A 243,793-nucleotide genomic window follows, 5' to 3' on the forward strand; every position below is an offset into this window, starting at 1 on the left:
CTCACGTCTTATCACTGACTTACCCGAGGACGGAGAAGAGCCGTCACCACCAGTGTGCTGGGGACATTTGAGCTCTTCCAGTAAGCATCCACACCACCGTACGTTACTGGGAACTGGATTATTCTGGGTTTTGCTCCCAGCAAATGCTGATCCTGATACAGGTTCAGAGACAAATGCCCTACTGCAAAATGCAATGATCAGAATTCTTCCTGCACCCCCCTTTTTTTTTTTTTTTTTAATATATTTATTTATGCGTGCTTTGTAGGCACATCTTGAATGGTCACTCAGGACAAACCAGAAGCATTCAAAGCAATCAAAACAGCCAGTTTTCCCTGTCTCCTCTCCTGACTCGTTGTTCAAGTCAGAGGTTTAGACCTCTCCAAATATTGAGGCCAGCCTCTACAACATGCATCAGAAGAATGAAGGCGTTTTTTGGAACAGACGGACCTCCCGTGCTCTCAGTCCCCTGCACGCCCCAAAAGACCACAGGGGTGACCAGTTGCCGCTTGCCAGCGCGCAGCCGTGGGGCAGCCACATGCCAGGGCGACCCCAGACCCTGAACGTACGTTACTGGGAAATGATAATTCCCCACAGAGCGCTTCTCTCTCAGAGTTCTGCATGCACTTCCCTCTCAAAGTTCTACACATCCATCACCACTGTGTGAGATTATTCTCCAAATGCCTATGTTCTTGGTGGATCATTTATTTAGAAACTGATTCAGAAGCAACTGATGCTCTTTTCCTGCACACCAGGCTTTAGGAAAGCACAGCCACCAACATTCCCATTCAGTTCTGCGCTGCAGGCGGTGACAGATTCTTCTGGTAGAACAACAACTGCATGCAAACAGCTAGTCAAATACCCAATAAAACCAGTGTCTACTGGTTTTAGACACTGTCTAAAAAAGTGTCTTGTGGCCAGAATACCAGGTGTGCATGTGCTGGGTCTTTTCAGAGCACCTGAAGAGACCTGTGTTTGCCTGATAAGGTTTCCAGCATGGGTAATAATGAAACTTTAATTACACAATGTTGACACAAGTCACAAACCTCTAAACACTCGGGCAGCTGCTATGTTTTACCACTCTTGCACTCAAAGGCAAAGGGATTTATTTTTCAAAACAAATTGTGCTTGTGAAAGATATTGTTCAACCACAGGTTGACTTAGGCAACCTAGTGCTCACCAGATCTACTAATTGTACCTTATGTCACCTGGAGGGGTTTAAAGAGTATTTGGAGGAATACAAGGGATCTCATACGTAGCTATGTTGAAAGAACGAGTTAATACAAGTTGCAAAGTCAGTACTCGAGCATTTACATTTGCTTATACAAGTCTAACCTTCCAGAGCAGATTTGAGTGCTGAAGGGAGGAGAGAGACAATTTTGGGGTGGGGGCACACCAGAGAGGCACAGGTGGAAAGCACGAGCACTCCAAAGGTGCACTAAAAGCTTGGTGAGGTTCTGCACCTGCGCAAGCCGCAGCGTCCTGTGGGGAGCCCCCGGCAGCAGGCAGAGCCGGCAGCGTGCTGGGAGCAGCAGGATGTGGCCTTGGCCACCTTACGCTATTTGCTGATCCTGGGTACGTGTCCATAGTGACTTGGGAGGAGGGAAATTCATCCCAGAACCCTTATTCCTACAGCACCCTAATAACACGCTTTTTTTTATTACAGCCAACCAGTCTTCAAAGGCATGTTGTCAGTACAAACCTTTCCACCGAGAAGCAGCCCAATGCAACACGATTACATGCCCCTAACGACACCAGAAATTCTTCGCACTGGTTTAGTAGATGTCTATAGTGTTTCTCAGGGAGTTTATTGAAACTGTGCTGCTCAGATTTAATCCTGCAGCTCCCAGGCAATTGGAAAAAAGTTTGCAAAAAACCGGGCATTTAGAGAAGGAGAGTAGGTTGGGCTCCGGCTGTAACTCAACGCCGTGCTGTTAAACGCATTGGGCTCTTTAGCAACCTGCGGGCTTTAAAGAAACGCAACTGGAGTCAGGCACGTTTGTTACCATTAGATACCCATTTGTCAATTTATATTAGACTGAGGCCTATTAAATGAGTCATGCATATTTAACAGTTTATTATGATGTATTTGCATGTGACTGATTGGAATGAGTCATTAAGGTTGACCTTGAGTGAAATGTGGCGCCTCTCCTGCAGAGCCCTTTAAACAGGGGATGTTTATCCCCACTCGGGATTCATCCCTAAGAGCAAAATGGAACGTAGGAATATTCTTTTAGGTTATAGATTATTACTAGGGAACATTAATTAACACCTTGCCCTGGCCCCAATGAGCCAGAAGACAACTTTGCAATGACGACGGCAGTGGAAAGGGGTCAGCAGCACACGCCACTGCCACACACCAGCCCAGACGGCGCTGGGCAGAGTCTGTACAGCCGGTTACTGGAAACGTAACAGCCTAATGACGTTTCTGCCCTTGGTACAAAGAAAGGATAAAATTAAACGTTTACTTTTGTTTATCTGTGGCTTGTTTGTGTTAGCCCAGCAGTACCTGGTTTCCCTGTGCTCCGGAATAAATATGACCCATTTGTCCTCTGCTTCAGTGCCCCCACCGAAGTCATCACGTTTGGACTCAGATGCTTGTTTGCCAGCTCTTTCAGAAGAACACACCCGAGCATGTCTGTGCTCACCCTGCCTTTAGCTCTCTCTTCGGAAGGGGACACGGCAGTACCCACCCCAGCTGGCCACGGCAATTAGGGGATGTGCGTAGGATGCTAAACACAGCCCAGGCTCCAGCAATCTCTCTTTACCTGCCGTGTTGCTGTTCCTCCTGCAGGCACACGGCACCAGGACCCCAGCTCCCAGCCGAGCCCTGCTGGGGCCCCGTGGTAAAGCCTCCTGCTCGGCAGATCCCCAGGGACAGGGAGCTGGGGACGAGTGGGCACCGAGGGGCCATCACTCCTGCAAGCACAGGGGGCTGTCACCCATGTCTGCACGTGGCATTTCAGTAGCAGCGCTACCCGGCTCCAGCTGCAGGTTTGGCCAGACCCACGAAAGCCCCCAACTCCCCCACAGAGTTTGGGATGAAGCTTTCTTGGCTCGGCTCCTCCTGCTGAGCCAGCGTAAGATAAAATTCCCAAACTTTGACACCATGGTTTGCCTGTGAAACCCCCAGCTCTAACACAGGCACTGCCCCACTGAAGGGAAACGGTGATACAAACACTCCCCAGGCAGAGCTGGCTTATAAACTTAATTCAAAACAAATTTTGTTTGGGTCAAATATAGTTTACCATGAATACCAGATTTCTTGGAATAAAAACATCTGAATTCAGCAAGGAAAAAATCAAGCAGAACCTGGTGGGGAGGGCAGGATGCGTTCCTGGCACAGCATGGTGAGCATTTGCCATACCCCTCAGGGGCTCCAGCGAGGACGGCTGCTCCCCTGCCCTCCAGCCCCAGGCTGGCAAGGCTCTCCCCCAGCACAGCGGCGGTGCCAAACCCGCAGCCCGAGCTGCACCCGTCCCCCACTGCCCGCCTCCAGCAGTGATAAGGTTTTCCTGTAGGAAAACAAAACAAAACAAAACAAAACCAAACCACTATGTCAGGGTGTTGAAAGTTCAAAATGACATAAATCTGGCATTATAGCAGGAGAGGCAGCCTGCCCTGCCGCGGGCAGCTCCTACCACCGCGCTCGCTCGGGTGCAGTGCCCAGCCTTTGGCCACCGGCAGCTCCCCCCAGCAAGGTGGTGTTTCCCGCACAGCACCCGGCCAAACCTTGTGACTCCTTTCCATAGCACAGTATATTTCATAGCTGAACAATCAACCAAAGCCCCAGGAGGATTACACTGCAGGGACCTTTTGCAGCCACTTCTGTAAACCAGAAGTTACATATTTTTCCATCGCAGCAGCGAGCCGTGTGGGCCCAGCGCCCGTACTCACCCACCGCAGCAGCACTGCGCTGTTGGACAAGAGACCTGATGTTTATGAATCGCTGTGCGCAAACAAGCGGCACGATATAAAAGAGCAGATAAACCCCAAATGAACCCACTCCCACCTGGGTAACTTCTGCCTGCAACTCTGCTCTTATGACAGCAGCATCTCAGCAAGCCTGCAGTGTAATGGCTGTATGTAGGGTGTTATTTGCATAAAATACCTCCATAATACACATCTCGTATACAATTGCTCCCCGTAGCACTTTGCCATCTGTTATTTGGAATTGTACTAATTACACGCAGAGCCTGAAAATGAGGGAAGACATGAAATTGCTTCCATTATTCAATTATCTTTTTTTTCCTGAGAGGAATAGATCTTCATTAATAATGTATGTTTCAAGAAGTCTTAACGCACAGATTTCATTTGATCTCCCAAAGCTATAAAGCCCCTTTCTCAACCTCCACCTCCCTGCAAGAGGAGGAGGAAGGGGCCTTTGCTATTCTCAGCTGCTGCATGGAAACTTCACCCTGCAGCCTTCCTCCTCCTCCTCCTCCTCCTGCTCTCAAAGACCAGCCCAGCCGTGTGGCCAGGCAGGGGGCAGGTGGGGGAGACCCAGCCTGGGCTCTGCCACCCCGAGCCCTCTGGATCGGTGTGTTCTGGGGCTCTTTTGCCACACAGCCGCAGGTGAGCAGAGAGCTTTGGTATTTCTCTAAAGTGCAACACGTATTTTATTTAAAATGTTAAATTTTGTTGTATTTATACAAAGAAATATACATAAAATATCTGTCATACTCTTATAAATGCATTTCTTTTATAAAGTACAAATGGCAGCTGAGTGTAATTAAGGCCTGGTGAATAAGCCCCGTACAGAAGTTAAATGCAAGGTCACAATACGCACCAGTGAAAAAGTCTGAATATCACCATGATTATTTTAAAATAGGAGAAATAAACATGGTTCACATACCAGAAATACCATTTCCCCCCACCCCTTCCCTTCATTGTGATCTACTTTAAGATTAGTGAATATTAACCCTACTAATATCGAGGACATAAAAAGGTACTCTGGCTTTTCTCTGAAGACAAGGCAAATAGATCAGCTAATACTTAAGTATCCAGAGCTTTAAATCCAATGCTTTAAAATTTCCCACAAGGCTGATAAATAGTACTGGCTTCTCATTCACCTGCTTTTAAATATTTTGTTCATTCAGGCAACTGCTGTTGCACTGAAGGATAAAAGGGGGCTGAGTAAATGGAGCATTTATTCTTCCACGCTGACAGTAAAGCTTCAAAGAACTGGTAATAGAGCAACAAAGAATAAACCTCCAAAAATGCCTCTGCCTTTGCCACTGCCCGTGTTTGGCTACTCAAGCCAGCGGCGCAGGCGAGGCAGACTGACGCCCAGTCCGGCCACACTGTTTGCAAAAGCAATAGCCTGGCACAGTTGTGCACTCTTCACAGGTAATTAATAACTAATTCCACCTCAGCACTTTCACTATTAGTGGATTCGGATAAACCATACCCAACAGCTGAGGCTGAAAAGTGTAAAATACAACTTTTCATTTTGTTGTTTTTTTGGTTTTTTTTTTTTTTTTTTTTTTTCAGCTTTGCTGGTGGTGGGACCCCCTCCAGCTGCAGGGCCAGGGTGCTGCCGGGAGAGCCGAGCAATGGCTGGGACCCCCGCGTCTCTCCCCTGACCCCCAGGCCCTGCCCCTGCTACCCCAGGGCCAGGAAGGTCTCTCCTTCTCGCACAGCACCAAGGGCCGGGCGGGGGGTCCCTGCAGGGCTCTGCCCAGGGGCACGCTCCAGCACCCCGGGGACACCAAAGCTGCAGCAGAGGCAGGGAAGGAGGGCAGGTCACAATCCTTGTCTAGCCCGAAACGTGCTCTCCCTCAAGAAAAAACAATGTACGGCAAGGCACAAATGTTTCAAGGAAGAAGACATTTCAAAAATGTCTTACAACTGTTATAGTTCAAGTAGTCTTAATGTGATATCAATGTGTTTAGATTTTTGCCCCAGATTAACATTCTCTATGAATATTGCATGGATTCGTTTTGTTTCTAAGCAGTTTTCTAAACCTTGATTGTGTTGAAGCCAGAGAACTAGCGAAGCTCTCTTAGTCACGTGAGCTGGCACCTGTAATTACATTGGCTTCCGGGAGGCTTATCAAGAAGGAGTGCCTGAGTTAAAGGCTCTCTCTGCAGCAGTTTTTGTTGTTGCCAACAGTTGGGGGTCCCGTATTGGTGTCAGATAAGCAACACCGGGAGGCAGGTCGGGGTTCTCCTCGCAGGTTTGAGAGGTGCTGTCCTCTGCTGGGGAGCATTCCGCCTGGGGCTCCAGGTTAACCTCAGCGTGAAGAAACAAAACAGCACAGCTTTATGGGTTAACACTGAACGGGAGCCTTTGAAACTGCTTCTGTGAAGTGGTTTAACCCCAGCCAGCAACTAGGACCACACAGCTGTTCACTCACTCGTGCCCCCACCACCACAGTGGGGCAGGGAGAAGAGGGAGAAAAAAGGAGAAGGAAACTTATGGCTTGAGATAAAGACAGTTTAATAGAACAGTAACACCGGAGTTGATGATGATAATGGTAAAAGAATAGATAAAACAAAGTGACACAATATAATTGCTCTCACCACCCGATGATCAGCTGCCCAGCTTGTCCTGAGCAGCAATCAGGGATCCCCACACCCGGCCAACCCCCATTTATATACCAAGCATGATGTCTGTGCTATGGAATGTTGCTTTGGCCATCTTCTGTCTATGCTTCCTCTCAGCTTCTGTGGGAAGCTGAAAGAGTCCTTGACTTAACATAAGCATTACTCAGCAACAACTGAAACAATGTGTTCTCAACATTATTCTCATACTAAATCCAAAACACAGCAGCTACTAGGACAAAAATTAACTCTATCCCAGCCAGAACCAGGTTAATGAAAATAACGAATATGCTAAGCAACACCAATGGGATTGGGCCTTAAACTGAATTTGCCGACAGGGAACGACATAATCAACAGTTCCAAAAATACTAGAAAACCAAAACTATTTGCCAAGTTGTGTTTTGTTTACTATCAAACACCAAATTTCATTTCCATCTCTATTGGGAGACTGAACAAATCCTTCCCTTGGGGTGGTTTTTACTGTTTTCTGCTCTGGATAAATAAGTTGCTCACTGTGGCTTCAGCCACTCTTGCCAGAGACGCTGATGTTGCAATTTTCACTGTCACGTTTTGTGCCACACCAAGCATTTCCAACTCAAAAAGTCTACTTTAGGAACCTAATTAATAGCTTATATGGTCCAATCAATCATGAATCCATATTTAGGTGCTGGTGGTTAAGAGACATTTACTTCTTGTTCCAAGCAGAATCCTATAAAAACACAGTGGGAGGTTAGTAATACTGGAGCATTTTTGCTTAGAGCATACATTTTTCTACTACCTTACAGGTATAAAACATTTCTAAAGGTAAGAAAGATCATTTCTGGAAGTGTCTTTCACGTTGTTCCTCTCACTGCCAACATCTCCACTGCTTTATCCCCTTGATACCTGCTCCACTAGATTCTCCACTAATTTCAGCATTTACCCTTCAGACATGGTTTCACCTCCTCCTTCACTGCCTCCCCAGGCTCCCTTCTCATCCAATAACTGTCTCGTCAGCCCTTCCAGTGCCTCCCATGAGTATAGTCCCATGAGAGATGGGTCCATGTGAACCTCATGAAACTCAACAAGGCCAAGGGCAAGGTCCTGCACTTGAGTCAGGGCAATCCCATGCACAAACACTGGCTGGGCAGGGAATGGATGGAGAGCAGCTCTGAAGAGAAGGACTTGGGGGTGTTGGTGGATGAGAAGCTCAACAGGAGCCAGCAATGTGTGCTCACAGCCCAGAAACCCATCGGCATCCTGGGCTGCATCCCCAGCAGCGTGGCCAGCAGGGTGAGGGGGCGGATTCTGCCCCTCTGCTCCGCTCTGGGGAGACCCCCCTGCAGTGCTGCCTCCAGCTCTGGGGCCCCCAACATAAAAAGGACATGGACCTGTTGGAGCGGGTCCAGAGGAGGCCACAAAGACGATTAGAGGCTGGAGCACCTCTACTATGAAGATAGACTGAGAGAATTGGAGTTGTTCAGCCTAGAGAAGAGAAGGCTCCAGGGAGACCTTAGAGCCCCTTCCAGTCCCTAAAGGGGCTACAGGAAAGATGGGGAGGGTGGTGAGACCCTGGCCCAGGTTGCCCAGAGAAGCTGTGGCTGCCCCATCCCTGGAGGTGTTCAAGGCCAGGCTGGATGGGGCTTTGAGAAACTTGGTCTAGTGGGAGGTGTCCCTGCCCAGGGCAGGGGGTTGGAACTGGATGGTCTTTATGGTCCCTTCCAATCTAAACCATTCTATGCTTCTATGAGTTGTCTGAAGCAACAGAGGAAATGCCAGGACCCACATCCAAAGCCTTCCCCAGGGTTTGCCAGGAGCTGCACACACACTGTGCTACGCGTGCATCAGGGAAGCACAGGACGGACCAAGAGCCCTGCTCAGGGTGCAAAGACAGGGGTAGTAGTGCCCACCCCACAGACCCCGTTGCTCTCACAGCATCAGGTGCTCCCCATGCCCCTGCTGCAGCTGATGCCTGGGCCACAACAGAGGAAACACCACATCAGTGGCCACGCGGGCAAGGAGGGTGTCCCAGGTTTTCCCCTTCAAGGCGGGCATGCTTCAGTGGCATGCTCCTTCAGTGGCATGCACCCACTGAAGGGAGGGAAAGCCTCCCCTGCCCGGGGAAGGATGGATCCCTGCCCAAGGTCCCACTGTGCTTTTAGGCCACCTGGGCTGCCCTGGCAGCACGTCCCCAGCTCTTCAGTCTGCTAGGACCAACGTCCCTCCTGCTTGTTGTGCTAGTCCTTGTCACCAACTGAGTGATGGGTGGTGAGCTTTCCCCAACACTTCAGACTAACACTGTTTTATCAGCGATGTCCCAGTACCTGCAGGGAAAGAAAACAATCAAAGCCAATACCAGTGACAGCAGTGTAATCGCTGAGGGATGCATGCTTTTATATCCCAGCTTTGTGCATGTCCTCTGTGACACATACAAAATAACTGTCCCCTCTAAAAATTCTCTTAATCAAGTCTTTTTCTGCTGTTTATATAGAAGAAAGAATAAAGCAGCCTGTAGGACACAGAGAAAGAATCGCTTAGAGTGACTAAAGGCCAACTCTGTTCATCCCACTAGCACTTACAGCATGGGAAACACCCTACCCAAGGAATATTTTTGTGGACATGACCCTAATACTATATAGAAAGTCAGACCAAAGGTGTTACTGAGGCAAAACTGCAAAACCCTACTTCCTCAGGAATAATAAACTGCTGTTAATTAATCCCCAATGACAAATGAAACTCCAGTCAAGATATCTGCTGCCAGCAGATGGGACGCCAGTCTCACGGGCAAGAGCTGGGACCTGCCAGCAGCATTATGGAGAGCACTGTGAGAAATAACTTCCCAAGTACACTGGGAGCTTGCATGAACACATTTTCCAACCTCAATAATTCTGTGTCCTGAGAACGTACAAACACATTGCAATGCTGTGCACGGGGGTTATATGTGATGCTTTTTAATCCCATGGTACATTTTATGGTTGGTATGCTATCATCAAGGCACTCGCTATTTCAAGGATGGATTCAGCAGCACAGAAACGTAACGCTCCTGCTGCGACACCAAACCCAGTGTTCTGACCCGTCTCCTGGGGCGAGCAGGAGCCCAGCCCTCCCCACAGCCAGGCTCAGCTCCCCGCTGCTCTCCAGCCCCAGCAAAAGCTTCAGCATCCTTTTGTTGATAACATGTACCTACTCAGCCACTTCTGTTTCTCTCTTCAATAAGCACAGTCACACTTTACTTAGGATTCACATTAACAGTAACAGCAGAAGTAAAACAACATCTCCCTGGGTTTGGTCCTGGTTGTTTGCAATAGCTACCGTGTGTACTAAAGCCAACTCGTTATTCCTTTCTGATAAATGGGATACTCGAGTGACAAAAGTACATCGCATTGGAATCAAAGACAAGTTTAATTTTTGTATTCATCATTCAGAATTTTTAGGGTATATATTTACTGCATAAAACATTTATATAGAAGATAGTCATTCAAGCTGAATTGTGTTTCTTTTTCAAGGCTATAGGGCTACTAAGATAATTTTCTTTTTAAAAATTCATATGTAAGAACCGCTAAACAATTTTAAGGATCATTAGAACACTTATTTGATAAGTGGAGCATAAAACATACAGCAGTGCTATTGTAAGGCTAGGACCTTCATAGTCTTCCTTTATCTGAGGAATATCCAGTGACGTTTTGTTAGGCTATTTCCTTGTAGTATAGCTATTAAAGCGATTACTGAGTAAGACAGATACTTTTTAAAAAAAACAAGCAAAACTGAAAACCCCAAACCTTTGCACTGTTACAGCCATCCCATTTGGTTTTTCAAGCGCTTCCCTTGAGCTGTGCTGGAGAGAGACTACTGCACAAGCCCAGCAGCCACGTGCGATGGGCAGGGTTTCACAAGCTGTTGAGGACTTCATCAAGTTGGGTCCTTGCACCTCCGCTCAACCCCATCGCCCGGTGGTGGCAGCGGGGCCTCACTGGCTTGTCCCACAGGACAAAGGTGGGATAGGGATATCCTAATCCTATGCCAAAGGGGATAGGGAGCAAGGTGCCACCAAGCACCTCTCATGTGCAGATGGTGACCTTGCCCATTTGCACAGGCCTGCGATATGAAGACATTGTGATAGGAAGAAACAAGAAGCAACCAGCACGAGAGATCAAGTCCCACAGGCTCACAAGCCCAGGCAGCGAGTGGGCAGGGTCAGGCACACCAGCCCTTCTGGTCTTGGCCAGGAGAGAAATCCCAGGGCAGCCTGGTGGTTTATGGGGTTCTGAGCTCAGACAACAGCACCGAAAGAACACTTAGGTTAGAATCAGACCGATGTTCCCGCCAGAGATGATGAGAAACGCTGCAATCCAGACGCTGCAGGGCAACACAACGAAGATGGCAATCACACCCAGAAACTCACATAACTCCTATTCTCTTATGCTCCTCAATCGCACCAAGTAAACATGAGCCGGGTACACTAGAGAAACATTTTCGATTCATAGATTGTCATTTAACCACTCAATATATCTCTTCAGCAGCCGGTGCCCTACAGCTAACTCAGCTGGACTCGAGACAAACATCATCGCCCCATGAAAGGCATCCTTGGCATGATCATGCGTGACAGAAACGCCCACTGCCCGGAGACGCTCAGCATACATGACTCCATCATCCCGTAAGACGTCATGCTCGCAGGTGAGGATGTAGGTGAGGGGCAGCCCGCGGAGCTGGGCATCGCTCGCCAGCAGCGGGGCCGCCCGGGTATCCAGAAACCCCGGGTACTTCTGAGCGAGCTCGGAGCTTCCGTAGGTGGGACTGGTATAAACACAATCTTTCTTCAGTTCTTCAGGCAGCAAATTGCTCCAGTTTACAAAGTGAAATAAGTGGCTCGATTCAACTGGGACGTGCCTGTTGGAAGCCATCGCCTCCCTGAGAGATGAATCGGAAGTGAAATATTCACTCCAGAACTTGACCATAAGCAACTTGGGTAAAATGGGCTTGTATTCATTTTCTTGGTAAGATGGCAAATTCATGTCAAGGGTTTGAAGAGCAGGGTAAACCAAAGCCTGGACTTTGAGTTTAGTTTTAACTTCAGAATCCTTTAACAGCTGTAGAATTAAAAAGAAATAATTACAAAAAGTTAGTTAAAAAGTGACTTCTGCCTTTTCAGTGTCCACGGCAAATTCACAACCTTTCCAAGTGAGATTCATTACAATCCAAATAATGTCTTAAGAGAGCAACAACATTGCACTGACGTTATAAACCTGAGAGAGAAGGTCAAAAGGCACTGAACTGTGTGTGATGAGATGACACTAGAACATCTAGTACGCTATTTTTTTTCTTTTTTTTTGCTGCTATTTACATCTATGAGTCAAATTGCTAAAATTCCTTTTTCAAACAACATACCTAAACCAGTCAAAACGTGCTTAAGCATAGAGTGATATATGCCCTAATTATAGGGCAGAGAGACTTTTTTGAGGGTATAAAGCTTTGGAGGACATCATGGCATCAAAGCTACTTCGATGCCGTTAAATGGCTCAAGTAAATTTACTTGCCTGGAAGCTCCGAGCCCTCACTGACAGTCCTGCAGGCTGCGTGACACGGGTGTGCGTGTGCACCCAGACCACGACAGACATTTGGGAGGTGCATTTGCTTTGAGCAGAGGCTTTTGTTAGTCTTTTGTGTTTGTGAACTGACAAAAAATAAAAATTGAACTAGCAAACCAGCTTTTTTTTTTTTTTTTTTTTTACCTGTTGTGCCACAGCTGCAGCTAAGTTGCCACCTGCACTGTCTCCTGCTACACAGATCCGATCTGGGTCTACCCCATACTGGGAGAGGACGCTGCTCTGGAGGAAAAACTTCGTTACTGAATACACATCTTCAAATTGAACCGGAAAACGGTATTTAGGTGCCAACCTGTAACTGTTGGAGGCAAGCAGAAGCGTGTTACTTCCTGCCATTAGCAAAGAGAAAGGCTTGCTAACATCTGCCCTGGTGGGGAATGTTTTATTTTCTGTGTCCAGAGAAATGGGAACTATCTGTCTATGCTGAAGGATCAAATAATTTATTGCCCACCCAGCTTCATAAAGCAATATCCAAAATAACTACCAACCACAATTCAACCACTGCAACCTTGACAGCTTCTGTTTACAAATACTTAAAGCTAGCAGGAAAGCACACAGTAAAAAAATTAGAATTATTTAAACAGATTAATTCCGAACCCTCATCCCATCTAGAAAGAGAATCTCTCTTACTTGACTGATACCACGACAGCATTTAACATATTTGAAGTCCACCTTGTCAGATGATCATAGGATTTCATGCCTGAAATGAAATGAGTCACTTAGAATATACTCCAGTACATTTAAGAACAGACACATATATCGCAGCATGTTCCTCTTTGCAGAAGCTTTCAGGTGATTTCCAAAACCTCCACTGGGTTTTAACTGGTGAAATACCAGTTCCCTGACCATCTTTATGTCAACTTCCATAAAACAAAAGGCAACGCTTAACATGTTGGGATCTTCCGTATGGCACCCTGGTACTGACAGAAGAGCTCACCTGCATCTCCTACACACCATCCTCCACCATGGAAGTAGATCACTGCCCTTCTCAGCCCATCAGATGCCCTTCTGGGCAGGTACAGCCGGACGGCAACATTGCTGAACTCTGTGTCTGTCACAGTGATGTTTTCATCAGATGTGGGTGCGACATACTCGGCAGCTGTGAGCAGCATCAGGGCATCCATATAGTGCATCATCCCCAGCCGATCAGCAACCTCAGCCTGAAGCCCGAGTCAAGGGAAAATGGTATTTGAAACACAGCCTCAGTTACTCTCAGACATTAAAGGTCCATAAAGCCATTTGATACTCTGTACAAGCCTGTAAGGTTGTTATAAAAGTCACTAAGTCAAATGCTGCTGGCTTGGAGGAGTCACAGTCTCACACTGTCCAGCTTGAGCTGCTCAACTCCCTCCTCATCTCCCATCACCTCCGTGTGAAGTTCAGTGGCTGGCAGGCAGCCCAGGGGACACCACTTGTCATTGCTGAGACAATGACCAGAAGCACAGGCACAGAGGGCATCAAGGATGCTACAAAGGGTGTGGAAGAAAGCAGAATCAGCTGAAACCTCCAGATACCCAGGACGAGGGTCTGCTCAGTGAGTCAGATCTCCTCGTCTTTCCAGACAGTTACCACAACACCAAGTAATAGCTGCTCCTGAGATGAACTCCAGAAGCAAAAGCAGCTGGTACTTTTAGGATGCCAAGGACACCGGTGGCACAAAAAAAAAAGATATAGCAATTTGACTTCAAGCTGCACAATAATTTTTAATGATCAGTTCCATCCCAGCAGTCAAAGAGCATCATTTAGAAATGAGTACCGTTACATTATTAAAGTGAAAAGTTTTCTCTACTTTGAGATGTTAAGAAGGCAGAATATATTTTTGCCACTTTACCACAGTCTAGCTCTGTTTAATTTCTTCAGTTTACATGTAACAATTCCATTAGTTACATACCTCTATGTTTCTCTATCTAAAGAAGAAATGCTCCTACTGAATAGCAGAGCAAGAGCAGAGTTGTGTGTTTATTGTCCGTTCCACATGGTCAGCAGATGAGACAAAATTTTGTCATGCTACATGTGCCACTGGTATAGTTCTGGTATATATTCTGAAGCTATTCCCTGCTCCATTGTCCTTGAGGATGATCCAGCTTTGTCTGAGCCACACAAATCCTTTCCTTACATTGGTTTGATATTTCTCAGTAAAAAGTGCAGAATAACCCTGCCACCGACGCTGTGATTTCCACCAGCCCTCTGCCGGTGAGGCAGTCCCCTGCTGAATGAACTGACAGAAGTACAATTCTGGTGTGGCATCACCGCCGTCGCCCAGCGCTGGCTCAGCCCGACTCCAACCAAGGACCATCCTACTGACTCCCTGACCTGGAGATGGGCTCCACGGGATGAGGAGGAGCATCCTCCAGGAGGGGAAATAAGGATGATGGTAACCAGGATCTCTGTCTGCCTGATGAGTGCATTAGTCTGGGGTATTAAAAAATACCTATAGGGGTAACTTTTTTGAAAGATTCTTTTTCCCAGAAATCCTGAATCAACCCCAGCTGTACAGCAGTGCTGGAGCCCCAGCCCTGTGCCGCACTCCAAGGGGAGAGAGCAGGGGAGACCACCGGTGCCCCAGGCAGAGCTATGGAAAGGGCAAGGAAAGCTTTCCCAATGAACTCCACAGAAATTCCCTGACAGAAGAAAAGTGATATGGTTCAGGGAGTTCCGAGCCAAGGAATTGCCAACTCTTAACACTGTTAAAGCAGTTTCCTTTGAAATTTGTGTTTTAAACATTAATTATGAAATTCTGTGGGTTAATCTAACAATTAGATTACAGTTATTCTAAGATAAAGATAGTTCTAAGATACCACATAAACCCGAAAGGTCTGTATAATACCCTCATCAGAAAAGTCTCATTGTCCCTGAGCTCAGATTATGGCACGTTATGGGGGAAGCGCAAAATGAACCTCTTTGGGGTTTTGTGTTCCTTGTGCTTTGGAAAACATTTTCCACAATCACTTTCTCCATCTTCCATAAGGGGAGCATGGCAGCAACGACAAAAAAAATCCAAAATTTATTTCCAAGGAAGGGAGCTGTGCCTTGGCAGGCAGAGAGCCTGGCACTGATTTTTAGCAGCTGACTTCTCTGATCAGGCGATAGCGCAGGGGGAGGCACCCTCCCTGTGAAGCTTTCCATCAGCTGAACGCAGATAGTTTGTGGCAGGGCTGCAAAGGGCTTTAATCCAGATTTTACTGCTCCTGAGGAGCCAAGGCCAAGGACAGAAGCAGCATTGGGAGGATTTCACACAGCTGCAGCCAGGGAAAAGTTCAGCTAGGAAGAAAGATGTTGTATTACATTCTATACTTTCTTCACGCGTTCTATCTTACACTGTGTGCACGTGGTATTTTCTGAAAATACACGCAGGATTTTGTGCTTAACCACCACAGAAACCGGCTAGTTTATTCATAGAATCATGGAATAGTTTGAGTTGGAAGGGACCTTAAAGATCATATCTGGTTCCAACCCCGCTGCCCTGGGCAGGGACACCTCCCACTAGACCAGGCTGCTCAAAGCCCCATCCAGCCTGGCCTTGAACACCTCCAGGGATGGGGCAGCCACAGCTTCTCTGGGCAACCTGAGCTAGGGTCTCACCACCCTCACAGTCAAGCATTAATTCCTAATGTCTCATCTAAATCTCCCCTCCTTCAGTGTAAAACTGTCCCCCCTCATCCTATGGCACCCCTCCCTGATAAGGAGTCCCTCCCCATCTCTCCTGTAGCCCCTTTAGGGACTGGAAGGGGCTCTAAGGTCTCCCTGGAGCCTTCTCTTTTCCAGGCTGAACAACCCAACCTCTCTCAGCCTGTCCTCACAGCAGAGGGGCTCCAGCCTCTCATTGTCTTTGTGGCCTCCTCTGGACCCGCTCCAACAGGTCCATGTCCTTTTTATGTTGGGGGCCCCAGAGCTGGAGGCAGCACTGCAGGGGGGTCTCCCCAGAGCGGAGCAGAGGGGCAGAATCCGCCCCCTCACCCTGCTGGCCACGCTGCTGGGGATGCAGCCCAGGATGCCGATGGGTTTCTGGGCTGTGAGCACACATTGCTGGCTCCTGTTGAGCTTCTCATCCGCCAACACCCCCAAGTCCTTCTCTTCAGAGCTGCTCTCCATCCATTCCCTGCCCAGCCTGTATTTGTGCATGGGATTATTCTTCCAGGCTATTCCCTACCTAAACAGCATGTAGACATTTTAACACAAACATGCGAAGAGAGACACTCCCAGCCTCCTTTCTGCAATGAGATGGGTACGAAGGGACTCTGCAGCACGCCACAGGCCAGGCACACCCGTGAAACCAGGCACAGCTGCAATTCTGCCCCGTGGCTAACTCAGGGCAGGACCTAACCCCAAGCCTCCCACTGGCTCTGGAGCACCTCAGCAATCACTACCCTGCCCAGAAGAGACTTTGAAAACAACCTGGGACTGGCACAGGCTGTATTCAAACCATTAACTCATCCAGGCCAGGAAACCTGAAACTGGAGAAAATCTTCACAATTTGGCTAGGAAGCTGAAGAGCTCCCCAGGACCTATTAAAGCAAAGATGACAAAGGTTGGCATTTCATGGCATGTCCTTTTGGGAGCTTGGAGAGGACCCTCTTGCTCAGGATTGTCTGGCGGTGGCTGTATTACTTCCCTTTTTTCAAACCAACACCAGGGAATCAGAAAGATTAAAAGAGGGTCCCCTCTGCAAATTTAGACCTACTATTAAGTGATTATAAGTTGTTACCCTATAATCGGATGACTGTTTAGAATGTATTTAGGAGACTTTAGAGCCATCTCAAATCTAATTTGCACCAGTGCAGCTGCAGGGAGGCTATCTCCATCAGAGTCCCTTGGGATTACAGTTTTGCATGAGATTGGAGCACAGTTATAAAACACGCTTGCCCTGGGCCACTGCTGCTGGTAACAGACTGCGGCTTAACAAGCAGCCAATGCCACGGCCACGAAAGACGCCAACTCCATGTTAAAGCGAAAGCACACAATCGCCCAACACTGAGAGAAAATGCTTCTACTTGCTGAGCACTGCTGTGCTGAAGGCTACAGGTCTGACCGAGCGAAAGACGAAGCGTTCCTGGGGAAATGAGTTATCTCTGCACATACCCTGCTTGCAGGCTACCTCCAAAAGAAGATCCAACAGGGAAAGCAGCAAGGCAGCACATCAGAAGTGCAGACTACAGTTTCTTTCTCACCATTGTTTCATCTCCCACCTCTCAGCCTGTAAGACTCAAATCGCAAGTTCAAAACAGACAAGGAAGCAGCAAAGGGCCCATGAGTAGACACGCACACAAAATCTTCTGCCTCCTCCTTCTGCTGGCTGTACAGACCTAACAAGAGCTCTGCACTGCAAACACAGGCTGTCTGACGCAGGGATGGTGCTGGAGATTGACAGTGGCTGTTAGATACTGTCCAGAAGTGTGACGTTTAGGAGACATCCCAAGAAAACATGCACCTTGCCTCCACCAGAGAAATCAAAAAAGAAGTGGCTCCCACAGACTTCTGAAAATCACACCCACCACATTTTAACTGAAACAACAGGAAAGGCAAAGTCCCAACCTCGTGTACTTTGGAGCAAACAGCCCTGTGCTGTTTGTGTTTGCGCCTGCAGCGGACAAGCCTTTCAGCGGCATCCCTCAAGCAAAACTAGAAACTTCTCTCTCCTGGCTCCTTAGACCCTCCTTTCAATATATTTTTTATGGTGGAGAAAAAAGAAGTCTCAAAATGTTTGTAGCCACCCAGAAAGATGCCTGAAACACTCAGCTCCCCTCCTCCCCCCAAACCTTCATCTTTGACCTTGTTTTTAGACTTTGATTACACTGCTGCAGCCACCATTGCATATTAAGTACAGGCTAGATTCAAAACAGCTCCCAGTTTAATGTTATTAAGAGGTGGGAACTACGGCACCATTATTTGTGTGTGCAGCCTCATGGATTATTTACATATGTTTGAAATGGCTGTATAACATGACTGAAAGGAAGCAGAAGCCAGGGATGCAGTATATATAAAAATAGCATTGAAAGACATAAGGACTGTGTTGTCAGTAAATATTGCCATATAACTACAGAGAGGGTATAATACCACTGCCTTTCCAGTCTGCAACATATGGTTCTGTGCTACTTAGATAGATACCATTTTTTGGTAGGCAAGATTACAGTGGTATTACAAAAAAGTTATATATATAGCTTAATTTCTACATGCTCTAGCGTTATCACCCCTATAATTAGCTTTGTGTAGTTTTTAGGCTTATTCTGCTGGTAGATTTCTATGAAACCACAAAAACCAATAGTATTTAAGAAGTGCTCTAGTTTTCCCTCCCTGACACCCAATACAATACTTCAGAGGAAGCTCAATACACAGGTTCTGAGAAACAGGAAAAATTCAAGGAGCAGTGCTCCAGCTGCAAAAGATTGTAAAGCAAAATAAACTTGTTTGCACTTATCTATCCATATTCACATTCCATATCCCATTTCCAGTTACTCTGAGTGTCCTCTTTTTCAAGACTGCACAATTAAGTCTTCTCTAAGTTTCTTTATAGTCATAGTTACAGTAGATTTAATGCTTAATTTCAGATGCTTCTGTCCTTCATTTAGTATATTACCATATATGTATATCACCATATATGTATATCATGTAGGTATAACATATATATTCCATATCTCAGCTCTATAGAGGCACTGAGAACACCGTCTGCTCTGCAGCCAGCCCCACACCAAGCCCAGCACCAAACTCACCAGATGCCCCATAGCCCTGAAGCTAGCCGTGATTAGCATCACTTTCCAGGGCTCCTCAACATCCTCGGGGATTGGAGTGTAGATGTAGTAAGCGATGAGGGCAGAGGCGAGGAAGAGGCACAGCAGCTTGGCTCCCATCTCTACAGGCACCGCTCTTCCCAGACTGACCGGATTAAATGCTCTCACTGACTCTTAACAGCTACAAGCCAGCACACGCATAGGGCAAAGTTAATCCCATGTTTTGTTTGGTTCCCGGCCAGGAGGTGATTTCTCATCAGATCACCCAGGCAGAGGTTACTCTGCCGTGCAACTCCCCAGAAAACGTGTTTCTTCATCAAGGCGTTCAACCACTCCGAGCTGACACTTCAACCCCAGATTAACCACCGAGGATCCTCCGTCCCCATCACCCCCCTTCCTGCATTTGGCAACGGCAGCTGGCAGAAGGGCTCAGGGGGAAAGCGGCAGTTGAAACATAAGGAACAGAATGTGGCCGGCAAACTGAGGGCTGCCACAAAGCAACACTCAAATGCAAAAGGATGTATTGAATATTCAGGAGCTATTAGCTGCTGCTTCATCATGCAGCAGTTCAAACGCAGCCCAGCTGACAGAGATACCCGGTGGAATCAGACTACAGCAGCGTGTAACCCACTGTCGTGTCTCAGGCAATACCAAGCACCTCCTACTTTGGCAAAGCACACCCTTCGTCTTGTACTAACACACCAAAGCAGTTGTGCAATAATAGGTTTGGCAGAAAAAAACCTCATAATCTTTTACAGGGCTTCTGGTTACTATTTGAAAGATCAGATTTAATAGCTACTGTTCTCAGGATTAAGAGATTTCTATGCATCTCCCAGAAGCAACCGCTTCTGTACAGGGTGAACTCAAACAGGTAGCAATAATTCCACTAGGGAAACACTACAAGCACAGGCACACACGCAGAGGGAGGGGTAAAAAGAATGACAGCAGCACCAGGAACTCTGCTTTCAAGATTAACTGAGAAGATGAAAAGATCAATTAAAATTTATTTCCTTTGCTGAAGTTTTATCAACTGCAAAGGAGCACCGCCGCTTGCTCTCACACACTGAACAGCCCCTAGGGATGGAGCACCCTTTGGAGGACCAGAGAGCACGAAGCATCACAGAAGACTGAAAGCTGAGCTGTATGTCACCCACCCAAATGCAGAGAAAGAGCAGGCCTTAGTCAATCTTTGAAATGCTTTCTTTATTTAAGTTCTAGGCACCTGCACAATATTCAAGTGTTTGGGCTTTTTTTAAAATCCAGCTGTGCTATCCCTTCTCTGCCCAGGATGGGATATCCAGTTCACCCCTGTCAGTCCTTCTGCAGCACAGGTCAAAGCCTGACATTCTTGACACCACTCCAACAAAAACGAGAGCCACCACACCTCTGCGGTCCCTGCACTTCTCCTGGAGGCCAGTGCAGGTGCTGGGGATCAGGGTGGGTGAACCCAGGCAAGGGTGGTGAGGTTGCCCTGGCCCCGTGCCCAAGCAGCAGCAAGGCTGAGCCTGCGTCCACCGCAGGCACACACACGCTAACACGCGTGCACACGCGGGGTGGGCACGCAGATCAGCAAACCCCTCTTCTCTTTCCTACAGCTCAGATCACCCACTTCTCAGCGGCAAACTTTGGAGGCTAAGAGGCAAAAACACAGATAAAGGAGCTGGATTTCAGGCAACAGGGGAAGAGGAAGCACAGCCGGGTGAAGAGCAAGGAGCCCTGTGCTCCCTCTGTCCCTCCCCGGGAGCGAGATGAGCTCAAGCTCTGCTTGAGCACCGCTTACTGTTTCGGCACTGGCAAACAGCATGGAGGAAGATATAGCAAGACCTGGAACTATCACAAAACCAGTCTTTTATTTTGTTGCATTTTAGGACCGTTTACAACCTCTTCTTCCATGCCAACCACCAGCTGAATTACGGCTGTGCCTTTACAGCACGTGCTGTGCACTGTCCTTACCCCAAGGTCACTGTTGGCTTAGGCAAGAGCTCACAGTGCTTAGCCTTCAGGCACCAACATCTCCTCATCTCCTGGCAGATCCAGCCCTCCTGCCCTCCCGTGAACCGCCACAGCAGCCTACCCTAATTCACAGTGGTACCGGATAAAGAGAATAATACATTGAATTCACCGTTTACTCAAAGCAATCTGGGTCAGAGCCCTTTCAGAGCCCTTTCAGCAGAAGAGACCAGCTGAGACAGCACAAGAACCCCCTCAAATGGGGGGGATGAGGTGCCAAATGAAACACGCGAATATGAAAGTGCAGATTAATCCCATGCAGCAATTACTCAGCGTCTTGCCTCCACACTGCTGCCGCTCTTCACAGCCCTGCACCAGCACCCACCACTGCCAGTTTACTGCTGCATCCCACAATCTCGCACTACTCACTGCTTCCTAAAGCAAACCAACCTCGCTTTGCTGCTCTCCCAGCATATAGCGTACCAACAAAGAGCCACGCAGCATGCCCTCCTTCCTATCTGCAGCATTTTCATATATTCATACATTTCATATATTCCCATTGGTGTTTCAGAAAATAAGGAAAGAAAAAAATTAAAGTAAATGGACTAAAAGCCAGGGCTAACACTGCAATGGACAGAAGAGCAGCCGGTGCGTAGCCCTGCCCAGAGCCAGCACCCCCACTGCCGTGGGCTCCACAGGGATGGTCACAGTGGGAATGGCCTGTCCCTCCGTACTGCATGGTGGTGGAAAGACTGGCATAGAATCATGAACTAGCCCCGACACTGACCTCTGCCTCAATAAATCAGCCCTTCTAAAAATAAGTATTGCAACATCAGAATGAATTTTCAAGATGCAGTTTGGAAGGAAGAAATATGTGGGCTTATAACTTGCATCTGTTCGTAACAGCAGTACCTCTTCACCTCCCTTCCACCCCTATTGCATTTCCACTTACTGCACTCACAACGTTACTGCGAAAGAATCACCCGGGTCAACCAATTTCTGCTCAGATGGACCCCTAGGAAACTGCTTGCTTTAGGAAAACACATCGGGAAATAAACCTCTTCAAAGCAGAAAGCATTTGCAAGGCTGTCCGGGGGGAAAAAAAAAAAAAAATTGTCTAGACTAAATGGGAAAAAATTGAGTGTAACCTGGTTGTGACTCAGCCTTTAATAATAATATAGTCCAAAATATAAGACCTAAAGAAATGATTAATCAAAGACTGTAGTAGAACCCTCTTATTCACATTTAGAGCAGCTGTTGTCAATGGGATGTATTTCTAGAGGAAAAAAAATCAGCGATTTGGGTAAAATTATTAGTACCTGACTTATTGCAAGAAACCTCTTTTTCCTTGTCTGTTAGTGTAGGTTCAGTAGCTGCACTGCGGTCAGGTACAGCCCTAAAGCAGGCACACAGGAGTGCCTTCTGTCACACTCTGGAAAGTGATGGTCTCATTTGGGGTTTTTTGTCAGTGAAATGCAAGAGCGCCAGAAGCTTATTACACTTGTGTATCAATCGTTACATTTCTTTCATGTCTTTTAATTTTCTGCTTCTTCTTGAATAACATCCTTGCAGTTTTAAAACACAGGTTACCTTTTTCTACCAGCTGTAGTGCTGCTCCTGCAGGTCACCCATACACACCAGTGGAGACACTTCCCACCTCGCTCACCCCATCACTGCCTTGAATTTTTCCTTCAGCTGTTTTGTGGGATGGTAATTTGCATATCATTCGCATGAACAACATGCAACTCTCCAAGACTGATAGTCTAAATGTCTCTCGTACCCAGAGCCCAAGTGGGACATGTTTGGCAGATGACAGACGACCCTTGGGTTACACTGGATGGTGGCCTGTGACTGGCCTGGCCCAGGGACACTAACGGGCATTGGTGGCCCCGAGCAGCCTCTTCTGGGACCTCCCTCTGCCCTTGCCCACCCTCTGGGGGCCCACTGGCACCCAGCTCTGAGCACAGTCCTTGCCTGGGCTGTGCCGCAGGGGTCTGCACTGCCCGTGCACCACCACACGTGCTGGGCATGGCACCAGCGTGGTGCTGGCTGGGCTGAGGGGTGCTCCCGGCAGTGACAGCACCCCTGGGGCTGCCAGGGTGGCCTCGCTGTTAAAGATAGACACTAATTTGATCCTGTGATGACCACAGTGTTTTTATACATCAGCGCTGAGAAGGGTCACGTCTTCACTGGGGTACAGAGTAACGACTTACCAAAATAGCAGCCAAGGGCTGGAAGAAGCACATGGGCTCCACGCCTGAACAGGTTCATCATGCTCTGGTTACCCACCTGGGTGGCAGAGGGTCAGGGCACACCACTGCCCCACACCCGCTGGGAACAGACACCTTGGGTAGGGGACAGCTGGCGCCTGATCCACCCGGGCAGGGCTCCAGGGAGTAACTGATGGAGACATGGGATTGAAAGAGGATGCAGGAAAAAATAGCTACAAGCCCCAGGGACCGGTGGTGGCATGGGCAGCCAGCTTGGCAGGGCAGAAACTTGTCCCCAGCTACAGCAGGAGGCAGCCAGATGTCCCAGGCATCTCCGCCAGCCACTGGTGGTGCTCATGGCTGCAGCCATCGTAGGGAGACAACAGGAAAAGCAGAAATCCTCCAGTTAGTTATGCTATATGCCGAAGTGATTTTTTTCATTCCAATGCAATATTTTGGGAAATAAACTGAAAAGCCACCAGGAGGCAGTACAGCACTGCCAAAGTTTTCCTTTCCACCTAACAACTGTATTCAAAGGCATTCAAAAGCCCAGTGAGAAACAGTGGTTCTGTAAGTCCTCCTCACTCAGCTGTGACTGCCACCCAGAGACTCCAAAAAAGAGGGGAAAGGATAAAAAGCAACACTAGAGTTAGTAAACACTGTCCACATTTGCCTTCAGTGAAACAAGTCACAACCTTGTAGTAAGAAGCAAAATTTTCCTCTACTGTCCTTTAAATACCTCTGATCTATGTCCACTAAGCAATCAGTATAATTAGAACAGTGTGGGGCTGAAAATACCCTTTGAAACGCAACAACACCACACCTGCTGTAACTACGTCTTCATCCAACACAGAAAGACACAGTAAATAACAGCCATTAGGACCTAGCTTAACAGTGCAAAACATTAAAGCAAACAAAAGACAATCCACACCAAACCTAGATGTATAGCTGTTAACGTTAATAATTTCGGCCATGGATATTTTGTGGTTTATCAATCCATCCTACCCTCAGTGCTAAACTGCTGCATTTTATTCTGCAACAAACTGAAGTTTGTTTCAATAGCGAGTTGTCCCAAGTCTCTGGTGGCTCCCATGGCTGCATTTCGTACCACCAAGTTCAGAGCTTCATGGTACCATATTGCTTGTCCCACCGCAATCAAATTGCCCTCCAATCCGTCCTCGGTAAATTAAAGAGGCTGGGGTTCGTGTCCTTCACCGTAGGGGATTAAGACTTCTTAACACCAGAGACAAAACAGGATTTCATTACCCAAGGGCGAGGACAAATCCTTTGCATGCCAAGCTTCAGCACATCTGCAAGGGGAGAGAACCAAGGCCCCAACGCTGGGCATTAGCAGGAGATCTAAGTGTCACCACGCAGGCAAAGTCCAGAAGGACCTTCATCCCTCAGCTGGGGAACAGAGGAGACCTACTGCCAGCACAAGGACCATGCAGTGGAAAGCCAGGAGTGCTCCAGCTGCCGGGTGCCTGGAGGAAGCATGGACCAACCCTGCTCCCCAGGGGCAGCGGCTTTCCCTCTTCTGTCCCCCGGTTCTCCTAGGAGCAGACACAGTCGTGCCCATCTGCCCTCACCAGACCCATACCACCTTTTGGGGACACACCATGCCCCCAGCTTTCCCACGGCCAGGGCATGGTGTGACGGAGACAGAGAAACTTCACTGTAAGGTTCAAACTAACAGTTTATTTGAACTTCACTCACAGGTCCAATATGCCACTATTGCAGGCTTTATGGATACAGCAGAGGAACGCACTATCGCAATTTAAAAAACAATTCACAGGACATGCTATTACAACCTACAAGTGATTCCTGGAACGTACTACCATAAACCACAAGCGCACCAGCTATTCAGTACCTAAAAAGAGTGCACTAATCATGATCTTAAAGCGTGCCAAATATCATGCTTATGTTTCTTAATCACTTACCCTCTCTCTCAGGTGAGGCCTCTTAGTCCCTGGGAAGTTACCTTGTACGGTGTCCCGGACAAGGGGGGAAGAATCTCCTACATGCCAGCTGTGTCATTGGAAAAGACTCCCCTTTTTTCTACCCAAACCTTACGGGTTTTATTCCCTGATTGGATGGGGGGGCAAGATTAAGCCTGAGTGGATTATACTATCTGGAAAGTTTATCTCTGGTTTATACTATCCAGAAATTGGCCTGTTTTTATAAAAATGAAGAAGTGGTATTCACAAGATGTTTTATACAAGCGTATTTGGATATTGGTTTTCCATCTGTTGTTTATTACTGAATTGTAAATTGTATAAATGGAAACAAATGTCTTATTTGAGACCATATTCATACTCTGAACAGGAAAAAAAGCTATTCACTGAAACTTAAATAAGCTGAAATTTAACACATGCAGTATTTCTGAATACATGACAAAGCAGCAATTCCAGAAATACACTAGGTTCATAAAAGCATTAAAGTATCCAATAAAATATTTTCCTTTTCAGTCTAAAAAGCATAGTATCATCAGAATAAGATAATGGAAGATTTCAAATTAGTAATTTTTTTTTTGATGTTTTAAAAATCAAATATTGTTTTCAAACATATTACTTTTTACAGTTCAGAAGAAAGGTAGCTAGCAATATTTTTGTCCTTTTAACTGTTCTGAAAATACTGATTTCCGACTTTGTTTTCATTTTTGCCACTGACTTGAAAAATCAATTATTTTTTCCATTTCTAGTTAGAGCATGCACTCATCTTCAACACTGGATGGAGGGATATTAAATAATCAAGTTTACCTGAATTCCTTCTTTGCCTCCTTAATTACATGAATTCTGATTTTTTTTTCCATGAAAAAAAAAATCAGTTTAAGACTTATAGAATAATAGAATGGTTTAGATTGGAAGGGACCTTTTAGGGCCATCTAGTCCAACGGGCAGGGACACCTCCCACTAGACCAGGTTGCTCAAAGCCCCATCCAGCCTGTCCTTGAACACCTCCAGGGATGGGGCAGCCACAGCTTCTCTGGGCAACCTGGGCCAGTGTCTCACCACCCTCACAGTCAAGAATTTCTTCATGATATCTAGTCTAAATCTACTCTCTTTTAGTTTGAAGCTATTACCCCTGTCTATATAATAATGTTAAGAGATTATAAAGGTGAAGTTACTAGTCCATAACTGATAAAGACCCAGGCAAAGGTGAGAAATTACCACACAATATACCTGCTCTTCATCAAATACCAGAGAGAACGAAACAACACCCAATTAAATGTGGTTACACTTGCCATAGGTCTCCAACAGACTTCTATGCCACGTGGTGAAGCATGGAGCTTGAAGACTGCAGTGTGCCTGCTGTGTTGTTGCAACAAGACAGCCTTACCAAGAGCAGCTTTGCACATGCGATGAAAAGACCTCTAAACCTTTGACCACTGTCACCCCACCCCACCACAAAGAGAGAAAAGACCCAAAGAGAGATTCTTTATATATCTCCTTCATTTCCTCATGCACAGGTTGCAAGAGGACTGAGAAGAGCAGGCCATAGCGACTCATGCACACCACTCATGGGAGCTGACAACAGCCAGAAGCCTTCTGCCTCCTCACCTCCCGTACCCTGCACTCCTCCTGCTCCATGCCACCCCCACTCCCTGAGAATCCTGTTGTAAGGAGTTATCCCTCTGCCGGGGATGTGACATGGAGAAGGAGGACTTGTGATGGCTTGTTCCCCTGATGAAATGAGACAAACAGAAGTCTGCAGCAAGTTAAATCCTTTTTTTTTTTTTTTTTTTACTCATTCATATCCATTCCTCTTCTAAGTGAAGAGATTTGCTCAGCAGAGAAATGATGCAGAGCTGTGCCACGGGTGCGCTAGTTCACAAGAGCCATCTCACTCCAAATCAAAACAGTCACCTCTTTGGAGGTAGATCAAGACAGTAAACTCCCATACCTAACTCACACTAAACCAGAAATCTACACAGACTTTAAACCACCTGCACTGATTTCTTAAGTTTCAAAGTTCAGAACAACTTAAGAAACCCAAGCCTCTATCAACAGATCCATTTTGCTCACAATTCAAATTTCCAGCTTCTCCATGTTCACATAGTTCTAGTTTTCACATAGTTTCTTGTTTTTACAACAATAAGCACAATTCCTGAATTCAGGATCCAGCAGGAGGTTGCTGAAAAGTTAAATTTGCCATCCCACAGGGGAACCAAGACCAGTAGAGGAGAGACCTGTGGGACAGTCAGCAAGAATCTCACATAAAATTAAAGCAGTACTGAAAATTTTAGTCCAAAGCAGTTACTTGGGAAAGCGGAATGCCTGACAGACCACAAACAAGGAAAGAAACCATTTGGTAAACGTTTTCAGCAAATGAGTGCTTAGATTTGTTTACTCAAACATACATTTGAATTTATGAACGTACATATATACACAGAAACATATATTTAAGGCTGAATTCTGAAATTAGTAACGCTTTGGGATTGCAGAGTCAATGGGCATGCTGAGGATGATGAATGGAAGAGACATTATTCAAACCAGAGGTCTATACATTTTTAAAATTGAGCTGCAATGACATTTGGGGGGATTAAACTGCTGTTAAAGCAACAGAGCAGCTCCGAAAGGTAATTTCAACAGCAGAGAAGAAAAAAGCTTGATGAAAACCAGAGTTTAGTTACGTTTGCTGTTTATCTTTCAAAATGAACACTTTGAGATGTTTTTGAAGGGCATACACAAGGTTATACAGAGTTCCCTGCTGCTCCAGATGCCAAACAAGACCCTTGACTGGGGGCAGCCCCACCATCCTGTGCTGTGCATGAGGTCAGACAAATGATTGCAGGCTCTTTCCTGATATTACAACCTACAAATTCAGAGAGGGAAGTTTGCGGTAATCCTGACTCACACAGGTCCAAGGGGTCAGAAGAGATGTCAAGTTTAATGAGACCAGTCACTCAAATGGGATTGCAGAATGCCGCAGCCCCAAGTGCATTCAGAGACACAGTCTGTCCTGCCAAGGCATCCCTCCAACTCTGCTAGGAACATCCCAGCGCCTCTCCAAACAAGCTGTGGAAGGCAGCCAGAGCTGTGCGTCTTGAGGACACGTTGCTCTCAATGCCCCCACTCTCTTTCTCCAAAATTAGGAAAAAAGTTAGGAAAACAAGGATGGGGATTTCAATGCACTGGAGAGACTCTTCAATGCTGTTATTAAGCAGCTAAAGCCACAATGAATGGGACTATCAGAATGTAACCGTTTATATTGGATCTAATATTTGTTAAAATAAACATGCAGGGAAGCACTCAGCAGAAACAGTTCATATTTATTTCTCCGGCAGATTTGCTTCACGGTGGCACCTCCTGGAATGTGGCCAGCCTTTACAAGTCAGACTCTTCAGCAGTAAAAAATGATTGGCCTTAAATAAAGTAACCACTAGGACGTGTTCAAAGATCCATGGACATCCATGTGCTTTTGACTCTGCAGATTACATGAGGAAGAAACATGCCTGCCAGCAGCGGTGAGGGCTCCACAGCTCCTGCTCCCGGCCCCACCGGCACGCTGAATTCTGAGCACCGCACCGACAAGGCAGTGTGCCATCCAGGTGCTCTGCGTGTCTCTCCGACAAATAGGATGGACACGGACTGATTCTTGTGCCAGCCTTTCTGTTAGTCTAATGCTATCTAAAGTCAGCACGGCTGTTTATGACCTGCTCCAAAAAAAAAATAAAAAATCTATACTCACGCAGCTGAAACACAAACCTGCTTCATTCTACTGCTCTCAGGTCCCAAGAGCTCTGCTTTGGCAGCGGTGGTGACATGGACAGCAGGTGACAAGCGGGGTTTGGTGGAACCTGAGCCTCGCCACGTGGACGTACCAGCGCTGTTCTTCATTGAAAGAACAACACACAGGACACCACCATCTGAGCGACTCAGTACCCTTGTGACTCCAGGCACTCTTCCCACCACCCACATCAACACAGCCGGCGTGATGATCTGCTGCCGGGACAGCACTCTGCACGAGTCTCTTCAGTGCAAATGCTTGAATTTGAAATCACTCAAAGGAAGTGAGCCACTCCCGGTGAAAAAGAGAAAGAGAGCCAAACATGAGTATTTCCCCAACAGAACAGCCTTGTTGTGATGGAGCTGAGACTGCCAACACAGATTAGATTGATCTAATTACTACCTTCCTTCCCGCAGTAGTAAAAGTAAAGACGCCATAGCCATGGTGCCAAAGGAAAAAACCTTCAACTCTTTGACTTATTTCTCTGCATCACATGAGGTATCTACAGTAGGACAGATACTTGAAAATGCAGCACAAGTTGTCTGCGATAACAATTCAGCATTCCTATAATTTGCAGTGTTTGGTTTGTAAAGTCCAATCTCAGAGCAAACCTCTTCCTTTCAGCAGCCTGTGCATCTGATGCCAGAGCTGTATGGAGCTCTATGGACTCCGACATCCTTCAGTTCAACTTAAAAGTTCCTGATTGCGAAAACTTTCCCATGGGTGAGGCAGCAGCCAGCCCAGTTTCTCTACTTGGCAGCACTTAGAGAAAAGGTTACGTACACTTACACAATTACTGTTAGCAGCTGACAAAGGATATATGCACACTTCCTCTTGCACCGCTGAACTCTTCACTCCTGGGAATTACACTTTGCACAATTAACTTTTGACAGGTATAAAGTCAACTGTACATACAACTTTAAATAAATAGTAATTAACGTATTCCACTAATGTCTACAGCATGCTAGGCAGAGTCCAATAATAGATAAAGATGTCTCCTGTCAGAGACTTGGTCACACACACTGGCTAGTCTGCATTGAGTAATACAGCTTGCTAAGCTACACCAACAGAATAAAACAGGAGGCACACTCAAAGATTCCAGAACATAAGTTAGAATAAAAATTAGTTCAATGACTGTTCCCCATAAATCTGCTTTGAAGTGAGGAGCACTGCAGTTTATGAAACCGAGGACAGACCAAGGCATTCCTGGAGCAGCCCTGACTATCTACAGACCCACGCAGCACCACCTGGAATTCAGTATCAGATCCGTCGCGGAGCTGAGGCATAGAAGGTAACATGCCAATACCCAGACAGAGATCTCCAGCTTGCACTTCGACAGCCCCTTAATATCTTTGTTTGCCACTGCTTTGAACTGATTGACTCCAATCAGAAATTTCAAACTACATAGTTCCAAAAATAAGATACTTTAGAGCATGAACTGCCCAGTAAAGTAAGGAGAATATTAAAGACTGCAGATAACTACACTTGCTTGTCTACTATTCTAAAATTATTTTGTATTACACATGAACTAAGAGAAGGCACATGGTCTGTTGTTCAAATCACAACTTCATTCACAAACAAAGAGAATAAATTAAACGGAACATGAAACAAAACGTATTGAAAGCATCAGCCCTTGAGCCCCAGGTCTAGACATCATTTTTCCCATATTAATGCTCATTTTTTATTCCCCATTTTATTCTCATGGGAATGTTTGTAGACTGCACATTTTCTGATACCACAAATCTGACCCCAGGATTTGTCGGCTCTATCAGCATGTCATCTACCCTGACCGCACCTAACTGTATTTCAAATGAGTTTGAAAAGTCCATGAACTGTTAAATTGAAGATAACAGGGAAGGAATTGTTTTTAAGATATTCTTTTGAAGATGCTGCTTTATTAGATAGTACTTCTCAGTCTAAAATTTGTTACATTACTTGTGCTGAATAAGAATGGTGCCTTAGGGAAAGTGTTGACTTTTGGGAGACTTAATATGCCTAATTGTTTACATTGTGCTAAGAAGCTTACTCAGTCCACTTGCTTTGGATTTTAGTTCCCTACTGCCTGTGTATCTGACCTGCACTGACTGTCAAGCTATTCATAAGCCAGAATACTGCCGTTTTCTGAGCTACTGAACAATGGCACTGCACAACAGACTACCTGCAAAGGAGTTACGTTAGTTCAGTGAGCTTAACATTAGTTTCATGATTTAGTGAACCTATTGTTTAAAAAACAAAACAAAACAAACAAAAAAAACCCACAAACAAAAACACTAAGCAAACAACCCAGAAGTATTCTTAAATGAGAATATACCAAACCTGTAATCACCACAGGGAATACACCCTTAATCAGGGATTCTTTTTGAAGGTTGCGAATGCTTTCCTTGATTACCTCAGAGGTTTCAATATATCCCATGAGTGGTGCAACTATTCTCTGGCTGAAACTTTACAGCATTTAACAACAGACGAACATGCAGCCACAGCAATATTCCCATAAACATCCCAGAATAGAGCAGGCAAAAGCCTGTGCTACAGTTTGGCACTGCAGCACAAATGTTGAAAGAAAGATAAATAGCAGAAACAGTTTTGCTGTCTGATTCATATGATTGTAGACACAATTTGCCCCTCACCATAAGGTATTTTCATGGTTTTTTTTCCCCCCAAAGATATTTCATATTTCTTCCCCAAAGCTATTCCTCCAGCACCTGGCAGGAGAGGTGCCATGCACACACCTTTCAGCAATGATCCGCAAAAAGGTGCTCCCCCTTACAAAAGCAACTGCTGCTTTGCAGAACAAAGACCCCATTCCTGTGCAGACCTCATTTCTAGCAAAGTTTTCCCTTTTGTTTTTGAAGCAGCAAATGTCGATTTTTTTAATTTGTTCCTCTTGTGAATAGGAGAGAGAAAGGAAAACAACCAGGAGTAATTCTCAACAGCTGCTGAAAACACTAACACAAGACTCTGGAGACACTTCTTTATGCAAGAGAAGGTTTAGCCAAAGTGCCACAAATACTTGGCGTTTATATTTGTAAGAGAAAGGTTACAGGAAGCTAAAGATGTTGGGCTACCAATTATTCATCACCTTAAGTCACACCTACACCAGTTGTCTGTCAGCGCAGTATCTATTCAAACTCTATGCCCAGAGGAAAAATGTAGGCTCAACCGAAGTGGATTACACAACTCTCTGAAAGCTTGTAAAATAATCTTATTTATCTTTGAAACACCTTCACGCTCTGAAGAAGTGTGGGTCACATCCGATTTGTGCCAACAGAAGGTCCATCCTATGACAACAGCATTTGGAATCAGTATTGCCATAATTAAATCATGGAAGGGCTCTGAAGATGCCTGGGTAGTTTCCCTGCCTGTAAGTACTGTTCTTAGCAGTAGCTTTATGTTATGAAGACTTAACTGCAGGTTGCCGCTAACTCTCAGTCAGAATTAAATTCAAAAGCATGAGAAATTCATCAGTAACCGCACGTCCCACAGATATCACATGTACAGTACGTTCACAGAACTGGCAAAACTAAAGCTTTCTTCTTCATGTTTCCACAAAGATTATAATTCTGAAATGCTATTTTCCCAATAAATGCATTTTTAAAGCCCATCTCACACTAACATTTTAGGTTTCATTCTCTCCATTTATTACAAACAAAATCATTCATTCAGCTAAAGCGAAACACAAAACATATTTAAAACTAGAACCCAAAATACTTTCATTTGGGTACATATTTCCTTCTCTCCCTCCATCTGCTTTTTCCCATGTCTGCACACCGCCTGCTCTCAGCCAGACACAGACATACTGAACCAACGTTCTCCCAGCATCTGTGGCCAGGCTGGAGCCGAGGAGCACTGGGAATCTCAGGGAAGTCTAGGCCACAGAGGTCTGAATAAACTGAAATCATCACAAAACGCTGGCTGATCACAGTCATTGCAACTGAAATCATCACAAAACAAACCAGCTGGTGTTCGCTCATCACGATGAAACATGCAGTGAATGCTAATTCATGAGGGGAAGCCGAATGGTCCCGAACTCTTTCCTTTTCAAGCATAGCGGCGCTGAAAGCCAATAGTCGTGTAGCAAAAACACTAGCTGTGTATTTTCTCAAAATACCCTGCAAAGCACTTAGGATCATAGGTTACTTCTGACTGTTCACAGAGCCCAGCTGACAAAAATCCCTCCTGGAACAATCTCACCAGTACAAGGTCCAAAATTACGAAGATTCAAGCAAGGTCCATTTGCTCCACCATTCAATCCACCAAAACTCTGTGAAAACGGGGAGAAGACAGTGCAGAAAGCATTTAGTTGATGTTGAAAGTCAAACCATTTAAAACCAAAACAGAAAATACATGATCTCAGGAAACACACTACTAGGGGAAAAAATGCTTTCTGTAAGTATAATCGTGAATATAGTATTGACATTTACCTTATCCCTTCATTTTTATCTTAAGCTAACTTGGGCCTAAGGAAGTGATAAAGTGATAGCTATGGTGAATAAAAATGAATGAAATTAGAAAGGAGGAAAAAGAATAAGTCACATGTTACAAAAAAAAAACCAACATAATTTGAAGATTTGGAGATCTCCCTCCCGTCCTTCCTCCCCCACCCACCCTCAGAGTGGGCTCAGCAGCACGCAACTCCTGACACCCATTTCTCCTGCTCCCGCTCCTCCCAGCTTCCCTCCCTCAGTCTCTGCACTGCTGGAAGCGCTGTGCCCGCACGGTCCCCAGGGCCCGGCAGTGCTGCCAGCCACGGACACTCACACAGCCAGACGAGCCCTGATAAATAACGCAGATCACAGCACCACAGCTCCTCCGCCCAGAGCACAGCGTGTCCTGTGGCAGGACCAGCAACATTCCCTACTGCACTCCTTAAGCAGCTTCTGCTTCCAAGCTCTTTCTTTTTTTTTTTTTAAAAAAAAAAAAAAAAAAAAGTAAATTTTGTGAAATTCACTGGGGTGCCAGCTGGGGCTGGAAGAAAAAAACCAAAGTCCCCCTTTCTTGTTCTTTTTCTTTTACTAAAAGGAAAAAGGAAATACATTCATTTTCATGTCCTGCAATGCATTTTTCACTTCTTTATAAAAGTAGATTTCTTACAAGTCTGAAATGGCCATTACTGAGCCATAATCACACCACTAACCCCTACCTACGTGCCTTTGAACATTAATTTTAGCATCAGAGCTCCGTATATGACACGCCAAAAAGATAGAACAGTTCATAGTGCAGCGTATTTCATGTGTAAAATTCACCTGAAGCGTAAATCCAATGGTATCAAACTGCATCTACAAATGTAACAGTACAGTAATTCCCAGTTTGGGATACCATCTTATTTTCCAACAGCCTAATCATAACCATGGAGTGCTTTAGGGATTTATGAGACAAAATTTTTCCTGAAATGCAGTCTAGACAATCCCAGGGCCACTTGTAAGAATAGGAAATAGTGAGTTTTCATGTAGTGGTTGTTTTGTCATTGTTGTTATTTTAATGTCAACTTCTGACCTACAACAATTTCCCCCGGACTAAACATGGGGCTTTCTTAGAGCCCTTCCTTCATATTTCATTACTTTCAGAGCTGCAAGTATTGAAACTGAATGTAGTGACAAGAATTTTCACCACAAAACCAATATACTAATAGGAATATTAAATCTTCTATAAAGTTTGAAACAATAAAGAAATATTTAGATATTCCTTCTGTAAATCCTTATAAATGGGGTTTTTGTTCTCACTTTATTCCTATTTTACTGCTGACTGAACATAAGGAATTTGAAGAGAGTCACAGTATGCATTAATTTTATGACCCTTTTGTAGCCAACCTGTCTTTTCCAAGGGTTAACCAGGATTATCTCTCTAAGGTACTTTCACAGTCTATCGGCCGGCGAGAAAAAAGGCCAGAGTAACGCATCCGGGAAATGTGTTATTCATTCTCAGTAAGTTAGTGCTTAGAATGAACACACACAGGGTTTAGCTTCAGAATGATTCTGAGAAATGTTGCAATATCAAATGCTTTTAATAGGCATTAAGGACATGGATTTGCAATAACAGTTTGTTAGTGTTTCTTAATTGAAGGTTCATTTATAGAGAAATTTATTAATGTTTTAAAATACCTACAGCACCCAGCTGGTTGCAGTGCTGCTGCAGAATTCCCGCTCGGTCTCCAGCGAAAAACTCCACATTCTCAAGCCGAAGCTGAAGTGACTTCAATGGATTTGCAATCGCAATAATGCAATCGAGTCCATGAGGCTCACTAGCTCTGTGGCTCAGGTTTCTGTTACAGCAGAGCCAGTACTTCTCACTGGATGTTTTGAAGTGAAAACTATCTACAACTATAATTCGCTAAAACCTTTAAAAACTATTTCTGACTCTAATAATAATAGTGCAAGCTAAGCAAATAACTCTCAAACCACTTCTCTAACTGTTAAATGGGTTCCAAGACTGTGTTTTGCCCATGGGAAAAGGAAGGCAGGAACGTGAAGTGACCTGCTGCTTCGCACAGGCCAAGTGAAAGGCAAACCTGAATGTCAGTACCTGCTGAACTCCAGGCAGTTTTCACTCTCACAGCTCAGACTGCTTTGTGGCCCAATCAGTTACAAAAGCGTTTTAGCAAGTTTTCGTGTAAAAACATTAAACAAGCTGCGAGAGACTCCGCAGCCACTGACAATAACTAACACAGACGAGTGAAATACTTGGAATATTAACAAGACTGAAAATACTGCTATGATTTGGCCAAGGACTGGCCAAAAAGAATTGACCAAAAACTACGTAGAAATAGTCTCAGAATGTGAATGGTATCAAAGATTAAAGATCCACCTGGAGACTACATAAAAATAAACCTTATTTTTAAATAGTCCCAGTGATGAGAACAGCTTGTCTCAGCTCGTGACAGGCTAGGGTCCTTCCGCAAGCTTCTTGTAATATTTTTCATCTAAAGGTATAACACGCAATTATCACCAAATTCCACATCCCTTACACTCAGGGATGCAGAGGGAACAGGAGCTGTATGTACGCAGCAAGCACTGCCTCCGTGAGAGGCTGCTGGGGAGGCCACACAGGCAGCACGACACAGAGAGGTGGGCAGTCGCCAGATCCTGGGAAAAAAAGGGTTCCTTGGAAGCCTGCATTAAGTGTGTTAGTTTGGGGCTTCATCCAGCTTTCGTAGGAGTCAATGGAAAGCGTCCCCGGGGTGAGCCACATACCTGCAACAGTTCACACACAGCAAGAAAGCTTTTCACCCTTAGTAAGCAGTACAAACCTGCCAGTTTTTCATTCCAGTGGGATTTTATCTAAATATAGAGTAATTCTGAGTGACACACACAATACATCTAAGTTTCAAGTAAAAATATTTTTGTCTGCAGTTTTGTTAACTCTAATAAAATGCAAACTTACAAGAACAAGCGCATTTCTAAAATTGTAAAATGCATTATAGAAGATTTAGTATCTACAAAACAAAACAGAAAAATCAACTTCTTGATTTTTGAAGCCACAATGAGGCAAATACAAAATTATCACAGTCTGTATTTAAGTGGAAACTCTGAGTTCCTGAGAAACTTCATCCCTTCTGTAATCCTGCCACGAGCAGGATCTTTTACTGTCATCCCGGCTCTAACCCTGCCACAACCAGAAAATTTTACTGTTTTTCCATAGACTGAATTCTTTCTGGCTAGAAACACAATTTCTGTCTTTAGCCCCCGCTAAGGAAGTTTACTCTAGAGGTGATTTCAAAACCAATGTTAAAGCAGGGCGTGCAGTAGAATACTTTGCTGGCAGCCACTTCCAGCAGCAAACTGGCCAGTAATTACAGCAACCTTAGGACAGAACACGGCACCGAATTCCCTCCTGCAGTGTCCCTCATGCATCCAGGAGGGGGAAAGCCACCTGGCTGGGGACCGAGGTGGGCCCCAGGGGCAGGGGCTCTCCCTATTGTACTGTCTACTGGCTGCTGGCAGAGAGGAATGTCACCTCCCACCAGGCAGGGACCCCCCAGCATGGCCGCAGAAAGCTGGCTCCCAAGGGGGAGCGGAGAGAAGAAAACATTCTCAGCTTCTTCAATGGGCCAACAGACCCAGGTCAGTGACTAACCCTTTTCTTATCGCCGCCTCAAACGCTGCTCTCGGTACCTTGTCATGGAGTGTGGCCACAAGCAGCAGATGCTGCCTCACTGACGCCTTGCGCAAGGCTTGCGCATCCAGCCCTGGGGCTTCTCTCCCTGGAGAGCCCCTCTCCAATATTTTTTCTGTGCTAGTTCCCGTAAATTATCTTTTTCTGCATTTAGTGCCTTTGCTACTAAACAAAAAGCAGGGAAGGCCTGAAAGTTGTTAGCCAGTGGATTTGACCCAGTGTGCTCTCCCAGACTTCGCTAGCCTCCACCCAGCCTCCTGAGGGTCCTTCACACATACCTGCCTGCTGCGACGGGCCTGCGAGACCAAACGGCTCAGCAAGATCAGCAATTTCTTCTGTCAAATTTTCAGAAGAAATCAGAAATGAGAATTAGATCCCAGTCAACCATCAAAGCCAAGAAAACTACTAAAACTACTTAATTGGAAGGCAACGAAATTATGTCCCAATTAAAAGACATTTCACATTTCACCTCCATGTTGCACCTCTAACTTCAAATTACTCAAAAATTTTAAAGCTGTTTCAGAATGTACATTTAAACCCAGCGAGGTGCCTTCCCATGCCTCTGTCCACTCCACAGAGAGCTCCCAACCCAGAGGGGTTTTTCTGAAGCCAAAGAGGACTCCAGGGTTGTGTCCCAGCCAGTGTCCCCAGCTCAGCACCTCACTGCTCTGGGTCTGCTCAGGCGGCTGTCCCACTGCAGCTACTTTGTATTAAGAAAAAAGAAAGTTTCCCTGGGCCTTTTGCCTTGCCTGGCCTCCTCTTAGATGGTTGTCATTTGGTGGCTTTAGTTGACACAGTTCTTTTGAAACTAAGCATGTAATTATTTAAAAAGACAGATGCTCTTCCTGTTACATACAACATAAGCTAGCACAGAAAAAGATGCACTGAGTCCTCGGTTGTTTTGTTTTTTGGGTTTTTTTTGTTTGTTTTTTAATCAAAAAACTCCCCAGAACAACCCTACCTCTTCTTTCCATTAAGATCAAGGGCCTAAATTTTTTCAGTAGAAAAATTGCATACTGCTGATCTGAAATAACAGCTATGCCAAACTGTAAGCAGCGACAGAAAAAAACAACGCGTATTTACAACATTTTGCTCTGTTTCACAAAACCACTCTTCCTGTGCGGTTTGATGATGCCCTGCAGAGGCATCCTGCAACCTCGCAGGAGAAGGGAACGCCAGCATCCGACCCACCGCAGGACAGACCAGCAGAAGCAACAGCCAGCGGCTTGTGGGAACGGAGCAGCTCCCGGCACAGGGCCCGTCAACAGCCTGAGCATGAAAATCATAGAATCATAGAATGTATTGGGTTGGAAGGGACATTTAAAGGCCATCTAGTCCAACACCCCCTGCTAGGTCAGGTTGCTCAGAGCCTCAACAAGCCTGGCCTTGAATGTCTCCAAGGATGGGGCCTCCACCACCTTTCTGGACAACGTGTTCCAGCGTCCCACCGCCCTCATTGTAAAGAACTTCTTCCTAACGTCTAGTCTAAACCTACCCTGCTCTAGTTTAAAACCATTACCATGGACATAACGAAATAGGTAGACGGACACAAGAAACAAGTCAGACAATATTTCTGCAAAGACAGATTTATCTAGAAGACTTTTTTGCCGGAAAGCTAAGGAAAACCACAGTCTTCCAGTAGCAGTCAACAGGCACAAACAAGAAAACAGAGTTTGCTATGGATTTAAAAACATCCAAGTTAAAGAAAGTGCACTGGAGAAGTGTAAAGTGTGACTAAAATTAGAGCCCTTAGCAGGGAGAACACCATCACTAGCAAACATCTGCATGGTTAAGATAAATTTAACTAACATATCAAGGGAGTAACAAAGCACCCAACAAACCCACAGGACAGCAACAGGCCCGCAGAACTCCTTGGATCAGCCGGCATGACTTCACCAAAAAAGTGAGGTTAACATCAGGAAATTCTGACCTGCTTGTTGGCTTAGAGAACAACTAAGAGAAGTGTTTCAACTGCACCAGGTTTCCAAGCACAGCCTGTGACTCAGGAGGAGGATCCATTAGTTTTGCTCTCGTTCCTGCTTCCTATCTGGTTTTCCAAAAAGCTCACCCTGTAACCAGAGCCACAATACCCCATGTATACAAGGGGCGTACAAGAGCATCTCAGAATGCACTGTGAAAGACACAAACGTTGTCATGCTTATGTGAGCTTGTACCTAAGGGCTTAAAGTAATACAGAAAGATTTTAATATGGTGCTGTTATAAGGAAATAATTTTTGAAGTTTTAATCCTATTTATAGCTATTGGGAAGCTGATGTGTATTAAAGGACCATTGATACTTCTTTTATTATTTGCGCTTCACATGAAATTACTCCCTGGTTTATCTGTCAATGATAACATTGTTGTCATTCTCTGTTACTGGGATGAATTGCTGTAACCCTTGTTTCTCATCTCTGATGTTTAGGCAGACCCATTTCTGGTAGATTCCTCCCTCTGAAAGCTCCCCGACCTCCTGCCTTCAGCAATTCTGCCTGAGCTGCCTTCGCGTGGCAGCTGGAGCATCTCTCCCAGGGTTGTCCCCTTTGAGGACAGCAGTTGCTGCAGATGTTTGGTCTTCCTTCTTAGCCCTTATGAACTTTTTGTCCTTTATGGTTTCTTTGCAATTCCTTCAAGGGCTCTATACTAAGAACGCTAAGCCAGAGACCTGGCAAAACACCACACACACACAGACCCCCTCAATTATTAGCTTTAAGAGAAAGTGCCAGCCACATTCACAGCCAAAGCAAACATTTTTCTGTGTTACTGCTATGTTTAGCATCTGAAGGACCAATAAATGAAAAAACAATGCTGAAAAACAGGAAGCTAGACAGATACTACAGTAACTATGCTCTAAATTAGCTTCTTTAAATTCTGACGGAGCTCCATGACATTTGCAACTTAAAAGGATTACTTCTACCCCTCTCCTTGATTAAAAAAAAAGTAAATATCCAAACCAAACAAAAACGTACTGAAGCAAGCACAAATACGGACTAGAGACAAGCGCTCATAGACAAACAAAAGGGAAAGACCCTTCCGTGTCACCAAACTTTGTGCTGCTGCACACAGCCTTACACCAATGTGTTTCAAAAAAGTCACACCATCCTCTGAAGAAAGAAAATAAAAAAATCCTACCTGCTGAAATTGAGCCGAAGTGCTCAACTTTGAACTGCAGTTCAGTAGGACACAATTCCCATGAAATCTCAGGTTTCTCACTGTCTTCAAGTATTAGTCCCTTAAAACGATTCAGGGTACTTACCTCAGAAATGGTAGATGTGCTTAAATATCAAAGAAATGTGATTCTCTCTATGAACAACAGTAGACATGCTGTGAAAAAAATGAAATATCAACTGTTGAATAAAGTCTAGTGACAGTGCAGCAAGGGGAGAAGGCAATCATATCTGACTGTACTCACACCTTGCCTCAGGCTTGGCAGGAAAACACAAGGTAGCAATAGGAAATAATAATAATATCCCTTTCAATATAATTTATACTTACTAGTGATGACTTCTGCTTCTTAGCCCCTTACTCATCATTCCACACTTTTTATTATCAATTTATGGGCAAAGCAATTTAAACAGCCATTAAAAGCACTTGAAAAGGCTTTCAAACCCTATGAAGGTTTGTGCTAGCTGAGGGGGCGGCGGGGGGGAAGAAGTGATGCCTGGGGAGATGTGGACACAGCCCAGACCATGGACACTGAGAAGGTCTGGAGAACCAGTGCAAGTCCTTCAGCTTCTTCAGCCTGCTCTTTGGCACAGTCTTCTCCACTCCCTTCTATCTCACCTTGTGTCAATACCACTAGGCAAACTTAGAGAGAAATGGCTTTTTAAGCATATATTAGAAGATTTGTCACATTAAACAAGCATTAAACAATTTTCCAATGAAAACAAGTATTTCTCAGCAGTGCTACAACTCAAAAGTCTGAGTGCTGCATTGCTGCTAGGAAGCTTGAGCAACCAATGTCCCTTGAGCAAAAGAAACACACACAGAGTGAAAAAAGTCATTACCAACTGAGGATCAACTAACTAGGCAAAGCTTTCCTTGAGTCTATGCATATATAGCAAGAAGTGCGACAGGAAATAGAGCTGATAATTACCTAAGAGAGATCACAGCATGTTTCATGGGAGAAAGTATTATTAATATAAGCACAGTAGTAACAGCCAAGTCCACCAGAAATAGGAAGCATGTACAGCAGCTCCTAGGGTTACTACAGCAGTGTACACCTCGGGGAAGGAATGTGCGAGCTGTCAGGTTTCACAGAAGTGTTTAATGTCTCTTCACAGAGGGCTCAGCCAGACATGAGTATTCAAGCCAAGATGGGTAAAAGTCCTGGCTAGGTTAATACGTAGCTATGAGAAACTATTATCCACTACCTGAGAACATTTTGTTGGTATATTGCAATTCTAGATTAATTGCACCCTGCAGTAGAGAGAACAACATTCATATAATAGCTTTGTATTCCTCCCAACAGCTGATTTCCAAAAGCCGGCGTGGGGGGGCAAAAACTTTACTGCAAGCTAAAGCAGTAAAGTCAGCAAGATTCTTTAAGTGTCTTGTAAAGTGATAATACATGATTCTTCAAGCCGGTTGAGGAGCTACCTACATGAGGAAATTGTACAGGCATAACTAACAAACAGGCTGCGCGGCTACAGTTTCAGCTGAAACTGCAGCACTTCCGATTTGTACACTCAGAATAATTAAGGTAAGAATGACTCACACAGAGTACTCCTAACGATTTAACAGGAAAATAAGGACTTTAATAGGAAAGTAAAGAATAACCACCTTTCCTATAGATAAGCATAGATCTCCATCAATACCTGTAATATTATATCATTTTTATATTTCTGTAGCACCTCAGTTTGACAAGTTTGAAACGACTGGTGAGACCACCTTATAAAGCACAAAGTGGTGTTTTCAATTTATGCAAATCACACGCTCCTTCACAGCAATGCCTACAAGAATGAGCTACTGAGAGGTGTGAAAAGAGGGGGGGGGTAGGGGTGGAAATCCTTCCCTCAATTGAGTCCAACAGCCCTAGCATTGCTCCAGATGGTATTTTCCCTTTGCAGCATTAACTGTGGTTGGAACGAAATGTAGTTTGGAGACAGTCAGTAATCAAGTACTCAAAAACACCAAAAAAAAAAAAACCCCAAAGCATTGCTAATATACCAGGATAAAGTAGAGCAGTTGCCTCTCACTTCACAGTGCACATAAAATGGGATCCCATCACTAACAACCTCACACGCTGGTTTTAATGGTTGCATGCATTTTTGTGGCAATTTAGCAGTTGTTTTATAAGATAATGAAATACATTCAAATACAAATGTTAGGAAGGATTTTAGTAATGGAGAGAAAAGAAAGTTTCATTCACATGATTTTGGGTGAAACCATCCTCCAAGTCTTGAGATTCGTACGCAGAAGAAAAAACACAAGCCTGCCTGCCACTGAGTTGTCCATTCCTTAAAACGCTGATCTGGCACAGTCGCTACTGCAGGCACTCAACACACGCGGCAGCACCAGAGCACGGTTTAGCTGTCCCGTGAAATATCATCAGTCATTCCGGTGCAGGCAAGGAAGGTCATAGCTGTATTTTACTACCAATTTATCTTCAGGAAACTAGTACAGGATACAAGACAGAAGTATATTACCACCAGCATCAACACAAACCGAGTTCTAGCACTTTTAGAGGGTAGAAGGCAGTAGAGTGCCAAGTGTTAGCTTCTCAGCAAAATAAGTCACTTGCATAGTTTACTTAATAGCTGATTTTTTCAAAAAGAAAAATATGCCATAATGAGGTTTAAGGCATACACTATGTTTCTCTGCCCCTCTCTCTGGTGGTATTTTTGAACCTAGGAAATGGTCTTCTAGGCAAACTAACAATTTTCAGTAACATTTAAACAACTTGATCCAAAAACATTCCTGCCACAGTCCTTGTTTTTTGTCTATAACTGATGACGCTATATTTCTTTCAGCCACACTTAGAAGTTCTCCCCTGTGCACCTATTTGTAATCCATCCCACAGGGTCACTGCCCAGAGCCCCATTCCACAGTGTCCCATCACACCAAGGCAGGTCGGAGCTCACCCACTGGTCAGCGGGACAACGTCAGTGAGCAGAGGCAGAGAAGTGCAGTCTGCCGTCCCTGCACGGCCGCCTTCTGCGGACACATCCTTAAGTGCGTGGCCTTGCTTAACTTTATCTTATCACTGTCTTAACACATAGGTATCAACTATAAACCATATGTGAAAGTAAGAAATATTGGAAGAGCTTTATTTCCAGACTACAGCTGCAAACTGTATGTTCAATTCCAGGGAAATATAATGTAGATACCACTAATTGCGCTTGGATAGTACTGCAGCATCATGCTGATGGGGTTCTAAGTACACAGAGAAGGAAGCAAATTATCAGAAGTTATCCACATGAGCAAATCCATTAAACCACCAAGGAAGAGAGACATACTCATCCAAACGGTATGAGCTTGGAAAGAAAGGGGAGAAGGCTATTTATTCCCTCCACATTGGTTTCCTGCCATTCAATTGACACCAAGCACGGCTTTCGTCAAACTGATGTGTAGTATTCATGGTTTGTTAAAAGCCTCTTTAGTTCTGAACGCACTTTAAATGTACCTTTTCGTGTATTTGAGATAGCATACATAACACTAGTAATCAACTAGCAATCATTTTGAAAGCACAATGGAGGTAGATTGATCCTGGTGCACACAATAAATATTCACCAATACACTGAAAATGTGAAAGCCTTAGAGTATGGTTCATACACAAACAAAAATCACAATTATCACCAAACTGACAGAGAAATGAAATCTTCACCTGCTTCACAAAGAAAACAACTATGATGATATCATTTCTCTGTGTTGTATCCAACAACATGCCTCAGCTGCCGTCTGATTAGAGCAGTCAAATAGTGAAAGACACCAATTTGCAGTAGCTGCAGTAACTCTGATGGGCACCAGCCACTAGCGGTGTATTCAAACCGACCATTACTACTGAGCTGCTTTCCGTAAATTAAGGTGTTTTGAACTCAACACACATGTATGTAAAGCAGATATTTGTATCTCTAACTGTTTACAGGCAGTAAAAGTTTCAGAATCATATCATGAGCTGATGCGATTTAGGCAATGGGTCTTGCATAGGAAATTTCAGTGCCGACTGCTGCGTACGTGGCAGTTACCACAGGAACTACAGTGAAAAACAGGAAACTACAGAAAAACCAGCACAAAATAGCATTAGGCGCCTAGGAAAGTAGAGAGGAGGTGGCCTAAATGAGAGGAGTCTTAGACTTCTCAGTGCAATGGCTTAACAAGTTTAAAAGTATGTTACGTTCAGCATTCCCAAATTCCCTGCTGACTATTGCTTCTGTGCAGTATTTCAGTTTTAACACAAAACTACAGCTCATAATATTGGTGAATAGAAAAATAATGAAGAAGAACAGTGTGTACATCCAGAAAGACAGTGGAAATTTCCACATTTGCTTGTCAAGCCAGTTCAGAAAGGAAACGAAGCTAAAACATTCCTTCTGTACAGGCATCCCACACTCCTGTCCAGAGCTACTGAATACACATTATTTGAAGAATCAGATTTGTGAAACTTTCAGTGTGAAAACCTTTGTACATGCATGTCTGATTTAGGATGCTATTCTGGTAGTTGCACATGAAGTCAGACATTTGCACGTTCAAACAGTTCCTTACCAACTATTCTCAAACTCATCAATTTAGCGTATCAAACACGTGCTTTCCTACTTGAGCAACACAAAGTATAAGACAGTAAGGTTTTGTAAGAAAGCTGAATTCAATTCTACCTAATGAACTAAGTTTTTGAATAAAGCGTCATATATCCAGCAGTTCTGCTGAGCTGGTTAGATGTGTGTCACCCACCTTTACGCACTACACAGAAAACAAAGAAATCAAACCGTAGGAAGGCTGAGCTTAACTGGAACAAAGCCAATGACATTTGCATGGCACACTTGGATCTACCCCGCACAGTGGGGATTTTTAAGTAGAAAAATGAGTGCCATTCTCAAAGAAAATTGAAGTCTCACTTGAAGCAAGATCCTTCTTAAATGCTAAATTTCTACACTCTATTAAAGCTTATTTTACCCTTTTATAACTTTATTGCTAATAACAGTGATATGATTTTAAATACTAGTGATCCTGAAAGTTGTTTAAAAATCCCATTTATGTTTCAATAAAAATTTCTCACTCAGACTCTCACTGTAAGGCTCGCATGACAACCTGTCTGTCTGTAATTTACAGCTGCATTACTCACACGGTAAACAGGTCCCCAGGGACCCTCGCCTGCCGAGCTCCTTCCCCACAACATCGCTTCCTTTGAAGTTTTCAGCCGCAGACCTGGGGTCTTAGTCCACGTGTACTTGTTTAGCTGAGCAAATAAATCACGCTGCTTCAGCCCTCCCTCTTACAGAACTGTCTCTTGTCTGCAGTGGTTTATTAGAAAAATAGCAAAGACACTTTTTTCATGAAGGTCTTTATCTTTTTTGATCTGTCTGAAATTTCTGAAGCCAACACTTGAAGTAGTCATTGTCTTGCTCACATTTTCCTTTGCTTAATTTCTAGGACCACTAAGTTGACATCAGTTTTGTGGTACACCCTACAAAATCAATGCCTTGATTTTGCAAGCACTGTGAGTGACAGACGCCCTGAGACACAATACTTCCCTAGAATCAAACACAACGGGCTTCTCAGCACCTAATAAGCAAAAGCATCTTGCAGATGGCTTTGGTTTTTTCACCTTGTATCCCTCCTATACTCCAGCTGCTGAAAACAAGTTTTCCTGAGGTTACTGTTCCTCTTAGAGACATAAGAATATATTTTACTGTCTTTGTAATACATGGAATAAAATTCTTGCACACACACTGCTTATCTCAATGTCAAGATAGATAAATAACACTAGTTCAATACTTGCACTGCAAGACCTTCAGAGCAGGTACTGGCTCCAATTTTTTTACACTGCTTATTACAGACATGTGCCACTAACATTAGAGTACTTCTCTCACTTCAAAAACCATTTATCCATATGAAATGACACAGGGTTTCATCTCTGAGCATTTCTCCCACCATAAATTTGAAGTGCCATGAAAAAAAAAAATAATAAATAGATGCAGCTTCACCTGTGACATCCCAAGCACCAAGCTGAGCGATGGCAAGGCTCTGCATAGGGCTGTGAAGGTTACAGAAAGCCCGACTAGGAAGATGGCAGCTATGGGGAGCTTGCACAACAACCCTGCACCCTCTCAGGAGAAAAACACACGAACAGAGCTGGCTGAGATAAGGTATATCATCTTTATAAGGCTCCTCCGTCTGAGCGGGGTTGATGGCATTTGCTAGATATATTTAATTTCATTTATACCCTCAAATATACCCACTTTCAGTCTCTCAAGACAGAAAGTACTCACATAAACATCTGAGCTGAGAAAAAAAAAAAATAATAAAAATGGAGTGCTGGCAGAAAGTGAGCCAAATGTGTTTGTCAGAGGCACTCGGATTTGCAAAATTAAGTCCTCTGCAGCCAATTCTGAATCCTTGGAAACCAGTGGGAGTTTACCTATGTCATCACTGGATCAGAATTTGGTCCCTCATCCTTACTTATTATGACCTAGAAATTAAATCCAGCTCATACACAACCAACCAGGTATTTTCTACGTGTATTCACAAGGGGAAAGTCTTCAGAAAGAGCAGAGGAAGTAGTATGGTACGCTTACTTTGTTTTAGAATATTTGAACAAAAATTATGAGGGGAAAGAGAAAAGCCAACAAAACACTATCCATAAAAGAATGTCTGGTGGAGCTGGGGCTTAGCATAAGGGAAAGTGTAATATGTTTCGACAACAAAGAAAACATAAGCTCCATATTGTTATACTACTTTCCAAAGCATCTGCATTTAGAAGATCTGATCTCTTTGGCCTCTCTGCCAGATGTTTCTTATTCTTTTTATAGCAGAGATGGGTGAGAACAAGCAGAGTGCATCTCCTAGGTCAGCGCAGCCTGCGCAGGAACAACTGTATTCCAGCTTGCCTCCCTTGGAGGCAACCTGAGCTTCACAGAGGTTGGCAAAACACTAGTCAATCATGGATTACTGCAGTTCTCCACAATTTTCAATATGCAACAGTAAAAAAAGTTTTGTTTTGGGTTGAGCTCTCTCCGGGCAATTTGAGACCGCAGCATGAACTCTCACGAGGACTGGGGTCCACAGCAGCTTCATCACCTTGTCCCCAACAGCCTTGCACTTGAGCAGTGGTACAGACAGTCCAAATCATGCTCCTCCTGCCTGGGGACCCCAACACTGCAGCTACCAGTGAAAGAAACTCACAGATGCTTGATACTGCTCTAGGATTGACACAAGAACCAAATTAGAATAAAACCTTATTTTTAATTATGCTTCACGCCATCACAGGATAAATGGGACACAGAAGTCTCCAGTTTTGCTCAACATGCAGGATATTACTCTCACAACTGTCTAATATCATTTTAGTGAAGTCACTTTGGACTTCACGTTGTAAACAAAAACTGAACAAAGCCAAAGGTTATCTGCTAAGTACACAGTAGATAAAACAAGCTAGAAGCCAAGAGCATGTGAATTTACAGCTAAGTACTTCCAGACGGTGACTCTCTGGTCTTGGCTAATCTCAATGTCAGAAAATGCTTTTCCAGGATGGGTTTGATTTTTTTTTTTTTTGGAAGGATTCAGAAATGAACCGAGTTTGGGTTTTTGTTGTTTTTTGTTTTTTTTTTTTTTTTTTAAAAAAGAACAGAAAGAAAAAAGCCAATTTTCCTCTTTTTTGTTCTTTCTTTTCAATGAAAAAAGAATTCTGAAAGTATTTTCAAGAAATGGAAAGACTGCGTTAGTTCAAATACTAGAAAACTGATGATTTTGGCCAGGTACCATTTGGGTTATTCCATCCATCCTCTGCTTTCAATGTTGAGCGGGTAACTTACCTTCCTCAGCTGCTCTAAGGCACATGGCCTCTCTTTGCAGGAGAAAAAAGGTACTTATTACCTAGAGGCTCCTACAAGCACACCACCGGATACCACCCTGCGTGCAAACGCAAGTCAAAGCACAAAGAAAAGAGGAATAGTAAAGTGAAGCTGCTTTAAAAATACACACTTGCTGTTTCCCAGGTCTAACTAGTGCCTCTATTCTCTATTATGAAACAAAGGAAAAAATGTGCAAAATGTTCACAAATTAAGATGAAAATCTTCTGTGACTAAATGCAGTATTTACTTGAAGTAAATCTGGTATTTACGGATTTGTTTTTTCAAGTGCTTTGAACATAAACAAGGCTTTATAAATATCCTGGAAAGTGTTTAAACTTCAGCCAGAGATGAATGCTTCATTTCAGAAATTAACATTGGCTTTGGGCTGACAGAGGAATGACAGCATGACAAAGCAGCATCATCTGGGCCTTTTGATGAAGACCAGCTTACAGCAACAGGTTTCCAGTTTTAACTACAACACAAGCCCATGTTATATCATGTTACGGAGAGCTAAGCTTGCTTTGGAAATAATTTGTTCATGTATATTATCCAAGTACCATCAGCCCTAAGACAGCATTGAGGGGAAAAAAGGCATTTTCTCTTCATACCAAGAAAAATGCTGGAAAGCATGGAAATGAGAGGCAAATGTTGTTGCAGAAATAAGAAAAACATTGCTCGGGTTTCTGAACAGAGCTGTTGAGCATGTGGCTTAAGGACTGCTGAAAGAATTAAGGGCACATTCCTTTCAGCTTGATTCAACAATTTTCCTCATATAAAAATTACAATATTAAGCTTACTGTTGTGGAAAGAGAACATATTTACTAGCTTTTAATAGAGAGTTACTAACTTTTAATAGAGAACTTTTAGCCAGTGTTCACAATCCACTGTAATTTTACTCAAGAAAGACACTGAAATCTTTATTGGTCTCACTATCTACAGTTATTTTTTTCAGGCATTCAAAAACAGCAATTGCCAATGTCCTGATCTAAGTAAAAGCTTATTTGTATAGCAGTGATTTTTTTTTTTACCTACAGATACCTCCTGGCCAGCCAAAATGGCCATTTCTGATACTTTCGCTTGGGAAACAACAAACACCACCATGACAGACGCAAATGCCTGCGCCCGGGCACGAGGCCTGGCCACACCGCCAGCACCCACTTCTCCTGGGCTGGTACCCGACCCCCCCTCAGCTGTGTGCCATGGTCTGGTGATGTCCTACACAGCCATCTCCCCACCATCCCTGACGAAGCCGTGACTCTGTGCCTCTGGCCAAGATCCCAGGATCGCCACATCGGGACGCTGCCCAAGCCAGCAGTACACATCGCTCCACGTTCCAGCATGGAACCAAACCTGAGGGGACAGACCCCAGTTCACACGCCAAAGCCCACAGGGGCAGCAGCGCTGCAGAAGCTGCGTGCCGGCATTGGGAAGCACAGAACCCGGAGAGCGAGAGGAGCCATCAGCACAGCCCTTCCTCCACGGCTGGGAGCATGGAAGCAAAGAGACAGGAGCCAGCTGACAGCCCAGGAGTTCTGCTGCCAGATCCAAAGGAGACCAGGAGTAAACTTGTCACGCAAGAGTCAACCACACTGACTGAAAAGCTTCCGAGTTTCTCTCATACAAAACTGCGCTGACGCAGGTTTTTGAGCCAAGCCAGCTCTCTCAAGAGCCTCTTGTAAGAGCTCACTAGGAGGTAAGTCAAGCCTTCAGTGTAAGCGGAGGGCAGCACAGGTCTGCTCGCCAGCAGGCTGGCAGCGCTTGCTGCCAAGCTTTGGGCGGTGAACACTGGGGCACCATGCCTGCAGGGGTCTGGGCTGCGGCAGACAGCTCCTGACGGAGGATGCTGGCCCTGGGACCTGGCAGCCACCACCGAGTCATCACTAAATGGGCGCTGCTTCATCTTTAGGAGCAGACAGAAAGCCTAAGACATGCAGGGAAGCTCTTATGGAAACGAGAAGCCCACACACCCCCCTTGTGACAACACCAGTAAGTAACCTTTCTGACTCCACCAAAATAAAATCTCTCAGCTGCCGGCATCAGCACTGAACTACCTTGAGTGGGACATATGGCAAAGTATAGTATAGCTTGCTTCAGAAATGCAAGCTATAAATAAGATTTAAGATAAGGTGCTAAATTAATTTTAAAAATTGTAAGATTCCATAATCTAGATGGAGCCTATAACCTTCACCATCTTTTTTTTTCTTTTAAAAAAATGGGTTTAGCCACAGAATGCTGAAAACCAAAAGACACCAGTAATTAAAAAACTACGTTCACCCTTTATGAAAGGCTTACTAAAGAGGGGGGGAATGGGACAACAGTAAAGCAAAATGCTGTTAATTTGGTAGTAAAATAATAAGTGCATTCCTACTCATACTGAATTTATTGTTGACTGCCACTGGAACAGGACGAAGTGCAATTTATATTTCTTCTCCTATGCAAAGCTTAGAGTCTCTGTTGTGCCTATAACTAGAGCAGTGCAAAGCAAAGGGTTACCAGGCATTTACTAACTCCTCCTGTTGCCGGCAGACATTGGGACAGCAGTTGTGCTGTTTTGGCTGGACTCTTTGCAAAGCTCAGATGCGTGGGTGTCTTCCTCATCCCCTCCAACACCACGTGCCTCTGAAGAGCCACACTGAACTGTCACACACTGGGACCCCTCTTGCTGTGTGAATGCTTGCACGTATGACTTATCCCTAGGTTCACGTTAACTAATCTTACAGCCTTTCTCAGGGCCGAGAAACATGCACCATTACACATGGCATAGGAACAAAACCCTTAGAAAGTGAATAGATTTTTAAATTTGGATTCTTAAAAAGGCATTGAAAGGCCTTTACAAACACCCTCAATTTGTAACGCAGATATGTGTTCAGTTGTTAACCTATATCACAAAAGCACAATACCACAAGTTTGCTGGTTGCAGCACTGAAGCCCGGAGAACATGCCATGGTCGTGCCCTCGCCTGTTTGCTGGCGAGGCGAGCGGCAGAGCCCAGGGATCCTCCCAGCCTGCCCCGGCTCGCGCTGCAGCCGAGGAAGCGGTGGTTTGGCCGCCAGCGCTGTTTCCCTGCAGGAGAGGCAGGCAGGCCTTTGAACACGCCAGACCTCGGGACTGAGAAGCTCTGAACACAGACAGGAGGGAGCCAAGGCCAGGAACATCCATTTCAACATTTCTGGGAAAGTTAAAAGAGCATCTGAGCAAGTATGGTATTCTGCTGCTCTTGCACTTTTCATCTGTTAGTTGTTCTGCTTCCATCTCCCACTCCTGAAGGCACAGTTTTGCCTAGTTCTTCCTTCACCCTCCATCACCTTCATGGCTTTTTAAACACATAACTCAATCCCTTCCTCCCTGTGTCAAAAAAAGCATCTGTGCGCCACTGAAAGATGCACACAGGGCAGAGGAACCCCCTTACTCTCTCCTGTAAATTCCCATTGAGACCCTTCCCCACTGCCCATCCGCCCCCAACCAGGTCTGCCTTCACACCTGCCTCCTGCCCACCCTCGCTCCATCGGCCATCCCTGCTCCCAGAACGAAGGATTCCTTAGCAGTGGCTGCTCTTGTGAAATATAACACAGATCCAACATGAAGTGGAAAAACAAAATATTGACTATCTACCCAGGAAGCTTAAGGCTTATAGGCTGCATTGTGAATGAAGACATGCCTTTAAAAGATTGCCATATTGATAATCTGAAATTTATCTGTGTCAGATTAGTAAATATAATTTAGTTACTGACTGAATGACAGACTTATAAAATTTTTTTCAGTAAAAAAAGTAACATCACATACATTTAGACAGTTCTGATTCGTATAAGGTGTTAAATGTAGGTAGCCTCTTTAAATCCATTATTTTTTCCTAGTGCAACAAAAAAAGGAAGTAATGTTTTTGGTTTTGAATTGTATTCAATTAAAGATTTAGTAAGATAGTCAAAGTTTTTGATTCTTAATGCATCACCATTTAATTTCTGAACACAAGCCAAGGAATAAACAGAAAAGAACATTTCTTTTAGTGGCTTCGAGTTGCTTCCAAATGCTTTCTTCATTCCACATCCCTAATAGAAAACTAATAAATAAAACCACATTATGCTGGGCCCAGCACAAGGGATCCCAAATCCAAGAGCCTGACACCTCACCAGAGGATCCCTGCTTGTCTGTGGTGTCCCAGTGGACCCTACGGCACCTCCTGCCCATGGAAATGCCACCCATCCTGAGAAGCCTCACCTGCAGCAGCGTTGCCCAGCAGCTGGGCAAGGAGAGCTGCGTTTTCCTCCTGCATCCACCTCTGCCCCACAGTGCCAGTGCCGGCACCAAGGAGCTGCCACCGCGCTCCCAGCAGCCGCACCACACCAGGGCCTGTCCCGGCACACTGCACCTTCCCTGCTGCTCCCCCCAAAAAAAGGGGAATCTGCATTAAGGGTCATACCAACAGCAACAGGGAGACAAGAAAAGGGAGCAAGGCATAGGGTAAATAAATGTAGGTTAATTGTATTTTGAGCTGTATGAAAGCACCAGATTTCTTGAGTTTTAGCACAGCAGTTGATATGCTATAAGAGATTTTTACGGAAGAAAACTGTGTTTTGGAATACTTTGCAATATTCATCCTTGGAGAGTATATCACATTCAGTAATGGAAAGGTCATTCAAACTGACTTACGGTTCTGACACAAACCAACAGAAACATACAGTTAAGTCTGAAATATACAGCACGTTTCCAAAACAAATGAAACATAATAGCAGTCACTTAGGAAACCAGCAAGGAAATGCTCTGTCCTCCACCAGTGCATTCTTGCCTTACACATACGCCAACACAAAAATCCGTTGTTCCATCTAGCACTGCTGCAGGGTGCCCGATCTCATTCATTAAACTCAGGATCAGCAAGCTATTCCAGAAGAGCTTGTGTAACAATGGAGTTTCCTCCTCCGTTCCCCCTCACCCCGATAAACATCTGAGTCAGCGCTGATGGAGCCACCTCACACAGGAAGAGTTAAAGCTAAAACCCACCGATGGGCAAAGCCCCATTTTACACCTGGTTTAGACAATGAAATGAGAACCACCAAAAAAGCATTCCCCAAGTAAATAAACACTATTACAAATATAAGGCTATAAACTTCTTTGGATATAACCAGACTGGACTCTGGAGTCAGGGAATTGGAATGGAACTCACTCCAGTGATAAAAACAAGTTCTTACGAACTTCTGAGCCCAAGGAACTAAGATCTGTGCACTTGCCAATCCATCCGTAGCTCAGAGCCACCCCGCTGAAACAAAGCTCCAAATGCTCTAGAAATACCTTTAGTCATATAATTAATTTGAAACTCTCACCTTTCCTCTTAATCAGCAAGTCAATAGCTCTGTACCAGAAGCACAAGCTTTTGACCATCACCTTTACTGAGTTTATTGGGAATTATACAGATGATCTCTTCAGTGTTAATGCAAGTTCAGTAGTGCGTGTTCCTGTACATCCCGTCTCACACATTATCAAGCTCACCTCTCCTCATGACATAAGATATTTGAATTGCGGCCCAGTGTTACACTGAACTTATTTATACACTTTAACAGGCTTTAGACATTTCTACCGTTACAGTCAAAAAACGCAGACATCCATTTTTTTAATTGCAGAGCTATGTTTGGTTTTTACAATAGTTTGCACACTTCTCTGTGCAAGTATTAGGTTAAACACAATCTGGACGACTATTTTGTAGGACACAGAAAAAGAAACTGCACAGTATTATTCAATGCAAGAACATAAGTAAACAACACAGACTTCAGAAACCTCATCTTGAGATGTTTGTAAAGTCGTATTTGGAAGAGACCTTGTTTTTCCCTGTGGTGATCCATTTTAAACCCGAACACAAAATAAACATGTTAAATCTAATAAACAACGTAGCTTTAGCATTGTATAAATGTTGAACTACAACACACTCAAAGCAGAGTTCAAAGCAGGCGAGTCATTTCTCATTTCATTTTGTCATAGGACACAGCTATTACAAGAGCCTCGGAAAGACAACCGCTACACAACAGTCACTGCATACCTTTAAAGAAGCTACGGGACAATATTGTTAAGATAAAAGTAGCAGAAGAGACACACGGAGGTCATTACCTAGCTCTAACCTCATAACTCATGATGACAACTAATTTTTTTTTTAAAGTATTTTTAATTAGGCATTTTATACTTGAAAATGATTGAGACGCGCTCTGCTGAACATACGAAGGGAGAAATAGGAGAAAATGGCAAGTTTAAACTCTCCACTTTTCACTTTTTTTAATCCATACCACACTTTCATACTGTTTTCTCCTCCCAAATGACTTTTCAGATGCTATTCAACGTAGAAATTATTCAATCACCTAAAGCTTAAGGTTTTCAAAAGGCACACCAAGCGAGCATTCGCCCCTGCCTTCTTAATCAGCTTACTGATGCAAGTTCCCCACAGAACCGGTTCCTTCAGTTCACGTGCTCAGTCCCACAGCCCGCACATTTACAGCCACAGCAGAAAAGCCTTATAGTATAAGTTAAGCTTATACAGGAAAGTATACTTTTGATTTTATGCAATCCACCATGACATGTTCAGTAAGTAAAATAACGTGTATTAGCTAAAAGCATTCTCAATGCCTATACTGTGAACAAGCATATTCCAGCGCAGCGTTCAGGCTTTCTTACCTGTAGAACAGGCATCTTCTTTTCCCTCCTCTCCATATTTCAACCCAGAAAAACTTCTCATTTTCCAGTATTGACCTTGACTTAGAATATAAGAATTCCTACATTTTTAAGGCTTCTTATGGCCTGCAACCGCTAGTCTTCAACCATAAGCCTCAAAAACTATTTAATTGGACAAAGCACACAGAACCACACCAGGCCTCACCAAACAAAAGATCTGAACCTTCACTCACCTTTAAATAGTCCCTCTAGCTTTGTGTGAATAACATTAGGCACAGTGTGATTCACCCCTCTAACACCTGAAAATAATGAAGTTCTCCACTTCTCCACCTAATTAAAAATGCTGACAAATTCAGAGCAAAACGTATCAGCTGTGCAGAAGAAAGGCTGCAGTTGTGACCTGAAAAGCTAGCATACCTGACTTTAAAGCATTCCACTTCAAGATGTAATTTAATTGAATTGCAACTGGGAAATAAAACATAATTCAGAAACGTATCTATCTTGGAAATCTATATCCATCTATAACTTGGAAATAAACAACCTTGCCTTGTTTCTTTTGTCCAGAGATCTCTCTTTGCTTGTTTGGGTGGTGGGTGGGGGCATTTGCTTGTTTGTTTTGGTGGGGTTTTTCTCTTTGTTTTTTTCAACTATTTAAAAGACGAATTGAAGGCCAGTGTGCACGGCCTTCTTCAGGAGATGACAAATTGTTACTTCACCACAAGCAAAGATTATCCATGGCATACATCAGCTTTTGTTTGTTTCCAATTGGCTGGTAGGTAGATTTTAAGATTCTTGTTAATGAATTGCCAGAACATCTTTCTTTAACCACTGCACTATACCTATAGGTTACATAGGCTTGTAGATTTGTAAGTAACAACATACTGCCCTTTGGACTCACTTATTTTTACCTAAGATGCTGGCTAATTATAATTAGCAATTGTCAAATTGTTAAAGATGGTATCAGCTATTAAACAATTATGCTATTTCAATTCCCACTGATACATTATATCATTAGAGATTAGAGATAATCTATTTAGTCATATGTATATTACACATATATGTGTGTATGTGTATATACATAAATATTCAGGCCATTTTTGCATCAGAGGAACTGCAATCACATCATTTTACTAGTTACTCTTACAATGTGATGAAGTACAGCTTTACCCAGAGCATTATAATAAATAAAAGAAATAAAGAATCATGTTTTTTAAAAAAAAACCCTGATTTTAACTACCTGCTATCTCGAGGAGCTGTTATCTACTGCCCAGCAGGTGCTGCATGCCTCCTGGTGGTGAAGTACTCTCAGTTCACAATGACCACAGTTATAGGTAGGAACTTCTAAACTGTCATACTTGGTAGTCTAAGTTTAGGACTTTTAGTTCCAACCTGAAGTATACAAATTTACCCCCAAGTACGCAGAAGACAATGGAAATACCCCAGCTGATTTTGGCAGAAGTCGACAGTAGGAATCTAATCAGGCAAAGAACTTGAGAGAAAGGCTTATCTTGGAAAAGTCACAGGTTTGACTTCACACCATGCCCAGTATGCTCAGTTCCCACCATGACACGTGAAATTCTCCAAAGTGCACTGGCCTCTGTGAGCCAAGAGACTCAGGAGGTAAGTGCGTGAGGAGAGAACAAAGCTTTAACAACAAAGTCACTCTTCCCAAAAAAAAAAATCTGTAGTGGCTCCAGAAGAATGGAGATTAATCCATTAACCTCACAAGATTTCTCAGTTTGCAAACTATATTTGCAAATTTTAAACCACATAGGTCACATTCGGCAAGAAATGAAGAAAACCAAAACAAAGCTGCTGTTGAGTTGGTTTACACAGGGGAAAACAAGTGAAGCTTTCCAAATTAAAATTAAAACCTCGATCATGCTTTCTGCAAATTATACAAAGCTTTTGCACCTCACACATTAATCAAAGCTATTGATTCATGGCAAAGTTACTGGCAGGGTATGAGAAGATACAATTAGGGTTGGTTCATTCTTGTTTTTTAATATACAAACTGCTCATATCAAAACAAGGGGAGTTAAATCCCTCATTTAAAGAAAGGCACTTGACTGTAATTTTGGGGAGATGCATAAACAGAAAAGTTTCTGCATGCTCTTAGCACAACTTTTTTTATTTTTTAACTGCACATGCAGGAGTCTTCTAATACATTTCTTTGCTTCAGATCAAACAATATCATAGGAGAAATCAGAAGTCACTTAGAGCAATAAAAGCTGGTTGTAAGAACTTCTGACCCATGTGGTTAAGTAGAGTAGTAAAACTGGCATTTGGGATCCAACAGATACCCTCAGATCCTGACAACTTGGCAGAAACCATCCACAAAACAAAGCACTCTAAATGTAAATTCTCCAATTTCAAGGTCAGTTTTTAAAGCTAAGGGGGGAAAACAAAAAATGGAATATTTACAAAGCCTAGAGACTTAGAAAATGCAAGAAAATCCGTGCTGCAATATTTAACTACTTCTGTTTGCGTAGCTAATTTTGTTGACATTTTATACAGCCAGGTTCATTCAACTTTTTGGTTCTTCTCGTGTTTTATTTTTTATTAAGGCAGTTACAGTTCAGCATTGCAGGAAATCAGATAGTTCCACTGGCTGCCATGAGAGCCTTTCTGTGGAACAGATACAGAGGAAAGGACGGGCAGCAGTGAATTCCTCCCTCCCGTAGAGCTGCAGTACAATGACCATCCTCCACTGTCTGTTGGTCTAAACAATGAGCACTGACACCAGCCTGAGGAACAAAAACTGTTGCACAGGAGCAGGTTTGACAGCAGCTTGGCTATGTTTTTTTGTTTAAAGGTAAGGGCACTAAATGACCTACTGCAATGGACCGCCATGCTGGGAACTAAGACAAGAACAGCAAGAACGCTTTTTCCCTCGTAAGGGTCATCCTCCAAGTCAGACACCAGCATGATCTAGAGACTGCCCTCGAATTGACTTAAAGAGTCTTCATGTAGTTATCTATGTACTAAGGCATAGTTTTGCATTATCTACATTCACTGAATGTGACAAACCTTTTTGTATCAGCATAGCTATGTTCCCCTCTTTTATGACCAACGTCCCTAAATTTTCCCAAGGTGCTAGATCTAATCTGTTCATCCTGGGAGCTTGTTTTCACTGTACACTGATAAAATATTCCTTTCCAGAGCAAGTAAACAAGACAATAGAGCTGCTTCTTCACTTTTAAATTAAATTAAAACAATTCTATCATCTTTGTGCCTTTAATAACACAAATAACCAGAAAACTTGCTGCCTTATCCTATGCATGTAAATTTGTGCTGTATAGTGGCCATCAAGAAACAATGACATGCCAGGTTAAGTATTCTCACAATATACCTATAGAAAGCAACATAAGCACCTCCAAAATCTGATTTCAATACTGCTTTTGAAATGAAAACCATTACAAAACATTCTAGACAATGTTTGAGATGAGCACTGAAAACATCCCGTCTGCACCTGCAATACTACTTTAACAGGAACATCTGTGATTCGGTTCATCTGCCTCTTGAGTAGATTTGCAGGTTAACATCTCTGCTTGCCAGGTGGTCTGAAAGGAGACTATAGCTCTCACTGAAAGCACAGGAACTACTGATTGTACGTGTCATTGTAGATCAAACAAGCAATTACCCTGTTTGAGGATATGCTCCAGTAATGAGGATAGCAGATTTTCCCCAGGCACGCAGAGTTTTAAAACAATCTCTTCCTCTAAACTTGAGTGACAGATGATCCCTCTCTTCATGCCCACCTCTAATAACTACCCAGGTGAGAGAGAAAGATGTTACAGCTTTCCACAAGGCAAGAAAAGATAGACCTTTGTCAACAAAATAGGTTATTATCTGCGTGCCTGTATTAAATGCACCGAGAAGGAGCTTTTGATGTGGCTGCCAGTACTGTGGGTGATTTATCGGGCCCCGTGTCATCTGAGCTGGATAGAGTTCAAAAGCGGTGGCCAGTGGGAGTCCCCAGCTGCTCAGACCCAGTGCAGGCATCAGTAACAGCCCATCCCAACCAGGAAAGATGAATTGCCTCCTGACCGCACATCTGAGATACTCGCCGGTCAGCAGGGTACGGAAGAAGAACAAAAGGAAGCCGGAGCACAGAGCGCCATGGCCGCGGGGCCACCCTTTGGGACGGGCCTGGAGGGGAGGGCAGCCACAGCCCTGTGCCCCATGGACAGGCAGTGCCAGTGACCAGCAGATGAGGACGAGGACAAGGATGGGGACAGGGGACGCTCGCCTGAGGCGCAGCCCTGGCATTGTCCCGCTGCAATGGAGGCGTCGGGCTGGGCAGAGCAGGGCAGGCCCCGGTGAGGCCTGTGGGCGTCCTCAGGGCGCTGACAGGGAACGGCCCCTCTGCCCGGGACCCTGTGGAGAAAGCAAACATAAATGCAAAATTTTACATTAATTTTAGCGTCATGTTAATTTTATGTCCATGACTTCTGGAACAGAACTGTGAAGTAAAACACCCGAGTCTGGTAGCATCATCTACACAATTTTAATTTCATTACTATATTAAAACCGTAATTCTCAGACCCTTTCTCAGGACACACACCCAGAAGAACGTTTCTGCAGGAACCGGAGGACAGCACACATCCACCTCCAGAGGCGGGCAGCCACCCTCCCTGCCCATGTCTCTCCCTCCAGGCCCCGCAGCCCGGAGGAGCCGTGGAGCCTCCATGCCGGCAGCTGAGGGACACATTTGGGACACAATTTCCCTTCATTCCCACCTGACAAGCTCCTTTTTACTGCCTGGGACCAGCACTCAGCACAAAGCCGGCACTCCCTGTGACAGGCAGCACCCACAAGTGACAGTGTTTAACAGTTTCCAAAGCGTCTTAAAGAGCTGAGAAGAATCAACATGGATGCCAGGTGATAACTTCCACAGCAAAAAGAGAGCTTTTTACCTCAACTGGTTCTAGCAATCTGCCCAGACAAAATCTGCATCAATTTAATTTGGTTTCTGTGGTAAGATGCTAACTGGCAATACCTGTCACAATGCAGAAGATATTTAAAAGTACCAGTTTTTTAGCGTAGTTGGTAATTGTGAAACAGCTTGTTCTACTCCAGGTGCTGTTGCCTATTGCTATTCATACTCAACAGCATAGGAAAGAGCCTTATTGTCTCCTGATAAGATTTTTACATTGCTGTAGTTTCACTGAAATCAGCTAAAATTCTCTGAAGTAGCAACAGAGAAGTAAGAGTGAACACCAGTAAATCCAAGGTGCCTTCTGAAGTCAGTCATGCTCTTATGAAAGTCCATTAATTTCCACAGGAGTAAAATGGAACTCTGACAGGATTACTGCCATGAGATTTTGGCCAGGGGAAACAGGAGTGTAATCTCTTTTCCTATGACCAGCTGCCTTGTTCTTTCTACATAAGCAGAAAAATTCATTTAAGCTTTATCAGAGTTCCATATTAAACCACCAAGGCTCAGGCTGCATGCCTGAATGTGTTTGCTTATACATATGAGAGAATCTCAGTCCTCTCTACAAATATTCCTCTGACGTACTGCTTGGTTTCTTGGAGAGCTGTATACAGCACTGCATTGCATAAAGCAGATGTGACTTATGGTCCCCATATTAATATTTGCATAAATATACTAGCAGCTCAAAAAGACTGATTTTCGGAATCGACTGATGTTTTGCTGGGAGTTTGTCCAATTCATTACAATGGAACTTAAGTGGCCGACTATGGCCTCGAGCCACAGAAGAATTGTACCTCAGTGTGTTATTTTGAAAATTCCCAACAAGGCACTCAAAGAGTCATGTAAACCTTTTAAAGGCTGTCCATCAACACAATGAGACAGACGTTAACAAAACCTTATCATACTTATGTTAGTTGCCCTGTTAGTAACCTATATTTCACAGTCTGGCAAAGGAGATCACGTGCTTTAAAGCCTATTTGAAGAAATTTACATCACAAGCTTCAATCAGATGGCAGGTACTGTGATCACAGCTGAAAACTGCCATATTTGCTTTAGAAAAACAGTTAAGCCTACCTGAAGATGTGTTATTTTGACTTACTGTGTAAGTTAAGACTCTGTAAGTCAATGTAAACTTTGCCCTAATGCCTAGGAACTTGAATGTATAGCATATTAATTAAAAGAATTTTCTGCATACTCACTCAAGCACAGTTAACATAATTTCTTAAGCACTCAGCCTCAGAAGCTGAGATCTATAGCTCTGAAGAGTACATTGGAAATACCACAGTGAAATGCAAAATACCAGTCTGGTTCTGGCTCTGAGTGTTAAGCACTGTCAGAATGCTCAATTCTTCATAAAAGATCCAGATATTTAAGATTTAATTTGGCGCATATAAGATTAGGTGAGACAAGCTGAGAAACTAGAAATATTTTATGGAAAGTGCTGCATAATTTTGTGCTTACAGCCTTACCCCAGGACTCTGCCTCGGTGCTCAGTTCGTTGTGCATGGAGGAGGCATGGGGATACACAGCATCTGCTCCAGAGAACCAGGTAACAACGAGGACTTCTTTCCAGATGTAGCAGTACTTACTGCCAAATACGTGAACTGCGTTGTTCTTTTATCACAGAGTTGTTCTTTCAGTCTTCAAAAACTCTGGCAGATGCAACTGCACCAAGTCACATCTTCAGGTTTTTCCATGTGTAAATTATGGCAGAAGCCATACCTTTTTCAAGGCAAAACAGTTTTTGACGAAGGTACTGGGCCCTAGGGGCTCAGTGACTCCTCAGTCCAGCACTGGGCATGTGTCATCTGGTCAGTTTGGACAGATTCCCACTCCTTCTGCCTGACTGTTCAAGAAAAATGGGACAGTGGGCAGCCTTGTGCCCTGCGAAGCAAGTCCTTCACACTGAATTAGCTTCCTGGATAGATTTCTGTTAGCTTTCTTTTTCCAACATGAATTGAAAATAACATATTCCTACACAGATAAGAGATGCCGACATGCTGCTTTGTCACAAATTTTAGTATTTTCTTTTGTTTGTTATTACTTCCCTATTTAAGAAAACAGTAAGACAATCTGATCCTGACACAATCAGACACACGATCTGGTACCATACAGGGAATTGGCACAGAAGACATTAAAAGTATTTGGCCAGCAAGAAGCTGTGAAGAAAAAGAACAACATAAAAACATTTTGCAAAGGGCATTTAAGGAGAACCGGCATAATATGGAGAGAAGGGATAGCAGAAGGAGGAATAAAATGAGGCAGAGTAGGAATGCGTGACAGGAACTGAGACACCTGGAGTACTGGTCTGCGAACCAGCCAGATCAGTCTCACAAGGAAACAGTGCACATGTGGGAGGGAATGGCCAGTATCCGCAATGGAAGAACAAATTAAAAAGCAAGCATCAATCAAACAAAGAGGTACATAATTCAGATTAGAATTGCACAAAATAAAAAAGAATCTTTTGCTGACACTGATGCATAAAACACAGCAGTACAGCGTTCTTCAAAATCGTTGTGCCCTTTTACCTAAAAAAAAAGGTTTTGTTTTTTTTTTTTAACTCCTGTGGATTATCCACTATTTCCTTTGAGATTCCAGCTTTGTGATTCAGCCCCGTCGCAGTTTGCCTGAAGGAAGCTGACAATATACTTAACGACACAGAAGCACTATGCAACAGCTCCTGCTGCGCACAACACACATGCAGCTCCCCTGCACTGGTCGCTGCGTTCTGCCTTATGAACAGGGTTGGCCACCAGAGATGCAGACTTGCTGCTTGAAAAGCGAGGCTATTCCCATTTTCCAAGAAGAAAAAGAAAAGAGGAATCATTCCTTCCATACATCATTTGCTCTGTGTCACTTCATTCCCTAAAGTTTGAGTCATTTTGCACTGACTTATTCATGCTGAGGAAGAAGAAAAAGAAAATGCTCGTTAAAAAAGTAAACAAAAAAACTGAAAAGCAAAATAAGAGCACCAAATTACGAACTCTAATACAGGGTGGATTAGTTTGTGCACTTGAAAAGTCTCTGCATATTTGACTTCATAGGCCTGGCTTTCTTCAAAGATACAGAGTTGTAAGTAATGTTGAAATATGTAATAAACTAAGCAGTGTTCGGTTCCAGAGCCTAGGCTTTGATTTGAATGGTATTTTTGCCTGAATGAAGATCTCCGTATTGAAGTTCGGAACTCTGAGTTTTACACAATACACTGAACTCAGGTTGAGGGGAGCTGGCTCGTTTCCTTGTGCTACCCCAGATCTTTATGTAGTTTTGCGCAAGCCACCTACCAATCATGCAGCAACCGTGTCCCCCTCTCCCCCGAGACCCTCTGGTTTCAGGTGCGCCTCCCGCTGCCTTGCTGCGCAGCCAGCCGTCCCAGCTGCCCCGCAAATGCCGGGCTTCCTCAGGTAAACCAGAGACCTCCTCTAGAAGCGCGATACCAGCAAAAGTGAAGCAAACATAATGTGCACGAATGTCACCCGCCTACTGTGAGTTCCCTATGCTTTGAAAAGCACACAAACTCTACAAACGAGCTGTAGAGCCACGCTGCCTCTCCTCCTCGCTTGTACAAAGTAAGGTTATATCATACAAACGTACATTAGGAGTTCAACTGCTAAAAACCAAACTGAAATTGCGTTCCATTTTTGGTATGTATAATTTGCTGTGAACACCGAGTCTGAAAGTACTTTCTTCATTCAGCTTTCCTCTTCTTAGCACTACTGAGCTTACGCTCAACCACACCTTCTTGCCAAAATAAGTTTTGCTTAACAAAAAGCTCCCTTGATTCTCCTCAATAATGAATTCCATCTAAAGCAATGTCGTTTAATCTCAGACATGTGCCAGAATTTGCCAGCAAAACAGACAGATCAGCATGGGTTTGTATAACCATTGTATTTTCCGTAAGGCAGCCCCATTAAATCACAACCACATTATAATGTAAAATATTCCACATGTTCTTCAGCAACCTTCTGGAAGGAGAACGTTGTGTTTTTTTGTAATCTAATACTCTGTTTCTCAGAAGCATAGTAAGAGCTGGGTTTTAATTACAATACACATAGTGTATCCCTAGATGAATACGCTTTTCTTAAAACTTTGACAAGGTACATTGTACATTTAAAATATTTTTTCATTTTAATGCAGATTTTCAAGTACGTGTTTTTGGAAAATGCTCTCAGAAGAAACTTCAGTCCCTTTTCTACCACAAATTACGGAGACTAGTACAAATAATTAAAAAACGTCTTTTACCTCATGTTTACACCCACAAAAAAACAACACTGGAATGTGTCACTCCAGAAGCCTTGACCTCAGTAATCTAATAGAAAAAAAAAATTATTCATGAAAACAATTCACCCTTTGCCCTTCAGGCTGTAATTAAGATTTAGAAAACATGCCTAACGACAGCCCTGCAAGCCTCTCTCTATCGCTCAGGGGTACAGACTTCAGTAGGACCAGGGACCTTGTTCTCAGGGTAACACCTAAAAATGTCAGCATATAATTTAGTGCCAGTGCTCAATCAGGGCTTTGTTATTTTTCTGAGACCAGAAGTGCCAGGTAGTACAAGCAGGTTAGTGTTTCTTGACATAAACTCCCATGCTGAACCGAACTAAGACCACCTACGCGTTGCACAAGGACAACCACTGAGATGATAATGAACAGCATCCAGTAGGTGCCTCAAGTAAAGTTCTAGCTGGCATACACGCAAAATCACATTACTGCCAACCTCCTGAACTTCCCGTCGTTTGTGTTACAATTCACAATTTCAGCATATGTGTGTTTTTTAAGTGAAGATCATCATGATGTTCTTCCCTACTTAAGCATACACAGTCTTACAGACTTAGATCACTTCCTCTGTTGTTTGATTTTTAATTTCTCTGAACAGCTTTTAGAACCTTGCTAATGTGCTGCGTGTTCAACCAATTGATCTCTGAGGAATATAAAACTGAAAAGAACCAGGGACGAGGAGTGCTAAGTGCATTTGGGCCTTAGTGGGAAAAATTCAGGTGCTGGATGAAAATCAGCAAAGCTGGTATGCGTGGTGGTGTTGGCAAATAATGATACTTCGTAAGAAGTAGAGAGGGGTGCAAGGAGCTCTGGGGCTTCTTCCAGTGCCATTCGGGAGATGCATTTAGCATCAAAGAATCCTTTGGGTGTGAAGGGACCTTTAAAGCCCACCTACTCCAACCCTCTTGCCGTGAGCAGGGACATCTTCAACTAGATCAGGCTGCTCAGAGCCCCATCCATCCTGACCTGGAATGTTTCCAGGGTTTTCCTAAAAGTTCCTACATTTTAACTTTGTGCAAGCAGTGGTGTACTAGAAATTTCCTGTGGTTTAGAGGGTTCATGTTTAACTTCTAATCCTGACTGCATAAGGATATAATAATTTGGCATTAATTAAAGCATCTATTAAAATACAATTGTAAAGTTTAGCAGCTTAAGAGCTGCTGGAGAGCTAGGTAATCATCTGTTAAAGTATCTACTAACCTTTTCTAACACGTGCTCTCACTAGAAACGTGACATCGCCCAAGTTTATCACCGTTATAAACAGCATTTAGCAAAGCATAAGGAGCTGAAGTATTGATGGACTTGATCTAAAATGGAATCATAGAATCATGGAATCATAGAATCCCTGGTTGGAAGGGACCTCAAGGATCATCTGGTCCAACCTTTCTTGGCAAAAGCACAGTGCAGACAAAATGGCTCAGCACTCTGTCCAGCTGAATCGTAAAAGTGTTCAATGATGGGGAATCCACCACTTCCCTGCAGAGATTATTCCAATGGCTGATTGTTCTCATTTTAAAAAAATTTCCTCGTGTCCAATCAGAATCTCCCCAGGAATAACTTGTGCCCATTACCCCTCATCTTTTCCATGTGACTCTTTGTAAAAAGGGAGTCTCCACCTTCTTGTAGCCACACTTTAAGTACTGGAACATGGTGATAAGGTTCTCCCATAAGCCTTCTTTTCTCAAGGCTGAACAAACCCAATTCTCTCAGCCTTTCCTCATACGTCAGGCTTCCCCACCCTTGGCTCATCCCTGGAGGTGTTCAAGACCAGGCTGGATGGGGCTTTGAGCAACCTGGTCTAACGGGTGATGTCCTTGCCCATGGCAGGGGCATTGGAACTAGATGGTCTTTAAGGTCCCTTCCAATCTAAACCATGCTATGATTCTATGATCAACTTGGTAGTCCTTCCCTGGACCCTTTCCAGCCTGTCCACATCTTTTTGTACAGCAGGGACCAAAATTGCACACCGAATTCCAAGCGTGGCCTGACCAGTGCTGAGCAGAGTGGGACAGTGACTTCTTTGTCTCTGCTGGTGATGCCCTTGTTGATGCAACCTCGATCCCCAAACCCCAAATTTAGGAGTAGTTTGAAAGTATCACCACCCAGGTTTTTGGAAGGATCACGCACGAATTCCCCCACGACGGCAAATTTTAGCTGTTTTGTTCCTTTAATTGCGAGGGCTGGGGCCGGCCGGGCTCCCCGCGTTCCGCAGCGGACCCCGGCCCGGGGCGGGGGGTTGGGGCGGCGTTGCCGGACCCCGCAGCCCCAGCGCGGCTCTGCTGTCCCAGGGGACGGCGGCGGCCGCCTCTCCCCGAGCCGAGACGGCTGCGGGGGGCACGGGCGGGCTGGCAGCTCCTCGGGCGGCCCCGGCCCCCGCCTTCCCCACCGCGGCGGCGCCTCCCGGGAGGAGGAGCCGCCGGCGGCGGCGGGACCCACCCCGCCCGGCCCGGCCCCGAGGTAGCGGCCCCGCCGGGAACTGCGGCCGCCAGCGCGGCCCGGCGGGACCCGCCGCAGGTAGGGGCGGCGGGGCCGGGCCTCTGCCGCCGCACCGCCCTCGGCCAGGTGCCGGCGTGGCCGCGGGCTCGGCTGCCGGCGCAGGTGGGGAGCGGGAGCCGGTGGCCGGCCCGGGGGAAGCGCTGCGGGGGGGCGCGGGGGCCGCTCCCGCCGCTCGGCGGCTCTGCGCGCCGGCTTTGAAATTAGTTAATTTCGTTTGGAATAATTACTGGCAAGAAAGGAGCTGACGTGTGCCTTCCCGAGGATAAATTGCTAGCAGATTTATACACGCTCTGCATAGCCAGAGTCGTGATGCAACCGCAGCCAAATACTACGGCTTCCACGTTTGCTTCCTTCAAAAATTAAAACTCTACCTGTAAGCAACAACTCAGGGGGCACAGCGCACTGAGACGAAGAAATTGTGAGGCTGTTTCTTTAAATGACAGACATTTCAGATCATTACGCAGATCTAAAAACCGAGGGGGAAAACCAAGAGTTTGGGGTCTGTTTTGCGGGTTGGTTTTTCTTTCAAGTTAAAAAATTCCTCTGATGCTTCTAGCTTAAAACTGAGCAAACTCAGCACAACTGTCACTGTAAACGCTTCTGTGTTTTGTTTTCCTTGTAGGAATCTGCTCGCTTTTGCCGTGAAGGATGGCAGCGTAGTATTTCCCTGCAGGATGAAGGCAATACGCAGAGGCAGACCCTGGTGCCTGGGGACCCTCCTCGCTCTCTGCCTGGCCGCCCTCCCCGGCAGCAGCGCCTGTCCCAGGCTCTGCGCCTGCTACGTCCCCACCGAGGTGCACTGCACGTTCCGGTACTTCACAGCCATCCCACCGCACATCCCTCCAAACGTGGAGCGCATCAATCTGGGGTATGTTTGACATCAAGATTACCTTTCGACACTTTGCAAAGCAATAATTAGGAGTTTACAGATGCAGGGCTTAAAACTAACCAAGGCAATAAATAAATCTTAAGAGCCTACTGTTCTGCAGCATTCAGAAATGGTTGCAGTCACAGCTAGCAATGCCTAAGACCTTCAACACTAAGTGGAAATTTTGGGAATGTATCACAGGGTATGTAAGAACTCCGAAGAGTTTTGAACTTAAATGAATTATTTTATATTACCCAAACATTTTGCATCTCTAACACGACACTTAGGAGGAGTCTGAAATAGAATTCTTTCGGGGGAGAGAGTTTTCCAGCTCAGAGTGGGCTGGAACATTAGTATGTGTATTAAAATCTTCAGAGACAGTGATGTGACTTCAGAATGTCACACAATGCTAATATCTATGCTTTTATCAGTCAAGTTTATGGGAAATTACTCGTCTGAATATTTCAGACTCCAAAATGGTTCTGTTCTGTAAGTGGTTAAAATGAACTATACCCAGGGTCGGCTGGCCCGTTAATGCAGTTTCCAGCAAGCATCCTCTGTTACACAATCGAATGATGAGACCAATCAGCAATATTTGACTGATCCTTGTATCACTTTTGGCACACATAACTGAAAATGTTACATATAATGGTACACATAACTGATAATGTTACACATCCATATGTGTATGCAGAAAATATAAAAGGAAGTTTTCATTGAAGTCTTCCCCTTACCTGCCTTCTGCTTCCAGGCAACGTATCCAGATCCCAGCTCCTGAGTCCTGTTTGCCCTTTCCTTCCATTGATTTTGCCAGTGTTGTCCCGAAGTGCTGTATATGAAGTCTTACAATTAAGTACCAGTACTTTTAGAGGACTACAAGTTATCTGAGGTGTGAGATGTATGTTTGAAATACATTAATTACTACTCCGGCCATCTGTCTGACTGGTGAATCAATCCAACTTACGGGTCACCTCACAGGAGGTGCGACTGCAGCAGGAGCAGAGTCCCCGCGTTAGCTAATCGGGTCATGCAAGTGTGGTAGCAGTCACAAAGTCAAAGGCATCACAGAGTAGGTAACAGCATTTGGGAGGCTTACACCACACCTCCTAATTCTGGGATAGCGGAGCGTCACTGCTGTCAATGCCCATGCTGACTAGACTTAGGTATGACCGATGGCCCAACCTTGTCTAGCAGTGTAGTTCTTACTCAAAGCGGGCTCCGTTTCATTTTTGGTTCCCCATTTAAATCCAGCCTAGACTATCCATACTGTATGTGTGCTCATGGAAATCAGGGGAGGCTGAGGCTAGGTCTGCATTAAGAAGCAGTGTGCACCACTGAACACCTGTGGAGTGGAAATAAAACTCAAGATGTACAACTGAAAGGGGCGGGTGGCATAGTCAGAGACAGGGGAGGGACTGCAAGACACTCTGCAAAACCCTAGGCACAGCCCTCGTCATCCAGGTCCCAGGAGGAAGGTCACACCCCAGTACCCTTGGTTTTACCTAGGTTCTCGGCGGACAGCAAAGGAGTCTTTTGCTTATGGTCCTCTTATGGCACTGCAGTGCTGAGAAAGCCCTCCTTGAAAAGAGGCATCAATGTATCACCAACCTCTACCACTACAGGAGCTCCTTGCTCTTCTACATTGAAGCCCAAACCCAACATTCTTGTCTGCGTATTTTTGCAGTTATTTTCCCTATCCACCGTGAAGACAGTCTTCAGAAAGCTGCCCTGGAAAAGTTGCCAAATTTTGTGTTAACATGAAGGAATGGCTTAAAATTTCATCTTAGCAACCAAGAGTGCTACCTACCTTTATGCATTTCCAAAGAGTTGTTCTTAATGTTTTGGTTTGGTTTTGTTTGTTGTTTGTTTGAAAACTTGTGAAGTTGAGCTGTCTGACTAAACCCAGGTCTGGGATGAAATGTTTGTTACAGTTACAACAGCTTGCTTAAACTGACGGAAACAGATTTTTCTGGCCTGGAGAAACTGGAGTTACTAATGCTACACAGCAACGAGATAAATACAATCCCTGATAAGGTGTTCAGTGATTTATATTCGTTACAGGTAAGAACAAAATGACCTAATCTTAATTAGGAGATGACCTAATCTTAATTTTTGTTATGACTTTTAAACAATCTGCAGTAATACTGATAAATGGAAGGAGACCAGCGGCCTGTAGCATTTTGGTTTCCTGTTTCTTATTGCATCCACGTTAAAGATGAGGGCCTTCAAGATCCAGTATCCTAATGGGAAATGTCTTTCCTTCCCAGGTGTGCATTCAGGTACAGTTTAAAGAGCGTGATGAACACATTGGTAGATATGTGTCAGCAATATCTTAACGGGCATCTGCAGTTGAAACTCTTTTGCACAAGAGAGAAAGATTGCAGAGCTCCAAGTACCGCAACTTGTCTTCAGTTAATTTGTTAGTTCATTTTTTTTTGGAGAGGATTGTTTTCTATCCAGATCTCCCTTTCCCTTCAGTGCAGTATAGTCCTGTCCCTTTCTGTCTTTCATTAAAAAAAAAAAGCCTCCTACTGATACTGCATATAAACATTTTAATGCTTTAAAAAAACATACAGTTCAGTGGTTTTATAATATAATATATATATTTGTGGACTTTTAAAATGTAGTATTTGATGCCTGTTTTGTTCTTTAACTGAAATATTACCTATATTTACATATATTGTAAAAATTAGTAAATGTACGGTGTCATAGAGGGATTCTGGAGCCATCTCAGTATCTCACTGTGCCATATAGATATTCATATATAAAGTACTTACATGATTATTTAGGAACAACCATTCCCAACTTATCCGATGTACAGGTAATGCTCATTCTCCAGTTAATTTTCCATCTAGAGCTGTTATTAACTGCTATAGAGAAGTAATAATGTTGCAGCTGTGGTGAACTACGAACATGAGAGACCTGAACTGCTCAGACAGAAAACAGGGTATTGGCTCGGTTGCTGGTTTTAGAGGATTAGGGGTGGGAGGGAAAGGCAGAAACCAGACAAACTTTGGAGCACATGGATCTTCAGGTTCCATTAACCCTTGTAAAGGCAGTTCTGGGCCTGAAAGCTTGTTTGTTAACTCCTTGCAACTGACTTAATGAAATAAGCTTTATGCAGTCCTGTAAGTATTTCCTCCCTTAGCAAGATGGCAACACAATTATAGATAATTTTAATGGTATTATATTTGGCAAAAAAACTTGCATGTTATTGTGATTTTGTACTTTTTTTTTTCCCCTCACTAATTTTCAAAATACAGAATTTGTGACTGTAACAGTGTAATTGTAACAGGAAAAGTAACAACAAAAAGGCTGTCTTGGGTACCATATTTAGTACTTCAGCAATATGCCGGATTTGTTCGTCTCATAATTACGAATTTGACTTTTAACCTGTCAGCAACAAAACAGCACCTGAGAGTTGAGGTTTGGCAAGTACACACCCCACATGACACAAATCCTGAAACCGGGAACTCAATTAGCAGTTCTGTTGGTTAAGCTTCAGACAAAACAGACTGTTGCATGCATTTTTATAGTCATAACACTGGCTGGAACAAAAATCACTACCACAGTTTATGGCCAAAATCTTCTTACCCTTTTCATAAGTGTGGTTTAATTGGGATTTTTTTGAATGAGAAATAAGCATTGCTTTATTTACTTTTTAACCACTGCATTTTGTAAATGTGACTGCTGAAGTGTCACACCTTGATGGACCGTTGGAACAAGAAAGCATCCTTGTAGTCCTGCAACTAACATAGCATTTAAAAATAATTTAGCCTACTAAGGTTTTTTCCCCAAACACTCGCATTACTAGTCTGGTGAAGTACCTTCACGTCACATCAATCAAAATTTGTTAGGAGTCTTATAACAATATAACATGGGTTAATATTATACACTTGTTACTTTCTCATCAACAGGTCTTAAAAATGAGTTATAACAAGGTCAGAGTACTTCAGCAGGATGTTTTTTATGGTCTAAAGAGCTTGGTACGGTTGCATATGGACCACAATAAAATTGAATTTGTAAATCCCAACGTTTTCTACGGACTCACATCACTGAGGTTGGTCCACTTGGAAGGAAATTTGCTTAAGCAGCTTCACCCAGATACTTTTGTCACCTTGCGCTATAGCCAAATATTTAAAATATCCTTCATGAAGCACATATATTTGTCTGACAATGTGTTGACTTCACTACCACAAGAAATGTTTTCCTACCTGTCCGAGCTAGAGAGCATTTACCTCCATGGAAACCCATGGTCCTGTGATTGCAATCTACAGTGGTTTGCAGAATGGACAAAACAGAGACCAGGTGAGCTGAAGGCTTTGTTTATACTTTTTAATCATGTTATAAGCATCTGATTCTCTCTTATAAAGGTAATTGTCCTTTATTTATTTATTTATTTATTCTCCCAGAAAAGACTGGAAGACAGAATTTTTGTAGGTGCATGTAATCAGGATAAACAGATTAGTACCATTCAGTTTCCCAGATTAAACAAATCTAGTGGTTTCAACCCATTCCCAAGCGCAGCTTTCCTTAATGGAACATTTTCCTTGGCCAGTCCAAAGCTTCTGTGCGCTAGGAGAATTCCACAGGAGATAAGGAAGCTAATTTTTATGTAACTGGCAAGAGTGAAGGCCACATTGTACTAGATTCTTCAAAAACAGATAAGGAACGGGACTCAAGGACTTTCTCTGTCGCTGCCCTGAGCAGAGGTTACACACAATAGTGTAGTGTCACCCCCAAACTGCTAGAGCCTGTGTCTCTCAGAACAGAGCTTCGGCCATGCAAGGCAGAGCCTGCCTTGCCCAGTATAAAACCACTGGGACAGAAGGACACCACTTGGAGCAGCAATAGCAACAGTCCTTGAGCAGTTTCATCAGAGAAAATTCATCAGTTTTCTTAGGTTACTTTAGGTTTTCAAAGGTTACTTTAAGGTGAACTTTGTCAATATTTTGTTCAAGAGATCAACATACTGGTAGCTATGTATCTTTTCTAATACTAGAAGTTGTTATCACAGAAGCTTACTGCCTTTTTCTTTCCTTCAGATGTTATAAAATGCAAAAAAGATAGAAGTTCTGGCGCTCAGCAATGCCCCGTTTGTGCTAGTCCCAAAAATCGTAAAGGGAAAAGCTTAGTGGGTATTCCTTCTGCATCTTTAACCTGCTCTAAGCCAGCCATATGTGACTCCCTGAAATTTAAAAACCTCACAGTGCCAGATGATGGGGATTTGAGTTCCGTCTCTCCCAAGGACTTCATAGCTCCTATAGGATCCATGGTTCTGAACATGACTGACCAAGCAGGAAGTCGAGGTAACTTGGTTTGCAACATCCAAAAACCTAAAGAAATGTCTCCCATCTCGTTTGACAACAATGGCAACAGTACAGTACTCAAAACATCACTGTCGGCATTTCTTGTGTGTAGCATTGATTATGAACATATTCAGCAGCTATGGAGCATATTGGCACTGTACAGTAATTCTCCCTTAAAACTGGAAAGGGACGTCCTAGCAACTAACATGCCTTTTATTAGTTACAAATATAAACAAATCTACTCTGAAAAAGATGAACTTTTTACCAATATAGAGACTGAACTGAGAGCTGAACCATCCTGGTTAATGCAAAGCAAAGTGGCATTACAGCTAGACAGGACAGCAACCACACTTAACACGTTGCACATCCAGTACTTTACGGATGCTCAGATTACTTTGCCCAGTGCTGACAAAAAACAGGTGAAAAACAGCTGGACCATCATCTCCAGGGACAACAAAACACAAACGGAACACACTGTTTTAATTGGGGGGACTGTAGAACTGGAGTGCCAAGCAATTGGAGAACCAGCTCCAGCAATAGAGTGGATATTGGCTGATGGGAGCAAAGTTAGAGCTCCTTACATCAGTGAGGATGGAAGAATCGTAGTAGTTAAAACCGGCACATTCACATTACGGACAGCTGATACTTTTGACACTGGGCTTTATCACTGCATAGGCACAAATTACAATGATGCAGATACTCTCACGTTTAGAATTACTGTGATCGATCCTTACGCGGAACACAACAGTGTAAATGGAGCCAAACTTTCCACATTTGTAGGCAGCACACTCTACCTTCCCTGTACATCCACTGCTGTCCCAGATGCTGCCATTAGCTGGGTGTTACCTGAGCATGTGATTCTTCATCATTCTGTAAGAAACAAACATATTTTTGACAACGGTACCTTGAGAATACAAGGGATAACAGAGCGAGACAGTGGTTACTTTAGATGTGTTGCAGCCAACCAGTACGGTGTTGATCTTTTGGTTTTCCAAGTGCTAGTTAGAAAGGATGAAACCACTCTAAAGAAAAAGCATGTAGCTGTGGGAGAATGGGAAGAGGGCAATGGCTCTGGCAATGAACTGCTGGCCTCTGCTACAAGACAGAAACATCCTATAGCTACTCCAGCTACCTTGACAGCTAATCAGGAATCTGCTGCCTCAGCATCCAGGAATCGGGTCGCAGAGAGTGCACGTAAAAGTAACAGCTACGGGAAAATGACTCACAGGCAGTACAAGGACAAAATAAGCAGGCGGTTTAGAGGATACAGAAGACAATTTGTTTCCACAGCCAGGAGAGTTGATCCAGAGCGTTGGGCAGCCTTTTTGGAAAAAACAAAGAGGAACTCAACATTGATAGAAAAACGAGGAGAAGTTGCAACAAAACCACCTATGCAAGCCCACAAGTTCTCAAAGGTACCTGGGGACGAGGAGGAAACATCTGGTGATCTCGTGTCTCCAGAAGAAGAATTCATGATACCAGTAACAGAGACAGCCGCTGTATCTACTCTGGGGAGAGCAATGGAAAGCGTGATAACTGCGGGGCCTGATGTGACTGCGAGTAACACTGCTGCTAGGAAAACCTCTCTCCTGGTTGCAGAGGCAGTAACTCCCCTGCCCTCTCCTTTTTCACAGTCTGTGTCATCTGACAGGAGGAGGCCACAAACATATCTAAAACCTACAATTACAAACTCATGGGAAAGATCTGACTTAAGTCAAATATCAGCAAATGGTATAAAACAGTCAACTGTATCAAATGGAGCAAGTAGAACATCTACACTCTTCCCTGCTGGACAAAGGTTGGTATATTCTGGGGAAAGTAATAACCACCATTTAAAATCTGTATCTACCACACCCACGACGGATGTTACAGCCACCAGCAAGTCTGTAACTTCCCAGAATGCAGTGGACAAGCTACATGTTTTTACTGGGACTGTTGAGAAGATTTCCACCAAAACAGATCACCAGATATCTGTAGTGACAGTCAGTGAACCAAGTCTTGAATTTGATCACATTTATTTTCATAGTATTCCGAAAAGAGTAACTCCTAAGCCACCAGTGGACTCAGCTATCATTACTCATCAGCAAATTCAGGTTATTCCGGATGTTACAACCTATACACCCCAGGCCCAGCAGCAATATGGAAGACGAAGGAAAATTTCTGGTAGGAGACGAATTGTTAGACCAGGACGTATTCCAACTATGAAAGAGCACAGATACAGTTTTGGGAGGCGAGGATCTGTCAGAGAAAGTACAGCTGTGTCTGCAGATGTTCAACTGAGTATGAAATATGTATCAAATTTACCAGCCTTAAATAATTTAAGCAGCTCCATCAACCCATTTAGCCCAGACGCACCCCTGTCCTCCTCCTGTACCATGGATATGCCATTGGAGCACCCAGCGCATACTCATCAAAACACAGCATTCCTCGGGGAAAAGAAAAACAAAGGTAGTGCAAGGCAAAAAGCTACTACAACAGTCATGCCTTTAATTACAAAAGGCACCCAAGATACTCCTCCATGGAAATTAGAGACCAGCACTCCATTTCAGACAACTACTGATACAGTCCAACCTTTTACTATCAGACGACCAACAGTGGCAACGCATACAGCTCATATTACGACAGAAATTACACATACCCTAAGCACTAAGGCATCTTCTACCCTTGAATCAGTCTCACCCAGTGTTAAGCCTAGAGCCTCAGAAAAAAATTCCCAAAGAGGAAAAATTACGTGGGAACATCTCTTTGGAAGTGGTGCACAAATTGAGGTCCTTCTTCAGAAACTACCAACACAACAGACAGATATGTTTCTATCGACAGAGGTGTCGACCATGCTTCCTAAAACTACGGCAGCATTACCTATGTCCAACACGTCTCCCTTGCACTTTACGCCTATTTCAAGAGGTGGGAATCACAGCAGTGGTTTCTCCTCTTTAAACAAACCCATTCATTATGGCAGGGGTAAATCAGAAGAACATCTTCCCACGGCAAAACCGCAGTCTTACTCTAATCCTGCAACTAGTGCAACCAGAGAAATGGATGTAGCAAGTTTGAAGCCAACAGTTACACCAATTATTACTCCTCAAACTGACACCAAAATCACCAAAAGTAAAATATTCAAAGTGGGAAGAAAGAGGGGTCAGAGGAGGAAGAGGCCCCCTAAAACACTGACTTCACAAAGCGTGACTGCAGGCCACAGCACTGCAGCGATTCCCGCTGTGAACGCAGCCGTATCTGTCGTGACAACGGTTACATCATTAACTATGCCCACAAGTCTTACGCCTGCAAAACCTGTCTCTGAGAGTGCAGGTGCAGTCTTGGCGACAGAAATGCCAGCACTGTGGAGCCTTAGCACACCAGAGGCACCTCAGCACGTGCCTACAGCAGCCACGCAGACATCAGTGACCCCTGTCACGTGGAGGAACAGCCCGTCATCCACGTTGCCACCCGACACTCGTACTGGTCAGAGTCCCACCACCACAAGCCAAACCACACCACTGCTTTCAAAACCTTTCAGCGCAACAACCATGCAACCTGCCACAGTCCGTGCAGCATCTGGGTCAGAACCTGCGCAGCAAATCAAAGCCACTGCAACGGCAGGTGAAAAATCACACCTGAAAATGGAAGAGAGATTTGTCCAAGAAAACCACGCTGCACAGCCCACATTCCCAGCAAGAACCGAGTCAAGTGCCAGAGCTCCTGCCACATCTACAGATATCTCTCCTCCCAGCGCTCAGCATCCCACCCCACCACCACCTCTACCAGCGGTTGTGCCGCCTGCACGTACTGCGAGAACCACCTCGCCTCCATGGGGGGAAATCAAATTCTGGCAGAGGCCCTCTGCTGAAGTCACATTAACTGTCAATATACCGACCACATCATCACAGATCGCAACTCCGTACGCTCCTCTGTGGGGAAGGGACAAGGACAGTTCTGTCAAAGGCTGGTCTGAAAAGAGACAAGATCAAGAAACTACCACAAACAATCCTAGAGCCTTGGACTCTCTAAGCAGAAATCATTTTGCAAAGCCCAGAATAATTGGAGGCAAATTAGCTGCTTTCACCGTGCTAGCTAATTCAGATGCTTTTATTCCTTGTGAAGCTACTGGTAACCCCCGTCCAACAATACGGTGGACCAAGATACCATCAGGTAAGCTTGAGAAACCTCTCTAGAATTTACCTTCCATTATAGTCTTGTAATTTGGCAGATGTTTTGTGTGGCAAACTCAAGTATTGCTTCATTTAGGAGTACCATGAAATAACAGGGAAGAGATGAAGTTGGAAACAGTGAAAAAGACAGGTAGCCCAGCACACTTGCTGGAGTGTCTTACTACTAATTACAGAACAGTTCTTTACGGGGAAAAAAAAAGAAATATATGATCTATATTTAACTATAATTCTGTGCTTATTGTGAGAAGATTCCAATATTTATTGTATGTTACCTTCTATTTCAGAACAGTGAGACAAGTGACCAGAAAAATCTATCTGTGGTAACAAACCACTAAATCAAGTTAAAGCTACGCCAAAATATTTTTGAATATGCAAAGCCTAGTCACAACTATGCCAAAGTATTTTTGGATATGTAAAGCCCCATCTGCTTTATCCAAACTTTGTCTCTACTGGGGACTAAGTTTTGTTTTTACTTTAAAGCTTTGTCACTGTATATGCAAAATACTATTATTTTTCTCTTTTTCTCACTAGTGTCTTGGTTATTTGGGCAAAGTAGACAGGATAGGAAAAGCGTTTTCAGGGGCTGAGTAGAAAGGAACAGAAAAGAGAGGTTCTGATGTGCTGCGCTGTTGCCCCCTTGCTTCTGTAGGAAACGACGCTCTGGAAGGCCGAGGTGATGGAAGATGGGTGGTCTTTGCCAATGGCACGCTCTCCATTGCCCGGGCGGGCCTGGAGGACCGCGGGCAGTACCTGTGCACCGCGGCCAACCCGCATGGTGTGGCACGGCTCCTGGTCACCTTGTCAGTAGTGGCCTACCCACCCCGCATAACCGGTGGCAGGTGGCAACTCCTTACCGCTCACTCCGGAAAGCCCGTGGCAGTGAAGTGCAGAGCTGAGGGCAGGCCTCCTCCCACCGTCTCTTGGATTCTAGCAAACAAAACACACATCTCCGACTCTTATGCAGGAAATAACAAAGTTCATGTGGAACCAGACGGCACTTTAATTATCAAGGAAGTCACTGTTTACGACAGGGGCCTCTACACATGCCTGGCTAAAAACCCAGCAGGCACTGACACACTGGTTGTAAAACTGCAGGTCATTGCGGCACCTCCCGATATTCTGGAAGAGAAGAGACAACGTGTTGAAGGAATGATGGGGGAAGATCTGAAACTCCCTTGCACTGTGAAAGGGAATCCTCAGCCTACTGTCCACTGGGTCCTCTTTGATGGCACGGTGGTGAAACCTCTGCAGTTTGTAAACGCAAGGCTGTTCCTGTTCTCCAACGGTACCCTCCGCCTCAGCAACATGGTCCCTTCTGACAGCGGGAATTATGAGTGCATAGCCACAAGCTCGACTGGCTCGGAAAGGAGGGTGGTGAGCCTCGTGGTGGAACACAGAGATATGCTTCCAAAAATAGCTACCGCCTCTCAAGAAATGACTCAGTTGAATTTTGGGGATAAATTGCTTCTGAACTGCACAGCGACTGGGGAGCCAAAGCCCAGGATCATCTGGAGGTTACCTTCCAAGGCAGTTGTTGACCAGTGGCACAGGTAGGAGTCTTTTTTTTTCCCTCCACTTCTTTGAAACTTCAAACGCTCTCTTCTCTGGTGCTCGTATAAGACATTGATATGTCACTGAAGCAAAACATTGTGAACTAAATTAACTTTTAAACCTTTAACAGTGGTGAAACATCTGTGGTGATGGCTTGTTATTACAGGTCTAATAACAGATCACATCAATTGTCATAAGTGGGTGAGGTCTTACCAAAATGGATACAAGTCATATTTAGATTAAGGAAACTGACATTAATCATGCATTGGCTGAATTTTGTCATTTTATAGGAGGAGAAGTTATTTATAAGAGATTTGCAAAGTAGGACTCAGGAGGAAGACACTTGTGTAGTCTCTGCCAAGTCCACGTTTGAGGCCTCCCCCCCATGCCTCCTCCCACAGTAACACTTGCCCTTTGCTGTGGAGGAGACAGTCCCAGGTCAGGATATTCCCAGCACGCTCATGAGAACTTGCAGCTGGGCCAAGAGAGATCCAGGTCCGTGCCTTGTCGCAGGAAAGGCAGACAGAGAGTAATCACTCGGTGCCAAGTGGACAACACGCAGTGGCACTGCCAGCTGCTCCTGGCCGGGGGCAAGTATTGCGGGTTATCTGCAAGGAGAAGCACGAGGGAGATGAGCAGAGGCTGGCGGGATGAGGGACATGAGGTTCAACAGGCTCATTTGTTCACAGAGGAGTTTTCAGCAATGCAGAGGTGACATTGTGCAGCTTTGTGCATCTGCGTAGAGTCAGTGAGCTCGGGCACATCCACATAACAACAAAAGCAGCAACTACATCAGGTTATAACTCACTGGGTCTGTGGGGGATGTGGACACAGTCTCTTTGGAGAGAGATTCTGTATCGTATCGTACTGTTAATACTGTCAACCACTTTCAGTGCTCGCTATTCACCTCCAGCGTTTTGTTCGATAATTCTTTTTCTCTTTCTCCCCCCACAACAGAATGGGAAGTCGAATCCGTGTCTACCCCAATGGATCCTTGGTTATTGAGGCAGTTACTGAAAAAGATGCGGGTGACTATTTGTGTGTTGCAAGAAACAAAATTGGCGATGATCTCATACTGATGAAAGTCAGCATCACAATGAAACCCGCCAAGATTGACCAGAAACAGTATTTCAAGAAACTGGTGCCATACGGAAAAGATTTCAGAGTGGACTGCAAGGCCTCTGGGTCACCCACACCAGAAATATCTTGGAGTTTGCCAGACGGGACGGTGATCAATAATGCCATGCTGGCAGATGACAGTGGACACAGGTCTCGCAGATATGTCCTCTTTGACAATGGAACTCTGTATCTCAACAAAGTTGGAGTAACAGAAGGAGGAGATTATACCTGCTATGCTCAAAACACACTGGGAAGAGATGAAATGAAGATACGCGTCACGGTCATCATGGCAGCCCCTCAGATAAAGCACAATTACAAGACATACATTAAAGTGAAAGCTGGAGATACGGCATTACTGGACTGTGAAGCTGTTGGAGAACCCAAGCCAAAAATATTCTGGTTGCTGCCTTCCAGTGACATGATCTCCTCGTCAACGGATAGACACTTTCTGCATGTCAATGGTTCTCTATCAGTCCATCAAGTCAAACTGTTAGATGCTGGAGAGTATATGTGCGTCGCTCGTAATCCTGGAGGGGATGACACAAAATTGTATAAACTGGATGTTGTTGCTAAACCACCTATCATAAATGGCTTATACGCGAACAAAACCATCATGAAAGTGACGGCAGTGAGGCATTCGAAGAAACAAATTGACTGTAGGGCAGAAGGCACACCTCCCCCTCAGATTATGTGGATCATGCCGGATAATATTTTCCTAACAGCTCCATATTATGGGAGCAGGATTGTAGTACACAAAAATGGGACACTTGAGATTCGGAACATAAGGCCTTCTGATACAGCAGACTTTATCTGTGTGGCACGTAATGATGGGGGAGAGAGTATGTTGGTGGTGCAGCTGGAGGTATTGGAAATGCTAAGGCGGCCGATGTTCAAAAATCCATTCAATGAAAAAATAATAGCAAAACCTGGAAAAACTACCACATTGAATTGTTCTGTGGATGGAAACCCTCCACCTGACATAAGCTGGATGTTGCCTAACGGCACATGGTTTTCCAGCGGCATCCAGAGTTCCCAGTTTCTCACAGGTAGCGGTGGTACCCTTACCATCTATAATCCCGATAGAGACAAAGCAGGAAAGTACCGCTGTGCTGCCAGGAATAAAGTTGGCTACATTGAAAAGCTGATCATCTTGGAGGTTGGCCAGAAGCCCAATATTCTCACTCACCTGACGGGGCCAGTGAAGGGCATTAGCGGGGAGTCACTATCGCTTCACTGCCTGTCTGATGGGACTCCCAAACCAAAAACGGCATGGACTCTGCCAGGCGGCCACGTGCTGGATCGACCGCAGATCAACAGCAAATACATATTGCTGGAAAATGGGACTTTGGTTATACGAGAAGCCACCATTCATGACAGAGGAAGTTACGTGTGTAAGGCCCACAATAATGTCGGAGATTCCTCTATAACTGTTCCGGTCGTTATCGTAGCCTATCCCCCGAGGATTACGAACAGACCACCGCAGACCATACACACCATGCCTGGTGCAGCAGTTCAGCTCCACTGCATAGCACTGGGAATACCAAAACCAGAAATTACCTGGGAATTACCTGACCACTCAGTACTCTCTACAGTTCACCAAGGCCGAGCGTCTGGGAGCCAACTGCTTCATCCCCACGGGACATTACTCATCCAGAATCCCCAACCCTCGGATTCTGGTGCGTACAAGTGCACAGCGAAGAACCATCTTGGCAGTGATTTCACAGTAACATACGTTCACGTCATTTGAAGCAAGAAATACAGCAGGAATGATTGTTAACAAAGTCTACAGCTGGACTGAGTTCATTCTTGGAAAAAGTTTAATCAAAGGCAGCTGTAGGCATGTAAGTCCCTAAATACATGTACAGTATTCGGTCTGCAATGACCGTGCAAAAAAAGAGAGGAAGGGCTTGGGGAAAATTAGATCTATCATTATTATCTAGCGTTGGTTCTTTCAGTGATTAATCAGACTTAAATAAAAACAAATGAGGCACTTTTGCTCTGCCAGCAAACTTTGAATATCAAATAAAAATACCTTCTGGAAATGTACCTAGAGATCTTCAGTAAAGAATAGACTTTTTCATACTAGTTTAATATTGTCCACCTTGTATGACTATCATGAGCATGGATCACATAAAGCAAGAGTATCTGAGAACCAAAGAGCAGATTTTACTGTGATGCAGATTACCTTCTTTATATGTTTGAATATTTAGTATGTTTTTTTTAATAAATATTCAATAGCGAAACAAGTAGTGAAGTATTTTTAATAATACAGCTGTTTCACACAGAACCTTTTTTGAAGAGCTTTGGGATGATACATACAGAACATGTTTCTTCTCATTTTTAAATGAGAGAGCAAGCTCTGTTTAGTGCTGTTTAGAAGAAGTGTACGGACCACATGTAGGAACACTCCCACTTGGTATCACGGAATCACGGAATCTTCAGAGTTGGAAGGGACCTCTAGAGATCATCTAGTCCAACTCCCCTGCTAGAGCAGGATTGCCTAAAGCACATCCCTCAGGGCTGCATCCAGGCGGGTCTTGAAAATCTCCAGAGAAGGGGACTCCACAACCTCCCTGGGCAGCCTGTTCCAGTGCTCTGTCACCCTCACCATAAAGAAGTTTTTCCGTGTATTTGAACGGAACTTCCTATGTTCCAGCTTGTGCCCATTGCCCCTTGTCCTGTCGCTGGGAACCATTGAAAAGAGCCTGGCTCCGTCCTCCTTAAACCCACCCTTTAGATACTTGTAAACATTAATCAGGTCCCCCCTCAACCTTCTCTTCTCCAGGCTAAAGAGTCCCAGCTCTTTCAGCCTTTCCTCATAAGGGAGGTGCTCCAGTCCCATAATCATCTTGGTTGCCCTACGCTGGACTCGCTCCAGTAGTTCCCTGTCCCTCTTGAACTGGGGAGCCCAAAACTGGACACAGTACTCCAGTTGTGGCCTCACCAGTGCAGACTAGAGGGGGAGAATGACCTCCCTCGACCTATTGGCCACACTCTTCCCTATGCAGCCCAGGATGCCATTGGCCTTCTTGGCGACAAGGGCACACTGCTGGCTCATGGATAATTTGCTGTCTACCAGGACCCCCAGGTCCTTCTCCTCAGAGCTGCTTCCCAGCATGTCCACCCCTAACCTATACTGGTGCCTGACATTCTTCCTCCCCAGGTGCAGGACCCTACACTTGCTTTTGTTGAACCTCATTAGGTTCTTCTCTGCCCAGCTCTCCAGCCTGTCCAGGTCACGCTGGATCATTTTCCTATTGTCGCAAAAGCATTTTTTAAAAATTTCTCACTAGAATACAATTGCATCAATTTGCATATAAATTTAGAATTCTGGTTTCTCCATTCAGTAGATAGGTCTAAGAATCATAGACTCAACCTGCTGTACATGGGGGAAAAATGCCTTCGCAATGGTAGGAAATTGTTACCTCCACATTTCGCACTAATGAATCACAGACTGGACTGGTCAAATAAATCTTTAAAAGATTAAGCCAGTAACTAAAGCTCAGAATTTCTTATTTTCTTCCTAAGATATATCAATGTCAGGACAGGGGGGTGAAAATACATGCAATACAGCCTTTCCCCTTACATTTGCAAGTTCATGACCTGTGCGTCTCACGGAAGGAACAGTGCTGTCCGTACAGTCACAACTGGTCTCGCAGCCAGCAGCACCTGGAAGTGCCTGATCCCACTGGAGCGGAGCAGAGACCGCCGATCAGTGTAACCATCCCCTGTCTCATGAACAACTCCAGCTCTTTACATCGCCTATAATAATAAAAAAATTCCAAGAACGGTAACACATCTCTTTTGGGCCTGTAAGATACCACTTACAGCAATGAAACTCCTCAGTGCTACCGCGACAGCAGCATCCGAACCGCTTGCACCAACGTCTCTCAGCAGCAGTTGGTTATAGCACGCCAGAGACTCATCAGTGAGCAATTATTCAAGTCCCAAGAGCCAAATGCAGATTCTACCTCATTTAACCGCATCACAATCAACCTGGGGAACTTTTACTTTTTTTTTTTATTTAAGACCATAACCTCAGCTTGGATTGCTTTTCTGCTGGTTTGATCATTTCCTGACGCCAACCACAGACAGTTTGCTGGGGGCGTGTTCCCTTCTTCCTTAGCGTTGATGGAGCAGCAGCCACAAAAATGGCTCGATGACATCAATCTCACTGGCTAACATCTGTAATAGCTTTAGCTACTATAAGAACAGTAAATCTTCAAAAAACCAAACCTGAACACAAACAATTACATAAGCAAGGCTTACCTGACTATTGTAAAAGCCACTCAAAACTTACTTTTCTACAGATCTCCCTGTAGTGAGTATTATGTCATTAGCTGCCTGTACTGCCTCCTGCAGTCCTCTGAAGCTTGCGCAGTGCAGTCTTCCCCCTCCCCACAGAACACCTGACTACGACACCGTTGATAAACTCTTTGTATGGTAAATAAAGCAAATTGAGTTAATGCAAAACAGGGGAAAAACATTCCTATTTAGATTTTAAAAGCCCCGCATGTTCCACTTTCAAAATCAATGCATTTAAAAAAAATGATCATCATATAGGCTAACTCCTAAATTACATAAAATAGGATTAATTTTCTTCTGTTTTTTCAACTCTAATACAAGCAAAATTATGATATATTTGAACAGGTTTGAATAACAACGATTTGTTTGTAGTAATTTTGATTTATAATTTACTTGTGGTTTTGCACCGAGCTGTTAATACGTAATGCCTTACACCGCTGGAACTCATCCAGCAATCAAGACTCAAACCCGGCATTTGAAGTACTTACCGTACAACATTGGGAGCAGACACAGGTAACAGGAATAACTCATTTTGGGCCACTTCAGTACCAAGAGCTCTCAGCTACGGCAGCGCTGAAACCACAGAAAGGACTTCAGTGGCTTTTCCCCCCCTCACTTTGTGAAAGCTGGTACGAGGTTTGTTACTGGAGGCATCAAGTGAGACGCAGAGATTCGCCTCCCGTAAGGCTTCATCAGGACTCGAGGATTTCCCTATGCAAGTGGAGCAAAACCCGCTTTGGGTGTTCAATCCTTCTTACTACATCGTGCACTCCTTTAGAACTGATCAATGGTGAACTTTGTATGAAAAAGACCAAATATGAAACACTGCTACTTCTAGTAGGTTTATTAACGTTACATTGTGGCTTTTAATATAAACTTTAAGAAGTTCTAATACAAGCAATAAACCCATTCAGCACCTTCTTACCACAATGAGAGCAAGAGAAAATTGGTACTTTAAACAAGGAACTTTATAAAGTGCATATGAAAATTACAGTCAAATAAACACAATTTAAATTGATGCTTGTTCTACCAACAAAGAAAGGGTGAACATTTTAACGAACAAATTAACTTCTATGCCAAAATCGGAAGTGCCTTTCAGTTCAGCAGTTTGGTCCAGTGCAGTTCTTTAACCAAAAAATAAAAAAAAAATAATAATAAAAAAAAAATAAAATCAACAAACCCAAAAAAGTGTTTCCCACAAATAAATAAATCCAGCATTCTTTGTCCTCTTTAAAATTAACAGGACCTAAAAAGCACCAAATTCATAAAATCTGCAATAACATTCTTCAAATAGACCCACAAGTCCATACATTTAAATCTAGTTAAACGCAAAAAAATCCCCAAACCCAAAACCCCCACCTTGTTACATATTCACATCAACTGCAGCACAAAAAATAATTATTGAAATAATAAGAGAAGAAAACTAAAGTTTGCTTTCTAGCAATAACTAGTGCATTGAATTTTGAATGTTCTGTTCTTCAGTGCAAACCTAACACGACGCCTCCTTTCCATCGCTGATTTAGAAGTGTGAAGGATGCCCGTACTGGTTCACTCCTTGTGGCTGGTTACCTGGTTGATAAAGCAAAGGGAAGTGTTTGTGCCTTGTGAGTGTACTCTACAGAAATACAGAAACACACCTTTATTTCATGCAGCGGTGGCAAACAACAGCCAATAAATTCCCTTATATACCTGTCGAATGCACGCAAGGGGGGCTAATTCCCTCGGGGGCTTTGCCTGCGGTAGGACTACAGAAGGGAGGGGAGAAAACACCCAGCACATTGTGACTGGGCTACCAGCCCAGTGAGGTGGGCTTCTCTGGAGACCAACAGAAATCCATGGGATGCACTACAGCACGAGAATTTTGGTATTACATGACTACTGGGACGGGTAATCAGCAGGTAGATCACTCACATGTATATATGGCAGCATTTAAATAGGCAGAACACCTCCAGAAAGATAACTCCACATTCAAATATGCATATACATATATTTTTACGTACATCCATGCACACACACACTTACTAGAGAGCTGCTTCTGGAGCTGCCTGACCAGCGCCGCTGTCTGTTGTTGCTGCTGTGTCTGCTGTAAGCCTTGCCTTGGGAACTGCAAAAGAAACATGAAAGGTGGGAGAACTCCCGCAGAGCCCCAGTGCCCTCAGGTACCTGCAGAAGGGGGACGGCAGAAGGCAGGCGTGCCTGCGCGGCAGTCCTTGTATTTCGCAGCACAGTAAGGACACATGGAGCACACTCAGAACTCACAGAACATCTGTTCTCTTCGTTCCCTGAAATCTCACGCATTTCCAGTTGTTACAGGTGTCACACGTCTCCGGCCAGACACGAGGGACAGAGTCAGTCTCTGTCTTTTCCACCTCTGGAGAGGCTGGTATTCATCCTGCAAGTCACCCTGAGCAGCTTTACTGTCTGTATTGTTCTAAGACAAGGCAAATTAAAACTGCAAATCAAAATAAACAGCCTTTTTAGCATTTTAAAACACTTATGTGTGGTTGAAGCCTAACAGTCAAAAGAAGCTTCTTGAAAAATATTTTTCCCAGGGCAATAGCACTCCAGTTAAAGAGAAGGGTGGGCACAAAGCACACGTTGCTCACTGCACTGCACGGCTGCAGCGGGGCTGCAGCTGCACACTCAATTCTTGGCTCCAGTGATACGGGAGACGGATCTGTGCCCAGCCAACTGGGCCAATTCCTCCACTGACCAAAATAATCATCGTTCTGATCCTTACCCCTAAGCCCACAGGGCTGAGACAAGGCCCTTTCAGTCCATGGCATTAAGCAAAATGGGATTAGACACAAAAAGCTTCCAAAGAAATCTGCTGTTAATGAATTAAATCACGACTTTGATCACTTTGAAAGTACCCTAGGTGTAAATGCCTTGACTTTCACAAATTTGCACCCTATTTATAGTTGCATCAAAGCAGAGTTTAGTCTTTACCTGGTCTGACAGCATGCATTACTCCCTACCTATCTGACCCAGGAAGTCTATTTTTCAAGTGAGGATAGGTAGCAGAACAAGCACCGTCTCGCCTTCCACGCTCCTGGCTGTCATTCAGAAGAAAATCATTCTCTGTTAACAAGTTCTATTGATCATCCACTTGTATGCCAGAGTACTGAACATACTGCACACCACGCTACTGAATTATGACAGACAGACCTGACACAGATGGTCTGTGTGCGTGCCATTAGGATGGATGCCTCTGGAGCCAAAGGTCTGCGCATACAAGAAGCATTTATTCCCTTGGAAAATGCATCACCCGTATGAAAGAAAACCGTCTGTGCACGAGCTATCTCAGACTCCCGAGGACAGAGAGCCGAGGGCAAAACTCCCGCATACTGACCTGCTACTGGGAGGGAAACTGTGATGCATGAGGTGCTGCTATGCCAGCAAGCACAAACCAAACCAAGCCCTCACCCTTTACCGTCTGCCTTATCCTCAGCGTCTCTAAGCTCTCTAGATCTGCTTCTTAAGTCCTGGAGTTTTCCTTCTCATTAGATTTGATGAAAACACATGGGCCTCTGAGTGATTTTTTGTGCTTCTGCACAAGGATACACAATACGCCCGACCAATTTGAAAACCTGATGATACTCTAATAACATCATATGCGCTACAGAAAACACCCAGGCTTTGTTTCAGTGAAACCTTTTGCTTACTGAAGGGAGTTTCAGTGTTTTACAAGACTTCAGCATCTTTTCCCTTTCTGGGAAACCAAATCCTTTACTTAAAATATATTGCGTAATCTTCTGGCTAACAGTCCTTAGTAAACGCTGAGGTTAGTAAAAGCATTAACCACACCAGGGTTTCGTGGGGACATGAAACCAACACGCAGAAAGCTTTCTGCTGTGCTAAGTGCTGGAAGAGGAGCCCGCAGCCAGGCAGGTGCTCCGTCTCTGTGACAGTCTTTCACATGCCCTTTGTTCAAGGTATGAACATGATTAAGAAAAACTCAAAAATGGATGAAAATGATCTTTCAGTAGCTATCAGATAAAGACCTTTCATTTATCCTTACTCTTGCACTTACAAACCGCCTCCAAGTTTCTCTATCAGATCACGTTGATTAATGCTTTTAACTGGGAAGCTAGCAATTTCAGCAATACTTTATTTTCTCCATTTTTCTACAGCAAACTTTTTTAGTTACCCTCAACTATCTTAAATATGTCTGAAAAAAACTGCCCAAACACAGGAAACAATCATAACGACGCTGTCAATTCAGTGGACGTGTCCATAAAAATTACTTGGTAGTGATAGCGATTTGGTAAAATCGTACATTAAGCTATAAAAGGCTGCAATTCCGCATAAAGGAATGTCTCACAAACAATTCTGTTTGTACAGTTGTCGTCATGCATCTTTGTTTTATGACTAATGATCTAATTTAAGAGGATCTTCAAACAATAAACCCCATTTTTTTCCCCAGCATGTTAGCAGTACAGCCTAAAAATCAAAGGCCTGAAGTCGCTCACGGTCACTTGTGACGCGACTTAAGGCAGGGACTGCAGTTTGGCAGTGGTGGGGCTGCCGGTGTCCGCAGCCGACGGCAGAGGGAGCGGAGGGAGCGCAGATGCTCGCGCAAACACAGCACAGGCACAGCAAGGTGGAGAAATGCCAGCCATCAGCCCCTCACAGTTCCAAGTGAATGCTTTTCTTAGTGTTACAGCAAAACCTAGTTCCATGAGCAGGCTCAATCGTCTACGTTATTCTGCTTTCACTTCAAAATATTACCAAGACAGACAAATCCACCAATTCATATGCAGCAGCAGCAACTACAGATTTCTGATCAAGTTTTTAAAGTTAGCAAGGTCTATTAATTCTTAGTATGATATATTAATTAGGATAACACTTATAAAAACGCACAGCACAGCACGCATACCCAGGAAAAATTCATTCCTGCAGCAGTCAGATGTTAATTTACCTTAGCTTGCTGCTTTGGGACTACTAAATGCCATCATTAGACCCCCAGAAAAAAAGATCCCTGACTCAGTGGGGCTTACAGCACTTGGTTCTGTATCAGATTTTCAAAGGAGTCATTTTTTCATGCTGCACTAGGAGTAACACCGAGGAAGACTTTAAAGCATCTCATTTGTCCCCTCTTTGAATTCACATAAAGAAGTTTAAGGCAGTTAGTCTGGGCAGTCTTATTTTACTCATTATGGAAGAGAGATGTAGAGAATTAGAAAAGCACTGGTACCCATTTTGTAAGAATATCCTCAAGAAATTCTCAAAAGAACTGCTCCGGCTGGTTATTTGTATTGTTTGAGACATTAACCATTAGTTTTATATCAATACTGTAAGACAAGTTGAAACAAAGCATTTGAACTTTTCCTACACACACGCACAAATATTTTTTTCAGTCAAAACAATGTGTCATTGTTGGCCCAACTTCGGTATCAGTTTTGACTAAATTGGTGAATGAACCATGAAAGTGCAGGAGGCAGCGTGGACTCCAGTCCTAGAAGGAGCATCTTTGAACAGCAAACCCAAATGCGCTGCTGCAGAGGTGCCAGGCGTCGAGCAGGGCAGTGCAGTAGCCCTCCTTGCCAAGCCCTGCCTTCAGAGGGCAGCAGGCGAGGTAACCCCCAGGGACACCTCAGCACACACATAACCCACCTCCTGCCACGTTTTGGCAGGATGGACGCATTTACGTGATCTTCTGTGGATGGATACAACCTTTGTCTGCCCACGGTCAGAGCCAGCCAGGAGCTACCTGGACGCAGCAGCTGGCCTTTGAGCCCCAGCTAACACACCCTCTTGTCACAGCTACAGCTTGGGGCCAACTCAGGTCATGGCCAGAACGAGCCTGTCACTCACACGGCACTCGGAGTGGTGGTGGTACGGCCCTGCAGGCGCCATGGAGTCAGCACCGGCAGGCAGACGGTGATGCCCGGGAAGCTTACACAAACCCTCTCCCCAGACTGCCATGCTGCCCATCTCTGTAAGTGACAAAACCCACCCTGTCACTACCCTCACACCTCCCCAAAATACCCGGCAGTCGCCTCTGCTTACCAAAGGCTGCTGCGGTTGCACGGGCTGGAGACCAAGCGCCTGCTGCTGCCCCTGCTGCTGCTGCAACTGAAAGGAGATGGGCGTTGAAAGCACAGCGAGGCGACACACACTCTGCCTCAGGGAACAGCTACCAGACAAGCAGTTATGGCTGCTCACGACTGATGGCCAACAGGAGCCGGGCTCGCTTACAGCACTGGTCACTGAAGGCCCCATTTGGGTGAGAAGCTTCACAGCTCTTCTCCACTTTCATCACCAGCCACACCAAGGCTGACAAGAAGCATCATTAATAGACTAAAAAAATACTCAAAACCCGGCATATTTAGTTTACTATAACATCAAAATATTTAGATAAAATACATTATTGTTTGACAGGAACTGGCACAGATAGCTATTGCATTAAAATGAAAACATGAAAATAATTCCAACCAAAGGGCCACGGGAAGGATTTCAATGTAATTTATTTCCCCTGTGCCAAACCCACATATTTAGCTGATAAACAGATACTTACCTCCAAATTAAAAATATATCATCAAATCAGAATATAGGCAATAGGCCACACAGGAAGCAAGCCCTTCGATTTAATTCTGGTGTACATTATAAGGCCAGACAGGGGAGAGCACAACCATTGCTTTTGTCTCAGCACATTCAACTAGGCCAATCTCAAATTTACCTTCTCCAGAGGCATTCTACAATCTTGAGAAATAAAAGTACTGAATTTTACATGTACGTCCAAAGCTTTCTTTTGGAAATCCCACATGTAAACAATGAATTACTGCACTCGAATAAAAGCAGTTCATGTTTACAGCACCAGGCTCTGCTGCTTTAGACTTGAAGACACAAGCGAGCCAGTGTGTGAACCATCACCTGATACAGTGATGTCTGCACTCCAGTCCTGCACTGAAACACCCCGGGCCTCCAGTGCAGCTGAACCCCTCACCTGGAAGAGTCTCTGCTGTCGCATCTGCTGCTGTCTCTGTCTCACCGGCTCCGGAGGCAGCTGCACCGAGTTCAGGGCCGGATGAGGACCCGTGGTCGATGCAGTGTCCAGTCCCCCTCCAACCAGGGAATTCGGCTGCAAAGGCTGATGGCTCAGTCTGATCAAGGAGAAAAAAACAATGGATTATACTTCATTTATAGACAGAGCATAAATTAGTTTAGGAGCACTCAACTATAAGCTGCGACATTAGAATTCCATAGATTTAAAAGACACTACATTTTACAGGAAGAATATATTTCCAAATATGAATGCTTTGAAAATTATTCCGTAATAGAAGCCATACCGTACTATTGCCCAGTAACTGATGTAGGTAATAACACGTTCCTCTAAGCAAGAAGAACGGATCCAAACATTCAGTTCTTGCTTTATGAGGAAGAGTGATGAGTTTCCACATTTCAAGCAAGAATTCCACATAAGCGCTAAAACATTCTCCCAGCCAAAATATCTCATAGTTACATTACCATGAATTTAAAACTGATTATAAAGACTTTTTACTTTCTAAAATACTAAAAAAAAAACCCCACCAAGCAAGAAATACTTTCTTAGGACGTTATGTGACTAATTAACATTAACAAAGCAGAAAGACATACAGGGGGAAAACATGTTAGCTAGCTTGTAATTTAAATTACCTGTTTAAAACTCAGTAAAGACAAGGCAATTCAGGTTAGCAGCTTTATTCCTAATGCAAGACACTCTGTAGGTTTTCATACAAGGCTGTCAACCAAGTAAAGGCAAAACTTGAGGCTCTACAGAGAGACTTGGACAGATTGGACCGATGGGCCAATGCTAATGGAATGTGCTTCAACAAGGCCAAGTGCCGGGTCCTGCACTTGGGCCACAACAACCCCATGCATCGCTACAGGCTTGGGGAAGTGTGGCTGGAGAGCTGCCTGGCAGAAAAGGACCTGGGGGTTCTAATTGACAAGAGGCTGAACAAGAGCCAGCAGTGTGCCCAGGTGGCCAAGAGGGCCAATGGCATCCTGGCTTGTATTAGAAATAGTGTGACCAGCAGAAGTAGGGAGGGCATTGTCGCCCTGTACTCAGCACTGGTGAGGCCCCACACCTTGAGTATTGCGTTCAGTTCTGGGCACCTCAATACGAGAGAGATATCGAGGTGCTGGAGCGAGCGCAGAGGAGGGCAACGAAGCTGGTGAAGGGCCTGGAGAATAAATCTCATGAGGAGCGATTCAAGGAGCTGGGACTGTTTAGTTTGAGGAAGAGGAGGCTGAGGGGAGACCTCGTCACTCTCTACAACTACTTGAAAGGACATTGTAGAGAGGTTGGTGCTGGTCTCTTCTCACGGATAATTAGTGATAGAACAAGAGGGAATGGGTTCAAGCTGCAGCAGGGTAGGTTTAGGCTGGACATTAGGAAAAAATTCTTCACAGCAAGAACGCTGGAATAGGCTGCCCAGGGAGGTGGTGGACTCACCATCCCTGAATGTGTTTAAGAGTCATTTAGATGTGGTGTTGGGGGATATGGTGTAGGGGAGAACTTTGTCGAGTGGAGCTGATGGTTGGACTCGATGATCCCAAGGGTCTTTTCCAACCTAAATGATTCTATGACTTTTTGAATAGGTGCAAACATACCCAAAATTGAGCGTACTCTTAAAATATCCAGGCTTGCAAGAATTTAAAAGAATTTAAGGAACCAATGATTATTGCAGAATACCTGGTAATGTTCACAATCCCATAAATATTGATTTCATTAAAAATGACAAGAATTGAGAGAGAACTGCATAGCTACATACATGACACTTCCATGTTCTGCTTACAATAAGCAATTGATGAGCAAGTCATTTAAGTAGATCTGAACTTAGCTTTTAAAGTAGATTTTAGTTTTGGAATCAAATTAGAGCTAAAGCAGAGAAAGAAAAATACCTCTACTTGGTAACAGAGCTCATCAGGGGTACTCCAGGACAAACTACACGGGATCAGCAAGACAGGACTGCTCTGCTGACGGGCCAGACCACCTTGTGATGGCCAACACCTGCGTGCTCTCTGCTGTTTCAGTGAATCTGGGCCCCGCACTTGGGGAGCGCGCTGGCAGACACTCCACCACAGCTACAGCTCGGCGCTGCGTACAAAGGCAGACCTTGCAAATTTTGACTGAGTTTTTTTTTCCCCCGCTCCCTCTTTTATTTAAGCCTGTGGATTTTGGGACTTACTCTACTGAATATGTCTATTTGAAGTGGAAATTAAAAGTGGCAAAATTTCTGATTCAGTTAAAAGCGGAGCTGGACTGTTAGCTGGACTATGCTAGACTGTCAGAAAAAAAAATCTGATACAAGACTGTTATTGGAAACTCCAGTTTTTCACTCTGCTTACGCTGTAACATTCTCTTTTGCAGATTTGTTTCCTGCTTCATCTGCCTTCTGTTTCATTACACTTCTTTACCAATGATTGTTTTTCCTGTTTCCCATAGGCACTGCAACTCAGCCGTACTTCCGAAGCGAAGTCAATTTAATCTATACAGGCTTAAGCAAAATTCATTCGTCTATTACTAGTTAAACTACCAGGTTGGTCTCGTGTTTTCTTGACTACAGACTCTTAGGTAAACCTGGAATATTTGTTGTTTAATACCACACACGTTTGCATAATATGGATACTGTATTTGTGCATGTAGTGAAATGGGAACCAATAGCCATCTTAAAATGAATTTTTATGTTCTACAAACACACAGGACAACTGTGCTACAACATGTGCCACGACCAACTTAAAATAAAAATTAAATGAGGGGAAAAAACAGGGGGAAATTGGAGAAAGGCATATTTATTGCTAATTAGACCTGGCATTAACCTCGTTTTGAGTTTTGATTAATACACTTTATTTTAAATAAAGCTTTAGATCTCTAAACAAAGTTGCCATTAAAATCCCGCAATGCTACCAGCTCTGAGAAGTGCAGAGGCTCACCGCTGAGTGCCTGTCAAAGGCTGGACATACGCAGCCGCCTGCTGTTGAATGTATCCGCTGGGCTGTTGCTGCATCTGCCGCAGCCGCTCCGCCAGCGTGGGGCTGGAATGAGCCGCCGGGTACGCTCGGGGGGTGTAGCTGGGGGAAAGCACGATGCTGCCAGGCTGCTGCTGCTGCTGCAAAGGCATCTGAGTGCTGTACATCGTGTATCCGTGAGGCATGCTCTGTGCGGAAAACAGGCAGAAGAGTAACTTCACTGTGCTCATATTTAAATTAGCTGAACTACAGAAGAAAGAGACGGCCTTTACCAAAGAGCCAAAGCCTGGACAACTGGAGGACAGTCAGCGAGACGCAGTGCTGTGCCCATGCACCGACCTGTGAGTCCCCCCCACTGGCTGTACCTCACTTCTCTTTGCGGATTCAGGCAGCTGCAATGTGGTCACACGCAGCAGGACGGGACGGGCACGTGCCACCCGTCCCTGCGCAAGAGCAGGGCTCTGCTTCACAGCTCCACCCCTCTCTTGTCTTTGTCCCCCCCGGCCAATTCCCAGAACGACCATGACAGAATAAAGAGTTACTGGTATCACTACCTCACCAAAAATTGGCCAAATTTCAGGCTTAACACAGAAACATGCTTGCCTTTACCAGCAACAACGTTAGGAAAAACTGGGAAGTGACCACGGGAGCAGCACAGTACCTGTGCTTGCTGTAACCCTGGGTACTGTGGAAGCTGAGACGGGGGTCGAACTTGTGGAGTGAAAATAGCAGCTTGGTCCATCGGCTGACCCTGAAAGACACAGTGCCCATGAGATACGTCCTCCACAGCCCCAACAAGTCCAGCTCTGGACACAAACCCCACTCAAGTTGTGTCCTGAAGAGTCATGGAGAGACTTGACCATTTTCTTCAAGACAGCACCGTTGCGCAGTGCCAAACTGCTGAACTGCACTTACTCACGGGGAGATGGAAGAATTGGGTTTTGTTTGATTTCTGACACTACTGTAACACTGCAGCAGTGAAGAAACAGCCACTTACTCCGAGGTCTTGCAGACACCCTTTAAAACAGGGCTTTGCAAATGATTAGGAAAAAAAATATTCTAGCTGTCTTGAAGACAGTACATTAAATTATACAGGAAGCTTAGAGTCAATGATAATCTCTAGTAAAAAATACACAGTTGATATCTTTCTCAGGCTACCTGACTACGAGCTTTCCCCCAGATAAAGCAGGCAAAAGGATTAGCAAACTTTATGATGACATACAAAATATCAGTTTGATAAATGGGTAACACAAGCATCTCCAGCTCCCAACCAGTACCGCTTAGAAACACGCTCCCTATTTGTGATCAGCGGACAGCCTAGTTTGTTCATGTCAAATCGCCTCAATATTTATGCCCAATTAATGGCAAATCATTTAAAGATTTCAACTGCAATGGCATTACTATGTTTTGAAGCACCAGAAAGAGAGTTAAAAAATAAAATATTAGACTTAATTTCAGGACCAAGATTGTAAAAAAACAGCAAATAAGAATTTGCCAAGGATACAATCAAGTCTGTGTATTTTCTACGTGATTGTGATGCTGCTCTTGATCATTTTGAAAAACATTCCACTCAAAAAAGCTCAGCGGCAGACGCAAGCTGGAAACAGTGATGCTCCTTCCTTGTAGCTGCCCGGTTCACTGCAAAAACAGACAAAACTTCCAAGTCCTCCAACAAAGCCTTTGCCATTTTAATCAGGATAGCCTTACAGAGAAGTATAATTTAAGGCTAAAAGTGACTCTGATAACACACTGCAAACAGCAACATTACAATCAGGGCTAGCCAGTGGAAAAGAAAATCTCAAATGGGATAAAATACTGAAGCACCATTGAAACTCTCCTTTATCTGCTCCCATCCCCTTAGTGGTAACTGCACCAAACGTTAACAGGTCTGTTAAGCACAAGCAGTGGTCCTGCAGTTCAGCTTATTTTGGATTGAGTTTAAAAACATGTGCTTCCTCACCGACAGACCTGGGAAACAAGCAGAGCTACCTATTGTGAATGGAAATCGCTCAGGGAAGCAGTACGGTAGAGAGAAAGTGTTCCAGCTTCAACCGATCCAGCCCTAAGAGACATGGACCGCTGTAACCGGGCCTGGATTAACCGCCCTGTGATCTGGGCAGAAAACAGACAGAAGAGGTCAAGGACAAGATGCGAAACCAGGGGCAAAGCTACCACAGGGTACCACAGAGTTGGCACACGCTCCTTTTTCATGCCTTCCTTTCTTTTAAAAACAAAGAAACAAAGACAACTGACCTAGCTAGGCTCTGTGCCAGCCTCTGGGACCACCGCTAAAGGGGTCACTATGGCGCAGGCAGGACAGCAGCCAGCTCTGACACATATCGGCTACACTAAGGAACCAGAAGCTACCCTAAGGACTTGTTTTAAAAACAAGCCACTACCTCATGGAAAATTCTGAAAAACACATTAGGAGGTGTGAACAGAGTAACATCTATCAGTCCTGACAAAAGCTCAGAGTAAATTAAATTTATCTGGAAAAATATCTGCAAAATCAGACAGGGAGCTCTCAAAACAACCACCTGATAGGTGAGAAACTGAAACACGGAACAGAATGTACATCTTGCAGACGGGATGCACATAAACCAGCTGTCAGCCAAGTACAGGGGGAAGGTACTCAACTACTTAAGATTTTTCTTTTCTTTTTTAAAACAGAGGGAAAAGAAGAAAAACAAACAAACAAAAGAACAATAATTTCTCCGAGCAAATTGCTTCTGAAACTTTTTCATAAGGTGCCAACCACACAACAGACAAAGATGCAACTTGAAGACATCTGAAGGTGAAATCTGGAAAAACCATGACTGATTTCCAGAAAAATTGGTGCCTTAAGCTATTTCCTGCAGTAATACAAGCACCCGGTGGGTTCCTGTGGAGCAGTGCTCTGTGTGTTTTTCTTCTGTTTCTCTTGGTGACAGCTAACCTGGGGTGCCCAAGAATAAAATTTGTCTACTCATGCCCATGCAGTGCAGTGTCCCTGCAAAGCCAGTGGAAGCTGTATCAATGGAAATTGCATTAGGCCCTAATTTCATAAGAAAATCCTAAATAAGCAGCTGCATGATCCCAGCAATACACGGTGGGCAGAAAGTGAGTTTTGCCCACCCACCTTTTCCCTGCCATTTAAAGCGCACACAAGCAGCGGAGCTGGCAGGGTGGGACTCAAGAGCAGCACCCCGTACCGAAGGCACCGCTGCCCAGGCCAGGCAAGCACCACGCACAAACCCACGTATGAAACATAAGCAAAAAGCTGTTTGTTAGGTAGGGGACAGATCAATTTATTCCACGTCAGCACACGGCCACCGAGCAAGCTCCCGTGTTACGAGCAAGCTCTGCATTCCTGAACAGTGGCAGCAGACGTTGGCAAATTCAAGGGGACTTCTCCCTCCGGGCATAATTTAGTAAAGAGTTAACTAAACATGCAAGCCAATTGCTGCAAGCCAGAACTGTGCATGCATGTCAAACAAAAACAAAACCAAAAAAAAAGCAGAAAAAACCTAAACACTCCTATACATTGCCGATGCAATGTTACAGTAATAACCACTGTTCCCTTTCTTCTGTGCACCTTGAACTGAAGGAAAACCTACTGCTTTTTCCTGTTAAGGTATGTGGCCATAGCGTATTTGGAAGGAATTTTCTTTTCTAGGTGGTGCTGGGACTGGCAAAGGTGATTGTAGCAGCATAGCACTGTAGGCTGATTTTGACCAAAATCTGACCAAATCTGACTTTGAAAGTAGGTAATGAAACACTAACACTTATTTGGATAAGAAGCTGATGATAGATTTGAGAAACCTCACTGTGTACTTGCTGCATAACTAGGCGTGCCTAATTAACTGCAAATATGGTCTTCTATACCCTGATATGCCACCAGTAATAACAGGAATGACTGCACGGATATAAAATATGGACAACAGGGTAAGCAGCACAGCCTTTTTGCTTTGTCTTTCCAATTAGCACTTTTAACAACATTGCAGTTTCCCTAAGACAGGACAAAAGTCCTGCAAAGTAACTCTGAAACAGCTTTTCTAATTAATATCTAGAAAGCTTTCCAACACAGATATTGGGAATGAAACTTCTTGCCATCATTGTTTTTCCCTAGAAAACTGAGTTCTGTGAAGCATAATAATGTAAAGGTATGTGTTAGCTGTTACTTGTTTTGGAAGTAACAAAATATGGTTATTCTAATAAGCGCACATCCTGCCGTGGCTCAGGAATAGACCATCAGGCAGTATTATACTGTTGCGCTCAGGTGAGACAAGAAGTATTTTGGTATTCTGGACCCTAGAGCTCACGTGGAGCCAGGGGAGTCGACCCTCGCTGCCCGAGCTGAGCAGCATGACTGAATCCTCCAGCAGCAGGAACAGGCCCACCCAGGAATGGCTGGAAGTGCTGGTGGCCAAGAAGGACGTGTGGTCCACCCCTTACCGCTCATCAGACACGGCAGTCACCGCCACCCCGCCTGCCACAGCCCACGGCAGCAGAGAGGAGCAGCCCCAGCCGCCGGTGGGGAGACAAGGGCAGAACGGGAACACGCCAGCCAGGCTTAGATGGACATGGCATCGGACATACCTTGCAGCAACTCTGATTTTTCACAGTGAGAAACACAACGGAAGAGGAAAAAATTGATCAATAATGCAGTTGTTGGAAATATTTGTAAGAAAAAAAAATACTCTATGTGTGCAAGTGTATTCACAGCCTTCCCACATGCAGCCACTGCGCTACCTAGGTGAGAGGAGTGCCAAAGCGTACCATTCTCATCAAAAGCAAAGTGTGCAGCCTGTGTGTTAAAAGAAATGCATGTTTGTGCAAAATAAAAAATAAAGAGAAGTTCACAGTCTCAGAGTGGTTACCATTATGTTGTCAAAGCCATCCTGAAGGGATACAGCAGTGCTACAGACATCCTAAAGGAAAAGGACAGGCAAGAAAATAGCAAACAATACAAAGAATCGACACAATTAGGCTTGGATTGTTAGTGAAGCGGTACAGCACCTTTACAGAGCACACCTGTATGTACTCGAAGAATGCTGGTGTTTAGGAATGCTAACAAGGTCCTTTTAGATGTTTTTTATGCTAGTGAACCTCAGCACTTTTGTGAAATTTATGAACAGAAACTCTAAACGTGGAAAGGACTCCTTACCATCCATGGCAGCCTACTTATTCTATACATAATACTTAAATTTTTTTAACAAGTCATAGTTCTTAAAGACCTTGCACCACAGCTATTCGTTTTCAAGAGCACAGCAAGTACGGCACAGCACTAAGGAGCAGGGTCCTCCTGGACTGATTTTACAGGACTCCCCACACCAGTGCCAGTGATTTCAAGCTGAGCAGGTAATTTCGCTCTGCAGCTGCAGAAACATAAAAACCAAAGAAGAAACCTTCCTTATTTAAGCTCTACATAACAAATGACACCACACGCTAGCAATGCTTCCAAATCACCTTGCTCCTAAAGTTTCAAATACCACCTTCAGGCTTGTACACCACCACAGCATTTCCTAGTCTAAATCCACGACGGCAGGAAGAACTACCACAAGTTGCCCAGGACACGCTTCTGAGCCGGAGCGCCACACATGCAGGCAGGTGTCCCACGGGGGCAGCCCCGGGTGCCAGAGAGCACACAAAACTCCAGTGCCACTGGGACCTCGGAGGGGTTTCCCTGCTGTCAGTGTTGCCAGCACATGTGGAGACAACAAGCAAAGCAGACAGGGCAGCCTGGTGAATTGTTCATTTGTTTCATTACAGTAAAAGTTTTCAAGTATCAGGCTGAATGAATCTTCTCAAACATCCAGTAGGGCAAAATATCAGAACCAGAGAGAAGACACTGTGTCTATCTGGGGTGCTCCCCGGCACACCGCAAAGGACCTGGCTGTGCACGCCACTGTGGAAGGAACTGTGAAACAAAGGCCAGGTTGGATGGCTCTGGTTTGACTTGGTTTACATCAGTTTAACTTATACTGACTTATTGCAGAAATAAAAACATGGCTGATACAGAACCACTGACTGATGAACATCCAAAACATGTCCTACGTTAGCTAAAACATGCATCTGAACCTATCCTGGTGGATTTTAATGCAACTTTTACATTGTAAAAGTTTAATCCACATTTTATGAAAAAGTTCATCACAGACATCTTATTAATCTTACTTAGGCATGTATTCACGCCTTTGTGGTGAATTTATTCTCCTCACTGACAACCTCTCTATGCAGCACTTCGGGGCAGAAGTTAACTGTTGTTCTAAACACCTCAGATACTGTCCTTGCTTGAAACCAAAAGGTTTCCCTTTGCAACATCTTTTGTCTTCTAAATGTGATAGTGTTAAACAAGAGCATTTCTTAAATGCGAGAATAACGCGTTATTTTAAATCTTCACTTTTAGATCCACCTAGTCACAAGTAGTGAACATCATTTGTTTACTCAGGGCTCTTATTTAAGCCTGTATTCTCCTATAGTAATTGAAAGCCAGTTGGACTAACACTAAAATAGCGTGATATTGCCTAATGTAAGAAATACTACAGGGTTTCTATTAAATAGGAAGCGGTGGCTCACTGTAGAGCCCAGTACCCTGATATTTAGGGTACCTGATCCTTGTAGTGCCTATAGGACACCAATGAGAGATCAAATATCCACTGTATCACTGATATTACAAAACGCACATCCACAGCTTTTTGGGGCTGCTTTTTTTTTTTTTTTTAAGGTAGATGGTAGCTCACATACAGGGAAACCCTAGTTTCACAATTACGAACAGCCACATATAAAACTATTGTAGCCCATCAGCAATTTAAGCACTATAGAGGGTTTTGCATGCATCATAGCAGAGAGACTGACAGAGGGATGAGAAGGATAATGAAGGAGCTACAACAAAAATAAAGACAGTGTGGGAGAAATTATGAGGATACTTGCTGAAAATTTGGACTATTTTGAGCAAAGAGGGTACATCACAGAGTCTGAAGGCTAGATAGCATAAAGGCAATAATAGGCATAAATGCATATACTGCAATGAGGGTAAGAATGGGTATGGAAGGACTTTATCAAAATAAAGGTGAGAAGTTATTGGTTTTATCACCAACTACTATACACATATTACAGATTAACTGGGACCCAAAAAATCAATTTTCTATTCTTACACCATTAAGTCAAAAGCAGCCCGTCTGAAGCCTATTCTGAAAACTAGCTCAGGCTCCAAAAGCTGTTGCAGAACAGCCGTGTGCAGTTTGGCACACAGCAGCTGCACTCTGCAAAAATGTTAGGAGAAGAAATACCAGCTATTTCTAGAGAACATGGGCATCTGGATGAACATTGCCTTCTGGATGCAGGGAAGGCTGTGGATGTTGTCTGTCTGGACTTTGCTAAGACCTTTGACACCGTCCCCCACAGCATTCTCCTGGAGAAGCTGGCGAATCATGGCATAGACAAGTGTACTCTTCACTGGGTTAAAAACTGGCTGGATGGCCGTGCCCAGAGAGTTGTGATTAATGGGGTGAAATCCTCTTGGCAGCCAGTCACCAGTGGTGTCCCCCAGGGCTCAGTTTTGGGGCTGGTTTTGTTTAATATCTTTATCGGTGACCTGGATGAGGGGATTGAGTGCACCCTCAGTAAGTTTGCAGATGACGCCAAACTAGGTGGGAGTGTTGATCTGCTTGAGGGTAGGAAGGCTCTACAGAGGGACCTGGACAGGCTGGATCGATGGGCCAAGGCCAACTGTATGAGGTTTAATAAGGCCAAGTGCCGGGTCCTGCATTTCAGTCACAACAACCCCAAGCAACACTCCAGGCTTGGGGAAGAGTGGCTGGAAAGCTGCCCGGCAGAAAAGGACCTGGAGGTGCTGGTGGACGGCCAGCTTAACATGAGCCAGCAGTGTGCCCAGGTGGCCAAGAAGGCCAACAGCATTCTGGCTTGTATCAGGAACAGCATGGCCAGCAGGAGCAGGGAAGTGATGGTGCCTCTGTACTCAGCACTGGTGAGGCCTCACCTCGAGTACTGCGTTCAGTTCTGGGCCCCGCTGTACAAGAGGGACATTGAAGCGCTGGAGCGTGTCCAGAGGAGAGCTACCAGGCTGGTGAGGGGTCTGGAGACCAGGTCATATGAGGAGAGGCTGAGGGAGCTGAGCATGTTTAGCTTGGAGAAGAGGAGGCTGAGGGGAGACCTCATTGCCCTCTACAACTACCTGAAAGGAGGTTGGAGAGAGGTGGGTGTTGGCCTCTTCTCCTGCGTGAATCATGACAGGACCAGAGGAAATGGCCTGAAGTTGCGGCAGGGGAGGTTTAGATTAGACATTAGGAAGAATTACTTTACTGAAAGAGTGGTCAGGCACTGGAACAGCCTGCCCAGGGCGGTGGTTGAGTCATCATCCCTAGAGGTGTTTAAGAAACATCTAGATTTGACACTTCAGGGCATGCTTGTAGGTTGTTTGGTTGGACTCGATGATCTCAAAGGTCCTTTCCAACCATGAAGATTCTATGATTCTATGATCTGTGTGCAGATGTGCATGGAAATAGCTCCTGAGGGACTTCCTGGATATTTAATTGTGAAAAGCATTGCTGTGCCTCTGCTGCTTACTTGCAGTTTGGTGATACATAGCACCATGAAATTCCGCTATGAAAGCCCCAGTGACACAACAGTGAACAAGAATATCATCAAGAAACAGAAGCAAAACCCGATTTTATGAAACACAGGAAAAATAGAAGGGGCTAAGAGACCACAGGGCAAATTAAGTTTAAAAGCAGATGATCCTGTCTAAGGGGAATTATTGCAATTGTAAACATTAGCTGGCTCTCCACTCCGTAAGCCTACACAGGGCAAGTAGCCCCAGTGGAAGGCAAAACCACCATGGTGCTGTTCAAACTTGAGTATTTGGACAAACCTGTTGGAGAGACCGTGACTGGGCTTGCTGCCTGAGGAGCCGCTGCTGCTGCTGCTGCTGCTCTTGCTGCAGGAGTTTCATCTGGAGCAACTGCTGCTGAGGTGTGATTGCATGGATAGAGGGGGGCTGCATCATGGTGCCAGAGCGCCGCTGCAGCATGTTCGACAGGGCTTGCTTCGTATTAGTTGGAACAAAGGAGCCTGTCGGATCCAGCCTGGAACCACCTAAAAAACACCAAAACCACAAATGCGTTCTCTGCCTTCCATAAGAGCATTGTTGGTACAGATCACTGCTAATTCATCGGCTCCTATTTGGTTAGCTCTACTATAACAATAATGAATTTATCTCTGTAAAGGCAGACAGTGAAATGGATTAAACCAGATTTCTGGCCTGAAAAATTAAATGGGGAAAATAACTTTGAAGACTACTGCTTGTACATGAGAACGAAAAGTAAAAAGGCTAATGGATATTGCATGCTCTATGTCACGTAAAATATATGACTACTACTGATGAACAAAAGTTGCACGTCAGATCAAAAGCATAATATGAACAGCTTATTATGTCAAGCCAATTTTATAATGAGATGGCAGTGATTTAGGCACTCTATGCTATTTGATAAAAATCATGTATCTATATGTCAGACTTATGAAGGTAATCTTATACATTTGCTTTTAAAATCAGCATTTCCTTAAACTTTTTAGCCACTGTCTGGTATATTCTGAAGACTTTTACACACTTAAAATACCGATCTAGTGGTATTTGGAGCGTCAGGAAAACAAAACAAAACAAAACAAAACAAACTTTAACATTTATAACTGGAATCAAACTTCTAAACTTCTCCTGCATAATATCCAAAAAGGACACTACAGTATTTCTCAAAACATCATAAACTGCTGCCCCCTAGAGCAAGCAAATACCTACGTTAAGCTGTGTACACATTAACTGGAAAAAACTAAACAATTCTACAAAAAAAATTAATCACATATCACAAACGATGAAAAAAAAGTGAGACCATGGATTTGTTTGTTCCATCTAGCAGATGTTAAATTAGCCACCATGGTTCTTGGTATGAATCATAGAAGAAATAACCCAAAGGTCATTTGTTCCTTTTAATCATCCCTCTCCTATTTAACTCCTTGTTGAATTTCTATCAGCTTTCTTATACCATCACCACAAATCCCGGAGCAGGTAATTTTTGCTCATCTACCAAAAAAGTTTAATAGCTGAAGAGATACACACCTACAACTGATAACAGAAAGCCCTTCAAAAAAAAGGGCTAACTAAAGGAATAAAATAAATGGCATCAGCAGACACTACCTGCTTCAGAGAAAGTTCGAGAGAAAACATGGTTCTAAGTAGTCAATTTTTATCATATACCAAATAATAAAGCCTCATGTCTGTGAATTCAAAGCTTACACGTACCTGGCGGGAGGGGCTGGTTCTGCACAAAGAAGCCGGGCTGCGGCGGCTGTCCCATGATGTTGTAACCCCACAAGGCAGACTGAGGATGGTGCATCATTTGAGAGGAAATTGGTGAATAAGTGGGAGGCACTCTATATAAGTTATTCTGTGGATATTCCTTAAAATATACAGCAAAAGTGAATGTTACTGACATTCATACCTTACTAACTCATAAATAATGCCAATTTTCCTACTAAATTATTAAAGGACAGAGACAGGTCCCATTGTCATTTGCAATGATGTAAAAAATAGATTAAGTCTCAGGCTGCCCACAGGTAATTAACACTAACGACTTCATAGACACACCATCCATTTTTACCTTATTAGCAAGTTTTTTCTGCAGGTTATAATTAGGTATAGCACAAGGACAGCTTACTGTATCAGTATATAACTAACTGAACTTAATGACTATATGAACTTAACTGAAATATCAAAAAGGCCAGAGAATGATCTTAAACAAAGCCGGTGGATGCTGACAGAACACTATCATGTCTACAATACATACAACTACACTGGCAGCAGTGTGAAGAGGATGTAAACCCGCAGAATGCTGCTATTGTAAATCTACCTTATTATTTGGGTGGTGCCAGGCATGCTTTCCAAACCCTTGCTCCAAGGGATTCTTCAGCTTAGGAACACACAGCTCAAAAACCATTAAAACCAAACGGGAAAGTGTCTCAGAAACCAGAACAAACCACACAGTAAAACAGTTTATCTATGTGAAAGAGCTTCCTTCAAATTGTTTTCCATTTGAATAGGACCTGGGTTTGAACTAACGTTTGCTCTCAACATAATTTGAACAGGAGGAATTTTAGAAATTAATACAAACAGTAACAGCTGTACTTTACATCGAACAGGAGAAAGCATATATGGAAACCGGAATAATATTTAGGTAGCAAGATCCAGTCTAGCATATTTTATATAGTGTGTACGGTCCTAAACACAGTACATTGCTCTACTCTGAGCTCTAATTGATAGAAATCCACCCTCCTTCTGACTACCTCCATTCAATCCCTTTATTAGGAGTTGCTCCTCCAGGTGCAGACCAGTTTCTGAAGGTAGCTAAGACACCACCATGCAGCATCAGATGCTTTGGTGAGATGTTTTGTGTGGGGCACCAACTACTTACATCAGCCCTTGAGCTTGATTTTGACTTTCGCTTCCTGCCTTTTGTCTTCTTCTCGTCATCTGTGGCAAGTTTTCCCTGATCTGAGAGCTCTCCTGACTTTCTTTCCGGTTCCTGAGAGACAGGTGTGATGGGCTCTTCCTCCTCCTCCTCTGGAGGAAGGGGCAAGGGCTCGAGGTAGTAACTCCGTGGCTTGGGTTTGGTGTGTGTGTGGTACAGGAGGAGATGCTGCTGCTCCTCATATTTTATCACTTTCCTGTCAACACGAACGGTACCAAACCATGCCCAGGAGAGAGGAGCAGGATTTTTGTGACCTTCAAATAAATCCCAAGGGGACACCTTTTGTTTTGTTGAAACCTGAAGACCCTGTTTCAGAATAAAAGTTAGTATTTTAAGGAAATTGAACACTAGAGCAGACTGCTTGCTTTTGTATATCATTATTTGACTCAGAAAAATCCAGTAAGGCTTTTTTCCTCTCCATAAAATGTACCAAATGCATACTGGTGGGATTTTAACCTCTATCCAAGGCTGCTACTAGATAAACGCAATTATATTTTTATAGTACCATTTGCATATAGCTATGATAGAAATCTCAAGCCCCACATCTCATATTTTGGAGGAAAAGTCAAATATTTATCAAAAATTGCTAATCTGAGAATACCCTTGCTAAAAGTTTACATATTCAAATAAGGGGAAAAAGCCTAAGCACTATATCACAAAAAATGCCCACCCAGTCTGGAGAATAAAAAGCTCTATGGTAAGCTCTATCCTTCTCTTTTAAATACATTGGGTTTTTTTAAATTATGCATCCCTTCATATTCACAAAAAACCCAAAAAAACCTAATACACTTTCCCGTCCCGCTTTTTCCCCCCCTGTCTTTTGTAAGCAGGATCACCCTCCATCTTCCTCCCACCATGTAATGTATCAAAAGCTTCCCGGGTCAAATGAGCTCTCAAATGTTGGATTCTGCTTGAAAAGCAAATACTTTTGTAAGAGTTTCTGCTGTTCAACTCCAAGTCAAATGTAATTTCCTTTTTGGCAACTTTTGTGGAGTTGGCTGACATCAGTCAAGACCCTATATTGCAAGATTGAGCAAGCTTATGTCAACGCTCATCACATTAGCAGTTACAAACTGACCACGTACTCTGCGGATTTAACAAGGAAGGGCATGCAGCAAACACGGTAACTGAATTTTAAACAAACCAGGAAGTGAAAGGTTACCCCAAGTTTTGGATTTATACGAATGGCATAAAACTGTTTCCATTAAAGACGTATATATATATATATCTCTAAAGTTCTGAGACTATCTGAAAGCACCAGTGAATCATCAGGGAGCGGAGGACGGAATCGCCACCTGTGCTGCTGCAGGGCTGGTGATGCTGGTGCATGGTCCAAGGCACACTAGGCTGCTCGAACCATTCGCCTGGGGTTTAACAGCTCCCTGCGTGCCTCTCTAAACCCGCGCCAGGTTTCACGCTCTGCCTGAGAATTTTCACACGGATCATGCAAACCAAAACTGTACAAGAATATTTGGAACAGAAATAAATTTGATACCAAAAATCGTCATTTGCAATGATTTTTAAAGGTTTTATTCTACAAGCCCAGCATTCCTCACTTTCAGCATCATTGCTCATAGGAAGGTTCCTGTTTACAAGAGGTTGCATTGCCGTGACTGAAGCTTTTGCAATGACTGAGTGCATTAGAAAGCTGTATGACAGGAGATGTACAATGCTTTTACGGTACTGCACATAAACTCATGCACTGTACAAGCTGTATCTGTTTGCTTGAATTTCCTATGCCTCAAAAATCATGGAACAACTGAGATGAAAGCAAACATATACTCTTGCCTGTTTCTTATCAATGGAGTCAAATCCTGCAATTTTGTTCCCCTTGGTGTCGATCAAGGATCCCATTGGCTCACAAGTAATAATATCACACGTCTGCTTTGGCAAAGGGAGCAGCTGGCGAACCTTGTCAATGCTTTCTGACCGCTTGTCTCCCAGCTCTTTCTAGAGAATAAATACATCAATCAATCAAACAGAAAGCTGGGGGAAAAAGGAAGAGAAACATCACGCTGCTTTCACTATTAGAAAATGTCCAGTTTCTGGATGAATCACTTCCTTCTATTTTTACTAAATTTAAACAAGTGGCTTCGCAAGGTTTTTTGTTTTGTTTTTTAAGAATGCAAGTTATCTTTTCCTCTATTGTTAGAACAGAACGTAGAAAATATCTAATACAAATTAAATACAAATTTAGTGTCTCAAACATGAATACAAGTAGTCAAGCGTCTTGCAGGGTCCTTAACTGCAATTTAATACGAAGAAAATATTAGAAGTCTGCCTTCCCACCCCCAAATTCCTGTATTTTTATTTTCTTCTTTTGCTCCTTGTTGTCACTAGTGCTGTTTCAGTCTCCCCTCTTTTCCAAGAGGCCTTCCCAGAACTAGAAATAACAGGATTAAGAGACAAGCACACAAAGTGATTTAAAAGAAATGCTGAAAACGACAAGATACAGCACTTACTTTTAATTTTTTCACCAAATTCATGTAAGCCCTTTTGTTTTCCTCAGGCCCTCCTTGGGAAGCATTTGACAAGTCCGAGGCAAGCGTCCCATTGATGAGGACACCCAGCATATCGAGCACAGTTGTGAACAATTCACTGAGAGTAAAGACAAGTATTACCTTGAGGAACTACGGATTGCTAAGAGATCCAGGGACAGTTATTCACGGCAAAGGCCACAAACGCAGCTTTTTAGACAAGCTGGGGTTTTCAGAGCTCTCTGCATACCTACACACCTCACAGCTTGCATGTGTAAGCCCCGGTGTATACATGCAGGGGGTCTGTCGAGACGTACACACAAATCTTATTATAAACTCCAGCTCAGAGGTGCAGACAGCACAAACTGCTAACAGAGAATCATGAGGAATTACAGGCTCCCACTGAGGAAAGCACTCAGGTACATGCTTGTTAAGGAAGAGTGTAAATAGCGGCTCCAGTGCTTTCCAAAATAAGGTGCTCCCTAACCAAGACTGGCACTAGGCGTTTAAGTTGCACTCAAGCAGTAACAGGATAATAGTAAGAAAAATGTAACAATAACATACATGCAATCTAAACTTAAAAGCACGAAGAACATGAATTAGCTTGTTTAATTAGCATAGACATACTTGTTGGTCTGCATATCAACAGTTCCTGAAGTGATTATCTGGAGGAGCAGAAGTGCCCAGTCTGTGGTCCACTGGGTACTCCTCTGCACGGTATCAAACATGCCACCTACCTGCAAAATAATACAGCAGATACATGTATCTCACAGAGGAACGCTTCCTCTATCATATGGATTACTTATGCATAAAACTGCTATCCAGTCCCGCGAGTTCTTGTGTACTGAATGCCATCTTGAAGTGCTGACTTAAAATAACTTTTCCTTCCCACCCCATGCTACCAGCAAAAAGCTCCTCCTAAGAAAGAACTACAGAAAAGCAAAATACTTTTACGCTGCTCCTTCAGTTTCACATCTTCACTTTCACGTTTGATGCAACAAACTGAAGTCAGGGAAAAAATTTTCAGAACTGAAAAGGTACTGAATTAAAACTTTATAGGAATCACCTTCCTTGCACACCCAAAAATCAACAATAATATCCAGTGCAGAAAGAAAAAATTTGAAGAACAATATAGCATTGACTGAAAATGAAAACTGCTAAATGATATATTTTACCCTATGAACAACTTTTCACTATTTCTACCAGCATCGTATGATACCGTAAAATATGCCTTGGCTTTGAGAAGGAGCCAACTCATCCTCCAAAGGACCAAACTGCAATAACACAAGATACCTGCTCAGGTTGCATGCCTGATTACCAAATGGTCAGACTGAAGTCCAAATCCCAAATGTAAAAGGTACGACAACTCTAGCTAACAAAAGCACAGCTGGCTCAAGTCCCCTTGGCCTGAACCAGTGGCAGTGTAAGGCTGCGGTTACCCCTCTAGTTGCAAAACTGCGTTTAAGCAGCTTCCGCAGAAATGGGAAGAGAACAGTGCTGCAGTATTACTCCTGCCTTGGTCCTCACTCACTTGGCCTTACATGAAGTCTCCACACATCTGTGCACTCTGCTAAACAAGCCGCAGTGGTCCTGACATCTGGTACAGAGGTTTCAAGAGATGTGGAACGTTGGAGACCTTGATGAAAACTTTCTATGTTGATTAATACATGTAACCAAGAAGCAGCAACGGAAATTGCACATGTAAGTTAAACAGACAAATGTTACCCTCCCCAAGAGTTCTGAAAGTCTCAACTATATTGACTGCCTAATTCCATAAAATCCTCGCTTACTACCTGGGGACAAACCATGAGTGGACAACAGCTTTGAATGTCCACAAAAAGATAATACGTTTCTGAAGTTCCAGCGACACTGAAAGGAAGAAAGCAGCACAAAAATAAGGCAGGAATAAGGTATAGGCTGTCCTTCCTGTTCGTTTTGTGTCCAAACATTATGGCCAGGAGGCATCAGCTGAAACAAGAGATGGGAAGAGCAGAGACTAAGACCAATGGAGAAGAGACCCCCTTGTGTCAGGGTAGAGGGGACACTAACAGCCCTTGCTGTCCCTGGCCAGCCCCACCTGGGGCTACCCCCAGCCTTGGCCCTGGCCCAGGAGCCCCAGGTCAGGAGCCTCAGCCTGTCCCCATGGCCCTGCCTGGCCATGCCAGGGCTGCATCTGACCTTGGCTCCCCTGATCCTGAAGCTCAGGATCAGGCCGGGCCTGATCCAGAGCCACCTGCCATGGGCTGACGTCATGGCGTGGGCTCACGTCATGGCGTGGGCTCAGCCTGTCTCCATCCCAGTGGAGGCACCTGATGCCTGCAGCTGGGGGCTGCCAGCTCTCAGGGAGCCCCGGCCCCTGTGGTGCCCTGACACAGTGCTTCTTGCTCCCTACCACTTACTCCAGAGTAGCTGTTACATCTTTTTATAACATCAGGATAACCACATAAGTTTTTCTTACCAAGTTGAGACGAAGTTGTAGGGCTTCATGCATCATTTGCCTAGCTTTAACATCGTCCTGGTACCGCTCTTCCCTCCAGTTACTAAGGATCTGAAACAAAGCATTTCATTACGGTTGTTTTCTACCCATAAAGGAATGTTCTGCCTTTGAAGTTTAAGTATTTGTGACCGTTATCTATAAGGAATCATAAAAGATTATTAACCTTTTTATCCTCATGCCTTTAAGGCTTAGAGCAGATTAAGCAAACTAGTGGGGGGAAAAATTAATTTTTAAAGAGCTGATACTCTGCTATCAATAGTGTGACTAGATCTTCCTGTTGTAGCAAAAAGAAAATAAACAGCTTCGTTACGCATTTGTTAGAAATATTGTTTCAAACACCCTATTTAACTGTTCACCACAGATAAGTAAATAGATCTCTTGCACTGGATGCAGCTTCCCAACAGGATCTGGTGGGGTCTCTGGATGAGAAATGACCAGAACCTTAGGGCACCTGGACCAGTTGCATTTCAGGGGAGAACTGATACAGCCAAAGGAAAGCCCAAGTATCAGAAACACCAGGTGAAAATACATCAAAGGAATGAATTTAACTAGGATGTGGACCTATGTCATAGCCTGGACCTGAGCTGAGAGGCAATATGAGAAAGTAACAGCTCTATGGGTATCAATTTTCACTGTCACAGTAATTCATAGAAATCAAAGACAGAAAAAAGGAAACATGCACCCACTACACTGGGCACTGTAAATATTCATTTTAAAGACAGTCTTAAGGAGCTACTGTAGGCTACAGCATGAACCAGATGGGAGCAGGAAGTCAGGAAGTCTGGAGAATCAGCAGAGGTTGTGAGTAAGCACAAGTGATCCAAAAGAAGAGCTGTAGGCAATGGGCCAGTTTGGGACTAGCAATAATGTTTTTTAAAATATGAAAAACTCTTAATCTGTACAAGCTGGAGAAGAAGGGTTTTCCTAAAGAAGAAAAGTTCCAAACTTATAAAAAAACTTTTTATGATCAAGCTATAGACTGAGAAGACTGTTCCTCTCAGGACAAACATCTTTTATTGCTTTTCCTGGTAAGAACTGAAATCAGACTCAAGTTCATTATATTTCTCTGTAACACTTCTAGAAAAGAAACATGTATTCACTCTCAAAAAGGAACAGACACCTCCCCATTCTTTCTTCCTTGGACTTTTCCTTTTGGCGTGCCATTGCACTGTAATTTTCCTGCTTTTACACCATCATATACACATAAAACTGATGACACATAAAACATCTAACGAAGGGTGCTCATGGTTATGTGCTTGTTTTACCTGATTAACTTGATTCTGCAGTGATGTTAGAAGCCCTTCCCGTTGCTCATCCTGTCCCTTAAGGCAAGTAAGTACCAATGAAAGGAAAGGTTGCTGACTCAAAAGAGACATGCTTTAAGAGAGGCAAACACAGAAGTCAATTAGTAAAGTTATTTTGATACTTCCCATCCTCACTCCCCTCCTTGTTTTGTCTACCTTTTTTTTTCCTGGAAGTGGCATTGCCTGCATCTATGTCTGTTTCTGTTTTAGTAAATTAGAGCCTTGCCAGGCAAATCAAAGATCATGCACATAAGAAGGCAGAGCACCAGCCAGTATAAAGGCACATGTCATTATCATGCATGTCATTACTGAGAACCCACCTAGCTCGGGGCACTGAATGACCAAGAATTGCATGGACACTTGAGGGCCTGACTCAGAAACAGAACATGTTATTTTCAGATTACTTTGATTAACCAGGAATATAATTTTTGTGGAGATTAGGCGGCTAAACTTTCTAATCCATGTTAATGGGCTGAAGTGAATGTCAAGAAGTTTCCCCTACAAGCACTGATTAGAATGACAGCTGCCTAAATTCCACTAAAATTCAAACACGGGCTTAGTGTAAGTAAACTAACATGCAGCTGCAGCTGGCTGTAGGATATGCTGTACCAGTGCAAGGGCTTTCAGATATTTTTATTTTTATTTTTTTAGATTAATGTGTATCCATTATAGACATAAAATTAAGACAAACTGAAAGAAATACATGAAGATGAATTTGGAAGTACAACATGTGAAGTAGAAGAGAAGTTAAAAATGCCAGCAAAGGGATTTGAGTAACAGCTCATGCAATGATTTTTGCAGATTTAGGTATATAAGCTCCTTGAAAATTACATGCATCCATAAACACAATATAGATACATATCCACACATACACATGTGTATTTATTAGAAGTATTCATTTCAACAGCTATTTTCATTTGGCATTTAACTTGACTTCAACAATTCAGGTGACAATTAGTATAAAGGAATGGCAAAATCCAAAGCTCCCATGAAAGGAGCAAAAGAGAAAGTCTGCATTTTCAAAAGTCATGTTAAACAGTGATTTCTCCAATTTTAGTAACAAAACGGTAGGAACGCATTTTCATTTTCTCATTAATGTCCATAAGAAAATTTTACAGTTTCCAAGACAGTCATTACTGCAGTTGCTATCCCTGCTACAGAAAGGAGAGTTTGAAGAAAGAAAAAGGGAACTTATATATGTTATATAAGATTTCATACTTTCCCATAGTATCATCGGTTTTGTCACTCACAGGGTAGTAAAGTTTGTTTTCGATCAAGAAGAGACTGAAAAGCTTCAAAAAGCATGCACAGAAGTAATTTATTGCTACAACTAGAGAAACTTGGTAAATGTTTTTACTTCTATGCATAGGAACCACTGTGGAGGATGGGTTTGACAGTTTCTATAGGCATTTTATTTGGACTTTGAGAGGCTTGGTTTAAATTTCCTACACTAGAGCTCTCCTGTAGGAAAAGAAACGGAAGACAGAGAGAGGTTCCATATTCCCTTCTACTGATGCAAGCAGCAAGACAGCCAGTGCGTAATGGAAAAGTGCTGAAATGCTCAGAAACACCTAACAAAGAGGTCCGGAAAGCAAGATGTCTTGATGTCTTTTTTTATCTAACAGACCAAGCATGTATTACAAATGAATTAGAAGGACAATGAAGAGATGGATTCCTAAAGCTAATACAAAGCATACTTAACTGAAAAACTGAACATGGCAAACAGAACTTCTGTAGGTCGATATATCACATAAGCAGCTTATTAAAGAAACAGCCCAGATGAACTAGGAGGATCCAGCACAACAGAGACTAATGGGCATACTGCAATTATGATGGAAAGAAAAAAAATTAAATCTTCTAACCTTAAAGCGAAAATAAGCTAGGTGGAAGGGGCAGGAAAACAGCAGTAGATTTGAAAGGCTCCATAACTCTTATGACAACCACAAGTCAAAACTAGTACACGCAACACAGGTTTACAAGAGTATTACAAAGTGGCAAAGCCCAATTATTGGTCCCACGCGCAGGGACAGTATACTGCACGAACAACATCGCAGGTGATCAAAAAGACAATGCATACTAGTAACACATAAGAAGAAGAAACTTATGGTGGGACCATATACAACGATCAAATACCATAAGCTTTTATGTGAATTTTTTATTTGAACAACTGTACTTTGGAAGAGCTTCACAAAAAGAAAGATGGTTGGTATTTGAACTTAAGAGGCCTTTTTGTGTATAGTATTCGACGTAATTTCTATCATACCTCTAAGAAAGTACAAAGAAATTATAGGCACTGTGGAAGAGTATTTTACTAATGGAAAAATCAATAACCAATAAGTCATTAAAATTCTAATGCGCTTGGAAAGTTAGAGATGAGCTTAAGCTTAATCCCAACAAGAATTAAGTGATACCTTATGACAATTATGGGATCTTAATGGCAAGAAAAGTGGCCTACTGCCATAGAAAGGAAGAGACAACAAGCCCACTGACTATTCTTTTAAATCTCTAACATTTCCCATCACCAAGCTGCAGAATCACCACTGGAAGATGTGGTAAAAAGCTTTCACATTTCTTCCTCTGAAACCAATGATATTTCTTCAGATTAAACAAAACCCTGTTTGGGGTTGATAACCATTTGCTCCACAAAATGAAGTTTTTGTGAAGCCAAAATCCAGTCCTCAGTATACTCCTCTCAAAAACACCTTTCAGCTCTCTGTACAGGGATCTCCCAAGATCATACCTTTTTTGCTTCTGTCTATCTCTTTCCTTCTTAGAAGATGACCCCAAATGCTGACCTTTCTCCAGCTCCTCTCCTGCAGCTTTCAAGACCCTACCTTGAACTGAGGTAGGCAGTTTTGCAATCAAGGGAGCCACCAGCCACACTCCTTGCCGCTCAGAGGAACTAGAAGTAGAACAAACTTATTTCAGCAAAAATATCCGTGTAATTTTGCAACCAGTATTAGCTGTTACAAGACTGAACTGCTTTAATAAAGCAGTTGACACAATGCATCTGGAGTAACATTGTGGACTGAGCAGTCACAATTTCTCGTTTCCAAAAATTCAAGAATAGCAACTATATTTATTGTTAAACAAAAGTAAACAGAAGTAACCTTCAGGTAACTCATTTCTGTACATTCCTGTTTCAAGAGCAAAGAAGTCTAGGCAATCTACACATAATTAAGAATCATGTTGGCTAAAATAATTAAAAAGGTGCTACAAAAAATACCTTAGGAATGTCTTTTTACCATTCTGTCTTGTATTACTTGTGTCAGCATTTCCAACAGAGTTTGGATTGAAGAGGCCTATACCAGAGTTAGAAGAGTTATTGTTTAGATCAGCGGATTGCTGAAACACCTCTATTGTCGCCTTTGCAATATTATCCAACAAGCTGTTCATTTCAGCCACAGACCCAGAACCCTACAGTAAAACATAAGTAAACTAGCACATTCATGGTATGTTTGCTCATGGACTACGTTAAAATTTAACATACTTTTTTGCATTAAATATTTAGATAAGAAAGTTTGAAAACAAATACTCACAGGCTCCTTCATGCACTGTTTGATCATTAGTTGCAGCTCCAACCAAGACTGCCGGAGAGTCCACTGATCTAAGTTCTAGGTAAGAATTAACATTACAAATACAAGTGTCACCACTTCACAGGTCTGAAGGAAAAGTCCCATAATTGAACACATTACATGCAAAAGACTCATAAGCAGATCATCACGGTCACTACTGTTTTTAACAGTTTAATGACATCACAAACATCAGACCTATTAAAGAATGTACACTAGCTTCCACATTTTTGCAGCTAATATTGTTACTCAATACTTTAAACCGTGTAACTTTTCTGAACAAGAATCTCGCTCTCTGTAAAATCTGAGTTTAGTTAAATATAAATATGGAGAACATAATTCGCTCTTTCATTAGCAATTACATTGATCCATGGCATTGCCACCCAAGTAGACATGTTTATATTTAGCACAAGGCCATCTAGACGTGATTAAAGTAAACACAGCAGATGAAGTGATTATTTTGCAGGACACTGATCACTATTTGATTGCTCTTTTAAACACCTCCATCCCTGGAGGTATTTAAAAGACGGGTAGACATAGTGCTTAGAGATATGGTTTAGTGATGGTTTTTGTCAGTTAGGTTGATGGTTGGACTAGATGAACTGAAAGGTCCCTTCCAACCTAGACGATTCTATGAATCTGTGATTTGTCCTGGTCCAGATATTGCCAACTTGATTCTTCACAGTTCTATTCAAAGAAAATCCATTCTGTAGTTCAAGAATTTAAGCATCCCTAATGCAGCTCAACTTGAAGAAATGGTCAGTTTAGGACTGTCTGTGAACGGACAGACAGAATTTTCCATGGAGTGTCTTTCACCACAGGACTGTCAGAGAGCCCTCCTGAGACAGCACAGGCATCTCCACCTAAGCAGCCCTAAAAGCTTTTCCCTTTTCAGTGGCTTCCTAATGACTGACAATGACAAACAGCAATGGGGAGTGTGCTGCACTGTTGAATCCGAAGTAATGAGACACCAAAAGTCACACTATAAAACATTTACCACAGAGACCAGAGATCCTGAGCACGTAAAATCTTTAAAGAAAAATCTAATGCCTGATTGCACCAGGAGCTGCAAACCAATGTCAGTTGGTGGTGCTGCTGAATGACACGTTAAGAGTCAGTGCATCCCAGGTAGTTTTTCCACCTTTTTCCCACTGCATTACCTGAAGTATACGTTTGATGTGCTGCCTCTGAGGGTTGTCACCCTCGGTGCATTCTTTAATACCATGAGGATAACAGATAAGTTGAAGGAGTTTCTGTGCTTGTTTGTTTGAAAGAACAGGATCTAAAATAAGATCTTTGTCTGTGCACAGCCTCTCAGGTTCTTTTAAACAGTGCTCTCCAACCCATTCCTGTAAGTAATCAGATAACAGACTCACAAGATAGTCTCAAGGCAATATTAACTTTGGTAAGCTAAACAGAAAAGTGACTTTTCCATATGCAAAACTTGAAGTGAACTCTGGCTCATGCAACATGTGAGATTATAAATGTCTTCTTGTCATTCAGTACCACCTGAAAGTATAAGACTATCAACATATATTCCAAAATTCATTTCTTCTATACTTTGAAAGCAACTTTGCAACCAAACAAATGCTACTGCAAAAGCACTTTGAGCAGGCAGTTGATGGAGTGGTCCTACTGTCTTCTCAAAGCGTTTGTGATTCAGGTAGGGACAAAATGCAGGGAGATGCTCATAACTAACTATAGCAACTTCTTCTCCCCAATAACATACTACTCTGTGTATAATTTGTCCAAATCAGGAAACCCAAACAGAACTCAAATACTGAAGTATTTCAACTTTCATTTTGCACCAAAACACGTTACACTTCTCAAATAAAATAATATGGCTTCTCCAGATGTAGACAGAAGAGTAGCTTTACAGATTACCTGCTGGCAAATTGTTCTGAGCACATATCTAGCATACTCGCTTAAACTAGCAGTTTCTATGGAAACAGCTTTTCCACATGACTTCAAAGTGTGAGAGGAACCCCATATTTCATCCTCATTGAGTTCATCTAGTAAGCCTCTCATATGGAAATCTTCGGTCTTCAAGGAGTCGACACTGTTGCTGCCAATTTCAGCGTCGCCTGTACAGGAGAAGCACAGAAGCACAGGGTGAACTTTTACCGAAGCCCCCGGTGCCCCCAGAACCCTTACCCACCGGGTGACAACTCTGGAGGCACAGGCCAGCTGAGGAGTAAAGCAGGAGTGAGACCGTTGCATTTAAAAAGGGCAGCACTAACAGACTCTGAAAATCACCATCTTCAAAGTATTGTCCACTTGCTTCATTTTGCATAGAATTTTTTTAACAGATATTTCACACATAGGAAAAGGTTATACAAATTAAACACAAATAAAGCCTCTCTGTGCTCAACAGGAAAAGGTCTGTGAGCGTACAGAATTGCTTTGGCAGATGAGAAAGAGTTGGGTTACTCGCTCTTCTCAGATGTCCCTTTTCCAAGTCTTCTCCCTTACTTTGATTTATTAACACTCCATAGATCAAGAGACAAGTTTTGTGCGGTGGCCCCTTAGCCCATCTTAGTACGAACTTCTTGACAAGAGACACAGATCTTCCTGGAAATACAAAGGGCCAGAGCACGCTGAGAGAGCCTGGCAAACAGTGGTGAACCACTCCCCTCTGGAAGGCAGTGGCACAATTCTACAACCACCATCTATCTGAAATCAACAGGGGCGACCGGAGAAGCAAGGAAAAATACTTTGGACACAATGCAAGAAACATGAAACCTGTAGCAGTTCATGTTTTACTTGCTTATAGGCCTGAAAGCTTGGATAAGGAAGAAGATGCAACTACAGTGCGTAGGAGTGGGTAAAATAGCCCAAATTGCTGCACACAATATGCTGCAGCAAAAACCCTAGACCTGCAAGGCCAGCCAGGAGCATGCATGATGACAGCCTGCATGACACAGCCTGATGTTTTAAGTCAGCAGAAATTCCTGTGGATCTTAACTGATGCACCACATATGACAGTCATCCCTCAGAAAACCCCAGTTTACTATCAAGACCAACAACTAACATGACACAACATGACAAGGCTAAATGGCTTGCTTCAACCATGTGGAATATCTACTCATTCAGACACACATACATTCACACCATGGCCTCTGGTTACAATATGCTAGGATTTTCTGCTAAAATCTACCAAAATATTTTAAACTACTGCACAAGGAGGCTGACAGCTTTTCAGCAGCTGTGGCCACATCCCCAGACTACTACACGTTTAAACAGAGTGCCTGAAACACCACGGTGAGCTGGGTCCTCCTGAACACAAAGTTCTCCTGTCACTGTTTCTGTGTTCCCCAGGACTGTGTTACCCTGGACGAAAAAAAAAAGAGGGTTGAGCAGAGTTACTACTAAGAAAAACAGCCGACGCCTGTGCCCCCACCTTGGTTTGTGCTGCTTTAGAGTTACTCCTAAACAAACAGCATACAATCCTTTTTTTAACAAGGCTGAACTTGTTTTTAACAGCTTATCAAAACCAGAGCCCTGACTGGTGGTGACAGACCAGCCTGTACCCCGACAGTACCCCCCGCCATGGGTGGCAGCGCTGGTGACCTCCTCGGCACGGCCCACAGCAGCACATGGAATTAACTGCTTACAGAGAGGGGAGACACTGAATGAACAGTGTCATCACTTGTGAGACAGAACAGAAATGATTTTTAAGTGGGCCAACAGCAAAAAAATAGAACATACCCTGAGAAGTGAAAGCAGTTATGACCCCTCTGTTCGCCCAAATCCAGGCAAATCCAAAAACTCCTGGTACCACTGACCCAACAGCTGATAGAGCAGACACATCAAGCCCTATAGAACCCAAAGCCCAGGACAATCTCATTGCATAGAGTGTGGGAAACAAGCCGATGGACGCCTGTGCCTAACACACATGGACAGACAGCAGCAAACAGCCTATCCACACCCTCCCCGCACTCAACCATCTTGTCAGAGCAACCACATCAGGCCCAAATCTGTACCCATGAAGGACAAGAGGGAAGAACCTGGCAGGCAAATAGTACGATGAAGAGACTGATACCAAGTCACATGTGAAGCTAAAGCCGTTCCAGAACACTTTGATAAAACCTGTTAAGACATTTAATACATCTTACAGCAGTTGACTGCAGCACCATCTTTCATTGTGGGTAGAGATTATTTTTTCTAACAGATTTCTACTCACAAAGCTTCCTCAGCATAGAACTGCTACAGCTATCATTTATCTGATGCTTTTCCTCATAAAATCAAGTACATTTTTTTAAATAACCAATGCAGGGTGCCAACAAGAGGCATCTCCAAATATAACATTTTGGGTATAGGAGGAGATGTGCTGCAGTGAAGGCACAAATAAACTGTGCCCGAATCCTTCTTCATATCAGCCTGCACCAGACCCTATCCAAACCACATCCCTGCATAGAGGCAAAATAAGAAGCGTTTACACTTTTTGTAGTGTCTACGCTACCACTAATGAAGAAAAATAGCAAATCTCACCACTCTGTATAGCAATAAAATACAGATAATGGCCACAAAGGGATTTCAAACTCACTCTCAAATCCATCTGTCCATCCCAGAGAGCGATGCCATTAACACCTTTCACAATATAGGCACATCATTAAGGATCATGGGGGTTTCGAGACAGTTCTGAGACATTGTTTGACAGGGAATATAATAATGGCACTCTATCTGGAGGCGTACCTCTGTGGGTATGTCCACATCTGGAAGATCTTGCTTGTTTAGCTGGACATTTACTTAGCTCTAAAAATACACATCACTATAGGTCACAAGAGCTTTAACTGAACTTAAGCCAAACCAAAGCTCTGAGGCAGTTCTTGGTTTGGAAAAATAACACACTTGTCGTTCGTGGAGAGTTGCTAAGGAGTGATACTTTCGCAACTTCCACAATGACAGACACATGTGATTTGCAGTAAAACACAGAAAAAAGGTGGGCAAAATTATTTGAGACCATATTTCCTGTCTGTATTTGAGAGGGACTTGCCTGAGTTTGAAACACACTGGGACTTGCTGGTGGGGTAATGGTCAAAATGTGAAAGAGTCACATCTGCTTAAAGCTTCATCAACTGGGGCTGACTCACCAGAGAAAAACTGTGTCTCTTGACCTGTGGGAGTAATGCTACTCACATGCTACAGAAGCATGGACAGCATCATTTTTCTCCTGTCATCAAGGTTTTCCTTTCTAAGGAGCATTCCCAGGGAAGTGAACTAGCACGATCTGTTTTTTTACCAGAACGCTGGAACAAAAACATTACACATGACTCTGCATAATCTTACCAAGCATCAAAATTGCTTTTAAGACTGCAAACACAGCTCCCACTTCTATACTGTTGTGAGCAGCAGCCAAGAGGTGACGATCGCAAGAAGAACGAATCCCAGGAAATAATTTCCCTATGGAAAGAAGAGTAGATCTTGTAGAAAATTGTCATTATTTACCAACTCAAATTTCCTTTGTACAAACTCCTTTTCATCTAGAATAACTATAGAAGTACAGTAACTGAATGAAGAACTGAATTTTCTGAAATCGAAACTGAAGACCAACAGGTAAGTCATTAAAATCAACTGAGATATACTGTTACGTTGTATTAATATCAAAATAAGCTATGATCATTTAAACAGAAAAAGGAGCCTGTCATTTCACTGTGCCCACGTAAACAGCGAATTTAACCACAATAGGACACTGAAGTGTAGTTTGGTTTTGACTTCACAGATTTAGGAAATTACTTCCCTCACCCAGTCTTCATAACAAATGAGGCAAAATTAATTAATATACATGCCAGTTGCACAGTTAAGCCTGATTCTGCAGCTCAGAAGCAGACTGCAAAAGGAGTCCATGAGTGCTTCTTCTAACCTGAAGGAGAAGATAAACAGACTGAAAGACAGGGAGGGAGGGAGGGAGAAAGGATGGACGAATCCACCTCCTGAGGTGGTTAACTGAGCCGTATGTAAGAAAAGACTGCAACATGGTCACATTTTATTTGATTTGTACTACTTCCTAGAGTTCAGACATGATTTTTCCTACCCATTCAAAGCCACTTTTATTTCTAGGGAAGCCTGGGATCACGTAACATATTTCTGTTACTCAGACGGTATTTTCCATGGCTCTTACTTGTTTTGCTCAAATATGTAACAAAATCTCATTCATTTTTAGCCAAAAAAGAAATTAATATTACTTTCAGATGGAAGCATTTGACACCACTTAAGAGCTGAAATATTTTTCTTTCAATTTCATTTTCCCATAGAAATATCCTTGTCATCAGCTTTGCTGAAATACTTATAAGTCAAAACACAGGTTATCTCCAGGCTTGTTTCCTTTTAATTGTTAGGTGCTTTTTCCTTGCCCTTTTCCTTCCTCTTTTGGTCGGTGGCAAACACATACAGGTCAGACCACAGAATATTCAAATTAAAAGGAAAGAGAACTACATTAATATATTCTGAGAACTAATATCCTCACGTTTCTTCTGTTGGACTAAACGCTTTACTACACCCTATTTTAAATCACCTTTAATTTCAATTTACATGCTAGGCTACCAAACTGCATGATGTATATCCCCATTAGTTTCTGTATCACTGCGAAATAACCCACTTCAGGTGCTGTCACTGTCCCGACAGCACTTAGTATGAAGGAAGGTGGGGACTGCGGTAAGTACTACCAGTGCCAACAGCAGCACTGGCACAAAACCAGTATTGATAGGTCCCAAGCTCACATGACTGTTTCAATGAAATTCCAAAACAAAATGAGAACTATCAGGACAGAACAGTTCTAAATGTACTCCTCTTTGCTGAAGTGTACACAGATGCTGCATTAAAACTTAATTTTATGTTAAAAGATGTAATATTAATATGGTTGAGTTTTATGTCAACGTTATGCCACACCCGCCTGGCTAGGTGTTGATAATGAATAAGTTTCAGCAAACTTCTAAGGTTTCACATGCATATAAAACATTTCCCAAACAAGTAAGTATAACAGGTATCAACTTTTCACTAGTGAAACATCTGGAATTTTAAACAAGCTATCACTTCTGCTTGCACTATGGATATTTTCACACACGAAATCTGAAGCCGTCAAAAACCATCTAGGTTCACTTTCTGAAATGAAAGGACCACACAGCAGGCAACTTACCTGTTCCCTGTGGAAAGAGGCAGACCTGGGGTGTCCTGAAGAGGTGCAGGAGTAGTCGACAGGTCATCCTTGCCCCAGGCTCAGCATCCGGATCTCCACAGGCTACAGAAGATGTGACATGGACATAAGGCATCTGCCCAGGACCTCACAAGTCACAGTGGCAGGCCTGAACACGTTCCACCTCACAGCCCCATTTTAAATGGGAATACAATAATTTCATCAACAGGAATCAGCATTTATGGCCTTGATTCATTAAAAAACAGGAAAGAATAGTATGATTTTTGATAAGCAAGAGACTTAATTAATGGCAGAAAAGAATACATGGTTAAAGTGGATTTTGACAGCCAAAGCAGAAATAAGAAACACAAATCCAAGCAGGAAGTGAAAAGAAATGTGTGAAGTGGCCAACAGAGAGGACCACAGCTACAGTACTCCAGGTGAAGACAAAGAGATCAGAGAGAAAACACCAATGTCAGGCAGATTGTTGCTAGAAGGAAATGCACAAGCTGAGTAGATATGGCAGACATTTGAGTATACAGCGTAGAGCAGAAAAGAGTCGTGAGCAGGTGGTGAGGCCACGTAAGGGGACAGCGCACTATCAGCAACTCTAATACCACTTGTCAAGTGTGGGTTCTCTGATCTAACTTGGCATCGCTTTGTTTGGTAACTGCAGGGACACACGTGCTGCAATGCACAATAGCTGGCATTCCATACAAGAAAGCAGTTCAGAACACGCTACTTATTCAACCAATGAAGACTTCTTAAGAAAAGTCTTAAGTTTTTCCTTTTAAGATTTCCTCCTTGTATTTTCTTACCAGCTGCAAGAAGAGAAGGCAGTGCAACATGCTGAACTACATCTTCCAGAGAGAAGCACTGTCGGGCAATCAATATAGCAATGAAAGTGGCCAAGGAATCGTGAAACGACAGGTCACTCACCTTGAAGGAAAAACATTGCAAGGCTTAACAGCGCACACACCACTGCCATGATTATTAAGGAATTAACTATAAGAATAAACAGTAAAATGTTCTCACTTAAACATTTGTCACGACATTTTAATGCACTTCCCAAACATTTGATCACATATACCAATAGCTCTTAACTTCATTTTAAGAAACAACTATTTCAAATACCACAAATTCTGAAATAGAAAACATTAGTCTTATAAAAACTTGAGAAAACTCTATCATTCTGTAAAAAACTGATAACATCAAATACTCATTGCTTGGCTTCAGGACAAGAATATGTCCCCAAAATACACAGCTTCAATCTGTTCCTAAAGGCATATGTAATCAAAAGATACATAAATATATTGAATCAAATATTGGATAACATCAGTCACCACAATCCTACTGACTTTAACAGGAGTATGGTAACTTACGCCAAGGAAGTAAGGAACAGCAAAGTGTACCACCCCTTCTACAATCTAAGAGCTAACACTGAAACAGGATCTTTAAAATAGAGATAGTTATTTGCACACCCATCAACATTTTAGAAAAAGTATACAGACATGGCTGCTCCTTTCAAAGAGTACCTCTGATATTCCGTATCGTTCCATAATAAAGAGAAAAAAAAAAAGGTACAAAAACTCTAAGCACCGCCCAAATTCTACATTAACTCTGAAGATGTAGGAAAGAATAAAAATTGATCAGGAATCTCATTAAAAGCCTTGAAAACTCAAATGGATACAGAACTAAATTTGCGCTCAGCATTTTGTATTGAGTGGAAACCTTACTATACCTCTAAGCGCACCCTCGGTAAACAGGAGGAACAGGTACTTCAGAACTTACATCCACACTGCAGAGCAGATCATTGAAACCCCAGACATGGTTTGAAGAGCAGCAAAGAGCTTTTACAACCCCCAGCCACTCTGAGCTAAGCACCGTGCAGCATGCCGTCAGCTCCGCGCAAAGGTTGGCTATGTCATTAATCCTAGGAAAGAAGAGAAAAACTAATACAGAGGCAAGATATTTTGTAAATATTTAGGTCAAACCAGATCAGCGCTTGGCAGGAGAACTGGTGTTTCCTTACTTAAGGTGGTGGTCTGTGTCCAAATGTGATCATGCTACTGTATGTATAACCTAGTGTTATTCAGTCGCGGACAACTGGAGTATCTGGGAAAAAAACAGTATGCGACTTGTACCCCATAACTTGCATTCATCCAACCTACAGTAGCATAGGGCTTTTATTTTGTGTAAACCCTACTCGTACGTCTCCAGCTTCCCTACCTGTGCTGAGCTGCCCAGGAGAAGCAATAGAGCACCCAAAACCCCACTGCCTGCAACCCACCGTGACAGATGACCTGCCCCTCTCTACAGGGACACACTCTGTCCTTTCTTCAGTGCTGCCACAAACAGCAGCTCCATCCTCTCTCATGCAAAAATGCCACAGGGAAGTGGTGTGTGTGGTGCACGTGGTGCACATCTCCCCAGTCCCCGGGTCACCAGTGACATCTCACCGCAGGAGCCCTCCCTCCCTGTGCCTGGCCAGCACTATTGTTTAGGAGGGATGAGTATCACAAAATCAATTGACATTAATGAATTTTACTTCATAGATTGCATACTGTGTAATGTGTGATTCGGTCTATGATTCAGAGTTGTGTAACCTTTTAAAAAACAGAGCAGAGTTGACTCATCCCAGTGCAAGTTATTTTTTCTCTGTTCTACAGTGAAACTCGTTTGACCACATTTAGATGTTCCCCTTTGTTGCTCTTACAAAACTGCTTCCTCTCAGCTGCTCTGCTCTGCCAAGGATGCTCCACATTTCATAGAATCACAGAACGGTTTGGCTTGGAAGGGATCTTTAAAGATCAACTGGTTCCAACCCCCTGCCCTGGGCAGGGACATCTCCCACCAGACCAGGTTGCTCAAAGCCCCATCCAGCCTGGCCTTGAACACCTCCAGGGATGGGGCAGCCACAGCTTCTCTGGGCAACCTGGGACAGGGTCTCACCACCCTCACAGTGAAGAATTTCTTCCTCATATCTAATCCAAATCTCTCGTCTTTCAGTTTAAAATTGTTACTCCTTGTCCTATTGCTCCACTCCCTAATCCAGAGTCCCTCCCCAGCTTTTCCGTAGCCCCTTTAGGGACTGGAAGGGGCCATAAGTTCTCCCCGCAGCCTTCTCTTCTCCAGGCTGAACAACCCCAACTCTCTCAGCCTGTCCTCACAGCAGAGGGGCTCCAGACCTCCGATCAGATTCATAGCGTCCCCTGGACCTGCTCTGGGCATTTCAGAGATGGATTCATACTGGGGACAGGGAGAAGGATCCAAGAACTGGACACAGTTTGGGCAGGAGTCAATTAAAAAAGAAAAGAAAAAAAAATCCCCAATTTCCTTGAATTTTGTGATCTGTCAGCAACCATAAAAAAGACTGTCAGCTACTGCTGCACCTAGGCCTAACTATCAAGACTAAGAATTTCTTAGCAAAAAATTGGAACAGAATCAGAACAGAACACCAAGGTCTGGTGGTTTTGATTGTGTAAGAGGCATAAAGGTGCCAGGGGCAGTGGTAAGGCTAGATCCAAAAATCGGTGTCTGTTTCACCCTGCATCACAAACTTTGCAGAATGGAAAACCAGGGTAGAACAGTTTCAACGCTGCAATGCCACATTTGCACAAGGCCGAGCTTATGCCTTTACACACTGGAAGGATGAAGCAACTGAGAAGAACATCTGGATTATGAAAAAAAACGTACTGTCAGTATAAAACCCTCACACTGATGTGAGGCTGGTTTTACTGCAAGGGTTCTTCAGCATACTTCTTTTCAGTACCTTGAGATCATCTAAAAAGATTTAACGTAGACATAAGACCCCAGAAGTGTCATGCTGGACCAGAGCAAAGCTCCACCTGACTGTGACAGAAGCCAGCACCTGCTGGAGTCAAAATAACAACCACAGTAAGACAGCGCTGGACAACCTGTTGAAGTGCAGATCCCATCCTTAACTCTGGTCCTTGGAGATCGAATTGAACTGTGCACCATGAGGTCCAAGCTACTCTTAAAATACAACTGATAGCTGTTGTAATAGCTTCTATCCAGCAAAACTCCTAATATTTTTTAAAAATATTTTTGGAAAATCTACAGATTACCTATGGAGATGAAATCCATAATAAATAAATTACACATTTAATAAATTAAACAGTGATTGCATCAGAAGAAGGAAATGACCTAATGCAGAACCTTCCCTCATTTACAGGCTTCTAATGAGCAAAGATTGTGCTGAGCTTTTCTGTCTGAAACAGCACAACTACTGATACAGAAAGCTTACCGACTGTCTTATAGTAAGTACTTTCTGCTTGTTACTCCCTTCTGTTAAATTACGCAGATTGATTTAATGAAATAACTCAGAGGAAACTTACGCAATAAATTTTCAGCAACCTGAAAGAGTAATGAATGAAAACAACTGCAAAAAAGACACAAAACAAAAAGGTGAAAGGAAACCTCGTATACACCATGTAAAAATCCATCCAAGTTCTGATCCCTCATGGTTTGCCTTACCTTCCTGCATCTTGGTGCCCCATGCACACATTCATTAGCGCATTGCAGACAAAGCTGTAGCGGTTGGCTGCGTTATCGCTCAGGATCTTGCCCAGCATTGAGTAGTTAATGCTGTGAGCAGAAGGATTCTCGATAAAATCTAGCATGAACTCTGGGTCCCACAGTAAATTGGAATTTGAAGGCTGAACATTGCTGTATATCGTTTGCTTCACCTTAGAACAGGCACTACTGAGGACCAAAAAAAAGAGAGAGTTGCCAAAAAAATGTACTTTGCAGGAATGCTGTTGAACATAACCACGTGGGATTAAAAAATCCTAGTTTGGTTACCATTCTGTACGCATTTTCAAATTTATTTTTGATAAGGGGCATCTACCAGAAAACAAGGCTGATATATCAATTTCATTCAAGTTTTCCCGCAAATAAAGTCTCAAGTTTCCAAATGGCTCCTATGACACTTCTATGACTGAAATTGGGAGCAGCTGGATAAGGACCATACGTTCATTCCTTATGAGCAATAACTTCCTAGAGCATCAGATGCCTTTGCGGCAAACTGTAACAGTGCTTCATAATGCTGCTCCCCCTCTTTATGTGTTATGACACAGTGAACTGCAGAAAAATAAAGGTGTTAGTGAAGAATGCGAATTTCAAACACATTTGGCTCGAGCATTGGGTTTTACACCACAGCTGGAAACAACATCCAGATGGACAAACTTCACTAATTATCCCAACTAGGAAGGCTTTCTCATTACTGAAAAAAAATAAAATAAAATAAAAAAATCTATTAACTGATAGTAAGTTAAAATACATGAAATCTTTGGAATTTTTTTGAAGTCCACTGGCCCCAGGATGAAGAGACAGGGGAAGCACTGTGCCACCTGGAAAGCATCTGCGACCTGAGGAAGGAATGCAATGTGTGTAGCAGTGCCTGGGCACGGGGCTCGGAGGGCAGCCCTGGGGACACCCTGTCACTTCATAGCCCCTGCACACCGCAGCTCCTCATCGGGATGCCCCAGTGCTGGAGAAAGAGTCCAGATGCAGTATAATTACTCTACAAGAAGGGCAATGCCTGACATTAACCCTTTGCTCTAACCGCCAGTGTTAACAGCAAAGAAAGGAAACCAACCAGTGGAAAACTAATACCCCATACCTCAAACATCAGGCACTACACTTAAATGGACTCTCATGCACCAGCACCCTGGGCACGCATATGTCCCCAACATTTGGTCGTCACAGCATCTACACCTTCACTTACCCTGTGGGTCACAGAAAAAAAAGTCCAAAGCCCAAATGATACAATACTGATTGTGTAAGCAAAACAGCCTCTGAAACTGTACTTGCACAAGAAGTAATGCTGGGGGAGTGGTCAGAAGATAAGATTTTAAAAACAAAAGTGAAGGAATGATTTTAAAAAAGGAAGTTTAGTGAATACAACTAAATATACCAAGCATACCAAACCAAAACATGCAGCTCACTTAGTAAAACCCAGTCATGAGTAACACCACAGATGGTATCAGAAGCCATTTGCGAAGCTCTGCAATATACGGAAGGTAAGTCTCTAAATTTGAACGTTTATGAACTGTACTTTATTGTCGCTTCAAATAGAGAGAGACAAATAGCTGGACTTACAGCGTGATAAAAAGGAGCTAAAAAAGTTGCCACGCACAGACAACAAGGTTTGGTTTTGTTTCAGCTGTAGCAAGGAAACCAAGAAGAAAACGAGTCTAGTGCTATTACCCTTTACACAGCTGTCTAAAAAATGTATAAATTGTATTTCCAGTTTTCAGAGAATTTCTAACTCCACTTGTGTGAGTGGCTTCAAATCAAGTGCTATATGTCTCATATTTAATATATGATTTAGACCTTAAATATCACTATACTACTAGATGATGTTTTGATTTGCTATTGTATGTTAGTATTAATAAAAATGTTAATTTTTATTGTGTTACTGAACTTCAGGTTTTAAGCAGAAAAATGAGCACACAGCTAAAACACTTCTGTAGTTCTTCTATATTTCATATTTCTTTTTCCTAGTGTTTCTCATATTAAATGCTACTGTTCCCATGTGTTTGTAAACCTATTAAAATATTCAGGTTATTACTGAGAATTCTTTTCCTGCACCCTATGAAATGAAAACCACAAATCTGAAACACGCAAACCAAAACCAGGTATATAAACTAGGGGGGGAAACAGTAACTGAAGCGGTTTGTAAGTCTCACAAGATGCGTATTTGCATATGAAAGATTTCCACTCCCCCTTTAAGAAGTAAGAGCCAAAAATACAGCATATGGGTACCTAAAATATTTTTTTTAATTTAAAAATCAAGGAACCAAACTTTCGAGCATAAAACTTCACAAACTCAAACATGTTTGTGCCTCTCCCCACATCAAAGGAAATATTTAATAGAATCTTACAGCTGCGTCAGCTAGGATTTTGTTATATTTCCCTCCAACATTGTATGTATTACAGCCAGTTTGCTGATGCATTATAAAAACCAAATCAGTCACATCCCAATCTGTAAAAGCAAAGGAGCGTGGGGAGGGGTCCAACGCTGTGCAGCGCAGCTGCCTCAGCAGCCGACCCAACACTGACGGTCCCCGCTTCCCTCGCCCCACACCGTCTCCCTGCTCACTGCAGCAATCCACTAAGCTAACCACAGCACTGGGAGGAGGGCTCAGCTTCTGCTCCTCCACTGCAGGTATCGCACAGTGCGAGGACTTCACTGGCTCAGGACCACACGCTGCGCTGCCACAGGCAAGAGAACTGCATCAGTAAAGGTAAAGCGGCAAAGGCAACGGCGTATTTTCCACGGAAAGCAGACTCAACTGAACCACAGCAGCTTGCATCAGTCTACAGGCTAGGCAGTGGTGAGAAAAATCCCATTGCCACCCACCTGAAAAGGTCTCCAAATTTGCTTCTCAGGTGACTACAGGACACGTACAGATCATAAAGGTAAGCTAAAATACACCTTTCTGGGGAGGAACACTCTGAGGGATTAACGACGTGCTTTACTACCCCACACAACCTGCAAAAATAAAACGATTCTGAGTTCGTTCCAACACATCTTAGAAATGCATCACATATTGTTACGTATCATATGAACCCCACCATTAGCTGGGCAATGCCATGACAGACCTTGTGTCTACAGGCTGATGGGGCTCACGTGAAGTTTGGGGTCACCTGTGCGACTGCCTGGGCCCCAGAGAGGAGAGGACACAGAGGCACTTGGGGAGCCCAAGGCAGAATGGGGTAACTGGGTAGAAAATCCAGATACACAACTTCCCCACTTTTCCTAGGTTCCAAAGTGTGCAGGTCCCCTCAGCCCCCAGCAGCAGGGAGCAGACTGTAGAGGTGAGCCATCCACTCCACTCACCTGAGCTCACTTACAGCCTTCCAATAGTTGGTCCCACTACCTGAACCTAAACATATTTTGTGCTTACGAGAGAACACCAAAAATACTTTTTGGAAAATCGTAGCTGCCACAAACCCTTCGAAGACTTGAGCAGTTTGCTCCGAGTTGAGGATGAGGCAGGCATGGTAACGCCGCAGAACGGCAACGATGCAGACGCACAGCCCCGTTGTGTAGCTTCCTGCCAGGCTGGACGACTTCAGCAGCAGCTCTGCCTCCACAACGCTCAGCTCATTCAACAGCTGAAAATGCATACACAAAAATAATGAACCGAAAATAACTTCCAAGTTAAACACGTAAAACATCTGAAAAAAAAAATACATTAGGGAAAAACTATACAACAAACGAAAATGAAATTCCTTACTCACTACAGAACAAGGGAAAGAGGGAGCAAAAAAAAAAATAAATCTTAAAAGACAAAAGTATAAAAGACATCCCTCAGAACCGCTCTTCAGAAATACACGGCATTTCTGGCACCCAGATGCTTTACTGTAAGATGATGGTTCAGTCTGAAACAGTGAAGCCCATCCTGAAATATTTTGTGCTAAAATAATCCTGAATTTTATTAATTTTGGAAGATTTAAAAATAAAATACATCTACCGATTCTCCGTAATTGTAAAATTAAGACAGAAGTGGAAGTCTCTGAAAAGGTCAGGAAACTGAAACAGATAAAAATGTGTGGCAGCAAATCAGGAGAATTTTCAGTATAGCTCTTTGGGTTTTTCCCCCCTGTTTTTACAGAAAATGTATCACAGCTTTATCCTGACATAAGCCCCCCCCCAAATGAACTCTGTTTACCTGTATTGCAAAGTCTATAAGCCCATTGATATTCAGTGCTGGCTCCATTAGGTCAAAGATGAGCTGTATATGGTGAGCCAAGGGAAGATGATATGATGTTCCTGAGGCAAAACTAGTTATCTGTTCGAGAACATTACTGGAGATCTGTGAAAATACATATTGAAAAGTCATATGGTGACCAAGAGCTTCTTAGACACACTAGTGCTCCAGAAATCCTATTTTATAAGTGGTAACAGCAAATGACAGCATTTTGCAGATAAAAGCACTAACAAATCATACATCAGGATATCTGTTACTCTACCATCCTGCAAGTCAGTTGTAATGACGTTTTATTTTCAAAATTGGCAACACAGAAAACGCTGTTCTGCTACTTTACAGTTGAGGGTCAAACTGTTCTTAACATCTACAACATTGATTTATACCCTGTGGGGTATTTTTTAACACCTTTTTGTTTTAAAGGAGAGGCAAAATAATTTTTATTTTCATCTTACTGCACTGTGGTTTTTTTATTGAGGGTTTTCAGATAATTAATTATCCTGAAAACAAAACATGTAATAAATTAATTCAAAAGACCAGATCCAAAGATGTCTTAAAAATTAACACATGCCTCTTACTTCGTTCATTTTGTTAGCCTCTGGTTATTAAAATATACTTAAAAACAGCAGCATCTGACAAAGTGATGAAATCCAATGCTAATACATTTGCACACTTACAAGTCCTGATGTAAAACAGAAAAAAACCGCCTTGTAATTTAAAATAAACTATTTATGTTCTTCAGTCGGCCACTCATACGGCTTTTTAACTGTAAAGGTTGACCTTAAATTCTAATATCAAGAAAAGAACAAACTGTATTATCCACCAGCTTCTCAGAGAAACATACTCAGTTTGTTGCACAAAAGCACAGGAGAGTTCACCATCCTTCATAAACACAGACGCAGTAACGTATCTTGTACATATGCAAGAGATTGGTTGGTTAAGTGTCTCATTTACTAGTGAGCTCTAAACAATCCTGTTAGTGGAAATTTATGGAAAATTGATGTCAAAATTTTCATTAAAAAATCATGACAACTATAATAATCCTGAAAGCTTCTTGCAAAACAAACAAACAAACAAAAACCCCCAAATAACCGCACCAAACCAAACACCCAAATATCTGCTGAAGCAGGTATTTTAGAATACCAAGGCAGCATTTTTTTCTCTTGCCTTTGAAGAAGCAGTGCACTGAAAATTCTTGGTATACACAAAATACTTCTAAAAACCTAAATTTACTTCCCATTTGGTATCTCTACAGCAGAACATAAAAGGCTATGATTTTATACAAGGGAAATACCTGAGATGTCACCTGATGTTGATCAAAATAGGACAGTTGCTGTAGTTTTGTGAACACGTTCTCTAGGGTTGGAAATGCTTCTTGTTTGGTTTTCCTGGCTTTTTGCCCTTCATCCCCAACTTAACAGATAAAAAAAAATTACTTTGGTCACTTTATGTTTAATGGAGCCCCAGTAGTTTTGCATTATTACTGATTTAAAAGACAATAAAAATCTTAATAAGCTTTACTCATGACTACGTAAAACGCTACTTGCCTCAGTTTTCCATTATACTTGGAACAAATAGCCATAGCATGTAACAATAGCAAAGCTGCTTCAAGGTTATTCCAGTGCAAAAAAGTGACACCCAAGAAAAACTGAAAAACAGTCACACAGTTTTACTAGAAGGGTAAGGAATATGTATCGCTCGCTGGCCAGTATCTCATATTCCAGGCTTTAGCATACCGCAAGTGTTTACAGCCAAGTTGTTATAATGGAAAAATTGGGAAATTTCTAACCCCAGCGGCCCTCTGCCATCCTGGCACAGCCGTAAGGAAGGCCAGCAGATCGCACTTTGTGCTGCAGGACTCTGGCCAGTACTTCACCCAGTCACTGTGAAGGGGATGAAAGCCAAATTACGCGATCAACATGCATAGCTCCAGACAACTTGCTGAGCACCTCACCGCTCCCATCATCTTTGCTACAGGCTACTATAGAGCAGCATTAAAGCATTTACCACCCATCTCAGTAGTGCTCTTCTTATTCAGAATTTTGAGGATGTCTTTGGTAATCTTCTTCAGCTGATGTCTTGCTTCATCACGCTCCTTACCAACGCCGTAAAGGAGAATCATGCGCTGGTTACACTCATGACTCGAAGATTCATCCTGAAAAGACCAGATACGAGTGAAGCCTCTTTTCTTTTTTCTGTCGTTACCTGCAGAAATCTGACCCAAATAGACCAAACTGCAATAAACAATAACTAACTCTTTGACACAAAAACCATCTCCTGTGGTTATCAGTGTGGAGGAAACAGTGCCAAATGAAATCACTAAAGAGACAGGGTAAAAACACAGAGGAAAGAAATGTAATCTGATATTACGAATTCTGTGTGTATCTCTAAGGATGGAGGCAGAAGACGCATAGGAACAGCCCTCCTAACTGTCCCCTGGATTGATATTCAGTAGCAGATTAGTAAATAGAAGACAAGATGTCTAAAAACCATGTCTCTTATTATGTACAAGTCCATCGAAAAGAAGATGCAGTCCAACTCCTGTAATTCTATTACGCACATCCAAAAGAAACTAAAAGATATTATCATTTACTTCAATTGTAACTGGTTATCTTTAGTCTTCTAATAAAATGTATCATATAATGTTGATGCACTGTATGTAACCTAAAAACTTGGAAAACTGCTTTGCCAGTCATGTAAGGTATAAATATTTTGTTCAGTAACATACTTACCTTCCGCAAACTAACCAATCACTACTTCTTTCAACATAGAACTACTCTAAAAGTTTTAAAAAAATAAGGCTGGTACAAAAATAGTACTAAAGAATCCCAAGGCAAAAAGGTAGTAGATGGGAGTGCAACTCTGTGCTCAGAGAAGTTGCACAGTATTACAAAATGCATGCTCTCTTTTAAAAATAGTCGCTCTGTTTGTAGGTCAAAAGCAGGAAGTAAATCTCTAATTATTTTTAAAAATTCTATTTCTCTCTCTCTTCTAGGGGAAACAAAAGCAGAAGCACTGAGAGTGTCACCTGGAATTTGCAGCTGTCTCTGGCTAAGAAACCAGTTCAAAGCCAGAGGAAGGTCCAAGTCTCAGAACTGGGATGTGCAGCTGCTCCTCCAGCCTCTCCTCACTCGTGAGATTTACAGACGAACACTCCTGCCTGCTCATACGGTGAAGAGCTAGAGAAACCGCGACCGACCCTCCGTCAGCAGCACCAGCTTCTCCTCACAGGAAATACCCACACGTTTCATTGCCTCTCAGCAGTGCGCACAGTAAGCTTCTCTTTGATTTTGGGGTGGGGGGAGTGGCGTCTGATTTTGCATGTTGAGAAAATACTTATTTCATTAGGATTAGACTTGGCAGATAAATCTTGTTACTTGCTTCAAAGCATAAGCCAACTTATTTCTATCTTACTGATAGAAATAAAACTCTGCAGCTCTGTAAGGAAGGTGTCAGGGATGCTCGGGCACTGGCTGACAAAGTGGCAAATCCACTGAGTGCCTTATTTTAGAGAGGCAAGGATTACACAGAAATACAGCAGTTTTTACAATTGCATCACTACGCTCCTGAAAGTTACTCCTTTTAGAAATGCACCACTGACTGATTCAACATCTCTGCCTGGCTTGCCCAGGCAACCAGTTTGGGTCAGACCTGATCTGATCAAGGTTTTTGGACTAAGAGCAAAAGTTTTCAGCCCAGCCCCTGTTACCAGTTAGGCAGATGCCGGCTGCTCAGTGTTCGTGGCCAGTTGTGGCCACCAGGAGCTCCTGGTTGCGTGGCGCAGCACTAGGCAGGGGTCTCAGCAGCCGCAGAGCACGGGAGGCGGCAACTCCTGGGCGTGGGCTTGAGTCAGTGAAGTTTTACATTGATTTGCAACACAGCACCGGTAAAGGAAGTGATTTAGGAAAAATGACAGAATAAACTGTCAAACTAGAAAGGTACACATAAATAAAGCTACGAATAACTTCAGACTTCGCTGGCAAACATGTAACCACTGAAGCAACACACACCGTTAGCCACCCAAGTGCTAATATACAGGGCTGGAGAGCAGGTTCTCCTCTCTCACTCTCTTCGCCTCGGAAGCAATAAACAGTGACTTTGTGGGGTGCCACCTCCACCCTTTGAGCACCCGGGCGACGTGGCGGTGGCCTGCGAGCAGCCATGCCCAGCGGCTCAGCAGGGGCAGGGATGGGGAGATGGACATCAGTTTCAAGGACAACCAAAAAATGCCTCAGGAAGAGACAGACGTCCAGCCAAGCAGAAATACAACAAAAAGGGGCATTCGGTTCCTTTTACTTCAGCCTGGCACTGTTAAATCTGCAGTGAAAACAAGTTTAAACGCCATCCCTTTCCACACTGAGGACGCTGAGGAAAGGGACGTTTCTCCCTCCTCCCCGGGAGGAGAAGCGCAGTTTGGGCAGACGTGTGTCAGAGCGAAATGGCCACACAGCCTGGCCGCCGGCAGTGTGCCACTCCAGCCTGCCCGCCCCACGCACCACAGCCCTCGCCAGCTCCTCTCTGCCACCAAGCCATGGCCCAGGCGGCGCAGCCCCATTGATGCCAGCCAGGCCAGGGCCCGCAGCCCAGCTCGGGCCTCACCGGCTGTAATACTGGTGGCAGGACCGCCAGGGCCAGGAGATCCACGGCAGGGACGCCAGCCCCACGCTGCCACCTACATGCTCTCGCCAGGGAACAGGAGGCATGATGCCGGCCATGCCACCCCCGCAGCCCACCGCCATGCCTGCCCCTCACCCAGCCCTGCAGCACGGGGCTCGGGGAAGCTGTGTGGAAGCTTCCCCAGGGGATGCTTCCCGTGTGGGAAGCCTAGGGGAGGTGAAGATGGAAGCCCAGGGGAAGTGTGGAGGGAAGGTAACCTCAGCATTTCAGTCACAGAAGATCAAACCAGGCCACCTTACCAACATGGCTGCACCCAGTGCTCTTCTGCAGAAACCTCAGTAAAACAAAACACAACTTACAGCAGTCAAAATCCCCAAACTCGGAAATTAAAAGTAGACTAAAAAGGTTGAAGTCTTATGACAGTTTTAACTCACAATTTAATTTTTTTTTCTTTTTTGTTTTTACAGGGAACGGGGGGAAAGGCGAAGTGCAAATGAAAGCCACAACCAACTTCAGCTACTCCAGAAACAACAGCAACTGCACCAGCGATAACAAAATCAGTCAAGTAATTTTTCCTTTGCTTTATACAATTCTGTTCCTGGTCGGTCTCACCATGAATGGCCTGGCAATGTGGGTCTTCTTTAAAATATCCAGTAAATCTAATTTCATCATCTTCCTCAAGAACACTGTCATTTCTGACTTACTCATGATTTTGACTTTTCCATTTAAAATCCTTAGCGATGCAAAGTTGGTATCATGGGTACTGAGAGGATTTGTGTGCCAGGTCACCCAGGTTGTATTTTACTTCACCATGTACATTAGCATTTTGTTTCTTGGTCTAATTACTATTGACCGCTATCAGAAAGCCTCTTCGCCATTCAGAACATCAACTCCAAGGAGCCTTTTAGGTGCCAAGATCCTGTCCACAGCAATTTGGATATCAATGTTTGCTCTTTCATTACCCAACATGATTCTATCAAACAAGGAGAAAACGCTTGAGAATGTAAAAAAGTGTGCTCACTTGAAATCCGACTTTGGCTTAGTCTGGCACGAAATTGTAAACTATGTTTGTCAACTTATCTTCTGGGTTAATTTAGCAGTCATAGTTGTATGCTACATACTCATAAGTAAAGAACTGTACAAATCCTATAAAAGGACAAGATGCACAGGAAAAGCATCCAAAAAGACTGTAAATCTGAAGGTTTTCATCATTATCGCAGTGTTCTTTATTTGTTTTGTGCCGTTCCACTTCACTAGAATCCCCTACACGTTGAGCCAAACAAGAGACGTTTTTGAATGCTCTGCTCAGAACACCTTGTTTTATTTAAAAGAGAGCACGCTGTGGCTGACATCGCTAAATGCTTGCCTAGATCCATTCATATACTTTTTCCTTTGCAAATCATTTAGAAAGTCCTTGCTAGACATGCTGTGCAAGCACACAGCATTGTCAAAAGTCAGAACACATATGAAGGAGCAGAACGAAGGAGATGACACAGACGAGACGCCGCTCTAGAGCTAAGAACTACCCATATCCCTTCTTAGCCACGTACGTTTATTGGTGGGAGGAAGCAACAAAAATCCTGCGAAAAACATCTAGAATTTCTCCGACTTCTTTAGAAATTGTCCTACAGATGAAGCACACGCACCCTGGAACTAATATCACTGGCTGCAAAAATGGTGAAACTAGAGAGCTTGAAAAAAAACAAGAGCATCAACTGATCACAACCTCCATGCCTGTCAGAATTGCTAGGAAGAAGTTTGAATTTATAGCTGGTGCTGTAAGGAAAAAATTAAAACAGAGTCATGAAATGCTACGGATGAGATTATGAACTGCAAAGATTTTGCAGAAATAACTTAACTCGGGCCAGAATAAAGTTCATGATAACACAAGATCTGAGAGATGCAATTAAAATCCACAGTAAGCATCATTTTTTAAATACAGGGAGTTGTCACCTTGTACGCAACTGGCAGACAACACAAATACAGGACATATGTAGATAAGCTATTTATCTGTGCAGATTTTTGGTAACAGAATAACATTTTGCTTATCTCATTATATGCTTGCAATTCTTAATCTGTTGACCAGTAATTAATAGTTGTATGTCAGAGGAAATTATTTCCTAACCAGGCTTATCTTGATGTGAATTAATCTTCAAATACTTCACCTTACTATATGAAAAATAAACAAAAATGTACACTTTTATAGACAACATTATATTATATTAGAAAATATACACAGACTCAATTTACAGAGTACTTAGATCTTGGGGAAAGACTCATGGTAAAATCTTTAGTGATTAAGGGCAGCTTTTTTGCATTGTATAAAAAATTTAACCATTTCCCTTTTTTCATTTGGAAAAGGTGAAAAAACCCAGGAAAGTATTTTCAGGCACATAACTTTTTCGGGTATTGTAACAACCACACATGAAAAAAATCCTAGGCTACTGTAATAAATTATGGTTAATTTATCATCACTGGGAAGCAGCTCCAATTCAGAAATATGTTTCACCGTTATGCAAGAGCTCAGTCCTGACAAAAGCCACTACCTATCTACCCTTCTCAGGCATTTCACCACTGATATCCAATTTCCTAAAAAGTTCAAAGACGGTTCACTTTAGCACTCAGCTGTAGAGTTTATGCATCTCTTATAACCTGCCTAGATGAATTAAATATTTTACAAAACATTTCGTGCACTGCTCATGCTGGTATATGCACCAACACCGATTACAATCAGTGGCTGGGTTGTTACACCACAGAAAATAGGTCACCATTATTTCCCTGGAACGAGTGCTGCCAGTCACCCCAGAGCGCGGTCTCCACAACCAGCTGGGGCCTAGGACTCATCAGCTCCAGCTGATGCCCAGAAGGAAGCGCAAGATGCCCCACTTCCACCCAACACCCATTTCCCACATTTTTTTGCACCCACTCATGGAGAGAGAGAGTGGCAATTATCTGGCAGCTGCTTTTCCTGATCAGATGAGCCGTTCAGACAACAGACCTTACAGCTATCACTGCTGTACTGTACTGCTACCACGCAGCAGTCACTGAGAGGATACATGGAGGCACTTCGTACCTGCTTCTTACAGTTGGGAACAGTGTCAAGAGGTCAGTATGTAAGAGCATGTGGAAGACACTGCCTTGGACATCAGTCCTGGGGTATTGCAACAGAGTGTCTCAGCTTTGTATAGTTCTTGATGAATGAAGAGAAGTTGGGTTAGGCAGCTAGGGACATGTCACGCTGATGACAATGGCCAGAGTGACCTTCATCCTTAAGGACCTTTGCCCTCTGCCAGCCATTTAACACCAACATCATGCACACCTATATTAACCAAAGTAGATAACTCATGCCCGAACTTCTTGTAATACAGCTGCAGCCTGAGAAACTCAAAAAGCGATCCATGTCTGCCCACAAAGGGATGGCTTGAACGTGAGCCATTTCCCACATGGCAGCAAGCAAGGAGCCAGAACCCAAAGTAATATCAGTGGACAGGAAAATACAAGACAAATCACATGACTCAGCTAAACTTATACAAAAAGTTCTGTTTACAGAGAAATGCACTAGATTCCAAAATTATACATAATAAACACATAATAAATACAAGGCATACCATGCAAGGGCAGCAGCTTCTGCCAGAACCAGAAAGTGACTGTAACCAGCATGCTGTATCACCTGGCTACAGTGATGCCAAAATAAAGCAGAAATCCCATTCTAGAAATCACAAGTCAAGCTCAGGTTCATGGATCAATATTAACAGGCTATAGAGGGCGGGTACAGTTTCTGAATAAGTCAGTGCACGTGATTTTGTAGCCGAGTAACCCATTGTAAGGGTGGCTCTGAGCAGACTTTCTGGTCACTCATTTGACGATGACTAGTGCTGTCCAGAACAGGGGAATTCACACACAAACAAGAACTCAGAGCTACGTTTGAGGATTATCCTGGAAAACTGTCAGGAAATACTCTGTGTTTGTTCATCCTATGTCTCTAAAGGAGCCTAATCATAACGGCACAGTGTAGGTGCCATCAGGTCTGCCTCACACAAACAGAAAGCCAGAAAACGTGCCTGTCTTGATGGATATGGTCATTTTTTTCTTTATTAGTGTAGCAGAAGGTGGTGTACTTTCTGACAGAGAGCAAAAGGAAGAGAGAAAAGCAACAGCAAACGTGATTAACTAACTCGGGCGACACATGAAAACGAGGAAGGAAACAACACACCACGCCAACAGAAAAAGTCTCGCCTTTCTACACATTTCCCCATTCTTAATACTTTGCTCAAGGCTTCTGCCAGCAGAGGAACAGCGGATGAAGTGGAGATAGCCAAAGACCCCTCTCTGAAACAGCTGCTGCCAGGTTTGCTCAGGTACTTGCATGATCGGAGCGTTCACGTGGTGTGATGGGGCGCTCGGGCATCTGGCTGTGAGATGGAAGAGGCTGATAACCAGCCACGTGCATCTCATTTTGAAAATGTTATTTCAATTTGTGCTGAGAAAGGAAAAATGGCGTGTAAGATTTCTGGTAAGAAATACCAGAAGTCACTTCCCCAGAAGCACCTTGCTTTTGGGCCACAACTGTAAAATTTCTATTCTGTGTTAAAGTACATTTCCATTTAAAGACAAATGGTGCTCTCGGCAATCTGCTGTTATACCTTGCTATTATCTTAGGCCTCCATAATGAATATGTACTATTTTAACTTTTAATTAGTCATTTCTTTGTAAACAACTCAAAGTTAGATTTAGATTTTCTATGAACTAGAAGAGAAATCGGTCGGTCTATTTAATGCACATTCAGGTTTTGTGTTTGCATAAACTTGCCAGCCACTACAAGGAACGTGTAATTTCTAATACAGAATGTTATGCTTTGTGTTTTCTCTCTCCTTTTCACCCAAGTCTATTCCAAACAATGGGAGACCTTGCAAACAAGAGCATAGTCAGTAACTCCAGTGGAGCACCCTCCTCCGCACCATGCCATCGGGACACCACAGTCACCCACCTGGTCTTCCCAGTACTGTATACACTCGTCTTCCTTCTGGGACTCGTACTGAACAGCCTGGCTTTCTGGGCTTTCTTCCATATACCAAGCACATCAACTTTCATTGTCTACCTGAAAAATATCTTAGTTTCTGACTTTATAATGACCCTGATGCTTCCTCTGAAAATCCTGACGGACTCTGGCCTGGGACCATGGCAGCTCAAAGCCTTCGTCTGTCGCTTCTCAGCCGTAGTATTTTATGACACAATGTATATTAGCATAGTGCTACTTGGCCTCATTGCTTTTGACAGATTTCTCAAGATTGTGAGACCTTTTGGGAAGTTCTGGGTACAAAACCTGACCTCGGCAAAAATCCTTGCGGGTCTGGTCTGGCTCTTCTTCTTTGTTCTCTCTCTGCCTAACATGATCTTATCGAACAAGAAAGCAACACCCCAATCCGTGAAGAAGTGTGCCTCGTTGAAGAATTACTTTGGACTCAAATGGCACGAAGCCGTCAATTATATCTGTCAGTTCATTTTCTGGACTGTTCTCATCCTCATGTTCCTATTTTATACAATTATCGCCAAAAAGGTATATGAGTCTTATCTAAAAACACAGAAGAAAGACAACAAAAGTGAAAAAAGGGTCAAGGGGAAAGTATTCATCATTTTTACTGTGTTTTTCTTATGCTTTGCCCCCTTTCATTTTAGCAGGGTTCCCTATACTCTGAGTCAAACAACCAGCCGAATGGACTGCCATCTGCAGAACCAGCTCTTTGTCGCGAAAGAAAGCACTCTGTGGCTGGCTAGCACAAACATCTGCATGGACCCCCTGATATACATGTTCTTGTGCAAACCATTTGTAGAAAAGGTGTTATGCAGGAGAGTAAAGACATTTCGGAAAACAGTTCATACAAACCCAAAAACCGAACTGGACACACGAACGTCAGCTACTCAGTCTTGACTCTGCAGCTTCACACTCTACAGTACCTGCATATTCACAGAGAACTTTAATTTGTTTTTATTACTGCTGTAGAAAATGAAAGGATGGTTGCACTGTAATACTAATACTTAATAAAAACGGCACAACGGATTTCCTTATTTATGCTTGCTGCTTAGCCTTAACAGGCAAAAAGCTGTCAGTCAAACCGCCGGTCCTGACCTAACACCGATCTTCCCCCTGAGCTGTGCCCTCTCACTGACACTGCCATCACTAATCAAAGCTGGAGGAGCCCAGCCGTGCCTTGGCAGGGCCTGCCCAGCCATAGTGCTGCCGCGCTCGCACCGCAGAGATCCCTGTTACCTCAGAGTCACTCATGCGACTTCACAGCCATAACCACATCGGTCTGAACAGAAAAATAGCATCAGTGATGCATAAAACTAACAGCGATCAGTCTGTAGTCTTGCACTGCTGTGCTGGCTCTGCAAAGCAAATGAGAACTGCAGTTTTTCTGATTTGGTGACTAAATCACGTCCACCTCACAGAAGACAGAAAACCATAGCCTATGAATTAAAAGACCTTCATATAACTTAAAACAATCTACAGAATAATTGTATCCCCTTTAAACAAAAAAACCTTACTTGTTAACACTTAAGCAGCTTATTGAGTATGGCTGCTTCTAAGGACAATTTATCTTTATTTGGGATTAAAACCCAGAGCTGTTGACTTTGTATGTCAGTAATTCTTACACTAGGTGTCAGCTTGGCTGGCATGTGTCAGGGCAGGGAAGAGGAGGAACCATACCTCACAGAGGGAAGAAGGACCTGTTCCCTCCCTACCCATCTCTCTCACACATGTAATTACTTTCCTACCGCCTACACTGTTTCACCATCCTTCCTCTCCACTCCCAGCAGGGACTTCAGTGGAGGACGCAGTCAGCAACACCCCAGTGCCCTCAGAGCACGCTCCTCGCCCAGGCCAGCAGAAGACCCAGGACTGCTTCACCTGCAAAGGGCAGCCCAGAGCCACGCACCAGTCACCCCTACCCTACCACTTGCCAGAGGGGAACACCCAGAAGTGTCCCCCTTGGTGGCACATTCACCTTCCCCATTCCCAACAACAGGCAAAGAAAAGGCAGCCAGCACCGCTGCCTCATCCTCCCCATCCAGAAGATCCCTCTCCACCCATCTCACCACACCAGTCAGAGCTCTCCTTTAGCTATCCCACAGGGGAAGTCCAAATGCATTTGTGAGAGAAACCGCTTTTTAATCCAAAAGCCTGGAATTTATTTCACTATTTTAAGATGTGAAAGAAGTACCAAATCTACAAAATATGCTAAAAAAACCCTGTTGAGCTTGCCGTAGCCCTCAGCAATGCTTTCTCACTTCTCAAACCACCTGTTCCTACTGCTACTCATCCCCTGACATACCCGCCACCCTGGAGACCACCTCTGCATCACACGCTGCTCAGGTGATGTGGCACTGCAGAAGGGGCTTCAGGGAAAGCACTGCAACTTGCTCTCTTCCATCACCCCTCCTGCCCAACATCACTCCCATCACCCCTCCTGGCCCCTGCCCAGACACTCATCTCCGTGACGCTGGAGTCTGCAGCACCTCGCTGAGAAAACAGTCACGTCCCTTATTAACAAACTTCACTTCTCAAGCTCTCCTGCTAACTTTATGCCTTCTTACACATGCCAGGTGCTTTGATCACCACTCGATTGCTATTTTTAGAAATTAAATACTTACAGCAGCCTAAAACAATCACGCAGGTCGCTCCATACGGCCTGATTTTTTCAAAGCTGTTTTTAGATTACTGTGCATTAATTACATCTGCCTTTGGGATTCCCCAGCCTCTGCCACACAGGTAGATGTATACGTCTTATTTAGCAACTTCCACTCGCTGTATCTTCTCCAATAAGCATGTTACATACTTTCCATAACTCTAACACCCTTTTACAACTGGAAACTGAACTAATCCCCAGTCAGCTTCCAGCTGGTTCTGAACTTCCCTGTAAATCAACGTTTTTTCAAACAGCATCTTCCTCTCAGGATTAAATGCTGTTCAAGAATTAATTCCTCTCTCTCTCTCTGACCCCCTCCTCCCCCCAGTGTTTTACAGGATTAATTTAGCTACTTTAGTAAAAGCAAATATATTAAAATCTTAGCTGCTAAAATAGTCACTGCTTTAGCAACTGCTTAAAGAAATGCATGAGGAGCCTGAAAAAGTTTCTCTAAGCCGGCTGACATCGCACAGCAGTTAACACACTGACCAGAGCTAAACATCAGAAGATGGTTTCGTAAATCAGCCGTGATCTTCCACCAGGCAGGTGCCCACGGAAACCAGTGTTCCTGAGCTTTGGGTGTATTAGGGAAGAATTCAGCACGGAACTGTGCAGCTCAGTCCTCCCTCTTCCGAATGACTCACACCGCACAGCTAATACAGGGGTCCCCAGGACTCTCACCACAGACTTACATCCAGCTCTGGATTTAAACGTGGAACTCTGGCCCATTTTTGTGGTTATTACAGAGAAAGACAGTAACATAAAATAAGCAATACAGCAGTGATAAACTTCGAAAACACTGAAGAGCAGAAAACTTATTCCACTGTGGAAGTCAGTTCTGGTTTGGTTTTTTTTTTTAATTTTCTCATTTCTACTGCCTGTAATACAACGCTTAACGCTGTGCACAAACACATACTGGCAGTACATGCAGTTAAGAACTAAGAGCCTGCATGTAAGGGTGGGTGTAACCACAAAATGGGCTGAGTTGCTCCTTAAATAAGGGGTGTGCCAAAGGTTTCAGAGGAGTCTTAATCATCTGTTTTTCAGCTGCTGCTTCTTAGGTAGGTAAAAGGGAGCCAGAGTTACCAAACTCTGTGGCAGAGAAATGCAAGGTGACTGCAAGGATAGGACATCTGGTCGGTCCACTTACAGAAAAAAAGTCCCCAAAATACTAACATTCGGGATTTTGCTCTTTTTTTCTGCAAGTTTTTAGATCCCTGCCTCCAGATGGAAGTAAGAATCGTTAACAGTTAAACTGCCTCAAAGTTTAGGTCTCTGCTTTTTAAGGCTGAAAAAAATGACCAAAGCAATATTTTGACCAAAATGGAGACATGTTTTGAGAACAGACTTCCCTCAGAGACAATCCCATAAGACTAGGTGCCATAGGAAGCTGCTCTTTCTGGGCTCTCCAGATTTCTTTACTGCAGTCAAGGAATTTACGTAATTCAGTAAAGTTTACCAGTGTATTCAATACAACAGTCAGCATTTTTCCAGACCTGATTTTTCTCCCAACTTAACTTGAAAAGTTGAAGGTAAAACTAACACTCATGTCTTAGAAGCTGCTGAGAGAAACCTTTGCTTTTCCTAGATTCAGAAGTTGAACAAGACAGAGCAAACACGCATAAGGTTTCCACCTTATGCGTACTTACTCCAGCCCATCACCACCATGAGGCAGCAGCAGAGCTTTTCCTTTCTGCATGCAAATGTTCATTTGCTCAGCTTGTCTACGCTCCAGACTAGAAGCAACAGACAACCTAGAAACTGGAAAACTGGCACCAGGCCTTAAACTTGTTCAGACAAATAAACTTTATTCCAGGCTCCTGTGGTCCAGGATTCACACGAAAACTACTGACACTTATTCTAAACACTTTTAGAGGTTGTTTGGGTCCCAAAAGGGGAGCTATAGGGCACTAGGCAGTTGAGGTTTATAGAAATCAATCTTATTTGGGTACACAAAGGCTTACATTTATTTCTTTGTATACTTGGTTTTACTCGCGTTTCCAAAAAAGTAAATATATTATACCTTTGCCTAATACACACATCATCTAGCCTTCCAGTGGCAGACTGCCTCTCCTCCAAGGGACAGCAGGTTAATTCCTGAATACCTAAAGACAAATTTTATACTTCATACATGTCCCAGCTCTCCGTCACAGCCATACACATCCCTCCATCAAGGCTCCTACAACTCCGAGTACTGAGAAAACTTTCATAACATACAGCAGTACTTTAATTAATTAGAAATGCAAAGCAACAATTTGCATAATGAGTAAGAGTTGGGAAGCCAAGTCGAGCAACCAAGATATTACCCATGCAACAACACACAAACAGCCAGAGCCAGCAGCATGTGAAAACCAAAGGCACTAGAATAACCCAAGTCTATGGGCAGGATCAGCCAGGTGTGCAACTTCAGGTTACCTATCAACACAATGTGAAGAACTTGAGGATAGAAAAAAAAAAATAAAAAAATAAGTGAGCCATTTAAAAGTCAGTTCTCGATTGGCTCCTTTCCTCCCTCTTTCTCTTTTAGTGACAGCCATCAAAGCAGTGGTCAAAGTAAACCACCTAAGGAAAGGGGAAGCGTCAGACTCTTCCAAGACACTTCCACTGACAACAGCAGCACCTCCATCTTGCACAGCTGAAGGTATAACGCTGGGCGAATCATCCCAGCGTTGCAAGCTCTGATCATCCTACCACTTTTCTATGTTTAAAACAAAGAAAAAGCCAGTCTCATATATTATCCAGGTGGCTAATCTGCTTTAAAAATAACCCTGTAGTTCGTATTGCTAAATACGACAGCAAAGGAGTTTTAGAATGAAGCAACACAATAATTGTTGTAATAACGTTGTTCAGGCTCTTATGAAGTCTGAGAATTGCTCTCTAATCACCAGAATACAAAAAGGGACATCCAACCTTTAAATTTACAAACAATAGTAAAGTTACAGGTTAGCTCTCAGCTTTTCTTTACATCAGAGCTTCACATTTCTTTCGCGCTGTTTTTACGACAAGCTCCATAGCATTTCCTTGTCATGTGGCAGCTAGTCCTGACTTGCTCCAGCCTGAGAACAGCCAAACAACATGTCTGAATTAAAAGCCTACTAGGGGATGCTATGACAGTGGTTTCTAATCCATGGAGTTTTACCGATATACCAAAATACAGAGATTTTAAAGAGAAGTTAATGTGCCATTGCACCACATGCAACAAACAAACCAACCCCATTCACATGTAGATTTTATGAATCTATTTATTATTTCACCACTGTTAACACACAAATTCCATTCACAGAGTACCAATTACTAAAGGCTTGGGTTTCTATAAGAAATTAAATTATATTTTTTAAACATTTCCGTTTCACTTCTAATTTTTTCCATTCTTCCCCAGGACATGTCCTGCAGCACTGTTTCTTAGACCCCAGCATTGGAAATGCCTGAAGAAACAGCAGCACAAATGAGAACATAACGCACTACCGTGCCGTGTCTTCACTGAAGCCCGCGGGACTGAGACCGGAGGAGCAGACACATCTGCCAGCAGCACCCCAGGGTCAGAACTGTGCCCAGCACCAAGGGAAGCAGTACAGGACCCGGCTTGGGAGTGCATGGTCTCATGCAAAACACAAGGCAAGCGTGCAGCTTTCAAAATTAGGGTTAAAACTGCTGTTTATGATTTATCTGCAAATCTGCTTCCAGCCCTCAGCTGCAGCACTCAGACTTCCAGGTTCCCAAGTCGCTGGTCCCAGGGGTCTGCTGTTCCTCAAAACAGAGATGGGAGGTTATCGCCCCCCTGGCTGACGGACAGCTGCCAGGCAGCCTGTGCACTGCAACACTGGAAACAAGACCAACACAGCGTGAATGCTTTGTTCGGTGCCCAAGCTGTGGCACCGCTCCTCTCAGGACCTGTGACACTGGTTGTCCAAACATCCCAGAGAAGGACCATCTATTATGAGATACCTTGAAGGTGTAGAGAGGCTGATGTCTCCTGCAGCTTTTGCAATGTTCCCCAGAAACACGAAACGGAGGGCTTCTCTTAAGGAAACCTAAAGGACTACCTACGTGGCCTGCAACAAGCAGGTGTCCCTGTGGCATCTGGATGAGCATTCAGAAAAAGCTCTTGAGAGCCAGGTTTCTGAGAGAGAGGAATTTTGAAGAGTCTAATCCCAGTCAATTTTCAAGAAGCCAGCATGATAACCCACCTTCACACAACTCTCCCTCGTGAAGGGAGATCCAGAGACAGTACACAGCTTGACAGCACAAGGACTGTGAGCCCTGTTCTGTCACTCATCTCCAGGGCCCATGTGCCTGCCAGCAGCAAGTCACCTACAAGCTGGCCTGATCTCCAGGTGGCTCCCTGAGAGGATGCAGTATCAGAAGGGGAAACCCAATGACATCAAATGGGAAATTGGCCTGAGACGTGGTGAAGATAATCCATGTGCAGAAGAGCAGCCACAGACCATGACAGCACTCAGCTACACCTAGTACAGAGTCCTTCGCACAATCAGGCCCCACAAGATACAGACAGAAAAATTACCACTGGTAACACCCACGGCAAAAGACCAAGCAGTTGTCACCTAGTCAGAGCTTAAATTCACACAGCTCTGACACAAGTACTGACAGGTCTATGTTGCAACAAAGCCAAAGAATAGACCCTTTGGACAATGGTTGTTTTACCAGTGATAACTGGAGAGGATACCACAGTGGTGAAAAAGTGGTGCTAAATTAAGATGCAAAGCTGAGTATAAAGAGGTCTGAGTCCAGCAGCAAACATCTGGTATTGGGGAAGAGGTCTGAGAAATCCCCAAAAGGGCAAAGAAACAAAGAAAAGAGATTTAAATGAAATCCCTCAAATTCTCAAAAGGAAGGAGATGAGGCCAACCCCAAAATCAGCACAGAATTTGCACAGCACCTTGTCCTCAGGTAAACCAGACCGTGCTGAAAGTCAGCCAAGGAGCTTAAAGTAGGAGGCCCACTCAGATATTCTCATAGCTCCAGAGCCTCCCAGCTACCACACAGGCACAGGACAGAGGGCAAGACAAACAGCCTTGTATGCTCCCCAGAGGAAGAACGAGGTCTCCACTTAACAGAGAGCAATGACATTTACAGAGACAGGAGAAAAACACTTTAAAAGAGATTTAATGCTGAGAAATCAAGCTGTTTGCGTGGCTGCGCAGTGAGCTGTACCATACCTGAGCTGCGCTAACTGATGATAGCACTTACCACTGTATCCCAGGGTGGCTCTCGCTGCCCTCTGCACCCGATAGCTTCTCAGCTCAAAGGAGCAGCCTACAAGACCATCAGTCAGGCACATACTCCTGTCTTACACAGGCTCCACTAAGAACTGGATCACCACAAGTACTGTTATGGTGGAAAATGACTGAAAGCCACAGAGGACGTGAACCAAAGACTGGAAGGAAAACCAGAAGGCACCATTAGTCTAGAAACAGGACAAGCAGTTGGGAGAGAAAAAAAAACACAAGCAGCTGCTAAGCACTGGAGCACAAGAGACAGCTGAAAGAAGGTGAAACGTTGTCTGGCACACACTGTCCTACATAACCATCTGCAAGGTCTAAAAAAGGCAGGCACTTCATCAAGTCTCCTCTCCCTAACTGTAGAAAAGTCTTCTCCATCCTCAGGCAATGATGTGATGTGTTCAACTCCACCCCATGCTTGCAACGGGGACCATCACTTAATGTCAGAATATCCAGCTCCTGGGATCAGTCTGGCAGCTTGTAGTAATAAAGCTGAAAACATATGACAGAATTATAACATGTGTTCCTGCTGGCTTCATTTGCATTATCTGTTTTGCCTTGCAAAAGCTGGTCTTCAAAGATGAACTGTGGCAGAAGTCCCCTATGATCAGGGACCGTACCTGATTCAAGGGAGAGGTCCTGCGGCAAATGGGAATTTTACAATCTGCCCAATAGCAGAAATGGGGAAATTTGCACAGGCCTCCCTGGACTCACGGCCAGGGGAAGCTGTTCCCCACTGCAGGGAGGGAGGTGGTAGGACCTGCTCCTGCTCTGGTTCCTCACAGGGCTCCACGCAGCTGCCAAGGGCACCTATGCAGAAGGCTATCCAGCCTCAGAAGAGGGGGGCTGGGGATCCAGTCCCTCAGATCCTTGAGGAAAAAAAGAAAAAGGCAGAACAGACAGAGCAGTCTGAGGAAAGTGACTTGGCAGCCACTGTCCTCGTAGCATTAAGATTATTTTTTCTTTTTTCCTGAAGATTTAACCAAGGTGATAATATTTACTTTCTTTTTAAGGCCGCAGAAATGGGAAATTAACCACCTCATCCTCCGCTGACATGAAGCAAAATTTTGTCCTAATATAACTACTGCCACCATTAATTCAATGCTTTAAAGCACTGAATTATCTCACTCTAAAAGTGTGTACACCCAGGACCACTGAAAACAGGACCGCAAGACTCAGCGGGCTCACAGTCAGACACCATGACAGTAAAAAGTATGCAATAAACAAACAGTCGAGTCTATTTAGCTGAAATATTTAGTTACAGACTTAACATTTTGCTTTCATCCTACACACTATTTAGAAGAGAGGATCTGTTAAAAGCACATTAAAGATGTCTAAGTATAGTCAAATTGATAACTGACATGATAATGTCGATTAGCAGATATTTGCATCTATCCAGCACAGGATTTTTCAGTATCACATTAAATTCGCATTCGCCCTGCAGACAAAACCATATTAACCGAAAGGCACAGGCACGGTTGCGCAGGTTGCTGTACAGCACGACTTCAGCCTGTTTGCAACGTCTCCCTGCAGGAAGGCTGCTGCCTTTAACAGGCACTAACCCACCTCTCAGGTGAATCACCGTCTGCGTCCTGGGCGCCCGAGCTGCTCCGGAGCCAGGAAGTGAGCGGGAGCGCGCCGCTCACCTACCCTGGCATGTGAGTCATTCCCAGGAATGAGAAAGCCAGTTGCTCCAGTTGCTCCTGGCCAGGGGAATTTTGACTCTCCGATCAGGTATCGCAAAATAAGCCATCGGAAGCAAAAAAGCTTACTTCCAGATATGGTTTGTTTAACTACCTTGTCGCAAGAAATACCCTCATGCCTACTGTAGTTTCAAGATGCACTTTGGAGGAGTCTAAGGCACTTTCGAGATGCAGCTCAGAGACAAGCGGAAGGCAACAATGGTGACAGGTAAGTGATCTTTGAGCACCTGAAAAGCGTTTGATAAGTTGTTCTGTGAATCCTCTTGTTCTTAATCACCCTCGAGTGAAAACAGGAATTAAGATACAGCTGCTGAAAACCAGACTTGGAACCATAAACTGAACATCAGATCAATTAAAAGCGTGAAAAGTTCTCAAAATAGTACAGCTATACTAACCTTTTATTCATTCATTAAACGTTACTCGCTATTTTTTTCCCCAATGGCAAAAAAATGGTTTTCTACTAATCCTTCCTTCTAAGATATGAATTGAAGTGCAGGAGGGTTCATGGTTTCAATATCTTACTTCCTGACAGAGCTTAACTCATATCAAGTAAGATTCAGTAAGTGTAACATCCGAATTTGGTATAAAAACTTTGTACTGTATTCCTTTTCACCTCTTTCAGTGAAGGAAAGTATACTTGAATTCTCTTAATTATATTATACAGAATAAAGGTTCTCTTCCTTCATACTTCACTCAGATCATGTTAAAACTTGTCAGCTTCACTGGAAAAACCACATAGCTCCGAACAAGCAACTTACAAAATATATGTCTCATTAGTCTCAAAGTTTGGGAAATATATAAGGCACTTTCAAAAACCTATGTTGTTTAAGGAGCATTTTAGATTGAAAAGGTTACTCTTAGTTACAAAGAATTGAAAGTAGCACTGCAATTACAGGTTTTGTTAAAAAATGACTTGCCATTTGTGCATTATAGGGACTGTAGACATCTGCCTTCTCATTACGTACGCTTGGTCTGGAAACTCTGGTAGCGTTTCACCTTTTTTCCATCTTTTTAAAGAAGATTCTGTAATCTTCTTTTAAAAAAGGGAAACCAGGAAATCAGGCAAGCATTCAGCTCATGTCACAGATTCACTCCCAGCAGTACAGGCCCTGGGTGACATGAAAGCCGCCAGCATTTCTCTGGGTACAAGCCCGCTCTGGTGGGCACCTTACTCTTTGGGTAGGCAACCAGCTCTCAGGCACCAGCCAGACCTTCCCCTTCTCCTCCCTCCCCACTCTACAGGGAGCTGGCAGTGCCCAGGGAGAACCCCCGGCGCAAAGGACATGGGTCAGCTCTTGCAGGAGGGAGACGAGAAGAGGGGAGCAGAGAAGAGGAGAGAGGCTGAAGGGCGTGCAGGAACCTCAGAAACAGAAAGCATCTGTTTGCATTAGGGGTGTGTGAGAAAAAAAGAAGCACATTTTCAGAAGCACCAGCCGCCGGTTCCTCCTCCTTCCCCGCGGAGGGTTGCCTTTCCCAGCTCAGCCCTGCTGTCTCACCCTCGGCTCCCCTCCCTAGCTGTCGGGGCCCCCCCGGGGCAGGGCGGGAGCAGGGAGACCAGCTCGCCCAGCACCTGCACCCCGCAGCCCGTCGTGCGCTAGCACGCACCGTGCCGGGTGCTGGAGCACCAGAGCTCCTAGGGCTTGGGGGCATCGGGAGATGCCTGGCCACATGGATCCTGGCAGCACGGCTGAGCCAGGAAGACACCTGGGGGCGACCGGACAGGGAAAGCGCACCAGGAGGAAGGTGGCAAGTCACAGTCTGGAGTTTGTCCGACACCAGAGCAGCCCTTTGGAGGCTAGATGCTCCTTCTCAACAGGGAAGCCTACTCCACTCGCTGCACACAGCCCAAGATGAGATATATCCAGGAACAACCGAAGACGGAAGCTCCTTCTCTTTTCAGGACAAGTCTCTTCCTTGTCTCCACAAAGCAAAGTTCAGAAGGACCTCCTGTTTGACCAAGTGAGCACTACGAAAAGCCAGTCAAGACACCTGCAGTAAGACTGTAGCATTAAACGTGAAGTGCAATACTTATTAAAAGTGTGGAACTAAGTGAAAACAAGCCTGACATAAACCTAGAGGTACAGATCCACCAAACTGCTGTCACCTACCAGGGCTCCATAGGAAACCAGGCTACAAGAGACACTAACCCCAGTGCTGCGAAGAAAGCACTAGAGGAAGTCAGTGATATTAATTCCTACATTTCAGGAGTGTTAACCCTTCACAACATAAAAAGTTACGGCACCTTCTTAAAAAACCCAAACAAACAAACAAAAACAAAACAAAAAAAAATCCTCACACCCTCAATTATCACAAGTAGGTTTCCACACCTGACCAACACTGAACCTCACATGAGATACTACAATAACCGCTACTTCTTGTTTTTCCTTGGGAAAATGTCAGTCACATATCAAAGTGACAACTGCTGATGAGCAGTACAAATCGGGCTTCTATCACCTTCACTTCAGCAGCAGCTTCTGCCACTGTCCAAGGAACAGCCAAGAGCTGGCGAAGCAACTGGGCCAGAGGCAGAGCAGCAGCTCCCTGCAGCCCGCACCCTGAAACCCCACCCCGGATCTGCTGTCCGTCCGTCCGTCTGTCCATCCCTGAGAACGGCAGAGTGGCGACTCTCCAAGCTGCCTGTGAAAAATTGGGGTTGCACCAGGCTGAACTTCTCCCAACCATACCCCAAAATCCCCCTGTCCTTTTCCTTCCTCTTTGAAATAGTTGCTGCAAGTAGCTAACGTGGTTAATTGTGTCGCAGCAATAGATACTGAAGCACACAAAAAAAAAAAAACAGCCGTCAACAGCAGATGATTTTTTTTGTCCTTTTGCAATGTGAATTAGAATTGCATATAAAAAAAAAAAATCAATCGAATTGTTTCAATGCAAAGTAAAACACCTAAAAAGCGAGACTGGAATTACTTAAAAGCTTAAACGGTACTGTTTACATGCACATACCAGTAATATATTTTTCCCCACGCGATATTTTTTCACAGTATCCCCTGTAGCATTTGAGAGACGTGACAGATGAACAATAGCCACAACTACAATAGATGAGGTGTAATGCGATCAATCACATGCCTCCTTTTTTTTTTTCCCCTTTGTGACCCAGACTTCTCGACTGTTTCCAAAGTTTCACTACGAGCTTTTTAACTTATTGTTCTTCATTGCACAATACCAATCATCAAACCTAAAAGCTAATATTTTCAGCAAAACGCTCTAACACATCTAGCCTGACACCCAGGAGAGTCTTCGCCTTGCCGGCATGCTCAGAGGGGAGGCTCTGGGGAGGTCTCTGGGCTCCAGAGGGACCCGGGGAGCGGCTGCGTGGCACCAGGCTCTGCAGCAGCGCCGAGTGGAGCAGCCGGCTGCCGGCTCGCCTGGACAGAAGCCAGCTCCTCTGGAAGGAGCTCAAGACCACCCAAGCACCACATGCTGAAACTTAATACCCAGTTTTTGCTTTTTGTCCCAACTATTGTGCTTATAAAACTTTTTACACTTAAAAGACTAGGACGTCAGGATTAACAAAGCACACTAGATGAGTAAGGAACAGCCTATGGAACTGAAGGGTGATTATTTGACATGCTGCTCGTTGTGCCAAGAATGGAGCCCACAAAACCAGAAGCAGAACAGACAGGCTGGGAGAGAAGCTTGTGAGGACACTGAAAGAGAGAAAAGTTGAAGTTATTCTGGAGAAATACATGTAGATGTGAACCTGCTTCTGGCCTCCCCTTTGGAAGGGAAGACTAGAAATATGACCTAGTGAGAGATTAAAACCATGTCTTCCAAGCAGCAAAAGAACTGCAATCCAGTGGGATGGAACAGGGACAAAGTTTGCAAAGGACACCAAACTGGGTAATACCCTGGAGGGTCGTGCTGCCATCCAGAAGGACCTCAACAGGCTGGAAAAGTGGGCCAACAGGAACCTCATGCAGTTCATCAAGGAGAAGTACAAAGTCCTGCCCTTGGGGAGGGACAGCCCCCTGCACCAGGACATGCTGGGGCACCGGCTGGAAAGCAGCTCTGCAAGGAAAGACCTGGTGGACAAGCTGAACGTGAGCCATCAGCCTGCCCTTGCAGCAAAGGAGCCCAGCAGCCTCCCAGGCTGCATTAGGCAAAGCAGGCCAGCAGGTCAAGGGAGGGATTCCTCCTCCCAGCTCAGCACTGCGAGGCCTCACCTGCAGTGCTGGGTCCAGCTCTCGGCTCCCCAGCACAAGAGAGACATGGACATACTGGAGCCCAGCACAGGGCCCCAAAGACGACTAATGTACTAGAGCAAGTGATGGACCGGGGGGGCTGAGAGATCTGGGACTGTTCAGCCAGGAAAAGAGGCAGCTCAGGAGGATCTTATGAACGTGTACAAATAGCTGCAGGGAGGGTGCAAAGCGGACGGAGACAGGCTCCTGTCAGTGGTGCCCAGGGACAGGACAGGAGGCAGCGGGCACACACTGACACACAGGAGGCTGTATCTGAACACAGAGCGGGGGGTTGTTGGTAGCAGTGTTTTGGGTTTGTGGTTTGTTTTGTTCGCGTTTGTTTTTTTTTTTTTTTCATTACTGTGAGGGTATTCAAGCCCTGGAACAAGTTTCCCAGAGAGGTTGTGGAGTCTCCATCCTTGGAGATGCTCACCCCCTGACCAAACATGGTCCTGGGCAGCCACCTGCAGCCAATGATGCTCTGAGCAGGGAGTTGAAGCTGATGAGCAACTGCAAAAGACAGTGTCAGGAAGGAGCTGACAAGACTGCAGGTGGAGGCTAACCAGGCAGCAGCGAGCAGGCGGTGGTGCTGGGCGAGAGACCAGGAGCACGCTGCTCAGAACTTCGGGACTGCCACCTACACCTAACCCTGCTGAAGTGTTGCATCTTGCATGGCATATTCTTAACGGGGGTTCAAAGAAAGCAACTCTATACGGTTACGATACACCTTCCACTATCAGTAGGTTTTGTGCAACCAGAAACAACCATCAGCAAGATCTTCTAGAAAGAAGCAAAGGAAATATTCCAGAGTTAATCCTTTCCTCCCATCTAACTAGAGGCCGCCATACTGAAAAAACATTAATTAGCCCAACTCTGCCAACAATTATGTTGTGCTTGCTTTTTTTTTTTTTTAAAATGGGGAAAAAAAGGCAAGCAATTGCAACACAGCTCCTCGTCCACCAACAATGACCATTTACCTGCTGCCCAATGGGATACCATTTCTGTTGGCAGTTCTCTCCTAACTCTTCATGTAAAAGCAGTTGCAACCTAAAGCAGATGTACATTAGCACTTCACTTTGAACTACACTGCTTTGGAAATGGCAGTGGAAGTGTTGGCCAATTCTACAGCAAAGACGAGGTGTACAGGCAATTGCTGCAGTCAGCCTGCACAAAGCAAGGCACAATGCACAAGACCAGGGCCCACAATAAATGCGTGACAGTAGTTTCTCCTTTTTGGTCATGAAAAATGCACGTGCTTGTCATTAATGCAACAGAGGACTGGAAAGCAATGCTTCAATATCACTTAGGAACGATAATGCATATTCAAGAGGAAGTAGAATTCGTACATCTTCAGGTTCTGCAAATAAGTTTAAAAAGTAAACAGTCTTACAATAATGATTAGCAACATTTACTAGATTTTGTAACCTCTGCATAGAAAATCTGATTCAAAACAAGTAACCTTAATTAAGTAATATTAATCCATGAACTTTTAATGAGGGACAGTTCAAAAGACAGAAAAAAGAGAGAACTTGATAGTTCAGGCAGCATGCCAAAAAGGTCTCATGTCAGAGCTATCCCACATAAGGGAAAAAAAGGGTTGATACTCATTCACTTGAAACGAGAATAAAATCAATGGTTACATTTGGACACAATATTCCAAAAGTGACTTTGAGAAAATTAGGTATGTTCGAATTTTTATTTTATTTTTTAAGCGAGGAAATAGTGTTATCCTAAGGGCATATTCCCCCTGAATCGAGAATTTTGCATATTAAAAAATATTATTTAATGCTTAATGCTACACCCAGTTACAGGTGCAAACTGAATGTGAGATTTCAGGCAATACCTGCAGTAAAGCATGGGTGGAGACTGATGTAGAAGGTGTAAATGAGCACATTTAGTTGGTTCCTCAGATGCAAGGTAAATCTGGCACAGGCACTGGAAATATGCATGGTACTTTTAGCTGTCATATACAAAGGACCAAGAAAGGCTAAACCCCAAGTTTCAGTAAGGGACTGCATGCGGGAAGCTCTACAGTTTACAGGAATGGTGTACGAATAATTTTTCTCAGAGACACCCCTTGGGCAAAACGACGGTGAGGAAGGAAGTCTCCGTTAGCAGCGTGTCTCAATGCGGATGTGGAGGGACTGCTGCTCCCACGTGCCTACCGACACAGATGGCGGCTCGGTGTCCGGCAGAGGCTTCCACGGGGATATACGGTCCCTAACCACTGGCGTCGTGTGCCTGCTATTGAAGACAAATGGATGGGATAAGGCAGGGACAGGATAGGATCCCAGAGACAAAAGAAGCTGCTCCACCAGCTGAAGGCAGATGGAAGCAGGTTGCAGGGCAGTTTGCCCAGGGCCGGGATGCTCTGCTGTTCAGAGACGTGTGAGAGAAAAGTCAGGATGGAATTGAGAGGGAAGTTCAAGGAGGAACCTGAAAACCAAGGGGTTTTTTTACTAGATACTGAAGCAGACGACAAACTTTCTGAGCACAGGCAGTGGTTCCTGTTTCTGGATACGACTAAGCAGACAAGCACCGTAAGCCACAGCTGAAGACAGTTATACCCTAGTTCTTATTTTTCAGACTCTCTGCAATTAAGCATGGCAGCATCACTGCGTTACAGGGAACTGGCACATACTGTTCTGCACACCCCTCCACCACCACTCTCCCATGAAGGCAGGTACCAGGAGCTGAGGGCACAAAGCCCCCCCCACAGAGGGCTATTTTCACCCTCTCCCCAGCCACCTCACGTTGAAACAGTTCCCAGTTTGAAGCAGCCAACACGTGCCAGCTGGCTGAGTCAGACACGCAGGGTGGTGGACACCACCGTTTAGCTCAGCCAGCCTTTGGCAGGCATGCAGGAGCAGGCACTCGGGGACTCTACCAATGATGCAGAGCATGGCTGAGGCGGGGGCACCCCTGGAGCCCCCAGCACACCCCAGGCAGGGCCAGCGACACCAGGCTGAGGGACCGTGCCTAGCCTGGAGGTATCTCCCAGGATGGAGATCCACAGCCTACATGACCAACCTGCATCTGTGTTCGACAACCTGCACAGTAAAAAAAAGCATTTTGTTGTGCTCAGACATAATTTCCTGAGCCTCAGTTTTTGCCCACTGCCTCCTGCCCGGTCATCTGACGTGGGCTCCCCCCACGAGGAACCCAGGCTGTTGAGCCCCTGAGCCTGCTCTGGGCCAGGCTGAACCACCACAGCTCTCCCAGCCCCTCCACAGACAAAAGACGCGATGCTTGGTACACGACTACATCTGAGCACAAGTGGCTGTGGTCCTGCAGCGCACAGGAGTCTCTGAGTAACACAAACTCTGGCATTCGGCTAGTTCTTGTCACCGCTTGCACTGCTGCCAACAGCACGGCATCTCTTGGCACAACTGGGACAGAAGCACAGTTTCAAGGATGGGGATGTGACAGCTAGCAAAATGCAAAAAATAAGAAAGTGTGTAAACCACAAGAGAGTAAGAGGCGCATACTCACTCACTGTAGGTATGAATTCCAACAGGAATATCAAGTTATTCCACTATGCATTAGCAGTACATTAACATATGCTCTTACCAAAAGGGAAATGGACAATTTTTAACAGAGCCTTCCAAGGAAGGAAAAGGTGGTAGTGTCCTAGTTATTGGGATTGGGCTTTCTTTCAGTGATCAAGGAAAAGCACTAAGGAAGATAAACAGATGCAAGCAGGGAAAACCAGAACATTAAGGCTTGCTCAGTTGATGCCGCATAGGAGTGGACTGAAATAAAGAAGAGAGCAGGAACACAGGCTCCACTTATCTGCTTGCAGAAGCTTTATGCACACATACACTTACAGCCTACATCAATGCTTTTTCCCCAAAAAATCTTCACAAATAACTCAGTGATTTGGTTCTGATGGGCAACAAAAAAGAAGATAGTTGCAGCCAGCCAATAGCAAATTTAATAAACTGGCTCACATTTCTGTTTACATTAACTCTGTCATTCACCAAACTTTATGGTGATGAATGCAGATTGACTGGCAAGAAGCCACGCATCAAAAAGTCATGTGCTCAAATAAGAAAACATCACTTAAAACTCTGCAGCCCTATGACCTAGAATATCTAGTCTAGATCACAAAGAGAATTTTCTAATTTTTAAAAAGTTGTAAATAAGATGAAGAAAGAGCAATTAGATTTGAAGATACAGAATTTCTTTAAACAGTGAGGCAACTTAAAGCCTTAGTCATTAGAAAAACTATACAGTCATTCCCTACCCATATGACACTGAAGTCTGCCATGCAGCCTATTATTTAATTTCTCATCCGAGGTTCTATCAGTCATGCATATAAACCAGTCTATCAACGTTAGCAGTAAAAGATTACCTCATCTGTGAAACAGTATGTACTTACATTTAATGCAGTTGACAGCCTTTAGGGGAATGACAGGAAAAAAAATAAAGAACAAACCACCCAACAACCAACCAAGTGCATAAGCTACAAGAAATAAAAAGTCTTCTGCTTTAAAAAGCTACTTAAATAAAGGAGCAGCTTCTAGTGCATCTTCAAAACCATCCAAGCAGAATATATCTATATGGAAGAATGAGACAGCTGGTTAAAATGAAATTGGTCAGAAGAAAAGGCTCTGGAGAACTGGACAAGGAGTGGAAAACCAACCTTTCGCAGCACAGAAATACCACACTCAAGTAAAAAAGCCACCATCAGAGCACATAGTCAGTGAACAATTATAAAAAAATATCTTAAAATGCTCTTAAAAGAGAAGGCAGTCTTCATCTCCCATTCCAAGAGAACCCATGGAAAAGGGTGAATTCTCCATACGTGATAACTTTCTTCCTGCTCTGCAATACAGCAGTCTTTATCTGAAAAAATTAAGCTTCTGGAGTACAAGGACACAGCAGATTTGACTCAAATGAGCCTTGCTCACCCACCCTAGCACGTAAATAATGAAACTACACTACTCTAAGTGCTCTGTCTACCACAGCACCCCTTAGCCTGACAGACTTAGGTAGGAAACCACGGAAACACCTTTGGACTGGTGATTCTAAGCAGGATCACCCCTGTGTATCCCAAAATTTTGTCACACGACCAGCTCTGTGCAGCATCATGCCTGCACTTCTCTGCAGCTCTGCACAAACCTGTTTGTTTAAGACTTTAAAGCTTCAAACTACAGCAGCATAAGGGAAAGTCTTTAGCACATAATTAGGGCAGCCTCTGGTAGGTGTTGTCTCTAACCTCCACCCCATGCATGCACCAAAGCCTCTCTGCTGAGCTCAGCTGTGCCAGCAAGGCAGGATATAGAACACTGCTCATGCAGTTTAGCTGTCACAGTTTACATCTGTGGAGAGCTTGCTGCTTTGTTTTTCCAACCCATACGTTGTTGTGATATTTTTGGAACGTTTTAACATTAAAACCATCAGGAATAAGATGACACAGATATCCATTCAGAGGCTTGACCCTAATTGGTCTGCAGGAACACCAAGCAAGCTCCCAGTATGGCTTCCAGGTGACCTGGATTTCCCTGGGCAATTAGAGTGTGGTCACATCTTCACTGGCCAGGAAGATGCATGTGGCAGGGATCCCTCACAGTCAGTACTCTGGGCAGGAATCAGCAAGCTCTTATGGGATTTGGTAAAAGCAAGCAGCTCTGACTTGAAAAGCATAAGAGATGGGATGCTGCTGCTCCTGTCACCCGTGCAGCACGTTCCCGTGCTGCGTCTGGAAGGGACAACAGAGCCCAAGATCCGAGCAGGCAGGCTGCTTCAGCCAGCAGGGGTTTAGCATAGACTGGGGTGATCAGCAGGCTGCACCTGAGCGGATGAGTTGCAGGGCAAGCACAGGAGCAGTGCTGATACTATCAAACCCCGTGAGGCACAAGTGAGCCCATCAGAGACTGGGACTGTAACACATTCCCCAGGGTGGTAAGAAGCATGCCTGTCCAGGGAGAGCCTTCTGTCACAGTGGTTTACCCACTTCTGGTCCAGGCGATTGCAGTCCATCCTCTGCAGTAGTTTTCAGCTACAAAATGATGGGCTAAATCCCAAGACTCAGACTAACAGCCCAGTGGATTCAAGTAACAGTACCCAAGAAACAAGACACTGCCCACAAGGAGGAAGAAAACTGGATTTTGATCCACATCCACAGTCAATAGGGGCTTGAGAGTCAAGGATGTTGTGGACGGCCCATCTCTGCTGACAGTAAAGCACAGGATACAGATGGGAACGCAAACACTGCAAGCTAGAGGGAGAGGCCAGAGAAAGCTAGGCAGAGATCCCCTACAGAAAGGGCTTCTCTCACCAGTATCAGAAAACATCCCATCAGTTTTCTGATGTAAAACAAGAGACAGAACCTTTGGAGAGCGTGGGGGCTGTCTGTACATGAAGAGGTATTCACAGATAACCTGGTGTTAGATTTTTAAGGTCTCTTAGTGACAACATCCAGCTAAAAGGATGGATGCAGAGGTAGAAAAAGGAAGGAGCCTTTTTTGACAGGATTAAGAGCAAATCCCTTTGGGACCTAGAGTAACTGACAGTACAAGAGAAGTCCATTTAGCACACATCTGTTCCCCAGCTCCATCGAACCCTGCAGTGTTTCCCAGGGTTACAGCATGAGAACACGGGAGTCAGCAGTCGCATTGCCTCCGATCTCAGGCAACACAATCGATGCTTTACTCGCTCCTCTGGGCTGAGGGTCTGGGACAGCACTTGGCTGAAGAGCCTGAGAGCAGGGAGCTTTCCAGGGACCAGGGCCAGGAATTACGCAGACTTAAAAGGAACTCTGAAAAGCAGGGAAATAAGCATCTTATTTGCATAAGAAGACAGATACGCATCTTTTCATAAAATCACATACTCTTTTGATCTCAGTGCCTCCTGGGCAAAAAAGGATAGCTGTAAATTATAAACAACAACAACAAAAAAAAGCAATAGGTTACTGCTTCTCAGACCAAGAGAAAACAAATATCTAAAACTCCCTGACAATCTCATTATAGACCCCAGTTATTATCAGAGCAAACAACGCCAGACAAGAAGCCAAATTAATAAAAAGCTTAAAATATCAGAATTAAAATTTTTACTGATGCTTTAAAATAGAATGATTTGCTTTACTGCCATCTAGTGACAATTCAACGCAGTTCATAACTGTGATAATCCCATAGAGCAAATTTAGATCTCCAATAGGGCTTCAGTAATTTTATCATCTCTTCATTCCCATATGAGAGCAGTCAAGTCAGGTCTAGTGTAATTGCTGAGACCTGATCTACTTTGCTAGTTTTCCTATCAAAACTTGTAAACAAAGTGAAGTGTAGAAAAATTAATGCATTTGCATACTGCAAGAGTAAAGCAATAATCTGTCATGAAGCGTTATGAATCGGTATTGTCAAAATTTCTCTGAACAATGTCAAAACACTACAATACCCTCAGAGCATAAATTAGATTCTGCAGTTTTTCAATATTCCCTGTGGGCTGGCTTCTGAAGCACTTCATTCAAAACCATGAGAAAGGAACAGGAACTTTCAGTTTCCACCCCAATTTGCTGGATACCTTATGAAGTTATACACACATATCTCATACTTACATATGAAACTTTTTCACTTCAAGAAGTGAGAGATGATAAACTTTAAAAAAAAAAAAAAAAGTCATCCACCACTGAAATGCCCAAGCTCGAAAATAAAGAAACACGATGTCCAAGCAAGAGATGTTGGAATAAGGCCAAGGACCTTTACCCAAGGCGTAAGAAACCAGCGGTGGCAGCAGATCATAATGAAGGCAAGGCCATTAAACCAGCATGTTCTGGCTGTTAGGAGGCAAACTTCACCTACTGCAGTAACTGAGATGGTATGTTTGCAAAAACTTGTACACTAACCTATTTTTAAAGCTGAGAAGGGTAGTCTAGAAGTACCTGCCTGGAGACTATCAAATCCAGTATCAATTTAAGAAAAGAACATTCTTGGACAGGCTGCAAGAGGCTCACTAGTCACAGTCCAGGTTTTTGCAAAGCTTTAGTCAAAATTTTTTTAAAGAAGTGAAAAGAAGGAAGACAAGTTTTAAAAAGTTGAAATCCATCATATTTTTACAGAGGTTAGCAAACTTGAAGTTTGCTGGCACAAAAAAACCTCGCAAGAACATGCAGCTAAGGGCAACAAAAATGCCGGCTACACACTGGCACTGACTCTTGTGAAGCACAGAGGGGACAGAAAGCATGTTAGAGCTGATCCCAGCACAGCCGTTTGCCACCTACCTGGTACAGATGTAAGGAGGACCTGAGGAAGTGAGAGCCCAGAAAATGTTAGATGAGGCATTTCGGTGGTGACATGAACCCAACCACCATGAAACAAGCTCTTCTTAAATTTTATTTGTAAAAGAGCACACAATATTTGTCGATGGGATTCAAGGAAGATTATCTTAACTGCAGCAGATACAGAGAAGGGCTGATATCTTCAAGTCTTACAGGAATATGAGCAGGGTTTGGGCTTGCTTCACCACAGTAAGTGAAGTCTTAGTAGAGCAAAAAACATACACAGAGGGGTAAGTATCAGAGATGGAGACGGGTTCTTTAAATGAAAGGCACTGGTACAAAAATACACGAGACTGAAAGTGGCCACAGAGACATTCAAGCTGAAAATTAGAATAATATTGCTAAATATTACAGCAATAAGGGTCCAGCATAGCTTTGTTAGTGAGTTGGAGAAAGGGAAATAGTTTTAACAGTGAAATTGATAGGCTTACAAAAACTAATGTGGCAGGATGGCCTGCAACGATGCAGCGGATGCCCAGCTGTAAGTCAAGATGTGGCAATGAAGACCTTGATAGCAGAAGAGCTGTGCAGTATCCAGAGAGCAGCCTGTTCATTGGGAATTCTGGAGGATGCTCATTTCACAAAGCTCCTCTCCATATTGGGGAGAAGAAGGTGGCATCTTCTGTTTTGCTTTGGGTTTAATTCCAATTTATTTTCCCCAGAAGGTAATGCTGGCACAGCCCACACCACATCCTGGATCTACAGTTGCCAGTGGGACTCCTGAAAAGCACTTCAGCTGAAAACCTACAGCAATGCAAACGATGGGGTACAATTTGTCCTATGGAAAACTGCCAGGTAAAATAATCTTGGAAATTTAAGAGACTGAGAAGTGTTTATTGTATTACTATCAGTTCCCACCAACATTTTAAAGATGTAAGTCATTTCAGAAAAGGCTGTCTAAATACTGCCCAGTGCTGCCCCCGTGGGTGTCAGTCCTGGTTTACCACATCAGCCAAGTTCAGAGTATAAACAATATGAAATAAAACGTGCTACAGTTTTATGAAAGAATTTATAAGTCTGAATTTTTTTTCACAAACATTTACACATAAAATCTTAAAATCCCCAGAGGCTGTGATTTTAAAATACACTTAAGCTCAGTTTTAGAGTTTTAATAGGTCCAAAGAGTCTCTCCAGAGTCCTATCTCTTGATAAAGAGATCACCTCAGCTCAAAAAAGCTGCATTCTGTCAAGACAGTCGAGAGACGACACCCTGTAACTTCGATCAATAGTTCATTCCCAACATGCTGGTACACAGCTGCATTTGCCCCTACACAAGATCAGGATTGGGCACTGCAGACCTCAGCCCGCAACGTGGGGAGCACCCAGCTCCGCTTGATTCACTGTCTCTCTCTACAGAGAATTTCCAGGCTATTTATTGTCTTCAAATACTGCAAAAATGTTTGCTTGCACACCCCCCCGCAGCTGCGCTGCTGCCCATGGCCATGCAGCGCTGACCCCACCGAGCCGGGCTGCCCACTCGCAGGGCAGCAGCAAGGGCAGGCAGGGAGCTCCTGAGCAGCACGGGAATCTCAGGGATATACACACACTCACACACCACTTTTTTTTTTTTTTTTCCCTGTCAAACTATTTGCAGAATATATTTCAGCGACAACCACAGATGAAGTGCTCAGAGGCTAGCGAGCCACAGGCACACTTATTTTGACACATGCAATACTGTTATAAACTCAGGTTTTCGAGGCTGGTTAATCCCAGAAGCCTCCAGAATTTCCCAGAGATAGGACATTTTCTAGAGGACAGTTCTAAAATGTTCCCATTTGTAAAACACTACAACCATACACTTTAAACTTGTTGTTTTCCCTTATTCCCACAGATGACCGTCTGAGCCAAGACAACAGCACCTCACCCAACTCCACAGCAGGCTTACTGGGGAACTCCACACACAACGAATTCACCACCATCGTCTTGCCTGTGCTTTACCTCATCATTTTCCTGGCAAGCATCTTGCTGAACGGCCTAGCAGTGTGGATTTTTTTCCACATCAGAAATAAAACGAGTTTTATATTTTACCTCAAAAACATCGTGGTTGCAGACCTTCTCATGACACTGACATTCCCATTCAAGATAATCCAGGACTCGCAGCTGGGACCGTGGCACTTCAACTCTTTCCTGTGCCGATACACCACGGTTCTGTTCTACGCAAACATGTACACCACAATTGTGTTCCTCGGACTCATCAGCATCGACCGCTACCTGAAAGTAGTGAAGCCTTTTGGAGACTCCAGGATGTACAGCATCACCTTCACCAAGATCTTATCTGCCTGCGTTTGGGTTGTAATGGCTTTCCTGGCGTTACCCAACCTGATCCTTACCAATGGCTACCCGACAAAGAAAAACATAGACGACTGCATAAAGCTGAAGTCTCCCTTGGGAGTCCAGTGGCACACAGCTGTCATTTACATCAACACCTGCATGTTTGTAGTGGTGCTGATAGTACTGATAGGATGCTATATCGCGATATCCAGGTACATTTATAAATCGAGCAAACAATTTATTAGCTCATCAAGTAGAAAGCGAAAGCATAATCAAAGTATAAGGGTTGTTGTGGCCGTATTTTTCACTTGCTTTCTGCCATATCATTTGTGCAGAATACCCTTTACTTTTAGCCATCTAGATAAAATTCTAGACGACTCTGCACATAAAATCTTATATTACTGTAAGGAAATGACACTGTTCCTGTCTGCATGTAATGTCTGTCTGGATCCAATAATTTACTTTTTCATGTGTAGATCATTCTCACGAAGGCTGTTCAGAAAATCAAATATGAGAACCAGGAGTGAGAGTATTAGATCACTTCAGAGCGTTAGAAGATCAGAAGTGCGCATATACCATGAATACACTGATGTCTGAAGTCACCCGCACAGAGACTTTTGCTAATTTGTGAGAATGCTTGTATATCATGTAAATAAAACATATCTTTGAATATCTGACCATGGAAGTTCATTAAGGAATGTGGAGAGATGTACAGCTTTTCTGTTTCAGCTTACTAACATCCATCGCAAAATTCAAAAGCTTAAATCCACACAGGGATCAGGTTCACTTCAGAGAGGTTTTGGGGGTTGTTTTGGTTGGTTAGTTGGTTTTTTTGAAGGCCAACAGAAGCTAAGGATGCCTCAAGCTCAGAAGGAAACCTGGAGCTCCAGGAGGCTCCAGTTGAGATGGACAAGCTCTGGCCTCGGAGTGGGATGCAACATGACGAGTCAACACCCCCGGGGTCCAGCAGATGGCCACTGAAGGGCCTGCAGCAGGTGAAGGAGAGGGGAGGAGGTGGCACCCACCCCTGCAGAGACCCCTCGGTGCACCTGCAGGCAGGTGCCTGCCGGGACAGGGCAGCCGTGGGGCTCAGTCTGCGGACACGGCGCTTTGCTGCCAGCCGACAGCCTCTTAGCTTTTCCTCTCGGATGTTTGTGGTGCTGGCAGCACCATCTCATCCACAGATCAATCCTACCAAAATGCTTCCCACCCCTTCCATAATACCAAACATAAAAAATTCAAACACAACCCTAGCTGTCTCTTCTCAAAAAAACAAAGAGAAAAAAAAAGGAAAAAAAAGGAAAAACAACCACCAAAAAAAAAAAAAAAAGACTGTTAAAACAGCTTTTAATTCCCACAAATCTCATGCTAAGTGAAGACACAACAAAAAATGTCCCTTGACAGACTCACATGTGACAAGACTGGGCAATCAACACCAAGCTGAAAGTTCCATTTCCCAGCACTTTCTGTGCCTGCTTAATATAACAGGAATAAGACTTAAAGCATTAGGATTTTTTTGTTCATAATTATTTACATTTCACTGCTTTCAACTCTTGTAAATAATGATAGTGTGCGATAAGCAGGTGAAATTATTTTTGGAGAGCGGTTCAGGCAATACCTTCAGGGTATTATTGTGCACTGTGGTACACGCAATGAGAGCAGAGGAAATATGAAAGGAGAGCATCCAAAATCAAGGCGAGAAGAAAGAAATAATAAAAGACCAACATAGCAGCTGCTGCATGAGAAAGTGTTGACTAACAACTACATTATTTAAAAGAAGAAAACAAGTCCTGGAGAGTACCCACCAGAGCTAATATTTACTGGGACACCTCAAGTCATTTCAGTGAGATTCTGGCAGGCTTCGCACCACGCAAGCAGTCGACAGCACTCCAGATTTGTTTATAACAAGGGCAGAAGAAAGCAAAACCACTTGTCACAACCGCTTGTGCAAACATTCCCGAGCTGATTTTGCACTAGCTCATCCTGGAGGAGCTGGGGAGGCAGCCAAGCTGGCCAGAGCACCCACGCCAACAGGGCGGCGAGAGCCACAATAGGGCCCAAGGCTGCTCCAACAGCTCCTCCACTCCAGGAGGTGGTGTGGGGACCTCTCAGGGTAAGGCAGAGGCAGAAAGAGAAGTTCCTCCTCCTTTGATGGCATCCATCTCCCACCGAGTGGCGTAGGCACGTACCCCGGGTACCTCCATGCTTCTCAGGAAGCTCAGAGTGGCCCAGCTGTGGCCCAGCCAAGGAGCTCCCCAAGGATGGGGAGAAGGGTTTGCAGAGGGGCAGGGAACTATCCATCCCCCAGGAGTGTGAATTCAGCCACCTTTAACCATCAGAGACCACCCTGAATTCAGAGGGGTTCAAGAACACGTGGGCACCTCGTGAGCACAGCACGGGCAGCCCTGGACCAACACCTCCTCCCTCGATCTGCAGCCACCCAAACATCCTCAGCGCACCCGCAGAAAGCAGCAGGGAGGATATATTTGGCCACTCAAGGCTACAAGAATGCGTTTGTATTTAATCCTGTAAACAGAACAATGTTTACGTGAATCCTTTTGTCCTGTACTTCACCAGGAATTAAATCAGATTTGTTTATAGAGTAAAAGCTGCTCATACAAAAAACAAACAGCCAACTTTAAAAATGTAGACTGTAAGGAGCTGGTGCGTGTTTTGAGCAATTAATTTTTACACATATCTTATGCAACGTAGTGCAACTGAACAAACAGAAGATGGCAATAGTCTGTCATCAAGTGCCTTATTCATATATGGACTTTCCTTTTACTATAGAAAAACACGGTTTGACAAGAAAATCCTGAAAATGCAGCATTCAAATAACAAGATAAAATACTGCACGAGAACACCTTTAATGAAGTTTCCTTTTTAATCTTTTTTTTTTTTTTAAACGCTGCTAGTTTAGTTTTAGATTCTCTTTTATGCATAATGAAAAAGTTGAAGTCTATGTGTTATAATATTTGGATTACATATTTGTATTAATGCAAGTAAGAAAACTACTTACATTGTTCAGGGGAGATCGTTTCTGGAAAGGAAGACAGGATACTTTGGACACTTATCCCACTTTAAATAAAAATATTTTAAATGGCTAAAATACCACAGAATGAAATATGTTTTCCAATCAGCTCTGTAGAAAACTATGTTCACGTACCACATCAAAGACTAGTTCTGGGATCAAATCTGCCATTTTGTACTCTTAGGGGTCTGTGCACATACAAAACCATATTAAGAAAACCTTTTTGGGGACTGGGTTGTATAGTTCAAATTCTCGCAAGCACCAAATTAAACGCAACAGCGTACCAGGGTGGTTTTGTGAAACGGTAATCTTTAGGACTGGAAGATCAGTTATGTACACACAGACATTAATAACCAAAGACTCTCTTACTAGGTCTTATATGGCTAAAGAAAGCCAAGACTGAGTGCTTCTGGTCTCCCTTTTACGATGCAAGTAACAGTAAATCACGGAAGGGTTTATGGTTTGTTAAACTGTGCTCAGTAATTACCGTGTTAAATTGACACACACAGCCCAAAGCTCCCGGTCTCTTGCAACACCCAGAGGAACGAGCAGGTACACACAGCTCGTCGTTCCCACTAAGGGAGACTGCTACACAAAGTCTTCCAATAACAAGATAATTCATTTATGAGGCTGCAACTTTTTCCCACCCCACTTTGTGCCCTCCCCTCCACGTGCACATCACCCCGCCACAAGGCAAACGCAGGTGGCTCATGCTACTGCACGATCCCCCACATGCTCCGTGGGTTCAGCATGCAAGATAGATGGGTATCATCATATTTTTACTTTCTTATAGCCTTCTCCAGTATTAATCTTTTCAGCTGAATTTTTCTGCGTACTGTAAAGCCTATCTTCATTTACCAGAAAACATCTTTTGCCTTGCAAGAAGGCACGCAGACCCATTACAACAGGTTTTACATCTGCTTAGAGAGAGATGCTAGACTCTGCAGGCAAACTGTGAATGACTGCATCCCTTACCAGATGGAACTACACTCAAGCCCATCACTAGTGGATAGGCTATTTGCAGAATAACTATGCTACAGATGAAGATGGCTCTTCCCATCTTTGTTGCCCACTACTGCTCAGAAACCATCACCACTTTCACCGTTGGAACTGGTGCTCATGAGCCTGCTGGCCTTAAGACTGCTCAACCACAGCCAGGCTATGTGTTTCCACCAGGCTCCCTGATGCCTGGTTTCATCCAGGTTCTTCCATTCTCAGCAGTGCTCCAGCTCCTCCTCACCACAGACAACAGATAGCTGACCGTGCCCCGCAGGCTTCGCTGAGCTAACTCCTATCAGAAGCAGATCACAGAACAAGCACACACCTCCCAAGATTAAATTCAAATATCCTGACTACTAGACAATATTTTAAATATATAGTACAGCTGAGTATTTCTGTATATAATGTATGTACACATACACACACTCTGTAGGATTCATCAAATATATGCAGAGCAAGAAAGCTTGAACCCCTCTCAGAATTGTAACCTTATTCCAGGTGGATGGTGGACTTCCTACCCAACTCCAGCAAAGCCCAAAGAGCTGCTTCAATGGAAGCATCCCTGTTTGTCCACAACCAGGGACACAAAAAGGGCAGGTGACGAGACTGCAGACCAGCCATACAGGATTCAGGATTCTGCCCTCGCACAATGGTGGAGCCTGCACACCAAATGGTGAAGCTCAGTGATGTCTGAAAACACGACCAGATGGCCACCTACATCTCTTCTAGCATGCTGTATGCTCTCCTTACAGGATGCACATGCACACTTTCCTTTCTCACTACCCACTTCTTTTTTAACTAAAGGCTGCATTTACTTAGGATTTCCTCCTAGGAGAAACAGTATTGCTGTTCTCTAGTAAGAATTTTCTACCGAAAAGCATATTACCCAAATATTACCCAAAGCAACTGCATCCAGGGTGATGCTCTTCAAAGAATGGCCTGAAGATACCCTTTCCAGGGGACCAGAGAGATAAAGCAACCAACAGTTTCTGGAAAGCGTGGTCCCACAAGGGATCAGTGGGGCATCCGTATGAAATCCCACACTGGGAAAGGAAGACGCAGCTGCACTTTCCCAGCACAGAGGCTAGCCAGGACGAGTCTCGGAAGCCTGGCGGCTTGGATGCATACGACACTTCATTGCAAAATCACCCCCAAAATACGTTTACTTTATCTCGACAGGATTTATCTGTGGTAATCCTTTATCACTGGTTTATACACACACTAACATATACAACAATTCTTTGAAGATGCTGTTTGTGAAATATTTTCCCAGGGCTAAAAATGAATTATAAAACAATATTCTAGTCCCCAAGTACCAGAGAACTATATTTAATTTGTCTGGATTTGACAGATTTGACATGGAATTTTGTTCCTTAAATGTTCTTCTCGAAAGACAAAGATACAAGAAATTTCACAGGAAAAGTCTCAGGCCCTGATCTATTGCTGTCATTTCAGAGAACCACATCAGGACGGAAGCAGATGTAAATTTTGCTCATGCAGTCTGAGATGCCCATTTTTTATAGGATGCTACACATGAAACACAGTTTTCCAGGTGGAGGCACAGCAGCAGATCAGACCCAAGAATGCAAGGAGCATACAATTTGTGAAGATTTGTGATTTTTTTTTCCCCTTAGGAAGCCTCACACTACATTGTAATCGAGTAACCCAGCCAGAACTCACCATGCCATGGGGTTATTGTGGAAGAAGTGTTATTTGAATGCGTACTTAGAGACAGCTGCAGACCACTACCTGTGCAAGACTTTTGTCACTACATATATTATGCCATTTACTTTCAAGGTTTCTCGAGCAATAACCTTTACCACGGCTTTCCACCAGTGCAGCTTCTTAGGCATCTTAAAAAAGGAAACTGAAACCTCAAAAGTTCTAAAAATGTATCTTTGTCTTGACACACACCAGAATCTCATGAATTAAGCAATCATAATTGAGTAACTAGCGCAACTGTGACCAGGCTTATTCAGGTATGCATCATCCCCATCCCTCAGCTCTCCCCCATGGACCCCGTGCCACCCTGTAAGGCAAAGTGTTCACATCATGAGTGACAGTGGTGCCATCTGAAGGTGGCCGAAGACCTGATGACCATATTTCAGACGGATCCTTGTAAGGCCTCTGAAGGCCATTCAACAATGATGCACAGACGTCTACCCATCATAAAAATAAAACTAGGCAGAAGGCATTTGCTGGCAGCTTTGATAGGGTAAAAACCAAAATCCAGAAGTCCTGCAATACTTTTGTAATTAGCATGCCTTCTGGTGGGATTATTCTACAAAAATATTTATCTTGTTCATCCTGCTTTAATGAATTCACAGAGCTTGGCCACAGATAAAATACAACCTATGTGTTTTCATATTTATTAGGGTTAGAAGCACTGACTACTTCATTAGAAAGTTTTGATGAGGGGGCACAGACCTATACGAAGGTTAGTAGTCAGAGATATTGCATATATATGGCAATGGTTTGGTGGCATAAGATCCTTCATTTAGAAAAAAACAAGTCTGAACACACCACCCCCATTCCTGTTATCAAAGGCTTTAGAGTTGCCAGCCCAACTTGCACTTCTGTCATCAGTCACACGAAGAAACAAATCGCCAACACCAGCCCTTTCAGTCATTAGATATACTCTGATACGCCATCAGTTTTCTCTGTCTATGGATCTGTATTCTCCGGTTCTGACACAGAAGCCCATCAGCAGGACCATAAAAAAGGTTCCTTTTCATAGGCATTGAGCTCAGACAAAAAGTTCAAATTATTTTCTTAATAAAACAACAGCTCCACCACGAGAAGGGGATTTTGGACTTTAGGGGAAGAAAAAGACTTGTATGGCTAAAACACATTATCAGGTTGTTGTTAAGCCACCAAAAGTATATGATATACAGCGAGGGTCTTCCAGCAATCATGCTCACTGCTTGCTTTCTAACCCTTTGGAAATAGCAGCTGTATCTTTAGATCCTTAAATATTAAATTTGGCTGGCATTTTGGAAAAATATCCATGTTTGCATAACAAAGCAACCCTTCAGTTTGCCCTGCTGTCTAGAGTCATTCCAACGGGGTGAAACTGTACACAGAGCTCAGACATCCTACCCACCCTTTAAGCTTTTAATCCTCTGCCCCGGACAACTGCTTGCTTCTCTCTGAAACATGCAAAAAGTTATCTGTGCTGCAACATTTAATCCATCACAGAACAGCAGCTTACACTCAAAAACACTGCATTTCTCCTTCTTTTGGTACTTGACATACTCATGGAGAGCTGCACACTTCGATCTTTTACTGGAGACAGCATTGTGACGGACGTACTTCATTCTAGTTTAACATTTCTAACAAGTTTTAACTAAGAATGACATTTCAAACCAAAAAGTACAACCATGCCATTAGGCAATCCAACAATGACAGAATTTCAAATTAAAGCATGACAAAGTCATTCCTGAAGTTGCTCACCCCGGATCCTGTTACCTTTCAGCATATTACCATTTCATAACAATGGCTACGAAGCTTGAATTGTCCGCTCCATCATGAGACCCGCACAATTTTCAGGGAAACTCCATAGCATCCACACATTTTAGCACTTCATCTGGTGATCAAGATGACTTTGCTTAGAATTGACTTCCTTTTCCAATATACACTGGCTACTCGTGATCTTCAGAACGGAAGACCAGTGACCTTTCACTTCTGGTCCCCCCGCAAGTGGCGTTCTGCTTCTGTTGCTCAAAAACTCCACAGTGGCCAGAGCTCACCAAAGCATCTTGGCACAGGAGCAGCACCGAGGCTGTGCGGGAGGACCAGGAGCCATCCACAGTGACGCAGCTGCTCCAAGCACACAAGGTATGTCCTTCCCTAGGGTCAGCTAAATGGGAACAAGCATCCTCTTAACTTGGGCTTGTATCTGCACTGTGTATTGCTTTAAATTAAAATTCTACACCCAGATGAAGTCTTGGTAACTATTTCCATTATAAGCCATTTTTAAGGTATATGTATTAGCTCCGGCTTGTTCACAGGGGCTTACATGTTTCATTTTGTGTCTTCCCCTTTCCTGTTGAAGAAGGCAACAAGCTTTGCAAAAAATAAGTATGTAAACAAGATGCTGGATGTATCAGGGTGATAAAACATTATGGTTCCATGCACAGCCTGGAGCTCAGGATGCCTATGAACCAGTGAGTGCTTTACAGTGAGAGCACCACCAGAGTGGGCACGACTATCTGCCTTCCTTTTTATTATTTTCTTCCTAACTACGATTAAAAAAAAAAAATCAGAGTTAATTAGTATATTGCTTTGAGTTAGTTCAGCCATTTTATGTTCCTATCAGGATATGATCAAGTTTTAAATAATCAAGAGACTAGACTTTGGACAAAAAAACTGTGTGAGCCTATTAAACATACATGTCTGGTTTACCACTACATCTATATAAAACCACTCACACACAGCCTTTTGATAAACTCCACTGCCAACAGGCTGCTAGAACTGTACCATGGAAACACTCTGTTCAAATTAAGTAACACACTTGCTAATATGCAAAGTGCTTTGTGTAGTTTGTATTGTGTTTCAAGTACAGTGATAGTCATCAGAAGCCCCAAACAATAAACAGAACGGAAAAATAACACAACAGATAAAAGGGAAGCGAGAGGGAGAAAGGAGATGTCACTAACCAGACCGAACACAGGATGGCTATTTAAAGCCACTGGAACAACCTTGAACGTTTAACGTGAAAAGGCACATTTTGAGGGCTGTTTTTAAGCTCTTCCTCCTTTACCTCAATACATTAAACACACATACAAAATTGTGTTCTTCACTCACTATTAAAGGCTAACACCGTTATCTTTATTTCCTTCCGGCAATAAAGTTAGTTACAGCATTAAACTGCAAGCCTGAGCAGCAGGGTCATGCTGCCCATCCGAAGATCCCACTCAATTTATTTTAAAATAGTTTGCGTTCAACTCCCCAGAAATATTTTGCAAAGCACAGAAAACAACCCTTGACTTTGCAAGAAACTAAATGGCAACTTTCGACTTCAACCTAAAGAGATTTCCCCTCTGGAAATAATGAATTTAAGATTCCGTTCAAAGGCAGGTTGTGTTTAACAACTTTTCTGTACTCTCATTCTGGGGACGCAATTACATTACGGAAGTACAGCCAAACAAAAATTGTTCTAAAAACCTTTCATTAAGCGTCAGTGGGTTTTGCTCTGAAAAACCATGGGACTAGAACAGCAACTAGGGATTAACATGAAGCCCGCCTGTGCAGGCGACAGGCGTGAGATGTTCCTTGGAGTATTGGGCTCCAGACTTCACTACGTCACTAAAAAGTCAATCACCCTTCCTAAAACAAACCTGGCCCTCCACCAGTGCAACTGCTGGAGATCAACCACAGCATCAATCTGCTTACATTGATCTTCTGAGTTACTCAGAATGATTTATATGATATTCTACGCTAGTCATAAGTATGATGCTAGTATTGTTTTCTTCAGAGAATGCAAGTCAGTACAAAACTACAGTTTGTTAGACATTCACTCGCCCAACATCAAACCCAGAAGTGCTTATTTCCAGAACTCCATTACACCAGGCTGAAAAAATAAGGACAGGCACCAGTGATTTGCAACGCATGTGTTGTTTGATGTATCTTGACACTCAGCTGAGCAGTAACAGCCAGCTCTGCCATCTGCACATTACACAAGACAGCTTTCTTTTAATGTTACCGGGGTTGATGAGAACAAGATGTTTCACTTTCTGTTTCAAAGCATTATCTGGTTTTGGTAGGGAGGTGGGTGCACGACAGCAGGGGAAGGGATGGGAAAGGAGATCCAAACAACTATGATCCAAAATAAGTAATATATCTACTTTACAACATCAAAGCCCCATTTCTAGGCAGCACTAGAGCGGCTCATGATATGAGACCCCAGGAAAGGAACTTAGAATCCCTTTTAAGCAAGCTGGTATTTTTCAAGTCAGACTCTCAATTCGAATCAAGCCTTTCAAATAGGGAATAACAAACATGCAACCAAAACCGTCCTACAATTTGCCTCATACCGGAGATCAACTCCAGCTCTTTGCTTCAGCTCTGCCTGCCCTGGCATCGGTGTGTACTATGGTCACACTCTGTCCATGGGCTTTCATTAGGAGCCGAAAGTGTCTAAAAACACAAGCTCCATCCCACTGACAAATGAACACCTCATGACTGATGACAACATTCATAACCGGACATGACAGCTGCACAAGACCTACTGCTTTAGTACACGCAGGATTGGCAAAGCTTTTAAGCAGTTCCCAGTTTCAGCCTCACAGTCTCAGAGCCTGATCTTGCTATGACTGCAGGGATTTCATGTGTACCTATGCTCCTACCTGCCACAAAGCCAGAAACTAACGGTCTGCCACACATAAAAACCAGGAGGCTTCTCCATGAAGAAACACCTTTCTCGGAAAAGTAAGGCGCTTGCCCACGGCACTGGTCATTTCAAGTTTGTGCAGACTCAGAGGCTTCCAGGATCAGTTTATCAGCATGTTACGGGAGATGGTGAGGAAGATGACGCTGCACTGCTGAGATGACTGCTAGATGTGACATTTCCAGGAAACCTTTGGTTAGTAAAGAACATTAAAGTGCAAACCTAACAAGCAAATCTCCTGATGGCTCAAGATATTTAATGCACAACAACTCGGAGTGCCAACAGATAATTTCATGGACTTTCCAATTGAGACACTGCAGAGCACAGAGTCTGGGTCTGTGGATTCTATGACTCTAAAAAAGGAAGTTCGCAGGCAAAGCATGGAGGAAGTTTACTGTTCTTATTTATAATAAAAGGACAACAGAACCCCATGACTGAAAGTTTCCGTAGCTGTTTACATTGAAAAGGAACAACGATACACAACTATCTACAGAACTCAAACGTGCCTGTTTCCTAATAGTCACTTGGTTATTACCTTGAAGAATGCTTATTCACCAACGGCATCCCAGAGAAGACTGAGATCTCTCTTTCATACTCAGATGAAGACGTAAGCATGATGCATTTCTCCCTCTAACCACAGCAGTGAGACTGCACCAAAAACCAATCCCGTGACAGGACCACGCAGAGGAAAAGGCCAGTTTGTGCTCTGCAGGACCAGGGAGCTCACCTGCGGCAGGTGTACTGCAAGGTCAGCGTAAGCACTCCAGATCACTTGCCTGTGCTCACATCCACCTTAGTTTGCTAGGAGAGGTCTAATTTATAGATCTAAAAATAACAAATTAGTGAGTCATTCAGGGATGGAGCCCTATAATAGGACTATAAATCAGCTAACCAGCACAAGAAGGAACGTTATGCTTCAGGAAAACATAGAAGAGAAATTGCTCTGCACTGTAGAGAAGATCTAGATCTAGCTCGAGCTTTCTGTAACCAGGAGCAGGGCACGGCTCAGTTTATCTACATCTGGCCCAGCATGAGCACAGGTGCAGTAAGCCTGAGACACTCTAACACTGGTAATGTAGATCTTGCAGAAGAGACTTCTGTTCTCACACACAAGTAACACTAACGAGCCCCAGACGTGCTGGAACAGAAAAGCCATCTCCAGAAAACCAAGCAAATCTTCTGGCAGGAGTTCCATTTCCACACCACATCACTACCTTCAGGTCCAACACGGTGCACAGCCACCTCTGCTGCTGACAGAACACTCATAGGTGGTTTTGGGCCACTTTGGGCAAACTAGAAAATAAAAAATTTGGGGGTAGAAGTAACATGCTAAACAATGGTGCTTCCTCCCCGCTGTGCCTATGAAACAAAAGGCCCCTGCAGCATAACTGCAGCAGCAGGGACCGACGCAGCATAACACCTTCGACCCCTTGGCAACAAGTCTGTTGTGATAACAGGCTTGCAGTCTCCCTTGGAAATCCTGATGTCTTCTTAGATCCGCATTGTAGCCACCTTCTCAGCTTCTTTTCAAGCAGAAACAAGAGGGTAAAAGCCCTGCTTCTGTTACTGCTGTTCACAGGAGACTGGGGAAAGCAGCCTGTGGGCGGGTGTCTTTGGAAAACAGCCAGGCAGAAGGATGTGGAGAAGAAAGTAGTGAAAAGCTACCCATTATCAGAGAGCGTAGTGCTAGTACAAGGGGTAACAGTTTTAAAGTGAAGGAGAGTAGATTTAGATTAGATATCATGAAGAAGTTTTTCACTATGAGGGTGGTGAGCCCCTGGCCCAGGTTGCCCAGAGAAGCTGTGGCTGCCCCATCCCTGGAGGTGTTCAAGGCCAGGCTGGATGGGGCTTCAAGCAACCTGGTCTAGTGGGAGGTGTCCCTGCCCAGGGCAGCGGGTTGGAACTAGATGATCTTTAAGGCCCCTTCCAACCTAAACCATTCTATGATTCTGCATAGGTAATTAAAGCTGAAAGAAACCTGGAGAAGATGGCTACCAGCCTGGGCTGTGCTCTGGACTTCGCTGCCAGTTTGCTTTGAGGTGTTCAGTCCTCAAATAAGAATCTTAGTTTTGTTGCGTGGCATTTTAATCTACTAGAGCCCAGTCCTTCAGCGACAAGTTTGCCATATTAGCCCATAGGAAAGACTTTCTGTCGCACAAAGGTTGGTAGTCCAAATTGTTGGCTGCAGGCTCAAGTCCTGATTTTCTTATGAATCAGTAAAAATGGTTATTCAGCTCTTTGCTAAATACTCAACCGCTTGAAACAATGGGAATAACTTTTGAATATTTAAGCTATCTTCTCACTGCTCAAATTTTCCCTTTTGCTAGGTCTTTGAATGAAGGTGTCTTTCAACAGAAAGTTTGGGGTGCTGCACATAAAGTGAAAACTGCGCTTGGGAGAGATTTAACTGAGGTTGGTGGAAAGTTTTGCTTTGCCAAGAAGTTCCTCTTATCCTTCGTTTTATGTTTCTCTTTCAACCTCGCTTGTCTTGTCAGACTGCACTTTTCTTACTCTTCTGCAAGGATTTCATCTGGACACAAATGGAACATTGCTTATTTTAATTTTAGGCTTAGATGAGGAAGCTATTGGAAAAAGTTTGTTGTGGGTCACACTCTGAAAGTTGACCTTGGTCCCAAAAGGGATATTGAGGCTTCTGCTGCTGTTTCTGGGGAGAGGAAAAACAAAAAAAAAAAAAAGGTTTTTTTTAGAATGAATTACAAACGCTGTCTCAGAGGGTCAGAGGTTTTTTAAGCACTTGTGATCAGCCAAAGCCTTATCTGACCCATTCCTCTCATCCTTGCTTCAAAAAAATGACCATGTGGTGGATAGAAAGGGATGCGAAGTGTGTCTGACTGGGTGCCTTCTGGGGAGCACCTGAAAAGCTGTGTGCATTGTCCTGCCTGATCCTCTGCTGGCTGCAGAAGGTCAATCAGAGAGAGGCAAACAGGGCAGGTTTGCCCTTGGACAAGCCTCCTCACTCCACAGCCCAGCCCAGAGCAGCCAGCTCCAGTGGGTCTTCCTAGGGAATCAGCCTCGTGGCTGGGAGTGGCCAGGAGATGCACCAAGACGGGCAGCCCCCAACACCGGCGGCTCTCAAGGAGATGGTGGCACTCGTGTCCCAGCACAAGCTGCCACGAACTCATGTCTCATGGCATGAAACTGAGCTCCCAGCTCACAGGCATGATTACTCTGTCATTCGGAACGGGAACAAGAACAGAAACAGAATCCATATTTTCCCAAAACGTGCTTCAGTTAAAAATAATACCCCATGACCAACAGGAGAAGGAACTGGCTTCTCCCGGGTGCCCTGCCTTGCCCAAAACCTTCACCAACACACTGAGCCTCGGTAAGAGAGCGTGCCCCAGCAACAGCAGTTTAACAGCCCCCGCCATCCCCAGCAACCCCCCCACCCCCCATCTGGCAGGGCTCAAAGCAACAGGGCTCCTCCCGACTGCTCACCGCCTGTGCCGGCACCAGAGCGGAGCAGGACGATGGTCTCCACCAAGCCTCCCCCAGGAAAGAGGGGTGTAGGCACACGAGGACGCTGGACGTGCACAGGCGTGCGCACACACGTGCGGGGAGCAGCTGGCACTGGGGATGACGCAGGGCAGCTCACACTGGGCAGGTGTGCTGGAAGGGTTACGCTCCTGACACAGGTGCAGAACGGGGAAAAGAGCAAAGGGACAGGGAAGTGCTCCTCTAAGCCTCCCCCAGACACTGGGGGCATGCTCCTGCCCCTCAAGAAGAGGGTTAAAACCTGCAACCTCTGGCACTCACCACTTCTTCATAAGTTACAAATTTAACCCTCTCTTCTCCTGAGGCACATGAAGAGCTATGACTCTTCAGGGCAGACAGATTTCCTTCAGTCTGCTTGAAACCAAAGGCTGACGGTATGAGGTGTGACACACAAAGTCCCTGAGACGTGAATCCTAATGCTACAGCCCACCAGCCCATGGGGCAGATGCAGTGCAAGGGGGCCCACAGAAGTGGTGGCAGCAGAGCAGGCTGTTATCAAAGCAGGCTGTTATCAGCAGGAACCCCGCAGGAGCTGCCGCAGCTCGAGGAGACTGCTCAAAGAGGAAGGAGCCCGGTACCAGGCAGCTGAGAGGGGACCAGAGCGTACCCGTGCCTCTGACACACAAGAAAGTAACTGAAACCAAACTTTTACATCACAGCATCTGCCTGCCCGACCCAAAGTGCTCAGACTCAAGATTCCTAGAAAGGCTGAATGCTCACACAGCCACAGAAACAGAATATAAAGCAAGTCTAAAAACTCTAAATGACAATCCGAACTCATCACACAAAAACAATGAATAATTGACCATTATGGCTTAGATCTGGGAGAATAAGAGAGGGGCAAGAATACTCACAATAATGTAAAAAGAATTTTGTCTCTGAAGATACTTCCTTATTTCACTGAGAAAGATTCAATTGAATTTGGCAATAGAAAGGGACTACAGGTTTCAGTTAACATATACTGACTCTGAGTAAAGGATGCACGCACAGCAGCAATGTGTCAGCAGAAGGTGCATTCATTTGTCCATGCCTTTGGGCTCCTTCTTGTAAGGTGATAAATACTCACAGAAGGAAAGTCCATGAGGAAATTGTGTATTTAACAGAGGGTTTGGGTTACACTCTGTAAAGCATAGCTCAAATCATGTACTGAATGCTTATTAACACTGATATGCGCAACTTACATATTTCACTTCTTTTTAAATAAACATACTAATCTCGGTTTCTCTCCCCAAACCTCAGATCTCTCTCAGAATATACTACTTTCCTAGATTCATAGAAGAGATATTAGCTTTTCCATTACCATTCATTTCCACTAATTTTGTGCTTGATTTCAAAGCCTCCCAGTAAATGTACGGGAATAACAGGAAGGGAGGAAGACAGACTGGTGATTAAGGCTAAGAAAAAAAAAAAAGAAAAAGAAAAAAAGATTCATCAACTTATCCCAAGAATACTTCTCTCAGCCTTTGAGCACGCCCCGGACAATCCCAACATAACCCTGCGCGCTCCAGTTCAGAACACTCCCAGTAACAAAAGCAGAAGCTATCAAAGTAGCAAACTTTACAGAAAAGGTCGCAGCTAGGCCTGGGAACAGTTCAAGAAAAGAAAACACCAGCCCTTAAATTAAGATTGCTTACTGCTTTGCCAACTGCACAAACGTGTCTTTCTTGAAACCAGTTCAGCGCCGACCTCCATGGAAGTACGTGTAAGCACATGAAAATAGCACTGACCATCTGCAGCACTTGAGATCTCGACCACATTTGGCCAAGCAGCAAGGCACGACTCACGCGCTCTTCGACTTTCTGCTTGGAGAGATACAGCACACTCTTAACCACTACCACTACTGAAGGAGATAATGAAGATAATACTGCAACGCATTTGCTGAAAGACCACTGAAGCCGATCCAGCTGTGCAGGAGCAGCAAATGGGTAAAGCAGAGCAGAGGGAAGACTGCACTCCAGCCAGTAAGTAACAGAATCTGCTGCAGCTCACACCGTTTTTATGGTGTTTGACATTATAAAGCAGTTGTGAAGGGCTTATTCTGTAAATCTGTTTCATAGCTGAAGAGGGACCACACATGCAATTTTATACTTCTTTCCAGGTGAAAGACTCTGCCTTTTCATTACATGTTTCTGTTACCTTAACAATGCTCTCAAACACTGTCTTTTAATTTTTAAATAACTACCACTAATGTTTTTTAAATTGACAAATAAGGTGAAAAAGAAATCATCCACACATTATACAAACCACAAACAAATTGCTTAGAACACAAATGAGCAGTCATAACTGTAAATAAATACAGCAGAGCAAGGCAGACAAACTCCTACACCTATTAGTCTGAGACGTGGAACAGCCTCAAGCTATGCCATCGGAGACTGCCGATCTACAGGTAAGGATTGCTCTGTACTGTGTATCTTGGCAAAAGATATTTTTCTTAAACAACTACTCTTATTTTAAATTTATGACTGAGGAAACATAACTATATAAAACATATAGTTTAAAACATCAGAAAACAGAATTAGAAATCAAATATTTAAATGACAAATGTTACCATTAAAATAGAATATTAAAGGGAACAATTTCTTTATTTGAGCCACATTTTACTTCTTTTAAATACCCACGTTTGGGACAGTAAAACTACTAAATATTAAAATGTTTTATTGACATAATTATACTAGAATAATTATAAATTCGATAGGACAGTTGTTTATAAAAGATGATCTGTTTAATCCTCTAGTATCAAATCATAAACTGACCATTCCTAATATCCGGGTCCTAACTTTTCCTCTTACATCCACTACTCCCTAATTCAGATACTAGAGCTGATGGGAGGTAGGAAGGATCTCAGTGGGGGTTTTTTGAGGCTTAATTAAAAAAAACGGAATATTTGGGTTAGATCTGAAAATGATCCAACATGAAAACAGCTCAAAGCATTTGTCAGTCTCCGTGTGAATATCAGGGTTTACACAGATACTTCATAGGCTCTAATCCTCTAATGTTAAAAGGTTGTGGTTTTCAGCCCTTGTCTAAAAATCAGAAATAAAAGTAGAATGAAAAACTTATCAGGAAAATTAGGAGGTTAAAACTCAGATTTCGAAAGTAGCATAGGGACTCCTGGACAGTAAGAAGAAATGAAACAATTCTTGGTGGCTTTTGCAAGACAGAAATAGAATTCTGCCCTTGAGGTGTCCTCACTCTGACACCAAACGAGCTCACGCCACCCTCCAAAGAGCCTGGTATTTTAACAAGAAATAAACAATCTTATCTACAGCCGTTCTTTATACCTGTGAGCTCTCCTCACTGGCTTTGTCCTTCAGAACACCAGAAATTAATCATACGCGCCAAGAAAACATCACATATGATCTAATTGTAATAACTTTGGTCAGGAAAATCTGTTATAAAAGGCTGTCAATGCTAAATGCTCTCTGCCCTAACTGGTGCCATTTCCCGTGGCGTGCGTTCTCCCACGGTAACAGCGGTGTCACTGGAGCTGTGCTGGTGAACCGGGCTGCGGGCGCAGGGGGACACCCCGCTGCCAGGCAGAGGGGACCGGCGGGAAGGCCTGCGGCTGCCAGGGCTCCGCATCTCCCCGCATCCCTGCCTCCTGCCAAGAGAACAAACCTGGGGATAAAAACGTTTCTTTTCCTCATCACTGGATTGCCTGAAAATATCACCTTGCAACATTTTTTTTTTCCTCTTTTTTTTTTTTTTTGTTTTTCCAAAGGTGAGCAGATAGGGAGGAGAGGAAGGAAGGAAGGGAGGGAGCAAGCAGAACAAAAGCTCAGTACTCAGATCTGCATCAGTTTTAGAAACAAATGTTTTATATCCAACTGGAAATGAGAATTCATTCAAAATCGTAAAAACGTCAAGACTTTCTACTGCAATACCACATACTTCGGAAAGGTGTTAATGGGACTCCTCTCAGCCCAATCACAGGCAGGAAATGTTTGTGAAGCACTGAACTTACAAGCCTGCAAATCGTTTTTGCAAATATAAGGAATGAGAAACACAGATACAATCATGAATTCTTAAGCATTTATGACTATCAGTTGTCTTACACAAAGAAGCTCAAATCTTCACCCACACCCCCCAAGAACTACACAACGAACCCAAAGAATACAGGCAGCCGCAGGCAAATATATCCCCAGCAAACACATGTCACAAGAGATGTCAAGGTTTTATTCCATGTTTTCTGTTGTAACAACATTTTAAAGGTTAGATGATATTTCTTCCAAACAGAGCAAGTCAGCTGCTCCCCTCAGTTAAGGGACGAGGAAGAAAAGACACTCCAGGCAAAGCGCAGAGCAAGGCAAAGGGCTGCAGAGGGATGCAGTGGTGGTCAGGGGGCTGCCACCCTGCTAGGTGACATGGGGTCTAGACTACCAGGTCATTCGAGGGGCTGCAGTCCCTGCACAGGCATTAGTATGCTAAGTGGGGACACTGGCAGAAGGGGCAACTGTGGAGGACTTGGGGATGAGATGCAGACAAGAGGAAAAAGAGGCACAAGGCAGACAGTTCACATGGCCCGGCTGCACCACCAGGACTGGCACGCCATCCTACAAAAACCCCCAAGGACAGCATTCTGAGTCCAACTTTTTGTTTGACTCCTCCCACATTTGGGAAGTCAGGACACATTCGGGAAGTCAGGAGTTTGTAAATAAAACAGCATAGCATGAAAAAATACTTCCCTCCATCACCAACTGCCACCTCTTCTCTAGCATATCCCGAATTTTGCCTTTTTGGACCAAAAGTGAGAAGTAGCATTAAGATGTAAAGAGTTTACGCTTCTGTTCCTGCCCTTGCTAACCACAGCTGCAGACAGACGTACCCGCAGCATCACCAAGGCTCGCCTGGGTCGGCGGAAGCCACTGCTACTCCTGGGGACGCAGCAGCAACCTTCATGGGACACCCGACCTCTCTCAGCCACTTGCACAGGGGACACTACCCTCAGCAGCACCAAGAGGAGCAGCCCGAGAAGAAACACAGCTGGCTCAGCCCTCTGTCCTCTCACACCAGACGTGAGTCGTCGTGAAAGCAAGAGCTGGAAGGCACAGCAGGAAGGAAGCGAGACCCCTAGACGTTACTGTCACACTTATCAGTGCCCCTTTTCTATGAGCCATGCCAGACGAAGCGTGCACTGAGCACCACCACCACCTACGATGCTATCTCTCAGTTACTCGCTACTTCCTGCAACAGGAATGCGGTTTTATTTTCTCTAATTCGACTAATTCATCCTAATTTGACTATTCATCCCATTTTCCTCCACTGCATTCTATGGTCTATGACAAACAGGACTACCGCCCAATACGTCATTTTAAAGGGCTGAAATAGTACATAGTGTAGTTTACATACTTTTATTCTCTTAAGTATTAAAATCCAGACATTGCCTTATGACAAATGTTATAATAAGAACAGAAAAATAAGGAATTCTTAGTCTCTTGGCAAACTCGCAAGAAGTCAAATGTACCAACATATCTCCACCAGTCACTGCAAAAAATGCCTTCCAAAGAGACCAATAATTACAACCACGGACCTGAACATCTTCACCCTGGCACCTACCCCACCAGCTGCCAGGTCAGGCACCTTCATGGAGATGCAGGAAGGAGCAGCCCAGCCCTGAGCATGCACCGGCTGAGAAATGCCCAGGCAGCTGGAGGAGAAGGCTTTCCCTTGGACAACCCTTTCAGCTCCCACCCGGCAGAGCACCTTCAGGGAGACACAGGATCCCACCACCTGAAAATCAGAGCTAGCAGGCCCTGCTTTTATTTCAATGTGCTGGTCCAGCTCCTCACGAACACGTGAGCATGTCCAGCCTTTTAAGCCCTGCAGGAGACCCACTGCAGCCTGCCCTGATGGTTTCCAGCCAGCTCAGAGCAGCAGTGCCGAGGAGCAGGACAGGCAGCTCACATTGCCATGGCCAGGGACACACGTCCAGACTGGGAGCTGCCTTCCCACTGGATCACACCAACGTGGCTGGGACTGCAAGTTCAGACCACCACCGCTATTCCTACCACATTAGAAAGAAAATCTTAAAAAAAAAAATAAATTCTTCTTTTAGCTCAACTCAGCACAATTTGCAATTGCTGTGTTTTGTGTATTGCACTTCCTCTTTCTCTGCATTTCTCACAGTATCAGAGATAACATTTGTTGTGATCTTCTTCCCTGATAAACTCCATTCTGCAGTTCAAAAATGGTTTCTGGGGACAGTGACCACGGTCAGCAATCCCTGACCCAGTAACTGCACTGCATATTTATCAAGCAGCTGCACTAATTTCCATAAATAGCCTAAAATGTGCACTCAGTACTACAGAACGTTTGTTATACTCAGAGTAAAAAAAAAAAAACCAACCAAATCGTAAATATTATTCTTATGTTCAGTAAAGCAGCCATAAACTTTGAAATTTGATAGCCAAGTTACAGAAGTCAAGAGAAAGTGCCTTAATGATATTGGAAGGATTACAAATGATAGCATAAGAGTTTGAATACAGAAGGAACTAAGCATTTTTAATGGTTTATGCAACTTTCCTTTTCTGTATTTTGCCAAGACAACATGATTTGCAAACTGAGAAAGTTCAAAACTTTTATATGTTTTACCAAATCAATCTTGTTAATTTGGTGAATCAAGTTTGCTGGTTTTGCACAACTAGTTGATATTATTTATAGAATAAATATACTGTATGCTGGACCAAGCATTTGAACGTAAAATGCCACTCAAGTTCAAGAGCTTATTCTCACATACAAATCACAAATTGCTGGGTGCTAATACACACCAGCAAACAGCAGCAGTTACGCAGCAGAAAAAAAAGAAAAACAGCAATGTTTTACGAGTTAGGGAAAAGGAAAAAGTTAAAAAGAATCCTTAAGCTTAATAATCACTTCAAGTAGCACTTGGACAAAAAGGTCCTGCATTGACCCACCAATAAACATCAAATGAGTTGTATTCACCGCTTCCAGATGAACCCCACCATGGAGGGAGGGGTGAGTATCTATGCTCATTTCAAGCTGTATATCACTTGGTGGAGCCACTGCAAGTTCTCACGAGAGAAGAGGATGTTCTCATTATGAAGGTTTAAGGGGTGCTTGAACAAGAATGCAACCAGAAAAAGCATGAAAGAGCAGCTCCTCTACAAAGTGGAAGCATGCCTTCTGCCAACTCCATGCAGCCCATCTCTGCAATCCATGAATCAGCAGGAGTGTGCCTATCATGGTGGCTGTGGTTATGAGGATCCAGAAGCACCAAGCAGCCACATGAAGGCCTCTCTGCTAGACTGATTCTTTAGCAGAGCTTAGGAGTTACATCTGGTGGTATCACATCACCATAGCTCCTACAGGATCCACTCTGGGACCCACAACTGATGGAGGGAACAGGCTAGCGAGGTGACAGTGTTCACTATCAACGCTGAATTATTCAGAGCAGTAGGACAAGGCCTTTCAAAAGAGCTGAGCATGTGACTAGGTGACAAAAATAGCAGATAAAATTGTTCACAAATGCAAATGACATGATGCACAGCAGAGGGCAAAAGCCTCTAGCCTTACCCATGCAGCGATGGGCTTTAGGTTGAACTTGACTGCTCTATGACTGTATCCCTTACCAATTTTTAAGTTCTCCTGAAAGATCTGAAGACTTGTCTGCAGTACCGATCATCAGACAGTCTAAACAGGCGTTGCACTGTGGGAACCCCTGAGTACCACAGGATCACACTGTCCTATGTTATGATACACAACTCTAACAACTGTATTTGCCTGTCTCTCACATAGATCTTCCAGCAAGAGAAGAGGCCCCGTGCCTGAGGATGGAAGACACTCTAGACCCTTAACAAAAAGCACCACAGCAATCAAATCAAGAGAGGTAAGGGGGCATGCCATTGATATTGGAAGATTTACAGAGTCTAGCTTGAACTTTGGCCTCTTTCTCAACCACAGGCAGTTGATAAATCTGCTGGTATCAAATGTAAAATTTGTCTAGGGTGTCTTCCATGCTGCATAGACACAATATACTTTACAAAGTTTTAACATCCACATCTCTAATCACACACTTCTGAAATAATCCTTTGTTGTATGATGCCTCAGTGCAAGAAATACTTCATGAACTTCCTGAGCCATTTAATATCTGCTATTAAGTCCAAACATAGAAAGACCCACCTCCAGGTACTTTGTTTTAGGAAACCATACAGAAAAGGAACAACTCCTAAACACACCACAGGCAGAGAGAAGGTCCTGCTCAGACATCCTGCCAGGAGGAAGAGAACACGTACACAGTGGACAGCACTGGGAAGAGAACAGTTTTTAAACACAGTGTGTTACTATCTTAAATAAAAATGCCATTTGTTATTGGTACTTTCCAGTTGTTTGAGCAGATGGTTGAAAGATACAGAGAGAAAAGAGGAGATCCTCCTAGTGTTAACAGTATCACCCCAAACCTTACTCATTATCACCTCCTAATCCTAACACACCTATTCACGTGGGACTTGTGACACCCATTCTCCACACCATCTTTTTCCTTTAAAAAAAATAACCAACCAACCAAAAACAAATGCCTCGATGACTAGAATTTAAACATAAAGATAGGATGGCAGGTCCTCATATGGGAGGACAACCAGGAAGAGATTAACTTCAGGCTTTGGGTGTGAACACAGGCAATACCTGCTCCTTTGCCCCTCTTATCCACGTGCGCTCCAGAAGAGCACCTAGGCTGGTCAGCCTTTACGTGTCTGTGAAAGAGATACAGAAAACAACATACCAAAGGAAACAATTTTACCTATTTGAAAGAAAATTTCCATTTCTAGTTATTGCAAGATTGCATTCAGCTTCCAATCTGCTACAGAGAAGCATCAGCTACTGACTCTGAATTGTGGCAATAAGGAGATTCTTTATTTTCTAAAAGATAGGGTAGAATTTTTTCCCAGCTCCATGGCACATGTTTTCCAGTTGCCTAGGTTTTCATTTGCCAAATACAGCAGCATTGTATCTATATCTGTTCTGCCCTCCCTACAGAGGATAATCCGCCCCCATAAACATTCTGTCAAAGAACAGCAGACAGGAGATATTATTTCTTCTTGGAGATCCTCTAAAATTTAAATCTGAATGACTTAAGAGGACAGCTCTAGCTTCTACGTTACACTATCAGACAGATATTCTCCTGTGTATCGTGCTACTAGAAGTTTAAAGCAAACTGTGCTAGCTGCACGTAAGGCTTTCTTTCAAGTAAACCTAAGAAAACATTGGCATACACTAGATATTTGCACGCTTGACTAACAGAAGAGTGTTTTCTATGCCTGTATGCAAAACAGACGACTTGTACAACAAACACTCATATCCCTCACATGCTTCCTGGTAAACCAGTGCTAAAAATACATACTGGTCATTAAGGGTTAATGAGATGTATTTAGATTCACAAAATCACAGTGGCTCAATCCCCCTCCTAGTTCACAGCGCGTAGACTTATACCTGCAGAAAAGGGGCAGCCCAGGGCTTGACGACAATGGATTAAAGTCAAACGGAGAAGCAAATGGATTCTCTGTTCAAAACAGCAGTATACCCTTGAACATCATCAAAAAGTGAGATGGCAGCACTTGGAAAATACTAACTATGCATTCCTGCTGGAAATAATACGGTGTGGAAATGTGGCGGTTTCTGAGAAGTATGCCAAGTTTGTTTTGGAGAGCAGAAATTTTAAATTAAATTAATGGAAAGCCTAGCACCATTTTATCTTACTGAGATAATCTTTCTCTGCTTCTAGGAACAAAGATATTGTAAGATGTTCAACTCCAGCACAAACTCCTCGGGAAACAACTGCAGTCACAACACAGTAATAATTAAGACAGTCATTCCCCTGGTCTACTGCTTAATTTTCATAGTAGGGCTGTTGCTGAACAGTGTGGCAGCGTGGATCTTTCTGTATGTTTCTAGCAAAAAGAGTTTTATTGTCTATCTCAAAAACATCGTTGTTGCCGATCTCCTAATGAGCTTGACGTTTCCCTTCAAAATTCTCGCCGATTCAGAAATTGCACCTCCCCAGCTCAACACGTTTGTGTGCAGATACTCTGCTGTTGTTTTTTATACAAACATGTATATCGGGATAACATTTTTTGGCCTCATAGGTTTTGACAGATATTACAAAATTGTAAAGCCTTTATTCACCTCCTTTGTTCACACAGTTAACTACAGTAAGGTGATCTCTATAATCATATGGCTGTTGTTAACACTTTTATCATTTCCAAATATGATTTTAACCAATGAAATCACTAAAGAAAATTATTCCAGAAAATGTATAGGTCTTAAAAGTGAGCTTGGCAAACAGTGGCACAAGGCTTCAAGTTATATTTGCACAGGGATTTTCTGGATTGTTTTTCTTCTGCTAATCATTTTTTACAGTTCTATATCAAAAAAAATATACAGCTCTTACAAAAAATTCAGACGTAACTCAGATGTGACCAAGAGAAAAACCAGCCGTAACATATTCAGTATCATGTTTGTATTTGTCATTTGCTTTGTACCCTATCACATCTGCAGAATACCATACACTCTAAGTCAAACGAGCTCACAATTCAACTGCGAGTCACAAAAAGCTCTGTTCTACACAAAGGAGTTTACTCTTGTACTGTCTGCTGCAAACGTGTGCCTTGATCCCATTATTTATTTTTTCCTCTGCCTACCCTTTAAAGAAAAGCTGTATCAAAAACTGCACCTCAAGCCGGAAACTTCAAGGGAGGTTGAAATTTCTAAATCCAGAAAATCAAATACACTTCGGGAAAGTATAAATATAGTATAAATTCAGGTCTTATAGTATAAGTTCAAGTAAAATAACACACTTACGAAAGTTATTTAAGAATGCAAATGTCTCAAAGAAACTGAACAGATGAGAACCGGCATTAAAACAGGAAAAGAAGGTTTCAGCATAAAATACCAAGTGGTGTTTCTCTATCCAAAAACATTATTGCAAGTTGCCGATATATTTACTACGTGCTATTTCAGCTGACGCTATGATTGCATTATAGTGGGATATGACCTATCTGGATCTCAAAAAAAAAAAAAAAAAAAAAGGAGAGGAATAACTGGAACAACACATTCTGGAGCTCCAGGCTGTGGGTCTCTGAGCGGATTAGCCAACAGACCCACTAATGAATCTGAGCTGCTGCTGTTTCTCACAAAGCCAGGCACGACACACATGATGATCAAAGCAGCCTGAAGGGCCTGAAAAAGCAAATCCCTCCACCACAACCACAGCAGACCCCTCAGAAGCAATACGAGGAAGTTCAGCACAAGTCTCTCTGACTTGGCCTCCACCAGCCCATAAAAGAGGACTGAGACCTCCAGGAGAAGAAGCGCTCACAAAGCAAAGCACTGAAGGCAATATGCAGCTTAAGGAAGGACTCTATTCCAACAACTTGGGGGAGGGGGAGAGATTTCAAAAGAAAAAAAAAAGGCTGATCAAATCTTTAAAGATGTGCACAGAGCCTGAAAAAACTTCAGTAAAATTTATACAGATATTTATATATTTATTTTTTAAAAAGTTTTTTTTATATATATGCTTTCTTAAGGGAAACAGTCTATAAAATTAAGAATTAAACTTGATTATTTGTCACCCTTAGGCAGCAAATGTTAGAATACTTTTACAAAATGTGATGCTCAATATAAGCAATTGTTTAAAGAGGATCCTTCTACAAAATAAATAGCACAGTTACACTGTACCACATTCCTCGGTACTTTTCTGAAATAACATAGTGCACACCAAAAATGTTGATACCAAACTGATGGAGATTTTAGTAACTCCCTTGCCGTTGTTGCAGAAGGACGTAAGAACACTCAAGGAGCCGTCTGAAAACACACATGTACAGCTATCTAGAAACTCTGGGGCAACCCAGAAAGAATGATTTGTTGGATTTTCCTCTGCTTTTGGCACGATGATAAAGCATTTCACTCTATACAAAGGCAACAGCTGAGAGCCACCAGCCTTCTATATATAAATATAATATCTTTTTCAACTGTATTTTTCAGTGCGGCCTTTTTTTTTTTTTGATTGATTGATTTTATCACTGTACAGGGAAAACATACTAGTGCATAAAGTACCCATAAAAGCTTTCAGGCAATGGCTCTGGAAGCGGAATGCTTTCATTTTACTTAACAAAGAAGATACAGGAACAGAAATAACACGTGCATCACCTTTCTGCCACTGTATTTCATTTTAAGTCCTTACAAATAATCTCTCAGGATGAAAGATTTTTAAATATATTGTCTTCAAACTCTCTCCAAGGCTGTGGGTAACTTCTCTTGGTCTGAGACCACCGATCTACAGTAACAGTATTCCACCATCACACAGGATTATATTTAAACCTGACATCTCTAAACTGCCTGCTGAGTTTAAACACACCTTGGTGGAGCAGATTTACTGCCATTTGTTTCCTGCTTAGAGCTTTCGCACCCCAAACCCAGAGAGAGCCAGCGCCCGACACGCGGGGGAGCCTGGATGTTCAGCTGAGGGCAGGGCCTGGGGGGATCCTCGGCCCGAACCAACCCTTAGGAACTACATGAGAAAGCTGCATTTCGGTTACTTTGTGGGTTTTTTTTAAAAATACATAAAAGATTATTTATATGGTTCTTTCAGAGCTCCCTGACTCCTGTCAAACTGAGACTTCGCAGGCTTTTCCCTCCAAGCAAGGGAAATAGTCTGCAGGGGAAGGGAATCTGTTGCTTTGTAGGAGATTTTTTTGTCATTTATGGCAAAAACATGTAGTTCCTTACATGGTATGGCTTGGTATTTGCCTACGTAAATCTAAATCATTGCAGCTGTGAAAGCACAGGGGCATACAGAGATGAAAACACTTCTACAATATGTATTTGTATAACTTTGTCATTATTTTGCAAGCTTTGAAAAAAAATTATTTATGTTCTGAAATTGTTTCCTCACTCCACCAGATTACTGATATTAGAACAACAAAAATCTACATTAGGCACGTGGGGGAACGTATGCTGACCAACACACTTTCCAAGACGACTAAATTTCTAGCTTTTGGTTCACTTTGAACTGGGATGGAAAGGTATGGGGCCAATTTTTTTTCTGCAGTGGGTAAGTTAATTCTTTCACACCTTTCCCAGCACATGGCGCCTCAGACAAACCTAAGCAGCTCCTCAGACGCCCAGAAGTCTTGCAGTCCCATGCTAAATACCAGCTCTTGCCTTGTCAACCTACCACCTGCAGGAACTTCCCTACTATTCTTGCAGTGAAAATTCTGGGTAACCCAGAGCTAAATGGGTTCCTGTTGGGCAGCAACCCAATCCCCAGCTGCAGCTCATCCTCCTGACTGACTCGTGACCCCCTCCATGGCACTGCAGGAAAGAGAAGCTGGATTTGCTCTGTTTAATTATTTGGAGAGCTAAGTTATTCAGCCGGACCTGGAATCTCTTGCAAAGGCGTGCTGGTGCCCCTGGGAAGAATCAGCGTGCATCGCAGGCTGCTGAAGCATCAGACACACACTTTTGCACAGAAAAGTTGTCGTGCTCACACACTTCATCCTCTCTCTCTCCCCCAAGCCAGGTGAAGTTCCCAGTCACCCCTTTATAAGGAGACGCTGTCCTGCTGTTCAAAACCTTGAGTTAGGACCCAGGTAGGGTGGTATAAATCTGCTTCAAAAAGCCCATAAACGTCTCACATTTTCAACCATGCATCACCTCATGAACCTACCCTAGCCTTTAGCAACACCGTACAGCCATCTACCCAGAAGCCATCTCAACATTACACTGGACAAATGACAATGCAGCAGTTACTGTGCAATGGGTTATTTATGCTAATATTGTGGTGTAAGGCTTCAAAATGGATCACTTTCTCTGTCACTGATAGAGCATAGCAATTTTTCAGGAAAAGAGCTGAACCTAGCAAATGGAAACCCTTCCTCAAAACACCATTTCAGGAGAGAAAGCTCACTCCACAACTGCCCTCAACATATAAAAAAATCCTGGTTGTGCAGAAATCAGCAAAAAGACTCTCGCAGAGTTTAATTTTGCAGGATACCATCTCAAAAAATGATCTCTATGGTAAAAAAACAACACAAACAACTCACCAAAGAGGGGGCAGATGCCACTTCAATATACCTAGCAAGGCCACACAGTCACAACCAGCAGAGGTAGTGAGAGAGCACCCCTCGTATTTGCTAACTTTAACACAGAAGGGACAGGAGGGATGGGTTAGTTTCCCTCTGCCAACACCCTCAAGCATGTTCTCCCATCTCACCCCAATAAATAAGTCCTTTATTATTTTTATGGAAGTATCTTCAGTAGCGCATCTAATAACCGTCACTTCAGGGCACTGCGTGTCTGTAAAAGGCTGTTCAAACAATTAAATAAAATATTGATAATTGACAGAAGGCGACAGGACAGGCTGAGGAGCCACCCACTATTTGACAGTAGGCGGGTGTGCTCTGCCAGCTGCTGATAAGGTTCATCCCCAGGATGTGGTTATCTGCCTGTAGTGTCTGGAGTTCACACTGCGCTGTGTGCCAAGCAGAACAGATCCTTCCCCTTCCGACAGGTTGGGTGACGCAGGCTACACTGAACACATATTACCTCCTTATGCTCTGAAAAAAAATATATGAATCAGATTTTTCTTCATCAGAAATAGCTATTTCTGCTCAAAATTCATACCTACCCTGTGCCAAGATCATTCCTATTTTTCATTTACAATGCAGACATTACAATGGGATAAAAAAATTTAATCTGTCAACAAAAGTCATGAAAAGCCGTAAGAGAAAATACTAAACCTGCTACTTTGTACATGTTTGTACATGAAAAAAAACTTCTTGGCTACATGACTAAAGGACAGCAAAGACACCACTCCAAGATCGCCCCTCAAAGACATACCTCAATACCAACACAAGGACTGTGAGAGCCACGCACAGAAAGAGAGGAAGACTCTCTCAGGAGTGATTTGTACTCTCTGCTCATTTCCATGCCTCTGAGGCTGACTTTGAATACTTCTCTCAAAGATAAGCTGAAAGAAAAATCAAGTGTTTGCAAGTGTTTTTTGTTTTTTTCTTCCTGTCTACCACCATGTAAGTGATACAAAATCATGATAAAAACCAGGGTTTCCCATCAGTACACTACCACACATCGACTCCGGAGTTTCTACCCGTGCACATCTGTCTGGCTTGTACAGGCACATAAACAGACACTGAAGAAATCAAAACTCGAACTCAAAATTAAATCTCAAACTTTCGTTTATACAGAGCGTGGCCCAGGAGAGCCACACCCCTCATGCAAGTAATCCACCCCAAAACGTTCTCCATGGCAGCTGTCGCAGCTGACTCCTGAACATGCCTCTGAGATCTGCCCTCAGGAGATGGTGTCACTGCCCGGGCCGGGAGGAGGAACAACGGCCGCCATGGCTCTGCCCATGCCTCCCCCTCCCGCCGGGGGCTACGGGGCTGGACCCCCCTTGCAAACCGCCTGATCCTGCTCTTGGGCTGCTTCATGCCAAGCAGCGGAATAAGGACACAGCAGAATAAGTATCTCTCAGGATACTTCCTCTGGGAGAGGGAAGGTCTCCTGCTCCCCCAGCACTGTCCCACACTGCAGGAAGCTTACAGTTACCTTTCCCCACCTAAGTGTGGGTGAAATTTCTCCATTTTCTCCCACTGCACCTGACGCCGGAAAATCTGACAGAGAGAGTCCATGTGGGCACAACGTGCAAATAAGCCTTACTTTTGTAACTGCATAGGAAGTAGGCTTAAAAACCTTATATAGAGGAATCGTGTAACTTTATGCTTGAGAAGCTTCCTGATTTAAAAGATATACAGATATGAATGATGTAGATTCAAACATTAGTTTCCTAACAGATGGATTAAGCAGTTGTTATATATTTTAAAGAGAGGAAATAACACAGAGCCTTGAACATCCGTGCCTGGCCAGTGCTTGCTAATATTTAATGCTCTCCAGGGCTGAAGACAAGGGAACACACAATGAAAACAAGGGGCTGGGAGACATCCCCTCACCATAAGCTGCACCTGCCTGGCAGCCGCAGAAATAAGGACAAACATACTGTCAACACACACTCCCATGCAACCCTGCCTGTGCTCCTCCAATACAAAAATAAAGTAAGTTGTACAAAAACTTAACTGCACCCCTTATAGCGCATCTGTAATTAACTTTAATCCTGAGTAAGTCCCACAGGACCCTTACCTAAGGAGCCTTGAGTAAATAACCCCTGAGGCGACTTGTTGAAGGAGGAGGAAAAAACCTCTGGTGGCATCTCCTGGGGGAATCGTCAGCCAACCCGAGCACTAGCGCGCCCCGAGCATGTGCCGGGGACATCATACAATCACTACACAACGCGTTCATCCCCAAGGAGCAGAGCCCACGCAGGCAGACACCCACTCTCCCATGCCCGGGCAGCACCGCCCCACACAGCCCCAACACTCCCCACACACGATGCTGCCACGTAACATTTCACAGCTTCCAAGAGTCCAACCCCAGGCGAGGAGAACCCACAAGTACTCCAAGGTCCACCCAAGCTCACTCCCCATCCCTGACGGCTACTCTTACACCCTTCCCCTTCTCCCAGTTCCTCTGCATGCCCCGTGGGTAACCTGGCCCGCAGCCTTCAGGAGCGAGTCCAGGCTCTCCCTCATCTGCGACGTCGGAGTTGGGGCTCCCCCTTCCCATGGCCACTACCCCCTGCTCCGAGCCAGCGGCGGGTGCTCAGCTGGATCATACCTGCAGTGGAGGGTGCTTGGGAAAAGAAAAAAGAAAATGTAAAAGCCTTCTAACAGCAGAGCACCAGAAAGCCTCTGGAAACTTTTTCTGGACGTAAAACCTTTCTCCAAATGAACATGCAAAATGTGGAGAGGTATCAGAAGTGATCCTGACACACGGACCACCCACATAAATCTTTGGTGTGTCCAATTCGAAACACAAGGCTCCTCATGCTCTTTTAAAGGTCATCAGATCTAGGGTTTTTTTTTTTAAGGTTTAGATGTTATTTTTTCTAGCTTTGTTCTCAGAAATGATTTAACCATTTTGGCTAAATTCCCACCCACACCAGCACCCCTTCCCTTCCTTGCTCCACCCCCCAATCCCAGGAATAAGCCAAAGCAGGCAAGCATCACAGAAAATTTCAAATAAAAAGTCAAAAATTCAGAAAAGTTTAAACAACCAAAAATAAGGTTTTATGATGAGAAGTGCTCAGCAACTTTAATTACAGCGAAATCTACCATCTGCATCCGTAATTTATGAACTAAAATGGCCTTTAAATTAGACATATAGACAGGGAAAGGGGACACCACAATAAAAACAGAATTACAACTCAGTAGACTCATGTTCTCATGTTTCTTCTCCTCCTGCAACACTTCTGTAGGAAGTGTAGACCATTTTTCAGTAAAGGTTTACCTACCCATCACCTCGTCTTTTTAGACCTAGAAAAGTTTTCTGAGCTGTAAACTGACTTGACAGAAAAGGGGAGACAAGCACAAACACACAAAAAAAATGACTGAATGCTGCATTTCAAGTTAAAAAAAAAAAAAAAAAGAAAAATACAAGTATGGAAAGATCAGTTTTGCTTGATGAGCATAACACCATAAAATTAGTCCATGTTTGCTCAAAACTGAACATAGGATCATTCCAGACTATGAAGCTTTGCAAACATTTCTACAAATATGGTCTGAACTTAAAGCTTATGACTAAACTTAAAACCAGACATTCTTAATTCGTTTCTTCACAAAGCTCTGGTACGCAATTTGTAAATTCCTGTGGATGCTCAACTACAACAAAGTGCTAACATTTGGGGGTTTCAGTATCGTTGTCAGTACCTCAGCCCTCTAGCCTGGTGCTAGACACTTTCTCCTAGTTTAAAAAAAAAAAGAAAAAAGCTTAATTATAAACATTTCCCCTATATCCCTAATGTGTCATTTTTAGTTTTAATAGTGCTTGGCAAATGTCCAAAGGTTTACAATTTTAATTGCTATCAGTAGAATCCCTATGTGACTTTAAATCAGCAAATTAGGTGGCAACTCTAGAAAAAAATGGAATCTCATGTAGGAATATTATAATGAATGAGGGCCAACTACACTGCAAATCCCTGATTCCAGATGGATTTTACATGTAAGATGTACAGCGGGGCGGGGAAGAGAGTTTCTGGTTTTTAAAAACAAAAGGAAGGAAACAGCCATTAGGGTCACACATCTACAGCCCCAGGTCAGGAATCTGGGACTAACCTAATGTTAGCTTTAGGAAATACAAGTTAAAAGTCCACGTGCTGGAGCTGACCAAAGCACACATATCTCGTCATCCTTACACACACAATAAACATTTAAACTTAAATCTTCAGGCTTGAAGGACCTCCAGGTCCGCAAAGCATCAGCCAGTCGACAGCACTATTCGCCATCCCTGTCAGCGCTGATGCGGACAGGTCAGGCAACTCAGACCATCTTTGCTCCACAAAAATGTATTTTGAATGGTAATAATTGTAATAATCCATGCTACTGGCCACATCAACACGTCTAACTCTGCTCTTTCGCAGCCATTTTCCTCCCCATCCTTCCCCATTTCGCCGTGCCCAGCACCAAGTGCCCGAGGAGCGGCTCAGCCAGCCCCACACGCGGGTTCCTGCGCCAGGAACAGGAAAGAAAGGTCTCTCCGGGCTGTTCCGTGAACACCGACATTTTTCTGTCACCTCTTTTTTAGGTAACTTCCACGTGGTTTAGTTATTTAAATGCTGGTTTTAACTGCGTCAATCAGCGCATTTAAAAACCACAGACGCGTTTCAGAAAACCAGCAGACGCAGCCAGGGGAAAAGATTAACACGCTATTGGACTGCGAGAGCAGCCGTCAAGAGCCATCAGACCTTTGCAGACTAATGCTCAGAAGACCCCAGAGACCACTAACACAGGTACGTGCTTTTAGTCTTCATCTGCTCCAGCTTATCTAGAGCTACGTAAATATACAGCCTGAAATATTAGCAATGCCAAAGTCAGGCACTCCAGTGCTGAGCAACACAGCCGCTGCTTTGCCAGTAGTCAGCGTTACTGGGCTTCTCAGCCATGCCGTATCCTTGGGGGCTTTCAGGAGCTTTTCAGGGCTCGGTTTGCCCCAACGCAAGAAACTCCCACAGCCCCAGGAGCATGGCAGCAAGGCCAGCAGCTCCCACAGCCCTGCCTGCTCCTCACCTACACCACACTTACTACCCAAACTTAATTCAACTTGGTTATACAATTTCAGGACAAAAAAAAAAAAAAAAACCCGGTCATGGAGTAGTATATTTAGTTAAAATAAGACCAAAATTTTCCACTTTTCTTCCCTATAATATCTAGTCGAGGCCAAAAAGGAAGCGAGCAAAATTATTTAGTAGCTGCTTCTTTCAAAACGTGCCTTTTCTAAAGGCTTCATAAAAATACGCTATCAATTTATTCTCTGTTCAAGTAAGAAGAGAGAGCAGTTTGCAAAAAAACTTAGGACTGATTAGAACTATTTGCTCACCGACCTGACGTAGCCGCATAGTGGTTTGAGAGTGCATTAATTGCAAAACTCCTAACACATTTTTATAGAACAAGACTGCTACAAATATCACACTCTTTTAAGGCATAGGTTCACTTGTTCAGAAGTTACAAAGTTTTAGTATGATCATTATTAACCAGATGCTTAAATAGATTCAAACCTTTTCTTTTTTTCTTATGTTTCGGGGCGGGGGAGGGGAAGGCCTGAACCAAACACTCAAAGTGAGTGTTTCTCAGAAGTCTATACGTTTTCAAGAAGAAAAGTTTCTCAGAAGTCTTATATGCTTTCAAGAACAAATCCTAATGCATTTCCAAACTTTTCCAACATGAGAACAAAGCCATCTTGAATATCTGTGAAGCAGCATGAAGAAAGAGAAAAATATTTCTTCCCAATTGCATTTTTTCCATTAAATCAAACAAAATTCTCAGAGAATAATTACTGTTGCTCAGGAAAAGTTGATGTCATTGATGTCATCTTGGTTCTTTTTGTAGGTTCTTGGTATCTCCTAGCAGCAAAGCCAACTTGCACAAGAAGTTTACAATGTCACGCAATGTTTCACACTGCCATATCGGTGAAGAAATGGAACCTTTTACCTATTTTTACTACTTGATTTTTCTTATGGGATTTATTGGAAGTTGTTTCGCACTATGGGCGTTCACACAAAAAGATCACAAACAGAAGTGTATGAGCATCTACTTAATTAACCTCTTAACAGCAGATTTTTTGTTGACTTTGGCGTTGCCAGTAAAGATTATCGTTGACCTAGGAGTAGCATCCTGGAAACTGAGAATATTCCACTGTCAAGTTACAGCCTGTTTCATCTACCTGAACATGTATTTATCAATTATATTTTTGGGATTTGTAAGCATGGATCGTTGCCTTCAGCTAATGCACAGTTGTAAGATCTACCGCATTCAAGAGCCTGGATTTGCCAAGATGTTGTCTGCAGTCGTATGGACAATGGTTCTCCTTATAACAGTACCTAACATGGCTATTCCAATAAAAAACATTGAAGAAAGACCTGGTGCAGGATGCATCGATTTCAAAACAAAATTTGGAAGAGACTGGCACGTGTTTACTAATTTCATATGTACAGCAATATTCCTGAATTTTTCAGCTGTGATTCTGATTTCCAATTTCCTCGTTGTTAGACAACTCTACCGAAACAAATACAGCGAGAGTTACGCAAACGTGAAGAAAGCCCTCATCAACATACTGCTCGTAACTGCAGGCTACCTACTGTGTTTTGTTCCATACCACATTGTTCGCATCCCCTACACTTTGAGCCAAAGCGATACCATAACCAGCTGCTCTCTGAAACAAGCTCTCTTTAAAGCTAAAGAATCTACTTTGCTGTTTGCAGTATCAAACCTCTGTTTTGACCCTATTCTGTATTACCATCTTTCCAAATCATTCAGATTGAAATTTACCGAGACTTTTGCAGCACCCAAAGAGGCAAAGGTTTTCCCAGATGAAGAAGTACAAGACAGAAGTGAACTGCAGATGTAAGGGTACTGATTCTAAAATACATCAGAAGAACATGCAAATCCACAGTATAAACAGCCGTTGTGCAATTGCAAGCACGGCTACCGTGGTCAACAACGTTCCTGCTGAGTAGGCCCAAGCAGAAGGAAAAAACTTGAACAATACCCATCGCTTCGTTATGCATTCACATAGTAGGTCTGAACTAGCAGAACGTTCAACGTACCAGCGACGGCCTACCAAGGACCAGCAACACTTAAGAATACAACACGTTCAGACTCAAACATACCTTGTAATTATTTACGGTAAACACCTGAACTCACCTTTTCTAAGTTAAATATTCTGTACTTAGTATATTAAACGACTTGGTGCAATCAAGTGAAGAGATTATTTAATAGCAGTTCATAAGCTGCAAAGTTTTCACAGATACAATTAATCCAAAAACATTTTAGAGGGCATTATTTACACCAGAAAGTGATTTTAAGCCGCACTGATTAAAAATTATTGTATCTGCTTACATCACACCTGCAGTCTTTATAAATAAATTTCTTGTCCTTGCAAGTTCCATTGCCTTTCCTTGCTGCTGCTTCAATGAATATGAAAAAAGTTAACATGTTATTGCAGAAAATTCAAGGAAATTTTTAAAGTTAAGACAAAGAGTAAGTATAAATATCCAGTGTGTTCTCTTTGCTTGTTTTACTTATAGAAATTTAGAAAACAGCAACTAAGTTTATTCATATTCTAATTTATACTTACTTAAAAAAAATGCATATTTAGAATAGTCAATAATTTAAATCAATTTGCATAGGCAAAATCCAGCTACCTGGATTAGCTCCATCTGTAAACCCAAAACGTTTCAGGAACAAAACCAAATCAAATTATCTTTTTTCTAGTCCTTAAAATGGGCAAAACATAAATCAAACTTTAAGCAAGCATTCAAAACTGTCCTGAACAGAAAAAGCTCATTCAGTATTCTCGTAACAGTTCACCTGCAATAAGTCAGAACCCAAAATTTGTGGAGTTAAGACGTGTAATGCAAAGAAAACCGTGGTTATCACATCATACTCTCACATGACACTGTATTGACAGGATTTAATATTGTTAAAAAGTTATCGTTGTTGTTTAAAAAAAGAAAATTTAGTAGATACAGTCCCATTTTTAAGGCTTGTTCAGTATTTGGGCCCTTTTTCCAGCACAGCAGAAAACATGAAAAGTAAACCGAATGAGGGTTTGGGATCTGGAATGATATTCGTGGGGCTTTCTTCAGTTCCCATGAGCCTACAGACAAACACAACAGCAGCAGCAGCTAAAAATCCACGCTAGAAACAGAAAGGAGTAGGTGGGAGGAAATAACACCATTCTGTCCCTTACATTTCAGAACTATTTCTTTCAGATATTTTGGTATTCGTGCATCTGGCCAACTACAATATCAAATTTTCTATTTAGCAAACTTTTATTAGACCCTGGAACACGGTGGTTTTATTGTGGTGCCTGTCTCCTTACTCAAATAAGTCATCACACATTATTATACCTCTTAATGTTCTTCCAGCTAAACCCCTTCCGATAAAACAAAGGTGCCCACATGCTGCACTAAAGCCATCCTGCAGCACAGGGTGTGCGCACACTGGCAGTAACTGTGGCACCCGAACCAGCCAAGAGCCCTCAGGCAGGGGTCACACAGCCCGGCTATCTTCAGACGGTGAACTTTTCTTCCTTTAAATGCTTTGCTGTCACATCAGGCAGCACCGTTACGCGCACAAGTACGGAGGTCACTCACCAGAGGTATAGGGAAATGTGTTGCGTATTGCAAATGGCGAAGGAGGTCATAATTGGATGGAAAAATCAGTTCTCTCAGTCTTTCCCTCTTGACTGACTTTTCGCTGGTAACTGAAATTCTTCTGTCTAAAGAAGAGTTCACATTCTCACAAGACTCCCCAGGCATCGGAGAAAAAATCTAAGTCATGTAAAACAAACGTTTAAGGTAAGTGTAACCTCCAGCTTTCTAAATTCAGCAATTGCATTCAGAGATACGATTTTGTTCTTGCTTATAGTTACTTTTTAAACATCTGAGGTTTTTCAAAGATAGACAAAGCAAGGGCAATGGTAATCAAGCTTGAAATTTAAGATACATATACAGATTATATCTCTATGCGCATCTCCATTGTTACTAGACAAGTTTTAAACTAGCAGTATTCAATCAGGAAAAACAGCATTACGATTCAGAACAGTCTCCATAGTTCTTATGCTGCTGTGACACAGAAACTGAGATATTCCAGTGACTGAGGGAAAATAATGAAAAGGGTGAAGCGGGAGATGACAGGAGACATCGTAGGCAGGCATGGATATGCTCGAAACCACCAATATCACAGATGTTAGGCAGAAACAGGGGTCCCAATATCCTGCAAATGGATCTACACTGATAGGTCTGGGCACAGGAGTCCGTGCAGGTGCGGAACAAGGACGAATCCAAAGGAAGAAACTAAGAGACTCGAGAGTAATGCACACTCAGGCTAACAGTAAGAAGAAAAAGAGGGGGAAGCAGATTTGGAAGACTGAGACAAGACATAGAACAGTCACTTGAAAAGCATATGGTATCAATTTGGGGTTCCTCAATGTCAAAGAAGTGGGTAAGTCTCCATATTTGTTCATGCCTAACTGTAATACACAGACCTGAATATGCCGGAGGCAAGAGGGAGGGAGGGAGAGAGGAGCGTGTGCAGGTGGACAACTAGAACAAGCACAGAAGAGCAGTAAGTTGTCATAGAGCAGAGATGCAGAGAAAGGAGGCCATGCACTGAAAGATGGCAGGGACTGCATGCCAAAGGACATTGGCTGCCGATGGAAGAAGCAAGGTGGTGCTAGGGCATGGAGAGACATTCAGTGACAACAGCAAGCAGCAGGCACCGGCATCAAAGACATGCAGAAAATCGAAAGTTAAACCTACTGGAAATTCCGAACCAAAATCTGCCTTAAAGTCACTCTTGTCTACATCATCAAAAATACTAGCAGTTCCTGAGTCAATGCCCATTTGTTCCATAATACTATGATCCTAATAATTGCCAGAGAGAAAAAACAAACATCAGTCACATTTTATTGAAGACCCATTTCACTGATCACAGGTAAACCCAAGCATTCTACCTATTTAAGAATTAAGAAAAAGTATTGATGGTAGGAAGTTTTCAGACACCGGCTTTTAAATCTTTATGGTAAGCCTTAATTCACTGAAGTATTTCTCAAGCTTAAATCCACAGAAGCACAGAAAAGGGCAGGAGCCAAAGGGGGAAGCAAAACTTTACAGTATATCCCTGTGAGCAATTCTGCTCCAAGGACACCTACAGAACAGGAAGCTGACTCTTGTACCTTCCCAGGGTCTATTTCCTTCTTTGTTGTACCAGGAAGGCAGCTTGTAGAAACCCCCTGTATTTCAGGGCAAATCTGGCCATGAAACCAACGTAAGATATATACAAAAGAAATTAAAAAGAAATATCAGAGGATGCTTTAGCTGCCCACAGGCTCCACGGGGACTGTGCAGCGGAACAAGAGGCTACATCTCATAACGCAAGTGCAAACGTGGTCTGCAGTCTTGAGTTTCAAATTGCCTTCCTCTTGCTCTAATTTTAGAAGAGCTTATGAACCGCTCATCTGATGGAAGACTCAGGATTGCACCTGGACTGTGCATGTATGAGTCATGAGGTTTGGCTTCACAGTCTTCCACCGGCGGCTGTGCAGCACACAGTAAGGTCCTGATCATCTGCGAGCAGATGACCGGGCATGGCAGCAGCACAGCCCACACTATACAGATGATGTGGAGCTTACTCCAGGCTCCCCACTGACTCCTCCTGCTTAAAGCTCTCCCGTCTCTTCATTGAAGTACATCTGTAAATACACTTTTCCACTGGTACATTTAGAAATCTACATTGTGCCTTGTTGTTTGTTGTTTATTTAGATCACGAGAAAACTGTCAGTTCAGTATATTTGCGCCAAAATGGCAATATTTACAGCTGTATACAGGAATGAAACTAATGGATCACTTTCAGTCTTCTCAAAGACAGAGAAAGGGACAAAGAGACACAGATTAAAAAAGTTAATTTCTTATATCTGAAATACTAACACTTTGGTGAAAACCTATGTTTAATAAAACAGAGTACCAAAAATGGAAGAAATAGCATGAAGTGTTACCTCCAGTTTCACATCATGATCCTTAGAATAGTGTTCATCTACAGCTTCCCCATTAGGTGAACGTGGTCTAGTAGTTGCAGTGATTGACAAGTCTCCGCGTGATATTAAAGTACACATGTATGCATCATGGGAGAAAACATCATGCCGAGTGAATTCAGAAAAAAGCAGCACCAAATTCACAAACTCCGTCTTCTCATGGTCACTATTTGGGTCAGCTACCCACAAAAAAAAAAAAAAGTTAGACTGTATTTTCAACTTATAAATACCTAGGTTTCAGCTATCCAAATTGCAAACCCCAGCAAATTAATTTTAAAGGCCTACTAAAAAATGTCTTGTGCATCCTGCACAGGTTTCTCTTTGTTTCTAGAGAACAAACCATTTCCCATCTAATCTGCATGCTTTCGCTTTGCTATCAGCTCCAGACACTGGAGAGACTGCAGACAGCAGTGGACTCCAGAGCATCCTACCCCATGCACGGCTGCCCCGGTCAGGTGGGTGGGTGTCAGCAGTTAAGCACAATGTTCAAATACTTCTAAAAATTAAGAGGGAGAAGAAGGTGAGGATATTTCTTGTGTGAAGAAAAATTAAAGCTGAAGCTTTGGATTGTAACAGAACACCCAATGATTGTCCTTTCCTCCCAAATTATATTACTAGAGTAAATGTTACTATCTTATCTATAGTACTTTTGTATTCATAACAGAAAACCTTTTAAAATATTTTCAAAGAACTCAAGATCTCTGCATGGCAGGCCTCCACGATGTAAAAGCAGTATTTTATTAAACCTTGATAGTGTAGCATATTTTATCTATTAAACATGCTCACGCACATCAGGAGAAAGTTTATTAAAATAAATGCGTGTTATTTTGACAGTGCCAAAGCAAAGCCTAGAGAAATACAACATATTAAGTTATTAAGTTTTCATTGGTCACAGCTATATTTAATTTGACTTGTTCTGTACCACAGAAAGGTTTGCAACATTGCAGTTAACAGAAAATAGCTTTATACCACACCAACTCTATCGGACACCAAAACCTCCAGCTACAGAACTACTAAATCCGAATCATCAACATTTACTTAAAAGCAAATTATGCTTTACAAATTCAAATTGGTTTAATATATAACACTACATCTAGTTAGAAATTCTCACTACCCTGCAGGACAGAAGCTGTACCAGTAAGCCCAAAAGCACAGCAGCTCAGGGTCAGGACTCTTCTCTGCAGCCCCCAGGTCCCACGGATCCAGAGCTGCCCACTGGGATCCACCCCTCCAAAGGAACGGGTGCCACTGGATGCCACGGGGAGGAGCACCGTAAAACACACGCCTGCAGACCAGGCCATTGGCCCTCCTTCAAAACATAGCGGTTACATGCTTTGCATTTTTGGAGACACAGCAGCTCAACCACCGTAAAAACAATACAATACCACAAAATTTGTCCAGTGCTCGAAAATTCCAAAGAATATTTCAAGCAAGGAAAATATTCCCCAGCAGCTCTCCCTACACTGCCTCGCAGAGCTACCCGTGTGAAGAAGGATGATACTGCATTTGAAACAAGCACATCAGAAACACAAGCCTAAATAACACAAATAGTCTGGATGTTTTATTAAAATCAGGGTCACCACTGGCACGAAAATAGAGCACTGCCAATACCTCAGAGTCTGTAACAAATTTTTAAGAAGTTTCTCCTTTTTCGGATGTTGAGAGTTTTCAGTGTCATGTTTCAAACCACTTAAAATCCCCTTTACTTTAAGGGCACCAGAAAAAAAGTTGCACTAACTAGCAGTACGTAACATACCAGAAACACATGGTACAATATCAGACAGTTTTATCAGACCAAGACATTTCATAGAGCAAACCACGATGAAAAAAAGTTTCTTTTTTCAATCCACCTATTTGTCAGCTAACAGCTTTCGACTTTAACACTTGGCTGTAATTTCCAAGTCAGTCACTTTGAATGTGGATGTGTTAAAAAAAAAAAAAAAAAAAAAAGAGGTGACTGTTTAATGATAAATATTCATAGAGCGCAAGTAATTTCCCCAAATCTCTTACAGCTTAAACAGAAATAAACATAGTTTCTGCCAATTTTCCTTTTGTGAAAAGAGCAAAGTAAAAATCACAGAAAAATCCTTTAGCAAGGAAAATATGCATGTATTAAAATAGAGCAGGTAATCACGGAAACTGAAACAGCCACTACAGCAAAACAAAAACTTCAGCTGCCAGACAGCAGACCAGTTGCTTCTGACCTACTTTGGAACATAAATTAGTTAATACTCACATAATGAGGGAGCTTGTGTATCTAAAAACCTTAGCAGAACATTCTGAAAAACAGGAAGACTGGAACCTGTCAAGGAGGCTGAAGACAGAGATTCTTTTTCATCTAGGACTTCAGATTCGCCACATCTCTGCACAGTTAAAGAGATAAAAAAGCATGTATCTACACACAAATGCATACAATATTCCCACAATTTGCATCTGAGGCAACTATACGTGCGGTTGCTTCCTACCTCTTCCTAAAATCCAGACTTGCTCTAGAACGACAGCTTTTTCCCATTACCTAATTTGGTTATTTCTAAGGTGTTTTATTTAATCCTTTTGGATTACTTATTGAAAAGGAATGCCTGAGACATGTACCACCATCTGCAACAACATGGTTTCATATAAAAGCAAAAATTTAAGATACAGAACTTCCAGGACCAATGTGAATATAAAAGGTAACTCCTCTTGTTTGAGTAAATTACGCTAAATATAATACCAACCAGGGCAAACATCTCCGCTTTGAGTGGATTTCGGTGCTAGTGAGGCAGAAGCAACGCACTAAGCTCCCTTCCCCCTAATTAATGGTTTGTGGTAAGGCACGGACAAAGCACAGAGGCTTTGGAAAGTGAAAGTCCTTTTGCACCTCACGCTGTCTGTACGTCTGTCTGCACAGCTGCACTTCTGCGAGTGCTCTCATCTGTCTGTCCCTGTACCCAGGCTGAAGAGACAGCACACAGCGCTTTCCTGGGGACCCTCGTCTAGGAAAAGTGCCTGCCGGGGCTGCTGGGATGCACGTGAGGCCAAGTCAGCGGTGCTCTGGGCTACGAGGAGTAGCACGGGTCCGGAAAGCTGCAGCGAACGCACTGCTTCTCTTTAATCCTCACTACGGATCAGACTGAGTACTACTGAAGTTTCAAGAAGCGTCAGCTTATGCAAGCTGGAGTAGGATCATTTGCCACAACAGACAGGCAGCAGTTTACATCAAAGATGTCACTACAGCCTCCTGCTTCTCCAGTGAAATGCTTTATTTCTCCTGAAAACAAAGGGGTTCTACAGAATGTAAGATTGAAAGTTACACTTGAATTTTGCCTCAAAACGGACCTTAGTTTTGGAAGCTTCCCAGAGTCCCCCCACCAGCTGAAGAGCCCTGTCCCACCAGCCAGACACCCACCCCCTCTTTTTAAGGGACTCCCGTTACTGTGGCACCCCTTTATTTGGGCAAGTAGTTCCCAGAAGTAAAACACTTCAAACAAACAGACATAAATCAGCTAACATAGACCATTCTGAGTTAGGTTGCGGTTTCTTCTTATTTTAAATAGAAGGCTTTTTCATTTTAAATTTATCTAGAATTGAAAAACTGTAAATTGACGACAAAAATCCTCAGTACCCCAAATGCCAAACTTACTTGTATTGTACTGAGTAGAGATTAAAGTAATGTTTCTTTAGAAATATCTTACTTTTTAAGCATACTGTTTGCACTAGTCTAAAAGTAGAAATAACTTACTTCTGCCTCAATTTCTGCTTGCCTCTTCTCCAGGAGTTTGGCTACAGCCATGGCCCTGTGCTTACCGGACCTTTTACAGCTCACAGCCCATTCACAAAGCAGTGTTACCACAGCTTCATCGTTTGGGGCTACCTGTTCAGGGCAAGAACAAAGACAGAAAACCATTTCACCCACACAGCCAACAGGCTTATTTCTGAGCAAACAGCTTGCAGCAACCAGTGTTCTGGGGGATGAAGACAAAAGCTGGTTTTTGTTCTTTAGTACCGAGAGATGCACACATTTGCTTTATTCATAGTGTTCTCAAATGAAAATATAATCTGGAAGCCAATGAGGAAAATCCCAGTTTTCACACTGATGATACTCAAATCAAAATTTTCCTTTATCATAACGTTGCCTCATAAAACCAGAAAAGGGCAATCTGCTTTATGAGCAAGAGAAATGGGAAAAGCATATCATACAGAGTTTCTCAACCCAATTAACCACACCGAATTTACGCTTTCCTTACGTTAATTCTTCCAATTCTTCATCTGTTTCCAGACGATTACTTGCATCCCACTGACACATTAAAAAACAAACCAAAAAACCCTAACCTCTAAAAGGTGTATCTATCAGATAACTGAGGTCAAAAAACTCCCAAAAAGCTCGATTTATTTCTGACCCAACACAAGACATTTTTAGGAAACCGTACATGTCTTTAGAAAATCTGTATTTACAGAATAGCAATGCAATATAGTATGCTTGTATCTATTGAATGTTCATCCAATCTCTTGTTTCCACTAACCACCCACATTTTGGAAGTATTTTTTTTCTTGTGTGCTACTGAACTGGATCTGCTGAACTTTCTCGCTCCTGCCCAAGCTGGCAACCATCTCTGAACACTTAACCATAAGACCGACCTGCAAATTAAGCAGATGTGATTTTTCTTCTTTCCCCAAGACCAGTGGAAACAACACTTAGAATTAAACATTAGAAGGGCCAGAGTCAAGCACAGTACCCTCAGAAAGACAATAAGTTTTTTCAGAGTGATTAGGCATGAAAGTTACTGCTTCAAAGCTATCCCAATCGTCCTCCTCAGAAAATACAAAAAAACAATGCTATGCTAAACAAGGCTGGTGTGTATGTGCGCACACATCACAGAGAAGTTTCCTGTAAATATGCTTCAACAGGTGAGCAAGAGATACTAAATGACTAGGGGGGGTGGAGTGGAGGGAGTAGGGGAAAATGCTTTTCTCTTACCCAAATGAAGTGACGTGGTAATGTCACCACTGTTGTGGTTAGATGCAGTCATCTAACAACAGAAGCATGGATACCACATATTTTTGAAGGCAACGCAGACCACCTGAAAGAGTCTGATCTTCACACTGACTTCTTTCCCTTTCTGCTAACAAGAAAAACCACACCAACAAAACCAAGCGCTTCTGTATCTCGAGTGGGAAACAACAACTCAGAGCTCAAGAAAACCGTCAGGTCACCCATCCCCTGAAGCTGCACCCACGCTGCATCGCATCCTGCAGCATCCCAGGGACAGCAACACAGGACCTCCCCCACCCTCCTTCTCACAGGGAACGGCACCTCTTGCAGAACGGCCGAGCAGCTTTTCTTCTCAAGCAAAGAGCAGGTGATGCTCCTACGACCGAATCCCTTCAGAAAAGGAGGAAAGCCTGGAAGAGGTGCAGCAATGGAGCACTAACGCCAAAGGTCAGAGCTCACTGTGCCGGGGCAAACGCAGAGAGGGATATCCTGGCAAGAGACGTTTAAAGGAAGACTTACATGGGGTACTTCTGAAGGAAAAAAATGGTTATAAGAGTTTTTTGTTCTGGCCTAAAGAGAAGGGCTCAGTCTGTTTTTGGGAAATGTCAAATTGTAGAAGAAAAAAAGAGAAATTTTTGGCTTTTAATTATTTTTCCACTTGAGAGAAACGAGGATGCTTTTCCTCCAAGGAATACGCACACTACGCAAACATTGCCAACACACAGACAGACACTGAAGTATACATATGCATGTGCACATGTACAAATATTTTCTTCAGACACCTCCTGAGATACTAAGCCAAGAATATCAGCCTGTTATTGAACTGCCCTTGGAGCTACGCTCAACTATACTTAGCACTGAAAAGCAAAACCGCTGCAGCCTGCAGTCAGTGAGCAAACCACTTCCACTGCTGCTGCTCCTGCTGCTCAAGTGAACAGATGTTTAAGCCTTATGAGAAATGTGAAAACAGCCCAAAGTAAAACTCTGGTCACTATATACAAGAACACACACAAAGTTCAAACCAAATTTCCTGTGCCTGTGTTTTTGGAGTGCTAGTGAGTATTACTTGCAACTTCGTGCCTGTGCCGCTTACCTCTGAGCACTACAAACACACGGCTCGTCAGGGCTCAGATTGCCTGTGCTGCTGAGCCCTCCAGTCCCCGACGGCCGTCTCTCCGTTCAGTGAAATGGGAGCAAGTCCATGAACAGGCGCACTGGGGAGGCAGGTCTTATGAGACGGACCCACCTCAGGATGGGCTCTCACGTGGCCCAGAGCCTGTGCACCCCCAGGTTACAAAGCCAGATGCCAGGAGGCCACAAGCATTGTCATCAGACTAGCTGTGTGTACTTACAGGTTGTAATTAACAGGATACCTCGTCTGAATTGCACACCCAACTGTCTATGATCGAGGGCTATGGCTTATTCTCCCAAGCACATTTCTTTCATGTTTGGTTGTTTGTTTTACAATCTTTCATGAAGCTCATTGACAACGAGTACAGCAGAAACTAAATAACATTGTGATCAACAGCAAATTGCACATTTAGAGTTTTAGGTATTAAAGGTATTAAGCGAGCAACAGTCACAGTCTTTTTTTTTTTTTTTAACTAAAGATTGCATAAATGACTTATTTGATAGCTCAAAGAAAAGAGAAAACCCAGGGCAAGCTGACCTTTTTCTGTTTAAGCTCGGTATTATTTTAGTAATTTCAAGAAATGCTGTGAATTCTTACTTTTGAACAGCACTTCCATGTGTAGCTCTGTATTAAAATTCTCTTTACAAAAGGGATAAAAAAAGGACAGACCTTTATGCAACAAACAAGAAACTAACATGAAATTATCCTGGTCAGGAGTGCATTGAGGTTTACATAAATTAAGTACAGATTAATTCCTCATCTGTTCTACCTGAGCTTCAAGAGATTTCAGAGAATGACTGATCTGCTTTAAGTAGCTTATTCTCAAGGGACAACCTGATTTTTTTGGGTGGGAGCAGTGGAGGTGGTGCTAAAATAAACAGCTAGAAAAAGACAGCTCTAGAGTTAAGAAAATGCAGACAGTTGATTCTGTTTCTAAACGAGTCATCTGCTAATACTGTGATATTTATTAGTGCAAAAATAGAAAAATGACTCCCCAATTCTACACCTTTTCAGAGATGCAGAATCCAAGATCACCACAAATCAAATGCCTAGAAGTGATTATGCACCTTTAAAAATCACAGTATTGATTCTGCAGTTTCATATATATGCAAAACAACCTCTTTTGAAGGGAAAAAAGCCCACCATAAATACTTGAAACATCAAGGTGTTTATCCATCTAAGAATTTCAACCATATCGCTTTTAAGTGTCTAAAAACAGTGAGTTCGGTTCTCAGGAACCGATGCATCCAGCAACTAAAAAAAAAAAGAAAAAAAGAAAGAAGTTATTTGAGTGCAGTAATTATTTGAACCGTTGATGCAGACTTTTGTCAGGCAAGTTGGCATCACCAAAGCCATTCCCATACATTGGGCTCATGGAACACAGGGCCCTGCAGCAGCTGAGAAAAGTAAAGTTGAAGTATCTAACCATCAAATACTTTACTTAGCTTTTGACTGAAAATAACAAATACATTTGAAAGCTATATCAAGTCCCTGCAATAGAAATAGTTACCCAAAGCCCCTACAGTAAGTACAGCTCTAGAACAGTAGATGGGCAGATGAAGACTATGCTAACCAACCCACAGCTCGTTCGTAGAGTCGCAAAATGGAAAATTAGTTAGTCCAACGCTGGAAACTCCAGCGCTGAGCGCTCGCTGCCTTGCTGAGCGCAGACAGGTTGTGCTGCCCCTGGGTGCCAGGGCAGCAGCAGCCTGTGACGCTGGTATCACAGGTGGGAGAGCTCGAGCTGCCGGCCCCACTGCGCAGCCGCGTGACTTCCTTCCTCCCCATGCTGTCTCACCATAGCTGTGCCTCACCGTTTCCTCCCTTCTGACACTGTGTTCACTTGAACATGCTAAGAACGCAATTAAGTAACACCTCTCAGAATAATGAGGTTCTGGATTTGTCTAATTTGGGATCTCGTACCTGCAGATGGTCTGCCCTGGAAAAGCACAGACCACATTTCAGAGAGGCTCAAACTACTACCCTGAAGAGTAGCATTAAGATCACATTTATACCCTTAAAATTTCAGGGGCAGGAAAACAAAAAGATCAGTTCACCAGTTACTTAATGACTACGTTTTGTAGGGAAGACAAGACGTAAGGTGCTGGAGAGAGAACAGGTGTGGGCAGGCAGGAACTGCAACACCCTCGGGTCACGGGAAGCTCTCCCACAGTTGAGACCCTTCCTCAAGATTCCCAAACCTTCCACAAGTCCTAACAAAAGAAGAACACTTCAGGGTGGCATCAAATGGGAGATATCATCTACACCAGGTAGCACAGACCTTTGAAGCAAAATTTCAAGTTTAGACAACTCACTCACAACATTTGTCATTTAGCCAGGACCCAAAATAGCTGCAACTTTCTGAAAACCACCAGTCAGACCCTTTCAGAGAAAACCAAAGGCCTCATTTACACCAATTTATAACTGGAGCAGAAGGTGGGTGAAGAAAAGAAGAAAAGAGTTGTTTTGGTTTTATTTAAAAGAAAGCACCACAATTAGTAACACGGGGAAGTATTAAACGGAAAGCATTAAACATTACTGTTCCTCATAGGTTTAGAGAGACGAAGCCAAAAGTAATATTAAAACTCCATTTTCATTAACTCTGAGCCCTTTTCCTGTTAGTCCTTGTTTTTATTATTTATTTAAGATTTGCTACTAAGGAACTAGTTTGACTTTGCGCTAGCTAAGGCCACCGCTGAGGCACCTGGACTGCAGAAGTTATCTGTTCACAGCGGGGGCAGGAAGAGCAGGGCATAACGCCCAGGAGCTCAAATCACTCAACGAAAGGAAACCCCAACCTCCTCTCACCTCATGGAAACCTCTCCAGAAAGCAGCCAGGTGCGTGACTCAACGCTGCCAGGCAATGCCCGTGCCGTTTGTCACGGCTGCTCACCGGACTGCCACACACGCCGGGGAGCTGCCGCCCAGCCCAGCATCCTCCCAGCACTGGGAGCCACTTACGGGAACTCGCCGCCTCTCACCGCACCTCAACACCTTCAAGGGAGAGGGGAACGGCGCCCGAGAAACCTCTCCTCTTGCTCCGACACCCATTGCCGCTTCGTGGGTTAAGAGGGAAGGAATAAAAAAGCTTGTAGCAAATGTGCTCTTATGCCAGTCATACCAGCCTGCAGATGATCTAAATGAGATACTAGATATAGATATATACATACACAGATATTTTTCTGGCTATTCCTGTTCCTTTCAAAACAGAAAGACATTGAAAGTGTATTCAATCAAATTGTTCAAGAAATCTGAGCAGGTGCTTATTGCAAGTCGAGTCTGTGTCACAGGAAGCCAGTCTGTCCTTAAACCATGAAGAAGGTTAACAAAAAAACAACAGTGAAAAATCCGATTGCTTCCTAGTATGACAGCATTCAGTCTCAAAACACAGAGCTGCTTTATTACTAATGTTGTAGAATTTCATAATTTAAGAACGTTCCCTTTAAATACTATGCTTTTTTTTTTAAAAGGTTGACGATCTAAATAAATTTTTAATCACAGTTCCTGTTAGCATTTTCAAATTAACTCCTCAGTGAAATGAAATTAACATTTTAACATTAAATTCCAAGTCTGCTTTCTAAGAAGACAAGAAAGGGTTTTCAGAAGCTATATTTTTATTAGGAGAGACAAAGAAGTTGTACAATACAGCGTTTATTAGTGCAGCCTACCATTCTAAAGAGAACAAGTAAGGAAAGACAACAAGAGCTAGGAACAAAAGCACTATCTGATTTTTGTAGGGAAAAAAAAAAAAAAAATGGGCCTGTGCCATCCACAAATTCCTGGCTCAGAATCTCAAATCCACACAAACCAACTCCACTCACAGGAACAGTCAGGACAGGTCATTCCATTTGAAAACACATCTGCGTATCCATAACAGAGGAGCTCTCAAGGTGTACTACTCTCTGTGGAAAAATTGTCCCTAAAAATTTGGGGGTTTTAAACCCACTAAATGCAATTATACAAGCAGTGCTATCCCAAATATGGAATATGAAGAAATGCCTCTGACCGCAGCCCAAGAGGGACAAAATCATTGCAGGATGGTAGGCAAGCTCAAGCTCTGCATACACACCACAGCACTAACAACGGCTCAAAGACAACCCTTTTTATTGGAGTACAATTTGCATATTTGCATTAAACTATAAGACCATGTTCAAGAAAATATTATCCACTGCTTTGAAGTTGTCTAATATAAAAAGAAAAAACAAGTTGTGTGTTCTTTTTAAGGACCCCATCGCTTCTTGAAGTCATAGAATAAGTTTTGCCCTTCCATAGAGATTTTGTACTTTAACTCCCTTAGACACCTAGGTGAGCAGGAATCTGATGTTGGATTTACTGAAATAAAGAAAGGTGAAAATACCCACACAAACAAGCTTCAGATAACTAAGGAATTCAAGCAACTGAACAAATGCTAACTGCATTATTAAAAATATTACAAGAATGCTCAGAACATGCTCTATTTTCTCAGTGCTTGTGGAAATAGACTCGGATTTTGCAGGTATTTCAATCCATATTATTTTGCTCATCTTGTCTCTCTTACCCATCATGCATCCCAACGCACTCAGATTCAGGTCCCTTATGTAGTAGCAAACTGTTAAATTGTAGCTTACTAACTAAAAAGGCATCGTTAGACCTCCTTTCCCACAGACACAGCAGGGTTGGGTTTTTTGTTTGTTTGTTTGATTTCCAGCAAAATGATCTCAGAAAGACAAATATTAACTCTCTGCATTTGTAACAAGCCCTATTCGTGAGAACCAAGTTCAAACCAGGACTTTTTCACTCGAAAAACATCTCTTGGCATCGTAAGAATTCAGTTGGACTTCAAAGACAACATGAGAAGCAAGACCTACATACAAGTTCAGAGACTTAAACTTTAAAAGCAATTCGAATGCACAAATATCCATGAAGTTTCAAGGATTCTATATAATGTTTTCAAGAAATTCAATAACAGTCCTTAAAAATCAAGCACTCTCTCCTTTCCTCCATTTACTACCGCATACTAGCTAGAAAATACTGGTATGAAGTTTCATTCGCCAGGTATCCCTCCCACCGCTTAGGTGTATTTCAAGCTACACTTAACCAAATTGTATTTTTCTACACGCAAGACTGACAAGTTAAAAAGTCTTGCCAACCATTCTAAACAAAACAAATTAAGAGAGGAAAAAAAAAAATTAAAAAAATAAAATAAAAACATCCTTTCTCAGTTCCCTTCTTTAGTTGTACCTGTGAAAGACTATGACAGATAACAAAATACAGGCAGACCAAAAGTTAGGTGAGAGCTGAGTGGGTTTAAGCCACAGGAAGACGACAGGCGAACTGAAAGAGTTCACAGACATTATGAAGAAGTCGCTACTGCATTCTCTAGCTCCCTCTTCTGAGGACTCTATTTTTGCACAAATTGACTCAAGCCTTCAGAGGGAGGGATCTTTAAAAAGGGGTGGAGAGGAATCAAAGGTGTTCCAAATCTGGATGAGGGCAACACAATTTTACTCTAATTTAAAACTGTATGGTAGAAATACAGATGGTTTACTGGATTGATTTATTTAAAGACAGCTCCACAATAACCACCACACTGGTAATCATTCTGGAGCTGTGCACAAGAGACATTTTGAGTCAAGGAAATGTCAGATGGAAAATACCTGCGGCTATAAATAAGGCCAGTAGTTTTCTCTGCAATACCATCTCAAATGAAAGTGAATTTACTGCTTTATGCCACGTCACAGATTTCTAGATTTCAAGGCCTCCTACTCAGCCAAATCTACTGAGAAGCTCTACACAAGTCAGTGAAGCAGAATTAGAAGTGAAAGGTCCTTTGTATTACTCACTGTGCACATGGTCATACTCACAAGGTAGCATCGCTCTTACCATATTAACTGTGATATTTTTATTGGCTGTCAGACCTTCACACCAAAAGAATTCAACAACTGTTATCATTTGGAACTTCATGGGTAAAAAGCTGAGCATCTGATAGATGTAATAAGTGCTATTTTTTGGGTTGCACACAGTCTGATGGAAACCCTGTGCCTGTAAGGAAACCTACCACATGAGCACCCATGCATGATTAAGGCTCAGACGAAGCTATTCTCTACAGGATTACACAGGGACCATCACTCTTAAGACACAGAGACAGTTGGTCAGAAACTGCAACAAAATTCTTGTCTCCTATTTACAGTCTGCTTAATAACGCAGCATTTAATAATGCGATCAGGGCTCCTCCATGCTAAGTTTTCTCCAAGTCAGTGGAGAAGCACTGGATTCCCCTCCCACTTTTGTGGCCTCTCTCGAAGTCAAGGATGGAGAGTTTCTTCTGGGTCTGGTCAAAATGTGAATTTAACATCACATTTTCTCACACAGCTTCAGTGTGCCACCTCTGTCATGCACAACATGACGCTCAAAATCTGAGCCCTGTTCAATGCCTGCCGTCCACCTGCCCCATTTGTCCTACTCAAATTCAGTGCAGAACTGCAGCTCAGCCCCTCACTCCACATATCTCTCTGGTTTGCTCTCTCGTGTTCTGTCACCAGATCCCAGCCTTCAGCACCATTACTCTGCATCTCCCCGTGGGATGAAAAGCAACTCCTCCTCCCTGCAGGGCCCAGGACAGCTGGCCTTTCAGGTAATCTCTCTACACCCAGCTACCCTCCCTCACTCCAGCCCCTTCCCCTAAATTTTACTTTTGCTCGGACACTTGGGAGTCATGAGTTACATATTAAAAAAATTCTGGAGAAATCAATAGTGTGTATAAGAGCATCCTGAGCACGTTTGACTGTTTCAGTCCCCCTCAGAACTGAAGAGCTTTGTAGCAGGAGGCACCCTCCTTCCACTCCAGCATGTGCTCAGTACTTTGGAGCACCACTCTCATATGTACTTGCACTAGCATCATTTGCAGTCTTCATGACAATGTTTGGCAATCCAGCAGGAAAAATGGACAGGAAATAGGTTCCAAACATGTGAGCCCAACCGAAACATCAAAACAGTGGTAGCAGATAGCTGTCCTTCAAAGCTTTAAATAACGACGTCAGAAGGCAGACGTCCTAGTGATGGACATCTTATTTACAAAATAAAAGTCCTTAGATGAGCTGCCAGATGAAAACAGAGCGTACGCGACCTCGTAACTTATGGCCTTTTCTGCCAAGAAAAAACAGGCTACGTTTATCAAGCAGGAAGGAAACGAAGAGAGAGAGAGACAAACAGCATTGCATGTGGCGACATCCTTGTGTCCTTAACCTTGCAGCGCCGCAGCCGATGCGCAGTTGGTGCAGGGAGGCGCCGACATCCAGTGGCCACCAAGCAGCTCCGCAACCCTTCTCTGGGACACCAGGCAGGGCTGCCCGGCAGGTAAGAACCAAACGCTACACTGGCAACTCGAATACAGCTTTGGAAGTTCAAGTACCAAAATGCACAAGTGCCATCAGTCGGGCACTCAGCAGCCCAAGGCTGCTCTTGTCTAGCTGCCAAAAGTTAAGCTCGAGTCAAGCAACAACTAACAGTCTTGAAAACCCCAGAGGAGGTTAAGAAGCTGCAGATAGTTTAGAAGTTTAATTTCACATCATCTCCAGACCCAGTAAGGTAAGACTGAAACTTTCAAAGTTAAGTTTTCTTCTCAGAAAGAAATCAGCATCTTCTTTGCTTCTGCTCTCCCTACAGTCTCCTGTGACTACTGTGCAAACATGGGCACATCATCGCTTACATGTGATAATGCTTTATTCCTACTCAGCATTCTTTATCTAGGAGTAAAACATTATGCCATTAGAAGTTAGGTAGCCCTGCAAATTAACTAGACAGACCTTCATGAAAGTGTTCGGTACCCAGAACTGGGGAGCCCATCTTTAAGAGACATGTTTAGGGGCCAAAACAGGCATGTTTTCAAGGCAACCCAACCTCAAGTCACTAAGTACCATAAAACAAAGGGAACAATAGCAGACAACCACCATAAGAACAGATTAATTACCTTAATTACCTTACTTTCAGAAGTCTCCCTACCAACACTGCCTTTTGAAACACAAAGGAACAGTTTATTAGTACAACTGTAGATGGAACTCAGAAAATCTTTTTGGAATACAGACAGGGAGAAGGAAAAAGATACAAATACAACAGCAGAAGGGCAACAGCACAGAACCACACCATCTGACCCCAAAAGCAGATGAAAACAAAAAGCCAGCACTCAAACAATAAAGCGTATCACACCCCACCCATTTTAAAAATACAAAAAAAATCTTGTGTGTTGAACTCCTGATTTCATCCAAGCATTAGGGTTAAGAACTTTCAGCAACTTCATCTGCCTCCTCTAACAGCTCTCCTGCCTCTGTTTCTCTCTCATTACCATAATAGTGTATTTGAAATACAAGGACAACTGTGGCAAGCATTTCACTCCTACCTACTGGTTCTGCCCCTCACATCCAGAGTCTGCTGGCAGGCATCTCTCTCCGGAAATCCTTCCAGAGATGTTATCCCCCAAACACTATATTCTGCTTATTTATTTCAAAGTCATTAAAACACTGATTGACAATTATTATGCATTATTTCTGTGCAACAGATGGTCTTGAAATACGACCATCAATCGCTGAGAACTTATAATCACGAACAAAAACCAAACCATTTTGCATAAAAGCTTTTAAAACATTAACATGAGCAGCTATGACATATTCCCTACTATTTTACACTTTAAAATTTTACTTCAATAGTGTATTATTAAAACTATTTCATCTGTTCCCCAAACACTTTCCAAGGAAACTCAGGAGTTTGATACGCCCGGTGACATTATCACCCGCACTGCACAACGCCAACAAAACAAAAGAAGAGTAACATGTTAAAGATTTCTGATAAAGTTTTTCATGATCTCTGAAAACAGTCCTAGGAGCACAGGTAAAAATGTCAAAAAAATATAAATGTATATAGTTTCAGGATATTTTACTATACTTAATAACTTATTAATTTACTACTTTCTGCAATAGATGTAAAAGTTATCAAAAAATAATCCAGAATTTTACTTGATAGAACCCAAAAAACAAACCACACAACCTTGATAGATCATTTCCCCTAAATGAGGTTTCAATACGTAGAACTGAAGAATTCAATTACAACAGCAAAGAGCTGTTTTCTCCTTATAAACGAAATGTCAAGTAGTAAAGAAAAAACATACCAAGAAAGCACAAAGCTTTTGTATCAAATATACACATAGACACAATTCTCATAAGTAAAAATAAAATCCGTTGTCTACAAATTAGGAAGTGAGAGGAGAATGTAGCTGTTACCTCTTGGTTATCTTTATTCTGATTTGCCCAGAAAATCTTATGATAAAGCGTCTCCATTGAATTGCTGGAATCTGATCTGTCAAAACAATGCCGATCCAACACTTCCAAGGTGTGCAAAACTCGGCTGATGGTCACCCCTAGAGATGGGAGTTAGAGAGGAGCGGGGGGGGGAGGGGAGGGGGGAGGAAAAAAAAAGGTTTTCACAGGAAAAATTGCATTACACCTATCTGTCAAACTATTGCTAGAATTAATCATGGTGCAATAGGATTATACTCAAAGAAGAAGAACAGATGCAAACCCTAACGCTCCCAACATTTGTTTCATTTTGAGTTGTCTTACCTGCAGTTGATTCTTGGCACTTGTCAAAAGACCACCGCACCTCCACAGCACGACCTCTTTGTTTTATCTGCTGTTCTACTTCATAAATCTTTGCCCGAACCTGTAAAAAAGATAGCTGCTAATTAGCTAGTGGTGGGAAGTCTCAATTTTCATTTCAAGCTTGTGACAGCTTTCTCAGCAGGAGCAAGGTACCCTATGGTGTTCCACAACACTCCCTACATTTGGGAACAACAAAATGAAATATGTTCTGTTCAAATATTTCTGTCTGTTACGAATCATCTTGTACAATAAAGCATCTTTTCCTTACATTTAACCCAGCAAAAGTTAACTTTCAGGGTGTCTGAAAAGTCATATCTCACAATACGGTATATGCCAAGCTTACTCTTATTTGCCGTTTTACATCTTAAAGTAATTTCAGTTTAATAACAGAAAACATCTGAACGTAAATAAAACTCCTGTCATTTTCACAAAAATCAGTACCTAAATGAAGTACAAAGTAAAGTCATAAAAAAACTAGCACAACACTAGTCTTGAAACTAGACCTACAGAAATACCTAAACTTGGCTGTAGTCCTAATGATCACAAATTATTATTTGGTATATAAAAGAGATTTTAATAATCTGACAATGAAAAAAGCTTACCTGCTGATTAAACGCTGAATTTCCACCTGGCATAGGTAAACTAGATGGAGCAACTTGAAGTAAATCCAGAGGTGAGCCTGGATTAACGTTCTTATTTTCATTTGTGGAATAATTCCACACCAAGGCACTTGGGCAACAAAGAGTTACAGTCTGCAAGCAATAGTACAAAACAGAAGTAATGTCTTTTTCTAAACATGTGCGATAGACAGTACCAACAATAAGAGAGTCCATGAGACTAGTATCACTTTTGATCTAACTACTACAGTGAAAGAAACAAAAAGACAGGCTTATGCACAATTTAAAACGTTAATTTGAGAAAATTCAACTACTATATTATTTTCCTTCTTCATTATTAAAAAAATTTAAATATATACTTGTTCAATTCTCATTTGTATTACTTTCAAAATGGCAACAAAGACGACCACCAAAGGTTAATTTCAGTCAGATCCTTTCTGTGAAACGTGAATGGGCTTTAGAAAAAAGAAGTCATTTTGGTGTTCAGCTTACAGAAAGAAGCTACATGTGAAACATTAAAATTTAAGAAATTAATTAAAATCAACTCTTCTGTCAAGATTTTAAAGCACAAAAGCATCATTGAAATGCACCACGAACTTAAGATTTACTTCAAAAGAAAGGTTTTGCATTGACAGGCTTCAAAACAGCCATTTTATAACAGCTTGTCAGCAAGTACCTATTACCCTGTAGCATTTGGTATAGCACAGAGCAAAAGCAGAATGCTTTGGTGTTTTGGGGTCAGACCTTAAATGTTATCTAAAATGATGGAAGCGGATTCATCTTATAGATGTTTATTTTTGAGACTGCTTGATTACTTCTTGGGAAGCTCCCCTAGTCCAGATGTGGGTTACAAAGCAGCACGTCAGCAGAAACATTGCCTGGAGAAATGCTCCTCTGAAAAGACAGAGAGCTTGTCTGAATCCAGGCTGTCCTCTGGACCCACTCGTCAGCACAAGAAAAAGAGGCAGAAAAAAGAGAAAACACACACGTACACAAACCCAAATAGTACAGGAAGAGCAGAAAGACAACCAGCTGTGTTGCTAGTAGAGAAAAGCTGTAAAACTGCCAGAGTACACAAGCGTACCCCAGCAGCCCAGGATGGAGACACACGCTGACATTCCCAGGACAGATCCGTGTTCAAGAGGAAAAAAGTAACAGCACGCTGAGAGCCAGACAGGATCTAATGTCCTGACTCATGCATCCTCAGCAGAGAGAGGGATGCAGATACTCTCCCACTTTCTTTCCTCAGACAGCACGACTGAGTATTCCCTGCATACAACCCAGCCTGCCTCCAGGCTCTGAACTTCCCGCACTGCGACGACCACGGGGAAGCAGCAGCCCTGGAAAGGGAGCTGCGTACCACAAGAAAGTGCTCTTTTACTGTGGGAGTGCTCCAGCGCTCGAACAGGTGGCCGAGGGAGGTGGTGGAGATGTTAAAAATCCAGCTGGACATAGTCCTGGGGAACCTGCTCTAACTGACCCTGCCTGACTGGGAGAGTGGGCAACATCATCTGAAGAGGTCCCTGCCAACCTCACCCATTCTGTGGTTTTGTGATCCCACGAGCTTCAGCATACTCCTGGTACCACCCCCAGGGCATCTCTACGACCCCTAGAGACAGACAACTGAACAGGCAACAGCAGGAAGGCTTGAGGAAGTCTCATCAGGTCAGCACTCAGGAAGGCAAACAACTGCAGCTCATCATACAAGTCCTTTTTTAGAAAATAATTACTCTCCTGACAATTCTGCTATTGCCGGGCAACACACACAAGTGAACAGTCTCTTCTGTTCCACAGTTTTAAAAACTGTGGAAGTTGATAAAGCAGTAACAAACCACTCGCAATTGTGACAAAACCAAAATGAAGCGGCCTGCAGTAGCACCAAGCATTAGCGACAAGCTGGAAGAAGCAAGGAAATCCTCAAAGGCTAGAGCTTGCAGGAGTCAGTACGGTGCTGTCTTCTGTCCAGCCACACTCAGCAGACAGCCAGGGTCTGGCAGAACCGTGCCAGCTCACTGGGGTGAGAATGCAATGAGATGCAGAGAACATTACTGCAACCAGAAACACTCCATCACAAAGGAAAGGTTTGCCCATCCCTGGCAGAAGAATCGCTCCTTCCCGCAGCAGAGGTACAGACAGATACACAGACAGCACAAGCTTCTCCAGGTGGTTCCACCATCGTGTGTCAGATAGTGTGGAGAATCCACCCTCCTGCTCCCCCCAGACCCACTCAGTCCTCACCCTTTAATGGACACAGGTACATTCCAAACCACAACCACCACACCTTGTCACACCGAAAAAAACACTCCATTTTCCAATGAACTGAATGGTTATAGCCTTGAAAACAAAGAGCAATGGAACATTGGCCTACCTGCAGCATACAACTAAGTCCATACACCAGTGGACGGTGTTGAGGGCAGGAGAGGAAATCTGAGCAGGCCAGCTGTACTGGGCTCACCACGGGACCCGGGGCAGTCGGACTTGGGGCTGCCAGAGGAGGGTTGCTTGGTCCAATAATCATATGGGGAGAGTGTGCAGCTACAAGATTAGGACCATCGCTTAGCAATATAGACAGACGTCTGGCACAAAAATAAGCAAGGCGACGGGATAGGTAAGCTGACTGAACAAACTCTTCCGAATACTGAAATTTAAAAAAAAAAAAAAAAAAAAAAAAAAAAAAACACCTTATAGTTTAGTACACAGTGTACTCCATGTGTTTGTTTTCTTTAACGATCTAACATTGAACGTGCGTAAACTAGAAGGGATTACCTCCAATATTTAAGACTCCAGAAGTCAAAAAAGAACAGAGCAGCTCAAATATGCATCTATACTTCTGACTCTTAAAAAATTCATCTGCTCTCCAGGACCAGTTACAGAATCCTTCTATCAATTCAAGTTAAGGATTATAAAGCATGAACATTTTAAAGGCGTTTATAAATTCCAAACATGCACCATGCAATATATTTCCCTAAATGTTCTAAGTAAAAACATTTACACAGATTTTACCACCACAAATAATTTAACATGTATGAATCATGCTTATATTGATTTTTGGCTTTAAAACATGCATGTACCTGCAACATTAGCGGCAACAACAGCTTAAGAAGATCATCATCAGTGGGTCTGATTTTTTCCAAAACATCCAGTATCCATGTCAAATACTCATGTCTCTCGAGCATTCCTTCCTAAAGGATTTAAAATAATACATCACGTATTAACTGGGAGCGCTAAACAAGCAGGTGTGTAATTACAAGTTTTATTTCATTTCTGGTTTAGCTCTCGTTATCCATCTCAGCACACAGCTCCCAAGACCCTCAACCCCCACGACACAGGCAGGAACCACCCACCACCATGGCAGCCCTAAGGATAGGGAAGCAACTGCGTACAGCACCAACAATCTCCACAGCTCAAATTCAGCACGTTGCCTGATTTACTGCTGACAGACCCCCCCTCCCAGCAACCCTTCTGCTATTTCTGTCCTTGGGTAGAAAGAACCAGAGAGTTATTCTGGGCTAGAACCATGTGGAACTGAACAGCCAGACCACCACGCCAACACCCAGAGCTTCATGAGCCACACTGACCTCAGCCTGATCCACAACCATTAAAAAAACCCTTAAAAGACGGGATAATATAGAAAAGACAGAACAGTTGAGTACATTACTGCAGTCGCAGTCAAGCACACTAAGCGAATCAAAGCTTTTTCAGCTAGCAAATCTTAAATGAATTAGCATTTACAATGCATGCCAGTCTTACCACAAAAGCTACCAGTAAGTTCTAAAATTAAACTTTCCAAGAATGGTAACCTAAAAAAAAAAAATAGAAAAAAAATAAAACCCATGCACTTCTTAAAGTATTACCTGAAACATATAAAATGACAATTTTTCATTATATTCCCACTGCTTCAGGGCTTGTTCCATCTCTTGAGGCATCACTACAGAGCTGTTGCCTTGGCTGGAAGTCACATGATAAAACTCCGCAACCTTTGCCAGCTGCTCTCGAAGGTATCTGGTTATAATTTGAGTCCATTCTACAAAATAAGTTTAAAATTAGAACATTTCAGGTGATTAAAGGTTTCTTTCACAGTGAGAATTCAAACAAACGTATATCACCTTTGTCATCAAAAATACCTGTGCAAAACATCAACCCACAGTTGCATAACGCAGCACCTAATGTGAATTAATGGGCTTCTCACGTGCCGTGCCTCTCCTGTGCGTTGGTCTCAAAGCACACATACTGTCAAATGGGCAAGAAGCCTGCTAGCTTAGGATGACGTAAAAGGCACTGACACAAGGTATGCCCTTAGGGAATCACCTGTCCCTTTCATCAGATTTCAGCATTCAGCCAGAAAACAACCTCGAAATAGGCAAAATAAATATATTTTGTTACTTCCTTCCATCTGGACCTTTAGTCTCCTCTTCCTTTCCCCTCCAAATATAGCCAACGTAGAACTCAACAGGACTTTGCACAAGCAATGGAATATAAAACTGTTCTTTCTGTAATCACTCTGAAACAGACAACTCCTCCAGATTTTTACTCTGATGAAAATAAAAAAGCTCAGGAGCAGTTTCTTAGGTCAGAGTGACCAGCACAGTGCGGAGGTCTGCCAGTATGACTGATTATCTTTCCTTTGCCCTAGATAAGTCAGTAGGTGCTTTTCAGCGAACACACAAACCTAAAAATCACCAGTTTTTCTCTCTGCTTCAGCAGTGATTCTGTATTTACTATAACTTGCAGAAATTAGTGAACATAAGTGAACTTGTTTGGTCATATACATGAAGCTTTGGGAAAACAGGAATTGTAAGGAAGGCATTCTCTTAACAGCAACTGGAACAACCAAGGCTATTTGTTAGTATCTCAGAGACAAACATCTGACAGAGCTGTATTTAATCAGCATGCAGCATATTTTAGAAGAGCACTCTCTTCTATGAATCCATAATGCAGTTGCTTTGACAATCTAAGCCTGTTTACTGTCAGAGTTACAGGAACCACCACTCTCAAACACAACTATTTTCACTGTTTACTACTCACCTCAGACTTCAGCTAGCACATTCACTCTTTTTTCCCTTTGCATTTGTAACTGGCAGTTCTGTCAACATATACAGACTATATGTTGAATGCTTTTCTATCCAAATCCACTGGAATTTCTGTATGAAGCTAGTGGGTCTCAGTGTTTTCATAGAGCAGGTTAACTATATTTACTTCAAACATTCGCCCACTTTTGGAAAAACAATTCTGAATCCACTACTTCAAACTTATTTGTGTGACAGAATGAAAGGGTAATTTTCCCAAAGCAATTGCCAATATCTCTGTGCCCCTGAGTTAGAAACAATGCAACCAGCTTTCTGTTATCCAAGGCACAGATATAAAACATTTTGGGAACTGTCAAAGGCTGCTCAGTAACACACAGCAAACTACTTCCCAAAAGCTCTCAACACCGTTAGCAGAACAGGAAATTTGTACAGAGGACTGAATCTTCAGTAACCTACCTCAGAATACTTGGTGATAAAAGTCACGGGCACCTCAGCCTGCAGACACTCTCACTGGCTTCGTTCATCCTCCCTGTGCAGCAGGTGCCACCATGGTGCCAGCCCAAAGCAGAGCCAGAGCAGGAGTACCTGCCTGCCCCACGATGCACCTTCCCAGTAAGCATAAACTCCTTTTATTTCAAAGAGCCGCTACTCCCAGCCAGAGCAAACCAAGTCTAGATCAATTTGTCGCAACAGAGTGGACAACCTTAGCCTTCCTCACCTCCTCCTTCCTCCCCCACTCCCAGACAACCAAAGAGGGTGCTTCTTTTAACTACACCCTAACAATTACACACCAGTCTCAGTGTACAGCATCCCCACTTCAGTCCCCCTAGGAGGGCCACAGATACTCTCCTATCACTAGAAGAGCTACTCACGACAGAGTAGGAAAGCAATCAGCCCGCTCTCACGGTCTGATCTGAGCTTCCTGCTAGGGTCTAGCCCAAAAAATTATTCATTATTCAAGAGAACATTATTCAAGAGAAAAGGGAAGACAACCTGAGAGGTGGGAGAGAGGGGCTGTTTCAGCATCCCATGGTGCAAAGGACAGAAGGGGAATTTGAGAGGTGGAAAAAGCAAGTCACCCAACCCTGCTCAGCAGTGCCAGAACAGCTAAAAGGAGCCTCAACCCATCCCATGTCAGAAAAAGGAGCGGAGAACTGTGCTATCTCCCACTAAACCACTGACCTCACTACAGAGAAGCTAATCCCACCACGGCAGCCTCCCAGAGTTCATAAACCAAAAGAGACACCATTGTTTTATCCAGGCAGGTGTCTCTCTTCCTTCTTGGCAGCCATGCACGTTGCCTCCCCCTTGCTCTCTGTCTCTAAGAATCAGACTGATTTTTTTGAACGCTTTTTAAACTATCACCGAAGAACAAACATAGGATGTTTGCTAGAAAATAGAAAATAAACTTTTGGGGCTTTAACTAGGAACTCAGAGTGAAAACTAGTGTTATGAGCTTACAAATAATAAAAGAAAAAAAAAACAAACCACAAAGCAAAGTTTGAAAGAAACAACAGAATGAGCTTGCAGGAAGATGCAAACATTTCTCACAGCAGTACAGAGATGTTGCTGAACATCAGTGAAATTGTCTGTTCTGAGCCCAGTTACTTTGAGGACAAAGAAGGAAAATGTTAATTCCAGACAGTAGAAGAGCTGTAGGTAGCATATGTAAATTGAGAGAGTAAAACTACAATTTTGATAATAGTTAAAGTTACCTTTGAACACCTTAAAGGTGGTCACTGCTTGGCCCACTGGCTTGGTGCCGGACGGTGGCATTTAAGGTTAGCACTTAAAATAAATACCTTGCCACCTATGTTCTAATAAATAAGCTTTGAAATCCACATTTCATCCCAGGCTTTCTAAATCAGCAGTTCTGTTCATTCCCTGGTAACATTTATCTTAGCACAGCCTTTGCCACTCCTGCCAACCCCACAGAGACCAGTGTCAGTGGTGAAGATGCAGCACAGTCATCTCCTCAGATGCTGCACGTGGAGATTTAGGGAGGAATCAGCTGGGAGGAGAAGCAGCCAACAGGGTAGTATTTATGCTGCATGGATCTTTGTACTCTGTGACACACATTTTTAAGTGAAACTGATTTAAAAGAATTTTTATTCCCCTTCCCACTACAAAGATTCCTCTCTGGACACCTAGTAACACCAAAGCCATGAACAACAGGAGCGTGCCCCTTCAGCTGTTATTATGCTTTTAGATATTAGAGATGTTTATTTACCAATATTTGGGTCAGTAGCCTGGCGTTTCTTGATTTTAGCTTCAGAAATAGCAGCGTAGTAGGCACATGTCATTTTGATCAGCCACGCCGCTCGCAGCAGTGGCACAGAATATTTTGCTAAGTAAGCAAAAACATCTTCTTTTTTACTGAGAATAGGAACCTGAAATGAAAGAGGAAGCAAGTTACAGCACACAGTCCAAACAGCAGCTGGCACCTGCAGGTTAGCCCAGGCCTCCTCTGCTCAGCCCCATGCTCCCTGGGAAGCGGCAGACCTCTTCATCAACCTAGGAACCCACTATGCTGACACACCTGTTATCTAGACACATAGAAACTAAGAGACTTGACAAAAAAGAGATAACCACCACACACTTGCCCCAGGTTTCACCAGGAGCATCTTCTACCCGCTCAGAGATGCCTACAGGGCTACTAGCAAACCTCTTAACACAGCCAAAGACATCCAAAGTGCAGGAACAGTCCTGCAAGCTGATCCTCAGGACCTCTGGAAAATTGTGATATATCAAGTTTTGGGCAAGGGTTCAATTACACAGACACTGCCAGTCACCTGGGTGCCCCTGGTTCAGATGAGTCCGTAATAACCAGAGCATACCAGGGAAACACAGCCTGGCCAGCTAATACTGCCTGCACTGGCCACGCACACCACAGGGCCAGTCCCACAAGACTTCCAGGTAAAGACTCACTCTATTCAGTCACAGCAAGCCTTACAACTTTCTGCATAAAGTAGAATAATTTCAAAATGCATTGTTTAAGCAACCTATACAAGAACAAGACATTTCATGCCCAGTGGAGATAGAAGGGAATGGAGACACAAATGCTACACTTACTATCCCCTACCAAAAAAATCCTCATTACTCCTTCAGGCATACTCATCCTTTCCAACAGAGTGCCTGGAGAACAGAGGTGTGTCAATGCTGAAGAGAGCAGCAAACAAAACACTGACCCATTCCTCTTCAGTGGTCAGCCTAGGGACTCTACAGAATCAGTTTCAGTTTTCCTAACATGCTTGTTTCCTGTTATTGAAGGTTTATAAATTCAGTTATAAATAAATAAATAAATAAATAAATCTAACTTAAGTAATGAAAGAAATCTCTCTAGTACTTCTAGTCACAAAGTTAACCTCTCGGAAAGTTAGGGGGAAACTTAAGGTGGTGGCATGCTTGCCACAGCAAAGCTCTTGTTTTTCTGGTGGCTCTATTGATGGCAAAGCAGCACACGTTCTTCATCAACTGCATAGCAACAGACCAAAAACTGGTGAAACTTGTAGCTTCTGTTATATTCATCCGTTTATGCTCAATAGTCTTGGAATACGAGTTCCCTATTTCAGTTTAATTTATACTCAGAGTAACTCCCAGACACTGTAAGATTAGCTGCTTATACACAGAGCTTCAGGAAAGAAAGGCATGAATAACAGCACCTTTGTTACTATGTTCCAGACACCACCTTGGATGAGTTTTCAAGACCACTTCAAATTTATCTTGTACTGCTGTTCTTAACAGCATGCAGTATCCAAAGAGATAGCTCAGAATTGCCTTTTCCAGTTATACAAAGACTGCCACAAAGCAGCAAGAATTCTTCTTCTTAATTGGAAATTTCATCAAGAATGCAACTAATAAGACTGTTCAACAAAGATTGTTAATACAAATTTAAATGTGAAGAGCACGCAAAGGGGTTGGAGTTAGCAGGCAGGTTCTTTTAAGAAGGCATTGGCTTCCTAGCCAGTTATCTCCTTGCCAGACACAAGAATTTCTGTAAACTGTTCCTTTGCTTGAGGAAAGAGACCCTTGAAGTGAAGCATACAGGCAAAGAATCTGGCTGTCAGTAAGATAAACACGCTTAAGCTGAAATACAGTCATTCAAAGAAACTTTTTATCAGCTAGATCAGAAGTCCCCCTTTGCCCAGGTACCCTCCCTCCTTGCAGAGAGGAAACATGCTGCACAGCAGCCGCCTCCAGCACTGCCCCACATCCAGCACATTCAGAAACACTGCCCTATTGTTATAGCCCAATTCAGTACAACCCAACGTCCAAGAAATAGAGGAAGGAGTATTTTGATACCTTTTTTGCTAAAAGAGTCAGTGGTTTACTTCCTGCTAAATCTGTGAACCAGTTGTGAATCGCACTCTGCGATCGAGCAGTAACCAGCCAGTAGTTGTCTTTGGCATTTACTTGTGGTTTCTTCTTTCCTGTGTCCTGGAAAGTGTTAAGTTTTAGCTTTTCTGCTAGTATGCTGCTAAAGTATGCGCCAATCTGGTGGGAAAAAAATGCAAAACATATATGACAACCCAGTAAGTAAGCATCTATCGTACATTAACGCACAAAGGATTTCCATCTGAATAGGTATAGTCATCAGTCTAGTCCAGGCTATCAATCTTATAAGATTACACTTTCATTCCCTGCAGCTACGAGATGGACATTTATGATATTAAGCACTCGTGCAACACTTCTGCACTATCACTGTAGAAGCTACAAGTCAGCAAAACCAAGCCAAAGATACCAGAGATGCAGCTGCCATTCATGACAGGTCACTGGGAATGCCCAGAGCCACATCCCTCCAGGAGATGGGCATCTCAGATTTAGATCCCAATTCAGTGTATTCTAAGAGTATCTCAGAACATTCCTCCCCTTCTACACTTTACCATAGCATTAAGTGTGTAAATACATGTTTCTCACTTCTATTTACAACAAAACACACTGTCACAAGAACCGCATTCGTTGTCTTTGTGTCAGCAGTTACAGCAGACAAAACTTCAAAGATTCGGGTAAGCTAGAAAGTGTTCTGACTTCTATTCAAAACTCCTCTGCTACCACTCAATACCTCCAGAATGAAAAGCTTTGTAACATTTGGTTCCCCAGTACTTTCAATCCCAAAACAGCAGAAAAAAGCCCAATAGAGATTTTACTTCCCACGTAAGCTTATTTACTTCTCAAAATTACTGTAACAGAAATTAATTTTTAGACCCGACAGTAAGACTAAAATGTTTGATTTTCTAATAAATGTATTCATAGTTGGGTAATTTTAAAATCTATGAAAAGCTTTTAGGAGATCATTTTGGTAATTCTACACTTAAACCTTCCAAATAACTATAAGCACATCCTTATGAATTTCTGTTTTGCTTCTCAAGCAATTATGTTCAATAGTCAAAACAGGAATAATTAAAACAGAAGACAGAAAGAGCCTGCAGGTAGCAATTCCAGAAAACAAAATCAGAAGAATGTAAAGGAAACCTTTAACATTTCAACAATAGCAACCTTGTCATTTACTTGTATCTCTTCTTCTGCTAAAAGAGCATCAACGTATAACTAAATTCACATTTTCCAATAAGCTTTATAAAGTTATATATTTTAAAAGTCAAACAGCAGAAAATTACTTTGTCTAAAAACATTTTTATAAGCTTCCTGATAACATTCTCCTTCAAAATCGTTTCTTTGTCCTTTCCTAACAGGAAAAAAAAGTGAGAGTACATGAATCTGGACAGATCCCTCAAAGAAACAGGGGATGGAGATTTTTTCTATACAGCTATTATTCTCAATTTGGAGGATAGTAACTAATATTTTAGTGATTTTTATTGCTCTTTTGTATGTCACACTTGACTCTTAAAAAAAAAAAAAACAACACAGGAGAGCTAAGTTAAATTTCACTAAACAATACAAGAATGTATTTCCAAGACACCCAGAGCACAGTGACCAACTTCTCCTGTCAGAAAACAGCCTGATGAAACAGATACAAGACGAAAGCAAGTTAAAGATGTGTAAACACTAGAGACTTTCAGGGAAGGAGTCACAACTGTGTTTGCAAGTGAAGTAAATAAAAGAACAAGCGCAAAAATTAACATCTCTTCTACATGAAGTGTGCTAGTTACATTTTGTTCTCAACATCCATGTTTTCCTCTGAAGACTGGTAACACTAGGTAGCAGAAAAACAGCTCAGCATTCTTATATTAATTCTGAAATTAACTTTAATACAAAGACTTCCAACTAGGAAGCAAAACAGTCAAGAACCAAGTACAACCACTGCCAGGTTGGTTCCCATTTCAATGAGTATACTCAGACCAAAAAGCCTCGTCTTACCTTTGAGGCATTAATGACAATATTTCTAGCAGATCCATGCTCATCTCCAGAGAAAGCAGGTTGATTACTGAAGCCTTGCTTTACGTTCACTGCAGTAAGTTCATCCTGCAAAGAGCATTTTAAGAGCAAAAAATTAAATGACAATTTAAGAAGTCACATCATTCTGAGAAGTATGGTTTTATAACAAAAATTTCTGTATTTGCTAGTATGTCACACTCTGCGTTCACCTGAACCCTCAAAGCACTTTGCACATTCACAGGATTTCAGTGAAGGGGAACACAATGCCACTCCTACGCTCCAGTCCCCATTAAGTGTTTACCTTACAACAAGCTTCAAGGCCATAACTTGATAAGGATCCCACTTGTTTTGCTGCAAGAGGATTGCTGACCATGAGAAGGGTAGCAGGAAACAAGGTCTTGGCAGCCTTCGTAAAACCTGCAGTGCTCCCCAGCACTCAGCCCTAAATCGTCCTCATGGAAGAGGTGCCAGTCACCAGCCGTCCTGACCAGCGGAGGGAGAGCAGCGCATCCTCCTCTCCTTGAGATACACTGGGATTGCTGGAACCACCTGCATCACTCCACAACAGAAAGCAGAGGGGTAACACCCCTCGTTACCCGCAGACCTCCACACGTCCCTTCCCCCAGCACAGAAGAACTTTTGCATCCTTGTTTTGTTGAAGTTTAAAATGTTACTATTTCAGTTTGTGGCCTCACAACCACCATTTGATAATATCTACTGAAATAGGAAATAGACACCTCCAGCAGAAACAATTTCAAGTAAACGTCTGTCCCTGATGCAACTGAACCAAATTCTTCTGGAATTCTTCTTTAGTAGTGGAAGTATTACTCCCCTCCTACTACAGTATCAACACACCTTCATTTTGCTGCATATGGGTATTTAAGCGGGCTTAGCCAAATCATATTCGCCGCAAGAGCACAGAACTGACAGAAGTGGAGTCAGTAGCATGAGGGGCAAACACATACCCGAGTCTTCACAAATGCAGAACATAACTTCCTAAGTGAGTCCCACCATCGCCCCATCCTTTCCCCATCTTCACTCCACATCTTCACCAAAAGTTAATATTCTCCCATGGAGGCTGTGCACTTCATTCACTTATTCAGGACCACATGCCTGTCAGACTGAGGTTTACCTATGCCAGATAAATGGGAACTTGACTTGTTTGTTTCCCCCAACAAATCAGTTACTTGCCACCAAAGGTACTCTATACAGGCTCAAGCAGTCTACCAACCCCTGGTAGCAGTCAAGATATCCAAACGATCCCCAAGATGATTGTGAAATAACCTATGAAACCAAAGAGCGACTGCTGTGCAACTAAGCAAATAAAATAGGAGAAAATAAAGTTAAGAAAGTCATCTTTTACTAGAAGATTTTGTTAATAGTTTTGGGCAACTTCTCTCCCCAAAAACAGCAACCCAGAAGCTTCCATTCAGCTTATTCTCTCACGCTTTGCAACGCATTTTGCTTTTCAGTATTTTCGCAAAGTTTGGGAGTAACACGGAAGACAGTAATGTATTTAGAAGACATGTAAGCTCTCTAGGGTTTATGAAGTTAGCAAGCCTCATCTGAATTTTAAATGAAATCAACAAGAAGTGCTGGAACACTCCTCCACCCACACTATCCCCAAGACAGCCTTGCAAACACAGATAAAGGCAGAGATGAAAGTGATCAAAGATATTATAAGCAAATAAATAAAAGGTAAATGGCAAACAGATGGAGATATATGTTACTATTAGTGCCATTTCCACAGATGACCCCACTTCTGTTATCTTTAAACTTCTCCTCCTTTGAAAAAAGCTGTCTAGATATCATTATGCTGAAAATAACTAAGAGCCGTATGTTTTACTGCTGTATCTACCACCACTGTCGGAACAAGCTGCGGATGGACTGACAACACAAACACATCAGTGTTTTGGTTTTGTCTGGCTCAGATTATTAGCTCAGATTTCTCCCTGCCTTCAGCAGCAGTTTAGAAATTCTAAACACGGAACACAGGACAGTTGCATAACCAAACGCCAACTAGAAATTAAAAGACATGTCATCTGCAAACACAATGCACCCAGATACCTTTTCAAGCAAATTAACAATAAAATGGATGTTCACAGGAGCTCTCATTACATCTCACTTAAGCCGGCTCCATTAACAGCTCAGGGTCAATTTCTAAGAGCACAGCTGTCCCCTAGCAGAAGCGAAGGTTTCCTGGCCACCAGCACAGCTAAGTTGCACAATACTGAATGTCCCAGGGTTAAACATCCTTTCATTTGGCTTGGTTTGCAAGCCCTCCCCTACTGACAGGCACAGGAGCACCGCACGCTGCTGTCACTAAGTGACGCGCTCTGCGCCACAACGCGCCAGATCCTCTGGGCTCCTGCAGGGATGTCAAGCTTCCCTTCAAAATGTCAAGCAGGGCCCCAAGCGAGCCCAATCAAGGCTTAAAACCCTTTTGCAATTTTAAATAGTCAAATGAACAGTCAGGCCCAAATCGCGTTAATTTGCTTCAGAAAGAATTGTAATTGTTTCATGTGGGATATTTAAGAACCACCGATATATCTGCAGCACTCCGTTTCTGAACACGTGTACAGATGGATATCTTTACAGAAAGAAAGCCTGACGAGTGCAGCCGACGTCCACAGGACCTGAGTGTCACCAGCTCTGCAAGAAGTCATACCCCAACTTAAATCTGTGTGTGTTCACTCCATCGCAGCCGTGACTCCTGCAAAGCATGTTCAGAGGAGGCCACCTGTAGCACTCACCCAGTCGGCTGCACTCAGGGCACTCAGATCTAGACCAAGAACAAATGAACTGACTGTTAGGATCAAGCATTGAGGCATTATGGTTGGGTGTTCTAGACTACATAATTCCATATTAACTTGCTTTTAATGAATAAGAACGGACTCTTTCAACTTAAGCATTCTCCTGCTTCCTTATTACTGCGGTTACACTTGCTCACTGCAGCACCAAGCCACGAAGAGAAAAGCAGAAAGCTAATGATGTATAACGGTTTTGAAAAAACAGCAACTGGCCAGTTTATTCTGACATCTAAGCTGGGCAAACAGACAATGTACAGAGCTATACCGGCATGCAGTCAAAAACAAGTCATTTTTGAAAGGCATTCTTTTTCTCCTTAAGCTCCAAAATTCCCTTCAACAAAGAAATTTAAAAGAAGTTCATATTAAACTCATAAAAGAAAAAAAAATGGCTCTTTTTAACCAGTCATTACTGTTAGATCCTCTCACATGCTCCTTCTTTTGCTTTGTGTCTCAATTACATGAGGGCACCTACTTTCAGCATCTTAGAGCAACCATAGCCTCAGCTTGGAGGCCCAAACCCTCCGCAGGAAAGTCCAGGATTTCAACCTGTGGCGTAGCTGCTGCAGCATAAGCCTTCCACTGATGCTCAGCTTCTGCTATGTTGGGCTTGGTTTGAACAAGAAGATCAAAATATAACTCCCTAAAAGAGACAGTATAAAATATTACGCCAGTTATAGATTACTAAACAAGCTATATTTCGTGATGAAGAGAGGAATAACAATATTTAGAGGAGCATTCCCCACTCTGAATCAACGGCTCAGAAGTCACAGAAAAGGATTAGCCATACCCAACAGCCAACCACAGGCAGAAGCAACTTTTGCCGGAGACTGGGAACACCCTAGCCATGTCATAAACAGATACTGAGAGCAAGAAGGAAGATCGGTCTTTCAAGACAGGTCTATTCCCAACTGGCATAAGGGGAACAATACCAGAGAGGCTTCTCTGACAGAAATTTCAACTTCTTTACCCATCCTACCAGCAAGGAGGTGGTCTGGGCTACTGGCGATTGTAGACATTGGGGAATTGAGGCTTGGAAGAGTCAAACCCTATGCGCTAGGAAATTTCTTCTGTCTGAAGGCTATTTCTCAGCATAAAAATATGAAAAATATGTCAATTGTGCTTTTTTGTGCTTTGAAACTGAATTCAGCTAAAGTTAAAAACATTACTCAGGTAAAATCATGAGGCTCTGGCCCTGATGATATGATACATTGAGTGTTTCTATCTTTGGCTTGCACCAAACACAATTTGCATTATATTTTATCCATCTTAGGGAGACAGTCACAATTTAGAGCACAGGAAGCGTTAGAAAAAAAAGTTAATTTCCACCTGGCGCTCAGGTGAGCGGGCTCAGGAGCACAAGCCCAGCATCCCTGGAGGTGCTAGCTCCTAGCAGAGAGGGAATCTGGAAAGGCACAGGGTGATGGTCAGCAACACCGTCACCAGATGGTCCATTCCCACCTCTACTAGGACCCACAACTCTGGATTTGTCTCCTTTTTCAAATGATAGACAGACTTCACCAACCCAAAGGCTGGAATGACATAGGACTATGTCCTGTAAATGCCCCATGCACCACACACCGACGCCACCCACACGCACCTGGAATAAAGACTTTCCCCAAGCCACATTTCAATCAATTACATTATGGCGAATAACAATGAGCCTGGTGCAGTTATTTTCTACTTACTAATGCACCCATGTAACATATTTTAAATATTAACCATCTGGGCACTTGCCACTTCCATTCTTATTGTAACGGGCTGCATATTTATAAATGTGTCTGTAAGAATCAATCCACCACCTGACTAAAAACATGCAACAGTCCAGAGCTAAAAATTCATCTCCATACATTGTCATAGCTGAGTTCAGATGCAGTTCTGCATGCCTGGTCACAATCACACACAAAAAACACACACTAGAGAAATATTTCTAGGTACCGTAACCACCAAGTCCGTAAGTATGATGAGTACGGCATAAGGGTGAAAAGACAGAAAGATGCTAGAGGTCAAAAAATTGAGCTATTTCTCAAAGGATTAGTGATGGACTTGAATACACATCTTTTATTGCATGTTGTCCAAGCCTTTCTCAACCAGCACTGACCAACAGTCACACTCTGATGAGCACTCGCCAGCCTATGTGAACCAGATGATAATGCTCATACACAGCTAATAAATTACTCTTAATTAGTGTCCTTTCTGGAAGCCTCACAAGACGAGAACTGACCAGGAAAGAGAGCACAGCATGAAGAATGCCGTATGGCTGCCCTGCTGTACTTGCTCAATTTAACTGGAGTTCATCTTCTAGACACGTCAGACTGATGACTTCCACAAGTGCCGATTCACCGGGACTTAAGACAGCCAGGACCACCAGAAGAGGACATCCCAAACCAGCCACATGAGAGGCAGGGGTATCTGGCACACACGGCTTCATGTACAAATCATAACCCAGCACAGGAGGCAAATCTCAGAGAGACCCGTTGACTTTGCTAGGAGACATCCCAGTCACATAACCCAACTAGAGGCTTCTTCCACTCACCTCTGGAAGGCTGGCAGCCTGGAATCAAGACTGGGAAGCCAGGCTGGGAAGAGCCTACAACCCACACCGTTGCTTTGCTGGATGTGCCAGCCATGTCACAGCACCCACGCAAACTACACAGTCAGCCCCAGCACTGACCGACAGCAGGTCTCCGTGGGTTTGGTTGTGCTACCCAGGAGTAGGGTAGCCACAACCTGATGCAAGAGTACAAGCTACAGCCCCGCTCAACCCTGCCCGCTGTGTTTGACCTCCAAAAACCCTCCAGCCCTTTCATTCCTCCAACCACACATCCCTGCTGTCAGGTCAGGAACACGGGTGGGCAGCTCAGCAGGCCCATGCTCGCCCCAGCCAGTGGCACCTCTCACCCTCTGGGAGCCCCTCACAGGCCGGGGGTGCCCCTCAAGGGTCTGTGTCCCTCATGGCCAGGGGTGCCCCTCAAGGGTCTGCGCCCCTCATGGCAGATGGCCGTACCCCTCACGGGTCCGTGGCCCTCACGGCAGATGGCTGTGTCCCTAACGGGGTCCCCCCCTCACGGCAGGTGGCCCGGCTGGCAGCCCGGCCCCTCTGCCCTCACCGCCGCCCCGCAGGGCGAGCCCAGGTGCCGGCCGGGCCGCAGGGAGGGCGCCGAGGCCGAGGTAGCGGTGAGCGGGACCGCCACCCCCGCCTCGCCGCAGAAAATGCAAGTCAGCGGGCGGCTCCGCGGCCGCCCGGCGCCGCTCAAAAGTTTCGGGGGAGGCGCCGGGCCGGGAGGCGAGGGCGGCGGCCCGCCGCGGGCGGGGGGCGGGCGCGGGGCTGGCGGCCGGGCCCCGGGGCGGCGGGCGCGGCGCGGCCGGTCTCACCTCCTTCTGGCGCGGGTCCTGCGGGTAGACGTCGGGCGGCCCCAGGCGCGGCCGCTTGAGCGGTCTGTGCTCATAGCTGAGGAGCCCGAAGGCGGCCATGATCGCTCATGTTCGCCGGCGCGGCGGGCGGGCGCTGGAGCGGGCTCCGAGCGCCAGGGAGCAGCACTCGGCGGCTCGCCCCCCGCCTCACCCCCGCCGCGCCGGGGGCGGGCTGCGCGCCGCGGCGGCGGACGGGCGCGGGGGGCGGTGGCGCGGCCCGGCCCGCCCCGCTCCTTCCCCCGGCAGGTGCCGGCTGGGACCGCCCGCAGCCCTCCCTGCCGGGGGCACGGCCGGACCCCCTACCCCTGCACCGCAACGGGGCGATGGTGGGGCCGAGCGCCGCGCCGGGGACTCCCGAGCTGCCCCCGGGGGAGGGCGAGGAGGGGGCCGGGGCGCGGGAAGGCAGCGCTGCCCGGCCGGCCGGCCTGGCGGGGGACAGCCCTGCGAGGGGAGCGGAGCGGCCGGCCGCGCTCCCTCCAGCCACGGGGACGCGGCACCCGCGCGTTGACCCCATCGCCCGTTCCCATTTTTAATTGCGTTCATTTGAGCGGATAAATAATTGACTCGGAGAAACAGCCGCCCGCCGCGGAGGAGGCCGGTCCGCCCACCCTCTGGCCGTCCCCCCGCCCGGCTCCGCTGCGGGGGCGCCGGCGGTCTCTCGTCTCCCCAGGAGGAGCGCTCGGCCCCCCTGGTACAGGCTGCCCTGCGTAGCCGGCCGCGGTGGAGGAGGGTGCAGCAAAGCGCCCCCCCCACACCATCTTCCACCCGCCCTTCTCCCCTCGCCCTGCCCCAGCCAGCCCTGGGTGGCCCTTGGGCGAGCCGCTGGGGCCACCTCCGGCCGGCTGCCGCTCCCGAGGCAGGGCGGGGGGGGGACACGTTGCTCCGCCGCCCCCTCGAGGATGCTCCCGGGGTCTGGGGGCCACTCGGTACCACCCAAGGGGATACCCCGATCCCCCAAGATCAGCCAAGCCGGACGGGAAACGGGGCGTGGAAACGAGGTGCGGCTTCTGATTAACGAATCTCCAGAACAAAAGTAGCAAAGCAGTAAAGCTCCAGGGCTCCCCCTCTTTCCAGCGTGCAGGTGGGTGTCCCGTGCTTATCTGCCTTCCCGAACCGGGGCTGCAGTCCCCATCACAGCCTGTAATTAGCGTCCTGCTGTGCAGAACACGTTCCCCTCTCGGTATAGGTGCCATCTCCTTAGGTAGTGGCGTGGCAGGTGCATCCCTGTGTTAGCATTACGGTAAGCAAGCATGAAAACTTTTCTCCCCGCCCCCCCCTTCCTACCCATTATTTGTGCCAGATCCTGTCCTTGTGCTACATCTCCGGGACAGTACAAACACGAAGGACTTTGGAAATACAAGATTAAACAGTGGGTTGCAAACAAGTCCAAATAAAATTAACACCAGTGCTCTACAAATGAGCTTATGTTCACAATTAGTATGGACAAGAACAGGAACTAGAGGCAAATCACATTTCTCTCTAAGCAATTATCTAATCAAACCACAGATCACTTAAAAGCTGAGGCTGAACTAGGCGGTAACAATAAGGTAGGATAGTAATGCTCCACACTGTCTCGTATTTGTTAAAACATCTTCTGTTTAAATCTTTCTCACTTTTGGTTACTGAATTATTGTCCATGCATCTGCTGTGGTGTTCACCAAAGGTAAGGCTCAACAAGTCTGAGACCTTCAAACTTTAACATCTAGCTCTGAGATGCTTTCTTTGACAGGTTTATCAGACTTCCTATATGATCCAAGGGCATGCTCCAAGGACCAGGAGCATTTGTCATCTCTTTTCCTTCACTCCATCAGGGGATAATAATGCTTCAGAGCTTTTCATAAGTTACACTGGCACACTAGATCAGTGTTGTGATCCCTGGCTTCAGGAAGATTAATATCATGCATATTTAAGATAATATCATCACATTTTATTCCCGAGACTTTGTCAAACACATCTTGGTGTATTTAAACACACAGATCTTTTGGTGGTTTTTGTCACACAGAATGGTCTGACAATCTCATCGTGGCACTCGCTGTTCTGTGTTGATTTGCCTGGATTTTACAGCACCTCTGTAGTGCGAGTGTCCCGGCAGAGACTGGCCCCAAGTCCATAGATCAGGGTTACAAATCTGGCTACAGATTTGCCCTATCCACTGCTCCAGTCCTCACTCCAGTCACTGGTGTTTGGGAAGTCCTGATTCAAATCTAGGGATTTTTTAAACCCTCAAGTCTGCAAACATTCTGATCTGGAGTTTTAGTTTGTTTTTCTCCAGAAACACTGCCAGGGGAGACAGGTGTGGTTGAGCTGTCTCTGTTCAGAGGGTAACATGTATTTCATGTCACCTTTAGTTAAGCGAGTAGTGCTTTAAGCCACCACTTTAGTATGGGAATTTGAGGAATAAGCTCTGAATAAGGAAGAATGGTAAACACCAGTTCATAGTATGGGGTTTTTATCATTGTGACTAAATTCTTGTCATTTGCTATGACTTTGCTGACACTAGTTAAAAATAGAGGGTAACTTACGAAAATATTGCATTAATTATTGGTTATATGCTTTCTTCAAGGACATCTCTTGCTTTTAACATTTGCAGGTCTATTCAGTTCTTGTGTTAGTGAGGCACAAATGGCACCATTTCTGTGGACTGCAGCTGACTCCAGCCAACAAGCAAACTTCCCTCAGGTGTTTCTGCTAAAATGCACGTCACTATGGGTCCTCATCACTGCTGGTGTTTTCATCCTGAACGTACAACTAAGGATGGCCTTTCTGGAAAATTGATATCAACTCTACAGGAGTTGTGACATGGTGGAAAAGAGCAGAATACAATGAGCATCAGTTCTACATATATCGTGAGTCGTTACATGACTGTGGATATACAGCAGTTTTCATCCATAAAAGTTATAAAATCCAAATCTCTTACAAAACTTGGTGTCAGTTTTCGAGGTCCTAAAATCTATTTCCACTCTATCCTTACCATAGGATAAATTTAATCAATAAAATGAAGAATAAAGTGCGTGTTTGATTGCAGCGATTACCAAAGATCACGTTAGGGCAGGAGATTTCAACCTCTGTGGGCAATGGTATGCTATTACTGCTTTCCAGCTTCATGTACACAAGCCACTGCTCTTCATCTATCTGTACCTCACATTGTGTGTTTACTCTGAAATATCGTAAACTGGGGTTTAGGCATCTATGGGAGAAAAAAGGAGATGGTTCTTTTCCATCCTCACTTAATGGGCATTTGCTCTCATCAAAAGTATCTAGTTCGGTGTATTTTTCATAGTGGTTGTTCACCTCATGCACTGTTGACCTGCACAGGTTGCTAAAAGCAGAGTCAGTGAACCAAAATCATAGAATCACAGAATTTTCTAGGTTGGAAGGGACCTTTCAGATCATCTAGTCCAACCATCAACCTAACTCTGACAAAAACCATCACTAAACCATATCTTTAAGCGCTATGTCTACCTGTCTTTTAAATATCTCCAGGGATGGTACCTCAACCACTTCCCTGGGAAGCCTGTTCCGATGCTTAATAACCCTTTCAGTGTAAAAATTTTTCTTAATACTCAGTCTAAACCTCCCCTGAATGGCACATGATGCTGCTTGCTCTGGGCAGTGACTGAAGGAAGAGCCCAAGCACCCGCAGCTGTGACCGAAGTCGCATGGATGGCAGCATTTTGTACATCACCACTGGTCCTCACACAACATCATGTTATACTCCAGTGACAAGTGAGATTAATGAGTTAATCGTCATACAACACTCCAGTGACTTGGGCTGAGAAGTATTATAGTCTATTTCTTTAAATTTAGGGGGGTTTTAAAAACTTAGCGGTTGAGAGAAAATTTGAGGAGAAAGTGCACCAATGACAATTTAAAATGAGCCCTTTTCAGGAACAGCTACACAGGAGCACATAACACCATGTTAAACAGGAAGGAAGAGTACCGAACTCTCTATAAGGTAATGGCACGGGTGGAAAAGCCTCCTGAGACCGTCATCGTGCCACTGTATGAGTATGGCATAAGAGACGAGCCCCCTGTATATCTCAGTATCCAGTCAAGATTGTCTAATAATATAGCCTCGCCCTGAAGTTTTTTTATAAGCTAAACAACGATAGCAGTCTTTCCTTTATCTTTTTTCATCATGTGCAGGCCTGAAGGGAGAAAGGGGTATTTAGGGGAACAGGAACGAAAACATTCCATCAGCAATCCGCTCACAGAAAAACTGGGAGCAAAACGCAGGACTAAGAGAAGGAGCAGCAACTGGCCAGGGTTCGGGGAGACGTCCTGGGGTGCAGCTTTGCTCTGCAGGGACACGGGACAAAGGAGCTGAACCTGATGCAGGGCAGAAGGCGGGGAGGAGCAGCATCCCTCCTCGCCAAGGGCAAAGCCCCGAGCAGCCAGCACACAGGAGAGGGGCTATGGCAGTGCTGGGGACAACCGGAGCCGCCTGAGCCAGTGCGGAAAAGGGCACCCATTTCCAATATTACAGGGAAAAACAGCAGCAGATTTCGTAGCACCTTGGACATATAAGGTGGGAGAAGGGACTTGAGCAAGATGAGTAAGCTGAAGAGGAAGGCTCTTCTCCGGTGAATGGGATGGGACTATCAGGCAAGACCAGAGACGGCAACAGGCTGTGAACCGGTCTGTGGTGCTGCGTGATGTGTTACTCCCAAAACGAGCATCCAGGTGCTCGGGCCAGGAATTACCATCCTTTACCTCTGTAACACCGAGTCACAGCAGTGGCTTTGCCATGTTCCTTGGTTACTTCTATTTGGATTTTAAGCTCGGCCTTGAACAGTGACTCACCTAAGTCTTACTTTTAGTGTGATATTACCAGAAAGTGGGGAATCTGCTGCTTCTGAGGGAAGAAACAAATGTTTGATTCTCCTTTTTATCTCATGCTTTGGTGCATCTTCTTTGCTCTTGTCATACATTCAAAGCAATAATCATAGTGGTGGAGCACACAGCAGTTGCAGTAAAATATTTTCTGTGATCATCAGGTACCTCAGCTTCACTTTTTCAGTTAATTATCTGAGGGAAAAACTAACCCATTATTTGCTTCACATGCTCTAGAAGAGGGAAGATGTTACAAAAACCTGTCAAAAAGTTCATTGTAGGAGACCTCCTTTTCTATAACTGCCTTTCTTTAACATCAGGGAGCATGGGCTTCTTTCCCTATGCTTGTTGAATAAACACAGTACCCCAGATACCAGGAAATATTATTTTTACAGTCCAGAAAGCAACAAAATGTGTTACTGTGCAAACACGAACAGACCCTGTCAAATGCCTCCTTAGTGTTCGCTGCAGAATTCACAGCTGGAGTTAGAAAGGGACTCGTGCTGCCCCTCAAAGCCCACATTAACTGAATTGTTTTCAAACAAATGCAGCCAGGATCCATAGCTGATAATGGACGCTCCAAGAAAAACTTACTCCAGGGCAAACTCCAGGACAGTTTTCCTCTGTGATTTCCAGCTTGCCTGTGCACAGTGTTATCTCCAGCCCCATCTCATCTCCACTATCTTCACACCACCGGACCCTGCCTGGCCCATCGCAAGGCACAGGCGGGTGCTGCGGGGCAAAGGCCCCTCGGTGCTGGCTGCTCCTGGGTCACCACCGCCGCTTTTCTGAGGCATTCTGAAACGCCTTGGCTCATTCAGAAGACTACGGAATTTTCCGTGGCATAAACTACGGCTCCACGTGGAAAGGCTGTCAGAAAGCTAACTCTTGAAAAGAGCAGTCACCAAACCAGATAAATGCAATAATTTTTCTTCCCCCCATCAAATTCTTCCTAGGACATAGTCACTTTTATATGCATATGTTCAAGTCTGTTGCTTTCACTGCTATTGTGCTGGTGATGATCATACTAAAATATTACAGTCCCTCTTCAGGGAACCATAAATGCATTCTGCTTAAGTAAAGTATTCGAAACCATCTTTAAAAATAAGCATTTCCCCAAACGCGTATGTATTGAGCACTGTGTGCAGTGCAAGCTCAGTGGTAACGGACCCCAGTGATACAGCAGTGTGCCATCTTTTGGTT

The 243,793-nt window shown here is 43.6% G+C and overlaps 8 protein-coding genes across 21 annotated transcripts; 6 read left to right on the forward strand and 2 right to left on the reverse strand.

The window, feature by feature from the left end:
- Positions 1-6,421: 6,421 nt before the first annotated feature.
- LOC134517702 (arylacetamide deacetylase-like) lies at positions 6,422-19,105 on the reverse strand. Its single transcript, XM_063339490.1, has 5 exons — positions 18,832-19,105; positions 13,062-13,284; positions 12,755-12,824; positions 12,251-12,422; positions 6,422-11,608 (listed from the first exon to the last, which is right to left on the reverse strand). Exons 1-5 carry the CDS (start codon positions 18,967-18,969, stop codon positions 11,000-11,002), a joined length of 1,212 nt encoding a protein of 403 aa, XP_063195560.1. The 5' UTR covers positions 18,970-19,105; the 3' UTR covers positions 6,422-10,999.
- Positions 19,106-66,149: 47,044 nt separating this feature from the next.
- On the forward strand, positions 66,150-81,407 carry IGSF10 (immunoglobulin superfamily member 10). Of its 3 annotated transcripts, none has more exons than XM_063339440.1 (7): positions 66,150-66,230; positions 66,835-67,080; positions 69,012-69,141; positions 70,998-71,388; positions 72,126-76,538; positions 77,208-78,108; positions 79,067-81,407. In XM_063339440.1, the coding sequence occupies exons 2-7, from the start codon at positions 66,887-66,889 to the stop codon at positions 80,973-80,975; spliced, it is 7,938 nt and encodes a 2,645-aa protein (XP_063195510.1). In that variant the 5' UTR covers positions 66,150-66,230; positions 66,835-66,886; the 3' UTR covers positions 80,976-81,407. The 3 variants fall into 3 exon arrangements, with proteins under 3 accessions (XP_063195510.1, XP_063195511.1, XP_063195512.1); XM_063339441.1 differs by lacking the exon at positions 66,150-66,230 and adding an exon at positions 66,517-66,585; XM_063339442.1 differs by lacking the exon at positions 66,150-66,230 and adding an exon at positions 66,597-66,724.
- Positions 81,408-84,383: 2,976 nt separating this feature from the next.
- On the reverse strand, positions 84,384-237,898 carry MED12L (mediator complex subunit 12L). 9 transcript variants are annotated; one of them, XM_063337470.1, is made up of 45 exons: positions 237,719-237,898; positions 231,519-231,623; positions 229,506-229,697; positions 227,434-227,593; positions 224,031-224,200; positions 223,248-223,358; positions 222,545-222,814; positions 220,162-220,311; positions 219,521-219,620; positions 219,182-219,318; positions 207,548-207,679; positions 206,063-206,189; positions 203,791-204,005; positions 202,556-202,660; positions 201,389-201,565; positions 132,734-132,881; positions 132,021-132,139; positions 130,691-130,834; positions 129,970-130,133; positions 129,376-129,507; positions 126,486-126,710; positions 123,780-123,921; positions 122,807-122,927; positions 121,992-122,093; positions 120,146-120,259; positions 116,741-116,940; positions 116,017-116,205; positions 114,824-114,898; positions 114,511-114,701; positions 114,025-114,186; positions 111,246-111,357; positions 109,942-110,031; positions 108,111-108,220; positions 107,469-107,604; positions 106,795-106,956; positions 104,950-105,312; positions 103,782-103,938; positions 102,360-102,583; positions 98,350-98,400; positions 94,152-94,241; positions 93,455-93,678; positions 90,483-90,639; positions 89,546-89,611; positions 85,556-85,637; positions 84,384-85,102 (listed from the first exon to the last, which is right to left on the reverse strand). In XM_063337470.1, the coding sequence occupies exons 1-45, from the start codon at positions 237,815-237,817 to the stop codon at positions 85,053-85,055; spliced, it is 6,552 nt and encodes a 2,183-aa protein (XP_063193540.1). In that variant the 5' UTR covers positions 237,818-237,898; the 3' UTR covers positions 84,384-85,052. The 9 variants fall into 9 exon arrangements, with proteins under 9 accessions (XP_063193540.1, XP_063193539.1, XP_063193543.1 ...); XM_063337469.1 differs by having other exon boundaries at positions 126,486-126,713; XM_063337473.1 differs by lacking the exon at positions 202,556-202,660 and having other exon boundaries at positions 126,486-126,713.
- P2RY12 (purinergic receptor P2Y12) lies at positions 129,297-137,049 on the forward strand. Its single transcript, XM_063337485.1, has 3 exons — positions 129,297-129,434; positions 133,722-133,998; positions 135,811-137,049. The coding sequence occupies exon 3, from the start codon at positions 135,837-135,839 to the stop codon at positions 136,854-136,856; it is 1,020 nt and encodes a 339-aa protein (XP_063193555.1). The 5' UTR covers positions 129,297-129,434; positions 133,722-133,998; positions 135,811-135,836; the 3' UTR covers positions 136,857-137,049.
- Positions 137,187-141,353, forward strand: P2RY13 (purinergic receptor P2Y13). 3 transcript variants are annotated; one of them, XM_063337482.1, is made up of 3 exons: positions 137,187-139,701; positions 140,228-140,900; positions 141,020-141,264. In XM_063337482.1, exons 2-3 carry the CDS (start codon positions 140,241-140,243, stop codon positions 141,116-141,118), a joined length of 759 nt encoding a protein of 252 aa, XP_063193552.1. In that variant the 5' UTR covers positions 137,187-139,701; positions 140,228-140,240; the 3' UTR covers positions 141,119-141,264. The 3 variants fall into 3 exon arrangements, with proteins under 3 accessions (XP_063193552.1, XP_063193553.1, XP_063193551.1); XM_063337483.1 differs by having other exon boundaries at positions 141,023-141,264; XM_063337481.1 differs by having other exon boundaries at positions 140,228-141,353.
- Positions 149,995-165,316, forward strand: GPR87 (G protein-coupled receptor 87). Of its 2 annotated transcripts, none has more exons than XM_063337480.1 (3): positions 149,995-150,182; positions 163,111-163,243; positions 164,280-165,316. In XM_063337480.1, the coding sequence occupies exons 2-3, from the start codon at positions 163,201-163,203 to the stop codon at positions 165,314-165,316; spliced, it is 1,080 nt and encodes a 359-aa protein (XP_063193550.1). In that variant the 5' UTR covers positions 149,995-150,182; positions 163,111-163,200. The 2 variants fall into 2 exon arrangements, with proteins under 2 accessions (XP_063193550.1, XP_063193549.1); XM_063337479.1 differs by lacking the exon at positions 149,995-150,182 and adding an exon at positions 161,853-161,988.
- P2RY14 (purinergic receptor P2Y14) lies at positions 188,196-189,683 on the forward strand. Its single transcript, XM_063338750.1, has one exon. It carries the CDS (start codon positions 188,408-188,410, stop codon positions 189,419-189,421), a length of 1,014 nt encoding a protein of 337 aa, XP_063194820.1. The 5' UTR covers positions 188,196-188,407; the 3' UTR covers positions 189,422-189,683.
- On the forward strand, positions 197,107-200,096 carry GPR171 (G protein-coupled receptor 171). The gene is made up of 2 exons (XM_063338876.1): positions 197,107-197,524; positions 198,621-200,096. The coding sequence occupies exon 2, from the start codon at positions 198,670-198,672 to the stop codon at positions 199,636-199,638; it is 969 nt and encodes a 322-aa protein (XP_063194946.1). The 5' UTR covers positions 197,107-197,524; positions 198,621-198,669; the 3' UTR covers positions 199,639-200,096.
- Positions 237,899-243,793: the final 5,895 nt, after the last annotated feature.

This window comes from Chroicocephalus ridibundus, chromosome 6 (genome assembly GCF_963924245.1).
Source record: "Chroicocephalus ridibundus chromosome 6, bChrRid1.1, whole genome shotgun sequence".
Lineage (NCBI taxonomy): Eukaryota > Metazoa > Chordata > Aves > Charadriiformes > Laridae > Chroicocephalus > Chroicocephalus ridibundus.

Bases quoted from the DNA above. Each gene is read 5' to 3' on its own strand.
- GPR171 (XM_063338876.1), top strand. From the start codon at position 198,670: ATGTCACGCAATGTTTCACACTGCCATATCGGTGAAGAAATGGAACCT.
- GPR87 (XM_063337480.1), top strand. From the start codon at position 163,201: ATGCAAACGATGGGGTACAATTTGTCCTATGGAAAACTGCCAG. The intron at 163,244-164,279 runs GTAAAATAATCT...TTATTCCCACAG, and splicing joins GTCCTATGGAAAACTGCCAG to ATGACCGTCTGAGCCAAGAC.
- P2RY14 (XM_063338750.1), top strand. From the start codon at position 188,408: ATGTTCAACTCCAGCACAAACTCCTCGGGAAACAACTGCAGTCACAAC.
- IGSF10 (XM_063339440.1), top strand. From the start codon at position 66,887: ATGAAGGCAATACGCAGAGGCAGACCCTGGTGCCTGGGGACCCTCCTC. The intron at 69,142-70,997 runs GTAAGAACAAAA...TCTCATCAACAG, and splicing joins GTGATTTATATTCGTTACAG to GTCTTAAAAATGAGTTATAA. The intron at 71,389-72,125 runs GTGAGCTGAAGG...TCTTTCCTTCAG, and splicing joins ATGGACAAAACAGAGACCAG to ATGTTATAAAATGCAAAAAA.
- P2RY13 (XM_063337481.1), top strand. From the start codon at position 140,241: ATGGGAGACCTTGCAAACAAGAGCATAGTCAGTAACTCCAGTGGAGCA.
- P2RY12 (XM_063337485.1), top strand. From the start codon at position 135,837: ATGAAAGCCACAACCAACTTCAGCTACTCCAGAAACAACAGCAACTGC.
- MED12L (XM_063337469.1), bottom strand. From the start codon at position 237,817: ATGGCCGCCTTCGGGCTCCTCAGCTATGAGCACAGACCGCTCAAGCGG. The intron at 206,190-207,547 runs GTAAGTTATTTC...TTAACTGTGCAG, and splicing joins AAGCAGAAATTGAGGCAGAA to AGATGTGGCGAATCTGAAGT. The intron at 85,103-85,555 runs GTAAGTGTGTGT...TTTATCAACCAG, and splicing joins GCTCCAGAAGCAGCTCTCTA to GTAACCAGCCACAAGGAGTG.
- LOC134517702 (XM_063339490.1), bottom strand. From the start codon at position 18,969: ATGGGAGCCAAGCTGCTGTGCCTCTTCCTCGCCTCTGCCCTCATCGCT. The intron at 12,825-13,061 runs GTGAGCTCTTCT...ATTTCATTTCAG, and splicing joins ATGGTGTGTAGGAGATGCAG to GCATGAAATCCTATGATCAT. The intron at 12,423-12,754 runs GTAAGAGAGATT...TGCCTCCAACAG, and splicing joins GCTGTCGTGGTATCAGTCAA to TTACAGGTTGGCACCTAAAT.